Raw genomic sequence first — 253,450 nt, 5'->3', positions numbered from 1 at the left:
GTTAATACCAAATTTATTCAAAACCAGGCACAAAACTGAGGTCTATACTGTGTAAAAACTACACTGACAAACACCACACCAACATTAGTTATAAAATACAATGTGATAACTGCCACGACTTCTATATTGAAGAAACAAATAGAAAAATGGAAACCAGATTCAAAGAACATAAAAAGTCACCTTCACACGTTTTCGAACACTGCAAGTCAAATAAACACAACATAACCATAGAAAACACTCAAATACTAAATAAAGAAACAAACATAAACAAACACAAAATTAAAGAAGCCTTACTTATACAACAACTTAAACCCAAAATAAACCAATATGAAGGAACGCCTTTATACCTATATTAATATAATAAAATAAATAAATTATATATTCAAACATCTAACACCTCCCTCTACATTCCAACACTCAGTTACACAACCCCTTTCAAACATGTGGTCAGCTTCCGGTCAGTTACCTCTTTCTTTGTGAACCTGACGATGACCAAAGAAGGTCGAAACGTTGTTCGCTCTTCAATGTAAAATATTTTCTCAACCCAAACGAGCCGTTTTTGCATATATACGTCCCTAATTTAGTAGAGTAAAACTAGAGGAAAGATAGCTAGTCATCATCGGCCACCGCCAACTCTTGTAATTGACCGTTATAACGCCCCCACGTCTGAAAGGGCCAGCATGTTTGGTGTGATGGGGATTCGAACCTGCGACCCTGAAAGAACCTCCCACATTGTTGTAAAACACTGAGGACATCTTAATAAGGCGATGTATCAAAAGTCATGATGAAGAGTTCTGTCCACAATCATAGTTCCACATAAACACTGTGAAACATATAACTTCACCAACATTCATAGGTGTGGTGAAGAAGGTTTTTAGCCACTTTCTGAAACATTTCCGATAGCCTGGGATTCTAGAACAGGCTCCAATACTTTGTTCCGAGTTTAGATAGTCTAGTTCTTGATTCCACTGAGTACTTGAATGAAGAGCAACTGTGAGATAGTGAGACAGTTATTATAGTTTATTTTAAAATGCAAAGTTACACAAAGATCTACCTGTGTTGTGTCCACTATGGGTACCAAAACCAATCTTTTAATGCTAAAACTTATAAGATTTACTGCTGAGCCACTAGAGGCCAAATATTACTAAATTTCACTAGCTATTTGGCTTATAAGAAGACAAAGCAACTCATTGGAGAAAATTCATGGGTTAGAAAAGAAATATCATGGAAAGCTGACAACTTATGTAGATGAACTGTATTGCTTACAGTGTAAAGTGCAGTCATGTGAAAAAGTTAGGTCACCCTATGAAGGCCTGTGTACTTTTGTAACATTTTTGGATATATAGATATTTAATCTCAATTTTAACAATACTGAGAGACTATAGGAATACAACTAAACAATTAAAAATGAAGAAAATACTTTTCAAGATCTTATGTAAAATGTAATTCTACAAAAAATGCATATTCTAACTGAGGAAAAGTTAGGACACCTCCACATTTATACCCAATTAAAATGGCTCAACTCACACACAGATGTATCACACCAGACGCACGTGATTAGAAAATCGTTACTCAGCATTGTGAATGAGGCTTGCCCTATTTAAACCTCAGACATTTAGTTTGGTGTGCTCCTTACTGTTGAAGTGAGAGTGAGCACCATGGTGAGAGCAAAATAGCTGTCTGAGGCCTTCAGAAAGAAAATTGTAGCAGCTTATCAGTCTGGTGAGGGATTTAAAAAGGTCCCAAAAGATTTTGAAATCAGCCATTCCACTGTTTGGAAAATAATCAACAAGTGGAGGGCTTTCAAAACAGCTGCCAACATACCCAGATCTGGTCGTCCAAGCAAGCTCATCCCGAGAGCAGACTGCAAGATGCTTAAAGAGGTCTCCAAAAACCTTAAAATGTCATCAAAGGACCTACAGCAGACTCTGGCTACTGTTGATGTGAAAGTGCATGCCTCTACAATCAGAAAGAGACTGCACAAGTGTAACTTGCATGGGAAGTGAGCAAGGAGGAAACCTTTGCTCTCTAAGAGAAACATCAAGGCCAGACTGAAGTTTGACAGAGAGAATGTAGACAAAGACCAGGACTTCTGGAATAATGTTCTTTGAATTATTTGGACACCAGAACAGAGGACATGTTTGGCGTAAACCAAATACAGCATTCCAGGAAAAGAACCTCATATCAACTGTGAAGCATGGAGGTGGAAGTGTCATGGTTTGAGGCTGCTTTGCTGCAGCAGGACCTGGACAGCTCACAATCATAGAATCGACCATAAATTCTATTGTGTATCAGAGGGTGCTTGAGGATCATGTGAGACCATCTGTACGAAAATTAAAGCTGAAGCGGAACTGGACCTTGCAACACGACAATGACCCAAAATATACCAGTAAATAAACCAAGGACTGGCTGAAAACTAAGAAATGGAGAGTCCTGGAATGGCCGAGTCAAAGCCCAGATCTTAATCCCATTGAAATGCTGTGGGGTGACGTGACTTAAAACGGACTGTACATGCAAGAAACCTCTCAAACATCTCACAGCTGAAAGAATTCTGCATTGAGGAGTGGGGCAAACTTTTTCAGACCGATGTTAGAGACTGGTAGATGGCTACAAGAAGCGTTTCACTGCAGTTATTTCAGCCAAGGGAGGGTAACACTAGCTATTAGGGGGTAGGGTGTCCTAACTTTTTCCTCAGTTAGAATATGCATTTTTGTAAATTACATTTACATAAAATCTTGAAAAGTCTTTTCTTCAGTTTTAATTGTTTAGTTATATTCATATAATCTCTCAGTATTGTTGAAATTGAGATTAAATCTCTATATGTCCAAAAGTGTAAGAAAAATACACAGGCTTTCAGAGGCTGTCCTGACTTTTTCACATGACTGTATATCTTACATTAGTCTCAGCAGAGTGTAAGAATATCCTTGTTAATGAGTTTGTGAAAAGGCTACCCAGTGAGACAGTGCAGCATTACCTGAGTGTGAAAAATTTCACCCATTTTGATGAATTTCTGCCATAATATGTTATAAGGTGGCAATTTCAAAACAGTTGCGAGAGAGGAGAAGCCTGTAACAGTAGTTTCACCTTTGACAGATAATTATACTCAAGCACCTGCATTGTGCCAAGTTTAAATTCAGCTGTGGGTAAACCAATAGTCTACATATTCAGGTGTTGTTATATAACCACATTTGTATAAAGTGAATAGGAATAGTTATTCTAATCCTTCTATGGTTTATAAGATGCAGTCTATGTTACTGATGCTTTTAACAGAGTGTTAACTTTAAAGGAAGGACTGAAGCATCTGCTCTGATTGTGAAAATATGAGTCACTTTTGAGTGAATTACCTACATCTTGTTGAGAAGCAAGGTAGACAAAGTTATCACTTTCAGTCCATTTTGTAGGAAGTACAGAAAAGCCAACAACAAGCATTAAATAATACAGTCACAATTCCAGGAACCTAGAGTAGCCCTACATAGACCTGGTTACCAACATATGAAAATACAGGGGTGGGAAATAAGAGTTTCTGGTTAAAACAGGAGTGGTCATATATCTAATAGATCTCACAGTATATCAGCCGTTTTGAGCAAAAGCACTACAAGAGCCAAATAACGTAAACTTTATTTTGGCAAGTGGAGAGGTTATGATACAATTACTTTTAAGAGGTTTCACTTACTGAATGATAAAAGTTGTCGCTAACATCAGCATCGTAGGAATGGATGTATATCATGCAGAGCTTATCTTTCAATTTTATGCATACAATTAGTTAACTGAGGTTCTGTTGGCAGACCGACACCAGGAAGAGTAGATTACAAAATTGTATATGGAATGGGAGGTTACACTACCCCTATGAACACAAGTTGTGTTATGAAGGAAATGTACAGTACATTGGTACTGTGCAACATGATTATATAGCCCATGCATGAAATAGGCTGAATCCTGTCAAAAAATCATGCAGCATTAACTCTGGTGATTATTTGTCCATTGGGATAAAAGGTACTGATGCTGCCCTACAATTATAGATGGTCATTTATCCAGCTGCATACTTGGAAGATCATCAGCCTGGTAAACAAAATGGAAGTATCCAACGATAGTGGTAACGTTAGGGTTGATTCCGTATCACATCCCAAAGTAAATACATGAATATCAGTACATACAATATTGCTAGTTGAGGATTGTCCAGACAATCTAGATTCAGTGCAACATCTGAAACTTAATAACATCTTGGTGGAATATGCTATTGTATTAATGGGACCAAATGACCGATTGGGTTAAAAACACAACATAAATACAGTTAATGTATTTCTGATTGAAAAACTGCCATGCAGGTTTCTATGGGGCATAACATGTGTATCCAGCATTGAAGTACAGCAGGTGCTAAAGAAAAGAATCTTACGGCCCTCAGAAATTGCTTGGTCATTTCCAGTGTACATCATCAGAATGAAGAAAACCATGTGCTGGTGCTACAATATTTTTAGATATTTAAACATGTTAATTTACACTGATATCTTTTTATTACCGTAAACAAGTGAATGTCTGGTTGCTTCAAAAGAAGTTTATTGATTCGTTACATTAGACCTGGCAAGTAAAACTGCAGGATGTAAGCAAAGCTAGCTAAGACTGCTTTCACTTTGTGAGATTTATTGAACAAATTTTGTAATGCCATTCAGTCTGTGGAATGTATACACCACCTTCGAGAGGCTCATGGAGGTTATACTGAAGGAGTTGCAATGGAATAAGTATCTGATTTATGATCACAACATCTTAATGTGTAGTATACTTTTGAGTCTGGGGCTGAGAACCTGAAAATTATACTCTAGCATAAATCGAAATGTAGGCTTAAATTGAAATCGGAAAAACATGCATTCACGTGAACATAAGTAGAATTTTTTTGTTATATTGCAGAAACAAAAAAAATATCAAAGGTTGGTTGGTTTGTTGATTTAGTGTTTTATGGCAAAAGCAGCTAGGCTATTTGCGCCAAACATCTGTTAAAAAGGTAAAAGTAAAATTCATAACAGGAAATTAAGGTAAAACAAAACAAAGTTAAAAAATAAATAAATAACATAAAAACCAATGTTTACATCTAGTCTACAACGTCAAGAGAAAAATTACAGTAATTCAAGTTCCAAAGGACTTTCTGTAGCGTGACTGTAACAATCATAAATCGCCAGGAAGACTAACAGGTAAGTACAAAAACCACCGTCAGTCACCTGACATTGGCCTTTCCAGTCCTGGTTTCAAGTTACTTAACTTTACGGTCAGTTTCTAATTTCAAATTGAACAAGATGAACTGTGATTTTTAAAAGGAAGCCACATTAAAAAGGTGTAATGAATAAATTAAAAATATAAATGGCATTAAAAAGATTAATGGCCTTTAAAAAACTAAAAGCATTACCAAGGTGGACAGAGACACCATCACCATTAACACTATGACCAAACCTTGGTCAACTGCCAGCTGGCACGAAGCCGAGTCTTGAATACAGGACCATATTCCATGTATGGGACAGGCACAGCAGTGATAGTGCCAGAGCAGATAGACTTAGCTGCAGTGTCGGCGAGCTCGTTCCCGCGAATACCAACATGAAGCGATTCCAGGGCCAGTAGAGAACTAAGCGAGTCAATATAAATTGTGCAGTTTGAGTACTGCTTAGCTTTAATGTGATCCACGGCAAGAGAAATGGCATACAGTTCAACATTGAACACAGAAACTGTAGAGGGGATTGTGTGCGCAACCACCGAACCACAATAAACCATGGCATACCCCACACAGTCACCTGATTTCGAACCATCTGTATATATAGGAATGGAAGGATGGTTCGAAAGATGTTTAGCAAATAATAGACAGTATTTCCAATCAGGAGTGTCTACTTTTCTCAGATGACTTAAAGATAGGTCACAATTGGGGACTGTAAGAAGCTTTGGTGGGATGGGCTGATCAGTGGATACACCAATGTTACCCAAGGACAGACCCAATTCATCCAACTGCACCTGGATATGAAGGCTAAAAGGAGCAATGGCAGACCGTAGGGAACGAAATTTCGAAGCATATAGTAAAGACAGTTGCAAACGGCGGAGACGTAAAGAAGGTTCATGAGACTCTGTATATAAGCTCTGAACTGGGGATGTGCAGAAAGCACCAGTGCAGAGCCGAAGTCCTTGATGATGAGTAGGGTCTAGCATCCTTAAGGCCAATAGTCTGACAGAGCCATAGACCAGTGATCCATAGTCGAGCTTTGATCGAATAAGAGCACGTAAAATCTTTAGTATAAAACATCAATCCACTCCCCAAGTGGTGGTAGAGAGGACACGGAGGATGTTCAGTGCTCTTGTATATTTGATTCGTAGCTGCTTGATGTGTGGTATAAAGGTTAGCTTACAGTCAAAGATAAGCCCCAAGAACTTAGTCTCAGAGATCACAGGCAACACAACTTCACTGATACGGAGTTCAGGATCAGGGTGAATACCCCGTTTGCGGCAAAAGTGCATGCAAAGGGTTTTAGAAAGAAAGAAGGTAAAGCCATTTGCTGTAATCCACTTCAGTAAACAACTGTGGGCATTCTGTAGCTGCCGCTCAATATACCTCATGTTCGTGACTGACATGAGATGTGAAAGTCGTCGACATAGAGCCCGTTTCCAACAGTGAAAAGGGTTCAGTGATGGCATTAACTTTTATATTGAAAAGAGTGATACTCAGAACACAACCCTGAGGACTTCAAGTTCCTGTAGAAAAGAACATGAAAGTGTCGAACCCACACGAACTCGGAATCTCCTTCCATTAAAAAAAAAATTAATAAAAATGAGCAAATGGCCACGTAACCCATATATGTGGAGATATCACAAAATGTCATACCTCCATGTTGTATCATAAGTCTTCTCAATGTCAAAGAATATTGATACAAGATGTTGTCGTTTGAGAAAGGCTTCTCTGATTGACGTTTCAAGTCGAATTAGATGGTCCATGGTAGAGCACTGTTGTCGGAACCAATACTGGGTGAGCGAGAGGAGGTTGTTTGATTCGAGGAACCAAACAAGACGAGCATTAATTATCCTCTCTAAGGTCTTACAGAGACAGCTCGTCAAAGTAATTGGATGGTACTTTGAAGGAATTTTGAGATCCTTCACAGGCTTGGAGAAAGGCAGGACAATAGCCTGGCGCTAAGCATCAGGAAAAACTTTCTCCTGCCAGATCCAATTAAAACGAACCAGAAGGAAAGCAAGAGAAGCAGGAGATAGATGGCGCAGCATCTCATAGTGTATATCATCAGGTCCAACCGATGTACTGCCAGACTGATGAAAAGCCAGTTTGAGTTCCACCAGTGTAAAGGAACGATAAAAGTCATAAAGACAATCAGCTCAAAAGAAATGAGGTGATTGCTCTGCTCGAGTCTTGATGGCTAAGAAGGGGGAAGAAGAGGCAGAAGTGCTAGATACCCGACAAAAGCTTTCTCCTAGAGTATAGGCGATGCTCTGGGTGTCAGTTACTTCTTGTCCATCAGAGAGCAAGATCGAGAGAGGGACAGAGTGATATTGCCTACCAAACTTTCAAATCTTGTCCCAAATGACTTTGAAACTGATGGTAGAGGATATGCTGGTTGTGAACTTAATCCAAGATTCCTTTTGGCTTTGACATCTTACCCATTGAGCATGTGCACGGGCTCGCTGGAAAGCGATGCACTTTGCGAATGTGGGATATCTGCAGAAAGTATCCCAGGCACATTTTTGAGCCTTCAATGTGGCAGGCAGGATTTCACCATGGACGAGGATATAAGGGAAAATGTGTTGAGGTTTTAGGAATTCATTGAGCAGCTGCTTGAATAATACAGTCAGTTACTGCTGTCACACAGTCGTCTATTGATGGCTTACAGACAATGGCAGGATCAAGTTCTGAGAGAGCAGTGAAAGAGGGCCAGTTTGCCTGATCCAGCTTCCACCGGGGCATGTGGGTCGGGTGGCATCGACCATGGCCAGTCTCTCTCAAGATTATAGGAAAATGATCACTGCCTAGTGGATTATTGTCAACCCTCCATGAAAAATGGGAAAATAATGAAGGGGAGCAAATTGAGAGATCAAAAGCAGTTAAGGACTGACTAGGTGCATGGAAATAAATAGAGGAACCAGTATTGAAAAGAGAAAGGTTGTGATCAGAGAGCATACGCTCTACAGAGCGACCCCTCCTATCAATAACAGCACTTCCCTAGAGGGAGTGATGTCCATTAAAGTCCCCCAGGATAAAAAAAGGGAGACAAAAACTGTTCAATGAGAGCATCAAAGTCTGATTGATCACATGCCTCTCCAGGGAACAGGTAGAGAGAACAAACAGTGATGGTATGACCCAAGGAAACACGGATGGCTACGGCCTCCAAGGGTGTGTCGAGTGGCAAAGACACGGTGGTCACATGCTGATCAACTAAGAGTGCCATCCCTCCATACACTCGTCCATCACACAGCCTGTTATTTCTGTATAAAGAAAACCGCCGAAAGGTGACTGTATCGGCAGGTTTCAGAAATATTTCTTGGAATGAGAGACAAACAGGATGGTGAGAAGCAATCAGTGCTTTGATGTCATCCAGATTAGAACGTAAACCTGGACAGTTCCATTGTATCAGGGTGGCCGTTTTTATTTACGTGAGGGCGAATTGGGCAGAGACCCCTTCTGTTTACGACCCCGTCTTTTTACCTTATTTTTATTCGAGGGAGGTCTATCGACCTCCATGGATCCTGCCCTGGGTCGATTGGGTAGGTCTTTGCTGTTGGAAGGGGATTCCAGAGACTGAGAACGTGAACGAATGATTGTTTTGCATCTTGGGGTGAGAGAGGAAGATAAATCAGAGGAAATGCCTGTACCTGGAAAGAAAGGATGTGGATCTTGGGGTTTGGTGGAATGTATATAAGGGACAGAGAAAGGTGTCAAAGTTGATTCATCAACTTTTTTAACTATGGAGGTCAAAAGACGTTTCATTTGTTTGGAGAACGATTCTTTAGGAGGCACAGAGAGATCTGTCTGCACTCCCACAGCAGCTGTGAAATAAAGTGCAGCAGCATACATCTGAGATGAGGTGGTGGACAGCAATTTTCTAGCCTCAGAATAACTCATGTTATGAGTCGTTTTCAAATACTGCACCACTTTTTCTTCCAACCATTTAGGGCAAATATGAAAGTAGAATGGGTGAGAGCCATTGCAATTGATGCAATGAGGGTCTGTTTCACACTCGTAGGCATCATGGTCCTCGCCACTGCAATGAGCACACGTCAAGGAACCATGACGTGATGTCTTCAAGTCACCGAACTGTTGACACTGGAAGCATTGGAGATGGTTTGGAATGTAGGACCATACTCTGCAGTTAAGATAACCTGCCTTGATGGTGGTAGGCAGACGAAGTGACGTAAATGTCAAAATGAGGACATTAGTCAGCACCATAATTACATCTTTGTGAGTAGAAATACGCCTCAATGCAGAAACTCCTTGGGTGGAGAAACCAGCGAGAATCTCTGACTCTGGGATGTTCGTCAAATCTCTCTCAACAATAACTTCTCATGATGAATTCAAAGTTTCATGAGATAGGTATATCCCCAATTGCCTTTGAATGCAACAGGAGTTCACTGTGTTGAGATGTGGATGTTTCCACCAATATGTCACCAGATCGAAGTTTTTTACTGACTTTGGAGAGTCAGCAAGCCCTTCTGAATGAAAAAGGGAGACATTTGCCCTAAGGGTTTGTCTGAAAGTGAGTGCACTATAAGAAAATGAGGTACAACAGGTGGTATGGATGGTGAGGATTGCTGCTCAGAATCTTCAAGACGTGGTCGTTTACCTATAGACTGTTTTATCACTATTTTATTAAGATTTTTAATTGGAGTATCCATAATAAAGAAAGGGAAATTTTGGTGCCCACTGACTCTACCCACCATGGAGCCCTACGAGGGGGATGCACTACAATGTCAAACAAGGACACTGCAGCAACGCCAGGGTTTCGTGAGTACTATACCCAAATACCGGCAACAGATTTTATGTCACAACACCTGTTAAGGACATCCAACACTGGTACTTGGTTGACTCTAGCCCGAGTGAGCCAGCCGATTGACCCAAGGGGGGGCACCCCAAGGCCGCCCGTCTTCAGGAATTCAATGCCAAAGTGGTGTGTTAGGGTTGAACCCCTCAACCACCAGGATCCTCTCCTCCAATTCACGGGTTACCACGCTCGCAAACACATGGGTGGATGTTTAGATCCTAGTTGTGTTAAACTAAAAGAACAGAACCTTCCCTGGGAGGTCCCCTCACCACATAAAGTAATCCACACCAAGGGGAATCTCCAAGGATCCTACTAAAATAACATTGGTATAAGAACGGCCACAACCTGTGACCAAACAGTTCCCTTAGTTATCGATAGTTTGTAGCCAACTCCTCCAAGCTTGTCTCATCATTATTGGCTCTTGCTATTTTGTAATATACGGAAACAAAGCTGTCATTTCATTCTAACTGCTTTTGTTCCTTTGTTATCCTTGAGTAAATTCTAACTGTTGCACGTAATGTATGTTAACAGCAGTGTCTTTCAGTGGTTGTTCAGTCAATACGTTGAAGTTACAGCCTCACCTATATTATAATAATAATGACTTGCCACATGGGTTGTGCTAGTGGCTCTGGGTAAAGGCAATGTTTCTTGTTAAGTAATTGGATTAAGTAAACCTGGAACAGGATCATGAAGATAAAGCACATGAAAAAGAGAATCCAGTAAAAGTGAAAGTCCATTGCTCCATAGTGCAAATACACCATGTTTGCTAATTCTGTTGCAATAGTTTGTGAATTTCATATTTTACATTAAGTTCAGTCTCATTACTCCACTGAACATCATTACTCAATTATCCAAAGATTTAGCATGACTTTTGACTAGTATTTTGACCAAATCTATTATTAAGGGGACCTATCCCACTGCACAAAGTTTTACCTGAATATATCACATGTATACGTCTTGCACATGGATGATTTGATTAGTATTTTTATGTTGTGAAGCTTATGTGGAATGTATTTAACATTTTAATTGATGTTATAGTTAAATTCAAATATGCCTCAAAATAAGCTAAAGGTATGAGAGAATAGGCATGTGAAAACTTCATACGTCACTGTTGTATACTGTCACTGTACTTATTATCTGTAAAAAAATTATCTAAGTTTCACTTTGAATGTGTTAAATCTATTTAAGATAATGTTCTAAATGCAGCCTGAGATGCTATTTTCTACAGCAAGGAGTCTGCCTTTTGCTTTGTGAGAGAATTTACAAAAGATCACATTATAATGTACGAAAGTGAAGAAATTAACAAAAAATAAAAATCCAATGAATATAACAAACCATCAAGAAACTTGAAAATATTCCACATTATGACTGAGGTACCAACACTGAATGAATCTACAATACCATTTTAATGGTATAGTGTTCTGTGACTTGCAACAGGAACAGTGATACTTTTCTGTGACCACTATTCTGGGAATCCATGGGGCATATAAAAGTTGAAATATCTGATTATGTTAAAACTTTGTTTCTTTCTTTTGCACTTGTTCTGAAAGTAATAAAACCTTCAATCCTTATGTTTTACTGAAGTGGCTTACCTGTGTGGCATTATTTCTGTAAAACAGGACACAGGAATAACACACTTCATAGGTTTGCTTATGTTACATAGCATGTAACATGTGGCAACAAAGCAATTTAGAGATATTTTTGAGCTGGAAAAAAGTAAGACTCTTGGTATTGATGTTCTATTCTACAATTGTGTTTATGTGTTTCTTATAGCACAGCCACATCAGACTATCTGCTGAGTCTGCCAAGAGGAATCAAACCCCCCAATTTTAGCCTTGTAAATCTGTGGGTAGACTTGTCACTGTACCAGCAGAGGACAACAATTGTAAGATAGCAAATACTACTTTTAGTTTGTTATGGTTTTGTTTACCATTCAATTTCTTATTCTTCCTATTGCATTATACAACTACAAGTTTTTAGGTATATTAAATAAAAGTATTAACTCACTTTCTTGTTAGAGCATTTTAATTTTTAGTATATTTGTACATTGTATTATGAAAGTAACATAAGCTTCCATTAGCAATGATATACAGGTATTATAATTGTGAAAGGTTATGCAGATTTATGATAATATCTAGTCACAAGATGTAACTTAAATAAAAATCTAAACACTAAATAAAAACCCTTTTTTGATCTTACCTGAGTTAACTTATTACTAATTATTGTCCAGTTGCTATTGATCTTGAGTAGTGATTTCATTTGTGATTTCTTTTCCCCTAATTAGATTCTTCATGTTTGCATTTCTTAATTCCTTTATTTACTGATATCATTAACACTTAGATTCATGTTGAATTGTTTAGTAACGTTTGTTCCTAGTTCTGAACCAGTACAGGTTTGTATCTCAGAATGGCTGGTATGGGTATTAACACTTTTATTGATAAGGAGAGAACAAAGTTTTGACCTTCCTAGGTCATTGTCTTAACCTGAAGATGACCTAGGAAGGTCGAAACATTGTTCTATCCTTATCAATAAAAGTGTTAATACCCATACCAGCCATTCTGATATACATTTTTATTTCAAGTGGGTTTCTTGTCATTAAGAGATACAGGTTTGATAACTTTTTTTTTAAGTGTTAAAATCTATATTCTAGTTGTTTAAAAGTTTTATTTTGGATTTCAATTGTTCTTACATTTTAATACATTGTTTCTCTTTGTCATAGTGGTGTTTGGTTTTAGTCTGTTATAAGATTTTCTTTGTAAAAGACAATGAAGTACAGTAATTTATTGTTGGTGAAAAGAAAATAGACAAAATTTGGTGAAATAATTATTAAAAACACTGTTTACTAGATTTGAAACAGAGTTGATTATCATGCTGGTAAGAGCCACTGCATTTCGGTGTTAAAAATTACTAGTAAAATAAATAAATAAAGGAAGGCTATATTAAAATACATAAATGTGAAAATGATCTTTAACTAAATTAATATAAAAACAGACACATATACATTCAGCAGGTATCAAGTTAAACATACTTCTATATACCATATTATTTCTGTAGGTAATTAAATATAAAACTGGATCAGATGTGTTGAAGTATCTTTGCTCTATGTTAGAGCCACAGAACATTTCCAAATCACTACTGTGACTGGACCCTAGTACAAAAAAATAACATTAATTTTAATTTGGCATATGATTTCAACTGGATTAATCACAAAACCTGCAAAAATTAAACATTTGATAAATATGACACAAGAGTTAAATGTTTTGTATGTCTACACAGAGCCAACGAAAGTTCATTATACACATGATACAAAACATACCTACAATACGAACGGTTACTTTTGCAATGCAAAATCTTATGTATTACTGTTATTCTCTTTGTTATATTCACATATGTAGTTTTAATTCCAACAAATAATAAAACTTTTTTTTTTATATTGTAATGTATCTTCACTGAAATAAACGAGGTTTGGGCTCAGTATTACTAGTAAGATAAATAAATAATAAATGAAAACTAGGAACAAAAAATACAAATAGTAAGAACCATGTCTTTGTTTTCTCTCCTTTACTATTGTTACCGTTGGATAACAATTTTGTATGATCGTATCAATTCCTGAGACATACATGACCACCAATAACTATACCTTTGATTTATTAACTATACTGCTGTGGTATAATCATCATATGTAATAACTGCACCAATATCTGAGGTACACATGATCATCATATACAATAACTGCACCAATATCTGAGGTACACATGATTACTAAAAACTTTGTCTTCTTTTTGTTACCTACACTTCTGTTGTATAATGTTTATGCATCATTGTACCAGCACCTGGGACATGCACGATTACCAAAAAAATCATGTTTTTGAATATCAAAATAATTTTTTTCTGTCTGTAACTATAATTTTCTTCATGTATATATATCAACTTCATTTAAAATAAAAGAGATTAAGTAAAAGATAAGAACATTTGTTCTAATGTTACTTCATACAAACTTTGAAAATTCTGGGAGTAATTAAAGACAGGAACATCAAACCAAATTGCAGCATTGAATAACGTATGCAAATTTTGTCACCACAAGAAGGTTAAAATTAGTTTCAAATTTAGAAATTGTATATCATATATAATTTTAAAATTGTGGGTATATTGATCTAAAAAAACAAAAACAAAAAACACATAAGTTAAAACTAGGAGCCACACATATTAGCAATGGCTGCTGATTTCTTCACATGCACTAAAGATGCTATCTAAAGTCTAGAAGTCTTGCTTTATAAACTTGTATACAACTTTTAAATTATTCATTTTAGCAATTCTTAGAAATTGGATTGTTGTATTTATTAAATACTAATTTAAGGAAATACTATACTGACACTTATGCAACACTAGAACTATTTTTAAAAAAATCATGTTTAAAAAAGCACAAATTATATTAAGTAACATTGAAATTGTTAAGACATATCAATAACATAATGTTCACAAAGCACCCATACAAATATCACAGATGATTATAACTAATTCAAGAGTACTAACAAATTCATTATTTTACAAATAACATGCTGTATTACTTTGAAAAATAGTCTTTGCAACTTAAAAATATATATATGCATATATACTATTTCATCTATATTTTACCTTTTACTTTATGAAGATATTAATTAACTGAAATATTATCTTGGAAATAAATTCGCCTTTTCTGTGAAATGTTGAAGGTGATTATACTGCCACTCAACATTAACACTTGATATCATTTTTAATTTAGTAGTGCGTATTTTACTGAATGCATTAATAACGAATATTATAGTATTCACACATAATTTAACAAAAAAAGAAAGACTTGCATTAATAATTTCTATGACCTATCTTCTCAATAATTTGTATTGATGTTAAAATTAATGATGGACACAACCATGGGATAATACACAAGTTCTACTCATATTATCACACAGTACCAACAACATTCATTTACACTTTTTTGTAACCATACCAAACTTATTCAAATTTTACACACAAAAAGGTTCCTATTTAAACTTGATAAAAGATTAAAAACTATCTTCTCTTTAGCACAAACATATGTTTTTAGATTTGAAATTATAAAAGATATTTGAACTAATTTTCTTAAATATGAAATTTTTATCTTAATATTTACTAACATATATTATATCAAAAACTTGCTATTTTTAGAAGGGCTACACAAAAACTGTCACATGTATATTTACGTAAGACACATTCAAAAAGTTTATACAGGAATATAAATGTGAATTTCACAAAACATCTTGAATATAATATACTAAATTTATATTTTTATCTAAAACTAGAAAGTTAAATAATTGAAAAGTTGTTGCAGATAGGGTGCCTGTTCTAAGTCACGTTGGCACAGTGTTGCTCTAAAGAGAACAGGACAATCTAACGAAATACAAGTGTTTTTCTTTTCAGATGAACCCTTACAACTCTGACAAATCTGAAACAAAAGTGTAATAAAAACCTTTAAATTTCATGAACTGAAAATCATTGTACATGAATTTTTTAATGACATTGAAACAAATACACCAATCACCTATAATGAAAATAAAATATAAGGGGCGTCCAAAATGGTTATGACCTGACCTATAAAGAAAAAATAGACACTTGTTCAATTATAGTTTATTTTCAATATAACCTCCTTCTGAGTCTATACACTTGTACCTTTATACCCTTCTGAAAGAACACTTCTTCTTCATCCTCAATCTATGAACTGGAAGGTAATTATCAGATTTTCAGCACTCTGAAATCTTCTGCCTTTCATGAAAATTTTAGGGCTAAGAAAGAAAATAAATAGCTTGGAGTTAAATGCAGTGAGTAAAGCGGGCAACTGAGTAGTTTAAAGCCATCATTACAGACAGCACTCAAAGCAACACATAATTTGTGAGATGGGGTATTGTCCTCACGGAAAGAGTACAACATTTTTTCAGCAATATTCTTTTCTTTGATGTATTACTGCAATTTGTTTATTAAGAATACATAGTAACCTTCTGTAATGATATGACCTCTTTCCAAATAACCAACTAATAAAATGCCTGTGTTATCCCAAACAAATAAATGTTATGACCTTCTGCTGATGGATGTTATGACCTTCCCAGCAGATTGTGACTTGAAATTCTTTGGAGTGAGTGAACTTGGGTGTGCAATGTAAACTTTGCTATTATTTTATCTTTTGATCAAACTGGCAAACCCACATTATACCATAGACTCTTCTGAAACCTTTGGACACAGTACATCAGGTGACAAGGGTTTTGGAAACCATCTGCACAAACCCTACTCAAGCCCAAAATGACACTCTTAATGCTTGCCAAGAACTTTTATTGATTCTCACTTCCTCTGATAACTTCATAATGGTAATTATTCCAACATATATAACCAAACCACATACTTTATATACAATTTTTGTTGTGGTTTTTCAGAAAATTCTACATACATGAGCTACATGTTTACAACCAATAGAGAGAGCTCATTTTACAGAACAATACCCCAATAGTTATTTTAAAATTGGCTTTCTGATTTCTTTACAAAGTATGTCAAACTGTTCTTAGTATTGTTGCTGCTGTTGTTCTCACTAGTATTTATAGTTGTTTCTTACCTTGAAATGTATTTATTAGATAGACAGTTAAATTGTATTAAGGTTTCAGTTTCATATTTTAGTTTCTTTTGTATTATTTTTGTTTTAAAATGCATATTTCAAAGGTTTTATTTATTTTCTGAAACTTAGTTTACTATAGGAGTGCAACATTTTGTTAAAAGCTAAATTATTTCTGCCAACAATAACATAACGTAGCCAAGGACACCCCTTGACATGAGTTGTGATCAATAACAGCAGGAAAGAAAAATAAAACATTGAAATTAAACTATATGTGAAAATGTAGACTTAGGGTAAAAAATATAAGCAAAAAATTAAAAGGTATATAATTATTTTCTGTTTCTTAATTTTAAAAATCTTATTGCACCACAACTTGATGGTAATACTCAAAACATTCAGTCTGAGAGCATATAACTAAAATGAAAAAAATAACATATCTTTAGCTAAAATAGTTTCATTTTTTGTGCAGAAACTACTTGTAATCTTCAACAAAATTTAGCTGATTTTCATGAATATATGGAAAGAAATCTCAAAGTTACCATATGTATTGTTGAACCTATATCATTCTCCATACAGGCTAGGCCAAGTGGACCTAAATCATAACCATTACTGTTGCTCAGACAGAACTATTAAACCTGTAGAAGAGAAATTTTAGAAAAACATGCCTGTCAGATCTAAGCATTATTTCAGAAATATAGAAAAAAGTAAAGTAACAATATCTTCCAAAAAATAGTTTATGCTGTACAAGTTTCTTTTCAGCTAATCAGTAAATTTACAATACAAGGTATCTGCACGTATTGCACAACCGACACTCCTTTCCTGAGACATTTTAGCTGGTACTTCAAGTTTTTGATACTTCTTTTTTGACACAACTCAGTAGGTACTCCATGTCTCTGATACCTTGTTATTGACACACCTTGGTAGATACTCCATGTCTCTGATACCTTGTTATTGACAACTCAGTAGATACTCCATGTCTCTGATACCTTGTTATTGACACACCTTGGAAGATACTCCAAATCTCTGATACCTTGTTATTGACACACCTTGGTACATACTCCAAGTCTCTGATAATTTGTTATTGACACACCCTGGTACATACTCCAAGTCTCTGATAATTTGTTATTGACACACCTTGGTAGATACTCCAAGTCTCCAACATCACTTTGTTGACAGATCTCAGCAGATAAATTAAGTCTCAAATACCACATTGTTGACACACCTGAGCAAATACACCAAGTTTCATACATCTTTCTTATGGCACATCTCAGCAGATAGTCCAAGTCTTAAATACCCTTTGTTGACAGGTCTCAGAAGAGTATGCTCAACTCCTGAACAGTTAACTAAAATAGATACTGTATTTTCGATAAAATAGTATTTAAATTGTATATAATAAACTTGTTGAATTCAAATCTTAAGCAGCTTTCAGTGTTGAAACAAGTTTAAAACAGACTATTAAATATTTGAAATATATCAACATGATTCTTGGAAGGAAGGAAAGCTTAAACCTAATAAAATTGACCAAATTTATGCATGGGTTAAACTTTTCTTGAAAGACTTATCTGGTACTTTATCACTCCTTCACATTTATGGTATGTAGAAAGAAAAAAGAAAAATTATAAAATCATACATGGATGAAGTGTGTACTGGTCTATCAAGATAAAAGAAAAAAAACTTGGTGTTTCGTTAGCTTCACAGATATTTTTTTTCTGTTTTCAGTATCTTTCAGTTTTCAAATTCATCCACATGAGGAATGATAATAGATTATGTAAATGCAATAGTCAGTTTTCTGTGCATCATTTAAATGTTTAATTGTACTTTTCACAGAAAACTGAAGTTGTGTATTTAGAATAAACAATCTAATCCTCAACATAACTGTATGTACTGCTAAGCCCCAGAAAAGTATCCTTTAAGTATTGATATTTTTTAATTTGTATTGATTTTTTGTTCTGCTTACCTCAATAAACCAGTAATTAGTTTTTAGCTTACTTAATTCTCTGATTGAACTTTATTAATTTTTTTTCCTACTTTATTCATTGTAAAGAATGCAGTTTTATTAGTTACTTTCTTTTCTAATGAGGAATCATGTACTAAACAGAACAAAAATGTGTGTAAGATTATTCTGTTAACTTTAGTTAAAATTTTGATTAAATTTACTTACACACCTAAATAACAACCCTTTTAACTTCATCTGAGCAGTGTTTGAGATCTATAGTTGAGTGCAGAATCATTTAGTGTATTAGTACAATAGGACACTGAAAAATTAGATTGTATAATTAGTTATATATATACATATATTGGTTTTCAAATTTTTAGGCTTGAATATGTTGCAACAAGTTTTATTATATTCTGCATTTGTGAAATTTAATATTCAATAACATTATAGCTGTATTGTTTTTATTTATTGAGTTTATCAGTATAAATAATCAAAACTATTTACTGAGTTTTGCATATAATATTTTTTACTGTTGAATTTATTACAAAGTACAAAAACTAATCTCTATCTATTCCATAATAGATTGCTAAATAATCGGCTATGTGCAATATTCTATCTATTTACAGGAAATATTATCTGAAATTGAGCCTTATATGCCTTCATTAGTAACTTTGTACTGCATTTTTCATTGAATTAGTAAGGTGGATGTATATTTGTAATTTCTGGTTGACATAGATGTACATTCTTAATGCTTTGCTGACTGTTTTTTTTTTTTTTTTAGGTCAGCACAAACATCATGCATTCAGTATTAGTTGTGGTCTAACTGACAAACACCACAGTTAACAATAACCTTTACTGCTGATTATAAATTAATAACTTTACAATTCTACCAAATATAGTATTAAACACACTGACATATGATTCTATAAAAAATACTTACACACTGTTTCTTTCCAGGATACAAAACATTTCAAATGGCAGTAATGGAATATATAATTATCTAAATTCACAAACTTACCATTTCTAAGTGAGATACTGCTCTTTCCATTTTTCTTATCTTATCATTCAGTATAAAAACTGAAGACTGGGCATTATTTCTACATTTAACACATAATCCTTGTGTTGTTTCGTCTTCACAAACTGGACAAGCTAATGTTGTAAAATATTGTGAAAGAGTTCCCTTCCTGTGACGAGGATGGAACTCAGACGATAGAACTGTTTTACTTGTACGAGGCATTTCACTGTACCTGAAATATGTTCATGTTTATATACAAAAAAACAGCAACAATCAATTATAATTCATATTTACTTCAAGTTCTTTATTCTGAAACTTTAAATTTTGGAACATGTAGAAAAGATTGCCTTTTAAAAAAATATACATGCATAATCTAAAATAAATAAAAGCAACTGTGTATCACACCACACTTAATTTCTTGAAACAGGAGCCACAGTAGTCAAAATGCATTTATTCAGCAAGGAATAGTAGAAGTCCCCAATACAGAAGGTAACACAGGATGCAATACAACTAACTATCCCATTGGACCCTATTACAAAAGCGACATCTAGAGCTGAATTTATTTAGAGAAAATTAAAAAGAAATTGTAGACATAAAATGTTTTATGGGAAGTTGGCACATGGAGAATTTGCTTACCACAGTTTTTTACCTTATTCAATGTCAAAGTGAATATCATATTCTGAAATAGCAGGGATGTAATGCTAATTATGCCAAAATTTGTCAGATCTGTAATATCACTGTGAGGGTAAAATATTCATATTGAAAAACTAATTTTTATTTTTGTGAGTCCATTTTATGTAAGAAAATACAGGCAAAACTGATTATTTACAACTATTTACATTAGTACTACATTAAATATTATCAAAAGGAAAATTGCAACTTAACTTTTTAAATTATGTAGCAAAAGAAAAAGAATACAAGTGAATATCATTAGAAAATAATCATAATTTCACTAAGCTTAAACATTAGCATAATGTCCACCTGAGAACCAACTTAGTAGCTGAGGCAGTTATGTAAATAAACTGATTTCCTCTTGTTCACAAATTTACATGTAAAAGACACAAACAACTTTCTCTAGTTAAGAAATACTAACTTGGAAATAAACTATTTTATTTGATAGACAGAATATTTCTTATCAGTTCTGGTATATCGGTTTTTTTTAAATCCATTCAATCTGATTTAAATATCATTCTTTTACCTAACCTTTTATATCATATCATTAAAATAACTTTTGTAATTCTGTTATAACACTGAAGATTTATATAAGTATATTTGCTCTGGTTAGATGCCATTACACAGTTCAATAAAATTCAACATTATAGAGAATAAAAGGATAGCAGTATTGTGAAAATATCTGATACAATAAATAAACCGACAGAGAGCAGATTAGTACTGACTTTGTGAAGAGATGAAAGCATCCAGTGGAATTCTCTCTGATATATTATTACTTATATATTAAAATTATAGCAGAAAGTTATAATTTTAAAAGTATAATTTATTCAGATACATGTACAGAACTGCTACGTGATGTGAATGACCCATTTTGGAAGAGCAAACTTACCATTATACACTGAGATATCTAAAGTTTGACAGATAGGTATAATAAAGAATTGATAAATATTTTATTTTGAAGTTTTAATACTGTAACCAGTCAATCAAAGGTTTGACGTCAGTTTATACCAGATACTTGACTGTCTTAAGCTTATACCACAACTGAACCACTGAAGATAAATAAACTACTTTTTATTTTTTGACTACAGCAAAGATGGAAACACTTCTGTCAATGATGTTCAAAGTGGATGGTTTTGGTTAACAATGCTAATTCCAATTGTGAAAATGTGACTTGCTATCAGCTAGGGATATATATTTTAAAACACTATGTTATAATACTTCTAATAATATACTAAAGCAAGGAAATCCATAATTTTCTATACAAGTAAATCTAATATATTTTGATCAATAACAACACAAAGCTGAAATAATTACCATGTTGCAACATTGATTCCCACCAACGAAAATATCCTTTCCAGTGGGGGAATAATGATCCTAGTTATGTAGTACAGAGCATTGATTTTCATTCCTGGGTCATAGATAACTTCTTGTGGTTGCTTAACAAGCTGAATCAATGGAAGGCCCGGAAAACCATACACTATTACATATGAGACTCTTTCTCCCACTCGAGGCTCTGCTCTTGGGTCAACACGAAGTAAACGGCTGTTACATTATACAAAAACATTTTGAAACTTGAACAGTTACTTATGTTTGGTGAGAAATAGCTTAAAAGCAAATATGGATCAAGAACTTGTTAAGGTAAATATAAAATACTATTAATGGAAATTACCGAGAAATTATTCAAAATAAAGAACTACCTTAATCATTTACACCACAGGTTGGTTCCTTATCTTAATATATACATATATAGTTTACAAAATGTTAAAAGGTGTTTTTATGTGTAATAAATGTTATTAAAGCCATGAGTTCAAGACTCAGAAAGCTGATGTTTAAATGATCACTTGTAGTTTTAAGCTTCCAGGGAAGGCTAGTGTCCCTTATATGGGTCTTATAAGTGTCACATATTTCAATATGGACGATCCTGGAGAAATTCCTAATTGTTTAATCACTTTTGTAGGTTTGTGTCTGTAGCTTTAACAAAACAACTTATGTTTCAGTAATGTTCATAAGTATTTTCTGCAAGTTTTACTGTTTACAGAAAACACAGAATGCTAAGAAAAACTTAACCAAGAATATTCACATTAAACCTCAAATTACAAATTTCTTTTTAATCTGTTCATTAATAATGGGATACCACATGTTGCATAATGTTGGGTAATTTTATGTTTTTGCTTGTTATAAAACCCAGTGTAGAAAAATGATTAAAGATATTAGTGAAAGCATTCAATTCTATGCAAAATACATAGTCAACCTCAACAGTAATTACTATAACTAGTGCTGTTAGAGAACCAGTAGCCAACAATCACAGATTCAAAACCAACTTGGAACAAAATGTGTAGTTGTATACTGACACATAGCTAGCTTATAAGTAAAGTGACTTTCAACAAAAAAAAAGGTAAAACTACCTTTTCTGGGCAATATGTATGTAATGAAAATAAAAATGTCTAATAGACTTTGAAACTTTGGTAGTAAGTAGTGCTGAAAATAAAATACACAAAAACTTAAATTTTCTTTTTTTTCAAGTTGATAAGGCATTTCATTCAGTTGTAATCTATAGTTTGCTTATCTTTGGTCAGAAGTTCTTAATAATACTTAATATGGTAAATTTCTCCTTTTTTATGATCTAAATAACTCTTTCCACATGGGAGAGGTTAATTGCAAGTAATCTGTAACCACCAATGTAACCATCGGATCTGTCACATTATAGTTTTTGAAAAGGTAGGCCTATCTTCATAAAAGTTGGCAGGCTATCGGTAAACACTAAAAGGCTTTTGTATTTAAAAAACAACAACAAAAAAACTAAGTATTTTAGTTAAAGATTTACTCAGAAAATTTTGCACTTAAGGATTAAATACTTTTCTTCATCTGAAAATTCTCAAATTGCATTTTTGTAATCCCAAAAACTTCCGAAATAAATATCAAATGTTTTATGTCAGAAAACCTTTGTCTTTAACATGTTATTTTTTCCTACCCTAATTCTATATCTGGTCAGTTGATTTGACAGACCAATAAAACATTATAAAAAATCTAAATTACATTTTTTCTTTCAAGAATAAATGCAAATTGTAACAACAACGAAAAACACACAACTGTTTATCCTAAATAGCTTAAAGTTCATAACAGAATGTGTGTGTGTTTTTCTTATAGCAATTCAACATCAGTCTATCTGCTGAGCCTACAAAGGGGAATTGAACCATTGATTTTAGCATTGTAAATCCGTAGACTTACCACTGTACAAGGAGGGAGCCCCCAAAATAGAATACAACTATTTATGCTTTCTTTTATTGACCTTTGAACTGTGTCTAACTAATAATTTCACCATACAAGTTGTAAATCTTGTGGCCGACTTTACAGTATAGAATTATGTAATGCATAAGCTGCTCACAAGTAAACCTTTTGAAGAATTTATATTATTATTACTTTCTTTTAAGTTAATTTACTTAAATTTACATTATCTTATCTAATAATTTTCTAATTTTTATACTATAGTTATATTTATAACAATAAGTAAAGAACACACATGAAAAACAAGGAATACAGTATGTGTATCCTTGATTTTCTTATTGTCAACTGTCAATGAAAATTAAGCCTACTTTTTATACTAATATTATCATAACACTAAATAATTTTTACATTTAATTAAATAATGTACCTAAGAACACAAAATAATAATATGTGAAATGATAATATCATGAGAGAGCCACTAAATATTCAGTTAAACTTGTTAATTTATTTCCCAAGGAAATAAACTTTTGAACCAATGGTGAAATACAGAGATGCCAACTATTTCAAATGAGTGAGTGTAATGATTGTAGACAGAGCCCTTTATCATTTGCGACTACTGGGCCTGACCAATGTCTCTACGCTGTTTAATATTATATTATCATTACAACTATTATTATTTATTACTGCAATATATTGTTTATTTATGACTGTGTTTTGTGTATTTAATAAATAAATTTTAAAAAATTCTTTTGAAATTATGTCTTTTATTTAGTTCAGAGTAACAAACATACTGGTAAAACAACATTGAACATGCACAAACAGTAAGCAGAAAAAGCCTTTCTGTAAGGACTAGTTTATATCATGTTTATGACACTTATTGTAATAGTTTTGCAGCTGTTGCAGCCTTTGCTTTCATGAGAATGTCTCTGGATGGTTGGGAGTTATAACAACATTGTCCATTTGACTGGATACACATCTTGTGTGTTATAACACTGCTCAAAACTGAGGTGCTCAAGTTTGATCTGAACTTGCTTTTGTTTTTAGTCACTAAACTACATATCCTTTCACTGTCAGCATTAGAATGGAAGATTGTAAGAATTCCAAGTATAACCCTACACAGAATGTCATACTTCTGGTTGCCATTTCCATCCTTAACTGTAGACAGCTTAACCCAAAACTTATCAACATTCAACTGAAAAACAGTTTCTGAGAAAGTATCAATTTGATAGTTCAAATATTGTCCTTCCAACTTGTCAATAGTGTCGTGCTCATGTGTATTAACAAGGACAAGATACCTGTCTGTGAAGAAGCATAGAGAATATAAATTTTTGCTGACTTTCAGTTTTAGATCAGCAACCTCTGCATGAATCAGAAGTTCCTCATTTAGAGGGAAATGTTTCATCATGTAATTTGTGGCTGCAATATAGTATTTCTTGACACTGGTGTAGAAGCTGATCAGGTCCAGGTCCTTTTTCTATTTAACAATGTATTCCTTGGCAGCATTTCCAATAGAAACTGCCTCATCAGATTCATGTAAGGATTCATTGTTGTGGTCAAGTTCAGTGATGCTGCCTTAAAGATATTCTGGCTTGATGTATCTGACAAGTATATTTTTTAACTTGTGTAATCAGAGTTCTATGCATAATGTGTATGCAAGGTTCTTCTCTTTGTAATATCGAATTGGCTGATTCAAATAGAGGAATTGCAGACTGAAAAAAAAACAAAATAACAAGTTCATTTTGTTGTCCAAGAAAACTGTTAACTTATCTAACTTGCTCTGTGCATAACTTTTCTTGGTTACTTCCTTGCTAGCTTTTGTTTTCTCTTTTTTCATTGATTGTCTCTTCTTTAGTTCAAGGTCAGACTACTTAAACATATATTGAGTTATATGAAATGTTTCTTTATCTGCTTTTGGAGACTGTTGTCTTGTGTCCCTGTGTGGCTGAGAGGATGTCTTGACTGTGTCCCTGTGTGGCTGAGAGGATATCCTGACTGTTAAAGTCTTGCTGCCTGACTGAGCTGCACATTTAGATCCTTTTTAATCTAGTTTTTCCTTTTCAAAGTGAAAATACTTCTTCAATGGCTTCCACATGTTCAATATTCTGTTGAGGCACACCCCAAGTGATAGCCATCTTGTGTCAACAAGTTGTAGAATTTTTCTTGTTTCTTTGTCATACAATCCTTCAAACTCTTCGAAATGTTGTTTTCTGCTTGCACTTTTTGTGCAGAAAATAGTAGATATCTATCAATATATCAAAAACTGGGCAGGGCAGTTCTCTGGAAGCTTTCTGAGCAGCAATATTCATGAGGTGACAGGCACAGCCCATGAATTAAATGCTAGGCTGTTGTCTTGAGATGTGTCCCATCACACCTTTATCTACACCAGAAAACTGAGGCATTGTCTGAAGAAAATCTAAAACAGTTTTCCCATGGAATTTTCAGCTTTGTCAGTTCGTGGTCCAAAAGCTTGAAAATATTCTCTCCCATTGAAGCTTCTTTCCATTCCACCATTGTCAAAAAAGAACAAACAACTATTCCAAGCAAAGGGTCAAGATATCATACAACCACTGGATACAGTTTTGAGACATCCATGTCTATGGATCCATCTGTGGCTAAACTGTAAACACTGTTAGTAAGTATGCTTGAAATCATTTTGTCATCTTCACAACACAACATTTGTACAATGGCTGTAGTTTTGGTTCTAGCACAGCCACATTTTTTCACTATACCAGAGTCTGGGAACATTTTTCTGAATAGATGTCCTGCATGATCGGCTACAGCTAGAGGTAAATTACGAGCAGTGACGAATTGCGTGAATATCGCTTCTGCATTTTTGGTTTCATATTCTGAATTCTTACTCATAAATGTTATCTGCATCGTTTTTGTCTTCATCTCAGCCTTTTGTTGGTGAAATGCTGATTTTGTATGTCTGGAACAATTATTTATCCCGCCATGTGCCACAGAAAAATCGATGTGACAAACTGTACAAAACGCATGACTATCACTGACTTTTCATGCAATGACCAGATATTTTGCACTTTACTCTTTCCTAAATTTTTGATTCACAGTTTTAATCCTTTTAGATTTGCCAGAAACAAGACAATCTGTTGAATGAGGCCTCTTTTTTCCATCTTGTGAACAATCACATTGATGTTTCTATGCTGCTTAGAAAACGAGAAATACTCATCTAAGCGAGCACTGATTGGCTGACAAGCACTAATGACATAACTATGGATTCCCCCACATACCCAGTATGGAGAAGCACCGCACTCAAACTATTGGTAGATGTCAAAGATACAAATATTTTTTATTATTTCAACCACAAACATGATTATTGCAAGTAGCCATTTGGACTATGTCTTTTATTTATTATCAAAATTTATTTGTATCTCACTAGAAATTTTCTTTTCACCCCTTTTAAGCCCTGGGGTAACAATTTATCACTTTATTGTACACCCCTATATGATATATAATAATTTGGAAGTTGCAACAAGTCATAATATTTGTCTGTATGAGCGTATAGACGTAATGTATACACCAAAATCATAATGATTACGCTCAAATGGTAACGGATGGCATCTCTGGAAATATACAGCTTTCTTTACAGAAAACAACTTAATATAATACATCATTTGACTCATTAAAACTTTGAATTTCTATTGGTTATAAATAATATATACATACACAGTATTAAACACTAGAGAGAACTACCGCCAATTTGTGAAAGTGAGGATGTATTTGGTGGGTGTGGCAAGTGATTCTGATTTTATAGTTTATAGCACCATAAATAAATAAGATTGGAGGCTATAAAGATTATATTTTACCTGAGTAATAACTAAATTATAATGAATATTTATGTTAAATTCCCTACATCTCAGAAGAGTGGTAAATTAATTAGGGAAAAGGAAACATTTAGAAAGCACATGCCACAGTTCTCATACACACTAAGGAAGACTGAGGATCTTTTAAAATATTTCTTTATAAAATTAAGAACTTAATTATAACTTATATGACAGTAAATTTTGACTTATTAACTACTTTGCTGCAAAGTTTATTCATACATGTTGATAACAGAGTAATTAATGTTGAATGTAATTCTATTAAAAGGTCGTGACATACGCAAAGGTACAACTGGCAGAATACTTCTAAGTTGGAATATGAAAATATTTTTCAAGCATTTATGATTAGCTTACAACACATTCCAGAATATTTTAGAGCCTTGTGATGTTCTGCTGTTTTCATATTATTTGTTGATAAGAAAACACTAAACATCTACCTTTATAACAATAACATAAAATATGGATAAAAAAGTATGTGTACTTTAGAAGGTTTTCATTTCATTAACCTACAATTGGAGTATGTTTTCTTTTACACTGAAGAATAACCTGTAAACATTTGTTTAACATAAATATAAATATGCTCAAAAATAGCCTTCCATGACAACTCTTAGATCATTTAAAATTATTACCGTGGAAGTTATACTGCGTGAACTTATAATGAAATGATAATTGAGTTATAAAATGGAGATTTTAAAAACAAATTTACATGTATAGTCTAGTCTGTGTACACAGAAAAATATTCTATAACAACAGAATTGAACATGAGGAAACTTTAGTACATCACATACAACACTGTATTCCAATTACTGTATGGAATAGAACAAAAGACAATTTTACTTTTTATATTTGCTGCATATTGTAAGTTCTGACAGAAAACAACTACCGTGCTATTTCCAGTGCTGGTACACAAGCTCCTGGCTTGTATCCTCTTAATCCTCGATACTCTTTGGCAAAAATACAATCTTGAATGCTTACACGACCAGCAATTAGTTTCTGAAACTGCTTCTGAACGTACTTTTTGACAGCAGTGATGTCATACATTGTAAATAAAATCCTCAGGGACTTTTCTAATATCTAAAATAGTGTAAGAAACAAATCTATTTTACATGTTATATAATTATACATGTATTTCATGTACTTTACATAAATTCCATTATTTGTTTGTAGTTAAGCAGAAAACCATGCAACGGGTTACCTCTGCTGGCCCCATTTTGTATGTTTCTCTGCAACTTCTGTAGGGAAATAACCTGGAGTTCAACAGAAAATTTATATTTTGCAGTTAGAAAGTGCAATATCACACTTTATATCAAACTGTCAACTGTATCTGGAACTTCAGCTTACATTGTGTACTAAAATATCACTGGTAAAGAAGATGACAATTACTGATGCTGTCTCGTCTGTCATTTTTGTTCAAAATGTGAGATAATAAAATATAGCTGATACAAGTGCCCAAGTATATTCTATATCAAATAATTCTTTAAATTCCCAGCTACAGAAAAGAGGCAATTATTTTTAGTTTTTGATATATCTTGTTAATATAACGACTACGTATACATACTGAAACATATGCTTTTGTGCCAATCAACCTTTATTACAATAAAGTCTACATTCAGTCTTTAAATAATCTTTCATTTTTTAAGCTTTACCACCAATTATATTGAAAGAAATCCATTGCAAAAGTTTGTTAACTTCTTTGGTTAGCAGATGTTGACCTTTTGATAATGTTCTTCCAGTAGACTACCATAAGGTGACAATAAATAAGTCTCAGAACTTCATCAAGAACTAATATTTGACAAAAAGTTAGATGAGAATATATAAGCTTTACAAACGTTTTCTAAAGAAAATATGAATACTTAAAAATAGTGTTTAAAATTTATCAAAACCATCCTGAGTTATTAGGTCAAATACAATAAAACAATTGTAAGTGAATAAAAAATACAGACTTATAAACTATTTAAAACTTATATTTTCACTGAGAATAAAGTCTCACTATAAGTAATATACATTCAAAATATCCAACCTTTTGTGTAGCTGGACACGAGTCTCTTCGTACAGTCTCTATGCCCTTAGCATCATATATAGGATCTTTCTGATCGATATTTTCATACATAAAACCAACATATCGTTTTTTTGTTTGTAAGACACATGGAAGGTAAACCTGGGTTTGGAACACACAAAATGTAAAAAAAGTGAGTATGTAGTTGAAATCAGCTTACATTATTCACTCTAACTAACTTAATTTGTTTAATTTCTTCTCTTGATGTTGTCAGTAAATTATTGCTTTGTACATATCTCCACTATCAGTAACATGTATAAGAAAGAGTACCCTAATACTGAATACACTAAGTCTTACTATTTAAGTAACATCAAGGACAGTTGTTCTGGCAAAACATTATAATCAGAATGAACAGTGAATCTCAGACTTTAATCTTCTTGTTTTCAAGTAAAAACTTAGTGAAATAAGACAGGATATATTCTCTCAATTGCACATATAAAAGTTATAATAGCACCAAATTATCATAAGATAAGGCAGCTTCCTGTAGTTAGTAAGAAACATATGATAATGAAACTTCTCAAGGCAGTAAAAATCACATGATAAGGCACTTTTTTGAAGATAATACTCATCATATGTGATACAGCAACTTATTGAAAACAGAATAATCCATATGATAAGCCAGGTTTCTGGGAGTTGTACACATTATATGACAAAACAGCTTCCTGTAGTTAGTAAGAATCATATGATAAAGCAACTTCTTAAAGGTTGTAAAAATCATATTATAAGGCAGTTTCCTGGAGACTGTAAAACTCATGTATGATAAAGCAGATTACTGTAGGTAGTGTGACGTACATGATAAGGCAGCTTCCCAAACTTAGTACAAATCATAACTAATGATCAACAAAAAAACAAACTTTACACTGAATACCAAACTAAATTATTGCATCAAACATTAAAATTACCTTGTAAACTTATTAAATTGAGTAAAAACTTAATATCCTTACATAACACTGAAAAGCTTATGCAATTGCATAAAACAGCTATAAACCACTTCTACTTTATATTATTCTAAAATATTTGAGACATTCATACATTAATATTCAAATGTTCTAATATATATCTTACCATTCATTTCTGGACATCAATTTTTGTTGAAACAGTATTCGATGATGATATATAAAAAGAAAAACTGAATACTATGGATTTACCATTGTAAAGTTTTAGCACTGAAATCTCATCATTTTTCCTGTTTTTAGAAAAGTTATGAATTAAAGTGAATTTTCAATGAACAACTAAAATATAAAAGGTGAGATTAACAGTTTTTAAATTATAACAGTCCTAATTTTTTTTTAATATTTATAAACAAATAGTTGAAACATTTCCCAAAAAATGTCAAGTTATTCAATTTTTTACCTTTTCAAACTTTAGTTTTACTGGTTTAGGGTTTAACGATGTCACAGCCTCTGCTATTTCTTCTCCAATCTTAAAGGCTTCTATTTTAGATTTTCCTGGTAAGTGTACAAACATGCTGACAACAGAAGGAATACACATTAACTAGCAACTCTGTACCATTAGGAAAAGTAGAGAGTACATTGCATGTATTCATCCATTTTCCGAACAAGATTATTACATGTAGTCTGTTTACAAGCATAAATATGAAATGAAAAATTAAGACACAGGAACTTAACTCACACTTACAAAATTTATAGGTTTAATTGGAGATTTAAATTTCAAAATTGTATCTGAAATGCTGGAAAATAAAACTTCTTTTCACATGGTTCATACTTAACTGTTCAGAAGGTATTAAAGCACATTTTGGAAACTAAAATCTGGAATAAAATCAACTAGATTCCACTGAAGTTTTATAATATTCCTATTTATTTGTTCAACATATGAATGTAGACAAAAAAGAAAAGACAGACTTTATTTAGTGCAATCCACTCCATAACATGCATTAAGGTTAGATATATTCTGCTATTATAATATTTTAAAGCACTTTTGCACACACACACACACACACACACACAAAATCAAGAAAGCAAGTCCCCTAGTGGAACCGAAATATATCTGTTGCCTAATACCACTAGAAACTGGGTTTTGATATCCATAGTGGTAGATCACAGACAACTCGTTGTGTAGTGTTATACTTAACTACAAATAAACAAAAAATGGCCCCCTTACAAGGACTTTTAAGTCATTGAAATTCCATTTTCAATTTGAAAGGTTTTTAAGGATCTGTACACACACTGCTTTCAGTACAAATACAAGGAAGTACAGATAAACATTTGATTTAAAGAATAAAAATATCACTTCAGTTGATTAACATTACAAAAACAAAACAATTTTATTTCCATAATACACCAAGTCCAGCTACAGGATTTAGCATAATTCAATTTCACAGTTACTGATTTTTTTTTACATAAAATGTATTTGAAGACTTCTGTAATACCTCATAAAGCTTTCCAATGTATTAAAATCTGACTTTTGTTTATAAGCCTACAAACACCTAATTCCAAAGTCTTTGAAATGAAAATAAAATAAAAATAGTATATTTATAATTTTAATTACAAATATGTAGAATAGATTCAATGGTACCCAAACTGTTTCTCTATTGGTTGGTAACATGTTTAAGTCTTACAGACCTTGATGGGGAGTGTATCAAAATAGCTACTTATTTTATGATACCAATAAGATTATCATTAATACCATATATTCACAATTCTGTATATTACTGGAGCCTTTGTACATCTGCTAATTAGTTGTTGAATTAAATGTTGATTTTATGAAAGCCTTAGCAGAATAGAATTTGAAACCATAAATATAGTAGAAAAACTACATGTTGAAATGGACTTGTATCACATTACATGTCTATCAACTCAATAACTTTAGTAAATCACTTATACTTAGTACTATTAAAAGATTACTTTTATACATTGACTTTAATTTTTCTTAAAAAAAAAAAACAGTGTTAGCAGTAGAAAAACAATACAGGTTAGGTTATCTAAATGTAACATTCCATGAATGAATGATGAAATAAAATAGAAACAGTTACCAAACTTAAACTGATGTAATAAAGCTTCATGGTTCCATTACGTTTATTACAGTGACTACAGTTGTAGATGCCTCTCATGTCATCATTTTTATTAAGGTTATGACACAGTAGTAAAAGTGTCACCATGGAAAGCATACTGATGTGAATGCAAAAAATACTTAAATAATTTGGAAATTTAGTCAAGATTTTGTTAATTTACTCTGAAAATATCAATACATTCAACTTATTACTGTTAAAGCTTCAAACACTAGAATATTTTAAAATGTTTATGCTATTTCTAACTTTACCTGTCTGTGTCTCCATACACCACTCGAGCTTTCCATTTGGAAGTTCTTTCAACCAACTGAATAGCTTGTTCTAGAGTCTCTCTTGCCTTGCTTACAATACTGTCAGCAACCTTTGTGCACACACACACACATCATTCAGAATAAATTATATTTTCTTCAAGATATTAGGTTACATAGCAGAAAATTTTGTTTATTAATGACATAAGATATTTTATTATGGCTAAATTATTAATGGAAAACAGAATTGCATGCATGTGTTTACAAATTAAGCACAACAATTAAAAAATCAGCAAAACTTATGATCAAGAACTGACTGAAACAAAATTTGATATTACATGAAAGAGAGAATTAATTTTAGCTTTAAACATAATAAAATAATTTTTAATATTAAAATTTACTTTGTACACATGTCAGGAAAAATAATCTCATGACCTTTCCATTTGATTTTATACCCACAATTATGTATTAGTTTTGTGTGGTCAAATACATTCAAAATCCTGATCTAATATCAGTACTAAAGTATAAGAGAAACCACTGCATTTATATACTAAATCTAACTGTGATCATGTGCTAAATTCAGACTGAAGTGCTAGTTTCTGTAGCAGGGTCCTATGTTGAAAGGCTATCTACTGTTTAATGGAGTAATTGTACAGTATTTTGAATTACTTTATATGTAGATGACTATTTTACAACTGTCATAAGGGACAAATATACTTCTATCTTTATGACTGATTAGTTACAAAGAGAATGTGCATTGTAAATGCAGTTTGGGTAATTTTATAGAAATTCTTCTCTGTCTTGAAAGAGAGCAAATTTTTTTCTCTTTTTAAGAGGTCAACACCTGCTGTTGAATTTTTGTCTGTTTTAACATTTTATTAGTTATATGAGTTAACTTACTTACATTTAACCTTACATTTCAACTCATCCTATCACAACCCAGTCATTGGTTATTCTTCTGTTTTATTACAAAATTTGCTTTTTTGCATAACCTTCATACCAAGTTGAGTCTCTTTCATTCTACCATGATAAACAATATGCTTGTCTTCTTCTACAATTATAAACCTTATACCTGTCTCGTTCACCATTACAAGCCATCACACTTGTTTTGTTCCACCATACACTTGTTTTGTTCCATTGCTATAAACCAATACACCTGTCTCCACCATTACAAGCCATCACACTTGTTTTGTTCCACTGCTATAAACCAATACACCTGTCTCTTTCCACCATTACATATAGTAGTAGGTTTAACCTTGTAATTAACACATTTGTGTAGCATAAGTGTTTTACAATGATGGCTATGATTTCTAATTATTTTGTTAACTCATGTGACCTAATTTTTAATCTGAGTAATTTGTGGAAAACCATCTGCAGCTAACATACTGCATCCTAGAGTTCCATTTTCTGTCTAAATCAGACTACTTTAAAAACTAAGAATACATCAAATAAGAAAAAGCACTTATTAAAGATATTTATTTAAAAGTCTTTAAAAATGTATTATAAACAAGAAAAAAGTCAATAACTACTACAACAAAAATATTCAACAGAAAAATTATATATACATATAAACAATAAAAATTCTAAACATAAAATAACTACGTATAGACAATTACTCTACAAGTAAAATGCTCGTAGTTAGACTAATAGTTTAAATTATCTGTAACTAATTATTTCACCTCCACACAAGGCATTCGACCAGAGTAGTTTGCACCAGTGTAGCCATAAGTAGTGTTAGCTAACATCTTTAGCCCCATCTGCTGAGCATCTAGAAGTCGTAGAAGGCCCTAAAGCAGTGAAAAAAAATACAATCCATTGACTTTTTGTTTTATGTGCATGAAAGCTCATTGATACCATATTTAGCGGGCCTTTAAGCAAAACCTTGAAATATTGTACATTACCTTTTCCTTTCAAATCTAGTTTTCACTTGTACTTGTTTAGCAGTACTTTTGTTTAAGTTATAAGTTATATAGCAGTTGCAGAAAACTACATGTCTGTCAGTGTCAATTATCTATGTACTTAATGCAAAGTTTAGTAAATTTTCATCAAGTGTTAAATTTGGTGAACAGAAATGTCTGACAAAGTTGGAGTACATTTTTATAAAAATGTAAAGAAATTCTGTGAAATGCTGAATGTCATCCAGAACAAATGCTTTCAATATTCTTAAGGAAAGGGTAGAAATTTTGAGCTTTAAAGACTTCCGTCTATTGTGAAATGATAGATTTGGAAATTAATGTATGTGATTTCAATATAAAGCATTTATTTATTTTACTGGCTTATTTTTTGGAAGAAACATCATCTTACAACAATACATGTCATATGGCCCAGCATGACCAGGTGGTTAAGGCACTCGACTCATAATCCAAGGGTCGCAGGTTCAAATCATCATCACACCAAACATACTTGCCCTTTCAGCTGTGGAGGCATTAAAATGTTACGGTCAGTCACACTATTCCTTGGTAAAAGAGTTGCCCAAGAGTTGGCAGCAGGTAGTGATGACTAGTTGCCTTCCCTCTAGACTTACCCAACCTTAATATTAACTGGTATAATGTGTTTTTATCATTTAACAGACTTGGAAAGGAAAAAATAAAAAAAGAACATCTGAGATATATTTACATTATTAAATTTTTAATTTAGTTGCCTGTTTAATGTATGATTCTTTAAAATAATTAAAATAATGGCTGCATGTTTTATTCTGTTTATTATTTATTCTGGTCTAAAATATTTTAGACCACATGTTTGAACAAAATCCTTTGTCATGCAAGCATAACTACTGACACTTTTTGTTAAAAATTTCATCACTGTCAGCAGCAGGTGTGGAGTATGATTCTGTGGTAAAAGGACACAACCAGAAACTCGTGCAACAAGAGTTCAGCATGCTCAAAATTATGCTATAATCAGTCTGAAATATTTTAAACTTTTAATGTAAGTTCTGTATATTTTTATAAAAATGTTTAATAATTTGATTCACATGCAACTCAACTACACAAAAAGCATAGGTTGAAATTAAATTATTCTGAAATAAACAATTTTATAAAAACAAATACTAATAAGCAAATGGTTTTTGCAACCTTACCTGAATTTGTCAAACTTTTGTATCAAAATGCTTTATGTCTACTTTCATAAATATTTACATAAAAAATATCATAAATGCTGAAACAGATAGATAGACAGCAAGTAAAAGTCATGCAGGTATAAATACAGCCAAAAAAGAAATAAAATTTCTTACCTTGTTATTTTTGTAATCTTTCATAGCTTTTTTTACCATAATTCTTGTGTTTAAGATGTCCTCAAGCATCCTAGACAAGTTAATGAAAATTGAACAAAATAAATTGATTAAACTGGTGGTGCTACATTGACCATTTTCATTAGTTGCTAGACACCAAAAATACAATTCTATTTTGTGAAAAAATAATTAACATAAATACACTTCAGATATAATCCATAGCTTTACATCTGACCAGTTGGTTGGTTGGTTGATTTAGTGTTTCATGGCACAAAGCAGCTAGGCTATCTGCACCAAATGTCTGGTAAAAAGGTAAAAATAAAGTAAATGTAGTAAAATTCATAAAAGGGAATAAAGGTAAAACAAAACATCATTGAAAACAGAAAAAGCATAAAAGCAATGTTGACACCTAGTCTACAATGTTAAGAGAGAAAGCAGAGTAAGAGAGGTTGTAAAGGACTTTCTGTAGCAAAATGGTAATGATCATAACCCGCCAGGAAGACTAACAGGTAAGTACATGAACCACTGTCAGTCACCTGAAGTTGGCCTTTCCAGTCCTGGTTCCAGGTTATGTGTCATTATGGCCATTATCAAAAAGTAAAGTGATAAAAGTGTTAAAAGACACGCAGGAAAATTGTAATAATAATTCGCCAGGATGACCAATGGGTAGTTCAAACAGCAGCATTAGTCACCTGAAGTTGGCCTTTCCAGTCCTGGTGTTGAGTTGTTTAATGTCATGGCCATTTGCCAATTTCGAATTGAACTAGAGAGATTGAGACTCTTAAAATAGAACCACAATTAAAAAGGTGTAATGAATAAATATCAAACACTTAAATGACATTAAAAAGATTAATGGACATTAGAAAACTAAAAACTTTATCATGGTGGACAGTGTCACCGTCACCAATAATACTGTCTAATGTTATGGACAAACCTTGGGACAGAACATGTTTAAAATAGTGCCATCATTGAGAGTCGTAACGATGGCATGAAAGTAAAATGTCGCTGACAGTGATTTGAGTGTTACACAAACTACACACTGGTGCATCAGTTCCAGATAAAAGAAAACGATGAGTTAAAAACTGTGACCAATGCGTAATCTAGTTAGAACAACTTCCTCCTTCCGAACCTTATGGAAGCTAGATGACCAAAGTCCAATATAGGGTTTTATTTGGAAAAGCTTGTTGTCACGTTGCTTACTCCAAGTCGACTGCCAGCTGGCATGGAACCAAGCCTTGAATACAGGACCAAAGTCCATGTATGGAATAGGCACAGTGGTGACAGTGCCAGAGCAGATAGATTTAGCTGCCATGTCTGCAAGCTCATTCCTGCAAATACCAACGTGGCCTGGTTTCCAGAAAAACTGGATAGAAGTAGATGTTAATGAGAAATTAGCCAGTCGGTTTTGAATATCAGTGAGAACAGGGTGTGAGCCAACGTGAAGTGATTCCAAGGCCAACAGAGAACTAAGTGAGTCAGTATAAATAGTGCAGTAGGAGTACTGCTTAGCTTCAGTATGATCCAGAGCAAGAGAAATGGCGTATAGTTCAGCAGTGAACACAGAAGCTGTAGAGGGGATTATGCACGCAACCACCGAACTGCAACAAACCATGGCAGAGCCCACAGAGTTACCTGATTTGGAACCATCTGTATAAATTCAAATTGAAAGATTGTTCGAAATATGTTCAGTAAATAAAAGATGGTACTTCCAATCGGGAGCATCTGCCTTTCTCAGATGACTTAAAGAAAGGTCACATTTGGGAACTGTAATAAGCCATGGTGGGATAGGCTGACCAGTGGATTCCGCAATGTTATCCAAGGACAGACCCAATTCATCCAATTGCTCCTTGACATGAAGGCCAAAAGGAGTAATGGCAGATCATTTGTTCTGAAAAAGTATGGCCCACTGAGAAAGGAAAACATATCCCCAGGTGGGATGCTTTGGTAAGGAATGAAGTTTCGAAGAATATAGCAAAGACAGTTGTAAACAGCAGAGGTGCAAAGAAGGTTCATGAGACTATGTATAAAATCTGAACTGGGGAAGTGCAGAAAGCCCCAGTGCAGAGTCAAGTCCTTGATGATGAATGGGGTCTGGCATCTTTGAGGCCGAGTGAGGGTGTAGCATTAGCAGTCATAACAGTAATTAATCTGATTCCACACAAAATAACTTACAGTTATTATACCTATTTATGTTCAGAATTTCCTTGTACCAATTAATCAAGAAAATGAAAACTTCATGGTGATGTTTACAATGTTACAGTCATAAACCACATGAAAAAATTATGTTTCATACATTTTAATAGTCAGAAATTTCAAATTACTATACTATTACATTTCTTCTTGGTCATCATAACATTTGTACAATTCTTTTAATACATCTTAAGACATAATAAGTTGCTGCATACTTATAATTAAAAAAAAAGCAGAAAATAAACCAATTAGTTATTCTTTTTGGAATTTAAGCTCTTGAATTCCAAACACACCAGTAAAAAAAAGGGCCTCATACAACAAGATCAAATATCTGTCTGAATGATATAATGAAAACACAGTACATTCTAACATATTCATTCTAGAACTTACTGTGGCAAAACTCCTTGCCGAACAGAGGACTTTACAAAGACTACTCCATTTGGTGATACTGTGATATCTTTCCACAAAAACTATAAGAGACAAAAAAACTAAATAACACTTATAAAAATGAGTGATTAATTATCTTACAAACCTAAAACAAATTTCATTTCACACATCATTCTCAGTACTTTAAGTTTATTCAGTTGATACATATTAAAGACAAAACACCAGTACACATTACATCACCAGTAGACTTTTCTACAAATACTTTTTATCAAAACTATTATACAATATTGTAGCTAGGACAAAGCACAAGAAATGTCAGTAGCATCCCTGAGTTCAATTTTGTGCAAAAAAAGCATAATGTGATCTGGTATATAAAATTACAAGAAACATGCTGCTTTCAGTTAGCATTTTTGACAACACCAGTATGTGTAGAGACAAACACTTATTTCGAAATATACTAGGCCTTAAACCTAGACAGTTGAACATTTCCATTCTACAAAACCAGAAGGTCAGCTAAAAATTGGTCAAAACAAGAAGCTACTGAGGAGTGTCCGTAAGTCTTACAAAGTGTGATTAGCTGAATGTGGACTCACTTTCAGACTGCTAACATAGTTAGTTGTAAACATGGACAGTATAGATCATTGTTGACAGCCCATGAGGTGACCATTTGACAATACAGGCTTGGTGTAATTGGCAGGCATAGTTTTCCAACTGAATTAACAGTTAAGAGCAGATAATAGATAGACAAGTTATAATGCAAATGTTAAGAAATATGCTTCATAAAATGGGCCTTTATTCCATACGATAAATAGTGTGCATTTCTTTAGTCCATCACCACAAGACATTTCATCTCCAGTGATGTCAAGAATAGGTGAACTGATCACATACTTTGTGAGCAAATGTTCTTTTTTTTCACAGGTGAATCATGTTTTAAATTGCAACCAGATAACATGAGTTTGGCTATAACCATTAACTTCAAGTTCATGAAAAAAAGATGTTATAAGAAGGGATCAGTAAAAGTGTTACTATATGAAAAGGCAAATTCTGAGATCTTTCTTGTAATCTAAAATAATGCATGCTAAAATGCTGAAGTAGATATCATTTTCCTGTAAGGAGAAGATACTGAGGGAATGGACTGGTCAGTAAATAGATTTAAATCCAAAAGAACATAAATGAGATGCTCTAAAATATGCTTGGAAGAACATAGTTCACTTCCAAGGATATTTAAAAATCTGGTAGTAGTTTTGAAGGATATATGGAATATATTATTCTTGTAGCTCATTAATTCATTCATTTTAACATTGATATGTGAATTATGTTAGCATCTCATATAGCCATGCACCTTATCAACTCTCTTTCAACAAAATGTATTTTGATAATTAACTAAAAAGTCTGTAGCACCAAATGTTCCACAGCTAGAATATGTGAAATTATTACTAAGTTGTTTTGAATGGTGTATAGTTCTAACTGAATCATGATGCTGCTGATGAAGAAAATGCCCGAGATAAGTTATAAAAGTCTACACTTGTTTCATGCCTACCAATTCCAGAGCAACCAAAAAGGAATTAAATGCTTCAACATTTAGCCTCTAACTTCTTAAAAAGAATTTAAAAACCAGACCTATATCACCTCTAGCTTCAGGATTTCTAGATACCATGTTATTTCACATACATCTGTCATTATTAATGAAGTGTCACTCAGGTAACTCTTTTATCTACCCTTTACAACAGATGTATATCATTCTTATTAATAAGGAAACCAAAACTGAAAAGACTTCTCTGAATGAGGTTTAATTATTCTGAAACAAAATAACAATAATGTTAACCTTTCTACTCTTAAACAAAAATTTCTGTAGAGAAAAAGAACTATGAAACACAGTTAGCTCTTGCAGCCTGACACTCAAGTTAAGACATAAAACTTCTTTCAACAATTACAACCAGATCTTCAATGGTCTTTACAATAACATTATCATCAATTATTCTGTCCCAAAAACCCAATTTTATATTCCTTAATTTTGAAACACTTTTTCCATTCAATTATGTTTAGCATAAAAAAGCTAGAATAACCTGAAAATGTTTTTACTTCAAAACATGTGTTGTGTTTGAGATAATACAATTTATTGTAATTTCTCTACACCTAAGAAACACAAAAGGCTGATGCTTAACTTTGATTTACTGTGACACAAATGATTACACATTCTTTCTGGATGGATTAACTTCAAGCTATCTGATAGAACCCATTACATAACTGGGTGGACTGAAACAAATGACGTAAATTATCTTCCTCAAGGACACAACAAAATGCCATGGGTAAGCCTCTCACCAGTAAGCTTTCCACCACTAATCAAATCACTAACCATTTGGTTACACTATCTCCTTTTTATGTACTCTGCATAATAATAAACAAGCACTGCCCAAAAAAAAATAAGCAAATGAAGAACTCCATTAATAATATTTGTATAATTACCTCTGCTTTCAACCACAAACCAATTTTTAATCTACAAAGTTTATCCTTTTCCCTTACATTAAACTCAACTTAGGGATACCACCATATGTCTCTATCTATACTGATTCCATGATATCCTTTTTTGGTGGTAACTATTTTGCTCAAGTTATAAGTATCTTCTCAAGCAATGTGATGACTAATGAAACACAAAACAACATCATTCACAGGCTTAGTACATTTTGATATTCTCCTTTTCTATTGAGATATGTTTGTTTTGTTTCTCTGTCTAACATATTCCAGTCCAAATGAGCATGTGGTGTAATAAAAAACTATCACCAAAGCATATCCTTTTTTTAGCCTTGGCATAGCACCTCATAGAAAAGCTCTGAGTTTTTCAAGTACCAACTTTTAGCTCATATCTCCATAATCTTACAACCAATTTAATATCTAATTATAGTTTTGGACTCAGGAGGTCAAACCCTTTTGATTGATGAATTTGACTACACCCAAGGTCTCATACATTAATTTACTCTACTAAAATAATTTCAAGTTGGGTAATAAAATCAAATCAGGTATACAGGCACCCCACAATTGGTCTTGCTGGCACACAAAATATAGCCAAAAAACAAAAAGATAGATTAATTTAGGCAGCTAAAGGAATTTGAGGAGCTTCAGCCATTGACGATTCTCTCTTGTTTAATATCTACATGTTTTGGCAGATCCTTAGTCTATTTCTTTCAAGTATGATGAGAACTAATCAATACAAGGTTTATATACTATTACAAAAACAAAAGACACAGGGATTAAAAGTGAAACTTCCTCGGAAATAAGACACAAAAACACTAAGGTCATTGGCATAGAGGTGAAGTTTAGATACCTGCCTTAATATCTTATCGATAAGAAAGAGATTGTAAGACACTTTGTGATAACATTCCTCTCCTACATCAACTCAAAACTAAAAAATAAAGAGACTGTTTAGAAACTACAGAAATCTTCAAAATAAACAATCTCTCACTGAAACAAAGTAACGACCCTAGCAATATCAGCCACATTTGGCAAAGTCAATTCATTGTTCAGACTTTTAACCATTACCTATATCCTACCACCTGTTGACACCAGTTCCATCACATTTAATCCCTGTGTAGTTTGTCTTTGCAGTGATAAATAAGTCTTGTATTGAAATATATATGTAAAAATTTTCTCAACCCAAACCAGCCACTTTTACATATATATTTCTCTACAAGTGGGTTTTCTCATCATCACTGAAGTCTTGTATTGTTTAGTACTGATTACACCTGAAGAAGATAGACCACTGTTTTGTAGTATATTCTGTTACGTGTTATAATTTATCTCGAATGATTCTCAGATTTATCACGTTACATATGATGATTTTAAATAGCCTAAAATTTTAATTCCAATTTAGAAGTTAGTTGAATGTTGCCTTTATCAAGTTCATGATATCTGCCAACAAGACTGATACACATAGTTTTCTTGATGAAAATATATTTTAATACACAAACAATAATACAATCTATGATAACAGTTATTACAATTAATGATTTATATACACAAGTTTTACAAACTTACAAACAATATTGAGTGTTCTATCTGATCTGAAACTGAATATTTTATCGACAGATCATGATGACTAAATTAGTTTTGAGTTGATATCAATACAGTTCTCTTAATGAGTAGCTAGCTAACTCTCTATTCTTAGTTCAAAATCTATAAACATTCTTGGTCAAATATCTATTGTTTTCTGATTAATAAGCATTTATCACAGTTATAGTTTCTGTGGTTTATAGTATACCAACTCTAGCATACCAACAACACGTTTTCTCTTGTTGTACCATTTTATAAATATTAAAGCAAGGTTCTAGAAATTTCAGTTGGCAACAAAATGCTTGTGTTTTTCTAAAATACATGTTATCGATTCTTACACTTAAGAATCTTCTAAAAATTTAGGAAATAGTCATGAATTTTGCAGTAAACATTTAACCTGCATTTGTAAATAGAAATTTAACTAAAAGAAACATCAACATTATTATAAATACTGAATAGTAAATCTGTTACAATTCTATCATTGATAAAAAATTTTCCTCATGTTTATAAATCATTGTTTGTCTACTTACTTATTATTACATTAACATAATGTGCTTCCTTATTCAAGTATGATTCAACATGTTCTACAGCATTCAAGTAGTTTGAAAATATCTTTTAATGCTATATTAGTACAGTACTTCCCAACAACTTTTCATCTAATTCTGCATCAGAGTAGAGCAGAGAAAAACTAGTCTGCTTAAAGATTGTTTGAATACTTCTGTCAGTTTAGTTTTGTATTGTTATGATTAATTGTGCATTTAATTTTGAAAATAACTCGTAAAGTTTTAAACTTTCACTATAAACCGATAACATTTTTGTTTGTGTTTGTAAAGGTTTTAATGACATTTCTTATAGTTATTTCTGAACAACAGACAAGGAAATGTGCTGAAAACTGTTTTTTTTATTCAGCAAAAAGCTACACAATTGACTACCTGCTCAATGTGTACTTTAGGGAATCAAAACTCTGAATTTAGTAACATATGTCTAGCATCTTTTATTATTTTCTCTTTTCAGACTAGTAGGATAAATATCATCATATTTGAGAGTTTGTAATCTCTCAATAATTTTTGTGAACAATATAGTTTTTAGCAATAATAGTTTTTATCTGTCTAGCTGTATGAGAATACTGAATTTAAACTTACACACACTTGAAACTGTACATGTTCAAGTGTAGCAATTTGGTGCTGATGATTTTGTTTACACACATACTTTAAATGAAAATAAAGTTTCAAAATACATTGAAATCCAACTTTCAAATCAAATCTAACATTGAAATTCATTAAAAATGTTTTAAAGTATGATTGATACATGAAAAAAATATAGTGTTAAAGTTTTCACTTTGTTGAGTTAAACTGTCTTCAAATATGAATGGAATAGTGAACAAACCTTAAGTAGTTCATGTGGTACAGCCAAGGAAGTACATCCAAATTCAAAGGGTTCATTTCTGTGACAATGAAAATGTGAAAAGTAGAAGTTATAACATACTTTAGAACTAAAAAAAAAAATTTACTCAGTTGGTAACAGGTGACTTTTAGTTAATCTTAAGTGCATGAAATGAGTCTAACCAAACCTGTAAGGAAGAATTAATGCAAACTATAAATTCTACAGGGTGTTCGGAAAGTCACTGTGAACTTGTATATTTATTAACAGACATGTTTCAATATAGGATACAGGAGGTAAATATGAATGACAATTATAAACAATGTTGAAAGTGACCCTGGTTGGCATCAATACAGGCCTGGAGTCTGTTGCTATCAGTTGCTGGCTTGAAATAGACTGAATGAATGCCGTTATCGCTGCTTTCAAAACTGCACAGTGACTTTCCGAACACCCTGTATAATTCTAAATTATATCTTCATAAAATATGGTAATATTTATTAAACATTAAAAGTACAAAAAGAGTCAGAAGTTTTCATAAAGTAGTTCCATTAACGATTTTTCTTTGAAGTTACTTTACTTAGTCTATCTTAAAGTGTGACTAGTTTTACAGTTTTCAAATTTCATTTGTATAACTTCTAGTCTTGTAAATGAATATGTAAATGTTTTTGTTCAGTAAAACTTTATATTTTCATTTTTATTTTCTGTTTTCTTGTAAACATAAAAAATCTAAATTTTTTAGACTAATTTCTCAGTCACTTATAGAAATTAACAGAAAATTACACTTATATTGTCTTAAACAGCCTCAGTTTTGTAATAGTTTACAACTTTTTCCCATTTAACCATATTGTTTTATTATTATTTCAACTGTGTCTAACTAATTAAAATAGCAATAAATTAGAGAGTATACAGCGTTTATAGAACACAACTCTTCAGGTTATATCACACAATGTCTAACTACCTATATGTTCTTTATCAATTTCTTATGGCAAAATATTTTTGTATTTATCACTTATATTTTCCATTGTACTAAGTTTTAAATGTTTATATTTAATATACTTTCATTAAGAACTACAAATACATATATCAATAAATAAAAAATATGCATAAAGAAATACAAAATTTAGCACCTCAGGATTGAGTCCTTTTTCTATTGTAATCTGGTCTTTACTAACCCTAAATTTTTCTCATTAAGTTAGTTGTTAAAAAAAATTAATTAATTTAGCTTTCAAATAATTCCAACATTAAAATAAAATGCCTCAAGACTACTATTAATTTTCTGGTTTTTTAACTGACAACTTCTTCACTTGTTGGAAAACTATTTTCAGTCTTCATTCAATACAAACTGCTTGAGAAATGTTACCTTTTAACAAAATTAATTAATATAAAAACACTATAATAAAATATCATAGTTCACAAAAGGGCTTCTATATTGGTTACAAACATTTACCACTAACAAGCAAGCATGAGCAATTTCAAAAGCATGAAGAGTTGGGAAGAGTTTCTATGGTGAGCATAACAAACATTTTGATATCTCAGAAAATAAATAAGATGGGAAGTTCTTTTGATTCTGTTAATATTTATAGATGGGGTATCTAACTGGTGTACATTTTGAAACCCATATGCAAAAAGAAAGAAAATATGAAACAGAATTCACAACAGAGAATCCACTAATAATACAAAGGACTGAAGACTGAGAACTTGTTTAAATATTTCCTTTGTAAATTAAGAAATAAAAAATTATATAATATTAAAATTTGTATTACAAACTATATAATGATGCCAGGTTTACTGATAATATTAGTAATAACATTATCTTATTAAATTTTGAATGGAATTCTGTAAAAGACATGATACTGACCTCCACCTGTGTATACAATGTTAATGCAAATTTTAATACACTAAAATATAACTCATGAGTATGTTGTGTATTGCAATCTAATTAATTAGTTTTTATGAAAGAGAAAATAAAAATATAATGAAAAGTAGAAAAGAGCACTGCTTAAGTAACTTAAATCACTATTCTAATTATTTCAGAAACAGTTTGTCATTACATTTGACTAAAATTACCATAACACTGGTTATTTCAATATGAAGATCAATAACAAAAATGGATTATTGTATGGCTACAGATGTCTGAGTCCTTTCAATATTAGTTATTCTATAGATTCCAGAAAGTTAATACAGCCCTTTTAAAGGCAGGTTATAATACTCTTTTTTTTTTTTTTAACTTACAATAATTCAATAAGACAGCTAAAGCTCTTGCACAGTTACAACAGAAAGCATTCGTATCCCTGCGTCATGAGTAGTTTTTTCCTCATAACTTAAAAAGTATCATGATTAAGATAATGAAAGTATGGTATTTTATAAATATTATACTAACACACATCTACATAAATTTTTATATAAACTTAACGACAAATAAACTGTTTATAAACAAATAACCAAACATAGGAGGGGAAGAAAGTGTTCGTGCATCTATTTTAATGGTCAGTTGTGTAGCCTTTCAGGTGAATTACTTGGCGCAATCCCTCCTCACAGCCCTCCATGATCATTTGACAGTACTTGACTGGTATTTTCTTCCATTCTACTTTACAAAAAGCCTCCAACTCTTGCAAGTTTTTCAGATGACACATTGGTCTTTAACTCATGCCAAACGTTTTCAATTGGGTAACTGCGATAACCACTCTAGAACGCTTATATGGTTCTTCTGCAACCAGAATTGCACATATTTCGATGTGTGCTTAGAGTCACTGTCTTGCTAGAAGATCCAACGATGCCCAAGCCGTAAGTTCTGAGCATCATTCTTGATATAAGTGCCTAATTTATCAACGTACTAATCTTTTTTCATCATTCTGTTGACGCACTGAAGGCTGCCTACACCAGAAGAGCTGAAGGAATCCCATAGCATGATTAAACCACCTCCGTGTTTAACTGTAGGGACAATGTTCTTTGAAAGATTTCATTCCCCCTTCTTATGGAAAATGTAGCAAACATCATTACCAGTTTCTGTATGTCATTACGTGTTAAACGAGGGTTCCTACTAACTTCTCTGAGAACCTTCCTCTTGGTTCTCTCTGGAATTTTAGTCGGGCATCCAGAACGAGGGAGGTTAGCAGTTGATCCTGTAAGCTTAAACTTGGCAATTATGCTTTGAACAGTAGATTTTGACATATTAAGTTGTGTAGCAATACCGGAAAGAGACACACAAGACTTATATTTTACAATAATTCGTTTTTTTAAATCACTGGACAGTTGTGTCCTGTTCTCCATGATGACCAAGCAGATATTGATGGAGACGGTGCTAAATTGCTGGAAGTACATTTTTTGCTGGCAAAATTCCAATAATTATGAACCCAGTTTCTAGTTCTGGGAATGGTATAATGTAGTTTATTAGCCAAACTAAACAAAATCTTCACGGAAATATCAGTTTTTCCACACGTTCTGAACTGTATGAACACTTTCTGCTCCTCCTATTTTTGGTTATTTGTTTATAAACAATTTGTCGTTTAATTTACATAAACATTTATGTAGATGTGTGTAAGTATAATATTTATAATATATTATATGTCTATTAGCCTAATCATGATACCTTTTAAGTTATGAGCAAAAAACTACTCGGGATGCAGGGGTACAAACACTTTCTGTTGTAACTGTATAGGCAGACTATAACAAAATTACACACTTCACAGCTCTACATTTTTGTATAGCCAATCAATAGTTTGGCTACTTATTTACTCCAAGTTGTTCATAACAACTGTTTAGGTATGCTGCATCCTTTCTACACGAAAACTATACTCCTTCATTAAACTGAAAAGTCTGATTTTCACCTGGAAACATGTATTACTAAATTTGTTTTCAATTAGCAGAAAAGTATTTGCATTATGTATTTATTTTACTCAACTTTATGTTGTTCTTTGCACACTTAGTAAGCTTTATTTTACTTCTGAATTACTTGAAACTTATCACATTTTTCATATACATGAGTACATGAAAAATGCACATAAACTAAGAAGGAGTGTGTTTCAGTTACTTCACAAGTGAAATTTTTATAATCATCTACCAATTAAAAAACAGTTACACTGTACATGTTCATTTGAAACTTGTAATATAAGAAAATGTTTCTTTACATCAATTTTTGTTTGTTAATTTTAGAGCAAAGCCACACTAAACTATTTGTTTTGTCTATTGCAGGGAATCAACTCTGGATTTTAGCACTGTGGGTCCTAGACTTACTGCTGTCCAACCAATTTATTTATTTTAACTAATGAATTTTATAATTAAAAAAGAACCTAAAAACTCTTCAAACTGAAAGGAAAATCAGATTAAAATTAATTAATTCTTTTCCCATAATTTACTGCTATTCTTCTGGTTAACTACCAGAATACTGTACAAATCTTTTAGTTATTTTCAGAAATATCTTTTCTTCCTCTGATCAATATTGAAATGTTGTAATCTTTCATGTGACGATATAACATGTTAAGTTCATAAGTGAGTTTTACTGGGGCCAAGTGAGGCACACAGAAAAATTCACAAGTATATATCCTATGCTCATGATGTTACATATACATTATCAGCAAGCTGAAAAGTTGTTGGTCAGGATCAAGTATTCAAAATGACAATTAACTGTGTGGCATTTAGTTGTACAAACAACTACACTAAGAATCTGGAGTTACCATTTTATTGGTTTCCAAATATCCAGTACGTAGAATTAAACTGATTGTGGTAGTAAAACCCACAAACCTGAACAAAACCAACAATGCTTGGAAACCACTGTCATACCATACACTATGCAGTTCCCATTTTATACCTGGTTAGTAACACTAACAGTATTCCTTGTCATAATAATATTACACAGATCTTGATAAAATCTGTAATTTGTAAATATTTGGTGCTTTCTGTATTCAAAATACTACAATACAGGTCGATATAAGTATTGCTAGCTGGAAGAGCCCAGTGGGTGATGATAAAACTTTATCAAAAATGTGGCTTGTCAAAACAGGTGGTATTAAAATCAAGGGCTTATTTGTGTAAAATATGTGATAATGTGTACTGAAAAAAGTGGTCTTACACAACAGGGCAACTTAAAATGCAATACGAACCAGTATACCTAGATTATAAATTTGCCAGGGAAAGAAACATTTAAAAGCTGTACATGGAAAATGAATAACAATACAACTTTTATTCATATATAAAATTTATCTGTCATAATTAAAGGAAAATTTATATGAAAAGATTCTTGTTATATAACACAATGGATAAGCTGTCATTTATGGCTTACATCCTTGTGCAACTTAATTGAAACAAATGGTCATTTTACAATATTTTCAGCATGGCGGTTGGTGTAGGGTTGCTTGACCTGCTGATTTCCTTTTATAGTCATTTTTTCATACAGACGGCATCATTAGCTGTGTTTTGCAGTATGATCGATCTATTTTTGGGATGTATGATGAGATTTTGAGGAATATTACGTCATTTGAAATTGCGTTAGAAAGACAAGGAGACCAGTCAAAAAACAACTTCTTACCAACTCAATGAAGAAAAAACAGTATCAATAGGGTCTGAAATACAAGAACTGGATGCAAGAACAATGGAGGAAGGTGTTATTCAGTGACGAGACTCATTTCTTTGTACAGGGTCAAAGAAGTCTGCATGTTCGCTGATCTCCAGGTGAGAAACTTCGAGAATCTCACATCAATCAGTTTGTAAAACATCCCTTGAAGAAGATGTTTTGGGGCTTTTTCAGCTATTATGGCATTGGAGGCTTACATATCACAAAAGGTATGATGTGAGGACCACAGTACATCAAAGTTTTGCAGAGAAGAGTCATTCCAGAATTGAAAAAGAGATTTCCAGATGGATCTGGCACTTTTCAGCAAGATGTGACTCCATGCCTCACATCGAAACTTGTGAAGAATTTTATGACTACAACACGAATAAAGGTGCTGGACTGGCCTGGAAACTCTCTGGACTTAAACCATATTGAAAATCTTTGGGCAATTAATAAAGAAAGACTTCAGGGAAAAGACTGTACTATGAAAGATAAGCTAATTGAGGCCATAATTGAGGTGTGGTACCATGCTCCCAAAATTAGTAAAGATTGCAATCAACTAGTGGACTAGATGCCAAAGTGGATTAATGATCTTCTGAAAAATAAAGGCGATCATATCATGTATTAATTTGTGAGTAATTTTTGAATTATCAGAAATAAAATGCAAAAAATTGAAAAAATCATAATTTTCTGTCTTGTTTCAATTAATTTACACAAGGATGTAATTAGTCATACTCCACTAAGAATGATAAAACTCTTATCAAATATTTCCTTTTGACAATATTTCTGTGTGTGTGTGGGTGAAAAAGTGATAATTATGGGTTGTAAATGTCAGAACTTTTCAAGAAATAAAATAAGGTGTCAGACAAGGATATGTTTTCCCCAGATCTTTTCTCAAAATATTGTGAAATGATTTTCAAAGGTATATAAAATAGGACAGGAACAGTTGGAAAATGTAATGTCAGCAACATGAGGTGTTCATTTCGCACAAAACTAACTGCTGAATATGTAAAAGATATTCAAGAAATGTTAAATTAAATTATTGATTAAAGTAAGAAAAAAAGGATTAACTCAATTGCAAGAAAAAAATAATTTATGGTAGCTCAAAGAAAGGTAATATTTCAAAATCCAGCATGACAACTGATGGATCAAAAATCAAACAAATTCAGTTTCAACTATCTTGGCTCATTATTAACATCTACTGTCAATTAATGTTCTTATTACACACCTGAAAATAATGACTTCCACATTTCACATTATCTGATTGGTCAACCACAGAAAGAAAGTTTGTTGTGAATACAGTTTTGGTGTTTTCAAAATATTCTTTTCCACTTCTGAGGGGAGCAGATTAGTTTTTGGTTTTGAATGAGATAAAAATTGTTGTAAAGCCCCGTTATTCTTATATATATTTTTAATACTTGTTTATCATGTGAGATTCTTCACTTCACCTTTAAATATAACTTATTCTACTTTTATTTTTTCATTATTCCATCACAGTGCAGTACTTCTCCATTTAAACAATCAGCCTCTAATCTTCAATCTTTCTTCAGTTACTGAAGCATTTATTTTTCTTTGAATTTCATAAGCCATCTTTCTTCTTTTAATGCACTATTAAAAATCACACTCCACCTGTCTTTATGTACATTAAGTACTTTAATCACTAACTGTCACTCAAATCATGTAAATGTGTGCTATGCAACTCTGAAATTACTACAATGAACAACAAATTGATACCACAAAACATTTCTCATAATAAAAAAGAATCCAAAATATGTATTTAAAAGTACATATTCCAAGTGATACTCTTAACAATAAGCACTGAACTATCAAAAACATATATGAATATTCTTAAATTTCAATATGGCATGTGTGTTCTACATGAGAATATGAAACAAAATAATATTACATAGCATTATGCCAGGTGGATCATCCTTGGATCTTGCCATGCTCAAATGATCATTCCATGTTCTGCTTTGATTATCAACTCTTATGCGAGTTTGCTTACCAGTAAAACTACAAAAGGTTCAAATCATAACTGCTGGTTTTGTTGGGCCACAAATAATAACCCAGAAATTCTAGTTGTAATTATTGATTTAATAGTAAGTTAAAAAGAAAAGAATCAACCTCACTGCTTAAACTTGAGCAAACACAAAAGAAATAATTAATTGAAATTGATAACAATTTGATTCATCTAGAGCTATATGTTTATATTCTTTAATTATGATTACTCTCACTCTTTTATATTGTTATATTAATAAAGGTTATAATTCTCTTACACTGAAAATATATTTCTCACAGGTACTCACTTCTGCTTAGACACAGTTATTCTCATTCAGTGGTGACTTTTATTTATAAAAAAAATTTCACTTGCCACAAGGTTTTCACCCCCATGCAATATAGATTCATGTGCTTTAACTGATTCTCACATGTAAATTATCATATGACATACCTCCATCAATAGCAGTGTCACACACTCATGAGCTATTCAACCTATTGCTTCAAGTTTAGGCAGAAATATAAGCTCTGGCTGACAGCGAGAAGGGAGGATGGAAGTGTGAGTGGAAGTACCTATTGGGAATACATTTTCAGTGAAGGAAAATTATAACATTTGGCAAGGTACTTTAATTTTGCTCACAAACATAGATAGAATTCCACATTGAATAGGTGGATGGACCAGTGCAAGAGAAAAAGTAGAAACATCCTTCAAAAGTATCCAAAGGACACCCTAACATAAGAATCTTCTAATAAGACGATTATATGTGGTAAACTGCACCATTTCTGTGCCAGGTATACTCTTTACTCAGGTGTGGAAAAGGTGTGACAGATCTTGAAGAAAAATTGTAAGGAGCACATCCTAGTGGAAGAAGAAATGGTGGGAAAAGTGATACTAACCATATCATAATCTCAATCTTCCTTATGAACAAAATGTGGGTAAAACAAGGGATGAGCCCCAAGATGTAGAGTAGCTATGGTGTGATGGACTGCACATGACAAGTCAACTGCATCCAAAACTCAACTGCTGGAATACGACATCCACGTGGGGGTAGGACAAGGATCATACCACTGCCATTGGTAAGTCAACTGGAATCTAAAACTCAACCTTAGGGAATTGACATGCATGAGAGGGTATGAAAGATGATGATACCTTCTTTACCTCAAGTTCAGCTAACTGAAGGGATAAATTTCACCACCAACCCTTGAACAGGCCACATGTAAATAGAGTGAAATAACATTCTTTTATATCCCATTCAAATAAAACAGACCTAAACGACTTCAAACAAAGTAACACCCTCAGAATAAAGATGTCAAGGGATAGTACAAGAAGTGGAGCAACAAACAAGTGCACTCACCAAGACTTAGAATACTAGGGTAATGCACTCGAGACAATTCGAGTGAGGGATGAGGGACACCTTGAACACATGTGCAAGGACTTGTGTTGATTGGTACAGTTCTAAATCCAAAACTCAACTGTTGGAAACCAACTTCCATGCAAGGGTAGAATGAAAGATCTCAGTGATTATGATGGTCTACTCCACAGCTATAACATCCTTTTGGGCAAACTCATGCAAAGATGAAGTATCCAATTACATGACGTCTCATCATCAGCTCAACTAGCAGAGCACCATCATCCTACTCTTAGCTCAATGTTTATATTGTGTAACTTTCATTCAAGAGGATACTTGCATAGTGCACTACCCTATTGGCTTGGAACTGGAAAGAGGTAAGGACTCTTTTACTCCACTAGAAGAAATAAGGGGTGCAGAGAAAAGTCTATAAGAGTATTCACACTGGAGACAGCATAATAGGGTGATCACAAAACCATAATTTGAAAAACAGATCAAACCCAATTTATTCAAACTTCTGTCGAAGAGAGAAAGAGGAAAGTTAAGAAGAAAATTCAAAGGAACCTAGCAAAAAACTATGGGTTGTGCAGCATGTCCTGAAAAAACTGCAAATGTGCCAAACCCAAATAGAAATGTTGTTCTATAGAAGTCACCTTCCCACCACTAAAAACTTAATGGTGTGGGTAACAAAAAGCTCCATCAAATGCATTTGAGGAGGAAAATTGATGATCCTAACAGAGTTGGATGTATAAAAAGACATTCTCCAAATAGCAAAGAATATTAAATAGGTAACAGGAAAGACCTATCCAACCACCCAAGTTCCTTTTGTAAGAAGCAGATGAGTATAGTATTACCACACTCATTCGGGAGGAGCCAACAAGTGGTGTTAGTAAAATCTCCCAAAATGTGGAAGTTGGGTAAAACATAGACAATCTCACAAAAACATATGGAACCAAAACAAGATCAAAAGGCAAGACATGAAACTGATACCAAATCATATGATGAAAAAACCTAAAATAGTGTCCCATGAAATGAAAAATACGAACATGTAAAGTGGATATTTCTCAGTCCTGCAGAAACTGCTCACCCAATTGTGATCAAAGACTACATATTAAAAATGCAGAAGAAGCAAAATGAGAATGAATAATGCAGAACTCCAATTAGTATGAAACATATACAATGAATGGAAAAAACCTATAGGTATGACATGTAAAGGACAAAGAATTGTCAGACGTGGAGCATGAATAAAGTCAGCAATGACTCACAATGAAACAAAAGAGCAAAACAGTATTGTTGATACCCCTGTAATGATGAATGCACAGATGTAGACCCAAAAATGGCCTGGGGGAGAAAAAGAGCTGACCATAAGTCTCCCTGTTAGAATTAAATGGTGAAACAAATGGTAGAAAATATCCCATCGCATATGATCCCAAAAGCAAAGATGCCACATCTGGAGGGAGAGAACTGAAGATTGCAAATGCCCAAAATGGAAGGAAGGGGAAGATATATATCTTAAAAATTCTCTAAGTATAAGTGATACGCCTAGGAATGGGGTGTAAGGTTAACGTTTCCTATAGATTAGTTAATAAGACAAAACAAAGATGAATAACTAGATGGAGGATAAAATAGGTAGGATTAACAGAAAATGTTCCTCATATAGGAAACAGATTCTAAGAATATAAAATCAAGAAGAAAATCTACTTGATGGTAAGCTAAGACAAGCTGAACCAAAGTCAGTGGAGGGTGAGGCATGCAAGTACCTTTGCCAGAAAGAGACAAGAATTCTCATCATGAAAATTAATATCTGGAAAAGGAGGGAGAAATTATTCTGTGAAACCTATCTAAAAATGGTGGGATAGGCCTAGCAGATTTTGCAGTAGATACCTGGGAAGGCACAATCAGGTGAAGGAAAGCTGAAAAAATATATGTCGTCATTTAAACCTGGCATTCAGGTTTAAATTATTAAGAATTACAAAAATGCAACAGTCAAAAGAATGTAAATTTAAGTATGCATGTAGTGAAATAAACAAATATATAAAACTGTTATGTGTTGAAGAAAATAAGATATTTAACCTAATTAATGATTTACTCACAAGATGAACCATAGGAAAACTCAAAATAACAGAAACTTGTTCAGCCTAACCAAACTGCACAGAACAAAATTTATGTCACTGAGCTTTAATTAAAAAAACCTAACCTCACAACAGTAAGTACAATAATGGAAGAAGTTTGTGCAGACCCTGGCTCCAGAGGTCCACACAAACAAAGTTAATAGGAAGAAGTATAAAAGATAAATAATAATGAAAATGAAATAGACAATAAAATTAAGTAAGTGTGATTGACAACAACACATGTATGAGATGTGATGTAACGAAGATAAAACAATGTTGTTAACTTAATTTACAATACACCAGTAAGATGAATTATAGTAATCCTAAAATAACAAATACCAATGTTAAAGCTAATCTAATGTTATAGGACAATGGATGAAACTAAGCTTTAATTTCTAAATGAACTTGACTACGAGTATTGACTAATCTAACTAAACTTATGTTATTGAACTCGAAAAACTAAAGTTGATAATATTAACAATAAAAATATTTAAAAAACATAATAGTACAATGCAGAGATGCCAACTAAATTAAATGACTGAGCATAATGATTGTAGACAGAGCCCTTTCATAGTTTTAGTCCTTTTAGATTTGCCAGAAATAAGACAATCTGGTGAACGAGGACTCTTTTTTTCAATCTTGTGAACGATCACATTGGTGTTTCTATGCCGCTTAGAAAATGAGAAATACCCATCTACACGAGTGCTGTTTGGCTGACAAGCACTGTTGACGTAACTATGGATTTCTCCATGTATCCAGTATGGAGAAGCACCGCACTCAAACTACTGGTAGACGTTGGAGATACAAATATTTTTTATTATTTCGAGCACAAACATGATTATCGCAAGTAGCCATTTGGATTATGTCTTTTATTTATTATCAAAATTTATTTGTATCTCACTAGAAATTTTCTTTTCACCCCTTTCAAGCCCTGGAGGAACAATTTATCACTTTATTGTATAGGCCTATATAATATATAATAACTTGGGAGTTGCAACAAGTCGTAATATTTGTCTGTATGAGTGTATAGTCGTAATGTATACACCAAAATTGTAATAATTATGCTCAAATCGTAATGGTTGGCATCTCTGATAATGCATTATCTGTCCAAAGTCAGTGGACAGTATTTCGAAAATACTCTAATCAAGGCCTAATGAAGATAAGCTCACTAGATTATTAATTTCCCAATAAAGTAAAGCCAATAATTCATCAGTTGAGAACTGCCACTTGAAACCTATTAAATATACTGATATAATATATAACCTCTAAAAAAGGCAGCTTAGAATTTGGAATTCATATGGAAAATGAATAACCAAACACAATCTTGTTGGCAAGAAAAAGTAAATGGTTAAAAAAAATGTTGGAACGAATATTAAGTTTTTAACTGGGTAGAAATATAAAATAATTTCATTTTGATAAGTTACAAATATCACTATTGTATAATAAACAGTAAACTTGGTGAGAGAAATTGATACGATGACTGAAAAAACACTTGAAGAGAACACAAACTAAATATCTAAAGTTGAGAACTGTCAAACTAGAAGTGATAATTAGGTAGAATGACATGGAGGGAGTCACATGGAAAGTTGAGGTTTTTTCATGAGGAAACTGGTTAAACCACATAAAATGAGGGGTGCATTGAAGTCAAAGTCATGTAGCATGTAAAAACTTTTAGAAACAGAAAGCAGTACTGATAAAGAATTGCTACATATGTGAGCAGAAGTAAGATATCTTATCAGAACTAAAACTAAATATAAATTATTTAATACTCTACAAGTTAAAGAAATAATTAAAACTTGCATTTTCTCTTAAATAAAGTGTCAACTAGAGTTTTTTTTAAATTACTTAATAATACTTCTGTAGTGTTGTAGACTATGAAGAATCCCTATGATCATCTACACTCATTTAACATAATTATAGGCCCAGCAACAACCAAAATAGAAAAATATTACTAAAGGCTTTATAGTGGTTAAGGTACTTTACATGTACTAAAGGTTAACATAAAATAACCAAATTACTGTTTCAGGTTTAACAGAACTACTCTAAAAACATCCTGATTATATTAATAACATTACCCTAGTCACACAGTGTGCCAGATAATGCATTAATACAACAAATTAAATGAATATACTAGAATATTGTTCTTGTTTATTATAAAACCAAAGTTAATGGTAATAAATAACCTTAGTTTATTTGACCACAGTTACATAAGAATAACCCTTACAATCCTCCATTAATTTAAAATTACTAACGCAATCTTACTTTCCAAGGTGCTCCATTCGTCCTAAACATGTTGAGAAACAATAGTTGTAGGCAATTATGATGGATGGATAAAGAGACTGAAAGTCCAACACCAGAACTGGGCTTGTGTAAAATCGTGATTCAGGTTCCATAATTAAAGGGATGCTTTCAGGAGCTCTAGCCCTGGCCCGCTGTTGAATACTTGGACTAACAGGCACATACTTGTGAGGCTTAGCACAACGAAGCATCATAGATTCTACTCTAAACTTAATGTGAAAAAATGCATATTAATAAATTTAAAAAAACAAAATAAACACCTGTAATACAAATTCTATCACTTTTAATTTTCTAATTGTTACAAAGTTATTACTTATACTAGACGGTATGCATTATACAAAAGACTAACGATGATTAATAAAATATTTAAATATTTTCCTATATGAATAAAATAATAATTCCTAAGTAACAATACATTAAAATAAATATTTCATAATGTTCAGAACTCATAAGAATTTCTTGCTTATGATAATACAAAAAGACAGACACAAGATAAGTACAATCAATCATGTTTTCAGAAACTGTAGTATTACAAAATATTCAAAGATAAGTTTAAGATATATTTCACAAACTTTATGATTTAAACATACATGCACATAAATTTCTAAAATAATTACAAAACACAAATGTTTATTTTGGCAGTAAATATACATATTTTTTCTTTGTCTAATCATCTACAAAACATGTTTTTTTTTGTTGTTCTAGAAACAGTGCTGACACAATTTATTGAACACAAGCCCATGTTATTGTATTATGGGGATTTGAGGTCATCTGCCAAGTTGCAATCAATACTACTGTACTATGGGATCATTTGTCAAGTTAAAATTAATTCTAATATACTATTGGTATTTGAAGTCATGGGTCAAATTGAAATTCCAGTTAAAAGTAAAGCTTAACTGTTAAGTTAGCTTTTAAATATAGTTTTAGGATTAACATATGATATTCCAAGTTTAAACATGAATATATTTCGGTATTAATACATGTATATTACAGTCACCCCATACCCTGAAATTATCAACAAATGTAATATTAAACATATTGTAAATGCTTTGTTAAATAAAGAAAACATTTTGCAAAAAAAACGTTCTTTTTTAGTTCTAGAATGTTACTGTAATTAAGATCACAAGTTCCCTTATGGCTGCTTCTTTAAGTTTTTCTTAATCTAAGTATAATATTATTCAGTGCTTTGATATATACATCACCAAATATAGAACTTAATTAAAAAATAAGTTCCTAAAATATGTGTAGTTTGTTGTAAATGCTCCAAACATTACTTTGAAAAGTATTCTTTCTAAAATTTTGAGATAAGAAAATATTTTGTATTTGTCATATTGTTATAATCATACAATTCTTCAGATATGCACTCAAAGCTAAGATGCCACTGCATACATTCTGTACAGTGATTAAGAAGTTACTAACTGTGATAACTATTGTTACTCTGACTAAGTGTTTATGTCTAAGCATTACGTTTCATTATTTCTCATGAAATATGACAAAAGCTTTGTTCCAAGTGTTCTTAAAGTATCTTACCAGTGTGAAGTTTTTGACTATTTCATAAAATAAGATAATAATAATAATGGCTTTTACAACTCAAAGCAGATACTAAACAAGTACCAAAAACAACTTGTTCAATAACATTAAAAAGACATAATCAGAAAAAAAATTACATGCTGCTTAGTAGGATTCATGCAAGCGACTTCTGACATCTTACATTCAACACTGGGCCATGCAATATTACTTACAAACTGTTTTTTAACTTTTTAATCTTTCCTGAAATTAATATCTTATCAAATGGAAAAGTTGATTAACATTTGCACATGTGTGTGTGTGGATCAGTTTACGGCTGGTACTGAAGTGTTTTGCTGTTTTAATTTACTATCTTAGTTTTTAACATTTAATCATATTACTTTTTGCTAATAATCTGTAAGTGGTGCCTGATCTTATAATTGTAAATGCTCTTTTTTATTTCTTCACATAATTATATTTTAAATTATTAATAGGGTCAAAATATGATGTTCAATAGAAGTTAACACTCCTACGAAAAGACGTTTCTAGTCCTGATTTCTCCAAGCCCGTTCCCCTGGCTGTGGTTTCACTAGATAGTAGATAGGGACAGTGGGAATCTCATTAATCCATTCATTAATGGATTTAAATGGCAATTTCATTTAAATACAAAATTATTAGCCTAATATTAATAACCTTTCAAGTTGCTCTGGGGCCTATTAGGCCCCACTTTTCGTAGGAGTGTTAAAGAGACAGATGTAATGTACAAGGATAAAAACTGAACACATTGCAATGTCCAATGCCAAGGAAGCTGGTTTCACATATGTGTTTCATTATGGTCTTAATAGCTCCTTATCATAAATTAAATCTTTTGTGATGGGCACATGTTATGGCCTTTTGTGAGTTATTTTCAAAATTTAATTAAGCTACCTTTTTGCTATGTCATATTAATTAGTATAACATAATCATAGCTAATAATTCATATTTTAATAGTTCTCTTTTACATTTAATTCTATATTATGTATAACCAACATTTTGTCTATCAAATGATGTATTATATTACACTGTTTTCTGAAAAAAGAATTGCCAATTTCTCAGTTATTTCAAGCTTGCTTCATTCCTATAAGAAAGATGATAATCTTGGATGAATTTGTAATGGCTTTTGTCACACAGATAGAAAGCCAGAAATATTTTGATAGTTAGGGGAATGTGTCTGCTTTTTATTATTCTATATTCTTTGTTGCATTATTTTAATGCATCACTATCATTAGTATAAAAAAAAGTAGGGTCATTGATAATCAACAACAACAACAAAAAAAAGTCAGGTGAGTATATTATTTCCTGTTTTTCAAGTTTATTCTTTATTCATTACTATAAGAGTAACTAAAATTTAAAAGTAAGAGCCCCTTTAGGTTAGTTAAGGTTATATTAGGCAAAATGAGTAATAATAATAATAATATAACAAAAATGCTTCATGAGGAACTAAGAGTAGTAATGTAAATCAATAGTGTAATGTGTGCTCCACATTTCCCGAGTGATTTAAAGTTCACAATGACATGAATAGTAATATTTAGTTATTCAAAGGGCAATCATAGAACACTAAAACTACAAGTATTAAGTACAAAAAGATGTTCACTGTAGTGAGTTTAACCCTTTCCATACTGATCACTGATCAAAGACCACATCATCTCGTTTGTTGACTCACATTCAAAATTTTATTGAACTATTATATTATGAATTAATGTCATTAAATTTGGTATCAAACTGTAGACTATAAATCAGAATTTCATATTATACATTTATTCATTTAAAAGTAAATATTAAAAAAACACTCAAAGACAAATTTTTGTGAATTAAATGATATGTTGAATGTGGTGTTGGTTCAAACTAGATGTTTGTGGCTGGTTGGTTGTTTCGAATTTCATGCAAAGCTACACGAGGGCTATCTGCACTAGCCATCCCTAATTTAGCAGTGTAAGACTAAAAGGAATGCAACTAGTAATCATCACCCATGACCAACTCTTGGGCTATTCTTTTACCAATAAATAGTGGGATTGATTGTAGCATTATAATGCACCCATGGCCAAAAATGTGACATGTTTGGCTTGATGGGGGTTCGAACTCTTGGCCCTTGGATTATGAGTTGAGTGTCTTGACCATTTAGCCAGATGTTTGTAAAGTCAAAAATAAAATCTATAATTTTGTAAAAATTAGTAACTCAAATTACCAAAATTAACAAGCTAGAATGTAATATAACAACCTCCTATCTTTTCCATTTGCTGAGATATTTCTCACATACTGAATCAAACACAGTGGCCTCACTGACCTTTTTTCACTTAAAAAAATTACCCCTTATACACACCTATGTACATGGCATGTGAATAATTAATCAAAAGCTAAGAAAGTCTTCTTTGTGGCTTTCTCAGCCATTTTTACATGCTAGGATACCATTTCATTCTTCAAAAGACTTGAAAGATTTGTGTTTGAGTTATAATTTGTAGTCATTCTAGAAAGAAAAAAAATAGAATTTATAGTTTTCCCTTTTTTTTATGGTGATTACAAGATTAGTCAAAGCTACCAAACATGTATAGATTTTCCAATCTGATAGTGAAAATAACAGGTAAAATGTAAACTTTTTTCTTAAAAAACATTTGATAATTATCTGAATGTTAAAAATTTGACATGTGAAATTTCAAAATTTACTTAATTTCCTGTTAAAGATAAGAAATGATCCAAAACTTGACAAACAGTAACTTCAAACAATTGACGTGTTGAGCTGATTTACCCCAAAACCAATGATCTGCAAAACTCCAGGAACTCATAAATCCCACAACCCATCAGAGAAGCATTTGTAAAAAAATGCAACTCAAGATGTGGAGGCTGAAGAGGAATGCCACTGGGATAGATTAATATATGTTGAGAGAGGAAGAAGGAAAATGGAGTCCAGGAGATCATGAGCAAGATTCTAATGATCATGGAACACCAACTGAGGAATTTGCATTAGATCATAACCCTATGGAATACAGGTTTCCATGGAAGATCAAGTCCATAAAAAGATATGGAACCTAAGAAGCACTAAGAGAAAGAAAGGAGTTTGAGAATCAAACATTTGATCACTTAAACTTAGACAGGAGAAAGCTGGGCCCAAACTGGGATGGGAATAGAAGAACACTTCCAAAGGGATAAGATACTGGGTCAGAATGAGAAAGGATTTCTATAACTTAACAAATGAAACCATACAAGCAGCTTGAAGAAGTGAATAGACCTAAAAGCAGGCATCCACATAATGGTGAAATCGTAGATAGTACTAATGAAAAAAGACAGATAAAAAACCCTTACCACTTAAAATAGGCAAGGAGCAGCAGTCAAACCAAATGGAAGAGCATGAAATTTATATACTTCACCAAAATCAACAAAATGAAGGCAACATCTGGAAGCTGGAGAAAAGAGGATATGGAGGTAAACCTCTAATATATTTAAAGATGGCATCCAAAGAGCCAGAGTAAATGCACACCAAAGAATGAGGAAATACTCTATGGTGAAAGTAAAAAATACCAATTAAATGGATGATCAATGACAAAACACAGTCTCTGGACTGCCTGGTAATTACAAACAATTAGGAAAACAACCCTGGAGAAGTTTGAATGCCAAGTGAAATAGAATCCTTGTGAATAGATGATGTAAGGAAATTGAATTCTGAGGAAAAGTCAAGGGAATGAAACATGGAGATACAGGAGTGGGGTCCAGAACATTACAACAGGGTCTTTTGGATAATACCTGAAGCACCCAGGGATCCACAGTGAAAGCAATGCACAGGTGAAAAAAACTAGCCAAATGCACCTCAACCATGCCAGAAGAAGAAAACACAGTCACCCATGAGAACAGCAGGGAACAAGTATCTGCCAGTTACCTGCCATGGGAATGGCAGATAACCTCAAAGAGAAGATGGGTAGAGGAGTAGTAATAGAGAAGTGTGGTAAGGGTTAAACAAAAATGGAAAAACTGGACTTTGTTAAACTCAAAGTAATATCAGGTTTAGATCCTCTACCTAAATCAGAGATTCTAAGAACTACAAATTTAAAAAAAAGGAAAGTCCTAACATTAATATGCCAACGTGTAGGAATTAGAGGATTGAGGGAGACAGGGTATGCTGACCCTAGAACATAATTGTGCTTTAAACTTATCAAAAGAAAAATTACAACCAGCCATAAGCAATAAACTGTTAATAGTGTATTGAAAGTCATCCATATTTGGGTACAAGGTACCTTATAAAGAGTACTTTAAATAATATATCTAAAAACATCACCAAATGGCAAATTTGGTTAGATATATCCCAAAATTTCTTGTAAGGTGTTCAGGAAGAACCATGGGAAACAGCATAGATCAAATGTAATATTGAATTTCTTAATGTAGTTCAGGTAAAAAACAATTTTCATATGTTTTAAAGTTTAAATAACCTTTTCCAAGATAAAACAGAACATAAAAGTGTTCCTCCAAACAAGAATCAGGGTAGGATAGGGCAGTTAACACAAGAAGTAAGGCATAAAGGTTATCTTTTGTTGCAACTCAATTTGTAAGGAGGGTGGCTTGATTTTGGTAAAAGGTCTTCTTAGAACCTTAGTATGTGAAGCATTGAGAACAAAGACATTATAGCCATATGCTAAGAGAAACTATATCAATTGGAATTGTAGCTATAGAAAACTACAAGCTAAAATACTTATCCTAACTAAAAGAATCTAGAAAATAAAAGAAGCTAATGACTAATAACTGCTCTGAAGAAGTAAGCCACAGTACAAGCCAAGATAACATAGAGGACAGAAAACTAAAAATGGGTGAAAATAAAAAATTACATGCAAGATCTCATACACAAAAAAAAAAATTAGAACAGTGCAGGAACACAACAGCTCTAGGAGGCAATAAACATTTAAAGGATCTCTAAAAGCATAATAAAATGATCCAAAAATTAGACAGATGAAAATGTATAAATTCACAAACTCAATATTTCAACATGACATTAGCACTTTCAGATATAAAGAAATTGAAAATATAACATTTCTCTCTATATACAAGTATCATTTCATGGCAGAATTTCAGTGTTCCTGACCTTCCACAGATCCCATGTTTCTGTTTTCTACTTTGCCCATGTTAATCCATTTACTAAAACTACTGATGTAAATCAGTTTTGACCTATCTCTGCTTTGTCAGTTCATTCTGTTAATACTATATTCTTAATTTGTCTTTTCTCATTAAGTGACCAAGGAACAGAATTATCTTCTTCTAACTGTTGTTATTATATCTCAGTGTGTACCTGCTTTTCTTGCTGCTTTCTTATTTGCCAAAAGATTTGTCCACAATACCCTCAATATTCGTTTTTAAAACCAAGTCTCAATTGCTTATAGTCTCCTTTCCAAAATTCATAAAATTATCCAACACTCACTGCTGTAAATATGAATTGGATATAAGCTTGGTTTCCATTGATATTTTCCTATTTTTGAGTATATTGCTCATTTTCTGAAATTTATCCATTGCCATGCCAATTCATGTCTAAATTTTTACAAATGAATTATCACCTAACATTATTATTAACAGTTGTTGTAAACATTGATTTCTCAATTCATACAGAGTGCAGCAAATAGAATGACTGCCAACAAAAATATCTGGTTGACAGCAGGAAGATTGGGCTTTTATGGATCCTTCTATACAAGTCCAAAAATATCATTTGAAAAGTGGTATAGAACAGACCTATGGGTTAGTTGTTGCATGCTGTGCATTGTGTCAAAGACGTTCAAAGTTTTATCCATATGCTTGTTGATGCTATAAGAGAATTCAACAATGAAAATATTTTGATAGTTTGAGGCAAGTTTGCCCATTCTGAACTTTATTTCAATATATCAATCTCTTATCAAATAATTTTCCTTTATTCACCCTTTTTTAAAATTAAATACATAGTCCAAATTTAATATCATAAAATAGTCCTAACTAAAGATGTTAAATATTTATCATAGTTTTCCCTGTGTGTGTTTTTTGTATCAACTTCACATCAAACCTTATCTGTTTTTCTTCCACCTATAAGAAATCTCTAAATCTTTTCTTCTGCATATTAATTAACAAAATTAGCTACTGGGAGCATTATGGAACTGTTATCACAGCAGTAGGTAAATAAGTTAATGTATTTTATAGAGGGACTTTTTTACTTACCTTTGCTAAAGTTTACTTTAATGTTATCTTAATGTTATATTATGTAGATCCTGCAACATGGCTTACTGCAAAGAAGTGAAATTATGCTTAATTTATAACAATGTTATTCTCATATCTGTTTTTATTTAACAAGACAAAAAGAGTGTAAGAAAAAAAACTTAAGTAATTGAGATGTTATGAATGTATCTTGTTAGCAAATAATGTTTTTTTAATGTTAAAATATAAAAACATATGGACTGGAGAGTGGTGACAAACAAAATAATTTGAATATTTCTCTTAGGAAAGACACTTACATACAATTTCTAAGCTCTACAGATTGAGAGTAGTCTTAGATACAAAAAAGAAAAGTAAAAATTAAAGACTACATACACACCTGAGACCCTCGGCTCAAAACATCATAGAACTGAATACCAAACACACGAGCAAGTTCACTAGTTTTACCAATGATGTCAAGCTTTTCTAGGAGTTGAAGATTACCTTGTACTCTGATTATAAAATATTCAATCACACGCCATCTGAAATTAATTCCAAAATCCATTAAGAACCTCATTCCCTACCCAAAAGTAGGCCAGCCACAAGATATATTTATTGATTTGAAACATATTTGAATGGCTATATTTGAAGAATGCTAAGAAACACATCAAACTGTTATTGATTGGCACTTAAACTCTGCTAGAATCAACATAATGAAATACACAAGGTAAGGAGCCCAAGGTTTAACACAATACTCCAAATGATGCTTAACAAATTATCTGTACAATGAAATTATAACCTCTTCAGATTGTATTCAATAGTTCTTTAGATATAAACTAAAATCCTATATGCCCTATCAATAGCAACAGTACACTGCTTGGATGTTTTTAGAAACTGATAAACCATTACACCAAGACCCCTTTGTTTCATAGCACTGTTAAGATTATTCACATCAAAACTATACTTACAATTTACATTATGATAACAAACATGCATTGTCTTGTATTTATTACAAGCAAAACCTGCCTGCCATGTATTTGCCCAAGTAAATAAATGAACTAAATCCTTTGTAAAGCAGCAGCACCCTCTTCACAGACAGCATACCCTTTGTGAGCCAACCTGTTGTTTTTACTTGAAGCCACTCCTTTCTTTCAATAATGTTTATCTTGAATATTTACATGTTTATTCCTAAAAATTTTCCACATCTGATCAGTCTTCAAATAACTCAGCAGCCCAATTTAAAACAGAGAATTCTTGTTGTATCCCTTCAAAATGTGTAACCAAAAACCAAAAACGTTTGTCGACCCATCCATTACAGGGTATTCGAAAGATAATTAAGTCACTATAAAGCAATACTACTCATTAATCACTCAAATGTCAATATCACAAATTTGGCCAGTAGAGCAAATCAAACTAATAAAACATAACATTACAATTCCTCCAACTAGAAGATTTGTTGCCAACTTCCCCTTTTTTTTTACCACCTTGGTAACAAACAAAAATCAATAAATGTCACAAAAATTTCAAACTTTTCTTTGTACAATAATTATAACAATAATAATAATACTTTTTTTTTACAACTTACAAGATTGATACATACTTAGTAACAAACACAAAATAAATAAATCAAACAAATTTCAACATTTTCTTTTTACAATAATTTTAACAATAATAATAATATTTTTTTTATAATTTACAAGATTGTTACATACTTAGTAACAAACACAAAACAAATGAATCAAACAAATTTCAACAATTTCTTTTTACAATAGTTATAACAATAATAATACTATTTTTTTACAACTTACAAGATTGTTACCTACTTAGTAAAAATACATAACAAATAAATCAATCGAATTTCAACATTTTCCTTTTACAATAATTATAACAAAAATAATACTAGTTTTTTTTTACAACTTACAAGATTGTTACCTACTTAGTAAAAATACATAACAAATAAATCAATCAAATTTCAACATTTTCCTTTTACAATAATTATAACAACAATAATACTAGTTTTTTTTTACAACTTACAAGATTGTTACCTAATTAGTAAAAATACATAACAAATAAATCCTTCAAATTTCAACATTTTCCTTTTACAATAATTATAACAATAATACTAGTTTTTTTTACAACTTACAAAATTGTTACGTAGTTAGTAAAAATACATAACAAATCAATCAATCAAATTTCAACATAACTTTTCTAACATATCAGTAATAATACATTTAATACCATTTTCTGCTCCCTCATTTAATAATAAACTCTTAAATTCCCAATGTAAATAATTTTTAGGAAAATATTTCTTTCTTATATATTCATAATTTTTACAATATAAAATAATGTGATCTTGCATTTCTATCTCTCCACAGGGACATAAATTAAATTTTCCATAAAATCTTGAGTGATATTCTGGAAAAACCCCATGATTTGTTAAAATTTGATTTATATAAAAATCTCTTTTACATCTTTTAAAATTTACTTTATTAAAATATTTATAGGTGAATCTACCAACAGAAGCATCATCCCATCTTTGTTGCCAGTTACTTAATAATTCTTATTTAATTTTGTTTTAATTTGTTTTTTACTATAACCAAATTTAGCATTAATTTCCATTTTCTCTGTGGCTTCCTTAGCTTTAAGATTTACTATTTCATTATAATTGATCCCACTGTGGGCTCTGACCCAAGTAAAGATAATACTAAGATTGTTATAAATAATATGTTCTTTAATTCCATTAACTAAATAATTATTATTTTTATATTATTTAAGTGCCATTCATGATGACCTTGAATCAGAATATATTGCTGCTTCATAAATGTTATTATTAACCATAAAATCAGTAGTCTAAAATATTGCAAACAATTCAGCCATAAATACTGTTGTATTATCATTTAATCTAAACAGACTTTCCTTTTTAATTTCATCATTATAAACATATATATAAGTACATCCAACTTTATTATTAATTTTTGAGCCACCTGTATAAAATTTATTACTAAATTGTTTTAAATCTTCATCATAATACCAGTTAAAACTACGGTTGATCCAAGGAGTGAAATTTAGCTCCATCAGAACTTTAATATTTTCTACTTCAGTTACTTCCTCTTCTATTTTAATATTTTGATTAAGAAAAAACATTTTATATTGTTTAACACCAACTTTATCTAACGATGAAATACCCGTTAATGTATTAAACTAGCTACAGTTTTATAAGTTTTTGCAATTGGTAATATTGCTATTCTTTAAATTTGTAAGATTTTACTTTTAATTCTTTCTGTATTTTCAAACCAAATTTCATATCCATATCTTATCATTTTTTCTATACTTAATATGTAAATATCTTTCATAACTTTTGGTTTCAAACCCCAAGTGGCTCTTGAAATCCTCTTTAATTTATGAATGACATTAACTATTTTACTTTTAACAAAATTTAGATGCAATAACCAGTTTAATTTCATGTCAATTATAATACCTAGGTATTTCAACTCTTTAGTAAATTTAATTTTTTTATTACTAATAGTAATTGTAGGTATATGCATGATATTTTTACCTTTATAAACTAAAATAAAATTTGATTTATCTATATTAAGTTCTAATTTATTTTCTAAAATCCGATTGTTAACCTTATTTAATATATCCTCAGATAAAGATGTAAATTGGTATGAAGCTTTTGCTCTCATTAATATACTGATGTCATCAGCAAATGCTTGTATATTTGCATTGTTTGTACTCTTTAATTTTAACATCCCATCAATATATAGATTCCACAGTGTAGGACCCAAACTAGATCCTTGTGGAATCCCTTTATTATATTTCTTAGTTATACTTTCTATAAAAACTTCTCAATTTTGAATGAAATCAATAATCACTTTTTTCAACTTCAAGGGTATTTTTAGATTATTCAAATGTTTTATTAAAATCATGTTATCCACTGAGTTAAAAACATTTTTAAAATCCAAGGAAATTAATAATGTAATACACTTATTGTTTATACTTTCATAAACATAATCTTTAACTTTCTGTAATGCATGTATAGTAGATCTCCTACTCCTAAAACCATATTGCACATCAATTAATTTATATTTCTCTATAAAATAAGTCAATCTATATTTCAAAATTTTATCGAATATTTTACCCCAAATGGGCAAAAGACATATTGGTCTATAACTGCTCAGGATCATTTTATCTTTTTCTTTTTTATGGATGAGAATCACCTTAGCCTTTTTCCAAACTAACGGAAAAATACCATTATTATAATAAAAATTTAATATTTTGATCAACCAATTTTTATTAGCAAAATATATTTCTTTTATTATAGGCAATTTTAAATTATCATATCCAGGAGCTTTATTATCCTCCATGACTTTATTTATTTCATACTCTGTGATATTATCTTCATTTATATTCACATCAATATCATTATTATTCTGTAATTCATCACAAAAACCTATTCCAGAGACCACTTGATCATAATTCACCCATGGAGAGTGATAATTAAGAATTTCATTTATAGCTTCATTTCTATTTTTGGTGATATTCCCATCTTTATCTTTTATTTCATTAATTTGTAGATATTTCTTCTTTTTATCCATGATAGTTTTATATGGTATACCAAAAACATAATTAGCAGTAATACTTGTAATATAATTTCTTAAAGCTTCTTTTTTGTGAAAATAATTGATCTTTTATATTTTGCTTGCTGTTTCTTGTATTCCAATTTATAATACTGTCTTAAATTAATGTCTTTAGTCTTTTGAAATCTTCTCCTTAAAGCTCTCACTTTACTCCTGAAGATCTTTAGCTTGGTGTTCCACCAATATGCTTGTTTATATCCAAAATTATTTATATTATTCTTATTCCTTAAATCGTTTATACAAATTTCTTTAACTTTATTTGTAATTTTTATTAAATAATTTTCAATATTACCTTTGTGGAGTATCTCATCTTTAATCTCATTTATATATTCTCTTATTTCTACTTTCAAATCCAACCAATTAAGTCTCTTTATATTTATAATTTCATTATTAATTTCTATATTAAAATTTGAAAATTTCAATTCTATCATATTATGATCACTATTAATGATTTGATCTGTAACTTCAAAATGAATATCAAATTCGTTATTATACTTTATCATTGCCAAGTCAATCCAACTTTCCCCTATAACTGAGGAGAAAGTTGGTATCGAGTCCAAATTATTAAGTAATATAATTTCATTTAAATCCATGAAGTTAGTAACTGAAAACCCCCTATCATCAAGTGGGCTCTGACTCCAAGCTTCTGATTTAGCACTGAAATCACCTAAGATTAAAATAATTTCATTATTATACTTCCTGATAAAATTTTGTAACATATTAAGGTCATCATCAATGTCTCCAGACAGGGAGCAGTAAATACTAATCACAATCATAACAAAATTTTCAAAAGTAATTCTAATACCAACTAAATTCTTTGTACAATATGAAACATAATAATTAATGTTTTTATTATTAATGATAATCCCTGCCTTAGGGACATCACAACAAAAAGCAATTCTCATACTTTCAGATAAATGAGTTATATTTTCTTCAAAATAATATGATTCATTTATGGAAATAATATCCATATTTCTTTGTAGGATATCGTGGTTTAACTGCAGAGTGGCTGCTCGGGCCACTGCCAAATTAATATGAGTCGCAAAAAGAAAATAATTTATAACACTAGCCATAATCAGTATGTGAAATTAATCGATCCATTTCTTTGAGATAAATCCTACATTCATGATTCTTACAAGAATGATTCACATAAAATTGTGTATTAAATTTCTTATTATAATTATAACAATTTGTACAAAATAGACTTTTCACAATCTTTATATTGATGCCCCTCTTGTCCACATTTTAGACAGTTAGTATTATTTTTACAATAGTTAGCAAAATGCCCAAATTTTCCACAATTATAACAAATGTGTAATCAAAATATTATTATTTCTGATCTCTATATGCAGCAAAACATTAAATTTAATAAAAACAATGATCACGTATACCAAGACATTCCCCAATCTGCACCTTTCTCAACAATTTAAATATTAGAAGTTAACAACAAATCTAAAATGTCATTGTTTCTAGTAGTTTTCTTAGCCTATTTGGTAAAAAGAAAAAAACACCTTGTACAGTTTTCAAAAACCTTTCTCCTTTATGGTTTAACTCTAGTATTTCCTAATCTACATGTCTAAAATTAAAATCACCCAAATGACCAAGAACACTTGTTTATATACTTCACACATTAAAAACTATTTAAACATACTGTTTGGTAACCTTCAATTCTATAAGACTACCTCGAGTACATTTTTCTCCTGATTATTGTTTGTTTGTTTTCAGATATTTTCAAAAAAATACTCAAAGGCTGCCCCTAATTTTTAATTAATAAACAGGTGGGAAGGCAGATACTCAACAACACCCACTGACAATTTAGGGCTATTCTTGTTTGATCAAATAGTAACTTAACAATCACCTTATAATGCATTCAAGTCCCAAAAGTGCAGTGTGAGAGTTTATTTTTTCAGTAAGTGGACAGGAATGATGAACTCACTGATCCACAGTCCAGATATAACCACTGGCCAAGATTCAGCCACTCTTGGTCCTTCAATGTTGAATGATCCCTTCATACCATATTACAGTCCCCATGCCCTAGCCACTACACCTGGAATCTAGCTTTACATCCACATCCTAGTAATTCCAATGACAAGATGTAGAACCTCATCTATGTGGCTGGTTCAGCATCATGATAGTGAACAATGTTGACTGTGGCCATTTGGCCTCTAGTTCCCATGTTCAGCTTTTACTTTATTTGGGTGAAAATCATACTTGTTCAAGAAGTAGTGCAAACTCCACTATTGTACTATCCCCACATCTCGATTTACACACCTCTTTTTCTGTGCAGATGTGTTATTCATTGACCTTGCCCATACAGTCTCATCTGTGTAGTCAATATGGGATTTTAGCCAAAGTGTGATTGAAGGTAAGTGTTTCAGAAGCTAACATTTTCCTATACTTATCTTCATCCCCATCTCACACCCTTCCTTCCTACGAAATGACCAGTTTTTGGTCAGTTAATTTGGACTGTATGGAAAAGTTAATAGGAAGTAATGACAGAGAACTAATATTTTGAACTGGTATAGGATGAGCATTAACATAGGAGGAGAACACAACATGACATAAATTTTTAATTTATACTTCAAGTGTAAACAAAATTTTTCTTAATTCCAATTAATTTTAAAATATCATTTCTATCTTCAGTCACTTAAAAAAAATTACTTATAACTTGAAGTTATACTTGAAGTGCCATTCAAAGTTAAATTATTATATACAATGTATTAAATTGAAACCATACTGAATAACATAGAATAACAACAAAAGAAAAAAAAGAGCCAAATAACTAAAGAACTTAATAATCACACACTAATTAATAATAATAATGAAAATTACACAATAAGTAATAATAATAATAATGAAAGTTGTTTGTTTTTCTGCTCTTTACGTCTACATTTCTACACAACAAGGCACAAACTACTATATTTCTAACTTAAACTACTGAATATATTCCACAGCTATTCTGTTCTTAACTTCTTTAAATTATTAGACATAATTAAATTATTAAGTGTTATCTACATTATTTTCCACAGATATTTTAGTACTCAGATAACAAAGTTGTAGAACAAAACCTGTGTTGCAGTAAAACAACATAACAGTATCCAATCCATAAGATCAACCTTCATACTTACATAATCTGAAATTAGAAACACTATGTAATCTGAAATTAGAAACATGTATTTTCAAATACAAATTAAAACAATTAATATGCATGAAGATACTTGTAACTTGAAATTATGCAAATACAAGATATAGTATGAAAATATTAATAACTTTTAATCACAAAAATAAACAGCCACACAATAAAAGTAAGCCCCCCAGCAGCACACCACTATGTCTGCAAACTTACAATGCTAAAAACTGGGTTTCAATACCTGTGGTAGATAGAACACAAATGCCCCCTTTTATTTAGCTTTGTGCTTAATTCAAAACAACAACATACAAATAAATGTAATACATCTTCAGTAACTTTCTGAAAAAGTAGATGTTACCATAACATAAACCTTTATCACTCTGTGTAACCTTTCTCTAAAACCATACTTTAATTTTCAAATCCACATGCTGTCAAAACTAATACAAAGCAGCTGTAAAAATTCAGCACATAAAACATGATGCACATATATGATTTGAAGCTTATTTTTCATACTTTTTTCATTACAAAAGAATGTCCATATTTCTTAGTAAAACATATTAAAATTGTGTCCATATTTCTTAGTAAAACATATTAAAATTGTTGTTGAAAAATTTACAAAAGTGCTCTCACCAAATGACATTTAATTTTGTACACTAAAGTGTTTCATAAATATATTTTTAAGCTCAGTAAGTAAAAGTAATTAAAATAGCAGGTACCACTGTGGCTACAAATGTTAATCTTTCATTAACTATACGAGTATTTCTTATATTTTATTGTTCCAGAATTGTTGGTTTCTTAAACCAGTACTTACTTATTTAAATAGTTGACTTCAGAAAACCAGTCACTCAGTGTACGTCTTGAGTACAAAGGTACCCTCTGATGTAAAACATGGTAGTAAACATTCTCAAATGTGTATATGTTTACAGTGATCTAAAATAATACACAAAAACAACAAAGTATTTTTATTTTCATATATTATGCCACAATATTTCAACTGTTAAAATTTATAAATGTTCCAAAACTGACTGACATATAAATATCACAAAATGAAAAACTGAAAATACAGTAATGGTGTAAAACTTGCCAAATTAAAATAGTTTTATTGTAAACATGAAAACAATGTTTCAGGCAATAGCCTTGTAAGAATAACACTGTTAATAGAAAAGTTAAGAGTGAAAGAAAATAGAACAAGTAACATATGGCTGAAAGGCTTGAGAACAAGTTCTTAAGCTACAAATGAACTAAAGGAATTATTATACAAAAATAACACTCATTAATCAGTTATCTTTTGTAAAAATGTATATACATAGAAAGACAGTAAATGCCAGTAAATAAACTTAAGGAGCAAAATAGAACAATACAGGCAATAACATGAGGAAATTAATCCAATGAGAGAATGAACACATGCAAAGTAACATGTTCAAAGGAATACGACAATAAAAGGTATGGGAACTTAATAGGGGTGAAGAACCACTGTGAATAAAATGAATATAAAGGTAACAAAAATGAGTGATAAAGAGAGTAGTCTAGAGGAAAAGGAGTACATATACTGAACCAAAATACTACAAAATACATTTTCAGTGTGAAAAAGTGTTGACCAAATGTAAAATGGGGAACAGGAATGGAAAAGATACAATTAAAGTAAAAAGAGCTCTTCATTCTCACTGATGAAATTGATAGCGCCTAATTTAAAAACCAAACATTTTTCCAAGTGATCTCTCTGCAATACAGTGGATGGAGCAAATACAAGTTCAAATATGGAGAAGTTCGAAATGCAATGTGAATAACAGTTAAAGTTTCTTCCTGTGGGTTCTGTAGTGTGATTATTTCTTATATAAGTTGTATATACAACATGCCATATTTTTTGCAGATCACACAATATATCAAGCTGGTCAAAATGCAAGAGAATGACTGTTGTGAGAAGTTTTTTTCCTCATAACGTAAAAAGTATCACAATTAAAATAATGAAAGTTAGTATATTATAAATATTATACTAACACACATCTACATAAATTTTTATGTAACTTAAACGACAAATAAACTGTTTATAAACAAATAACCAAAAATAGGAGGAGCAGAAAGTGTTCACACATTTCAGAATGTGTGAAAACACTGATATTCCCATAAAAATTTTGTTTAGTTTGGTGAATAAACTACATTATACCATTCCAGAACAAGACACTTGGTTCATAATTACTGGAAGTTAGTCAGCAAAACATTTACTTCCTGCTGTTTAGCACTGTCTCTGTCATTATCTGCTTGGTCATCATGGCGAACAGGAAACAACTGTCCAGTGATTTAAAAAAACAAATTATTGTAAAATACAAGTCTCGTGACTCTTTCCAGTTTTGCTACACAACTTAAAGTGCTGAAATCTACTGTTGAAAGCATAATTGCCAACTTTAAGCTTACAGGATCAACTGCTAACCTCCCTCGTTCCGGATGCACAACCAAAATTCCAGAGAGAACCAAGAGGAAGGTTCTCAGAGAAGTTAGTAGGAACCCTCGTTTAACAAGTAATGACATACTGAAACTGGTAAGGGAAACTGGGGTTGACGAAAGCACCTCTACAGTTACGAACATGTTATGCTCTTCTGGGTTCAAAGCATGTCGTCCTCGTAGAACTCCATATTTAAAGCCTGTTCATTTAGAAGCACATTTGAGGTATGCAAGAAAACATGTAGAAAAACCCTTTACCTGTTGGAAGAGTATTCTTTGGTCAGACGAGACTAAAATAAAGCTTTTTGGCCACAATGATGTTCGCAATATTTTCCGTAAGTAGGGGGAATGAAATCTTCCAAAGAACACCGTCCTTACAGATAAACGTGGAGGTGGTTTAATCATGCTATGGGGTTCCTTCAGCTCTTCTGGTGAAGGCAGCCTTCACTGCATCAACAGAATCATGAAAAAAGAAGAGTACGTTAATATTTTAGGGACTTATATCAAGAATGATGCTCGGAACTTACGGCTTGGTCATCATTGGATCTTCCAGCACGACAATGACTCTAAGCACACATCAAAATATGTGCAATCTTGGTTGCAGAGGAACCATATAAGCATTCTAGAGCAGTCATCACAGTCACCCAATCTCAACTCAATTGAAAACGTTTGGCATGAGTTAAAGACCAGGGTTCATCAGCGTCATCCGAAAAACTTGCAAGAGTTGGAGGTCTTCTGTAAAGAAGAATGGAAGAAAATACCAGTCAAGTACTGTCAAACGATCATGGAGGGCTATGAGGAGAGATTGTGCCAAGTAATTCACCTGAAAGGCTATACAACTGATCATTAAAGTAGATGCACGAACACCTTCTGCCCCTCCTATGTTTGGTTATTTGTTTGTAAACAGTTTATTTGTCGTTAAATTTACATAAAAATTTATGTAGATTTATAATATTTATAAAACAACATACTTTCATTATCCTAATTATGATACTTTTTAAGTTATGAGGAAAAACCTACTCAAGACGAGGGTTTTGAACACTTTCTGTCGTAACTGTATCTGCTCCATCCACTATATCACAAAGAGAACACCATGAAAACTGTTTAATTTTTTGATTAGGCACTATCAATCCCCTTGGAAGGAATGAAGAGTTCTTTTTCCTTTAGCTACATCCTTTTCTTTTCTGCATTTTACATTTTATTCACACTTTCTCACACTAAAAATCTGTTAATACAACATATTTGTTCAATGTATGCACTCCTTTTTCTATTTAGTCACCTACATTTGTTACCTTTGTATTCATTGGCAGAAATTCCAACCTACAAGCAGCTGTTTCTATTAGTAATTACTAATTATAGTATCGTACTTAACTGGAAAAAAAAGAAAAAGTAAACGTTTTCTGAAAAATAATTTTTTTCTGAGAAGTACATCAGAGAAAAAGTGTTCAGATTGTGTTCTTTAGTCATATACAACTTACTGTATTAAAATCATTCAATATACAGAGCTCAAAATTGTCATAAATTTTACTCATATAAAACCATAATGTTTTTATATATTAAAAGTGGTACTTTTTATTGAAAAATTAATATTTTTAAGAACTCTATTTTCTCAGTACTACATTTAAGAATTACATCAATAAAGACATAATCAAACCATCACGTATAGTCCTATTGAAAGTCAAGTTTTAGTTGTGAGGAGTGTATTATTATTTAAAGTTGTTTTCTGTTATAAATAAATGGTTGTTGCACATTTTTTGTCTCAATCTTGAATGCTGAAAGTGTGAAATGTTTTACAGATTTTTTGTTTGTGATGTTATTCAATAAATGGCATACAGGTTTTGGTTAATACATAAAAACATACACACTGTCTAATACAGTAAGACTTATGCTCATTTCTTTCTTCACCCCTGTTAAGTTCCCATACCTTTTACTGTTGTATTCCTTCAAACAATATTACCTGAGGAGTGTATTCATTCTCTCATTGAAACGATTTCTTTATATTGTTGACACACACACACACACATTTTCACATTTTTTTTATAAACCCAATAATATACTATTATTGTTATTTTTGTATGCTAATTCCATTAGCTCATTTGTAGCTTAAAAACTTGTTCTCAAGCCTTCCAGCCATGTGTTACTTGTTCTTTTTTTCTTTCACCCTAACTTTTCAAATAACAGTTTTATTCTCATTGAAAACTCAATAAAGTGCTTTTGCCCCAAACATAGTTTACATGTTTACCAATAATTTTTTTTTAATTTGGTCAGTTTTTCACTATTACTATATTTTATATTCTGCATTTCATAGTTCTCTTGCTCATGCAATTCTTTTATTACTAATTATAAATATGACACTCAATTTACCAACTATAGATGCTTAAGATAGAGACAACAATGGAAATTCATTCAAGGCTGTTCTTACACATTCATCATTGAGAAAAACAAAATACAGTTAATTCTACAGTTTATTTTATGGAAATTTTGTGATGTTTCTTTTCAAATCCTTGTAAAACGTTACTTTGCACTACTGCTGATGGCAAGATATTACAGAAGTCTACTGCGCTGTTAGAAAACTAACACTGTCTAAATGAGGCTTATCCTCTCTTTACTTAAGTTTGTATCCTCTCATTTAACTATCTTTAGAATGTAGCACAAAGAAATTATAAACCTTTAGGATATGAATTCCCTAGAAAATCTTGCAAACTTTCATAAGATTAGCACTTTTTTTGCAAGAAAAACAAGATACCTTAATCTATTTCCATAAAATAACCCTTCAGAATTATCTTTGTAGTCCTTTTCTGAATTCATTCCAATAAAACATTATCTTTTCTTAGATAAGGAGACTAAAACTGTACACAGTATTTCAAGTGACTGTTGATTTGTACAACAGAGATAATTATCTCTTATGACTTGTGATTAATGTGTTCATAAGTTCATAAGTATGCTTCAACACTTATATTAGCTTATCTATGAGCAACAGAGTACTACTTAGATAATTTGAGTGACTTTATTGTAACAATATGTCATGAGCCATTTCCACAGTCACATCTATAATAAATGTATGACCCAAATTATGATAACCATAAAATAATTAAAATATTGTTGGTTTTTTTGAATTTCGCACAAAGCTACATGAGGGCTATCTATGCTAGCCATCCCTAATTTAGCAGTGTAAGACTAGAGGGAAGGTAGTTAGTCATCACCATCCACTGCCAACTTTTGGGCTACTCTTTTACCAATAAATAGTGAAAGTGACCATCACATAATAATGCTCCCCCATGGCTGAAAGGGCAAGCATGTTTGGTGCAATGGGGATTCAAACTCACGACCCTCAGATTATGAGTTGAATGCCTTAACCCACCTGGCCATACTGGGTCCAAAATAATTAAAAGCCATTGTCAAACATCAGTCCAACTGTAATATTCAGACACATTATATAATTTCCCTATATATGATATCCAACATCTAATATACACATACAACAAATGCATTCAAATAGAAATAATATGATGTTTCTCCTATTTGGACAAGTTTGTTAGTTGGTTGTGTTGGTTCACTTGGTTGAGTGTCAGATCGTAACATTACCCTTCATGGTCAGATTACTGGCCTTGTTATTATATGTCAAAATTATTTTTGCACTTATGTTGTAAGCTTAAATATTAGAATAACTTATTTTACAAATTGTTCTCCAATGATGCATCCACCATCTCCCCTGATCAACTGCATAGTGATGAAGATGATGAGGTATCATTTTGTTTGAGAATATGCATTTTGTCAGACCATAAAAGTTGTGCCTCTCACACACTGAATCCTGTTGTGACTAATGATTTAGATAAAGCTCTGAATAATGTTAGTGTAAAAAGAAGTGTCTTGATCAACTCAAACCTCATGGAATAAACACAGCAGAAGCATTGCAGCTACTGACACAAGTGAGAAAGAAACAGGAAGATGCTTGGTTGTTCCTTGTCTTACTTGTTGAAATTCAGTGTTTGATGCCCAAAGTTATGTTGATTAATTAATATCTGGAAATGAGTTAAGTGACCAAGCACTAGTTGGAGTTATTGATCAACTGAGCATTGTGTAGCTGAATTCATCTGAGAACATTTTTATTCTTAAATACATTCAAGTCATGAGACTTATTACTAGAGCACTTGACATCTTACAGTGTGAGAACAAATAATTTATGGGACTATTGATTCCTATGTTGCTTATCTAATTAGCCAACTCATGCAATATGAGTAACACACAGTTGCGAATTTGTATATCCCTAGCTTACCTATTAACTCAAAGCATAAACTTAGGTTTGAAAATATGTTAAACGTTAAAATCATTCAGTATGTTTTCAACATAGTTTTATGTTCTTTTGGTTTCCAGAAAATGAGAAGGAACAAGTTCAACAAAAAATTATTGCAAAAACAGAAGAACACACAGTACAATATGATACAGGATTGTCTAATCAAAACAGAAACAGGTGATGAAGACAATTATTTCAGATGTTTGCAAATGAAACAGGTAAAAACTATTAGACACAAAAGTTCACATGCAGTTGGTGCTCTAACACATAACTCTCTTCTAATGTTTGTTTATGATGACACATTTTTAGACATGGTCTTGAAGTCAGTTTTCATTTGATTAAATACAGCCATTACATCAAGTACTGTACTAAAGAGGGTTTCTTCTATTTGGGAAAGGTGTGATGAGGGCAGTAAAAAGAAGAGGTATGTCTGATGTCATCTTTAAAAGAGCTCTTTTCTAAAAATGTAACAGTGATATTGGCCTCCCAAAATAACTATTTTAACACTGCAGTCATTACATGAAGTAAACTCTGTTAAATTATTTCACATTAATTAATAGGCTACTTAATTATTTTACTAGCTTGTATTCTTTTTTTCTTGTATTGTGCAAGTAATACATTCCTCTTAACTTGAACATTATAAAAGAAAATAAAAGTAGCTCTTTTAATTGCTATTCTAAAACCTCTCAATGTATAATGTATTCTTTCTGTCTTGAGTTCAACATTTGTAGTTTGATTCTGTACACATACATACATATATATATATATCTTGTGTAATATACGATGTAGACAGTGCATGTTTTATATACAGAATTCAGGCATGTATTTGAAAATTAACAAGTAATGGGTCGATACTTGTCTGAGTTTAAATAAGTAACATCTATAGTAATGACACTACTATTTTGAGCAGTTAATGCCAAAGTAACGTCATTACTTTTGTCTAATGTTGAACCTATTTATTAAAATATAAAAAATTATTTAGCACCATGATTAAAAAATAGTTATTACAGAAAATGAACAAGGCATTATAACACTACAAAGAAATACACTTAAAACTTTCACAAGTAGATATCTCCCACACAAGCCAGTATTGACAGGCTTGGTTTCTACAATTGATTTCAAAATCCAAAAACTGTGCCAACACTAAACTAGCAGGTCTAGTATGTATTTTTGGATTCATTAGCTGAATATGGAGAAATTCTGACTACAGCACTAAATATACTACATGTATGTACAGGAGATGTGACAAAATTTATGTAAAATGTGCAAGTTTCTTGTATGCAGAAAACCGGATGTGTAAAAAAAATATTTCCACTCAAAACAAGTTTGTAAATTGGTAATCACAGTGTGATTTAGTCTCTGACACTTCAGAATGTAAGACGATATTTAAGTGAGGGATAAAATACCTTTGTCCGTTATACGGATTGCATACTGCACAGGTTCTAGAACCTCCAAAATGCATATTTACAGTTTTTCAGTATTCTTGTATCTAATATTTACTCTTTTTTTACCAAGAACTAAATCAGGAATTTCAGGTAGAATGAACATTTGACAACCCTGACATCAAAGACTGTGTTTAATGGTACTCTGTGAATAGTAGTGGCAAATGCACCTTGACCCTGACCCATTCTTGAAGGATTAAAAGGGACTTCTTAATTTCAAAACTTACTTCTTTTCTTATCAATCTCCACAAGTTTAGAATCACTCGTCCTTCTAAATGAATTTCAGACATGTGATCTGCTCCATATTCATCCCTATCAGAAGAAAAGTGGCTACCTTTGCTAGTTGGAACACGAGATACTAGTGAACACAGATCATATTTCAGGTATGTAGCTCGTTCTAGCAGGAAACCCCAGGATAACATCTGAACTTCATAACCAACTAGAATGTCTGGATCCCAACTAGAGAGAGAGGGAATATACAGACTATATTAATTTCACATAAAAGCAACAGAATGGTATTTCAAACAACTTTTCATATAATTACTATAGTTCTTTTTTAATTTAATATCTTTTAAATCTCTTAAAACATTTATAGAGCTTAAGCATACACTGATTATTATTTGTCTTCACTTGAAAGAATGTACTGAGAAACAACATTCATGTAACTTCTGCATAAACATATTCTCATGAATAATTTTGGCCCTAATACTCAGAATCTAAAATGTATTAGTGTAACTTGAATGATAACAAAGAAACAATAATTGATGTTTCTGATATGCATAGCTGAGACCTAGGTAGTTTTTATACCTCAAATACAAAATAACAAATCACTGTTGCTCTTATCCATGAACTCTGGGGTAATTTTGGACATTACACTGATCAGAAATGAACTTGCCAGTTCAGCACTTTTGATCATTAAATTGTTTGTTACTTTGATAATTCCTCATGATAACAATAATAGTATGCAGGTTTATTATGTATAGAGTAGATATTATCACAGAGATTAAAATTTGTAACTATTAAAATACATTACAAACATTATACCATCCACTCTCAACTCCATGGTATAAGTAACCTTATTAGGAATTTTATTAAAATGTCAACTACACTGCAGAACATGTGTACTATACATAACATCAACAAATAATTAGAAATACATACATTAGAAAATGTGGGAGGGTATGATTAGCTCAAAAAGGTAAAATTTACTAACATCTGTTTATGTAAATATCTACTATCTCAGGATGAGCATATCAAAAGGTTTAGTGGCCTACTGAAAATGGAATGAGGAAGCATTCACAAAAAAGTCTAATATTTCATGGATTACATCCAACTTCAAGTGGAGAGTATTATTAATAATTATGTAATTACATTTTCCTTCTAGAAATACTCATATACAAACCATTCAGTTTTAATACAAAATGACAATTTATGAATTCAACTTCTTAAAACACATTTCAGGTTAATAGCTACAAAATGTGTGCATTTACAGATTTTACACTTTAAAATGATTTTGAGAATAAAATGAAGAAAACACCAGAAGATACAAGTTATGAACATAAATCTCACCTTTGAACGAGGTGACTAAATTGTTGGAAAAGAGCAATTTCATCTTTGACGTATGTTACCATAATATCAGGAAGGCCACACTTTGTCAATAGATGTTTCTTCAAGGAGTTAATATTCTTGTCTTCATTCAGTTTGGAGCATAGATCTGATTCTTCAAGAAGAGTTACTGGTGATTCACTTGTGAACCCAGTGACACATGTTTTGTTCTGTTCAGTTAGGTTTTTATCTAACAAACATACTTTGAGATCAAGTCCAGAATTTCTTGAAAAATAATGTTTGTCAACTTCTTCTTCATCACACTCCTGCACAATAATAACTCCAACTTCTTCTTTTGGCACTGACCAATCACAAGGCACATCATTGTGCACACAGTAAAACACAGCAGTAACACTATCGTAAGATGGGTCAGGAACAAAGATTCCTCTGGTTTGTACATGCACTTCTACACTCATAACTGTCAGGTACTGAAACTGAGGAGAAAACATACAATCATTATGATAAGTTCGTTATATTTGTTTTTGAGTTTATACAAAAATATACCCATACTCCCATGGGAAATATATAATGTTAAAAAAGTATAATAAAGGTATTGATAAATTACTTAAAACTAGTAGTGGGACACAAGTTAGTATTTACAAAATTGCAAAGAAATTAAAGAAATATGAAAACTGCTAGACTACAAAAGATTAAAGCAATCATAAAAAACTATTCACTTGTGGTAAAAAATGCACATTGTTTCTGGCTTTTAAATAACTTGAATAACAATGACTACAATTTTAATAAACACAATAAAAAATGAACATAATTTTACTTTAGTGAAAAACAAATACATTAAAACATTAATCACCTCACTGATTTTACTTTGGAGTATAACAAATACATTAAAACTTTATTCCTCACCTCATGTGCTGATCTAACTGTTGGAGCACTCCCAAAGCTGATTTTGAAACCAAATGTGTTTTCTGGTGAGGGACCATCAATTTGAGAAGAAACTGAAAGTTTCTCTCTGGGAAAGTAGCAATTCTGGAATGAAGAAATATATTAATACAACACACACACACACACACACACATATATATATATATATATATATATATATATGTGCATTTTCAAATGAGAAGTAGGCAGTACATGCATATATATATATATATAAATCTCTCACTCATTTCAACTACTTTTTATCAGGTATAATAAAAAACAACTGTATACTGATTACATAGCTATAATCCACCAGATACAAAAAATAACAGATTCACAGTTAGAACAAGCCACATTAGTAGTGCTCTTACTATGTTTTATATGCTTTCATATATTTTGTTCTACAGTAAGTGTTTTTTATTTATCAATAAGTCTAATCTTTAATTATTTTAAACTGAAGAACAGCATTAGTTTGACCAAAGTTAAAAGTATAAAACAATTAGAAAATAAATTTTATTAATATTTGCTGTTTATTTTGTCTATTTTTGAGCAAAGTCATGCACTTAACTGTTCAGATTTACCCTCATTTTCTGCTGCTAAAATATACAACAAAAATATTCTATTAACTCTGGAATTCTCAGAGACTATTGATGAGGTGAAATATAGAAATCACAAGATTTGTATGATTTACAAATGATTTTTATCTGAGCATTTGATCTAAGGAATTCTTATACTTTTATGTCTTATATATCTATCTTTCTGAAATGGTTAATATATATATATATTTAACACAAATTATATTCGCAAAGGCATAGTTTATTACATTTTACATGTTTTTACCATATAAATTTTATAAGGACACACCCTGTACAAATATCCTTTTCTAAAATGTTAGGATATTTACAGAATATTTTGCATTTATTATAGTATGTAAGCTGGGTTTTAGCCATATTAATAGTTGATTAGTTCTATACTAATGTCCTAACAATCAATTTAACTTCATGTTTTTTTAACACTGTTCAGTTTTCATTAATTTTACAAGTATATGGCTATCTTTTACCTGTAGTTCTTTGCAAGATATTTTACTTAAATATAAAGTTAGTATGATCAACACTGCATGACAGAAATTATTAAGACAACACACTTCAAAACCTGTGATGGTATGTTTTGCTGTTTGATCCTCACTTGGCATGGACTCACTTCTGTCCTTAATTAAGATTGAACATAATAAACAAACAGAACTGCTGCTAATTGTTAGTATACAACTGGTACCAAGTATCATCACTTCTTCTGTCTAACAGTTCAAAATATAAAAATGTTTTAGTGTCTGTCTCTTCTGACCCTCAGGTAGTATTTCAAAATCACAAAACAGCTCAATTGCATTCAAGTTGGGGCTTTTGTTCGATTAAAGTATATTTTAGGTATCTGTGGCAAAGTACTACTGGACACAAGGTATAGCATGACAAAAATTCTCATAATAAATGAAGTAGAATCCTACCCTACAGATTCCAAGAGCTGTGCAGAATATCAAAACATAACAAATGTAGACTAATTCCAAAACAGTTAAAATAGCTATAAACAGGTTAAGCTGCTATCAAATATGGAAACTTTATTTCATTCAAGGAAGAATTAGAATTCATTTTCCAACTGTTATTCCCCCAGATTTCAGTAATTAAGGCACCATAAAAATTATAATAATGACGTTGAACATGCAGGAGTAAAAGATTTTGTGCACACATTGTGTATGACACACTAGCAATGCATTTAGGTTATGCTGATAAATTCTGCAGGTCAATGACAAACTCAGTCCACACCCTAAATTGAAAAGCAAAGAAGAAAAAAAAAGTTACTTTTAAATAAAATCTAGTGCATTTTAATTTAAATATTTATGCAGTAACAACAATACTGCTTTCATTTTATGTATCTTCTGTATATATAAAAAAAACCTTTGCAAAACAGGGCAATTAATGCTTTCAAGGATATTACTCTTTCACTCTGTTTTTCCAGATAAAAAATAATACATTTAAAATAAAACTTTGTTAACTCTATAAATCTGTTTTCATCATCAACTTTATACAGTACTAAAAATGAATGACAACAACATGTGTTACCAAACTATAGATTTAAGTCAAACTTGATTTAAAATGACTGTTTATCATTGGTCAAGAACTCCTCCAGAGAACAGTGCTTACTTTTAAGACTTTTAACAAAGGTTTTACACAATTGAAATTAAAGAACATCATTTTTAGCTTCATCTGAATCCCCTTCTCCAATATTTTAAAATGCTTTCATGGATTTGCACTGATCTTATGAATAGCCAATAACATCCTTATATGATAGGAAACTGCTGAGCAGTGAAACATTATCATAGATGGATCTGAGTTATTGCAGCTGTTAGTACTGATTTAAAACATACCTCAAAACTCAAATATAAATGATAAAATTTGGTGTAAATGGGCTGATATTACATTACAGTAGTATTCCATTTCTTAAATTCTAGATGTGCTCTAAATTTATTAGCATTTTTACCACCAATGATGCATCAAAAACACTCCTCTACAAAGGTCCTTGCAACAAGGTCCTTGTCTTGTCTCTATTTATGACTTCTATGCATTAGTACACAATAAAATTTGTTTGAAATTCAATGAAAAAAAATAGTTCCTAGCTAAAGGTGTGTTGTCCTAAAACTTTTAATAACACACCGTTCTTTTAAGTTAAGTCAAATAAAATATGGGTAAATGTGATCATGTAGTATTTTCACATAACATTGAAGTCAACAATTAACTTTAAGTCTGCAATACCAGAAGTTAAACAGATGTACTTACAAACATTAACTGAAACACAGCACCTAAAACAAATAAAAAGACTTGAACACAAGTGCAAAGAAAGAAGAAAATCTTTACTGAAAAATGTAATATGATAAGGTCTTAATATACCAGCTGATTGGTCTTTACAGTTCTTAAACTTTAACTCAGAGCAAAGGGAAAGCTTTATTTAAGATTGTGTTTCCACTGAACAAAAGACAAAAAAAGACCAAGTTTCCATCACACATTCAAATCCAACTAAAGTAATCTAGCATACCACAGTACTAGATCATGCAGAGCGAGTGAACATTTTTAATATCTATACATCAAGCACATTCAAACTTGTATAAGTACATGCATCACCCCAACAACTGGGTATAACCCTGCTCCCAAGATGATTAACATTACAAAAATTTGAAAGATCAAGATCAAACATTTTTGTAAAACTTTTGTAAAAGGTAACCTGAATCTGAAGCAAATATCAGAGTAAGTTTACATTTACTTATATTATGAACATTAAGTAATGGTAGAGCATCTGAAGAAAAAATCTGGAAAACATTCCTACATGAAATTATTTTTTTCTCTTGTTATAGAAGGAGTGAAAACTGGCATTTTTCAGTACCATATTTCTCTTCCCACCTTTATTTCAGTTATTCCAAGAACTGAAACATTAACAGCCTCTATAAAAAGCATGCAAGATGACATGACACACATGGACAGACAATAGAAATCTTTACTGACACATAAAGGTTGTAATAGCCAGAAAAATTAAATAAAATATGGGGCAAATTAAGCTGAAACAAATAAGGCTAACAAAACAGGTATGACCTCAAGACACAACAGAAGGTCAATTTACAATATTATTCAAAAGGTATCCACATATAAAAATCTCTTAATCATTACTTCAAAATTCAAAGTGAGTGATTATCAAATAAGTCTTTTCAATTTATTCATTTCAAAACCACAGTTAACAGTTGAGGCCAACTAACATGCACCATGTGGTTGGCTCTGAAGAGTTATAACTCACAAAATAGTTCAGAAAAGTAAAGAATAGTAAAGAAATCTACCTAATTTCTGTCAGTGACAAGACAACTCACAGATAATCTTAAATGGTGATAGCATATTGATTACAATGTTGGGATTTCAGTCAATCATCTTCCTTCACTCTAAGATACACACTTCCAGCATTTCTTCTTCATCAGCTGATTCAAGTCAGAGTAAATCTGTCCATCCCTAATACCTGGAGAAACCAGTTCTCAAGAACTTCATCAGTAATGGATATTTAGCTTGTCACCATGTTCAATGTAATTGCATACACCATACAACCACTGTTCAAAGTTTATCACATTTAGCTGATTACATGATATGGGTCAGTACCAACATATTACAGCTAATCTTAGTTACCTACAAACCTCAAACTTTATTTTTCTATCATTTACTTTAACATCCTTTGTGATGGACAGCCACTTTATTTAATTACTTATATGAAAATTATGTTCACAGCCACTAAAACTACTGCAAATTCACAAGATTTACATTAAAAAGCCCACATATCAGATATAAACTGGGACCTGTACTTCTTGTCCAAATACAACATTCATAGAACATCCATTTAACTGTTGTTCAGTTGAATCAAATGCCACCATGACAAAACAGTAGATAACATTATGTAACAAAATGTTTACGTTTTCTTGTTCCTGGGCAGAAAGTGTTACTTCTCAATTGCTTATGCCTAAAGTAAATGGAAAATATCTATTTTTCTCTTCAAACTTTGCTTTTATGACCTGGGAAATGAAATTTTCAAATTTACCCATTTTCCAGAACATTCTAGGTAGATTCAGTGCTGAGTAGTTGATAGAGAATTTTCTTGAACTTACAAGAATTTTCAAGAACTTCTTAGAATGTTGTAGAACTTATGAGAATTTTCTAGAACTTTCCATAGTAATATATATACAGGGACTCAACACTCACCACTTCAGTTTAGTTCTAGCTGCTTAAGGGAACACATAGACCTATCTGATTTTATCACAGATGGTATTAAAAAGCTGCAAGCATTCTCCAGATACATTCTGCTATGAAAGTGGCCAATTTATCAATACCAAAATGAAAAAGTACTCTGTGACAGCATCTGCTAAATTGTGTGAAGCCTACAAGGCATATTTCAGCATGTTTGTCAGGTATTAAGACAAACCCTGGGCACCTCATTTTACCTGCGAGCACTGCAAAAAATACTCTAGAAGGTAAGACAGACAATTTTTGCTTGCTTGGATAGTAAGATTTTATATTATACACATTTTAGACCTTTTAAAATTTAAGTTTGTTTTTTTTATTTCCAATAGTATAGAAAAAAATCACATATATAAAATATATTGCATGAACTTCTTACACATTAGTAGTGGGTGAAATAAATTTATTCTTCATAATAATTTTATTTTGCTCTTTTGCAGGATAGTAGAGAGGGGAAATAAGAGCCATGAAGTTTGCTATTCCAAGAATTTGGCGTGAACCCACTGACCATTCAAGCTATTGCTACTTCTGCATGGTGGACCCTTGCAAATGTTGGGCTGGCTAGAATGCATCTGCTATCATGTATCTGGACCTTCCATCATCCATTGCCTTATGTGTCACATTGCCCTGAGCTCCCTGCATCCACTCTGCCAGAGAGAAAGCAGCCATCTCAAAAAACTACTCACTTCTAAACATTTTTGTACAACTTTAGTATATAAACATGTAACTTTTGATTCATATGTTATTTTATTCAGACCTTATGCAAATGAAAATGTGCAAATTTGCCTGTTTTTACATAGAAAATAGGTTAACTTCTAAATTTCATTATCCAGGTCACAAAAGCAAAGTTTAAGGGAATAATGGCCATTTTCTGTACTTTTACAACATAAGCAATTAAGAAACAATACATAAATAATAAACTTGTGTTACATAGTGTAATCATTCAAATAAGTTATTTCAGGGCCCACAAGTTTATAAGGCTTCTGTCTGACTGCCCATATAATCAGGTTGAGGATGATATAGTAAAATGTACAACTCTGTGAGCAACTGGCAATTGAAGTTCTATCCTTGATCCATTTAAATATATCCAGTCATGTTATATACCTTTCAGATAAAATAGTATTGATACACTGAGCTAATGCATTGACCATCAAATAAGCTTTGGCCACACTGGTAATCAGTAGAAAACAAGCTGTATCCTATGTAATTGTCTAAAAAAGGAAAACCCATAATTCTCTGAGAAAGATTACACTGGCATGACCAATATTTCCTCCAGTCAGTGCATGAAGTACAGTACATACTTTTTATGACATTATGTGAACACAGCCAGGAAACAATACATCCACTCATTTGCAGCATTTCCTGGTGGCTTACAATCCTTGTGCTACGTAAAGTCCAAAACATCCCAATCTTAAAAACCTTTCAAAACATCTGAAGAGCATCCAAGGATTGTGTTCTCTGTAGTGGAGATCAAACATCAGAGACTGCACCACTTCTGTACCAGGTAAACACTGCACCCAGTATGGAAAGAGATGATGCATACATGGGTGAAAAGAAGAAACATAACTAAAAAGGAGAGAAAAACAGTTTGATTGGAATCTGAACCACAGTACATCATAATCTCAATCTTGCAGAAGAAACATCTACAGACAGTAATAGGGAGAAGGCTAAAATGGAATATGCTCTAAAGCGTATATGGGCTACGATATGATGAAGTGTGAGGAGGAAATTGAAGAGCACAAATGCGAGGACTTGTGTTAATTGGTTCTGCTCTAAATCCAAAATCATTCACCAACATCCATGTGATGATATAAAGGGAGATCTCAATCTAAGGGGTGAACTGCAATGTGATGGATCAACTCCAAAGCAATATCATCCTCTGAGTAGGACTGCATAAAGATTGAAGTACCATGACAACCTCTGAGTCCAACTGCAAAGAAGTGGATTGTGTCCATAAATTATAAAATTATAAGCAGCCTCACCCTCTGGATAGAGCTAAACAGAAACTACAAACAACATAAGCCTCTAAAACCCACTGCACAGAGGTGGAGCATATTTATTAGTAGATACGTGCATTATTATCCCCTTAATAGGATCATACAAAATTGGAGTGCGTCACATGGTTCTGGGTATTACCTACAGAAGGGGATTACTTCAACTATTTATATGCAACTGCATCCTCCAAACAGAACCATATGCTGTCTATATCAGAAGAATACCACTGTTCTACTCTGAATGGAATTTTTAGTTTTTGCTCATTTTTGTGTAATAAAATTCAGGAGGATGCTTCCATGGATCACCATGTCAGTGGTTGGAACTGGAAAGTGACAAGGACTCCCACTTTCCACTAAAAGAACAAGGGGGGGATTAACAAGTGGTGGAGAGTTCAGAGGAATGCAAATACCAGAGACAGTGCAATGAGTGACCATCAAAACCTTATTTTGAAAGGCAGACCATCCATGATTTATTCAATCAAAGTGATAGCAGGGATGGATAGCAGGAATCAAAGGGATAGCAGCTATACCCTTCTGCTTTACCTATGTATGTCCCTGGGTTAGTATGGTCTGATATGGGTATATTAATGATGCAAATATATCATAAGAGAAAAGCCTGTTAACAACCTTGTGGAACACCCGCATCTCAACTGTATGCAATATTGGCCACTGGTATGATGCATTTTATAATTTTGTCATGGCTGTGCAGTCTAAATTTGAGGTATATAAAGTATATACGAACAGGCAATGCTTCCCACAGGGAAGGATTCTTAAAGAAAAAAAAAGAGACATGGCACTGAAAGAAATTAAAATGTATATAAAAAAAAGATAATCAGAAAATATTATTTATCCAGTTACAGTCTCAGTGTACTCAGACAGGTGTGGTACCCCAAAAGAAAATAAACAGCTTCTTGATGAAGATAGTGAGAAATTAAGAACAAATGAGGTGTAGTAAACATGTCCAACTGATAATCTTCATCCAGTAGATGATTATGGCAAGATGAAAGTAAAAAAGTAAGATGCCTGACCTTTTGTGACAGCACTTGGAACAAAGTTTGAGAAGAAGAAGATAACAATGAATAAGCCATTCAAATCAAAAGCTAAATACAACTGGTAAGAGTGGAAAAAAGAAAGATTACAAACAGAGGAAAGATGCCAGGGAATGAAAAGGTGGGAATGGGAAATGTGGGAAGCCACACAAGTGATATAACAACGAAACTCATGTACAAGACACAGAAGTCTATCCAAATCAGACCAGGAATAAAGGTGGGAGGTGGAAGGAAGTGAAATCAATGAGAAAGAAGTAGTTTCCTCCAAAGCCACCAAAGTTTTTTGGAGGTGATCTATCCATACAAAGGAAAAAATAGGTGGAATGATATAGTGTGCATGAAATGTCAAGGGCAAAAAGATCATACCAAATTTACTCAGAGATGAACATGAGTAGAAAATAAATCATACAGGCCAAGTGAAACAAAAACCAAGTGTATAAAGGTTCAAATAGAGGTAAAGCAAAGTGACATCCCAATCTAGAAGAACTAACCAACAAGGAAGTCTATGAATTCAGAAAGAATACAACAAGAGGAAAGGGGTAGATGAGGTAGACACTAAACAATACAGGGAAATAGGAAGGTATGGGATAAGGATGCTCAGTAACCAGTAATGGACATGACCTAAGTCCTATGATCAAACAGCCAAGTAAGGAAGTCTATAATAAGAGGAATAGTCAGTTGATAATGGAAAAACCCAGACTTAAAACCAATGGTGGAAGACATTCTAATTACAGTGACAAACTACCATCAAGGAAAGATGGATGTAATGTATTTAAAAGTGCATGGCCTGGAATGGAAGGGTGAGATAAATAACCAGTGTATGAAGTTAGCATAGAAAGGATTGATTGAGAGGAAGAGAAAGTTTGGAGCTGAAGTAGACAAGAAAACCACGGTTGTCTTCCAGTAAGAAAAAAATCAAAAGAACTTGACACAGAGCAGCATCAATAATCAAAATCTTCCACTGAAGAACAAGTGTATAAACATAAAGGTAACATTTGGTCCAATCTAAACTGACTGTACTGACAGGTAGGATGACTAGATGCAGAACTAGAAAGCAAAAAATGAGGTAACTTGGTACTGAGGAAAGTGACAAATGCATCCAACTGAGGAGTATCCCACTGGGAGCATATGGTGATAGAAGTGGTACATCAGATGATGTGGGGGTCTTATCCAACCCCCTATTGTAACTGATAATTGAAGGAGACGTAACAGGAGAATTTAAGGGATTCTAAGCAAAATCTAATTGATCTGTAGACTCTGCTCAATTGGAACCAACCTTCTCCTCTTCAATTCTATTCAACAGAGCTTTTGGTTCTCCATGGATTTTATACTCACAACATTCTATTGTATTTGAGGCAGGTATTGAATAAAAACATTCAAATGGATAAGATAATGGGTATGTAACAGGAGAGACATGTCCAAATTAATAATCCAATCTACTCAAGCTGCTTCTGTCAGAAGCAGTTAAGTGTGTTGTGAAGAACTCTAGTTTGGAATGAGTGAACAGAAACCAATCATCCATGTAGTGGTGTAAATACAACCCTTCAGCATACATAATTTGGGAAAATACTTTGACTACATGACAAATAAAATATGGAACCAAAGCAAGCCTGAAAGGAAATTGAGAAAATGAGATAAAATCCCTAAGTGGACAAAGCAAAGATACAGTCCTGACTGATGAGAAATAGGAATATATTGATAAAACTCAAGACTTCCACAATGACCTTCCACATTCCTAAATTTTGTAAAAATTCACCTCAGTTTGAGAAAGGACTCCATAATAAAATGGAAAAGATTCAAAAGTCAGTCGAAGCAGGACAGATCAATCACAGGATGCCATACTCCAGTTGTCTTGAGTACCACAAATCTGAAGTAAAAACCTGGAAATGACGGCTGACTAGCTCAACAGTTCTCTGAGATAGAACAAGTCACACTGACTTGGACAGACATCAACTGATAGCAGAATCTCAAGGTAATGGAAAGGATATGGGTACTAGAGACAATGGAGAGGAAATGCAGAGGATGAAAAGTCCTTCTGAAAAAAAATCTGGATAACTGTTTATACTCTTGTCCCTAAGAAGTGTGCCTAGCAAAAACCACTTGCAAACTCTCTTTGTTAACCTGAAGATGATCTAAGGTTAAAATGTTGTTCTGTACTTTAACTAAATTTTTAATACCCATATCATACTTCTTCAGAATACAGCACTAGATTATATAGTCTGTGAGTATGCAAGAATTTAGCATAACAAATAAAGTCAAGTATACATCAGTGCAAATGATGAATGTTATACATAAATGGACATGTCACTGATAGAGGTATTGTAATCATACCAATGACTTTAAGTGATAACAACACTATCACTTACATGATGTTCAATATTTAAAAATGCTACAAAACACCATTGCCTGGATGAGGAAGAGGTAGAATATCAAACCTGACCCTCCAAAATCCTTTTTTGGATGCACCTTTTTTTTCATATTTAAGGTGATTTTTTAAATTAGATATCATGACTTTTTCTAAATACACACCAATAAACAACAAAAGAAAGTGACACTCAATAGTAACTGCATCAGTTTTATGATCTCAACCCTGTTATTCAGAACAGACCTATACTTTACAAAACCAACCAGATTCTTTAAAATATATGGTGATAATTTTCTTCCAGAAAATAGAGTTAATAACTTCCCTCATAGTGATGAAATGAAATCTATATTAACAGTGTCTTGTCATTACCAGCATGCAGTTGGTACAGTTGTACTAATTGCTCAAGTTGAATATCACAATACACTCAACGTACTTTAATGAGAATAATATCATAACATTTAGTTAATTAGTGCAGTAAAGTTGGCAATGAATAATCAATCATAACCATCCACCCCAATAATTCTTTTGAAAACTTGAGACAGAAACTACTAATCTAGTTTATTTTGCTTAACCAATATCTATGTATTTGCATATCCTTTCACTTATACACCATTGTGCAAATTAATTGAAACAAATGGTCATTTTACAATATTTTCAGCATTGCGGCCGGTGTAGGCTCGCTGGACCCGCTGATTTTCTTTAATAGTAATTTTTTCACACAGATGGCATCCTGACTTGTATACATTTACAAATAATGTACATTCAGTACAAAAAATTTAAAAGTTTGCAATTTTTACTTACCTGTTTTTGGAAATTGTTGACAAAAAAAGAATTTTTATATACATTTATCAAATGTGTAAACCTTAATGCAGGCTTAGTATCATATATAAAAAGTTAAAAGTAGTAGCATCCTGACTGAAAACAGTAGTCATCTTTAAATAATCGCTTTATATTTCAAATTTAACGTATCAGTTCCATTCTACTGACACAAAAAGTGGGAATATTGGACAAAGTTATAGCATTTGTATTAATGAAAGTGCATTTACTTTGAATACATGGGAACATACAGTGACCGTGTCTATGGGTTATATATAACTGACAAGTATATGTAAATTTAGGTTTTAATCTGGTTTGTTTCAAATTTCATTCAAAGCTACATGAGGGATATCTATTCTAGCCATCCCTAATTTAGAGGAGTAAGACTAGATGGAGGGTAGTTAGTTATCACAACCCACTGCCAACTCTTAGGTTACTCTTTCACCAATAAATAGTGAGATTGACTGTCACATTATAATGCCCAGTTGTGATGGGGATACAAACCCATTACCCTCAAATTACGAGCGGAGTGCCTTAATCATCTGGCCATGCTGAGTCTATAAATTTAGGAAGGTCCATTCATGGTAATTCATAAGATCTGCTTGGTTAGGAAATGCTTAGATCAAACTATGTGGAGTCAAATGTTTTAAGGATCTGCCAGCATGTTTGGGGGGCATTGGCTCACAAGCCCTGTAATGGTTACAAAATGTCATTTCATAAATATCTGCAAGTTAAATATTATTGAAATATTTAGAATTATTATTTTTATCAACATTTTGAAACTGATAAGTTGGTATGCATTTAACATGTGAATAGATCTCACCAATTATGATACAAGTAAAGTCACACTATGATATTTTTACCTGTGTAATTCAAATTCATTTTTAATGTTTCTTTTCAATTTACTTTTCACAATAAAGTTTTCTTGGAGAATAAAAGCAAAAAAATAATGTTGTTATTTTATCTGTAACAATAAACACTGGTATTGTAATGATTGAAACAATTATCAAGTTATTTTATCTCTAATAATAAACACTGGTATTGTAATGATTGAAACAGTTATCAAGTTATTTTATCTGCAATAATAAACACTGGTATTGTAATGATTGAAACAGTTATCAAGTTGTTATTTTATCTGCAATAAAAAACACTAGTATTGTAATGATTGAAACAGTTATCAAGTTGTTATTTTATCTGCAATAATAAACACTGGTATTGTAATGATTGAAACAGTTATCAAGTTGTTATTTTATCTGCAATAATAAACACTGGTATTGTAATGATTGAAACAGTTTTCAAGTTGTTATTTTATCTGCAATAATAAACACTGGTATTGTAATGATTGAAACAGTTATCAAGTTGTTATTTTATCTGCAATAATAAACATGGTATTGTAATGATTGAAACGGTTATCAAGTTGTTATTTTATCTGTAATAATAAACACTGGTATTGTAATGATTGAAACAATTATCAATTTTCTCTTCCATAAATAGTTTACAATATATCTTCAGTTAACCAGATATCAAAAGATCATAAACATACAGTAATCCTTTTACTTAAATGAAGGTTGCATACTCCAATGGCTAGAAATTCATATAATGTTTGGTTCTGTGCCTTGTATTATTTTCTTCAGGATGACATGCCCATTTCAAGGACTAAAACAGATGCTTGTAAATATTGTATGATTCACAGATTTTTTTCCTCCCCATGATTATTATATAGAATAACCAGTAAATAATGTAGTATTAGATTCTAGTATAACAATCTGAATTTGAATAGTAAATCAGAATTATCCTTGTTCTTGTCATGTGCAGACATTTTAAAGTGAGGCCTCCTACTCTAGGAGTCAGTATGTTCACACAGAAAAAATTAGTGGCTGGTCAGTCTGGTAAAAAAAGACAATATATACACTAACTATTAACAGAGATTAATTTTACTTGTTCATATGTGTTTGTTTCTTTCCTTTACTCTACAAATTATAAATTATTTTATCAATTGCATTTTCTGAATCTGCATTTTGTACATACAATGTAGCCAATGCAATAATGATGAACCCTTCCTAGCCATTTCCTTCTTACCTGCTTATTTACAGTCAAAAGTTAAATCATTAAATTTCAATATCTAAGCCTAGGAAATATTTTTAAAAGATTGACACACATAAAAGTGAATCATTCACATATAACACAAAAAATACCACATACAGGCAAAAGTTTGAGAAATGAGCAGACATTTCAAAAAAAGACTAAAAATTAAAAAGACAAAAAAGTTATCACTGAATACCTTATTTAAACAAGACGTACTTGGGCAACAACACGTTCATGATCAACAAACTCTTAAGACAGCAAAAATTAAGTTAACCTTCAAAATGAATACCAAAAACTCCACATCAACAGAGTTTTGAAGATGTCAAACTATCATAACATATCCAAAATGTACACCAAGTCAACTATTTTTCCATTGTTAGTGCTAATTAAATAGCCATCAGTAACAATTATCACACAATCACATAATCCCACAGTCTAACTGCATAAAGATCTGAGTTTGTTTATCCATCTGATAATTCATGGTCTACAAAATATTAACTTGAAAAAAACAGCAAAGAAAGTATCCCTCAATGCTCAATCAAACAACATCAACCATAATTGTTGTTATTTTGAAACATGATATTTTTAAAATTGCAGATCCTGTGTCGACTAAATGTAGAAAGTAAAGTAGTATACTATAGCACTGGTTGTTTTGTTCAAAAAGTGAGTATTCACACACTTTTGTTTAAATAAAAACAGTATTTCCATGCATCCAACATGGTTGACCTGTAAAATATCATTATTTGCATCTAGAGTATATCAAAATTAATTATTACAACAAAACTACTTTTAAAGGAAAAAATGTAATTATTTAACATTCATTACATCAGTATTTTCTTAATCAATGAATAAAGACAAAACAAAATTAATGTATAAAAGAATCTGTGTATATACACAAATATATTCAAAACAAAAGAAATAAAACCAACCACAAACTGATTATCCAGGATCTTTCTTCTTAAGGAACTTTGGGGAGAAGGAAGTGGCAAATGAGGTGACTTCTGTAATTTCTGGACTTCACTATCACAAGATAACATAGGTTGTTTCCCGAGCAGTTTTTCTTTATTACAAAGATCATTTTCTTTGGACTGACTTTCAGGTTTATGATGTTGAGCAATAGAGCAAAAATCAGGTGTTTTGAGAATGGGAGATAATGAGTGCTCCATAAAATTGTCAGTTGTGGAACCATCTCTATTTTCTTGAATAAATTTATCACACCTGTGTTTCTTAACCAGTTGAATAATCTCTCTCTCACATGTTCTTCCTTCATATACCTTTTCTATATTCCTAACTGATAAAGATATATATGCATTTGGATCAAATTTGGGTTTCTGATTTCTATTCAGTTCTTTAATTTCTCCATCAGAAAAACTTCTATACAAACACTTTTTAACTGACCAATCCTCATCATCACAATAAAAAAACTTGCACATCTTTTTATCAAATAATGAAGTAATATCATTACTGGAAAAACTTTTATGTATATGACTTTTAATTAATGAAGCATCTTCCTCAAAAATACTTAATATCTGGCTTTTATTAACTGATAACATACATTTCTCAGATATATTGCAGCATTTCTTTTTTTTAAATAAACACTGTTCACTTCTATTGGTTTTATGTCCAACATTTTCACCTGTCAAGGACCTACAGCTTGTTTTAGGCATACACGAAATTCCCAAGTTGGTGTCATCATTTCTTAAGTCTTTCACTTTCCACGAAGTATCTAGTGCACTACGGTTATTCATTAATCTTGGAGTAGAAGTTTGTTCAGCATTAAAAAACATTTTCAATGGATGTGACTTGAGCATTTTCTTTTTAGACCTTAATGTTTCATGCTTGTTAACTCCTAAAGTTTCACTATTAACTGAATCAATACAATCTGTATCTATGCCAGAATGATGTTCACCAGTACTATGTTGTGGCAAACAACTGTCATAGCAAGATGTAGCATTAATATACAGACCGTCTTTACATGCCAAGTTGCTATTAAACTTCACGGTATTCTGGTCTTTGTTTTGTTTTCTTAATGCTTTTCTCATTTGCAACCAATTATCAACAATTGTTCTGTTTGGTGGTACAATGGCTGGAGTCATGACAGTTGAACTGTCACTGGCCAACATTGTTTTCAATCCAGGTTTTTTAGCAGTCTCCTGAATTAAGCAGAAGCTGGAAGATAATCCTTTTGCTTTTTTATAATCAGTAGTAAACTTCTGTGCCCATTCTAATATTTTATTCTTCTTTGTAATAGGTTCTTGAAGTTGAGCCATTTGATCTCCTTTGCTTAACTGCTGTACAGGCAAATCAGCAGGATTACTTGAGAATACTTTTGTGGCAGGAACAACAGATAATCCATAATCACTAAGTGTTGACTGAATATGATCCCTGGAAGGGGCCATTTTTTTCAATGTCCAAACCCTACCTTCATAATTAAATAATCTTTTCTTACTAACTGACTTTATGGATGAGTCTATCACATTATTTGTTAATGGTGAGTGATCTTTAGTGACAACATCCAAATTCAGACTATCATGTATCACCACAGGATGTTTACTGGTATCAGAGTTATTCAAGTAGAAGCTTTCAATACCCATACTGTAATCTAAGTTTTGATCATAATCATTCTTTGTTATTTCTTCTGCTTCTGATACACTATCTATATGTTTACTATTGGATGTCATTTGAACTGGGTTGTTGTTTTTCAAGTATAACATGGGAAATTTGTCTACATTACTGGAAAGCTGAATGTTTTCCCCAGAATGAGCTTCAGATGGCAAATTAACAAATGGTGTTGAATGTTTAATGCAACTATATTCATCACTTTTACTCAGTGTTTTCTTCGTGTCATAAGTTAAGCTCTCCAGCTTCTTAATTCCGTTATTACCCAGGTTACGAGAGCAAACATGCTTGCAAAATTCTTTTTCTCTCTCAGAAAAAATTTCTTCAAAACCTAAAAGAGAAGAATAATCACAAAAATTACCTGCTTGTGGTGACCAACACACAGGAGGAGATTCAGAAGGACTTTCAACAGATAGTGGAGATAAAAATGACAGTTTCCACAAGGCATCTGTAAACTGAAAGCTTCCATGATCATCCTTCAGATCTGATGATGTAACACCAACAAAAAACTGAGAACTTTGGCTTTCATCATTCAATTTGTTATGTGCACCACTTTCATCAGTTAAATCTACATTACGTTCAGAATGTTTTAGTTTTAACTGTGGAACGTAATTATCATGAAACTCAGTATTCCTTTCAATTATTTTTCTTTTATTAGAATGAAGAAACTTGATAGATTCATCACTTTCTAGTAGAGGCTGTGTTTTATCAGAGGTCTTTTTATTCTTGTCACTGTCTTTCAGTTTTTCCACCTCTCCACTTATAGCTTTCTCAGGGTGAAATTGGTCACGTACATTTATATCTTCAAACTTCTCTGTAGAAAATGCTTTCTGTGTTTTCAAATTGTTTTTGTTATATATTTCTAGTTCATTTGGTTTATTTGCTTTAAAACTTTTAAAATCACAAGAAAAATGTTTTTTGGACACTGAGCTCTCATTCTTTTCTATAAACTGTCTGGATTTGGTATTTAGTCTCCTCTTACATGATAATTTACTTTGATTTTTTGTCCTTGTTAACTTCTTCATTAAATTTTGGTCTTTTCTATTGTATTTAGAATTTGGTTCTTTGCCTGATATTATATCATATAATTTAGTTATGAATGTTTCACTTTGTTTCTCTGTCTTACAATTAATTTCCAGAGTCCTACAATCTACATTTTGGCTTTCTTTAGAGCCTACTGAATGTGGCATATCAATGACTGTTTCACTGACAGAAGCAGAGCTTGCTCTTTCATTTTCACTATACACAGGCAGGATGTTACTACAATCAAGACCACCTACCAAATTTTCATTCTTGATAAAACACTGTTGAATCTTTTTTTCCTTCAAATCACAACTTTGTACACCAATGCCTTGAGTTTTCTCAGCAAAAGGCACTGAAATATTGTTGTCCTTACACATTTTAAAATGCAAACGTTTCAACACCACCTTTTCTCTGCCAAGTTTTTTAAAATCCTCACAATCCAAGTCTGATGATAGCTTTAATCCATAAAAAGGAGTCTGAACTTGATATAAACTGTTATCATACTGGTCTTCAACAACAGAAGTCTTAGTTAGTAGAGAGTCTGACACTTTTAAAATTTCGTTTCTATAAGTGGCATTTGGGAATATGTTTGATCTGAGTTTCATAGTTACATTTGGTACTAAAGGTTCATTATTTGCTGAAAACTTATTTTGTTCCAGTGCTTTTACATCACTACAACATTCATCTTGTAATTTTGATTTTTCAGAAAATGTTACACTTTGATCTTTCTTTGCCAGTACGGAAGTCTGGTTTTGTACAGATCCATCTGGTTCATTATAGAATCTGTTCATAACAGCAATATTCCCATATGGTTTCTTTTCTTTCCTATTCAGTGATAACAGAAATTTTCTACTGGTTTTCTCTTTTGATGTTAATAAACACATTGTGTGGTGTTTATAACTTTCATGATAAGATTCTTGAAACATCTGTTTATCTCTGTCTCTGTTTGTTTTTGCTTCAGAACATTTTTCCACTAATTCTGCAGATGTTGCTGACATGATAAGGTCAGTTCCTGTAATTTGAAAAATATTACAAAATCAGAATAGGACATATGTGTAGTAAAAAAAACAACAAAAAACATTCATTGAATTTATCTAACACTTTCCAAACTGGATGGATGTCTATGGTTACCTGAAGTTTTTCTTTCATATACTGGAGATATTTAACCAAACTGTTCAAAACAAAGAACAAACTTAGCTAGTTTTGGCTTAAAACATCTAAAAAAATTCAACATAGTTTTTCTATAATTTTACTCTATAAAAGTGTTATGAAATTCACTAAAAAATAACTGTTTTCATTTTTTAATGTCGATCAGAAAGTTTCACTTTATATAAAACAAGTTTCAATTTAACTGACATTCATATATTTATTTATTTTGATATTTTGTGGTTTGTTTCAAACTCCTCTGAACTTCCTATTACATTCCCATTGTTGTCCTATGCAAGAGCTATATCTAATCATTTTCCCACAAATTACTTCTCATACCAATTAACTCATTTTACATTGACATAGATACTTTACAATCTGTTCTATCTAATGGTATAAAACATTTTCTGTAAGATATTTTCAAAGTTGAGCTCCATTTGTAGTTGCTCAGATCACATGCTGTAAAAGTCATAAAATGGTGGGAAGAGAGTGTACTAATAAAATCAGTGAAACAGAAGGAAAATAACATGAGAAATAAAATATAATAATTATATTTTTACAAGATAATAATTTCCTAGCAAATACAAATCAATACTTTGGAATGGGTAGAAAAAAATCAAAAACCTATAAGTGCATTGTTTACAGGAAAGACTATCAAGTTGTGCAAGAATACGTTTGAGTTGGTTTTTTTTTCTGAGTAAATCACACTTAATAAATGGTGAAATATTAATTCTAAAATATTTTTGAGCTAAAATTTTTGAAATAAGAGTTAAAGTTATTAATCCTGCTTCCATTTTAAAGTTAAATATGCAAGTGTGCATTAAACACCACCTGTAAGGTACTTTGTACTCCTGAGAGTGTATTGAAATTTGGTTCTCATATATTTATATTTGCTTGATCTTTATAATACTGCACACACCACAAACTGTTGATCTCTTTTTTGTTTTTAATTTAATTGTATTTACAACTAAAATCTATGGTAAAAACTACACTAGATTAGAACATAATCCTATTCAATAAATTATGCAAAATTACTAAAGTGTGTCACTAATGACAACTGATTTGCAAACCATAAAATATGTTTCAAAATAATGACCAATGACCTGAGCTTTATAATGAGGTCAAATTTGTACAATGTGCACTTTGATATCCCAAGTTAATATAGTATTGTGTATATTTATACATTAGATGATAACCAATTCAACTAGTACTACAATAACAAAGTGAAATAAAATACATCTGACTTTTTATGACATGTTGAGACAAACCTCTCAAAAACATAAGATGAAGTTGTTTCATGCTGAAATCTTTATAAAACATGAAGCAACTAAGTCATGATTTAATTTATATGTATTTATTGCTTTTGATAAATCACAAATAAATATAATTAAATTAATTACATTTGAAACTAGGATTGTGATAGGTAGACAAATGTTTTCTACCTGCTTTAGCTATATAGGAATACTTAAAAGTTTTCATTTATTTAATTTTTATGCAGTTTTAGCATAAATATATGGTTTAAAAACTGTTAGAATAGCCTCATTTCTTTATTTTACACAATAAATATATAGTCTAGTCTGCCCAAGGGGATACTGTAGTAATATAGCATTAGTGATTGTAATACTTATTGCTCATTGATATAATAATGTTTGCATGCTACAACCAACCAATGCTGTGAGAGAACAAGGTTTATGAATAACATTGTTGACTGGACAAAGAACCAATTTTACCTTTTGAATTTAAGTATGCTTACTTGGTTCAGCTCTATTAGGATATTTTTCAAGTAAAAAACATAATTTAATATCATTGTGTTTTAATTCTGTGGAAATCATTCTTGAGAGACAGAAAACTGTAAACCTAACCATTATCCATTAGAGTTGACTCTCTCTTCATCTGTGAAAGTGGGTTTGCTGAATTTTCTCTATATATGTCAATAATTAATAATGTGTTCATTCTCTAGTTGGATATGCTATTATCAGTGGATCTAACTATCTAATATTTCATCTATAAATACCACAGAATATGAGCAACGTGTGACCCAAAATTGATTTTTTTTTTAAACCGACAAGGCAAGCGTTGAAGTGGCTTATTAGTTAATGTAGGGGGAGATCCAGTTTATTAATCATGGTGCAGAAGTATTGAAGTAAATTATGGAATATCTGCAAATACCACTATTGAAAATTAATGAAAATTAACTTTAAATGTCAATTTTCAAATTTGTTTCATTATTCAGAGTACTTTGTTAAAACACAAATACAATATTCAAAATTGAATTAACAAACAGACTGACAAATTTGCTAACTCAATAATCATTCAACCAGTATAACAAATTCACAGATCATCAGAATTACTTCATGGGTATTCACAATCTGATACTACTAAAACTGTAATTTACTCTTTCAAGAAAGATTAAATCAATAAGCTATGAAATCATCATGTGATCGAAAAACTCCTTCTAAACCAACTTTAGTATAAATATCTAAATGAATAAAAACAAACAGTCTAGAACAATATCCTTAAAAAATCTATTACTTCTATTCTTTATTATTATTTAAGTTGTTACAAATTTACAAACATCACAAGAATTCTGAAAAAAGAATAACATGAACCTTTAAAGAGGCTATCTAATGTGAGGTCTTGATAATGCTGGATGCTGACCTCCAGTATAACCATATAACTGTGTATAACTGACAGCTTTCCACCACTGTCCCTGAGCTTAGATGATTTGCTCAAGAATGATCAACTTTATAAACAGTTTCTAGTGAACCATAGATTAAAAGTAAATAGGATAAGACAAATAATCAAACAGTGAAATAAAGTGTTGAAAGCTACTTCTTTGTACAGTTCTCTCGCTGTCAGAAAAACCTTGCACTTGAAAATACTTGCTTTAAGTTTTGATTGAGAAATTTTTGGTACATGTAATTTTTGCTCTAAAAGACAAGTTTGGCCACAAGCTTATCACTGAAACTTGTGTACATTGTTATATTCTCTGTATGTGTGAAGGCCACTCTCTTCCCTCAATGAATGTCTGGTCACATAATGTTATATCTTAGTGGGTAGTCAAGTATAGCCACAAGATAAATCAATGCATTAATAGTTAAGTTTTGTATACTGAATTGGATTGGAATGTGTCAGTTGATGTTACAGAATAGAACCATAGAATTAGTAATTCAAATAAGTAGTAAAGTTCTTTACTGTTAAGCCTGAAATAAAATTAGGAGTATTCCCATTTATGTTAAACCAATTCAAACATTTTCAATCTGCATACAACTTTTCTGAGAAATGATGAGAATTTGTTTTTTCTTATGTAATCTCATAGTTAGATTATATTTTATATTTTATTTTTACTTTCTAACAAAAATATTTTAAGATTTTTAGCTAAAATGCCAGTAAGTGAAAATTTGAATACTTTGAATAAGGTATCATTTCCTGATGAGAATATTTTTATCAATCACAAATTGTACAATAATCCCATGCTGATGGATAGTAACCACTCCTATTTACACATAGTGATAAATCATTCATTTTACTATTACATGCTTATATTAATTTAAAAGGCAAAATATAATTTGGCAATGTAAGTCAATTAAAACTAAAAGAATAACTACAGATGAAAAGAAAAAAAACAGTGAAATATATTCTTAACTTTTTCAATAAATCTCTGTGAAGTCCAATAATTTTGTGCATAATAAATCGAGTATTTTGCTTTAAGAACAACTGATAAAGGCTTATCTTCAGTTTTATTTGTAATAAATAATTTAATATTTTTTCTTCAGTCAATAATGTCCCTCTTTTTTAACAATTCTTGATGACATTAAAAACACAATTATAAGAGTATACCAAAGGGAATATTAAAAATAAATATTTACCAATATTTTCTTGCACCTTGTCACAAGACACACCAATCTGTGGAACCTGTAAATAATTCTTTTCATCACATTTAACTGGACTTAACAAGCATATGTTCGTCTTTGTGTCAAAGTTTTCATGACAAGCTTGATTTTCTGTAAGAAACAGAAAACAAACAATAAAATTAAATGAAGTACTCTAAGTAGAAGCAGGGTTTATAATAATAACAAAAAAAGTGAAATTATATTGAAACTAATTTCATTTACAATTCACAGTTGCAGAAAAAATTAAAGACAACCTGTCAGATCATCCAATAAGTAATGTCTGAAAATTTAATAAAGAAGAAGCATCATCATTTCTGTCTTTGTAGAAGGCTTTAATGGTTAAACTACATAGTAGGACATGTATAAAAATGTTCAGACAAATAAAAGAGACTAACCTAACTCCACTTTTTCAGATCATTAATCAAATAAACCCTTATGAAGATGGATGTGTCTGAGGAGCACATTAGGCATATAATGCTTTATGAGTTTAAAAAAGGCAATAGTGTAGCAAAAACTACACAAAACGTTCAAGGTGTTTATGGTGCAGAGTCTCTCAGTGGAAGAAGATGTTGAAGGTGGTTTCAGAAGTTCAGATCAAGTGACTACAGCTTAAGTGATGCACCATGTTCAGGTGCTGCTGGCTGTACTCAATGAAGAGTGTGCTGTAACAGTTGAAGAACAAGCACAGACGTTCAATTCAACCCATTAAACACTTCAACATCATCTGGAACAGCTTGGAAAAGTATCAGAACTTGGAAAACCAGTTCCTCATGATTTGACAGAAGCCAATCTCAGAGCAAGAGTGGACATTTGCACTTTTCTGCACTCTTGTGAACATAACTTACCTTTTCTGGACAAGTTTGTGACTGGAGATGAAAAATGGATATTACTATAAAAATGTTAAGTGCCACAGATAATGGCTTGGTGCAGGTAAACTGACCAAAACAGCCAAAAATGGACCTCCACCCTAGGAAAGTCTTGTTAAGGATTTGTTGAGATGTTGGTGTGATCCACTACGAGTTGCTGCCATTCAATGTAACAATTACATCAGACTTCTGTTGTCAACAGTTAGAGCACTTTAATGTTGCACTGAATGAAAAGAGGCCTGCTTTGATCAATCGTAAAGGCGTTTTGTTACACCAGGATAATGCATGGCCCCATACAGTAAGGATCACATCTGCAAAGTCTGAAGAGCTAGACTGGGAAAAACTTCCACATCTTCCTTATTCTCCATACCTTGCCACTTTGACCTATCTGATTATCATCTATTCCAAAGTTTGCAGAACTATCTTAATGGATAAAAGCTTAGAACCCATGAAAATGTCAAAACTACCCTCTCTAAATTCTTTTCCTGCAAACCCACAAAATTTTATAGAAGTGGCATTCAGAAGCTTGTGAATCGTTGGCAGGAAGTAATTAATAATAATGGAACAGACATTACTGATTAAATAACATTAAAAGCATTTGAAATCCTTTCCCTTTTTTTTAACCTAAAATCGGACATTACTTAACAGATGGCCTGATATAATTAACTAACAGCACTGTCAAAATGAACAACCAGGCAAAAAGAAATATAATTATTTTTGTTTTGGAACATATAAATTTTTCTTGGAAAACATTTTTATAGCAATTAATAGTTTTTACCATTAATATATCAATCTTAAGGTATGATATATCCATTTCACACACACCTATAAAAAGACCTGAATAGCTGTATACATAACACAAACTTAACAAAACATGAAAATTATTATTTAATAACTTACTCAAAAATGCAATTTGATGGGACAAAACAGTATTTTAACACTATATGAATATGCTAATTAACACACTGTGTTGTTTTATAATAGTTTGTTGTGATAAAAAAAATCATTATTTCACCAGTGGTGGTGCCAGGATATTTTCGTTGGGGGGGGGGGGGCTGAGGTAACATGAAGTATTGATGGTAAATTATAATAATGTAAATACCAAGGTACATTTCAGAAAGTTGTGCTATTTTGAACTGTGTTTTCAATGCAGTTTTCATTGGAAACTCATACTCTGATTAATAATTCATTATTACAAATTAGAAATAATCTGTTTATGAAAATATGCGTATATGTAAAAGAGGAAGCTCACCTAAATTTCACCCAAGGTAATACATAATAATAAAGATTAGCTTAGACTGAACATTTAATATACCATTAAGAGTAAAGCTACAAATCAAAAGAAATATAACATAAATACATAGTTTACATAGCAGAAACGAATTATCCCATGTGAAGTTAATACACTCTGAGGAAAAGTAAGGTCACTATTAGGCTAACTATCTTTCATCATGTTGCGTTTATACTCAATATTACTTCAAAACAATGCACCTGTTCTGGTGATTGGCAGCAAATGTGTGTATAACAGTATCAATATTGAGTTGTTTTGTCCTCCTGGAGTTTACTGATATGACAGCAAGATTGCTAGTACGGTTGTTACCACTGCTGTTGCAGAAGTATGTCTTGAGAAGCTTCAGACATGAGAAACTTCTCTCACAGGCAGCTGAAGTGACAGGCAGGGTCACAGCAATGCATACAAGTTTGTGGAGGTCCATGAAGGCATCCTTGTATGGCTCCAGCATGGTTGCAAGCTCCAATGGTATGAATACTTCCTGCCCCTTGTCTTTCTTCCTGGCAATTAGCTGGTTCAACTGGTGGACCTCCACTGCCAGGTCATCCTCTGCCACAATATAGTTTGGTGCCATTCCTAAGAGTGCTTGCTTGTCCAGAATTTTTGGTGTGTTTGGGGTTCAATGCAGTTGCACTCATCAGAACACTGAGGCATCAGAGGAGAATCTTTTATTCAGCTCATTGAGCATCCTATCTATGATGGCATAGAAGGTGTGTCTCCTGGCATCCAGAACATATCCATGAAATAGTGTTAGAGAAAGTGTTTATCTTTAACCATATAGCACAAGTACTTAATTAGAGGGTAGTGATAATGTAAAATTACAGGGCTAATTAATGAACACAAACACAGCTTTGATAGGGCATGTTGCAAAACTGTGGGCAGCTAATGGGAGTGAGTGGGGGTGGCTGCGTGCGGCTGGCATCTGGATCACAATCGGGCTGAGCCGATCATTAGCTGTATGCAGAGTGTACATCATGGTCAGTGACTTGGTGATCATATGCTTAGGGCATTTGAGGCAGTAACCGCGAGCTTGAACAAAGTAAACCCGCAGCCTGAATATTGAATGGTCAGAGTAGCACCAAAACAACATGTTTTAATTGCAGTTGACCTTCACAGAAAGGCTGGTTTCTTCATAAGTTCACATTATTCATACAGACCAAACTGTGATTGTGATGTTCTTATTATCATAAGTGTGACAAGCACCTGTTACAATAATGTAACTACTACATTACATTAAATTAGGCACTTCTAAATAGCCCAATGACAATTTCAAAATTCATTCTGGAACTGTTTAGAAATATTATTTGGTCAGTTAATATGTAAGATTATTATCTAATCATAAGTATAATATTAATTGGATTGTAAGTCACAATTTTAAGTGTATGCCACAATCATCAGTACAATTTTGGATGGCTGATACACAGTGCAAAATAATCTCACAGAGGACACAACACTGGCTAAATGCTTCATAGTTTTGACCTATACACAATACACTTATACATGCATGCTATGTTTTACTTTTCAATAAAAGATAAATGAAATTAATGGGTAAATACCTGTGAAACCTATAGTTTATCAAGTAAATTCCCTGATGATCTGTTGTAACTTGAAATCAACGTGGTTGTCTGATCTTTGTCAAAGCTCAAGATAGAATGGCATTACACAGGGAGCAGCAATACAGCGCATGAGTTTCAGTGAATTCTGTACGTTGCTATGGGACGCATGACACATACTTCCGTCTTAATGAAGACGTTGAGTTCTACAGATCTATGTCACTGACATGTTAATTGTTAAGCAAAAACAACAATTGTGTTTTCCATATTTTATGAATATATGTAGCATGGCTCATTTGGGGAGGTTCAAGCCTCCCCCCCCCCTAGTGCTGCCACTGTATTTCACAGGAAATGTAAATTATGCTATGTTTGCAATAGAGAATCGCCTATACAATACCCTTAAGTAAGACATAACCATACCTTAATAATATCAATATCAAAATCACTTTTATTTTTACATGAAGTTTATAAAAGGGAAAATACTGGTTAACTATTAAAGTTCTAGAAATATTAATAACTATGGTAACTTAATGAATTTTAGTGTTATTTTTAATGTCTACATCATGGAACTCCCAGTAATACGAGTATATTCCTACAAGCACAGGTGAGTTTGATGGGTTTAACCACACACTCAAACATAAGTTATAATTCTCCTATATTGAAAATGTGTTTCTGATAGATACTTACCTCTACTCACAATATTAGATATTTTTGTCCAGTGATGCCCTCTATATGCAATTTTTTTATGCATGCCACAAGCTTTTTGCTCCTCATCCCTATGTGACTCCCTGTATATGCTTCTACTGAACTATCACTTCAAAATTTGGTAGAAGACATAAGTACCAGAGGAAAGTGGAAAGGTGGAACCAGTACAAGAGAATGACAGAAATAACCCCAAAAGAGTCTGAAGGATACTTCTGGAAATGAAAGAGAGTTAGATCTAAAGATCTCATAAGGGGAACCACACCACTCCCAAACCAGGTATACTTCCAGATGGTACTTAGTACATCAACTATATCCAAAACAAACAGCTTAAGCAAAAATTCAACAGCATCATGAAAAACAAAAGATATGGGATAAGGCAGCCCAATAACCCAAGAGAAAGGAGATGGAAGCCTCCCAGTCAAAAAGTCATGTAAGAAATCCAGCTATATGTGCCACAGTAGGTTAGTCAATAGGTAATTCCTGAGTTACAGACCAAATGTAGAACACTTTTCTTTTGGCTCAGTCCATACATTCTTCCTCAATGAAGATGTATCAGCACAAATTGAAGGTGTTCTACATTTGGTCTGTAACTCAGGAATTGATGACTGAGGTTGATGAAGAAGGGAGAACTGGATAGGAAAATTGCAGTTGTTGTAATTGTGGAAAACAAGGTTAAGCTGGCCAATAAGGAGCAATCAGAAGAACTTGACATGAAACGATATGGACGAAAGAGACCACTTGATGAAGTAAATGACAGGAAGATAAACATAAAGGAATTTGTAGGACCAATCCTGGTTGAAGGCATTAACAGCCAGAGCCCAAGGATGAGGTACTGGGTATAAAAAGAGAGGTAATTTGTGATTGAAGACTGTGGCAAATGCATCTATGTAGGAAAAACTACACAAAGAGAAACGCCACCAGAATACAAGGGGATCTAAAGACCATTCTGTTGGAAAAACATTGTTAGGGTGGGAAAGATAATATCTTAATAGACTGACAGTACCCAGAATGTAACATAAAATGAGATGAATGTAATGCAAGTGGGTTCAATATAGGAGATCCAATGTTCAAAAACAGAGTAATCTTGACAGAGTGCCCCTTTGGTGATTGACATGTGCTTCCACCTTAGAATTATCAGATTGAATCATTACTAAACAATATATTGTGAGAGAAAAAAAATGATTCAAAGCCCAACAGACAGCAAATGAAGCTTGAGAATGTTGATACGTAATGACTTCTCACTGACAGACCAATGCCAAAAAGCCTCTTGGTGATCAACCAATGCACCTCAGCCCTGAAGGGATGTGTTCATAAACAAACATAAATCCAATCACAGAAGAGGAAGTGAAATTCCTACTGACATAAGAGTCCAACCACCAAAGCAGATTGTTTATCACATTATGAGGAAGGGTAATGGGTGCTATCATGGTATACTGAGCAAAGTTCCAGTTACTGTGAAAAGCCTACTGAAGAGATCACATATGAACATAACTGAGAGGGATCAGTGACATCATGAAAGACTACATTCCCATGAGCAGAAAGTGAGGGATTTGAAAGGGCATAACAAACTGACAATTCCATGGAAAAAAGTAGAAGAGAAGAAGGTTGAGCCTGCCTGAGACTTGTCAAAAAAATACACCTAAATGGAGAAGATACTGGGTAGGACAGAGGGAGGAATTTTCCAATTTGATTAACCAGTCCAACAAAGCAGCCACTTGAAGGAAATTATGAGTTATGTCTGACAGACTCCAGTTTAAAAAAAGCCAGTCATCCATATATTGGTGTTATCACAGTCCCAGATGAACAAAAGCTCTGACAATCCAGCAGAAAACATAAGCAGTGAAAAGAAGAATTTAACAATTGTTGGTCTAGAAAAGGACACAATGATATGACAGAGCAAACTGATCCAAAGCCCACTTAACTATAAGGCACATTGTTCAGTATGTACCCAAACATCTGACAGGGATGTGATGTTAGGTCATATAAAAAGGAAGGATGAAGTTCATATGAAATTGGGGCAACACACAAAACATCACAAACATGAAAAACAAAATCCATAAAGGCCAAAGTAGAACCAACTAAATCCTTAGAAGGGGAGGAGGTGAAAATAAGTGATTCAAATCCTCACCACCTTGAACAGGATCAGAATGTTTGAGAGAAGGTGGGATGAAGCCTAGAGATAGTGCTTGACCTAACTACTGCTCAATCTACCTGCAAATAAACATTGGTAAACCTCTTACTGGGTTGTCTGTATCTGAGTGTTGTGACATACTGCCACTTACAGGTGTGACCTCAAAAGTGATAACACAAACTTGGGAATACATAATCAAGAAGAGCAGAACCGAAATTTAAAATTATATATAATAATGCAATTGTAATAAACTAGTACTAAATTAAAAAAATAGTAATTAGATTTAAAGTAATTAAAAAATAAACTTGGAAGTAATTTAAATGAAAACCACTTTACAAGTATACTAAAGATAAATGTAAAACTTGTATCAAAGGAACATATCAGAGCACAACCATTGCCAAACTTCAAAGTGATAGTTTGGTAGAGGCATCTAGAGGGAGTCACAAGCATCACATATCATGCTGCTATTGATGAAATGGTGCATGTGAGACAGGCCAAAATAATTTCATTCCAGTTTAAGCAGTTGGTTATATTAAACATTTTTATGCAACTATTTTGGTAATTAAGAAGAAACAAAGAGAAATGTACAGAATAAAAGTTTCTGGATGTGGCACATCTATATAAAGAAAATGGTGTAGAAAAGAATGCTTACATTATGAAATAGGAACAAACACTAGGTAAAGTACAGTTTGCTAGAATTGAGAATCAAGAATGATAAAAAAAATTATACCTAGCCCATTCACAAGAAGATTTGAAGAGAAAAACTCAGTAGGCGATAGCCCCGAGTTTAACAATGATAAACTGATAATGTCATCCTGTTAATACAGAATATGCTACAGAAAAGTTCAGGTTAAAAGTAATAATTTGCACTTTGATGCAAGATGGATTGCAAGAAAAGTGTGTAGTACTACAAGTAAGCTGGTGATGGATTCACTAGTTATGACAGTAACCAATCAGCAAGGATTTTTTTTCTAAGAAGGTAAGATGAGTTGCAGAAATAAACCAATGAGATGTCAGAACTACTTACAGATACCTATGCACATCACTTGGAAAACCTGTAAGAATACTGAGGAAATATCATTAAAAACTCATGCTTGGAGCTACAAATCAGTCTTCTCCTGGGCTGAAAATAGATGCCATATCAGTGTCTCTAGGATGAAAGAAAAGTTATCCAACTTGCAAAAAGATGAAAACATTTTAACTTTGTTATTCAAATTAAATTTCTATTTCTCATTCAATAAACGTAGTAAATGGATAAAGAATTAAGGTCAACTGCATAAAAAAAAACTAATAACTATAGTATGTCTGAGTATAATGTACCAAATATGTGGATCGGTAATTTACTTAAGCTACTTTGGCTAAACATTTGTGTTTTCATGTTATAATGTGAAGCCATTCTTGAACGAAAAAAAGCATAATTTATATTTATTTCCAGAATTTTTATGGTGGTTATGAGGTTGGTAAAATTGACCAACCCCTTATATTTAAGGTAGAGAAGAAAAAAAAGAATTTCTGTGTACACATGACATGGAACCATTATTGAAAGTCCACCAAATTATGTGAATATATGCATATATTATTAAAAATCATAATAATAATTATAATCAAGGATACCTTCATGTTTACAAGCTTGGTGGATTCAACCCAACCTGTAATGAAATGGTTAAACCTCCTCATTCTCCCCATATGTGAGGGGAAGGTATACCTGTCTGGAATGGAAAGTTCTGGCAGCATAATAAAATGTTTGTGATTTGCATTTTTTAAAAATTTCAAACATAGTGATGTATTACAGTCCATAGTAACTTAAGTGGAGTGATTGTTAGGCTATTAAAATATGTTATTTTTATACTCACTAGGTGAAATTTAACAACAGCTCCATTTAAACCAAGACAAATTTACATCATTAAACTCACAGTTCAAGCACAAACAAAAACTATTTACTTTGAGTTAGTTGTCTTTGGGTCTTTTGTCTTTCTAATGTCAGTAAATAAGCATAACTTTTCAGTTTTCTTATTAGAAGTAATACAAAATTTCAGTCCTAGAAAGTATCTTAGATTTACTAGGACTGAAATTTTAAAATTTGCAATTTTGAGCATAACAAAGCATAATTTATTGAGTAATTGAATTCTACTTTTTTCTTCCTAAGTTATGAATTATTACAATAAATTTAATACTTGCAACAATTATATGGCAATAATACCATGGAAACAATTATTATTATCACTCATAACTAGATACAACTATAAGTGATCTTTAATATTATTTGCAAAATTACTTGTAATATTAAATGAAGAAAAAGATTCAGTATCTGAAATTAATTTTCATTTCTGAAACTGTGTACACACAGAGTAGTGAAAATAATTTTGAAATGGTGTTGGTATGAAAAGTAAATATCACAGAAATACCACCATTTCATCTTGTGAAAATGAACTGCACAAGAATATGGTCATGTGTGTACAGTGATTAAATGTCATCTAACCAAATAGGCAGTTTCAACAGCTTTACCATCAATACCACTTTTTCAATTATGTTTGTTGAAAAAATGACTTTCATGAAGGACATCAACACTTTAAATATCAACTTATAACATGGGATAAAGTCCAAACTTTTTGCCAATTGTACTAGGTATCAAAGAATATATTTCCTACAAGATATGTAATTCCAGTAAAGGCTTACCTGGCCTGTGACATGGCTCCAGATACAGATGCCTAAATCATTCCAGTGATAGCAAGAAAACAATTTGCATCAGTAAGACCTCAACACATATGTAACTGCAAGGATGTTTTTGTTATGAAGATGCAAATAAACAAAATGGTCAAAATGGACAGTGGGATGAACAATTCTAAGAGACAGCATTGTTTGCAGATGTGACCCAGCTCCTGTTCTTCATTAATAATCAACAGGGAAGCATTAAAAGAAAAAAAAAAGAGAAATGGTACCTCACCCAATGTACAACAGCTGTAATAAAGTATTGAGGTAGCACAATAGAAGAGCACTAGGATTACATCTCCTTCAACAATGTCAAAGACACAGTGAAGAACTGATGACACAGTGACATAAAACATGGTACAAACAGACCCTGTGCTGCCACTGCCATTGCACAGGAGCATGCCTGCTTGGCTAGTGTTGTGTTTCAGTGTGAGAATGATTTTGAGCATATGGACAACTAGTGAAACCCCACCAGGTGAAGAAATAGGCAGTTGAGATACCAGAACTCTTAATCTGACCTGCCTAGAGTTCAGATATGAACAACACAGAGGAAATTTGGGTCTACAAAAATGTAGAAAAGGTCAAAATGCAATTGAGTAACTTTGTATGGTTGTTAGAAAAACAACAAGATATTTAGAAGGTCATTCCATGTACTTCATAAATATATTATTTGAAAGCAAGTTGACCAAGCAATATTCTATAAACAGAACACTAAATACTGAGGCTTACTGCCACATAAGTTTTTGCTCTCATTACAATTCAACCTATTGTACATCTACAGATCTTATTAGCCTTTCATGTCCACACCAAACAATGCTTTCTCCTGTGACAGTACATTTCATATTCCCAGTACTGTACAGAATTGCCATCAGTATAAACTATTTTGTTCATGGTCTATAAATAAATAATAGTCCCAAAGAAAGGAATTAAAAAAAAACCCAACTAAACTAACCATTTAATACAGGATGTTCATCTAACTTTTGTGAGCTTTGCATGAGCTGTTCTAAACTCTCATCCTCCCAGAATCTCTGAGACATTTCTTGAGTCATTAGATCATCTTCATCTGCTTCACTTTCATCATTCTGTTGAAGTGGTTGGGTACTCAAAATGCTATCCATGTCCTCAGAGCCATAATCATTCTCTGCAAGGCCAGCTATAGTTTCCACTAATTCCAAGTCACAACTATCCACTAAGTAGGTACATAATAGTTAAAAAAAAAAATCAGAAAGTGCTTTTACACATTTATGAGTTAATTAAAAAAACATTCTAGTTGAATTTCTTATCTTTAATGCTTCTTCTCAAAACACCATAAATATTTAAAATTAAAATTATAGTAAAATATTACACCATTTTCATGATACTAGAAGTATTATTGTATGAAATGCCCAAACTGATCAAATGTTATTTTATCCTGGGTAACACATGAAGCTATGTAACTTAGTAATATTTAACAGTTATAAAAACATTTTATTTTTTAATGTTTGAGAAAATCCCTCAAACATTCACATGCAAAATGTGGTGTCTAGTTGGGAGATTTTGAATTTATCACTTAAATAGACTGATATTATCTGAGTTTTTATTTATTTTTTATAAAAAATGTAGTTAAAGAATTTTCATCTTCCATTTTCCCTGTGTCATGTGACACATATGAGCTGTGATTTCACAACTTAGAAATTTATAACTTTAATAATAGGCTTCTACAGTTTCCAACCAAATAGAAACACAAACTATACATAATTATGGATAAAATCTCAAACCTGAGACTTCTTCCTTCTTGATCTGCTGATATATAAGTAAATTTGCCAAATATGTCAGAGAAGCAACTTCCACCCCTCTCTCTGACTTTTGAGTTTCTTTGCTAATCAATTTAACATAGCTGATAGACATTTTTATAATCAGTAAAAAGAACAGTTTCTTCTGTACATACAGAAGCTTATTACAACTTTTTGATTTTAACACACACACATAAGCAGTCTGTTACAGTTTCATCATGCTCTCATTCTCCAAATCTAAAAGAAATTTTAACCTAGTTATAGCTAACTCAGAAAATAATTTGAAACATTCTATTCTAACAACTGATACATGTTTTATGTTCTAAAATCTATATCTGAAAGCTACATGAATTGTTTTTGGACACTTAATAGGCTTACAGAAGAACATCTTTTATTTAGATACAAACAAGCTTCATTATGCAGTAAGTACTACGAATTCATGTATATATTTTACTTGCCATTCTATGTTTTTCAAAAATAGTATCTAAAATGTAAAAAATTAGAAACCCTTCACTTTAAAATAATCAAACTTCAGCAAAAAATAACCTTAAAACTTCATGAGACCAGTGAATCCATAAGCTGAGTTCAGCACATGCATAACCCACTGTTGATGCTTACACTTGCTCTTTGGAAGCAGCCAATGAACTTCTGTTGTGACTTAATGCATTTTACATAGAATAGTGGGTCCAAAGTAGAAAAATAAAACTATACAATTAAATAAAAAACTAGATATTTTAAGGATAGATGGCTGAGACCATTTTGCTAAATAACTGTAAGTGCATGCTACAAATTCCAGTAATTTTAGAGAAACAAAGTTTCATTGATCTTATTTTAATTTTTCATTTGATTATTTTGTTACAGTTAGTGCAAAAGAATATAAGAATCAAATGTAACACTTTTACAGAAGAAACTTTTAATATTCATTTAGGAAGTTTTAAAATTAATACTACTGAAATATCAAAACTGCAAGATGAAAAGTGGTATCTTTACTCTTAGCATCTAAACCACCTTTCAGGCAGACTGAACGAGTAGTGACTTCTGTATATTCACAGTCAAATCTTCAGCAAAAATACTTTCTTAACAAATTCTATTTTGTGCGTACAACAAACTTTCAATGTCTAATAGCAAACTTGCCACATTTTATGAAAAATACAAGTAAATTCAGAATTATAGTGAATATTACCATGTATAACTTCACAGTTACAGGATTAGCTAGACTAAGTCTGTGATTAAAGGGTTAGTATATGAACAATTAAAAAAAAAACCTACAAAGATTTGAACACTGACTACAGGAAATTTCATCTGTTTTTTCTTCTCTTACATCAGCAACTGTTTGATGTTCATTTTCCCTTAGTACAGGTGACATTGTTGAATCTTTTAAGTAAATATGAACATAATATCATTAGATTATTGCAAGTTAATGCATTGAAGACCTTAAAATGAAAAAAATATACCTTCAGTTTTGCATAAAACATTTTTTCCTCAAGTTCTTATATAACTTTCAATTATAAGATTTAAATCTTGTGTCTGAAAAATTTCTACAGTAAAAAAAATTCTTTTCTAGTCATTGAAATTAATATGTACCTTGTGAGATATTTAAAGTAAATTTAAATGATTAAAAACATTACATTACCAAATGCCAATTAACAGAATAGTTGGCATTAAAAAAACCAACAAAAAAAAACCAGGTGAAAACATGGGAACCAGCTGTTTAAAAGGAGTGTATATAGAGTACATCATAAGAAACACATACCTTCATAAAATAAGTAAATCAACAACAATTTATACACACTTTATAATCCTCACTATAACAAGTCCAAACACAGAAATAGTCTCTATAATAAATTCACCAAAATCACAGAAAGACCAACCTCATGGAACAAATTTATTTCTCATTTCAACTACATCACTTCACAAAACAAACAAAACAAACTTCAACAACTAGTTTGAGTATTTTACCTTGTCCTTCTTCCTCTTCCCATCTTTGTTTTTTTTTTAAATCACTGATCAGAAAGAACAATGGACTGTAAGTGTTTTTGTATAAAAATGTGAAATTGTTATATATTACACATTTAAATTGTTAGAGTTTGTCAACCACATGTTTGTTATTGAGTAATGTCTGTTGTTATCTGATATGTGTTTTTTAATTGTATTTATTAAATGCTATCTGTTCTGTGACAAGCAATAAACTATGGTTATCGTCTTGTGTTGTTTCTTGGGCAAAGCTCATCAATCCTCTGGGGCTGGTATTAGCTGTCTGATGTCACTCCTTGTGACCTATTGACCACATATGTCAGACCTAAAGCTTCACTTCCACCTTACTATAACAACAAGAAAGCAAATGCTCTTCCTGTCTTCTTCTCAGCCTTTCCTCTTACTCAACCATGGTAAATCATCAAACTATAATTAAAATACCATGGAAGCCACAGCTTTAACTACCACAATAAGATTTATCAGCAAACCATGGAAGATGTGAAGAGAAATAATTTTTAATTTTTGACCACTGCTGGGTTATTAAACCTAAATACCTAACATGACTGAACTGACTGAATTTTCATCATAAGAAAATTCTAATAATGCTTTAGGTTTTAAATTGTATTTGTAGAAGGAAACTAAAAATTCTCATAAAGAAAGACAGAATGCACCGAGCTGAGTTTAACACACACAAATTAAGAAAGGATTAATGCATCCAATATTACATACCAGTATGATCATTCAAATCAAATTCTCATATTTTTAGTGATTATTCATCAAGAAAATACATACATACCCACTACAGAAGATGCAGGGAGATTAGGTGCTAGTGAACAATTTATGTTCAGTGAAGAATTACTTCCTGAAGAGGTGATGGTGAGGTCACTTTTATTTACATCATTACTGTTTTTAAAAAATAAAATGTAAAGAAATTATTACCTTTCATGATTACTGATTCAAATAAAATTATTACCTTTAAAAATATATGAAAATTATAAAAAATTCTTCTAAAAATATAAGAATAAATAGTATGAAATTAAACAATGTAACTTAAATACCAATAAATGCATGTTGTAAATACATAAGCTCTGGAAATTTACACTATATATTTACATTTATTCCATACTGAACTCATCATAAGCGAACAATTTGTAATGTTTCCTCAACACTGTTGTACGTTTCTTTCAATGAACAGTAAAAAAGAGCATTTTCATGATAATATTACAAGAATGCCATTTTGAATAAGAGAAAAAATCTAGTTTTTATTTGTATGCTCCTCTTACTGTATGTTTTCAAATCTTACTTTCAGCAAGATACTCTCACATTCTTAAAATAATGCAGTTTTTAAAACAGTATATTTCTATTTTCATTCTATTAATAAAAACTGTTCCTTACTTCAAATCACTTAATTCTAATAAATTTTTTCTCCTGTTTATCTCAGTTTTAACAATTTTGAAAATTACAAAGTTTTTAAATAATATTTACAGACAAAACTTCTAAATCAAATTTTAAGAAAGAAGTACTGTATTATAGTTTATTGGAAGAAGTACTATACCCGAGTTTAGTGTAAGTTTATGGAAAGAAATACTGTAATACAGTTTACACAGAAGAAGTGCTGTAGCACAGTTTACAAAAAAACATCTATTCCATAGTTTACATGATGCATATAGGTAAAGAATGAAAATAAAATCCTATCTGGAAACTTTCATATGTTCTTTACATTGATAGCTGGATACAATGTTTTAATACAAGTTCAGTAAAAGCTTATCTCTTCACCTAAGAAATGAAAAAGTTATAAAGAGTTCAAGTGGACAAGAAAACTTATAATATATATTTATATACTGGAATAAAATATATAAATTTAAATGTTACTAACTATTTGAAAATAACATCATGCTGATGAACTTCAGACCATTTTTTTTAATTTGGTATACAAGAATCACTCATTTTTTAAAAGATGAAAATGTGCACCAGAAGTGTGAAAGATGAATGGGAATGTGTGAAGAAAAAAGCATCTATCAGAATACATTTTGAGGTTAGGAGAATGTTAACTTTCAAGACAATAACACAACTCCACACACAGAAAAGCTGGAATCCAATGCTGAAGTGGTGGAAAGGCCAGTGTAAAATGAACTCCCTTTAGAAAGTGGCTAAAGGGAAGCTTATGGAGTGTGACACCTTATGTTAAGGGCTCCAAAGAGGCACACTCATAGGACACATCACATTTTGACAAGGGAATACTCTTCTCTTACATGGGAGAGGAGGAAAATAAGCCCTATGTGCTGCAGTGATATACAGAATTAGAACATTACCATTCAAGTACTTGCACACAAATGGTCAGTAAGCCAGTAAATGTATAGTGTTGTTGAGACTCATTTACACTGTATTCTGTGTGCTCATCTGAACTACTGAACTGAAAAACTGGCTGCAAATCAGGTCACTCTTGTCATGTATAATGGTTTCATATGAAGTGTGCTCATCTAAACTGAAGAGACTCCAGGAAGAGGGCATACTAGTTTGTATCATGTATTTTGTGTGCTTAATTACAACTCAACTGAGCATGTACTGACTGCAGGAAGAGGGTACAAAAGATGTGTTATGGTCCACCACCCCAACTCAACTGAACATGTTATGATTGCAAGAAAAGGGTACAAGAGATATGTATTATGGTTTGCCACCTTACCAACTGAGAACTGGCAAGTGGCAAGGGTTTCCCATACTCCATTCAGTAAGGAAGAGGGGCCTAGATAAGTATATGGATCCTCATCATATCCAGTGAGAAAGATCTTTTTTTTGGACAAAATGCAATGGGCGACCATGAAACTCTATGTTTAAAGCCTACAAGTGCTGTCAAAGAAGTGGGTAGAACATTTTCCTGGTGCTGGCTTTTTCCATGGTAGTTGATGGAATAGATATGGTCTAGACTGGAAAATGAAGTAAATATAATATACATATCATAATAATAACACAAACAATCCTGCAGAACACCTCACTTTAAGAGTGTGCACCAGTAGAGACAGGGCAGAAGGTATGAAATTTTTTTGTTGTCCTGTCTCACTGCAGATTTTGGATAAGTGAGCCCTGGGAAGCAACAACAACACTCACCTACCTGGGTCTTACAAAATTAAAAATGGGCTCTGAATAAGAAATAGTAAATATTCTTCTCAAAGCCACTGAAGTAACCCATGAAGAGCAACCAGTTGAAGATCAAAACAAGCAGTACAAAAAAAAGTCAGATGGTGTAGATAAGGTAAGATGAATATGTGAAGGGGCATTTGCATGCATGCCCAGAGGATATCATCCTAGGACTGATGAAGATGAAACACAAGAGAATGAGAAAGGTGACAAATTGAAAACAAAGAAAGGAAATAGCCTGTGAGCATCCACATCCAGAAATGAACACACAAATTGAAGGAGTCAATAAACATATTCAGTAAGGGTAGAAGGAGAGAGGTCACTGGTCAAAGATGGGCCTACAACAGGAACACAATAGCAGGGATCCCAAAAGTATGCTGTTCTTAATCCTGAACCTCTCAAACAGAACACAGAAGCCAATGTGGATCTGAATGATTAAACAGGTGAGAAATAGAAAAATGGGGTATTGGACATAAAGAACAGTTACCTTCCTGAGTAATCAGTCTTATGAAATAAAGATTCATTTGGGGAGAGAAGTACATATAAATGTGATGAAAGAGGGTGTAAGAAGCACTCATAACACAGATATTTAACTGGTAGTAAATGAAATGAGGAAGAAATAAGTCTGAAAAGAAAGACGATACAAGAAGTAAGAAACTAACAGCCCAAATGGAGCATGCGTGAAATTGTGCAAAACCATACTAAGGTCTTAAACAAGCATGGGAGTTGAGCAAGGAGAAGGTAAAGTAAGATACACCCTGGGATAATAGGAAAACCAAAATGTCATGAAAAAGATTACCCAATAATCAGCAAAGGCAGAAACTGACAAATCATCAATGAACATCCAGGTAAAAAAGGCTGAAAGATAATTCACAGCAAGGCAGCTAGGAGAAATGGAATGACAAAAGGGCCAACAACAAAAGATCCTCCACTTCAGGTGAAAGACAAACAGGGTGAAAGGAATGTAACAGTAAAAATGCCATATGATTAAATAGTATGGTTTAATGGGCAACAAGTCAGGCAAATCCCATACATGAATATGGAGGGAGTATATCTTTTGCTGAAGAAAAATGATGTAAGAGAATGAAGCAAGAGAGAAAGGATATTGGGTTAGAAAAAGGAATGCCAAGCAAACCAAGGCTGAGCGATTCAAAGAAGCACTGGGAATAGGACCTGACAAGGAGTGTTATATATCAATCCAAGGAACTGAGAAAGGAGACAATATACACAAAGACAAGGGACCAGGCCTGGCTAAATGCATCATCAAGGAGAGCCACAAGAAGGCCAAAAGACCAGAAGAGAGGAAGTCCAAAGTTGAGAAACAGAAAAGGCACACTTGAAGAGAAAATACAACAAAAAGAACTGAAATGTAGAAACTGCTCTATTGGTAAAATGCCTGCCACCTAGTTTGTAGTTCCCATCAAATGGCAAACCCAATGTGAACAGGCTCAGAAGTATATGTCCAATGCCCAAAAGCAAAGGGTCCTGGAACGGGTAAATTCTGGATAACTAGTGTAAGAAACAATCAAAGAATTGTCTAAGTGGATCATAACCAAGTAACTTATCAGAAGGGGAAGGAATGGAAGCATGCCCAATGAACAGCAAGAAGTTTGAGCATGTTGATGTGAAATGAATGTTCAACCTGTGCCCAAAATATAGAAATCATGTCATTATTTAAAGATATATCTCAATCAGAGAGGATATCACTGCTGAAGAGATAGATCTGGAACAAAAGTCAGTTAGGGAATACATCTGGAAGTAGTATAGGCATTGTCTGTTCACCACAACAATTCCTTGAGGAAATTATCACAAACAAGAACAAAATAACCTACGAAAGAAACCTTTGTTCATTGGAAAAATAACAAGATCTCAAGGTGAATAATGTCAGTTCAGATATCCATAAAGAAAGGAAATAACAGTGGAGATGTTTGGGTGAAGAAGAAAAGCCTGACAGAGACCATGTATACAAAATAATGAAGTACATTACCCCAGTAATGATGATATGCCACAAAGCATGTTACATAACTCTTGTCAGTTGATAAAATCATTTAAAACTTGACAAGAACTTTCCTAAAAGCATGCAGGTTGAGAAAAATAAAATATTTAATTTTGACTTCCATTCCTACCAAAAATGTGTTATTTAATGCAGTTATTTACAGTAGGTCTCTGAAGAGTTCAACTGCAAGGTGATTTTTATGTTAAGTATAAAAATACAAGTTTTCACCTTATGATTCTCACATTTCACTTTCAATAAAGTCTCCTATAAAAACTATAAAAATATTAAAAGCTGTTTCAACATACAGTGCAATGAAATGTTAAAAATTGAGAAACAGAAATATATAAACACCTTCTATCTCTTCATTGAATAATCTTAACCTCTATTGCTCCTGTTGTCATTTTTAAATTGCTTTCTGCATTTGTACTGCATTACATTCAAATTTAATTAAACCACTTTACTATCAACGTATTTTAATGAAATTAATGTTCTCAGATACATCATAGTTTAAAAGTTTTTGTTCCTTTGTTTCAAAAGAAACATTTAAAACAAGTAAACTTCAGCTTTTGCTGTCAAGTTCTTGAGTTTAAGAGCTGGTAGAAATACTAAAATTCTGCACTGTGTAGGCTTCCTTCAAGAGACCAAATGACACATGCAAGCGTTTTACACTACTATCTCAATTTCTTTCAAAGAATTTCTTTCTCTCTAAGAAACCACTGTAAATATTTTCTTAGACTAAAGTCAGCCACAGCCACTTGCAAAGATGAAGCTGTGTTGCTATGCAAAAATTTAAAGTTGAATGGCATGATTATAACCAATAGATAAAACAGAATTTTGCTCTTTAAGATTAGTTACCACAATGGTAACATACATGTATACTTTTGTTTCCAAAAAGGATGAAATGAAGCCAAGTCCGTTGTCCTTTTGAGGTGTCCATAATAACACTTGGTAATTTCTTCTCGCCTTATATGTATTGGTTTGATAGACAGTTAGACTGCATTTAGGTTTTATTTTATATTTTAATGAATTTTGTGTTACTTGTGTTCCATAATGCAAGTTTTGAAAGGTTTAATGATTTTATAAGTTTAATTTGTTGTTGCCTGAATTGTGAAAGCTTATAAATATCACAAGCATAAATGCCATCTTGTCTTTGCAATGAGTGTCTGCATGTAATCTTCTGAATTAACGTGATGAAGCCCCATATGCATCAGTTAATGTATTGTCATAAATATTAAAAAACAGTTTTTTTTTATAATTGATATAAAAATCACTTTGCAAGAAAAATATTCAAAGTAAGAGTGCAAATAACTACACTAAATGACAAATTTTTCATTATAAATAGAAAAAGCCATAATTAAATACTTTATTTCTGAAACTACATGCTTTCAGGAATGTTTTGGTAAAACGTAAAATAATTTCATCCACTAGGTTCATTTTTATGGTGAAATAAGATAAAAGCAACATCACCCTCACTCTGAGAGCATAGCCAGAGACCATTTGGTTAAAATATCTTCTTTAGGTCATATCTGTAATTTCATGTCTTTATATTTTCAGTTTAGTTTACTTTTAATATCTTATTTTTCTTTATCTTTGATTATTTATGTTGACACACATCAACTGATGCACATGAGCAGTGACAATTTAGCCCCTGAAAAAGTGATGGAAGCACTCACTCACTAACTTTATGAATGCCTCTCAATGGAGGCAAAACATAGAATTAATTTTTAAAAAATCACTAAAACCTTTAAACAAAAGTTGTAAAACACAAATAATATATAATCAACTAATATGTAGAAGCTGAGAAATATAGCAAAGCACTAGGGACCCTACTTTCAACAATGGACTAAGCTTTATTTCACCTCATTTACAAATTCAATTTCAAACTGTCACTTGGTACTGCAGCTTCTACTTCCAAAATGGGTATTGCTTAACTTGTACTAAAATAAGTTTTATTACATTTTCCTCAGACACAAGTTCTAGGAATTTGGCTTGAGTTACTTGTAAGCAAGCTATGTAGTGTACTTTGAACATCCACCAGAATATATCTTCACTACACATGCTTGTTCCTTGTATATCAGCTCTAAAGTTCAGGTATTTTAAATTAAGAGTTCATCAAGTGATAACAAATCAAAGCATTTAATTACTGTTTTAGAGTTGCTTTTAAAATAAAGGAATAAAAACTGTGATAGTACTGGTTTGATAACGTCAGAATAATACATAGCACTTTGGTAATAATAATGTGACTTCACAACATTATGCCACTATATTGTAACTATGTAATAACATCACATTTTATCTACATAGTCAGAGTGTAACTTTACAAGATAGTGCCATTAAGCAAAAATAACATGAGATTATTACACTGCATATGAAAAGCTTGTTTCTTTATTGTTAAAGCACAAAGCTATACAGTGGGCTATCAGTACTATTCCCACCGTAGATATCACAACTTGGTTTCTAGCACTGCAAGTCTGCAGATTTCCCACTGTACATTTGGGGAAGGGGAATCCATATGAAAAGTAAAAGAGTGTACCTCGCCTAGCAGTGTAACTCATAGGTGTGTTCCACACACTGAATTTCTTTTTGGTGTTTAAATATTAGTGACATTAAAAAAAAAAATTATAAACTGTGTAAAAGATTATTTTCCATTTTACAATATCAAAGGAAAATTAATTCCACTTTATTTGCCTATATTTGACGTAATTTGATATATTTGTTGTAATTTGGGTAAATGCAAAACTTCAAAAATGGCATGTATAGCTTAATTACAAGTATGAATAAGGTCTCAACTGCCTGGCATTCTTGATTCAACAACTCTAAATCTCCAAAATAATAAACACTTCATCATCCAAAGGTATGTAATGACAAGGTATGCTTCCTAACATCCATATAGTTTGTATAAAGTTTAAAATCACTAACTAAAATAAGGAATGTGAAAGTGTTCTTGACAGTGTCAGAAGGAATAAGTCTTTTATTTATAGTTAGTAATGGTGTTTATGTTGAATGCACAATATTCATGTTGATTTATTAGAAAGAGTTTTTATTCTTTATTTTTTACACCTTTGGTGATATAACAGCAAAATAGATTAATTCAGAAGTTTTGTGATACTCACTTGTAGTCAAAAACAAAATAAAATAAAATATATTAAGTAGTGTTTTAGCTAAGGCTTACATAAAGATATTAGGCTTAATGCTTAAATTAACTACAAATAGGCCTACTATTACTATAATTACTATCACTTGAATAACTGGGTTTCCACAAGAATCTGTGGAATTGATACATTTATATCAATACTAATGATATGGCATTAATCTGTTATGTGACTTTTTTCCTTCTTCTTTCTTCCAGATATTTGAGAGGTGGAGTCCATGACAAAGCTAAGTTGTAGTGACATCAATGGGGGGGAGAGGATAATGTCAGTTTAAATGACAATGGGTAACAAATGAAAGTTAATGTAGATAGATCTTTCAACCAAACAAATCCTTCTTAAACCAGTTAAAGAAAAATTCCCTAATCTCTTCAAAAATAAATGAACACACATGAATATAAAATAATTATTACCTTCCATCAGAATTTTTAAGATTTCAATACTTAATCCTCCACATTTAGGTTGCCATCCTCAATAAAATAAACTTCTACATAATGTAGTTAAAAATTGTGGCACAAGTTGTCAGATCACCAGTTAAAGGCTAAACTGGTTTTACCTGCTCACAATATTATGGTAATTGGGCAACTACTATTTGTTGCTCTCCATTCTTCCTTTAGAATACCAATAACAAGTCCAAATGAGCTGAATGAAATCAATGCTAAGCAAAAAAAGCACACAGAACTTCTCCAATAACTTGCCAGTAAAGAGAGTGTAGTTTCACAAGCCCAGACACAAGAGGCAAAGTAGTGTAGGAACCAATGGATACATGGGAAGAACTGGAACAAATCTGTGCCAAATTATCAGAAAATCCAAGTTAAATAAAAACTGAGAAGTCCAATAATGAATAATTATTTTTGTTTCACTGATACTTATTTATCATGCATATAAACTGTTTAGACAAACGAAATGTATACCAATTTGTAGATGTAATCAAGTGTCCATCTGATCAAATGGTGTAACAATTTTTCAGGTTCCCCAGGGTCTTAGGAGGAAATAATGTTAGCAATTCTGTATGAAGGGTGTTTAATAAGTCAGGGACTTTCCATCCATGGTCCAGCTTTACCATGAAGGGCAAGAAGAACAAGTAAAAATTCCAAGACCTTCCACTGTACAGAATAATTATCAGTTTGTATACCTTGATTTTTCAGATTTAATCAATTTTTATTTCAGTACAACAAACATGTTAAAAATTACCCATGTAATTATTAAACAAAAAAACAATCCATTTTGCACAGCTTGGTAAAAACAAGCCCACTCAGTAGACTGGCTGTGTAATGTAAACAACATTATTTATGAAAAGGGTGAGTTCAGTAACAACGAACAAGACTGTGTTATAGACACCAATAAAGTATATATTTTCTATTAGATGAAGTACATTAATATCTTATACTTAACTTTATTACCGCATTTATAATATCAAGTTCTATTATTTTCTCAAATTTATGGATTTTCCAGTGTTATAGAGATAAAATCCTAGCTTTGTTAAATTTGACAATGTTATTGTAAATTGGAATAATAATTCAATAGAAATATAAAGACAAATTCACCCCAAATGTCAGGATGCTGAGGTTGAGTTACAAATGGCATAAACTTAAGTATACATTGTGGTGGATACTTGTTCCCAGTAAACATGCACTAGTATTGATCAAAACTGTTAACTAGTATATACAATATATACACCAATTAAAATATACAGAATATAATATAGCTAAATTTGAAATGCATTCAAAACAAGAGTAAAATAAAGAATACAATGACATTAATGCTAAATTATATACCATAAACAAATATAGAAAACGAAAATACCCAAGAATAAAGTCTACAATGAAACTGGAAAGTTAATATCATTCCATGAATGTTAAAGCGCTACCCAAAGCAAATATGGTTAAATTCATAGTCCAAAAGATTATTCCTAGCTGTGGGGAAAGAAATTCAATGGGATGGGAGTAGGAGGTCCAGTAAGCATGTGGTAATCTACAATACACCAAACAATAGCTGCAACATCCCCAACAATTAATGAGCCACCAGAAGTCACAGTAGAAATAAGGCCTGTGTGTGTGTGTGAATAATATTATCTGCACAGGGCTAAGTGTAAGTCATTGTCATTTGAAAATTCATGATTAAAAAGTTTAAGTTTTAGTAACAAAAGCCAAAAAACAAAATAAAATTTTCATTAACAATGCAAATCTCAACAAACTGAGATCAAACAAGAAATTTTAAACACATTTAATCAATACAATGCAAGGACTATAATGAAGTTGTGCAAGTTGCAAGGCATGGAGGTCGTGTCATCATCTATCTGCTGGAGGGCTTTTTAATCAATGATGATCATCATGCACCAGTGCAATTCACATTAAAACTCAATATATTAAGTGGGAGTTGTTTCAAGACTAGTAGCATGCAAATCTTTTTAACAAACAAGTGAGGAAGACACTTTTCTTGAATGAAGAACTGAGTTACTGTCTCAGAAACAGCTAATCTTGTGATCAATAAAATTTCATCATCCAATGATTCCCTGAATTCCAACAAGCTGTCTTAGCTAACATTTCAGTTGTAAATAATAATTTTTAAGCATCAGTAAATGTATAGTTATACCATATATCTTGTATGATTTTACTTAAAATATTTTATTAGGTTGTCAAGAAATAAATGTTGTAATTCTAACAATGACATCAAGAAACTGAATATTGAGTAACATATCATTGGTTGGTTAGTTTAATCCAATGTTTATCACTTACAAAGTGTCTTAATTGTCTGCTTTTTTAACTCTACTCAGAGTAAGTTTTGCAACCCCCAAGACAGCAAGGACAAGAAGGACTTGCACCTGGTTTTCCTCTACGACTTCAAACTTTGGCAAAACGCTACTGGAACAACATGGAACATCAACAAGGCATTCAGCTATAGATCTGTAACTGAATGTACAAATGAGCCTTGGTTCCAAAGGTTTCAACATGGAAATGAAAGTCATGAAGGTCATGGAAGGAAGCCATCTTTAGATGAAAACACATTAAGGGAAGCAGTTGAGACAGACCCTTACACAACAGTATGTGAGCTTGCAGAAAAGATAAGCACAGGCAAGTGAAACCTTGCCAACCACCTGAGTGTGATTGGAAAGACAAAAAAGTCGGATAAGAAGATTCTGCACGAATTGACTGAAGATTAACAAGATTGGCTTTATGAAACCTGTCAAGGATGATGATCCAAAAATTGAACGAATTGGGAATCGAGGTTCTGCCTCATCTACCTTATTCCCCAGACCTTTACCCTACAGATTTGCATTTGTTCAAGCACACTGACAACTTTTTGAACAATAAACACTTTCAAAACCAGGCAGATGCAGAAGGAGCTTTCAGGGAGTTCACTGACCATAAAAACTTATTTCTACAGCAGGGGCATAAACAGCATTATTACATGTTAGCAAAAGTGTGTTGAAGCAAATGGTGCTTACTTTGATTAAAGCATGTTTTAGAACACTGGTTTATACTTTTCCAAACTTTGCAGTTCAGAAACAACATTTATTTCGGTACAAACTGGTATTAAGTGATTTAGTAACTTTTTCTAATCCCAAATTTTACATCTGTTTTGCAAACAACTAAACATTGTGGCAACAAAATTTACCTTTATATTAAGGAGAAGTCATCTTTACTGTTATTAAGTATTCTTTTAAATATCTCATTAGAAGTAGGTAAACATCTAGTAACAACATCTGTTGATACTAGAAAAAACTGGATATGATTCATCATTTATCATATTTAAAAGTTAAAGAAAGATTTGTAACTTTACATAAAACTCAAACCAAGAGATTAAAAAAACATTCTACTTTTCTAAATGTACATTATAATAATAATAATAATGAAAGTCCTAATGAGAATTATCCCATCTCTTGACTATAAATTGAACTCTATTGTAATACTATGTATGTAATGAAAGGTACATACTTGCTTTATTATCATGTCAAACACAAATGATCACAAACTATTACCAAATCAGGGGCATAGACACCCAACAGGGCGGATGATTTTTGCAACCACTTATGTGGACTGTTCAATTTGCAAATTGGTAATCTATGATTACATGAACCTGAAAGCTGTAAACATGCAGTCACAGAGTAATCTTATTGCAACGATACTTGCATGTATACTTAGGCCTAGTGACTGATACTTACGAACTATCGCTTAGATTGAAAAGCTTAGAAGCACACCTATATTAAAGATGTACATTTCAGCTACTGAAAAAACCTACATCTAGGCCTAATTATGTAATATGATTGGTAAGAACATTAGAATCACAAGAACAAACACACAATTTGTCGGCTTGTGATGCAATAAAACAATTCAACAGACCAAACTGTAGGGTGGGGGGGGGGTGATTGTATGCACCATACCCTCCCACCTAAAATGAAGGGGGGGTGTATACCCTCCATCCCCCCCAGGATCTATGCCCCTGTACCAAATGATGTATCCACTAAAAAATGAAGACTATTGAAAAAAACAACACTACATAGTTTGTATCATTTGTCTGTTTATATTCTATACTTGTTTAATGTACATAAATATATTATTTGATATTATTTTAATCAAGAGAAAATATAATTACAGCACAAATCCCATACAAACAACCATACTCAGTCAACAAGTATACTGTTACTTCTGTATGAACAGCAACTTAAGGAAAAAATATTTCATTTTTAATAGCTATAAGGTTATTGTAGTTTTTTTATTACAAAAAATAACAACATAAACTACAAATTATTAATGTGTACCTCCACTGGTCATCTTTAAATGAAATGATAGAACAAAAACCACAATAGAACTATTGTAAACATTTAGGCTACTGCTTATCAACAACCAGTAGGTTTGATTGTCATACTCTGACACCCTATGGCTGAAAGGACAAGCATGTTTGGGTGTGAGATGTGGATCCCACAACTTGAAGACTGTGAGTTAAGCATACTCACTACCATGTCAGACCCACAGCTAAGTAGCTTTAAATTGTTTTTTGATGGTTAAAACTATTTTGAGAGACTATAGGAATACTCATAATATTACAAAACATAATAGTATTTTACCTTCCCAGAAAATATAAGACAGTAACATGATTTTAAGTTCGTACTTTTATTTTTAAAATAATTTTGAAAAAATGCGTATAATGTACATGATGGATTTTTTAAAATATAAAAGTGGTAAATAAGTTGTTTTCATTTTTCTTAAACATGGTGGTATAATATTTTCTAAATTTAATTCTTTATTTTAAATAAGTACAAGTACTTATTGTGAACACTTTTTCAAATATATCTGGAATGAAAGTTTCCAGTTATTCTTACTGAAACTTAAAAATCATGAAAATCTTATCTTCTAAGATCAGGATGTACCAGATGTTTTGAGAACACTTACATGAGAACGTTCTGTAAACATTTCCATAACTTATGCTTTAGAAGAATGGCACTCTCTGACTCCTTAACATTTTCACGCTCTAAATATAAGTTGAGAGAAAATAATATTTTAAAATTTACAGACTCAATTATTAACATTTAAGCTCAATTTTGGCATTTCTTTTGCTTATATTCTAAAATTAAACAAACAGATAAATTGGATAAAATAAGTTCACACTGCAACTATTTTGTTCAAAAACAAACATTTAGTTTATTATATCAAACCATTAAAGAATCAGGCTGATAGCAGGCACTAAAAGTATATTGTTACAAATAAAATTAAGATTTTGTATCAGTTGGAACTTCTTTGGACCAACCAAAATACAATTAATAAAATCAGCAATCTACAGTTTTGACAAAAATTTTGAAAAGCAATCATATAAGTGAAGGATACCGTTATTTTGGAAAACTTGTGACTAATAATAGACAGTCACTTAATGAAATATAAAATACATACCAATAACTGAGAGAACAATTTGTAAAATAACCATAAGAGAACTGAAATTTTGTAAAGTATCAGCTTTCCTCATTTCAGAAAGGATGAGGATAGAGAATATTATTCAAAGGAGCATTATATACTGTAAGGTACACAAAACAGTTTCTTGTAGATTCTGTTTGTAAAATGCACCTCAAACCTTTCATAAAATCAACACAGTGTTTGAGTATTGCAAAATCTTTTTCCAGAACCTATAAATTTATTCTGAATATTTTTCAGTGTTACCAATACAAATTTTATTTATTTTTTTTAAACTGAATTATGCATGACTGATTAAAATAACTATACCAACTGAATAACAAACGGTCACACATCAGCTATTTTGTGGCAGAAAAAAAAACGGAACCTTCCAACTTCTCCACATTTTCATGTTTGATTCACAAATATAAAGCACTTTACTTTTCACATTTAGAAATCTTCAAACAATTTTTACCCTCAGTTATTAACACTACCACTCACATTTACATCCTAATTTGTCAAGGCCAATTCAGACTTCACATAAGCTGAAAGGGACTACATGTAAGATGGATATACCAATGAACCACAAATAACAAATCTTGTGTTTACATACACCTTTTGCTGAGATCATGCATGGAAAACAATATTTTGAATATAAATGAACAATGAGTTCCAAACAAATAGATAAAATTTTTTTGTTTTTATATAATTTTAGTGTTAGAAGAAGTTGTCTTGTATTTTGAGTAATTGCTTGTAGAAACAATTAGCTTGTTCTTAAAATGTTGACCAACAACTGGACATAGTAATCATACTTGTTTGCCCAGGAAACACTGGTTTCTTGAAAGAAAAGTCTGATAATGATCATGATAACATGCAGTTAACAAATACTTCCAAGTTATGAGAAGTAATGAAAAAAATCCCAAGCTTGATTTCATTGTTACATTGATGAATCTTAAAATTATTCTATGTAAGTTGTTCCTCTTAAACAGATTCTGCACAACTAACACAAATTATGACTAACAACATAGTAAGTGTGTGTAACAAATACAAAATATAACTGGATTGTGTTTAACTTCACAGGAAAACATTAAAAAATTATTAATATTTTATGATTATGTTATAGGTTTATAAATGTGTACAGAGTATTTAAGGTAACAAAAACAAACCAAAGGATTCATTTCATGTTACACTAACTACATTTGTAGTCAAACATATGTTCTGACATGCCTCATTTAACTACGTTCTTCCTTCTTACATCAAGTCAGTAACATATTTAGTGTGGTAACATTTTAAATTACTAGTTGATGTTTCTGTACTCATACATGGAAGTATGCAGAGAATTTAACTATCAAAGGTCAGATAGAAAAATGAGCCCATGTAAGTAAGAAATACTCTTAGAGAAAAATGCACTATAACAAGGAAGAAAAACAGAAATAAAAAGTAACATATATTTACATGTTTGGTTATCAAGATTTTTCTTTGTGTCTTTCCTGTCTTTCGTTTCTTATATCCTACATGCTTTCTTAATACCAACTAATATGTGGGTGTGAGTTTTTGTGAGCTTTATTTCTTAAAATGTTCTTCAATTCAAAGATTATTTCTTTAACTTAATAAACTCTTCACCTTGTGATTGCTGGGGTGTTAGCTTTGAAGATTCACCTTCATGAAGCTTTCTTTGTCTTGCATCGTCCCAAATAGCTTTTAAGCCAGGATTTGTCCTTTTAAATCCTGAAATGAGAAGATATTATATTATTGGGTAAGAAATATGCAAAAATAAAAAAAGATATGAGAAGAAACATTAAGACTGAATAAAAAAATATCTGATATCTTGGATATAAAAGCCTTCTAATGTTTACTGATAATATGCAAAACTTCATGAAAACATGTAAATTGATTTAAAAGTTATAGCATGAAAATATAGCAAGCAGAAAATGGTTACCCGGTCTGTCCCTGGGACTGAGCCTGTGCTGAAATGGTTAAAATCGAGCAGTGCTGATTTTATTTAAGTGTTAAATTTTGATGAATAATATGTTTAAAGGAAACTTGTGTTTTTATCATAAAATAACTAATACATTATACCATTCACAAGACATATAGTAGTACTCGAGAACAGAAATACTATGACAATACTAAATTACAGGAGTACTTTGTCACAATAAAGTTATTTTTGTTATTTCTTCACAGCATTTACAGGAGTTTACACATATGTCTGCCATTTTGAAGTGCTGAACATGCAAACCTTTCTGTCAAAGTATAGTAACAGCTTTTGCAAGCTTGAAGTTAAATACAGGCCTGAAAACACCAAAGACACACAGTGCTATGCACTAAATTGTTACATTTATCATAACAGTTTCTAAATCACAAGGGATTACATTTCATAAGTAAATCAATCCTCACACTGTATCTCACATGTAAATAACCCTCCACCAACTGGAGTACAAAACAGCTTCATAATCCATGTGACTTCAACTATCAATTCTACCTAATTATAACTTTGAGATTAGACAGAAAGGTTGTACCAATTTTTAGCGAGGAGGTAGGGTGGTAAGTGTGAGAGAGAGGTAAGTACCTCTCAAAAATATACTTTCAGTACATGAAAGTAATAACTTCTGTTATGGGATTTACAAGATTAGATAGAATCCCACAATAAAGAGGAGGAGGGACCAGTGCAAAGAAATAACAGGATAATCCTGACAATGAAAGAAATAGATCCAAATATCAGAAGAGTGGAACCACAGCACTTCTGAGCCAGGTATACTCTTTGCCTGTGTGTATAATTTGTAAAACACAAGGGTGAAATTTGGGAATTGGAGGTGTACACTAGTTAGGGCATAACAGACTGTGCTCTGCAAGTCAACTACTTTCAAAACCTTCTAGTGGGGTACTGATATTCATTCAAGGGTAGGAAAAGATCATACTATTTTCACCTCAAACCCAAGAAACATCACCGTTTTATCATTCCAGAAGTTGTCATCTTCCACCGAGAAGATGGAATCAACTCATGTGAGGCCTTATGTTGATTGGTTCACTTAAATCCAAAACCTCAATCATGGGAGGTGACATCCACATGAAGGTAGAGTGAGGTCACCCAATCAATGGGGTGAACAGCATTTGAGATGAATCAGCTCCAGTGTGTAGTGAATGCATAGCAGGAATCCTTTTTATTTAGTTAGGTGATAGATCAACTCTACTGTTTGTGTAAAATGATAGTAGGAGACAAAGTCAACCAGTCCAGTGATGGATCAACTGCATCATACTAAAAAAGGTATAAGGAGGCCAAGTAATCTTATACAGTGACAGTCAAATTCCAGTGGTTATGGAAATTGCAACAGGAAGGCAAAGGATCTACTCCATTGGTCATGGATAATAGTGGGAGGCACATCAACTTGTCAAGTGACAAATTAACTGCACATTGTGTAAATGATACAAGGATGCTACATCATCATGTAAAGTGATGGATCAACTCCAGTGGTTGTGTAAATAGCATCAGGAAACAACATCAATCTGCAATGAGACAGATCAAATCCACGTATTGTGATCAGGAGGTCTTGTCCACCAGCAACAGGATGGAACAACACTAACAGAACACCACTGCCCTACTATCAACTGAATGATTATAGCCAACTTTTTGTGTAACCAATTCAGGAGGGTGTTTCCTTGCTCAACCACCCCAGTGGCTTGGGCATGAAAAGTAGTGAGAATTCCCATATTTCACTCAAGGAAGGAGTCTGAGAATGCAGTGGAGCATTTGGAGAAACATCATCACCATAGAGAGTGGAATGGGTGATTAGAAAATCCTATTTTGAAAAGAAATCACAATGAGTTTTCACTCAAGACATGAAAGGAATGGGCAACTATCCCCTTCACCCACATGTATAGCTACAGTCCTGTACTGAATAGGTGAAGGGGTATAAAGAAAAATTCTTCAAAAGCATTTAAATAACTCCTATGAAATGTGATCACCTTTGGAAGAAGAAACCACATATGAGACCACACAACTTCTTTACCAGGTATACTCTGTACTTAGCATACAAATAGGTGTTGCATATATGAACATAAAATGGGAGGAGAACAACCAAAAGGAGAGAAAAAGCTGGTGAGTTTGAATCCAAACCAAAATATACCAGAATCTAAATCTCAGTGAAGAATAGCTATAGAAAAATCATTCAAAGACAAAAATGTATGAAATGCTAAATTAGATATGCTCCAAGGTATACAGTTGCCAGGTCATGTCAGACCATATTAAGCCAGTACACTGCACACCAAAACCAAGCAACACTGGGAATACAACAATTTAGCTGTAGTTCACTTCAAATTTAGTATAACAGAAGTATATACTTGTCAAACCAATCTAAGACATAGGACACATGTGCACAAATCCACAACCATCCATATATCCAAGCACTTGATTTTCAAATGATAGTATAAAGGGATGTGCCAATTTGGCAAGTCACATAAAGCCAAACCCAATCAAACTGACACCCCATAGCACAACAACAGCCTCAGATTCTGAGGTGGTGCATGAGCAGAAGTTCCTTCATCCAAAGCAACATTATCCTCTGGATAGGATTGCACATAAACCAGAGTGCATGTGTTTGCAACATCAATCTCTAGGACCCACCACATGGAGGTGGAGATTATGAGGAAAAATTCTAAATTGACGATTTATGTTGATTACTCCAGATCTAATCCAAAACTACACATTGGAAACTGATATCTAGGTGATGGTAAGATGAGGGATTCTAATTAGAGGGGTTAATGTAAAGTGCATTGTGATGGATCTACTCCAAAGCAACATCATCATCTGGATGGGACTACAAAAAAAATGGAGTATAACCTCAACCTCAGGGCCCCACTGCATAGAAGTTTAACATTTTGGTGAAAGAGATGCGTGGAAGCTGGACATATTAACAACCTATGGGACCCCCACATGAAGATGGAGCATACTTTCATGAAACATGCACAACATCATCTACCAGACAGGACTGCACAGAAGTTGGAATGCAACACCAACCTTTTGGTCCCATCATATGGAACTGGACCACTTCTAAAAATATATGCAACCTTACCCTTTAGATAGAACTACATGGAAACTGTCCGTTACTTCAACTTCTTGGACCCACCACATGGAGGTCAAGTGCATGACTGAAGGACTGATTGTCATCTACATCAGCAGAACACCATTGCTATATCCTCTACTGAACGGAAGTAATCATATACAGGAGAACTCCTCCATGGCCCACCACTCAAGAGGCTTGAATCTGGAAAGTGGGAAGGGCTCTCATACTCTACTAAATGAATAATGGAGGGCAAAATAAGGTGGAGAGTCCAGGGGAATGTCAAAACCAGAGAGAGAGTGCAACAGATGATCATGAAAATCCTATACTAAAAAGTAGAGTGTCACTGATTTATTCAAAGGGACAGCAGAGATGAGCATTTATCTCCTTTTGCTTTCCCCATGTAAGTCCATGTGGTAGTATGATCTCGGAATGGCACTGTTATAAAGCAAACATATCACAAGGAAAATCTAGTAGTGTTCTTGTGAAACACCCCATTTCAATAGTGTGCATTACTGGATATGGGCATATACCTAGACTGAACAGTGTAGATTTTAGAAATAGGAAGCATTCCTTGACAGGCAACACTTACCACTAATACCTAAATGAGACATGCCACTGAAGGAAAAAAAAATATGGAGAAAATATAACTTAACAGTCAACAGCTGCATCAAATGATGGCAACAGGTGAAAAAAGATATCCTGATGAACAAGAAACAGCCATCTAATGAAGATAGTGGAACATGAATGTATTAATCATAGTCCACATGCTTAACTGAAAAATAACTTTCAATAGAAAATGGAGAAGAGATGCCAGGGAAAGGGTTTGGCACCTGATCTGTTGCAACAACACCTGAAACAGATTCCAGAAAAAAAAGAGACAGGAAGGAACATGCAAAGCAAATCAGTTAATAAACCTCATTTGTAAAGGTAGAAAAAGAAGGGTGGAAAATGGATGAAAGTGAAACTGGTGAGAAGAGGAAAGACCCTTGCAAGCCATCAAAATTGTGGAGAGAAAGTTCAATCTGGATAAAGGAGAACATATGTAGAATGAAACAAAGTATGTGAAACATCAATGACAAATATATCAGACTAACAATGCCTACAGGCTAAAATGAGTAAGAAATAAGTCTTAAGGTACAACAAGGAACATTTGGAGAAAGGTTCAAATGGAGGGAATGTAAGGCAGTGAAGAAAATATTGAAATTCCAATCCAAAACAGCTGCTCAACGAGAAAATCTGAGAATCCAGAGGGAAAGCAATAAAAGATAGATGGTGTAGAAGGAAAACATCAAATGTTACAAGGAAAAATAGTACATTGGATAAGGTTGCTCAGTAACCAGTTATAGAAGACATTGAAGCTCATGATTTAACAGCCAAATCTGTAAAATAAGAAACAGTGGGCTAAAGAAAAAATTTCTGAACCGATAACCAATGGGATATGTTCCATTTATGTTGATAAATGTCAAGGGAGGAAGGATGAACAGTTACTGCTATTAGGGAAGTGGTATGACTAAACAATCTGGATCTCCTTTCCAGGAAGCTGATAAATATCAGACATAAATTGGCAGAGAAGAAGCAGAATGAGAGAAAGAGGTAATATGGGGGCCCTTTTAGAACTAAAGGGAAAGAAGAAATCAATAGTGCCAGCCAGTAAGGAGTAATCAGAATGACCAGAAAGGACAACTGAAATCACATTGGGAACTGGAAAGGAGGTGGTAAAGGGGTATGAATAAAGATAGATTGGTTCAATCTTTAGAACATCCACCTCCATGGACTGTGGATGAGAAACCAAAAACCAAAAAAAACAAAACAAACTAGATGCTGAGGAAAGTAGCAAAAGTAACTAGATAAGACATACCCCAAGGGCTGCAAAGCCACAAGGAAACCTTAATGTTAAAGGACAATTCTGTGTGGTAGATCTGATGTGGTCAAAGTTGAAAGCACCTGGAACATGACACACAATGAGATTTATCTGCAGCATGTGGACCCAATAAAGAAGTTCCATCATTAAACCATAAAGAGAATGAGAATGGGCACAACTTTGACAAGTGACATAGGAGACAATGGTGCAATTGTCTGAAAGGATCATGATGAGATTATTCCATTCCATGGAAGAAAATGATCCAAAGCACAGCTTACTCCTAAAGACTCCAAGATTGTAGGATTGCTTAAGCAGAGACCAACCTATTCAGCCAACTCCAGATGGAAGCATCAGTGCACTGATGCAAATATAAACAAGAGGGAGGAATCAGCACCCCTATTTTAGTGTTGTCCTTTTTAACCACCAACAGAGAACCTCTAGAATGGAAAGAAGGAAAGTAATTGGGAAGTCCAATTGGTCCCCAACAGGATTCCATTGATCATGCAATGTGTATGACCTAAGAAGATAAGGGATGCCATGGAAGCCAAAGACTCCAAAAGCAATAGAACTTTGCATACAAAATGAGAGAGAGCAAGGAAAAAGGTGACAAGAGAACTAAGAGTTCCATTGAACATAGGTGAAGTAGAGAAGGTCAAGCCCAACTGAAGGAAATACTGAAAATATACCTGAGCATAAAAGATATTGAATATAAATCAGGAAGGACAACTCAATCTTGATAATCTAACCGACAAAAGCTAAGAGCTATTACCATCAAAAGCAGATGTTTGTGTTGAGAAGACTCCAGTTGTGATGGAGCTAACAGAAGCCAGTAATCCATGTAGTAGTGGAAGCATAATCCCTGAGCATGTGAAAGTTGGAATATGGCTTTGATTAGTGATGTCGAGAAAACTCACTTGTAGAGAAATATATATGCAAAAACGGCTCGTTTGGGTCGAGAAAGTATTTTACGTAAAGAGCGAACAACGTTTCGACCTTCTATGTAAAATATTTTCTCGACCCAAACAAGCCGTTTTTGCATATATAATGGCTTTGATTGTTCAATAAAATGCATATGGTACTGAGACAAGTCCGAGGGCTAAGGTTTAAAATGGAAACACAACCCCACTGTAGACAAATTAAAGGCACGATTGGACTAATGGAAAATGGGAATATAGAGATAAGCATCCAAGACATCCACCTCGGTAATCAACAAACCTGGAGAAAAAGTGTCTACCAAAGAGTGAGAAAAGATACAATGGTAAATGGAGAAAGATCCAGAAATTGGTTGAATTGGGACACACTGATCAAAGGATTCCATGTCCCCAGTCTTCTTGAGGAAGACAAAAAGCTTGGAGAAAAAATCAGGAGAAGGAAGACTAACAGGCAGTACAGCATACAGAGAGAAAAGTCAAATCACATTCAAAAAGACACTGACTCGTAATGGGTACTGAGGTAATGGGGAAGAAACTGGAACTGGAGACAAAGAAGGTGGCAGGAGGAACTGTGGAGAAAGTCTGTCTAAAAAATCTTTGGATCACCCATGAGTTGGAAGTAAATCTCTGCCAGAAGTTAACCATATTGCTCCAGGTATCCTTTACTGTGCATGACAAAAAGTTTTAGTCTTACATTCAAAAGTTTATTAAACTACTTTTTGTTTATGTTATACCAATTAGTATAAAATAAAACCTTATCTAATATTCCATATTTTAATAGTATATGAATTTTAAGTTCTTAATTCTAGAAGACAATATTTAAAAAATCATGAACTTCCCTAGTGTAACATTTTCTCCAAGCATCTTTCCTACTTTATCAATCACCCATTTAAAAAGTGCAAAATTAAAAGTAAAGTACTCACTATGAACTTTTCATTGCTCAGACACACCAAAATTTTTATAGTCTTCAATTCTCTTTGGTTACAGATCTACCAAATAGAAAATCAGACTTGTCCTGCCACACCAACCTGTCACATGCTATCTTTCAGGATTTATAAATAGTTCTCTCTTATGTTTAATTATATATTACCTATAATTAATAGAAAGTCAAAGTTTTCATCTATCAAATGATGTATTAAATTGTTTTCTGAATAAAGAAGTGCCAATTTCACTTACAATACAACTTCAGTTCCCACAGGAATTATAACAGTTAGCTTGGATGAATAAGTAATGGCTATTGGGAGATAGTTAAAGATTTAAAAAAAAAGTGATTGTTAGAAAAAATTGTATGCTTTTTGCATGTTGTCATTCTATGTTTTTTGGTGCATTATTTACTTAAATTAAAATTATTCAGTACATTACTACTTTTAGTACAGAAAAATAGGCTTACGTTTCTTCAACAGTCAACAGCAACTTAGTTAGAAAAAAAAACGATTGGGTAAGTACTTTATTTCTTGTTTTTCATGTTTCTTTATTATTATAAAAGTAACTAAAATATAACAAATAGGGATCTTTTTTTAGGTTAGTAAAGATTAGAATTGGTAAAATAAGTAATAGTAATAAAAAATAAAAATGATGCATGAGGCATGTGTGTGAGCTGCTTGTTGTACCTTGTAGATAACATAATTTGATAGAGTAATGTGAGATGTGGGTGCCCTGAGTGATTTACAACTTATAATGGTGCTGACAGAAGTTAGACACAATTTAAAAGGCAATCAAATTGACAATACAACAGTAAAATGTAATTACTAATAGATGTATACTATTATGAGCTTAAAGCGACTTCTGATAAATGTATGTTACAACTTGAGGTCATTCTAGGAATAAAATCAAGGTTACTATAAACTTATTTTTATTTTGGTAGTTACAAGGTCAGTTAAATTGACTGATCCTGTTTTGAAACAGGGTAGAGAAAATAACAGATAAAACAAAGTTTTACTGAAGAAAAAACAAAACGTTTGAAATATATTTAGGAAGTTTTAGGGATTACACAAAAGAAATTTGAGATTTCTAAGATAAAGAAAAGTATTTTTAATCTTAACATGAAAACTGCTTTGCACACAGACTATTCAAAACAAATAATGAATATATTCATGAACAAATCTTTATTTTAGTTTATTAAAAATATATCACTAAAAAATATGATTCTTTGTATGCGAAATACTTATAATGTTAACTGAAATACTGACACGTTTTGTGAAGATATAAACACCATATTAAAAGTTAGAAGCATTAAATATGAGAAAACATATCCATGAAGGCTAAAGTAGACCTAGCAGATTCCACAGGCATTGGAAAAAGTTGTAAAAATCCTCCTCATCATGAACAGGTACTACACAAACAGAAGAATTCTGGAAAATGTTGGAAAAATAGTGACAAGATACATAAAATTCAAACTCCCTGAGAACAATGGCTGAAAAATACTTAGCTGAGATTCCCACACCTGAAGTCTTTCATAACAATCAAAGTAATGCTAAGTGTAACTGAAGTCATGACATGAAATTCTAATTTATAATCAATGCTGAGAAAAAGCAGAAAAAAATAAAGGCAAGTTTTCTCAACCATAAACTATAGAAAAACAATTAGTAAAAGCTTGAAAGCACTACCTCAAAAAAGGGATACAAATTTATTATAATTGAAGTGTCTACATAAGAACACTATCTAATGAGAAGTGATGGTTAGGTAGAATAAAAAAGATAAGAGTCATGCACATCAAGAGGGTGTGTCACATACTCCTATTGGTAGAGTATTATTGCATGATGACTCACATGTGAAGATGCAGTGAACCATATTTACTGTGGAGAAGCAGAAGTTTCGAGGTCGTGGCATATAAAAATATTCCATAAAGGCAGCAGCACTGAATGAGAACAGCTACGTTTTGAATGGAGGTAAGGTACTATATTAGAATTTCATCTACAGCAGTAAGTATAGATGTCTATAATGCTAGAATTTGGGGTTTGACTCATGCATTGGGCACAGTACAGACAGTTCATTGTGCAACTTTGTATTTAACAACAAACAAAATGATTCATTTATTAATGTACCAGCTAAATTTTTACATTTCAAACTTCTAACTCTAAAAGCATAAAAAATATGACTGGTTTTAATATTTATATGTAGAACATCTTTTATTATACCAATGTGAAAGTTTTCAAATAAAAATGGTAGAAGTTTGCTCTAATGATTTTATCACAGCATTCACATCCTTTAAATAAAATGCTAAATATTTTTTATGTCCCCTTCACTATTCATCATATTTTATTAGAGCCAAAATGTGTTTCTTGTGAGAATAAATTTATAAACTTTAGATTTATTAGGAAATGAATTTCATAAAAACTATATTTTATCACCAATTTTAACAGTCAATTGCTATCTTGTTTTCATAATAATCTTTCTTTTTTTTTTTTTTTTGCAATATCATGTGTATGTTCTGCAAGTAATATATAACTTTGTCATAACATTTTCATTAAAATGTTTATTATTACTACACTTTTATTATACGGATTATTTTGCAGTGTTAGCTTAGTATATCAATTTAAGACTAACCTAAATCCTAAGCCCACCAAACCGTATTAAATACAATTACGATTACAGTTGAAAATATAAATAAAAACAAGGTTACCAAAATTATGAAACAATGCATTCTAAGCAAGAAAAATACAATAAATTAACCCTTAAACAGCAGCCATCATCAACTGACGCTGCTACCTACTTTTCTGCTGTTTAAGGGTTAAGTACATTCATCAGTGGGTTGATTTTTAGTTATGATCTACACAAGAATTTTGCTTTAATAACATGGTAATATACTAAAATTAAACTATTTTCAAACCTATTTTTGTTTTGTTCTTTCAGTATTGTCCTGTACATTTCATAAGCACATTTACTCTAAAAAAAGAATAACATAACTGAATAAAAATAACTGCTCACAAAAAAAACTAACAAAATGTAAGTAAAAATAAAACACTTAAGGATGAAAATGTTTAATGGTATTACTACAGAATAAAAGTTTTTTAAATGATAAACCAGCCTTACACTAAATAGTTTTCAAATCCAAATTTATTATATAAAAACAAAATCTAATACCAGACTCACCATGTATTTCAAGGTGATTGGTAATATTTTCACTTTGGCAATCACATTCTATTTCACAAGTTGTTATCTTCTCCACTGATTCATCAAGTAAAAAGTCCCTGTTATGAAAAAAATATCAAACCTCACTAGTGTACAGTTATTTAACTGTTTATTTTATGTATACAATATCTAAACTTATTTTATCAGTAAGTAGACTTCCTTACCTTGTGTTGCCCAGTTATTACCAATTACTAGACTTTAACATAGTAATATTTATATTAATCAGAGAGTTTATAAGTGTTTTGTGATGATGTACAAAGTTAGATTTTTCCTAAGTCAAATTTATATTGTTGAGAAAGAAGTTTGGTGTCCAGACATGTCACTCATAAATGTCTAGACAAGGCACGTTCTCATTGTGAGTTTAATTCTATTCCACTTGGAAAAGTTTCAGTAATATGTACTAACACTCTTATTGATAGGCAGAAAAAATATTTCGACCTTCCTAGGTCATCTTCAGGTTAACAAAGAGTTAATTCAACATCAATCAAATCAATAGTAAGCACAACAAACAAACAAAGATTTGCCACAACAAGAAACTAGATAAATTAAGGTGCCAACAATGAAAAAAACACTAACACGACGAAGCACCAACAAACCTCGAAATTAACAGATCCAACCAAAAATTAAGCAATGAAAAAATACACCTATTCAACAAAGAACTCAACTTTGCTGTAACACCTAGAGATATTCCATCCATTGAAATGAAAGCCTGCCTGGAAGACCAAGTTAGAAGACTAGTGATCCACTGTACACAACCTAAAAACACCAGCAAAAAAATGAAAAACAATCACCAGAAAGAAAACAACTTCGACAACAATTCCATCGATAACAAACTACCTATTTTTCCAGGCACAACTGAAAACATGTATTTCCTCAAAACACCTCAAACCAATATCTTTAACAATTTTTTCGAAGAATTTTCACACAAAATCATCAATGTAGTTTCAGAGAAAAAACTAAAAACAACCTCACACACAAAAAAAATATTTATTGCAAAAACAACGTCAAAATTCTAAAAGTAGATTATGGCAATTCTATAGTTATAATGAATACAAATAAATACATTCACAAAATGAACATCTTATCAGATACAAACAAGTTTAAACTAATAAACACAAATCCAACAAAAACACATAAAAACCAATTAAACAAAATACTTCTACAAATGAAAAAAACTAACACAATCTCAGAAAACCTTTATTTTTACCTATGAAAGACTGACTTGTGCACATCACAACTACACAATACCCCAAACCTCCCAAACCTGGCTGTTCACTACAACCCATAATATTGATCTATGAATCATTTAACTACAACCTCGGAAAATATATAGCGTGGGCATTTTCTAAATATGTAACACCAGCTGGCTCCTTTTTCAAAGACTCTCTTAACTTCAAATCTATTCTTAACCAACTAAACCATAAAGCCTTAATGGCCAGTTTTGATGTAATCTCCCTCTTCACAGAAGTCCCAACCATTAAAGCCTTCAAGATAGCTTTAGAACCTTATATCCAAGACCCCAAACCATTGATTCACATCCCCAGCAACCAATTAGCAACCCTTATAGAATTCACTACCACTAAAACTAACTTTATGTTTAATAACCAAAACTACCTACAAATAAATGGCCAAAGTGTGGGGAATCCTGTGTCACCAGTTCTAGCCAACATTTTTAAGTCACAAATTGAATCTCAAGTAATCAATTCAGCCTTACACCCACCACTATATTGGTACAGATATGTAGATGACACAATTGCAGGATTCAAATCTACAGAACACACATTTAGTTTTTTAAGTCACATTAACTCGATACACCCCAACATTAAGTTCACCTGTGAACAGGGAAAAACTAACCAAATAGCATTTCTTAACCTCAAGATCACTAGAACTGATACAAAATTAAAAACAGAAATCCATAGAAAAATCACCCATACTGGATTATACATTCCCTAGAACTCAACAAATGAACAAAAAAAAACAAGAAACCAAATAAACACAGCCACAAAACTATGCTCACCTGATAAAATTAATGATGAAATCAACAAAATAAAACATTTCATCAACATCAACAGATTTCCTCCAAAGACCTTTGAAAAAATTATATGCCTACACCTAGATCAACAACAAACAAACAATAATAAATCCCAAGATGCAACAAACTACAAAACCTTACACTGCTCATACCACATGTTCCCGACATCAGTGAAAAAATAACCAACATTTGTAAAAAACTTACAAGAGGACACAACATTCTAGTAAACACCAATTTATTCAAAAACCAGGTAAAAACTAAAGTCCATACTATGTAAAAATTACACTGACAAACACAACACCAATATAATTTATAAAATACAATGCAACAACTGCCATGGCTTCTAAAATGGAGAAACAAGCAGAAAAATGGAAACTAGATTCAAAGAACAAAAAAAAAAAACACCTTCACATGTTTTTGAACACTGCAACTCAAATAAACACAACATAACCATAGAAAACACCCAGATACTAAGTGTAGAAACAAATACAAAATCAAAGAAGCCGTACTTATACAACAACTAAAACCAATATAAAGGAACACCTTTATACCTATGCTAATTAATAACCTATAATAACCTATTAATAACCAACTGTAATGCCCCCTACAATCCCATACCTGTTTATACTCTCGTCTCTAAGATACGTACCCGGCAACTGTCAGTTGCAAACACTCTCTTTGTTAAAATTAAGATGACCTAGGAAGGTCAAAAGATTCTTCTCTGCTTATCAATAAAAGTGTTAATACCCATACCAGCCATTTTGAGATACATTTTTATTTCAAGTGGGTTTCTTGTCATAAATAGGTAATAGGTACTCTTATTGTTCAAGAATCCTGGTATTGATGTTTCAATTACTCTCATGACAGAATAAAAAATCCATGAAAAAAACTTCAAACAATAACTTTAAAAATCTTTTTGTCATAAAAACACCTTTAAGACTTTACCCTATCTAGCCCGGCATGGCCAAGTGTGTTAAGGCATTCGACTCGTAATCCAAAGGTTCGAGTTCAAATCTCCATCACACCAAACATGCTTGCTCCCTCAGCCATGGGGGCATTATAATGTGACGGTCAATCCCACTATTCGTTGGTAAAAATTAGCCCAAGAGTTGGCAGTGGGTAGTGATGACTAGCTTCTTCCCTCTAGTCTTACACTGCTAAATTAGGGATGGCTAGTGCAGATAGCCCTCAAGTAGTTTGCACAAAATTCAAAACAAAGAAATTTTACCTTATTGATAAAATTATACAACAGAAGTGAGAAAATGTTTTTGGTTTAGTAATAAGAAAAAAAAAAAACTCACTCAGGTAAATTCTGTACATCCCAGACTTGAAAGTTCAAATCAGATGTTAAGTTCCATGAAGATATTTTACCTTGTATTCCAGATGGTCTACGAAACTTCAAGGCACTCACGTTGATAAAATTCATTCCGTACAAGTTATAGTCTATAAAAAACTAGAAACATTTATTAATTAAAACATCATATGGAAATCGTTTAAGCTGTACAGTAACAGATATACAGTAACAATTAGTTTTGTTTTCATATACCAACTGATAAGCATCTGAAAACCTGACCTGTCAATATACAGGGAGAACTGCTCTTGACTAGTGTGTATTGAAGCACATATGAAGTAGAGATGTACTTTCATTACCCTACAGATTTCTGACAAGATTACTGCAGTAAATTGTACTTTATGTAGGTGTTCAAAATAACTTAAATATCTGACTGGAACGTGGGCACCACCAATCACTATTCGTTACAAACTATTGACCTCTTGACAAGCCACTCCAACATAAACAAATTGACCAGTCTGATGTCACTGCTTTCTCTATTTTCAATATGTTGCAGAGTGTCAGTTGAATTAGTCGTTCTTGCTCTGATTACTGGCCTATTCTTTTTTATTTTACCCCAGGTAGTAGAATGCTCATAATCTACAGACACAGACTCCAAACCTTCCAGAAATCTGGGGTGTAACTGAACCAAATATTTATTTGAGATTCCATTTGACATACAGTCACATATTTCTGTCTCACAGTTTCTATACAAATATGAGGAAATATCTGTCTTAGGAAATGCAATACAGGCATCATAAATACTGGTTGTTGTTTCTCTTTCGTAAAATAAACTTATACAACACCCATAGAGAAATAAAATAAACTTTAGGAATTTTATGATCAACACACTGTGTTTTTAATAAAATTTACAGTATAGAATGGCTAACATGAGAGTGTCCTTCTCAGTGCTAAAGTATAATTAAGTACTGACCAAATCCACTGTTACACACTATTCTGAAACCCTTCCTCTTTCTAATTTTACTTTTTCAAACTTTGCTTTAATTATGGAAAACAGTTAAGAACTGAACATCAAACCCACAGTTGAAATGGAAAATCTAACCTGAGTGCTACTTACCATCAAGTACATGAAAGCTAGCTATCTTCCAGGGTCTGCACTACCCTTTGCCAGTCTCAGATGTCTGTCTCATAGCTTTATTAGATATTAAAACTAAAGAACTGTTGTAGGAATTAAGTAATAGTTCTGTTTTCATACCCACACTGGCTCTCACAAAGATGTACAAATGGGGAGCAAACTACCTCATTAACCTTCAGCAACTGAGATACCTTCTCTTTCAAGTCAAATAAAGCAATGAGTTCCTCAGGAGCAGAAATTAACCAGCAGAAGCTATAAAGAAAAAAGAGAGTGATAAGGAATCTTCCACATCAACCAAAACTAAGAATTACATGACTTGTCCATCAGATGGCTACCAAAAGCAAAATTAGCATGACAATATATATGCAAAAACGGCTCGTTTGGGTTGAGAAAATATTTTACGTAGAATATTTTACGTAAAATATTTTCTCAACCCAAACAAGCCATTTTTGCATATATATTTCTCTACAAGTGGGTTTTGTCGACATCACTGATTAGCATGACAATGAAATTTAAATTCATATCCAATGAAAACACAGAGTAAGGAACCAAAAAGTTGTGTAATGCCTTGCTAAGGAGTTGAAAAGCTAAAACCACAGTTAAGTCTATGTATGAGGTAAATAAGTCAAGAAGAAAAATCAAATTTGAAGAAACAAAAGTTCCTCAACATCTCACGACATTTGAATCTCTGCCTGCCGATAAACAATCAACTGCCATGACTTCATCAGAAAAGTATCCAAAGAACCATACGAGACGATTTTGACACCCATAGAGTGATGCATTAGTAGCATCCATATCAGTCCAAGACATTTGCATGAATGACCATCTGAGAATTTACCTTGCAAGAGAAAGAATACTAGCAGGTAGTTAACCTTTTGTTAAACTGAAAATGTATTTCTGGTAGATATCTTCTCTCACAAAACGTTTTCCTTGACATATACTGCTCTCTGTCAGTGCACATTTTTGCTTGCCACTAACCTTGATACTCCTACTTATCTCTGCACATTAGTATGAACATGGTTATGCAGCAACCTTACAGCAACTGCATGACCCTATCCATATCATCCCTAATACCCTCTCTAACCTTGCAGCTGTTAACTACTTTGTGATTGGTCAGAATACATGAAGCTACACCAGAAGTTGGGAGAGGTGAGAAATGTAAGAAAATAAAATACTTATTTTCAGTTTTGAATAATGTTAGCTTCCAGAGATGCCAACTATTTCAAATGACTGAGCGTAATGATTGTAGACAGAGCCCTTTCACAGTTTTAGTCCTTTTAGATTCGCCAGAAACAAGACAATCTGATGAACGAGGCCTCTTTTTTTCATTTTGTGAACAATCGCATTGGTGTTTCAAAGCCACTTAGAAAATGAGAAATACCCATCTACCCGAGTGCTGATTGGCTGACAAGCACTGATGACGTAACTATGGATTCCCACACTTACCCAGTATGGAGAAGCACCGCATTCAAACTATTGGTAGACGTCAGAGATACAAATATTTTTTATTATTTCAAGCACAAACATGATTATCGCAAGTAGCCATTTGGACTATGTCTTTTATTTATTATCAAAATTTATTTGTATCTCACTACAAAATTACAGAAATAGTGAAACCCTCTGATGTAGAGTGGCTAGGGCATAACATACTGTAAATGGAAATTCGACCAAAACCAACACCTTGTAGCATCTGAAACTTTTCGTTAAGTTCATAGTGGGAATAGCCTTAATGTCATGTATCATTAGAGACAGATAGTAATCCATATGATTTACTCATGTTTGTACATAAGTATATGATCCAGAACAAACATATTTATGAAGTAACAGACTGCAAAGAATACCCATTAGGAATCCTGCAAAACATCCCATCTCAACAGTGTGTGATGTGTTATGATATAATTTTTTGATGCCAAGAGGACACAATGGTGGAGTTGATCGATCAACACCTGGTAGCATCTCTGGCTGTATGCCCACAGTAGGAAAAGCCTCAACACCACATTTGTTGATCATGATACGCGATTACAGATTGTATAGTGCAGATTTAAGAATAAGTATACCTGATCAGGCAATGCTTGCCAGAGACCAGGACTTGTGATAAAGGAACCTGCAAAGAAAAACAAAAATAAATGGAATATGCACCACCCATAGATAAACAGTTACAGCACTGATGATGTCCTCCAAAGTAAGATGGAAAAGTGCACAGCCAGGGACATGGTAAGTTGACAGCTTTGATGGGAGGAAAACATGAAAAAGAAAACAATCATCAAGAGAAATACATTGTATATTAATATCCCTTTTTCTACTTTTTTCATGTCCACACACGCACCTCCATAATTTACTAATGCTTTAGGTTTACTTTTGGTTTTTTAAACATATGTTCAGTGCAGTTTTTGGTTATTAGCTACTCTCATTCATGAATTTTTACATCAGGTTCAAATTTTATATCCTTCAATCTTTGCTATTTGTAGCTCTCACTGATTTAGCAACTATAAACATATTGCTCCAATGTTCTTTTGATTCTCTTGAAGCAATAGTGTTGTAAAATATTTGTCTCCCCAGTAGTGCAGAACACCTCAAAAGAGGTTTATTTTACAACAATTTTGTTTTTGAGAGAGCTTACCCAAATAAGTTTCACATTCAAAAACGTTGTGCCAGCTTCTAGCCTCTCACAATTTTCTGGTTGTCATCGCCATCTTTCCTTTTCTTCCTACTTCTCAGTCTTCTAAGATACATCATATACTTGCTCCTTTTGTTCCATTCAAGTAGTCAAGCTACCCAAGCATAGAAATTAGCAGATGGAGAATTGATTCTTCTTGAAACTCACATTGACTCTCTTCCATTTCATCTGGACTGTTGAGGATTGTCTAGTGTCTTTTGTTCAGACTCTTTTGATTCAACAAATTATTCAGTTCAGTCTTTCATACTTTCATCTTCTTAAACTTTCTCCTCAGCCTGTATCTTTTCTTCTTCTTTTCAAACTGGAAAGTACAGAAGATATGGGATATGTTGATTCACTTCAGTTCTGGATGCACCTTCTGTCAGACTGTTGTGGGGCCTCTAGAATATTTTGTTTGTCTTGGCTTCATACTCCTTGGGTTTGATAGATTTTTCATGTCAGTCTTCTATAATAATTTTCTTCTAGTTTTCTACTTCCTTCCAGTCATGTTTGCTTACAAATCTTAGACCAGAAATTTTTGATCAATTATAAAAAAAGAGCTGTCAAAATAATTTACCACACTTCTTCAGATTTCTTCTCCTGCATTTTTGTGATTATGAATAGATTAAGAGATTAGAGACCTGTGATACATCTAAGTCACCCAATGATTTCTTGAGATCCTTCATTTCAAACTGCAAACTATGAGAATTTTATGTATGTTTCTTTGGCACAGATAATGGATGACAAAGGTGAATATCCAAAATGCTCATCTTTATATTTCAATTCATCTGTCATCTTGCCATTCTCTACACTTGTATCATTGAACTGTGGTTTACCAGTTCCTTTTGTTTGGCCTAACGTTGGCTCCATACATTTTCTGCCAAGTAGTTTACTCCCTCCACATAAGTTTTATATGTATGATTAGTTTCTTGTTCTCTAGTTCACATAAACTCTCGCACATTCAGCTGGCTATGTTTTGGGTGGATTAATTTACACAAACAAATCTCAGTAAGTATTCTAAAGTATTTCATCCTTCTTGGGTTCTGAATTAAAAAAGTTCAGGGAAACCTTCTGCTGTTTCCTGTGGCACTTCAAGCCTTTGATTTTCATGTGTCGAAACTAATTTCTACTATACCTACTACTGGAGGTATCTCATCTGCTTTGAGAATGGTAATTTCACTTCACAAATTTAGTCCCTTGGGTCATGAACATATGTGCTACTTGAAATGGGGCCTGGCTTCTCAATGGAGTTTGATCATGGATCCATTAGCTTGTAAAAATACTTCTTTCCACTCTCAAGTTACTTCTGTTAGAGATAGAGTGAAATGTTAGGGCTAAAGACTCCCCTTTTCTTCCTCCTTCTATTCATCTTCCTCTTTTTTTACAAATGATCTCCAGTCCCTTCCAAATTGTTGTGGGATACCTAGAGTTCTTTTTTCATCTGCAGAACACTTGATTTAAAACTCTTTGGTCTAATCTTTCTCTTTTTTTTCTTCTCACCCTGTAAATTTTGCACTTCTTTTCAAACTGCTGAGAGAAGCTAGATTTTATTAGAAGAATAAGATTTTTATAGCACACAGATAAAACAGTAAATACAATTTAGAATTCCTACCCCACTTCACCAGGATACTGTGGATATGTGAAGTCATTGTCAAGATGATCCATAAAACATTTTAAGTAGGTCTGATGTGCCCTTGGTAAATTGGTCTTGTCATGGATGTAACAATGAAATTGAAGATTAGTTAAAAACAATAGGAAAAAATACTGTGACAGAAACCATTTTTCAAGCAAAGAAATCAAATTAATATTATTCAAGTCAAAAATACTGATTAGAATATATTAAAAATTTTGTATCTTTTTTGCTTAAAATAAAAAATATACAGGTTAGAAATGTCAAACTATAAACTGAAATTAAAATGACATGAAAAGTTTAAAAGGATAAGTTCAAAAATTACATAATTCTTTCTGAAATAAAAACCTCTCTGAAGTAAAGCAGTGCCAAGGAAAGAAATGAGCCTTGATAAATGCCTGAAAGATCACAGAGTCTATTGTGTACAGAGAATGAGTTGCACTTCCAAGTGGTGGTGGAGTATAGGCTAATGCTGATTTCATAATAGACAGACATAGTACATGTTAATAAATGCAGCAAAGAGAGTTTTGTTCAAAACTTGAGACACATGTAAAACAGCACTTAGCAAATGTGCACAATAATGGCTATTAATTTTACAGAGTAGCAAGTAGTGTTTCTGAAATTGCCATTCTCTCACACAGAGAAGTAAAGTTCATTTTATACTAAAATTTAGAAAACCTTTGAAATACGAATTTTACAACATGAACACAATATAATCAACTAAAGCCTAAAGGCAATTAAACTGTCTAACTAATATGTATCTAGACTGGAGACAACACTAAGTGTTAGTGAGAATGAAATCAACAAACAATACTTTGGCTGTTTGAAATATTTAAAAACAAATGTCACTCACCAGATTTAAAATAATCATTAGAAGAGTGTAGTTTAAAGTGAGCTCTTACTATTGGTTATAAAAATATCCATCAAGTATGTACATGCTGCTTGAAATAATGTATCTAAATTAAAAGCGAAGTGTAGCTACTTTCAAGATGTCAGAAAATTATTTTTTGTGATCTCTGAATTGACACAAAGAAACTTTAGCCAAGAATGGATAAATAGAACTGTATGAATAGATCCTGTTACATATTATAATTTATCCCGGATGAGTCCCCAGTTTATTACGTGTTATAAACTATCTTGGATAAGCCTCCAATTTATTATGCTATATATTATAATTACAAAATACCCTGAAACTGAATTAAATGGTAATTTGGAATTAGAAGTTAATTAAATGTCCATAATGATCAAATGTTTGATATTTGCAAAAAAGACTGATACACATAGTTGTCTTTCTTAACATAAATATATTTTGATACACAAACAATAATACAATTCATAATAATTTATAATAATGATTATTGCAAACAGTTATTATGCATAAAGATTTATATTCAAAATAATATTGAATCTTCTATCTGGTCTGGAAATGAACATTTTATCAATGGTTCATGATGAGTGCATCAGTTTTAAGTTGATATTGGTACAGTCCTCTTAATGTGTAGCTAGCTATCTCTCATTGATGACACATGATTTTTTTACAGCCAGAGTAATACAATATCTTCATAAAAATACTAACATTCAATGTTAATCTGCGGACGTTAAACAGTTTGTAATGTTCAAAACCCATAAACATTCCTGATCAAGTATCTATAGTTTCATGATTAACAAGTGTTAATCACAGTTACAGCTTCCAAGTTTTATATAATACTAACTGTAGCAAACCAACAATACACACATCTTGTGGCTCATTGATTTATGAACATTTGGCCAGGTTTTCTTAATTTTAGTTGGCAACAATACTGGTATTTACATAAGTATATACATTGTTGACTCTTACACTTGAGAATCTTCTACAAATTTAGTGAAGCAGGTGGGAATTTTGCAGTGCGTGTTTAATAGTATAAGTTACGTGCATCTATAAATATAAATTTAACTAACACAGATGTTGATATTAAAATAAATATACAATAGCAAATCTGGTAATATATATATATATATATATTCAAGAAGTAGAAAAGAATAAAATATTCAAGAAGTTTTATTCTTGAATAAAAACTAATTCAAGTAATGCAGACAAAGTTTAGATGTGTGACTGTTCATACATCAAATGACACCAAAACTGATGTTTAGGTATTTTTATCTAAAGGTTTATTTTGAAATAAAATAAAACTGAGATAATATAAAACTTTGAATTATAATGCACATGATAACACTAGCATCATTAAAATACATTGATAACAATGTGGTTGAACTTTCTTGTTATGAGGTCAGCTGATTCAACCAACCTACTAACCATTTTGTAACTCATTGTAGTTTTTATACAATAACTGTTAATATGGTATGTGCATCTTCACAAAATTTGGTAACCTTTAGTGGACAAAAAAATAATAATTGTTTAATAAAGTAATTTTAATAAAGATTTCTCCATGAAAACATGTGTTTTTAGTTGTTTTTTTTAACTATTCTGAGTTCATACTGATATCCACGTTAAAATAAAAAAAAACACACTCTTCTTATCAAAAAATGTAAAATTTCATATTCTATACAACCTCTTAAATAACCTTTCAACCTTTTCAAACATTCTTTACAAAAACTTTATATATTATCTGTTATTTTCTCCAATTCTTTAATTGATCTCATAACCTTAAAAAAAATTAAACTACCCATTTTTTCTCTTTCTAGAATGATTTCAAATTGTAACATGAAACTACTTTTGTTTACCCTGAACACCTTTAAGCTCATAACAGTATACATGAATGTATACACAAATTGTATTCTTTATTGTGCTTTGAGCTGTGTTTAGCTACTATTTGCATCATTGTAAATTGTAAATCACGTGGCAAACATGCAGCTCACATTATGCTATCAAATTACATTATGCAAGAACTACTCAACATACCTCTTGAAAAATATTTATTATATGACTATTATTATTCATTTTACCTGCTCAAACCTTATCTAACATTGTTTTTTTTCTTACATTTTAGTTAATTTATAATTATAAACAAATACACATGAAAAACAAAAAATAAAGTACTCACATAGGCATTCCTTTTCTATGTTGTTAACTGTTGATAACACTTAACTTTATTTTTACATATTAATAGTAGTACTACATTAAAAACATGTTTTATTTAATTAAATAATATAACACAGAACACAGAATAATGACATGCAAATAGCAGACAATGTTCTAGCTTTCTAAAAATGTAACAAAAGCAATTATAGATTCATCTTAACTAGTTAATGTGTTTCTTTTGGGAGTAAATCTTGAGCTGAAATCAAATTGACACCTCTCTATATAATAAAAAACATACTTGATAAAATACATCATTTAATATGTGAAAATATTGGCTTTCTATTGGTTATAAATAATATAGTATTAAATATCGGAAAGACCTTTTGACACTTTCTGAATGAAAGGATGTGACAGGTGGTGTGGCTAGAGCAGTTTGATTTTATAGTTTATGGCTCTATAACCAAATAAGATTGAAAACTATGAAAATTTGGCTTTGCCTGAAAAATAACAATAGTATAATAAATATTCCAGGTTAAGTTCCTTACTTCTTGGGGGGGGGTAAATCAAATAAAAACGAGTGGATACTTAGAATAAATGCCACAATTCTCATTATAGAGGGAAATTCATGATTTTTTTAAATTATTGCCTAATTAAATTAGGAACTTAAATCATATATACTATTAAAATATGGATTATTATATGATAGTTTTTTGTAGACCAAGAAAAGAAGTAGTCTAAGGTTTGAATGTAACTTGCTAAAAGCTCATAGTGTGCAAGAAAAAAAAGCCCACAGAGAGAGTGTTATTTCAACTTTGGATGTATCTTCCTCAAATCTTATAATATTCATAGAAAATAGTTTAACAAATGTGCAGTAGTCAAAGTTTTAGTGACATGATGAGGTTCTCAAAACATTTTTTTATAATATACTTAGCCTCTGTAGTATGTTTGCAATAAAAACATGCATGTTTTTTATAATATACTTAGCCTCTGCAGTATGTTTGCAATAAAAACATGCATGTTTTTTATAATATACTTAGCCTCTGCAGTATGTTTGCAATAAAAACATGCATGTAAAAAAAACAACATTAAATCAGTGGTCACATGTACAATGCATAACACTATAGTATAGCCTATGTTAAGTAGTAGTTTATATTTTATTACAAATCATTAACTTACAAAAAAAAACATAAGTATTATGTCTTTCATTACATCACCACAAATCATTACACCTGTTTTTCCACATATTAGGGTCCTCAACTGTCTAAATATCAGGTAACTGTGAGTTTAGTGTAATAATGAGTTACCAACATTTAGAGCTCCTTTTATTTTCGATACATGAATGAATAATCTAAAATACAAAAAATATGTGTGATACTTCAATAACAGATTTTTATTATAATACTTGTTGCTATAGCAGGAAAATATCACAGAAATAGCCATAATAAATAAATGTTCTTGTATTACACTTCATGTAACTATGTAATAGAAAAAAACATTATGAAAATGATAAATTAAAACTAAAACATAATGAATAATTTCACATACTCAAGAAAAAACAAGTAATGGCAGCCTGAAGAATCACCTTTGTAATTTACAAACAATGAACATCTTGTAAAATAATAAAAATTTGTAAATCACTTTACAAACTTATAACTTACATTATCCTATTGAATTACATAACACACAAACTACTTGCAAGCATACCTCATGAAAATTGTTTATTATTGTTAGTATTATCATTTATTTTACATAGTCTAACAGTATTCAACCTAAAAAGTTTCTGATTGTTATATTTTAGTTAATTTCATAATAATAAATAAATAAATACACATGAAAAGCAAGAACCTGTAGTACTTACCTGTTTCTTGTTTGCTATCGATAATTAAATACACATAAGTCTACTTTTTTATGAAAATGGTATTACCACACTAAATAATTTATCATTTAATTAAATAAAAAACTTAAGAATACAGAAAAGTAACAAACAAAGAGGAGACATTGTCTATCACAATTTTTCTGGTTTTCTACCTATGGGACAAGAGCCATTAAAAATGTAGTTAAACTTGTCAGTGTGCTTCCCATGAAAATAAAGTTTGAATTGGAAGCAAAATAAACAACTCTCTGTACAGCAAACAGTATAATATAACATATTATTTTATAGATTAAGTCTTGAGCATTCCATTGGTTACAAATAATACACTACTAAAGAACACAGAGAACTACTGGAAATTTCTGAAAGAGAAGATTTAACAGGCAGGCATGAAAAGTAGAGTCTGGTTGTTTATTTCATGGCTCTGTAAATAAAATTAAAGGCTATAATAATTATACTTTGCCTGAGGGATGATAACATTATAATGAGTAATTTCAATTAAATTTCGTACTTCTTAAAGGGTAGGGTAAATAAAATAGAGAAGGAACAGCTAGAAAGGAAATGTCACAATTCTTATACAAGGGAAATTCAGGATTTGTCAAAATGTTATCTTATAAAGTTAAAAACTTAAACTTATATAGTATTAAAACTTCAATTATTAATTATGTTTTTATATCCAGTTTCTTTACACACCATGATAAAAAAGTAGTTTAATTAAATTTTGAATGTAATTCAGTAAAGCCTCATGACTTTGCAGAAAATCTGCCAGTAGGATAAGGGTTAAACAAAAATTATTTAGTACAGTAGTACCATTAAGTATAAAAAAGTATGGTTAAGTGTCATCGGCAGTTGACAGCCAAAAATAAACAAAACTTGGGTGAGTACCATATTTCTTGTTTAACATGTATATTCTTTATTTATTCTTATAAAACTAACTAAAATGTGAAAATTAAAAACTTCTTTCTTTCAGATAAGGTTAGATTAGATGAAATACATAATAATATCAAGAATAAAAATTTCATAAGGTGTGCTGCTGAATAACTTACAAGTGGCCTGTGTGTTTTTTGCAACTTGCATGGTAAGAATATTAGTTAGACACAGTTCAAAGAGAAATAACACAATAAAAGCTATGTAGAAACAGATGTATACTGTTATCAATTTAAAGATATTTATGATAAAGAAATGCACCGTCATGTTATAATTTGAAGTCATTTCTAGAAAGAAAGAAAAAAAGAGTATTTGAGATTTATTTTGATTTTTTTTTCTTGTTACAAGGTTGGTCAAATTGATTAATCTTGTATAGTTAGAGAAAATAGATAAAATAAAGGTTCACTGAAATAAAAAGTGTTTGAAATTTATTTAGAAGAAATTGAGATTACTCATAAAAATTTGACAATTTTCAGATGAAAATGTTTTTAAACTTAACTGCATTTGAAGCTGTCAACGTTTTGACTGCAATGTTTTCACAGTGAAATGTTTACTGAGAATGCTTCAATAAAAATTATGATTTTGTTTCTATAAAAGACTCTTAAATGCTTATGAAAGCTTGCAAAATTTCAAGATACACAAAACATATTAGAAGATATAGTATGAAAACTCTAAGATTCAATTTAAGGTCGTGGGCTCAGCCAATTTGACTGAACCCACAGTTAAAAAGTTAAACATGTCTTAATCAATGGTTTAATGAAAATAAAACCAACCTGTAAAATGTATGGTACATGTGCTTCATGTGGTTGAATCACTTTGTTCATCACTGCACCAGTCTGTAGCAGCTCAGCTACTCTAGAATACATACAAAAGTCACTTGAAATAAAAAGTCATTTCTGTGTGACAGACCACATTAATCACGTACATAAAGAAGTAAAACAGCACATATTCCATGTCTGTCAACTTAATTTATTTTGCTTTAACCATGAACAAAAATAATGTTTGCTTTAAATAATGTACCTAAAATGTTGTCAATAAATATTTTACTTGGAGTCACAATTTCCTTCCTAAATAATAAAACTTGCAGAAAATCAAAGTACTTTCTGATGATTAGATAGAAATTGTACATACCAGATCTTCAGTATGAGGTCTGCTACAGCTACAGTGATATAAATATACATAAATATATGTTACTCACCTTTTTGTCATTATAGGATTATACAGATAAATTTTCAAGAAATACTGCTCCTTGTCATGATAGCCATACAATGGACTGAAAATTGAGAGAAATCATTAAATTCTGGTTAATATTGTATTAACTAAATAAAATTATAATTAGAATAAATTAAAAAAGAAATATATATGTACACATCTTCTATTAATTCTTTCGACATGAAACTGATCATTTTTAAGACCAAGCAATCATGAAAGTATCCATACAAACTTTTAATGTGGTATATGTGTCTTCATAAAACATACAAAGCTATTTATAAATATTAAAAGGTTTTTTTTGTCCACAAAAATGACTTTTTAATTATTTTTAATACAGATTTATCTGTGAATGTGTGTATGGGATCAGAGTGTTGACTGGTCTGAATTTAAGGTACTTTTCTTCATAAGATTAAAAATACTTTGATTCCTCTTAAAAGTTTTGAAATTTTATTTGTATATCCTCTAAAACCTCCAAAATGAGTATCAGGTGTTTTCTTAATAAAGTTTTACATCTATCTGTTACTTTATCTACCCTAACTCTATATGGACTCACAGTCTATGAATTTGACAGAATCTTCTTACCATCACAAAATGTGAACAAGAGAAGGGAGATAAAATGCAGTGGAGAATCTAGAAAAAAGCCAGCACTAGATACAGTGCAAAAGGTGACCATGAAAGCACTATATTGAAAATCAGAACACCCTGATTTATTTAATCACAGAAATGTCAGGATTAAAAGCCATTCCTTTCTGCTTTACTGACTTAAGTACATAGGTTATATGGTCTGGAACAGGCATATTAATGAAGCAAATATATAATGAGGAAAAGCCTACTGGCGATCTTGTGGAATATCCCACCTCAACAGTGTGTGTTGTTGTCCACAGGTATATTGTGTGGTCATACAGTGTAGGTTTGACATACACAAAGCATACCTGGACAGGCAATGCTCACTACAGAGCAAGATATAAAACTTAAATGAGACTTGCCATAGAAGTAAGAATATATACAGAAAAGATAATGTACCACATCACAACCGCACAGTAGTTTGAAAAATGACAACAGGGTGAAAATTGTACCCTGATGAGGAAGAAACAGATACCCAGTAAATATAGTGAGGATGAGCATATGAAAAGTTGACCACATACCTGACTGAAGAATTCCCTTCAATGGACAATGGAGGTGAGACTCTAGGAAAAATAAAAGGCACCTGATTTTAAGCAAAGACACATGGAACAGAGATTGGGAAGAAGAAGACCAATCAAATCAGTGAGCAATCCCAACTCATAAGTGTAGAAGAAGAAAAAACATGTACAGATAAATAGTGTCAGAGAATGCAAAGGTGGAAATGGGAACCACTAAAGTAAGCTATATGGGTAATGAAACAAAGATCAAATACTGGACATAAAAGCCTATTTGAGAAAGAGATAGAAGAAAAAAAAAAGGAAGAAAGAATGACCCTCATGAGCTTCCAATGTTTTGAGGAGGAAAAATAAATTCTGAAGAACCACCCAACAAGGTCAGCAAACCTGGAAGGAACATAAATAGAGTCAGTTGTTCCAGTCCTGACTGAGAAACTCAATTCCCATGGGCTGAGAATGATGAACAAGAGACAAGAAAAACAGAAGTAACTTGATGTTGCAGTAATGTGGGAATGAATCCAAAGAGGACTACCCCATTGATTGCATAGTCATCTGAGGGTAGAAAAACTATTCCATGGGATAAACCTGGTTGAATCTTGAAACTTGGAAAAGATCTGTCCCAAGGTGAAAAGTACCCAGAACATGATTACAAGTACATTTATCACTTGCAGCATCTGGTCCCAATAAAGGAGGTCCAATATTCAACCAGAAAGTGAACAGTAGTGGGTGCCCCTGCAGTAACTGAAATAAGCCACAGTGGAATTATTGGAACGGAGCATAATGTTTTGATACTGTGCCAATCAAAGAAAATGAACCATCATTTTCAGCTCCAAGATGTTTAAATGGTAAGACAGTACGATATGACACCATTTTCCAGAAGCCTCTTGCTAATGAACCAACACTCTCCACCCTTGGTGAGATGCATCTGTGATTTTCTGTAAATACAGACAATGTGGAGGAAGTGGTAATCCCTTCATTGTGCTCATCTTTTTCAATCAATAATGCAGACAGCATGTAAAGGAAAGAAGAAGGGTAACTGGGGAGTTCAAGAGATCCTGAGCGAGATTCCATGGGCTGTGCTGAAACCTCTGAAGAGAATATGTGCTTGACCCAAAATAATAAGGGCTTCCATAGAAGCCCAAGTCCAAAAAAGTGACAGAACCTTTTTTTTTTCAGAAACCAAAGAAGCAGTAAAGGCATAGAGAAGTGAAAGCACTGTCAAATTGAGAAGTGGAGAAAGATGGGCCAGAATGAGAGGGTTGTTGAAAAATACACCCAAGTGGATAAAAAGGTGAGTATGAAAAAAGAATACACCAACAGCAGCAGCATGTGTGTGTGTGTGTGTGTGTGTGTGTGTGTGTGTGTATGCTGAGAAGACACAAGTTCAGAATTAAAGGCTTGTCTCTGAATTTAAGAAGTCTTTACTGAGTTAGTCTGAGGAAAGTTTTATTTTCCTACCTTGAAAGTGTATTTCTGATAGGTACTTACTTCATCTCACATAAATTCAGTTCCTATCCTTTATACTTAAAACATTTTTACAACATGCCACAGCCTTCTATCTCTCCTTAATTGGAATCAACTGATTCCAATACATCTTCATGCAAATCGTCATTTGTAAACTTTCTACCAATAAGAGTGTGACATACTCTCATGACACGACTCCCTCTATTCAATTCTACCAAACTATCACTTGGAGTTTCAGCAGAAGTACCAGTTTTCAGTGTTAAGAAAGGGTGGGAAGTGTGAAAGAAGGTAAGTACATATCAGAAATTCATTTTCAAAACAATGAGTTGGGCAGGGGAAAACATTAAACCTAGCAACCAACAATAAGAAAATTCCATTTGCCTTGGGAAACATCCATGTAGGAAGAGCAAACAAAACAAGCCAATAAAAGAGGCTAACCAATCCTGGATGAAAACATCAATAGCCAGAGCTAGAAGAAGTGGAACCAGAAATCAAAACCAAGGCAATTTGTGGTGAAGGGACATAATAAAAACATCAACATGAGAAGTACCCCACTGAAGTCAAAGCCATTGGAAAACAAAAAAATCAAGAGACCACTCTATGAGATTATTGTTGTCTGTACAGAAATCCAATCTACATTAAGTGCAAAAGCACCCAAAACATGACATGCAACAACAGCATCTTGGCCCAAAAAGAAGATTCAACATGTGAAGATTGAGAGATGGAGAATATGTAGTGCCATCCTGGTAATTAAGATAAACAACCACTAAAAAAAATTCAGAATGGATCATTTCCAGCTTATTTCTGGCCAGATGGAGAAAATGTACCATAACACACATATGCCACAGTGAGAAACTCCAGGACACTGATAGGATAAGACCTCTCAGCTGCATACCAAAATCCTCAAATCTTCCAATTGATCAACCTATTCTTGAAGGGGTGTGCCTACAAAATGTGGAAAATTGGATGAGAAAAAGGAACACCAGCAACATATAAGTGATATCTAATCACCAATGCTAATAGATGACAAAGGTAAGAGGAAGGGTAATAAAAGATGACAAAGGACACCTGCCAAATTCTGTTGATTATGAAAAACCCATGAAAGAATCCATATAAAAGCCTCATCTAAGGAGTTAAGAGCTACCATTAAATATCACATCCAGTGAATAGCTGTAGTTGTAAAGGGTCATTCACTGTTTTAAACATACATCTAAGGAGTTAAGAGCTACTGTTGAAGATCACATCAAGTTAGCAGCTGTAGTTGTAAAAGGTCATTCATTGTTTTAAACATCTACACACATGGATAGGAAGCAAAATGTGATATACTAGATAACAGCACCTTGCAGTGCTTTTTCAAATGAGAAAAGTTTACTCATATCTGCACCTGAAGATGCTGTCACTGAATGTTTTGTTAAAAGACAAAACAAGAGGCATACACTGATGCTTCTCAAATAATTCTTAAGTAAACATTTTATATTACATTCAATATACCCAAGTATAATAATCAATGGTATGATTTCCAATTATCTGTTTTACAGGATCACCCTGAATTTGCAAATTTCCATTAAAATGCAACTTTTTAAAATAACTTAACCTACTGCATAGCTTTGTTTGATCTTACTACTGTAGTGAACACATCATTTGTTGACCACTGTATTTTATGTCTTGCAAAATTTTGAAATACCTCTGATGATAAAGGCCCATAGGCACAAGCTGCAAATCTTTAAGTACCTAGCAAAATGTCTTACTATATCACATTAAAAATGTTGATGAATATTAAACTATTATTAGATTTACCTACAAATATGTAGGTAGTTACATGTAGAAATTGAGTCACACTACATATACAATATTTGAGAACTAAAATGAACTATTTTTTACTCCTTGAATTGCAGTATGTGTGAAAATAAACTAATTTTCAAGTCGTTTTTCTTCATTTTGGCAACTGGTAGAATTACTACCACATACACTAATTGTTGTACATGTTACAGGCTCTGTTGTTGACTGAAACTAAGCAGTCAAAGTTAAGATCTAAATGTAGAGTTACAGTTACGACAGAAAGTGTTCGTACCCCTGCGTCTCAAGTAGTTTTTTACTCATAACTTAAAAAGTATCACAATTAGGCTAACAGACATGTAAAACAATTTCTTTTGCTAATACATGTATGACTAGAGAATTCTCATATCATAATCTCCATTAATATTTCTCTTATTAATGTATCTGTAATTTTAAAAAAAATTCATATGGTAATTTGCTAAAATATAAATTTGTAACCTTTTTATGTTAGATCTGTAAGTTTAGTTTTTACCTTTTGTGTTGTTAATGTTGTACAGTTATGACGGAAAGTGTTCGTACCCCTGCGTCGTGAGTAGTGTTTTCCTCACAACTTAAAAAGTATCATGATTAGGATAATGAAAGTATAGTATATTATAAATATTATACTAACACACATCTACATAAAGTTTTATGTAAATTAAACGACAAATGAACTGTTTATAAACAAATAATCAAACATAGGAGGGGCAGAAAGTGTTTGTGCGTCTACTTTTATGGTCAGTTTTGTAGCCTTTCAGGTGAATTACTTGGCAATTTCTCCTCATAGCCCTCCATGATCGTTTGACAGTATTGGACTGCTATTTTCTTTCATTCTTCTTTACACAAGGCCTCCAACTCTTGTAAGTGTTTCGAATGACGCTGATGAACCCTGGTCTTCAACTCATGTCAAATGTTTTCAATTGGGTTAAGATCGGGCGACTACGATGGCCACTCCAGAACGCTTATATGGTTCCTCTGCAACCAGGATTGCACATATTTTGATGTGTGCTTAGGGTCATTGTTGTGCTGGAAGATCGAACGACACTCAAGCCGCAAATTTCGAGCATCATTCTTGATATAAGTGCTAATATATTAACGTACTCTTCTTTTTTCATGATTCCGTTGATGCGGTGAAGCCCAGAAGGGCTGAAGAAACCCCACAGCATGATCGAGCCACCTCCGTGTTTAACTGTAGGGAAGGTGTTATTTGGAAAATTTCGTTTCCCCTTCTTACGGAAAATATAGCGAACATCATTGTGGCCGAAAAGCTCAATTTTAGTCTCGTCTGACCAAAGAATACTCTTCCAATAGGTAAAGGTTTTATCTACATGCTTTCTTGCATACCTCAATCGTACTTCTAAATGAACAGGCTTTAAATATGGAATTCTACGAGGACGGCATGCTTTGAACCCAGAAGAGCGTAACATGTTCGTAACTGTAGAGGTGCTTACTTCAACCCCAGTTTCCCTTACCAGTTTCTGTATGTCATTACGTGTTAAACGATGGTTCCTACTAACTTCTCTGAGAACCTTCCTTTTGGTTCTCTCTGGAATTTTGGTGGGCCGTACGGAACAAGGGAAGTTACCAGTTGATCCTGTAAGCTTAAACATGGCAATTATGCTTTGAACAGTAGATTTCAGCGCATTACATTGTGTAGCATTACAGGAAAGAGACACACGAGACTTGTATTTTACAATAATTCGGTTTTTAAATCACTGGACAGTTGTTTCCTGTTCGCCATGATGACCAAGCAGATAATGACGGAGACTGCGCTAAATTGCAGGAAGTAAATTTTTTGCTGGCTAAGTTCCAATAATTATGAACCCAATGTCTAGTTCTGGAATGGTATAATGTACTTTATTCACTAAACTAAACAAAATGTTTACGGGAATATCAGTATTTTCACACGTTCTGAAATGTACAAACACTTTCTGCTCCTCCTATTTTTGGTTATTTGTTTATAAACAATTTATTTACATGTCACTAGCATTTACATAATCAAGCAATTTACTTTATAAAATATACTGAAAATATATACAAACTGCATATATTTTCTCACAACACTCCATGAAATAAAGGCCCTGCATGGCCAGATGATTAAGGCACTTGACTCGTAATCTGAAGGTCATGGGTTTGAATCCCTGTCACACTGAACATGCTCACCCTTTCAGCTGTGGGGGCATTATAATGTGATGGTCAATCTCACTATTAATTAGTAAAAGAGTAGCCCAAAAGTTGGCACTGGGTGGTGATGACTGGCTGCCTTCCCTCTAGTCTTACGCTGCTAATGTAGATAACCCTCGTGTAGCTTTGCATGAAATTCAAAACAAACCAAACCATGAAATAAGTAAGAACAAAAACACTATGATGCATAAATCCAACTAACCCTAATTAACAGTGTCATCAAATTACTTGTATTGTAAAAAAATAAATTTTATTAACAACTGCAATTTTTTGTCAAATTTTGCATCAATGTACTTACAAGTTACTTAATACAACATAGTTTATTGTTTATTCAAGCATCTAAGTGATCATCTAATCTTGAGTCACAGGTTACCAACACCACTGAATTTTACTTTTATTAACAACTTTTGATATTTCCATAAATATAGTCAATAATCTAAATTGTTAGTCATGATTTTTCCTAACTGTTTTGAGGTTTTACTTTTTTCTTTACTCAGATTATAGCTGTAATATTGTCTATTTTTTGGCATTATAAAATTTAAATCTGAGCTTCCAGAATACATAGAGGGTATTTTGATTATAAACATTTGCCATCCACCTCCGTTGAGAGAAAGTTCACTTTCCAAAAACACTCAATTTTTTTTTCTGGTGTTAATTTTTTCTCTTGATCCTGTATGCTTTGAAATGTCATAAGTTAATTTCAAGCAAAGGTAATGTTTTAAAATAAAAACAGCTTACATTCCACTTATCACTGTCACTTTATGCACATGCCTCATACTGGATGCACTGTTTCCTAAAGAGACGTTCAATGCACTATCAATACTATGGGTCATTTGATGAATGTATGTGTCACCTGCAACACTACCAGGTCCAGCAAGTGGCCCTTCCCAAGGTATAGTCAGGTATGGAAAGACTCCATGAACATGCAAGCATGCCTTTTGACCTAATCAAACAAATACAAACAAATTTATTTGGTACACAGAATAAATAATTATAACTGTAAGGTCATTATCAAATTAAAACATTTTCTGTAAATATTACTCGCACTACACATCATAACCTATTAATAAATAGATTTCATAGAAAATTTAATTTGAATTTTCCTTTAGTCCCAATGTTTCTCTTATATGAAAAGTAGTATTTCAGGTGTTCATTGTAAGAAAGAAACAGTATAATATTAAAACCAATCTAACACTCTAATGATAAAACATGCTGAAATATTATCTATTTATAACTGTCGTTAGTATTATGTTTATAATTTCAGTATGAATGATCTCGTATTTTTTGTTTTGTTTTTATATTTATCAATAATTTTGATTCAAAAGAGTAATCTCCATTGTCACAGCTTCTTTACTGATTAGAATTTTAGAAGCTTATGAACTGTACACTATTTCATAAACACTATTTGATGGCAAAACCTGTCCTATACAATGGTAGCTTACTTCTAAACAATGAATAATCCTATTAAGTAATATTAGAAGCAGTGAAGTACAAAATTTGTCTTTCATGCTAATGTTTTATTTTGCACACCCTTAAAGTGTTCTGATTTAGTAAAAAATCAAAACACCAAACACTCAATTCAACCATTACAATTTCCACCTGTTTGGTTGATTTGGCCAGATTCAGATCTGTCAGTTTCACTAAAACACATTTATATTATTCTTTTATTTTTCCTTCATAATAATCTGAAAGTGAAAAAACAAGTTTGATATTGAATAAAATCCCCGATTGGTAAAACATGAGATCATGAAGTTTTAAACACAATGCGTAATTCAAACTTCTTTATGGAATAAATAGTTTTAAATCAAATCAGCCTGATATTAAACAGACTACCCTTGTTAAACTATTGTAACAAAAGTTTATGCTTGGTTATAATATGTATTTGGTCATTTAATATTTAGTCAATTTTTATAATACATTCTGTACTCCAGTCAAAACTGCAAACATTGAAATATTTAATAACCTTTTGTTAGTTTAAATTTACAATACAGCTTGAATTCTGTTTCATTAACATAATGCTGGAAAGCTTACATTAGAAGTATCACTTGCATTATAAAAGATAAAATAACAATACATTTATTTACAACTTTTATTGCACTCTATATGTACTATTGTACCCATATTTCAACTGTAAGTTACACTTAATTAACTTGTCCCCAAACAGATCAGTGTTGATAATTAATTTGATCTTACTCTAACAAAACCAGTTAAACAAAATCCTGTTTTATGTGATTAATACAATATTTTAGAATTGTAAAAAAAACAACAACATACTTTTCATTAACAATTGCTTCATCACAAGTTTCAAGATATGGGAAATGAAGTAGTGATTTTTGCAGTTCTAACAGCTGATACAGTCTCTTACTTTCTTCCTCTATCCACATTCTGTAGTTTTCAACAACTGGATCTAATTTTGTTTGTACTTAATTTCTATTTCATATTTACTAAAGCAGCTGCTATCCATAGTCAATAAAAAAAAAGTTGTACTGGTGTAACCAAACTGATTTTTCTTTAATTTAAACTACTATAGATTATTTTATTGAAAATATCTAATGATGTACATATTATAAAACACTACATTTTATACAAACCTGAGTGTGTTACTCCAAAAATGCGCACAACAGGAACTCTTTTGACATCACAACCACGAAATTCAGAAAACATGGCATCAAGTCCTTTTCTTGGGAAGGTTTGGTAATGATCCACAGTGACAATACGAAGAGAGAACATTTTTTGTAATATTCCAAATAAAGGTTATTTAGCTGTAACAAAACAATAAATAAAAGTTAAGAAAGGGAAAGAATATTTATTTTCAACCCACCCTCCACAAAAAAAATGCATCTTGTACATATAATTTTTTTGAATTTTCATTCTATTTACTTTTCAGGAAAAAAACACAAGAAAAACACCATAGATCATCATTAATAATGTAAATCTAGCAACAAGCTGAATTTTAATTATTTATAACATTTTAGCCCCTTCTTTTAAATTCTAAGGATCCAATGGCATGGTTCTGACTTGGCAAAATAAATGCAATGAAAATCTTTTCATTATATGTAAATTTTAATATATTTAATATGTGTATTATACTTTCATTTTTACCACATCCAAAAAAAAAGTTATTACTTTAAACATACATTGCATGCTGACAATTATGTTATCTTTACACAGTGGACTTCCATAAAATAATTTATTGTAATTCATTGAAGTATAATGCAACTCTTTAATATAAATTCATAGATGTTTTTATTATAAGATATATCTTGTATACAGGCCCATGCAAAATAACAAAAAATGAGCTGTTGTTTTTTTACAATTTGAGACGTGGAAAAGCCAAAAATTTATAGTTGGTTTCTGAGCTACACTACAAAATTGGAATCAACTTCTGCTTGTCTTCATCTCCACTGTGCTATAGTTAAGAGTTACATTGTATTATACTTGGGACATATCAAGCAATGTTGAAATATTCCCACATCTTATTAAAATCAAAGAGTATGGAACTTTTTTTGTTTATTTCTAAGGTGCAACTGAGTTAATTCATTACATATTAATCATTACAAAACTTACATATGCACATGAATATTACGTTTATAAAAAGAACACTAAACCCTTGTGCTTTTGACACATTGATCTGTCTTCATTTATGTCCCTAACAAAAATATGTCCACATATGAAAAGAACTAGAACTTACCACTTTTCTGTTTAGTAACATTCTTGTTATTGTTTTTTACTATCTTGAATGTATTTATGTTGCTGATTGTTTTGATTTGTCAGAAATAAGTATTTACTTAGTATACATCTTAACCTGTCCTTGGGTGACAACCTTTCCATCGCAAGTGTGATCATAGAAGCCTTTCACTGAATTTTTTCCAAAAATTTAATGTCCAACTGAAGCACCCAAAAGAAAATGCAGTATTCCAAGTGTGGCCTGTAGATACAACCTAATATCCTATTTACCTTACCACTAGCAACAGCAAACTGGATGACTTAAGGAACTAATAAACTGAAACACTGATATCCTTTTCTCTCAGAGCACTGCTAACATTATTCCCATCAAAACTGTACCAATAATACATGTTATGATATTCTATATGCATTCATTACCTTGCATTTATTATAATTAAAAACCATTTGCCATTTATTTCCCAACTCACTAAATGATCTAAATAATTTTGTAAAACAACACTCTTCATCTTAACAGCTAGCAACATCAAAAATCTTAATATCATCAGCAAATTTAAATAATTTACTGATTATTCTTCCACCCATACCATTGATAAATAAAAAAGAACAAAATTCCTAACACTGACATGCACCACTCATGATACTGCTTTACATAAATATTATTCTTTTGATTTTCAAAGTTTTTCTTAACAAACTCAGAATTAACGTGATCGCATTATTTCCACCTAATATTACAGGGCTTGGTCAAATTAATATCTGGTTAAAACACTTACATCTGTGACATCGTATGCCTGCTACAGTGGCTTCACTTTAAGTTGGTAAAAGCAAGGATCCCAAACACAACAAATAATAAATTATTTATTGGATATAAAACTAACTTTAAAAAATTATATATACCTGCTATTTTTAACCTGCTTAATCAGAACATGAAATGTCACTATGACAATGCAGAAACAGTATTTGAAGACTGGAAAAACCAGTTCAATTAAATAATAAACATTAATCGAGATAGACCTAACCACGAGTGAAGTAATTGCTGTTTGCATTACAGGAGCTATACGCTGGACTACAAAAGAATTAAACAGATTACACGTAATGACGTATGATGTATAGTCCGTTATTTTTTATGGGTATCAATGTATGTTATCAATAAATTCAACATATAGGCCTAAAACTCAAGAGTATGATACCTGGCGTTAATTTCATGTTTGTCCTTCTTGGCAATTTTATACCTTACTTATCACAATAGTGTCGCAACTTTCAGCCATAGAGGTTATTAAAAGTAAGATGCTGACTTGCTTACAGATTGATGATTTCAAGTTCATGCTGCGCGCCACATTCTGGGCAATAAGGTGTTTTTCAAGAGATCTAACGAAGATATCGAATAACCAGACTTACGCGTATTCCTTAATACATATTATTTCATACAAAAATAGTGCCTATTCATGAACTTACAAGTTACAATACTAAAATTTGGTGTTCGATCTTCCGCAGTGGAAAGACGCAAATACCACACTCCATAGCTTTATGCTAAAGAACAAACTAACCCACGTACGTACCTTCTACGGACAATATTCAAACATAAATTGGTCTTGTTCAGAAATAAGCCGTCATTTAAATTAAAAGAAATCATCTTCACATCTATCATGATACGAAATACGACAGAAATATGTCGTACTGTCATATCCTCCCAACCATTTCAACAAGTTGCTTCGTTAATCCCCTTCCGTAGGTATCCCCCATATTTACTTTTTTAAAATGCTTTCTGAACCCCTTACTAATACAAACTTTGATGAAAATAAGACGCACCACTACATCTGCTGGAACAATTTAATCCGTGATTCTGTTCTGATGCGTGTTCATCTAATACACTGTGAATAAGCATCAGATTACTCAATTTACGGAATTTGTTTGATTGTTTTTAGTTTAAAAAAGGCTCATCTTTATTTTTTTAAATTTCGCGCAAAGCTATTCAAGGGCTATCTGCACTAGCCGTCCCTTATTTAGCAGTGTAAGACTAGAGGGAAGGCAGCTAGTCATCACCACTCACCGCCAACTCTTAGGCTACTCTTTCACCAACGAATAGTGGGATTAACCATAACATCATAAGGCCCCCACAGCTGAAAGGGCGAGCATGTTTGGTGTGACGGGAATTCAAACCCACGACTCTCAGATTACGAGTCGAATGCCTTAACCACCTGGCCATGTCGGACCACAAAAGAAGTTTGTTTTTTTTTGGAATTTCGCACAAAGCTACTCGAGGACTATCTGTGCTAGCCGTCCCTAATTTAGCAGTGTAAGACTAGAGGGAAGGCAGATAGTCATCACCACCCACCGCCAACTCTTGGGCTACTCTTTTACCAACGAAAAGTGGGATTGACCGTCATATTATAACGCCCCCACGGTTGGGAGGGCGAGCATGTTTTGGCGCGACTCGGGCGCGAACCCGCGACCCTCAGATTACGAAGTGCACGCCTTAACGCGCTAGGTCATGCCAGGCCCCACAAAAGAAGTAAATGTTACGTTTTGTCTGCGTACGCAGCTTTTCAAACGGTTTGTTTTTGTGTTTGTTGGTTTTTTTTTTATTTCGCACAAAGCTACGCGAGAGCTATCTGCACTAGTCGCCCCTAATTTAGAAGTGTAAGACTAGAATGAAGGCAGCTAGTCATCACCATCAACTCTTGGGCTACTTTTGTTACCAACGAATAGTGGGATTGACCGTAATATTATAACGCCTCAAGGGCTGAAAGGACAAGCATGTTTGATGTGACGGGGATTCGAACCCGTGACCTTAAGATTATGAGTCGAGTGCTTTAACCACCTGCCATGCTAGGCCGACTGTGATAGAATTAGCGAGTTCCTGGAATATTACTGATATGTAATGTCATGTAATTTTTAAAATTAACAATTTAAAATTTGTCAATGAATAAAAATTTAAATTCAAATAAGGTTAAACTAGAGATGGGACTACACGGTCCAAAAATTCAAGACAAAAATTTGGCTGTGAGGGGATCAGGAGTACCCGATGAAACGGATTTTAGCGGTCACGGCGTCAAATAAAATTACTTTGACCGGGCAGAACAAAAACACCAAGTTAATAGTTGTTACGTATATGCAAGGTTAATACACATTGATATAAGTGAACATCTTTAATTAACTAGGCTGGTGAGAAGTAGGTGGTAAAGCTGGGAAAGTCTGGTTGTAGTCTTCTTACAAGATATGGTCGTCTTCTGAAGTTAATTTATATTAGTATGGAAGAAGGAATGTTGGTGTAATTCGATACCAGTCATATGTTCATCACGTGAATGAAACTGTCTGAAAAAGGATGAAGTAACCTATGAAAGACGCACGCAGGCTGTTTTTCTGTCTGGGTTTTCTGTGAGACACGAGTCTTTTTTTCGCAGTTCAACGTTTGGAAAGAGTCAGTGGCTGTTGGATCGTGATCTAGTGAAACTTGAGTCTGTATGGATTGAGTCTTCAGTGTGTTCTTTTTGCTATGTGGGGTCTGAGTGAATTTGTCTGTGGGTTCAGCTTTCTCGGCTTGTGTATTCTGTATAGATATGCCTTTGAAGGTTCCTTTCTGTTGTGGAAATTTCTTGACATGTGTGATGTGAAAGGTGGCGACGGATTGAATTGAATAATTGGTTCTAAGGAAGTATATAGAAAGAGTTTTAAATTCTCAGTCCCTAACACCACTAATTTTCAGGTGAATCACAGAATGAATTCATAGTAACCTATGTTTAACATGTACATCACATTATTTTAGAAGCTAAACGTGCAGCAAAATATTTTGTTATCATGGATGAAATCTAGTTAAAGATACTTGCGATCATTGATCAACGCAATCAAGTATTACAGGCAAATAAAGTTACCATTGATAATGAAGTGAGTAACACTGATTGATTAGAATATATTGTGTGAACATTGGAGCTCGATTCTTAATAAAGCTAAATTGATTACAAATTATGTGAATCTTCTTTCATAACCGACTGCAAAATAAAAACAGTTCAAGAGTATTTTCACGATCAAAATAAAGTTAACCCCTTGCCTAATTGTGAAGGAATAGGCCTGTAGAGGGTACAAAATTCAAATAAAACATATTTTATAATCTCACAGCTTCTGCTGTTATTGGGCTCACTTTAAGATAGAGTAGCCATTGATATTAGTAAAAATTTTTGACAAGTCTAGATATATCAGAAAAAAGATCTACATTGAAAAACAATGGAGTTTGTTGCCAGGTGTATACCTGATGTGTCAGAAGACTTGATGGAAGAAATGAAATATTTTAAGGCCATCCATAAAGCTAATTTTGGTGTTTTTGTTTTCGAAGGATTGAAATCATCCATCTCTACATTCACTTCATTTTTTGAAAAGTTTTTCTTTTTTATGTAAGTTGAATTCTGTTGTACATTTTTTGTTTGGTGACGTAATTATCTTTCTGTGGTTGTGTTTTGCTTCTATGTACCGTAACTTTAGAGAAAGGTTTTGAATTTCTTTATAAACAGTTCATTCTATGTAATTGTATAAATATAGTGGTATTTTGTGTAAATTAGTATTTTAAAGGTTATTTTTGTGTTTTCTCTATCTGAATGCTATTATATGTCAAGTGTAATATTTGTTTTAAAAATTTTGGTTCATGTATGCTGTATTTCAGTGATAAAGAATCTGATGATTTGTAATACGTTTTATCTTTGTTTTATCTTGTATTTAAGTGTTATCATTGATAAATATCGATTTATTTATTTATTGAGTTTCATTGTTAAAGGGGTTTCATTTTATTTTTCTTACAGTTATGCACAATTTAATAGACGTACCTTTGTAGAAGGGTTTGGTTTGTTTTGAATTTCGCGCTAGCCGTTCCTAATTTAGCAATATAAGACTAGAGGAAAGGCAGCTAATTATCACCACCCCCCGCCAACTTTTGGGCTGCTCTTTTACCAGCGAATAGTGGGATTGACCGTCACATTATAACGCCCCCACGGCTGAAAGGGCGAGCATGTTTGGTGTGACGGGGATTCGAACCCGCGAACCTCAGATTACGAGTCGAACGTCTTAGCCCACTTGGCCGTGCCGGGCCTTTCTAGAAGGGTGTAGGTACTTTATAAATGATATTATTACATTTAAACTGTATTAAAGTATATTTTTTGTTTTCAGATTTTCTTACTCAGTTAGACTACCCCCCTTTTAAAGGGATTAGAATAATTTTGTAAATACTGTTCGTGTCTTTTAAAGTTATTTTTTCCTTCATAGTTATTATTCTGATGGAGAACTTACTTTATCAGGAGGAGGTGAGTTCTATTATTTCTTGAAACGTAGTTTTGATCCTCCATTGCACACATTGTGAAAATATGGTGGAAAATGTTTTCTTTGAAAATTTTGGGTTGTTTTTCGGTTTCGCACAAAACTATTTGATGGATATCTGTACTAATTACTTCTGATATAGCAGTGATAGACTACAGAGAGAGAGGGCAGCTAGTCAACATCAACTACAACCAACTCTTGAGCTACTCTTTTACTAATGAATAGTAGGGTTATCTGTCATTTATAACGCCCCCACGGCTGAAAGGGGTAAGCATGTTTATTGATGGATATTCCAGACTGCCACCCACATATTGCAAGTTGAGCATTCTAATTACCAAATCATCCCAGGTCAAAATCGAAGTTGTTTTTGTATTTTAGAACAAAAACAAATTGAACTATCTTCTGTATCCACAGAGAGGAATAGAAACACATGTTTTCGTGCTGAAGTCGGTAGAGTTACGACTGTCCCACATGGCCAGGTGGGTTAAGGCGTTCTACTCGTACTTTGAGGGTCGCGGGTTCGATTCCCCGTTGTACCAAGCATGCTCGCCTTTTCAGGCGTGGAGGCTTTACAATGTGACGGTATCTCCCACTATTCGTTGGTAAAAGAGTAGCTCAAGAGTTGGCAGTGTGTGATGATGACTAGCTGCCTTCCCTCTAGTCTTACACTGCTAAATTAGGGGCGGCTAGTGCAGATAGACCTCGTGTAGCTTTACGATAAATTCAAAAACAAACAAAATACTTAAATGGATCTATAAAGGATAAACATTTTATTACGTTATAAATGGGTAATGTTGATTATAGTTGACTGTTCAATTTAATTTTAAACTTTAATGTGTACGTTATGATTTAGATTGTTTAGAGAGCTCGAGTGTTAAACAAAGTTATTTTTAGAAGTGATCTATATGACAGATTTACTTCGTGAATATGTCTTGTTATCTGAACTTACTGATTTTGTCTCGTTGCGTTAAGTAAGTATTGTTACATCATAACTCTCGTAGTTTATAGAAACGTTCTTGGCCTCAGTCGGGCAATATATATATATATATATTTATTACTTTGTTATAATTTAAAAACAAGCCGAAAGGAAAATGAATAAAAAATAATAAACAATAAGCGCTGCACTAATTAAAAATATCCCATTGTACCAGCTATAATGTGGGATATAAAATGTACCTTAGGTTTTGGAGGTGACTGCAAAAATAGGATACACTTTGCGGTGAGGATACACTGTCTATCAGTCATAACCTCCATTCGCCAGTCTCACATAAAGAAATAAAATAAAGGAGTAGTAACAGATATAGAATAGAAATTAGGAGAGCGAGATGTGGGTGCTCAGCTCACAACATCCCAGATCTTCACTGTCTGCAGTGATTCTATTTGACAGTGCCTCGAATCCCCAGTTGATGTCTTAAAATTCAGAATAGAAAACCATACTATTTATTTTCACTGGGATTCCGTCTATGTGTTGGACGAAGGATGGTCAGATTCAGAGTAGGCCTCTTTCTCCCTCTTTGGAATTGTTATTTTGTTTGCACTGTTACTGAATCCTAGGTAATAAACCTTGTTACGTTGTTATTGCGTTACTCACAGTATGTTAAACTTTGTCCATTGTTCAAAATTTTAATTAACATAGTCTAAAGAAAACCATCACTTTTTCTTTGTCCGTGTTTTAGTAAAAAGAACAGGGAGGGCCAGTTTCTTTCGACCTCTTCCTCTCTCCTTTGTGTTAATATACAGCTTCTGAATTTATAAATACTACATGAGGGCCAGAATAAACTGCACTTATTCCGGCTCTTCTCAGTGCCCATATATTATCTGCATATGCATTTGTGAAACGATACTACTTATTTCAAAAGTTCCATAATCTTTTACACTTTCAGTAGTTATAGGTTTAAATCAAGAACAATTACATAAATACCCTACAATGTTTCTTAATTAAGTCTAAAACTAATGTGCGCTTTAGTTTAATAATTTAGTGGTCTGTTTTTATTTCTTATATATGTATACATTCACAGGGTAAAGGTGCTTAAGACTATCTTCATCAACGCCTGGCATAGCCTGGTGGTTAAGGCATTCGACTCGTAATCCGAGGGTCGCAAGTTCGAATCTCCGTCACATCAAACATGCTGGCTCTTTCAGCCGTGAGGGCATTATAATGTGACAGTCAATCCCACTATTTGTTGGTAAAAGATAGCTCAAGAATTGGCGGGGGGGGTGATGACTAGCTGCCTTCTCTCTAATCTTACACTGTTAAGTTAGGGACGGTTAGAGCAGATAGCCCTTGGGTAGCTTTGAGCTAAACTTAAAAAACAAAACATATATGAACTAACGAGGTACTAATTCAACAAAATCATTATTCGCTGGTGTATAATCATGTTGTGTTCTGTGCTTTAGTGTGTTGTTTTATGGCTATAGATGCTGTAACTTAGCAGATGTTGCTATTTCTTCCTTTTAACAAAGGTAACTCCTTTGTTATTGAATATCATGCTGTTGATCAATTTGTCTATCCTGTCTTCATCTAGCCAGTGTTTGTTTTCTCATATTGTGTGGTGAAGACTCTATTCTTTAACTGAGATGGAAATTGAACATCAGTATGCTTTTGACACTTTCTCTTTGCCAAACACTTTACATTCGAGGCTGATCCTAAGATTCATGAGCTGGCTTCACCTTTGACAAGGTTAAACCCATGAACAAAGATTCATTTCTTATCAATGCACCTCATGTAAAGGACCTTGCTGCTTTACTTTTGGTGTAACCCAGAGATCACCAGGGACCAGACAGACCTTATAAATCATAGATCAACTAGTAGATGCCAAGCCCACCTTTGATGTAGTTGTACCAGGAATGAAGAAGCTCGTTGGACTGGTAGAACCAGCATTACAGGCTGTTTAGAAGCCAAAGATATTCATTACAACTTTCTCAACTTCAGTGAAGAGGGAATTTTAGTAATTCATCAAGCACCAAAAGCCATCTGTCAAATGTCCAGTCAGCAATACAAACCATCTCACGACAGCAACATTAGATGTGCACTAATTTTTGATATGACCAGTAGACTCCAAACAAAGAGAAATACTGCTGGATCTGAATTCAGTTGCTAGACTGTTGGCTGGGCTCTGGATGAATTGTTTCAGTGCAAAAGGACAAGGACCGAAAAGCTTCAGTTATTGAGAACTTGCTTGTATCCAACACCATAAGAATATCAGCTTCAGAGCACTTTAGTAGGATAGATACCATAATTATTTCTAGCACCAACAAAGTCTGCAGTTAAGAGAAGTGAGGTAAATGAAGGGGCTGTATCTCAATGACGTTTAACCAACTGCGACCTTAGAGGACATACAAATAATCAGTTTGACATCACGAACAAACATCACTGTCCAGTTCAGTTCATCAAATTTTCAAGGGAAAAATAAGTTTATTAGTTCATCAAGGATGTCCCTTCCAACTTTTAACTATAACCACTTTTTACTATTAATGTTTTCATACAACATTTTCCTAAAGCCAGTTAAATTTTCTGCTTCCATCACCCTTGAAGGCAGATAATTCCAAAAACCAACCACCCTGTTTGAAAAGTAATACTGTCTGAGCTGCAGACGACTCCTATGCTGCCAAAGATTGAATTTATTACCTCTTGTCCTATTGTTTCGCTGTTAAACACAAAAACCTTTGACAGATCTTTATTATCAATATCTCTAATAATTTTAAACATTGCAATCAAATCTCCTCTAACTCTTCTCGTCTTATAAAATAAGTTTAGATATTTTATTCTTTCCTCATTGGACAATCCCACCATCCAAAGTATTATCCTTATGGTTCTTCTCTGAATCTTTTCCAACAATTCAATATCTTCCTTGAAAAAGAGAGCCCAAAACCGTACACGGTGCTCTAAATGAGGTCTTATAAGTGATCTATGCAGTGAAACAATAATATCTATTGTCTTCTATTCAATAATTCTACAAATGCTACCCAAAATTTCACTAGTTCTATTACTAGCTACAACACGCTGTTTAGATCTCTTTCTTTAATCACAGTATTTAATGTATTCCTATTTGAATCATAACAATAATTTGAACTGTGAAAATCTACATGCATCACCTTACATTTTAAATAGTTAAACATCATCTGCCATGTGTTCACCCAATGCATCAAATGATTTAAATTTCCCTGTAAGAATGTAGCATCTTTGATATAGCTGGTCACGCCAAAAATCTTAATGCCATTTGGAAACTTCAATATTTTATTAGTCATTTCAGAGTCAATCATTAATATAAATCCCAAACAGCAAAGGACCCAACACAGAGCCTTGAGGTACATTGCTTGTAACTGTGATTCAGTCAGATCAAGCTCCATTTATTTTACTTTCTGATTTCTACTTTTCAACCAATTTTCAATCCAATTTGATAACATTTCTCTCCACATCCACAGATTTCATTTTTGCAAGGAGCCTTTTGCAAGGTACCTTATCAAACATTTTCTGGAAATCAAATTAAACCAACTCCACAGTATTTCCTTCATCAACTCTTGCAGTAATTTCGTTTTTGTTTCCAATCTTGTTATTTCATTTATTATCACAATTTACTCAGACTCTGTTATCTAGAAGTTTAGTATTACTTTGTTTTGGGTAATGGCCAGGTGCTTGGGGTTCTTGACTTACAGTTTGAGAGGAGTTGATTCGAATTCTCATCCCATAAAACATGCTCATCCTTTCAGCCGTAAGGGTGTTATAATGTGCCGATTGGTCAATTCTACTACTCTTTGGTAAAAGAGTAGCCCAAACATGGATGGTGGATGGTGATGACTAGCTGTCTTCCATATAGTATTTCATTGTTAAATTGGGAAAATTTGTTTGTTTGTTTTTGAATTTCGCACAAAGCTACTCGAGGGCTATCTATGCTAGCCGTCCCTAATTTAGCAGTGTAAGACTACGGGGAAGGCAGATAGTCATCACCACCCACCGCCAACTCTTGGGCTACTCTTTTACCAACGAATAATGGGATTGATCGTCACATTATAACGCCCCCATGGCTAAAAGAGCGAGCATGTTTTGTGCGGCGGGGATTCGAACCCGCGACCCTCAGATTACGAGTCGCACGCCTTAACACGCTTGGCCATGCCGGGCCATTACAATAGATGAAGAAGCAAACCCGTCTTAAATTAAGAGTAACGACAGATTGGTGTGTCGCAGAGCACTACAATAAAACATAAACATATTGTTATTTTAAAAGTTTTTTATGAAATAATAACCCTAAAATAATTTTGCACTGAAAGGAAAAAAATAGCATATATAAAATAACTGCTCGATAAAAGTGTGCTGCTGCTAGTGGTAGGACAAATAGGATTTTTGGTTGTATCCATATAAATATTGAATACAAATATAAGAAGGTTATACTTCCATTGTATAGGTCATTAGTTAGACCACATTCAGAGTGTTGCGTTCAGTTTTCGGCTCCTTATCTTAGGAAAGACAATGAAATGATGGAAAGAGTTCAAAAAGGGTTATTAAAATGGTAAATGTAATGGAAGAGTTGTCATATGAGGAGAGATTAAAATCCTTAAAATTGTTTTTCTTAAAAAAACGAGTTATAAGAGATCTTATTGAATTGTTTAAGATTGTAAAAGGAATTGATAATGTTGATGCATCTACATTTTTCATACTTAACAGTGAGAATTATAGAAACAAGGGACACAAATACAGATTTAGGTAAGGTAGAAGCTGTTTTCTTGTATTTGTCAAAGAGGGCAGTAGGCTTATGAAGCGGGTTGCCTTCGGATGTTGTGGAGCCGGTACATTTGAGTGTATTTAAATAAAAAATCTTGATAGATATATGAATTATAAGGGTTGGCTTTAAGTTTTTTATTTAACAGTTTTAATTTGGATTAGAGGATGGAACAGCCGAGATGGTCCAACAAGCCCTTTGTTGTCCCTGAACATTATGTTATGTTACTGAAACTTATATTAAAATAATATAAACTCCCTTCTTTCCCCAGAATTACCTTGTTACTTGTATGGTTTGCAAAAATCTGAGAATCCATAAAGTAAAATAAAGCACAACTCATCTTTAGTATAACAGATAACATTCTGAACTGTATGGTACAGACAATATAAGGAAAGGAACATTTCAGGCTGAATTTAGCACATGACCTCAACTGGAAAAAGTATGTTCCAACTTAGAACTTCAAAAAACGATTTAACATGAAGTAGATATTAAAGATATACTGTACAATCGTGAAATCGAACTTTGTCTCCTACTACCGCAAAAACGAAGTTCCGCAATTTGGGTCATGGGTAAAATATAACAGTTACCGTTGGTGAAATAAAGGTATCCTAAGAACTGATGATTCAAAATTAAGGATGGCATTGCGCAGATGTCCCCTTTTGTAGTACATCACTGGGTCAGCGAGAAGTTTATGAACTGCAACACTAAAATGCAGGTTTCGATTCACCATGGGGGACAGATTTAATATAACTTTGCACTAGGAGGAAAAGAAATAAAGAATGAAACACTTTAAATAATATCGCATGTGTGTGTGTTATTATAGCAAAATCACATCGTGCTATCTGCTGAGCTCAACGAGGGGAATCGAACCCCTGATTGATTTGTTGTGTTTTTTTTAAATTTCGCACAAAGCTACTCGAGGGCTATCTGTGCTAGCCGTCCCTAATTTAGCAGTGTAAGACTAGAGGGAAGGCAGATAGTCATCATCACACACTGCCAACTCTTGAGCTACTCTTTTACCAACGAATAGTGGGAGATACCGTCACATTGTAAAGCCTCCACGCCTGAAAAGGCGAGCATGCTTGGTACAACGGGGATGCGAACCCGCGACCCTCAGATTACGAGTCGCACGCCTTAACACGCTTGGTCATGCCGGGCCACCCCCTCTCACAGCAGGGTCTAATATTACGTGAAAGTTTAGAAACAAACAACTAATTAAATAATTAGCTGAAGAAGAATATTTCCTTCAAACACTGTAACGATTTGTTTTTAATTTAATCAGTATTCCCATTAATATTTTTCAAATTTTCAGGTATATTTGTTATTTAAGCTTTCTTATATTTAGTTATATTTAAAGCGATGCATGTTTGTATATATGTATGAAAGAGCTTAATTTTGTCAAATATAGGAATTCGTATCGTCCAATAAAACAGAATTATAATAAATTATAGCGTAAAATTACTTTTGGGATATATAATGTTTAAATAAGTTAAATTAGTTACATTCGAATTTAAAACTCAAGTTTTGATTTCCCAAACTGGCTTTTGTGTCCTCAGAACGTTTAGCCAATATTCAAATATTTGAATTTCTAAAACGTCACAAATCAAACAACCAATCAGCAAACAAGTTGTTAAACTCTAAATTCCGTCAAAAGTTGGTTTAAGCGGTTGTTTTCATTTCTCGTAGTTAGTATTGTTGATTGAAAATAAAAGTTATCAAATTAGGCTTAGAGGTAGAGGCAAACGGGGCATTACCTAGGTAATAGAATTTTCTATAATTTTCGTTTATTAAGGTAAGTTTATTGTATTTTGTATGTTTGGAAAATTTTGCATGTAATTCTTTTTCTGGTTCATTTTACTTGCACCATAAGTTGACATTTTATAGTATGTAAATTAGTCTCTCAGCTACTTCAATGATACTACTTGTTTATAACTGTCATAATCCAATTTTAAATTTGAGAAAATATATGTTGCTAGGTTTTTCAATTGTATTTGCGACTCTGTTGTGAATTCGCGTTATATACTGAATAATGGTGAGAAGATATTTTATGAAGGTATTTGTATCATTAGGCAAGTACAGGACGTATGGCATCTAACTTTTTATTGGCTTACCGAAGAAGAAAGTTTGTTGTTTTTGTACATAAATTTTTAAGAGAAAATACCTTGTTAACAAAAGATGGTTTGTTTTTTCAGTGTTGAAAGAAATTGTAGATTTTTTTTCAGTTTGACATCGTACCATGTTTAAATATGAGAACGGTAGGCTAACAACATTTAAACTCTGTTAAACGTTACACAAGTCATGGGGGATGAAATAAAAACAATAGTTTTCTTTCATTTTTTATTTTTATAAAAAAATGACGTAATACTGAAAATTGATTACTTGTGGAATAACATTATCTTTCAATAATGGTTGCAAATACAGAGTTTGGAAGCCTTCTCTTGAAGTTTTTGGTTGTACTGGAGATTTTAATTCGTATGTTTTGGATACTAATTTTATGTCTTTCTAACAAACATTTGGTTTGAGTACAAGATATTAGTTTATAGTCCTGTCCATCAAACTGCATGTCTACCCCTACTAGCTTGTTTTGTTACATGAACTTACCTATTTAGTTTTGATAAAACCTTTATTTCTTTTAAATTCATGATGCTCAGCTTTTATTTTGGATGCAATTTACAACAGCATAGCCATGCTGCAGTTATAAACAATGAGTAAATTCATTGCATGCATCATTAGTATGTGTTGTCTATTATGGTGAGCAACAAGTTTTGTCCCTTGGTTTCTGTAGACAAGAAGGTATTGGAGGGAAGAAAAACTAAATGCACAAAAATGTGAATAAGTAGGTTATAGTTACAGGTAATTAATTCCTTGATCAGGCATGTAGGTGATAGACTGTAGGTAAATAGGGAGAAAGTAATCAGATGATACTGTCCAAGTGCACAGGTGGAGGATATAATTGACAGGGAACTAGCAGAGATACAGTTTTTATATGCATATAGGTGTTAATAATAGGTTAGAGATGCTAATTAATAAGTACAAGGGATTAATGAAGGCTGTTAAAAAAAAAAAAAAAAAACATAATTTGATCAGGAATAATGTCCAGAATTAACTTTGAGAGGGAAAGGTTTTTCAAGATGACTTTCTTTACCAGATAGTGAAGGAACCTACTAGAAATTGCCATTTTTTATTTATTCTTAAATTCAAATATAGAAATAATTGAGAGGGTGGAAATTGGAGAATATCCTTGTGCAAGTGGTCAAGGTTCAATGTTTTGCTATGAAGGGATGCAACAAGAATTATCTGTTGTGAATTGGGCAGGTGAATTATTGGAGACACTAATCAGATGTGGAAAAGTTTTGAAGATAAATTTTTAAATATTAAAATATTCTTTGTATAAAGAAAAGGGTAGCTGCAAAAAAAAACAACAAACAACAAAATATGTTGGTTCACAAAGAATGCGATAAAGCTAAAGAAATGACCATAAATTTAAATTGACTTGTATGACAGGAGACTTGAAGATCAAGAAAATTGGTGAAAGGGGAAATTAGGACATCAAAAAGGATGTGTGAGGGTAGGTTGGCTGAAAATGTAAAAATAACTGTAAAGATTTCTTTATATTATGGATAAACAAGATGTTAAGATGAGTGTAGTATACTTGGAGAGAATTTTAAAGAAAGGCAGGTCTCTAAGGATTGAGAGATGGCTGGGTTACTAAATGTTGCATTTTCTTTAGTTTTTACTAAAGAATATTTTAAGCAGCATTTTGCTTCTAGAACAGTTGATAGGTAGAAACTGGATTGTACAAGATGACTGTGTTAATTCTGAGCTGAATGAGAAATGAATTGGTAAATTTAAAAGAATAAGGCTCCTGTGCCATATATCTCTCCTAGGATTTTGAAGGAAATTAGATTGGACATGTGAACTACTTACTAATCTTTTATCAGTTCAGTTTTTTTATCAGAATAGTGGACAGGTAAGAGGATTGGAAGCTAGGTAATGTAACTTATCTTTTCAAGGGAGGTAATAAAAATTGTCCCAGTGATTTGTAGACTCAATAGTTTATCAGTTGTGGGGAATAGTTTTGGAAAGTGATAAGAGATGCTTTGCAATGTTATTCAACCAAGGTTAGAATTTTATTGGATAGTCAACGTGGTTTGAGGGAAAACTTTACTTTGCAAATCTTCCAACATTGTTTGAAAAGATTAATGATTATGTAGATGGGGGTAAGAAAGTAGAGTTGGTGTATCTGGATTTTCTGAAAGCATTTGACAAGGTGCTTCATAAAAGACTTGTTAAAAATTATCTTTATAGTTGGGGGAGAAAAGTTGGTAAATTGAGTAGAAGAGTGGCTGGATGGAAAAAAGCAGAGGGTTGTTACAAATGGAGCTCAATCAAACTTGGATAAGTGGAGCAACTCAGCACTCAGTTGTAGGACCATTACCATTTTTAATGTACGTGAATGATATAGGTAAATGAATGGTCAATACAATATTTAAAACTGCAGATATGTAGGTCTTGTCTTGGGTGTTGCTAGCTGTGAAGAGGATGCTGCAGATTTACAAAAGGATTTAGATCATTCAGTAAATTGGACAAATGAATGACAGATGTTTTAATTAGAATAAATGGAAGATAATATTTGTGGGTTATTATAATTTGAATTACACGTGTAAGTTAGGTGGGAATAACCTTAACAGTGTTGTGGAAGAAAGGGATCTTGGTGTAATAGTTCATCAGTCTCTAAAGCTATGCAAGCAGTATGCTGTTGCTTGTGGTAGGGCAAATAGGATTTTAGTTTTTAGCTATGGAAATATTGAATTCAAGTCTGAAGAAGTTATAATTGCATTGTATAGGTCACTCATAAATACCTCGGACTTCTCTTTCAGGTTGTTGTAATGTTGATGTAAAATAATTAGGGTTTTCCTGTCAATATGTGATTTGTTTTAATTGCTATATTGCAACCTTTGTTACAAGTACATGTGTACTTACAATATACTATTTCAGGTGAAAGTGTGATTTATATTGGACCCAAATGCCTTGCCAAGACAATCGGTTGAAGCACTTTAAGAATAGGGGAAAAGATGTTGAGGTATTTATTAAACCTACTGTTTTCGTTTTGTTCATTAATTAAAGGTATGTTGAAAAATAACATGAGCTACTTATTACTAGTAGATCAGTGTGCATGCCATTTTAGTTGCACTAAAAATTGAAAAAAAACTGCTATATTACCAACACATTCAAATTGGCATCAAAACATGGTTAATAAATTATATAAACTTTTAATTTACAAATTCTCAATCTCCTGAGGTATTAGTGACATTTGTTTGCACTTGCCCATTTTTTCATTTCACTCTATTCTGAGCTTAGTGTAAATTAATAATAGCATAGGTGTTATTAAGGGATATTCTAATTTTATAGTTTTAATGTTTTTTCAGACAATTAGAATGTTTGGTCCACTTGCCAGATTCGTTTATTACATCTTTTTTCACATTTGCTATTTCATGATTTATAACAAAGGAGGAGTTCTAACTTTAGTGAATAATGTGTAATGTTACCTTGTTTTCAGTAGAGATTTTTCAATTACTTCAGCTATAACTTAAGCTGCTATCACTGAGTTGTGATCAAGTATCTAATGGAATATATTAAGGTACTTGTGTATTAGTTACAAAGCCAGTTGAGTTATTAGTTATGGGACATTATCTTTGAGTATTAATTTTATGTTCTTGAATGCATATTTTAAATATATTGTACTAGTTTTTGTTTCTTAAACTAGGCTTTAGACTTTATTAATGGGCTGGTAGCAAAAAAGCAAAATAAATGATAAATTGCTTGTTTTTACATACATTTTGTATTTGTTGATATAAAAGTAACTTTAAAAAAAATCCTGTTAGGTTAGATAATAAAGGGGGGGGTCATCCATGAGATTCTTTCAAGTAATTTACTATGTTGACTGAAACTCTGCATTTGTCCTTGTAATTTAAATCATTTTAATGTAAAATGTTTTAATTACATTGCTCTAAAGTAATAAAACAGTAGAATTGGATAAGAAGTGTAAACTGTTATGAGCTTTAAACTGTTCTAAAAATTAAAGGAATCTAGATTTATTGTTTTTGCGATGGTTACAAGGTTGAAATCAAAAGTTCATGTAGAGAAAAATAAGATTAAAAAAACTTTACTGAAAAGCCAATTGGTTTCCTTTTTTAATTTTTTGAGGTTATGCAAATAAATTTAAACTGAAAAATGATAGAAATGTATTACCAGTAACATGAAAATCAGCCTTAACATAAACTTCTCAACATTCAGACTTTTGTTCATGGACAAGTCATTTTAATAAAAATATTTAAGAATTTTGTCATAATTGTGTACTAAAGACTTGTAATCAATAGTAAAGGTTTTCCAAATTTCATGGAGTTAGACAAAGTAAACTGTCAATTTTATAGTAATTCTCTTGCCTGTGTGAATAGGGTTGAAGACACTTTATGGCTATGAACATTGTATCATAAGTTGTAAAATTAATATTATTTACATACTTTTCAGTAAAGCTTGCTTCACTTTCATTAAACTCTTGCATCAGGTAGATAGTGTACATGCCACAACATTCTATGGAGTTACTTTCAAAATTGAAACTACTTGGTCAGTATGTATAAACAAAGTTGTAGTTAATAAAACAAATTTGAATATTCTTTATATTTTAAGTTTCTACTGTTATAAGAAAATGTGTTTACAAAATTACTAATTTTCCCTAGTATCAAAATTGACATTTAACTCTAGGTCTTTGCTTGTCTGTAAATTATTTACCACACCACCAGAGGTATAAACTAGAAAATCACATCTACCTGTTCTGTTTCATAAATTGCCAGTAGTTTTCTGTTTAATATTGTATTATTTATAAATACTATAAAGCTAAAGTGTTGATCTATCAAATGTTTTTTTTATATTGTGTTTTTTCCATACAGATAGTCTGTTTTTCTTCCAGGTTAAAAATTATCACATGAGATGCAAAGGAGTTTACCTGAATTTTTAGTGACTTGTTGCATAGTTAGAAGACCAGAAAAATTTTATTTGCAGGAAATTGACTGCTTTTCACTTGTTACTGTTCTTTACTATTAAGTACACTTTTTAATTGAATATCACATTATTTAGTATGGTTGTACCATGAAAGTAACAATACATTTTAGTTTCATTGACACTCAAGTAAAAAAGCCTACTTAAGTACTACATTTGTTTTTCATGTGTATTCCTTATTATGGTGTGAACTAAAACATAAATATTAAAGTTATTTTATTTTAGGTGAAATAAAAAATTTAATTTTGCAAGATATGCGTGTGAGCACTCTGTGTTACTTCCTACAATAATGCCAGTTCTGTATTCAGTGATTTATAACTTGTATAGGAAGATTAATAATTAGTCATATTCAAAGGGCAGTAAAACAATTTACTTTGTTTATAGAATACATCTGTTTCTACTTATTAGTTACTTTGGATAAGCAGTTGTGGTTTCCTGTTAAAACTTGCAGTCTTTCCAGAAAGCAAAGATGATAGTTCAGAATGATTTCTTTTATTATTGTGGTTAATAGTTTTGTTCAGATGGATAGGACCTGAATAAAGTTGTAAACAATAACAAATAGTTCACTGAAAAATAACATTTGGTATTAAGGTTTTAAGGATTATGTAAATAAATTTGAAAATTGGATCATTTAAATAATATTAATCATAACATGAATTACTTTGCACTCAGAACAGTCAACATTGATACCATGTAAATGTAGACAAAGCTTTGGTAAAAATACTTATTTTAAAAAAATCAGATTTTTGTCTTCAAGAGGTTTTGTAATGTTCACTGAAAATTTGCCAAATTTTGTGAAGGTACATTAACTCTCTTAACATGGGCTTTTGTGTAGTCCCTAAAATCTCCTAAATACATTCCAGATGGTGGTTTTGTTTTTTTTCAGTGAAAATATATTTTTATAATCTATTTTCTCTACAATATTGGACATTTTGAATTACATCATAACTACCAAAAATAAAACAGAAATGTATTTAACCACCCTTTTTCTTTCTAGAATGTTTTCAGATTGTAACCTGAAACTATATTCATGTTATCCCCCTAAGGTACCCTTAAACTAGTAAAAGTACACATCTGGTTAATTAAATTTTGTTTCAATGGTGTCTAATTACTATAAATTGTAAGTTACTTAGTAATATTCAGCTTGCCCCTTGCTATCATATTACATTACCTTACAAGTTTCTCTCTGGGCTATCCTTGTGTGCACGTTTTGAAACACTACTCATTTTACCTAGCCTTTCCTTCTCTAATCTTGTGACCCCTACTTTATACTTTTATTTTTATAAGAATAAACATGGAAAATAAGAAATAGGGTACTTAAACTTTTTTCGTGCTGTTGCTTGTTGATAACATAATTCTACTTTTTATATGAATGGTACTAAGGTACTAAATTTTTTATTTAATGAAATAATGCACCAAAGCAGAATAAGTTTGCAAAAAAAACTATCCCACTTTTTTCTACTTTCTAACTCAAATATTTATGAATTCTTCCAAGATACTTGTTTACTTTCCCATGAGAACAAAGGTAGTACTCTGAGTGAAATAAACAATTGTGTTCAGAACACATTATACAGTGTCAGTTGATAGGTGAAAACCTTGGCTTTCTGTTGGTTATAAGTAATTAAACATAAGAAAGCCATTAATAAATTCTGAAAAGAAGGATGGGAGTAGCAGGATAGCTCTAACCAGACAAAGGCTACAATAAATAAATAAATAATAAAAGTTATGGTTTGTCTGAGCAATGAAGATTTTAAAGTGAATCAATTCAGTTTCATAAACTTGGGAAGGAGAGTACTGAATAAAATAAAGATAAGATGCCTAGAGAAAATGACGTGTCACGCTAGGGGGGGAAATTCATGTCTTTTTTTTTTTTTTTTAACCATATTGCCATCTCTTTGACTTAGTTCAATAAAATTTCAAATACATTTTATGAATTTAGGTTTGATATCATGCTGTAGATTTAAATTCAAATTATAGTACTATACATTATTTAGTTTCTTAATCTAAAGGCAGATATTCAAAAACCTTTTTAATTTGTGTGTTTGTCACATGGTATAATGAATGCAACAGTGACTTGGCTGTTAGTATATTAGGGCTGATGATAAAATCCAGGGCATGATCCCTGCACTGAACACCTACAAGTAGGCCATTATGGAGTTTTATGCTAAACAGAATGCTTCTATAAAAAGTTTTAGTTTAGATGAATTCCAACAAATAATAAACACTACTGATGAGTGTTGTATGATTAGTTTATAACAACCATAAATGTAACTCAAACAAATCAGTTCAAATTTGACTGTTTTGTGCTGTAAACAGTATGTGTATTATACTTTAGGTTTCCATTGTTTTAGTAACAATAAAAAGAATCTTGTTTTAATGTGTACAAATAATTCTTAAAGTATGACTAATTGCTGAAAATTTTGTATTCGTGTAATATATTCTTCAATTTTATAACTTCATAGTTATGAAGTAGTACAGTATAGTGGATAACACCTTTTTTCCCATAGTTTATTAAATTGTTTGCTGAATACATTGTGAGATTTTGATGCATTAATTTATGGGAAGTTTTGCCTTAAATTTATTACTTGACTATCTAAATATGTCTGATAAAACAAGACATTTATTCTGTTTAAGCTGATTTGTGTATAGGTTACTGGCTGTTATTTTTAGAATGTCTTTATTTTAAAGTACACATACTTTGGAAATGCCTATTTTAATCTGTTTTTATCATCTGTCATTTTATTCTTACTTTAGAATTCTTGTATAAATAGTGAGATGTTGAATATGTTAAATTATGTGACTTGCATTATCTGAAGTAGTAAAGTCATGTTGCAGGAGATGAGACGGTGAAGGACGGAAGCTAATGTTGAGCTGCGTAAACAAAAAAAGGATGAACACCTTTTGAAGAAAAGAAATGTTTCTTTTACTGAAGATCCAACTAGCCCCCTTGCTGAACAAAACAAGGTACTTTTTTGTTATTAAATGAAAGGGCTTTCCTGTTTTTCAAACTTTCTAAACCTTTAGAAGATAAATATCCACAGATTTTATGAACAATAACTAGTTTTGGTTTCTGTTATACTTATGTTAGAATACTTGACAGTGAGATTATCTCATTTTTGTGAATATTATTAAAGAATGTTAACTATTCTCAGCTTGATTCTGTTGCTGTTATGTCCATGGAAGAAATTGTCCAAGGAATATCTAGTCAGGATGAGGCTTTAAATTTTCAAGCTGCTCAGTCAGCAAGGAAAATTCTCTCTCGGGAAAGAAATCCTCCTATTGATTCTCTTATCCAAGCAGGAGTTGTTCCAATTTTTGTCCGGTTTCTTTCTTGCGATTCAAAGTAAGTTCATGTAAAAAGAAAAATAATAAAAATTAAGTTCTTTGGAAAGGAGATATTAATCATTGTTGTAATTATAACTGTAAAACAATGTTTATGGAAGCTTCACTGGAAAGGTATTTTGTTTTGTAGATTGGTAAATTATATAATTGTTTTATCATATGATGCAGATACATGATGTGAAATACAAATTGGTAATTAAGATTTGTAGCCAGGTGGTGAGGATGCTTAATCTTCAATCTGAGGGCTGCTGGTTCAGATCTTTTGCCTTGCTAAACTACTTGCCCTTTTAGCCATAAAAGCATTCTATCAATGGTAATTTGTGGATGGTTAGTTAGCCCTAATGTAGCTTTGTACAAAGTCCAAAACAGATACAGTTGGTGCCCAGGCATAAAATTGAACTTTTTGGTTAAAAAGTGTATATCATTATAACTTTGTTTTTCTGTTTTTGAATTAATTAGTTAATTTACTCACTGAAAAAACCTTTTTTTTAATTTGTAGATAATTTTGTTTTAAAATAACTTGATTATGCTCTAAACAAAAAGTTTCAAAATTTCCACATTTTTGTGTGTAATCTAACACTTGTGGGTCCCATAGTTAATTGGTATTAACTTCCATTCAGGACATGCTAATGGAAATAAAGTTTACTCTTTTAGAGTGGCTCAGTCAAAATGTGAATGTCATGATTTTTTTTTTTTTAGTGTTATATTCAAAAATTAGTTGCATAACTATCAATATATATGTTAATTTTTAGTCATAGCATAATTACTCTCATGGATTCCTCCCAGCCTGTAGTGAAAGTGTTAAACAAGTAGAACAAGGCTCATGCTTAATTACTACTTTTTCTGTTGTTATTATTATTATTATTATTATTACAGAGCTCAATGTGTAGTTGAGGTTATTAGAAAAATCACTAAATTAAATAGCAAATGTTATTTTGCTGTGAACTTGTATTTCATGAAAGATGCAAGTTAAACCAATTTATTTTTCAAACCACTTTAAATGATTATTTCATATGATCTTTTGTTCTTTGAATCAGTAGTTTCCTTTTAAAGTTAGTTCCATTATTTTGAGGTTGTACTTCTTTAATGAAACGTCTTAATGCATAAACATATTGTTAGAAGTGCCTCACACAACGCATAATCTGAGGGTTGTGAGTTCGAATCCCTGCCACACCAAATATGTTTGTCTTTTCAGCCGTGAGGGCATTATGTGATAGTCAGTTCCACTGTTCAGTGGTGAAAGAGGTAATCCAAGAGCTAACAGTGTGTAGTGGTGACTAGCTACCTTCCCTCTGGTCTTACATTGCTAAATTAGAGATGGCTAACATAGATAGCCAGAATGTAGCTTTGCACGAAATTCAAAACAAACCAAAAATGCTTAAAGCATTACAAGTGTTTGTCACTAAAATACCAATGGTTGTTGGACATAATCAGTCTAATCTTTTGAATTTTATGGTCATTTCTCTCCTCAGTCATGCAGTTTTTGTTTATAGTAACTGCTTATGTAATGCAAATGTTTTATATCTTTATAAATGAAATGACTGGCAAATGTACTCATCTTAAAGGCCATCCTGGATGATATTACACTGCAGTTTTGGGCATGGAACTTCTACTCTGCATAAAGCACTTCTGATGCTTTTATCATTTAAGATTACTATATAATGATTCCCACATGTTTGTTGTAGAGCATGTTAACATTTAGGTGCCAATTTCACATACCACAGGATCTAGAACTTCCTTTAAGGGACACTGCACCCATGAACACCAAACCTAAATAATCAGTTATGCATCTGATTTAATAATGCTATAATTCAAGATATTGCAGAAATAATCCCTAGCAAAATAATAAATCCTGATCTGATTATGGAAATTTTCTCCAGAAACTCGCAAACCAATAATTACTCGACATGACTTTACAAACTTGTGATGTTACATTTAAACCACTTGTTAATACTATGAATATTATCTTATTAAACTTTTATATAACATAACTGGGGAAACTTCTATTAGTAGCTAAATCTAAACCTGACACTTTCAAACATATTAAACAATACCATAAATAAAATTCAATATAATAATAATAATACCATTTCCAATAACAAACTGAACCTTTTATCCACTGTTTTGAATGTAGAAAAATAACTGATCCTGGCAACTATAGACCCATTACCTTGCTAAATGCCCATAGTAAGTTGATGGAGAAAGTAATTTTGAAGTGACTTGCATGCTTACCTTAACCAACAAAATTAATAACATACAAAATTCAGACAGGAAATGTGGACAAACTTCTGGTCACCTTGTTAGACATACCAAAACAATCTTGGTTTCAACAGAAAGCATTGAATTTGTTAGACTAAACGATAAACACGTACTCACCCTTGCTGTATGCTGGATATCTAGCTTTTTCATCGATGGAACAGTTAGCATTAAGATAAATGTGACCTCCAGACCCTTGATGGTTGAAGTTGGTATACTTTAAGGACCATTGTTAAGTGCAACATTGTTAAACCTTCGTAAATGACATTGCATTTCCTTCGTTAAACTGTGCATTTGGATCTAAATGTGACATTTAGTGTTTAAATATTTCTCTGTCGTATAGGATACCTTAGACTAGGAACTGCATAGAATACGACTACATTGTTTAATGTGCATGCAAGCTATACATGATGTATACAAGTCAAATGTGTAGTACTTTTGTTTTAAGGGGTCCATTTAAGCTATTTAGCAACACCTTTCACAGGTCACATCATATTCCACATTATTTCCTGTGTGTTGATCATTCTTTTAATTTATGCACTGTTCTTGTTTTGGTTGTTGAGGTTTGCTTTGATAATTAAGATTTGTATGCAGATTTTGTGAACTAACAGTTTTGTATTTGTTTCAATGTTGCTTGAGGAAAAAAAGGAGGGATAGGTATTAAACACATTCTAAGAATATAGGTTGTTGTAACTGTTAACCTGGGATGATCTCGGTGATAGTATTGTTGAATAAGAGCATAATTTGATATTTAACTAATTAGATTTAATATTACTTTACTTGCATGTGGAAATGAGTTGTAATTAATGTTGTTTTTTCAGCCCCCCTCTCCAGTTTGAAGCAGCTTGGGCTCTTACAAATATAGCATCAGGAAATTCGGACCAAACTCGGTGTGTTGTGGATGCTGGAGCTGTACCACTTTTTATCAAACTCTTGTGTTCACCACATGCTCATGTTTGTGAGCAGGCTGTGTGGGCTTTAGGAAATATTGCAGGTAGTAGCTTTACTGTACCTTTTTATTGTGGTTTATACTGCAGTGTAAAAAATCGTACTCAAATTATTTCCATTTTTGGTTCATCATTCCTTTATGGCTAGGTATAATCTTGTGAATCTAAGAGTTGATGTTAACCTTCCACTGCCATAAAAATGCACTTTGTATTTCAGGGCCATGTGTGCAGTAAGAGTTAGCCAAATCCTAATGTTTGGTTAGACAAGAAGTTACAGTGGCTGTTAATTAGAGGCTTTTCTTCTGGTCTGTCATGTCAAAACTATGTACAGCTATGGTTATGTAAATTTTATGGAGCTTTGTACAAAATTTGTAGAAGAAAACAAACTACTTCTGTAATGATTTATTAGTTTTTAAAAATGTAAATCTGATTCAGTGTAATGCTAACTTAATAAAATTGGATAAATTTAATTATATTTAAGTAAAGACTTCTTTATTCATGTGTGTGCATACATGTGTACATATGAGGAAATCTAATTCTCAGTACTATTAATAAAATGATCAGTTTCCAACCCCATTGCAACTGATCATGGGTGAAAGGCCATGCCACTTTATTTAGCTGTTTTGTCAAGTCTGGTTTCAAACTGTAGCTAAACAAATTTTTGCGTGCCATATGGTATGTTGAATGCATCACGAGTTAAAATTGGATACTTATTAAAATACAAAGTGTAGCTTTCCACAAATTAGACTGAAATTATTGATATTTAAAAGGTAGAATGTAAAATAAAAAAAACTTCTTTTTTGTGTTATAAAATCTTGCAACTGTATTCAATCAAACATTGGCCTCCACTCACTTCTTATATACAGTTAATTCTATATATGACATAACTAATTAAAAACACAATGTCCCACATGTGGTTACAAGATCACTCAAATCAATCAAATGTATACAAGTTCCAGTTTGATGGTGAAAATAAATTAACAGATAAAATAAGTTTTTTTTTTTAACATTTGATAATTATGAGGAGGATAAAGATTTCACATGTGAAATTTGAAAATTTTCTTGTACATAAAAGTACAGGGTGTTCGGAAAGTCACTGTGCACTTGTATATTTATTGACAGACATGTTTCAATATAAAATACAGGAGGTAAATACAAATGACAATTATAAACAATGTTGAAAGTGACCCCTGTTGGCATCAATACAGGTCTGGATCCTTCTTATTTTGTTTCTAAACACTGCTATCAGTTGTTGGCTTGAAATCGACTGAATAAAATGATTACAAAACTGTATGGTGACTTTCTGAACACCCTGTATTTTTAATCTTAAAATAAAAATTAATGAGTATTGCTTGTCAACATTCTGAAAAGGAGAAGAAAACTTTTTTTTTAAGTATCTTAATATTTAATTTAAAAACCTAATATTTTGTGTATGAAAGCCTTGTAATGTTTACACATAACCTGCAAGATTTCATAAATATGTGCAAATATTACAAAAAATCATAGTATATTTACTCTTATGGATATCTTTGTTTACCCAGCATGTAATGAAAGTGTTAATTCTAAAACAATGTTTTGTCAGGGCATTTGAATGTCCACTTGTATTACTATTACTGCATGAAATGGTGAACATGCAATAAAAATATCTTGTAATTTATTACATACCGATATTATTGTAAAACTTGTGTTTTTAACTTCCATTATGATTTATTGTGAAGGGAATTTCTATATTTTTGAAACACTTTCAAATGTTATTGTACAAGCTGTTCTGTACAGAGAATTGCAATTTTTTTTTTTTTTGTAGTATAAGCTTTGTTTCCATATGGAAGTATAGACTAGTTTGAATTAATATATAACAACTCTTGTTGCATAACTAGAAAATCAAATTATGATAATTATGGGGCATTGTCTGCTTTTTTGCATGTTATTCTTTGTCCTATAGTGCATTATATAATTTAAAATTTAGTGCACTACCACTATTAGTGTGTTTGCAGGAGGGGAGTGAGTATGTTTCTTATGTCTATTCTTTTATATAAATGACTGAACTTAAGAATAGGTTAGATTAGGTAAATTGTTTTTAACAGGTTAGCATGCAAATAGTTCATGGTTAACGTAATTTGATAATCGGTGTAATGAGAGCCACATATTCCATAATGATTTACAACTTATAATTGATAAACTTCATAAAAAATTTAGGGTAGAGAAAATAAATACAAAATTTTACTGGAAAAAAAATTGAATATTATTTAGAAGAATTTGGGTATTATACAAGTAAAATGACATTTTTAGACATGGATATTGTCTGATGCTGGTGTTTGGGTATAGTGCTCACAAAACCCTGGTGTTGCTGAAATGTCCTTGCATGACATTGTAGTGCATCCCCTCTTAGGGCTCCATGATGGGTGGGGTCAGTGGTTACCGAAATTTTTTTCTCTTTTCTATGGATCCTCCAACAAAATATTTAAATAGTGAAAAAAAACTGTCAATAGGTAAATGACCATGTCTTGAAGTCTCTAAGCAGCAATCTTCAACATCTGTAACACACGTACCCCATTTTCTTACATTACATTCTCTTTTTCATAAAAACCTTCTACGGCAAATGTCCCCCTTTTTTTTTTTTTATTCAGAAGGGACTATAGGTACTTGCTAGCTCTCCAAAGTCAGTAAAGAAGCTTTGATCTGGAGACATTGGTTGAAACATCCACATCCCAACACAGTGAACTCCTGTTGCATTCAAAAGCAATTGTGGATGTACCTATTGAGGTTTACCCCTCATGCTACCTTGAATTCATCATGAGGAGTTATTGTTGTGAGGGATTTGAAGAATGTCCCCGAGTCGGAGATTCTCGCTGGTTTCTCCACTTGAGGAGCTTCTGCAGTGAGGCGCATCTCCACTTGCAAAGACGGAGTTACACTGCCGACAGATATCCTCATTTTGACATTTACATCACCATGTTCACCTGCCACCATCAAGGCAGGTTATCTAATTTGCAGGGTATGGCCGTACATTTCAAACTCTCCTCGATGTTTCCAATGTCAGAGGTTTGGCCACTCAAAGACGTCCTGTCGTGGTTCCCTGATATGTGCTCGTTGTGGTGGCAAGGACCATGATGCCTAAGAGTGTCACAGACCCACATTGTGTCAACTGCAATGGTTCCCACCCTTCCTACTTTTGTTCTTGCCCAAAATTGTTGGAGGAAAAATGGGTGCAGCATTTGAAAACAACCCATAACATTAGTTATCCTGTGGCTTGGAAATTGCTGTCTGCCACCTCATCTCGGTTGTACGCTGCTGCACTTTATTCCACAGCTACTGTGGGAGTGCAGACAGATTGTACCTCTAAGAGAATTGTTTTCAAAACAAATGAAAAGCCTTTTTGACCTCCATGGTTAAAAAGGTTGAATCAACTTCTACACTCATCTCTGTTCCTCCCATACATTCCAATAAACCCCAAGATTCACATCCTTTGGTTTCAAATACAGGCATTTCTTCTGATACATCTTTTTCTCCAACCCCACAATGCAAAACAATCGTTCGTTTGCGTCCTCCATTGTTGGAATCTCCTTCCAACAACAAAGACCTGCCCAATCGACCCAAGGAAGGATCCATGGAGATCGATAGACCTCCTCCAAATAAGGACAGTAAGGAAAACCAACGTGGTTGTAAACAGAAGGGTTCTCCACTTCACCTACCCATCATTAAAAATGGCCACCTTGATACAATGGAACTGTTAAGGTTTATGTTATAATTGGGATGATTGCTTCCTACCATTCTGTAAGTCTTTCCTTACAAGAAACATTTCTAAAACCTGCTGATACAGTAACCATTTGGCAGTTTTCTCTGTACAGAAATGGCGGGCTGTGTGATGGACGAGTACATGGAGGGGTGGCACTATTGGTTGATCAGTATGTGCCCACCCTGTCTTTGTCATTCAACACACCCTTGGAGGCCGTAGCCATCCGTGTTTCCTTGGGTCATACCGTCACTATTTTTTCTCTCTACCTGTTCCCTGGAGAGACATGTGATCAATCGGACCTTGATGCTCTCGTTGAACAGTTTTCGTCTCCCTTTTTTATCCTGGGGGACTTTATTGGACATCACTTCATCTGGGGAAATGCTGTTATTGATACGAGGGGTCGCTCTGTAGAGCATATGCTCTCTGATCACAATTTTTCTCTTTTTCAGTACTGGTTCTTCCACTTGTTTTCATGCACCTAGTCAGTCCTTTACCACTATTGATATCTCAATTTGCTCTCCTTCATTATTATCCCATTTTTCATGGAGGGTTGACAATAATCCATTAGGCAGTGATCATTTTCCTATAATCTTGAGAGACTGGCCGTGGTCAATACCACCTGACCCATGTGTCCCGGTGGAAGTTGGATCATGCAAACTGGCCCTTTTTCACTGCTCTTGCAGAATTTGATCCTGCCATTGTCTGTAAGCCATCAATAGACAACTGTGTGGCAGCAGTAACTGACTGTATTATTCAAGCAGCTGCTCAGTGTATTCCTAAAACCTCGACACGATATCCTTGTCCATGGTGGAATCTTGCTTGGCACGGAAGGCTCAAATGACGGGCCTGGGATATTTTTCGTAGATATCCCACACTTTCGAACCACATCGCTTTCCAACGGGCCTGTGCACATGCTAGGTGGGTAAGATGTGAAAGCCAGAAGGAATCTTAGATTAGGTTCACAACTAGCATATCTACTACCACCAGTTCCAAGGTCATATGGGATAGGATTCAAAAGATCAGTGGGCACTACAGTTCTGTCCCCCTGTCAATCTAACTCTTTGGCCAAGAGGTAGCTGATGTCCGGAGCATCGCCGATACTCTAGGTGAAAGCTTTTGCCAGGTATTTAGCACTTCTTCTTGTTCCTCCACCTACTTGGCCATCAAGACTTTGGCAAAACGTTCACCTCTTTCCTTTCGAACTGACCGTCTTTTTTACTATAATTGTCCCTTCACACTGGTGGAACTGAAATTGGCCCTTCATTGGTCTGGCAGTACATCTGTTGGACCTGATGATGTACACTATGACATGCTGTGCTATCTCTCTCCTGCTTCTCTTGATATTCTTCTAATTGTTTTTAACCAGATCTGGCAGGAGAATGTTTTTCCTAATGCCTGGCACCAGGCAATTATCTTACCTTTCTCTAAGCCTCGGAAAGATCCCAAGATTCCTTTAAACTACCGTCCAATTGCTTTGACGAGCTGTCTCTGTAAGACCTTAGTGAGGATGGTTAATTCTCGTTTTGTTTGGTTCCTCGAATCAAACAACCTCCTCTCGTCTACCAACTATGGGTTCCAACGACAGCATTCAACCACAGACCACCTAATTTGACTTGAAATATCAATCAGAGAAGCTTTTTTCAAATGCCAATATCTTGTTTCAATATTCTTTAACATTGAGAAGGCTTATGACACAACATGGAGGTATAGCATTTTGCAAGACCTCCATATATATGGGTTATGTGGCCATTTACCCACGTTTATTTAAATTTGTAATGGACAGGAGACTCCAAGTTCATGTCGGTTCAACGCTTTCCCGTTCTTTTGTATAGGAACTTGGGGTTCCTTAGGGCTGTGTTTTGAGTGTCACACTTTTCAGTATAAAGATAAATGCCATCATTGAACAACTCCGTCACTGTTGCAAACGGGCTCTATGCTGACGAGTTTTACATCTCGTGTCAGTCGTCAAAGATGAGATATATTGACCAGCAACTACAAACTGTTAACAATCATGTACTGAAGTGGACTACGGCAAACGGTTTTAATTTTTCTCTCTCTAAAACCGTTTGCATGCACTTTTGCCCCGAATGGGGTATCCACCCTGATCCTGAACTCCATATCGGTAAAATGTTGCTCCCAGTGGTCCCTGAGACAAAGTTCATGGGGCTTATCTTTGACCGTAAGCTGACCTTTAAACCACACTTAAAGCAGCTACGGGTCAAATGCATAAGAGCACTGAACATCCTCAGTGTCCTCTCTACTGCCAGCTGGCGAGCGGATCAATGTTCTATGTTAAAGATATATTGTGCTCTTATTCGTTTAAAACTCTACAATGATCTATGGCTCTGCCAGACCCTTGGCCTTAAAGATGCTGGACCCCATTCATCATCAAGGACTTCAACTCTGCACTGGGGCTTTCCACACCTCCCCAGTTCAGAACTTGTAAGTGGAATCTCACGAACCTTCTCTGCACCTTCGCCATTTGCAACTGTCTTTACTGTATTCTTCGAAACTTTGCTCCTTACCAAAGCATCCCACTTGGGGATGTGTTTTCTTTTCTCGGTGTGCCTTACTCTTTCAAAACTGATCTGCTATTGAGACGCAATTGGATGAATTGGGTCTGTCCTTGGAAAACATTGCAGAATCCACTGGTTAGCCCATCCCCCCCCCCTCTCCCATGGCATATTACAGCCCCCAAGTGTGACCTTTCTTTAAGTCATCTGAAAAAGGCAGATACTCCTGATTGGAAGTACAGTCTTTTATTTACTGAACATCTTTTGAACTACTTTTCTATTTTAATTTATACGGATGGTTCAAAATTAGGTGACTCTGAGCTGTGCCATGGTTTGTTGAGGTTCGGTGGTTGAGCGCAGAATCCCCTCTACAGCTTCTGTGTTCACTGCTGAACTGTACGCCATATCTCTTGCCCTGGATCATATTGAAGCTGAGCAGTACTTCGACTGCACTATTTATACTGACTCACTTAGTTCTCTGTTGGCCCTGGAATCGCTTCACGTTAGTTCTCACCCTGTTCTCACTGATATTCAAAACTGACTGGCTAATTTCTCATTAACATCTACTTCTATCCAGTTTTTCTGGATACCAGGCCACATTGGTACTCATGGTAATGTGCTTGCAGACATGGCACCTAAATCTAACTTCTCCTGCACTATCACCACTGTGCCTATTCCGTACATGGACTGTGGTCCTGTATTCAAGGCTCAGCTCTGTGCCAGCTGGTAGTCCACTTGGAGTGAGCAACGTGAAAACAAGCTTTTTCAAATAAAAGCCTATATTGGGCTTTGGCCATCTAGCTTTCGTAAGGTTCGGAAGGAAGAAGTTGTTCTAACTAAACTACGCATTGGTCACAGTTTTTCAACTCATTGTTTTCTTTTATTTGGAACTGATGCACAAGTGTGTAGTTTGTGTAACACTCAAATCACTGTAAGCCACATTTTACTTTCCTGCCATCGTTACGACTCTCAACGATGGCACAATTTTAAACATGTTCTGTCCCAGGGTTTGTCTGTAACATTGATGATAGTGACACTGTCCATCTTGATAAAGTTTTTAGTTTTTTAATGGCCATTAATCTTTCTAACCTTATTTAAATGTTTGATATTTATGTATTACACCTTTTTAATTGTGGTTCCCTTTTCAGAGTCTCAATCTCTGTATTTCAATTTGACAGTGTAAAATGGCCAGAACATTAAGTAACTTGACACCAGGACTGGAAAGGCCAACTTCAGGTGACTAATGCTGCTGTTTGAACTACCTGTTAGTTGTCCTGGCAAGTTGGTATTACACTTTTGCAGCATGTCATTTAACACTTATCTTTTAGTACTGGCTATAATGACACATAACCCAGAACCAGGACTGGAAAGACCAACTTCAGGTAATTGACGGTGGTTTTTGTACTTTCCTGTCAGTCTTCCTGGTGGGTTATGATCATTACCATTCTGCTACAGGAAGTCCTTTAAAACTTTGTAGACTGGATATCAATGTTGGTGTAATGCAATTTTATGTTTTGTTTTTACCTTTGTTTTCTTTTGTGAATTTTACTACATTTACTTTACTTTTACCTTTTCACAGGACATTTGGCTAATTTTTATTACGACTTTGCCATGTCTTTTATGTCTACATGACAAATATTTTGCTTAAAGAGATTTGATTTTATAGGCTTGATCTACCTAATATCTTTCACAGTATTACTTACCTTAAGCTTTCTTTTTGTATTACTTTTTCTTGTAAAAACAAAAGTGAAACTGCATAGAATAAATGATGTAACCATGTGTCCATGAAGACTAAATGAACAAGGAATTTGTTTGATTTGCTTTTATATAACTCTTCTCATGAATAAGGACAGTTACATCTAGCACTAAAATTAGTTAATTCATCACTATAATACTATAAATTATAAGATAGGAATATAAATTGAGTTTTTTTTTCTTTTAAATAAAGTGAAGTATATAAAGCTTTTAATACCACTGATTTGGCAGGATTAATTCATACATAACATATTCATTTTTGAAAACCTAGATACATTCATTGTAAGTGTATTATTCTTGGCTCTAAAGATGTTTTGTAAGTTACTAATTTATCTTGTATACATAAAACAGGTGATGGACCTGATTGCAGAGACCTAATCATTCGTCATGGAATAATGAAGCCTTTGCTTGACCTTATTAAATCAGACAGTCCAGTAAGTATCTTCTATATTGTGGTGGGCTAGCTAGTGTCTTAATCTGTGTTTTCAGAACTTCTACAGCTATATTTTGTGAAGAAAATGAATAATTAATCAACTTAATTTTCAATCCCTTTCAAATAATAAAAATATCTTATTCTTAAGAATTGTAAAGTTTTTTTTTGTTTTCAGTAAATGACTTGAGAACTTTTAAGTAATAAGCATTCATGTTTGTAGGGAGCTATTACAAAGATGCTTGAAACAGTTTAAAGTAAGTTTTGTGAGGGTTATTTAGGTCCTATTCTCGCCAAGAAATTAATTTTAATTCAGACCATGTTGCTATTTATCATAGCACAGATCATACAATTAACTGTTAGTATACACAGACAAACTCATGGGTAACTTTGTATGATGCTGTTGACTGTTATGACTTCAATATGTTTATTTAATGGCTTGGGTTAGTGACGCTACATGTATAGTTTATTACAACTTGTTCAAATTATATTTTTATACGTAGACATCTATTTGTAACTGAGGAACTACGTCAATGTATTTAAGTTTTTAAATTATGGAATTTGGTACTAATTATTAGCAAATTCAGACTAGCTAGAAGAGTTTTTTACAAAATTTAATTGTGATCTAAGTTGCATTTGAACTACCTTCTGTTGCCATATTAATCTGATTATTATAGTTCAGTGATACTGTGAACATTTCTGTTCAGCCAGTAGCATTCTGTTTTGTTGACAAGCTACAACTCATTCGATACTTTACTTTAGTCCATTTTTGCAAACAAAGAATCTGGATAACAAGTCAGCTTGTTAATAGACTTTGCACTGTCTGTGTGCTGTTTACAGCCTTCTTGCATTTTTCAAACGTGAATGACTGATTTTAAATAGTTTGGTTGAATAAATTAGTTTAAACTTTTGTATACACAGTGTATTAAATATTTTTTCAGACTTGTCTTTAAATAACTGTCTTGGGATATTAAACGCATCACACCTAATAATAGCAAAGGCCTTTTTTAACCTATAAGGTTATTGTGTTCTGTAAAGCACTTACTTTATGACATGAAATTGTGGTATGTTTTTGTATGTTGTTTAGAATGTTATGCCCAAGATGCTATGAGAAATTGACTTGCTTTCCTAAGTTGCTCATATTCACCAAGTTTTGGCCAAGGATAAAGATTGCATTAAACACAAGTTGAGAAACATTTATGAAAAAATTTCAAAATCAACTGTGACAAAACGGAAATCTTACCCAAACAAATACTTAAATAACATTCAGAATCATGGTTATAACTGGCTTGCATCTTGATCAACTGCAACTTTTCATTTCAACAATTTTAGGAGACTGTTTAAGTGGGGTAGTTCTTGGGGTTTGTTTTTAAAGTATCTCTGACATAATCATTAACAGATACTTTGTATACTTGTTAGTTTTATAATTTTTAATAACATAAACTAACGTTAGCTTATTCTAATACTAACATCTAAATATTAGATGTTTGTCTGAATACTTCATCTTTTGTGTTGATTGATCTGTCAATTGATGGCGTTTGATTGGAGAAATTCCATAAATTTGTAGGATTTTGTTTCTGGCAATTTGAACTTTTTAAATATCAAATGTTATATACTTAGAAATAAAATTTATTTACCTGATGTATTATATCTAAAGATACACAAATGACATTTTGCTTAGTTGGGAAAAAAGTCCTGATTTGAGGATCAAATCTTGTTCTGGAGATCAATGGCTGGCTAGAATAAAGTTTTTTAGGTTCACTATAGTTTTTAATTGACTAACTAATAATTGTTTAAATATACTAACTTCTGTACATCTTTGCTGTGGAATTATATGATGAAAGATAGACAGATCTGGAAATGTTGCAAATGTGTACTCTCACTGTCACAAACTGTAGGAACTTTGTTTTAAACTTGATGAGATACTTTTTTGTCTTTGTGTGACTGACATAGTATTTATTAAATTGGTTCCTGTCATGTTGAATTTTTGGAGCAGTCTTTTCAGCTGTGCCTGGTATACACATTTGTGTATAAAGGTTCTCAACAGGTGTTGTGGACATTGTATCTGATGCTGGTGTTTGGGTATAATGCTCACGAAACCCTGGCATTGCTGCAGTGGCCTTGTTTGACATTGTAGTGCATAACCTTTAAGGTGTGGTCAGTGGGCACTGAAATTTCCCTCTTTTTATTATGGATACTCCAATTAAAAATCTTAATAAAATAGTGAAAAAATAGTCTAGGTACATGACCACGTCTTGAAGATTCTGAGCAGCAATCCTCACTATCCATACCACCTGTTGTACCTTATTTTCTTATATTGCACTCACTTTCAGACAAACCTTTAGGGCAAATGTCTCCCTTTTTCATTCAGAAGGGAATAGAAGGACTTGCTGGCTCTCCAAAGTCAGTAAAAAAGCTTCGATCTGGTGACATGTTGGTGGAAACATCCACATCTCAACACAATGAACTCCATTTGTATTAAAAGGCAATTTGGGATACACCTATAGAGGTTGCACCTCATGCTACTTTGAATTCATCACGAGGAGTTATTGTTGAGAGGGATTTGAAGTACATCCCAGAGTTGAAGATTCTCTTTGGTTTCTCCACCGAAGGAGTTTGTGCAGTGAGGGGTCATCTCCACTCGTAAAGATGTAATTATGGTGCTGACTAATGTCCTCATTTTGACATTTACGTCACTTCGTCTGCCTACCACCATCAAGGCAGGTTATCTTAACTGCAGAGTATGGTCCTACATTCCAAACCATCTCCAATGCTTCCAGTGTCAACAGTTCGGCCACTTGAAGACATCACGTCATGGTTCTTTGACGTGTGCTCATTATAGTGGCAAGAATTATGATGCCTATGAGTGTGAAACGGACCGTCATTGCATCAATTGCAATGGCTCTCACCTGTCTTACTTTTGTTCTTGCCCTAAATGGTTGGAAGAAAGAGGTGCAGCATTTGAAAATGATTCATAACATTATATATCCTGAGGTTTGAAAATTGCTATCCACCACCTCCTCTCGGATGTATGCTGCTGCACTTCGTTCCACAACTACAGTGGGAGTGCAGATGGATCTCTCTGCCTCCTAAAGAATTGTTCTCCAACTTCAAAACTTATCTCTGTCCCTTTTTATATACATTTCTTTAAACCCCAAGATCCACATCCTTTGGTTCCAGGTACAGGCATTTCCTCGGATTCATCTTCTCTCACCCCAAGATGCAAAAGTCATTCTTTCATGTCCTCCGTCTCTGGAATCCCCTTTCAACAGCAAAGACCTGCCCAATTGACCCAGGGCAGGATCCATGGAGATCAGTAAACCTCCCTTGAATAAGGACAGTAAGGAAAAAACATGGGCATAAACAGAAGGGTTCTCCACCCAATTTGCCAACATGTAAATAAAAATGGCCACCCTGATACAATGCAATTGTAGGGTTTTACAGTCTAATCTGGATAACATCAAAACACTGATTGCTTCCTACCATTCCATTTTCTTTCCTTTTTACAGGAAACATTTTTGAAACCTGCCAATACAGCCACCTTTCAGCAGTTTTCTTTATACAGAAATGGCAGGCTGTGTGATGGACGAGTACATGGAGGGGTGGCACTGTTGGTTGATCAGCATGTGCCCACCCTGTCTTTGTCACTCAACACACCCTTGGAGGCCATAGTCATCTGTGTTTCCTTGGGTCATACCATCACTGTTCTCTACCTGTTACCTGGAGAGAAATGGCATCAATGAGACCTTGATGCTCTCATTGAACAGTTGCCATCTCCCTTTTTCATCTTTGGGGACTTTTATGGACATCATCCCCTTTGGGGAAGTACCAGTATTGATAGGATGGGTTGCTTTGTAGAGTGTATGTTCTCTGATCACAACCTTTCTCTTACCAACACTGCTTCTTCTATTTGTTTCAATGCACCTAATCAGTCCTTTACTGCTATTGATTTCTCAATTTGCTACACTTCATTATTTTCCCATTTTCATGGAGGGTTGACAATAATCCATGAGGCAGTGATCATTCTCGTATAATCTTGAGAGACTGGCTGTGGTTGATGCCACCCAGCCCATGTGTCCCAGTGGAAGCTGGATCAGGCAAACTGGCCCTCTTTCACTGCTCTTGCAGAATTTAATCCTGCCATTGTCTGTAAGGCATCAATAGTCAACTGTGTGGCATCAGTAACTGACTGTATTATACAAGTAGCTGCTCAATGTATTCCTAAAACCTCAACATGTTTTCCACTATATCCTTGTCCAGGGTGGAATCCTGCCTGCCACATGGCACGGAAGGCTCAAAAACAAGCCTGGGATACTTTCCGTAGATATCCCACACTCTTGAACTGCATTGCTTTCCGGCCACACCGTGTACATACTCAATGGGTAAGATGTCAAAGCCAGAAGGAATCTTGGATTAAGTTCACAACCACCATATCTTCTACCATCAGTTCCAAAGTCATATGGGACAAAATTCGAAAGGTGAGTGGGCAATACAACTTTGTCACCCTCTCAATTTTGCTCTGTGATGGTCAGGAAGTGGCTGATACCCAGAGCATTGGCAATATTATAGGTGAAAGCTTTTGCTGGCTATCTAGCACTTCTGCTTCTTCCACCTTCTTAGCTATTAAGACTTTGGCAGAGCAGTCACTTCTTTCCTTTTGAGCTGATTGTATCTATGACTATAATTGTCCCTTTACATTGGTGGAACTAAAACTGACCCTTCATCGGTCTGGCAGTACATCGGTTGGACCTGATGATGTACACTATGAAATGCTGTGCCATCTATTTCCTGCTTGTCCATCTGTTCTTCAGATTGTTTTTAACTGGATATGGCAGGAGAATATTTGTTTTTCCTGATGCCTGGCACCAGGTTATTTTCCTCCCTTTTTCTAAGCCTAGGAAGGATCCCAAGATTCCTTCAAACTACTGTCCAGTTGCTTTTACGAACTCTCTATATAAGACCTTGGAGAGAATGGTTAATGCTTGTCTTGTTTGGTTCATTGAATCAAACAACCTTCTCTTGTCCACCTAATGTGGTTTCTACAACAGTCCTACACTGTGGACCACCTGATTCAATTTGAAACATCAATCAGAAAAGCCTTTTTCAAATGACAACTTATAACAATATTCTTTGATATTGAGAAGACTTATGATACAACATGGAGATATGGCATTTTTCTAGACCTCTATATATGGGTTATATGGCCATTTGCCCATTTTTATTAGTTTTTTAATGGACAGGAGATCCAGATTTCATGTGGGTTCGACACTTTTCCCATTCTTTTCAACAGGAACTTGGAGTGCCTCAGGGCTGTGTTCTGAGTGTCACACTTTTCAATATACAAATTAATGCCATCACTGAACAACTCCCTCTCACTGTTGCAAACTTTCACATCTCATATCAGTCGTCGACAAGAGGTAAATTGAGCGGCAGCTACAAAATGCCCTCAATTGTTTACTGAAGTGGACCGCAGCAAATGGCTTTCTCTGAAACTGTCAAGGTATTCACCATGATCCTGAACTCCATATCAGTGAAGTTGTGCTGCCTGTGGTCCCCGAGACAAAATTATTGGGGCTCATCTTTGCCCGTAAGCTGACCTTTATACCACACACCAAGCAGCTATGGGTCAAATGTACAAGAGCACTGAACATTTTAAATGTCCTCTCTTCCACCACTTGGGGAGCGGATTGATGTTCTATGCTCAAGATATATCGTGCTCTTATTTAATCGCAACTTGACAATGGATCACTGGTTTTTGGCTTTGCAAGACCATCGGCCTTAAAGATACTAGACCATATTCATCATCAAGGACTTTTCCTCTGCACTGGGGCTTTCTGCACTTCCCCAGTTTGGAGCTTATACATTGAATCTCATGAACCTTTTTTGCATCTCTGCTGTTTGTAACTGTCTTTACTATATGCTTTGAAACTTCATTCCTTCTCAAAGCATCCCACCTGGGGTTGTTTTTCTTCCTCGATGGACCATGCTTTTTCAGACCAGATGATCTGCCATTGCTCCTTTTGGCCTTCGTATCCAGGTGCAGTTGGATGAATTGGGTCTGTCCTTGGATAACAATGCTATATCCACTGGTTAGTACATCCCACCATGGTTTCTTACAGTTCCCAATTGTGACCTGTCTTTAAGTCATCTGAGAAAAGTACACTCCTGATTGGAAATACTGTCTGCTATTTGCTGAACATCTTTGGAACCATCCTTCCATTTCTATTTATACAGATGGTTCAAAATCAGGTGACTGTATGGGCTCTGCCATGGTTTGGTGGTTGCATGCAGAATCCCCTTTAAAGCTTCTGTGTTCACTGTTGAACTGTGCCATTTTTCTTGCCCTAGATTGTATAAAAGCTAAGCAGTACTCGAACTGCGCTATTTATACTGACTCGCTTTGTTTTCTACTGGCCCTGGAGTTTCTTCACGTTGGTTCACACCCTGTTCTTGCTGATATTCAAAACAGACTGGCTCATTTCTCTTTAACATCTACTTCTATCCAGTTTTTCTGGATACTGGGCTATGTTGGTATTTGCAGGAATGAGCTTGCCAACACTGCAGCTCAGTCTATCTGCTCTCGCACTATCACTGCTGTGCCTGTCCCATACATGGGCTGTGGTCCTGTATTCAAGGCTCGGCTTCATGCTAGCTGGCAGTAAACTTTGAAAAAGCTTGTTTTCGCATTGCTCACTCCAATAAAATTCTATATTGGACTTTGGCCGTCTAGCTTCTGTAAGGTTCAGAAGGAGGAAGTTGTTCTAACTAGATTACACATTGGTCTCTGTTTTTTATCTCATTGGTTTTTTTTTTTTTATCTGGAACTGATGCACCAGTGTGTAATTTGTGTAACACTCAGATCACAATAAGCCACATTTTACTTTCTTGTCAGCATTTTGATTCACAACGGCACCATTTTAAACATGTTCTTTCCCAATGTTTGTCCATAACATTAGTGTTATTGGTGATGACACTGTCAACCTTGATAATGTTTTTAGTTTTTTAAAGGCTATTAATCTTTTTAATGCCACTTACATTTTTTAATATATACTTTACACCTTTTTAATGTGGCTCCCTTTTAAAAATTTCAGTTCATCTAGTTCGATTTGAAATTAGAAACTGACCATAACATTAAGTAAGTCAAAACCAGGACTTGAAAGGCCAACTTCAGGTGACTGATGCTGGTTTTTTTTACCTTACCTGTTAGTCTTCCTGGCAAGTTTTGATTATTACAGTTATGTTACAGAAAGTCCTTTTAATTTCTTTTTATGAATTTTACTAAATTTACTTTATATTTTACCAGACGTTTGGCGCAGATAGCCTAGCTGCTTTCCTCCATAAAACACTAAATCAACCAACCACAATGTTTCACATTAATAAGAATTTTCTGTAGCTTGGCAGTGTGTAACAACAAAACTTCACATCCTTGTTTATCATTGATAAACATTGTACAGATATTAAACTAATGCCTAATAATTATGTGAAACAACAAATCTTTTAAAAGTTTAATCTGAAAGTATTCATGAATAAAATAACTGCAGAGGCACAGAAATAATTAAATATGTTATCGATGATTAGCAAAACTTTTCCTGTATTTCTTGAATATGATGTCTTGAGTTGGAACTCTTAAGATGTAAACTTGGAACCATGATCTAAGTTTTAAAATATTAAAGGCAGTTAGCTCAAAATGACCTATTTAGTCTAAACATCATTCACTTTTTAGTAATAGTTTATTAAAAGAAATAACTGTATTTCAGGCTTCTTTTTTACGTAATGTTACATGGACGTTATCCAACTTGTGCAGAAATAAAAACCCACCACCACCATTTGAGGTTATTAAGCAAAGTCTTCCTACGCTACATCAGTTAATTTACCACAATGGTAAGATTTATTTGGCTGATAGTATCTGTTATGTTAATTCATGTTTAAATGAAATTGTATATGTTGCATAAAGGCATATGAAGTACATTTTTAAACTATAATTAGTTTTAAACAAAACAAGATGAGCATTGCTCTTAAAGTTTTGGCTACAACAAAGGTGCTAGTATTGTATCAGAGGCCTTAAATTAACTTAATAGCTACTATTAATAATATTGAATGTTTTATTTTATTCTGTATTTGCTTTTTCTAATGGAGTATTTCAAACCATTTTAGACTTGTTAAGAGAAAATAAATTTATTAATCAGCTGAATTAGTTTGATTTTTGAACCATTAACAGCTTTATGAATGTATCAGAGTTCAGTGCTGTCAAAGTGTGAAACAGAGTATGAAGGTTTATGTTAACACTTCAAAATTGTAAGAGTAAGTTTTTGTGTGTAAGTAATTTACTTAAAAATTACTTCACATTTTAAAAATGTGAGCATTACACATTACATTGGTTGTAGGGCAATGACGTAACTAGATGTAGAAACTGTGGTTGAAAACCTTCATTTCCAAGGATGAGAGTTGACTTTGCATATACTTTATTAAAACAACCCTATGACACAAGTGAAATTACAATCACACTTGATGAAAATGTGCTCGTATTTTAAAGTAGTAGGATAAGCAAAGAAGATATTTAAGAAAACAAAGCAAAAAAACAAAATTGGCAGCTTATTTGAATTGCCAAAACAATCAGCCTTGGGTTTTGTTTTTTTAACAGCATGGAAACTAATGTCAGGTTTGTGTTTTCCCCTTTAATATTAGTTGTAATCTGTTACTTTTCTTTTTGCAAAAGTCCTTTTTGTATTCAATATGAATTTCCATTTCAATATTTAAACACATTATTCCACCATCTAACTTGTTAGAACCTGGAGTAATGCAAAACAAGTTAATAATGATTATTTTTAAAAGGGAAAAAAATTCTCATTTTATCATTATTTTTATGTATCTTTACCTTTCTGTCTTTCTCGTTTGTGTTCATACATATGCTGCCTGACTTGACCTAAAACTCTACAAACTAAAACATTTACGACGTAATACTATACCCTTGAATAAGGAATTTGAAAGATTTGAATTACACAACATCAGTTCACAACAAGTGAACTACACTATACAACAGTTGATTCATAAACAGTTGCATGATAAAACCTGCAGTAGATTATCACTTCTAAATTTAACATTTGCACCTTATTACTATTTAAATCATAATGCTTGTATTAAATTTAAATGAAATGGTCATGTATACTCAACAGTAAAATTTCTTGCTGAAGGTTAATCAATTGAATTTACCATGGTTGAAAACAGAATGAAAGAGAGTAATTCTAGTTTCAAGATTTAATATAAGAGTGTAAATTAAAATATTTACTTTACAGCTGTTATTAGCTTTGCAGTTTTGTATATTTTTGCTGCTGACTAAACTGTTTTTTTCATACTCTTTCAGATAAAGAAGTTGTTGCAGATGCATGCTGGGCCTTATCATACTTAACAGATGGTACTAATGAAAAAATCCAAGAGGTTATTGATGCTGGTGTTGTTCCTCGTCTCTGTGAACTACTTGATGTTGATGAGTTGTCTATAATAACTCCATCTCTTCGTGCTGTTGGAAACATTGTAACTGGTAATGATGCACAAACTCAGCATGTGATTGACTGTCAGGCCTTACCACCCTTTAGAAAACTTCTCTGCAATAAAAAAATAAATATTCAAAAGGTAGAGTTGTTTTTGTTGTTCATTTTCCAGATAATGTTTTTTATTTCCATACTTTATTTTTTTAAAATGCTGTTCATTAAGTTAAAAATCATGTTCTTACACTTTGAAACAAAAACAAGTCTGACAGTTTAAACTTTACAGGTTTCTTGACTTTAGTAAGGAAACATCATCTAAGAATTTGCTTTACTTATAGTTAGTGTAACTTGAATATTGCATAATTGCACTGGTCTAGATTATGTGAAGATGTATAATCAAGCTCATATAACATACTATTATTCATAATAAGCTGAACATCTTTTAACTAAATGTTGTTATAGTTATCATGCATGTGGATCTTATAATGGAAATGAGTTGTACAGGTTTTCAGTCCTCTCCCTTTTTTTAATTGTGTAATAATAAATATTTGAACTTTATTGTTTTTGTAACATGTTTTAATTTATCGTTATTACATCTACCAGGCCTTTAATACTTTTTCCTCCCTACAAATTATTGTCCATTAAGTGGAATATAATTGTGATCAGAGCTTGAACTTTGTGAAAGTTTCTTTTTCTATTTTTTCTTTCTCTCTCTCAATTTGACTTCCATTTTCTATAAAGAGCAATGATGTCATAAAAAAAACTGCCACAGTCCTCTGTGTAGTGGCAGCATGTGATTTTTACACCAGCTTGTGAAATGCAAATAGTTTCAGAAGTTTAACAATTTAATTGTATATAACAAAAAAACAACAAAAAACTGTGTGGTACATTTGTTAGCATCAGGTAAGACTGCAGATGACTGAAATAAGAGTATTGTGTACTGTTTAATCAAATTTTGAAGAAATGGTGTTTGTGGGGAATCCTTTTATAGTATTCAAGCTAGTGTTTGTAGTATCAAGGTCTGGTGTATGTATGTGTGACTAATCAAACACTTGTGTTCCCCTAGCAGTTTTCTGAGCCACTCGAAGTATTTGCATGGTAAACTTTCTTTTTATGCTAGAGTCCAAGCAGTAAGTAAGACATTAGTGAGATTAAATTCATATGAAGCTTAGTAAGAAACAGTATTTGGGTGTACCAAAACATAAGTTAGTGCTATTAATATAACTTTTTTTGTTACTTCAAAATGCATATATAAAATCTAAAAAAAAAATTCGATTTACATCCTTTGTTCAAAATTTGAGGCTTAGCAGCTTGTGGTAAGCAGCAAATAAAGTACAAAATTCCTAACTAGAAAGAGTTTTCTATACTTCTTTTTTTACCATTTGTTTTAAAAAAACATGATTGAAAATTAATAACTTGTTTCAAAATAGTATTAATGTATAAAGTTATAATACATAACCACAATGTGACATGTATTTTTCAATATACTAGTCTAATTGATAATAGCCAAGACAGGTCACTCTGTAAAAGCCAGTTTTATATTCCTGGATATGGTAACATGAGTGCATATCCACTATCATTGCACCTTATGTAATGTTTCTCAGGTACAGCTGAGTAGTCAATAAGTTAAATATTGAACATCTGTGTATATTTATTATGGCTATTTAGACTAAATATTTTTTTGGTGTTATAATTTGTTGTCATTTTAGAACATAAAGAGCATAATTTAGATTTTTTTTTTTTTATGGTGGTTACAAAATTGGTTAAATTGACCAAACCTGTACAGATATGAAGTCCTTTTCTGAAATAAGTTTGATAAACATCTTGTTTATACAGATGTTATGTGAAATTTGAAGTTCCTGATATATAGAGATATATTTAGTCTTAAAATCAAACTTACTTTACATATTGGATAGCTTTCAAAAGAAAAAAAAAAAAAAAAAAAAAAAATCATGAGTAAAATAATTAAGTCTTAAAACTTGATGCAGAAATCTAATTTTGTTTTGAAAGCTTTAATGTTTATTGATAATTTGCAAAATTATGTGAAGATGTGCTTACTGCATAAAAACTATATGGTTGAGTTTTTGTTCCCTGGTACTGAACCCATTCTGGAGAATTATTAGTATATTTTCCCCATTATTGATGATCTGGTTCCTGTTACTCAATTATTTGCTTTCTGTATGCAATAATCATTGTTTACTGTCCACAGTTTAATTGTCTTATTGTTCTCATTACTGAGCTCAACACTTTATTTTTGTTTGTGCCTGTTTGTTTATTTGATATAAAACTACACAATGGACTCTCTGCTTTGCCTGAGGCCAGTATCTAAAGTAGACTTTTAGCTTTGCAAGTCCTCAGGACTTTCTTACTTCATTCTCATTCTAGGAATGTTACTGGTACTGAAATAACATGGTTGCACAACTTTGTTTTTTGAAGGAAATTATTGGACTAGAAGCCTCTATTACTTGTATTAGATAATATTTATGGATATTACAATTTTATTTCTGAAAATATGCTTTAGGTTCATAAATTGTACTTACTTTATAAATTAACACTTGAATATGTACAAAATGCATTTTATTTTAGAATACAGTACAATGTATTTCATTACACATCTAAAGTTGAGAATTCTAAATAAGGTTCCTGCTCATAAGTGACTTGAACATTACACTAGTCTAAGGTAAATCAATTGATTGTGTCTACTAATAAAAAGTACAACTAGTTGTGTTTTAAATAGTAGTATTTCAGACAGGGGGATTATTTAAACCTTATTTTTCAGAGAAATGCATCTTCAAAAATTACTAATGCAGTGGTTTTTAATATTGTTGGAGGTACTGAACCCTGGAAGTTTCATACTTGCATTCACTGAACCCTTTGTAATTGGAAAAATAAAATGTTTTTTTAAATTCAAAATAAGTAGATATTTTATTAGTACACAAAATGAACCATGCATCATTTACAGTGTCGCTGTGTTCAAAAAAACAAAACCAACAAAACATTAATTTTACACAAAAACAAAAACAACTCAATGAATATTTACTGCAAATCAGTGTGACTTTTGCTGTTGCCTTTCAGAGAAAAGTTCAGAAATGCACGGCTTTACCTTGGCAAATGCCACTCTCATATCTTTTTTGCAACAAAGTCTTCCTTTTCTTATGTCTACCATCCTCAAAGAATTGCTTGCAAAGATACGTTGTAACAAACGGTGAGTATCTCAAGGGCTTTCTTAGCAAAAATTGGGTATGTTATGATTTGGTGACACCAAAATGTTGAGAGCATTATTGTTCTGAAAAGTTGCTGTTGAACCTGGGTCTGTTGAAGTTCAATGATTTCATTGAGGTATTCATCATTGACATCTGCTGTCACAACATTAAACGTGGACAGCTGTCTCACCCATGCTGGATATGACTCTTTGGTGGGGAAATATATTCAATGCAGCTGGTTTTACGAGTGCTTCACCGATGGTGTGTGTGGTTTGCCCTGCTTTTTACGATCAAGTATGCAACTTTGTACGATGCTGTGAGGATTGGTTTGTCGATGGGTACAAAGCAGAGAATAGGCAAAATAGCCTTTTCATCAAACCTGGCTTTCTTTTCCTTGAATTCAGCAAGTGTTATGTTCTTGTATTTCCTATCTCCATGCAGCTTTAGGGAGTGTTCTTAGTTTTGCCGGTGCTAGACTAGAATTGCTTAACTTGGCACTGCAAATCATGCATTGAGGACGCTGACTTTCATCATGTTTCATTATACACATGAATCCATATTGTACATATTTGTCCAACCACTTTCTCTTTCTGCTTGACATAGTTAGTATGAAGAGATCGAAAGATTACGAAAAAAATTGCAAATGATGCATGATTACTACAGTCACAAGTCGACCGCTAAGCACACGAAGTTCCCTTTAACAGATATTAAGTTATAGTGATGTGATGTGATCAGCTGCAGCCAATGATGGCCAAATGGAGCATGATGTCAGGGATCATATGAGTTGGGTGAATGGGGACACACACACACACACACACACACACACACACACACACACACACACACACACACACACACACACACTGTGTGTGTCTTGACCTCTGCTGAACCCATGGGGTTTCATTGAACCCAGGTTACGAACCACTGTACTAATGTAATAGAAGAAAATGATTATGAAGGTTTACAATGAATGTCGTTAACAAATAAATGTATTTTTTATCATTTTCAACTTGAAGTGTTTTTATACATTTGTAGTGTTAACAATCAGTTCACTATTTAGAAAAACTGGAATTAGTTGATGTTTTTGTTGTATCAATTAATTGCATTTTACATTTGTACACGTATCAAATAGTTATACGCAGAATCTGCTTCAAAAATCTGGATTTATTATTTATTATATAAGCTTAAGGTACAGAAGGTAGTTATTTGCTGAACCTTAACCTTAGCTTTCCTGTACTTCAGAGAATTACTTTAATGTTGGTATGTTTCCTTTGGTATTTTAACTACATGGCACTTTAATTTTGTAAAGAACTTGTAGATCTTAGTATTAATTTTCAAGTGGATGTACATGAACATTTTGAAGCCTGATATAATTACCTTTTTATTCTATATTTAACTGTTCATAATCCTAAACAATTAATGTTGTGCTAATGCATTCTGGTTTTTATTGGTATCTAAGCTTTATGTAAATGTTTTATAGTATAGAAATTTGTGTTTTTATTCTCGTACTAGCCTAAATGAGTTGAGTTCTTGTGTTAATATTTATAACTTGTTGAATTATGTGTACTTATAAAACATTGACTTTATCGAACTACACCTTTTAAAAAGAGATTGCCATTTCAGACACCAGAAATGGCCATTCATATCTTTGCCATTTTGGACAGAAATAGATGCAGAAAAACTAAGGTACCTAAAACGATAGAATCTTGGTAACTTCAAAATGTATGATAGGTTTTTTAGTAAGATTTAACCAGTTGATAAACAACTTATAGTATTAAGTAAACAAGTGGATGTCTGAGAATTTCAAGAATGAAGGCTTGAAAGTTAATTTAATTTAAGGAGGAGGTGCAATGGTGTGGGTTAATGTTATTGCTAATAATTTTAATTTGATGGACAGTCCCTTTCTTAAAATAGTAAATGTTCATGTCAAAGTTGTTCAATCTTTGGCTCAGTGTCTGCTAAATAGAAATGAAGTATGAAAGATACGGATTGTTGGAACAAATTTCATGTGAACTTCAGTGAATCAATCACCAGTGATGCTATATCTGTGAGCCAGTTAGACTATACCACTTGACAACTAATCAAACAATAACTAATATGTCATTTTTGCTATCTGAAGTTTAGGCTGTTGTAACAAAAATTATAATAGTTTCAATAGGTGGTGAGTGTTTTTTAAAATCATGCTAGTGTTAAATGATTTCATTCTAATTAACTCTTAAATAAGGGTCTAGATAGTCCTTAGCTACTCCTTAGAGGTATCTTAATCAAATGTATTAATTCTTCAAAAAAGAATTAATTTCAGAGTTTCATGTTTATAAAATCCTGTAGTAATTATTATTGAGTGTTAGCTGTTTCTAGCTTTAAAAGATTACTGATTTAGTAGGGTTATTGCAGATGCTAATGTTGTAATTTTTCTCTCCTCTTGCAGGAAGCAGCTTGGATGATCTCAAATGTTACAGCAGGAAATGACCGTCAGATCCAATCTGTAATAGACTCTGGATTGGTAGAACCACTTATAGTAGTACTTGCACAGGTAGATATATTAATGTGCTTTTAATACTTGTGAACAGGTAAATTGTTTTGTTTTGCTTGTTGTATTGCATGCTATGAAAAATTAAGCTTTTCTAACCTTTCAGTGATGGCATGTTTTTGTAACTGATGCTTCCTTGCAAGAATTATTCCTTCATGTGTTATAACTTAGAGGGGGGGTGGGGGTATTACCAAATGCACAGTTTCTTAGTTTTTTGTTAGCTTGACCAACTATCACCCTTTTTTGTTAATGGTAGTGCTATTGCATTTTATAACTGTCCTGCAGTATGCAATGAATACACAAATGTCTAGAAATAAGATTTTTTGAGTTGATGCTCGTTTAATGATAATCCCCTTATGCAGAGGAATATGGAACATTCTTTCTTAAAATAGACATCTTAATTTGAACCTGTTTTGGTGAATTCTGCCATTTGTCAGTATGGAGTCCAGATGTGGTGCTCTTGCTAATTCCAAACTACTCTACCACAGGGTAGGCTGCTAGCAAAACAATAGGTCACCTACTTTATTCAATATTGAAACTTTTAGTCTTATCAGATATTCACTAGATGTGTTTTCAAAGCATAAAGTATTTTGGTGTGAGGATGATGTATTTATGTAATGTTAAGTTATTCACCTGCTTTGCCTGCTATAAACACAATTTAGGAAACTTAATTGGGGTGGATAAATGTCATTTTTCACTTTAAAGTGGGAAAACAATATTTTTTGTTAGAAAACTTGTTTTTGGTTATGAGTGATCTTCTTTTGAACAAGTTTACTTCTGTTGTTCAAATTTAAGTTACTCTTTTATCATAATCAGCTTTGTCAGTCACTTATCAGGCATGCATTTCTGTTGAACTTGTTTCAGATTCCTATCCTCTGGAAATGATAAATTCCTAGTTTAGTAAAGAACAGTTTCTCTGCTTAAATGTGAAAAGGCTATTTGTTTTTGTGAGTGAGAGGACATCCTGTTTTTGATTGCTTTCCTACTTGCAAATTGCATTTTAATCAGATGATGTGGGAGGTTCATGAAGAAATTAATAAAAAATGCACATTTGCATGAGGTGTACGCATGATGTACAACTCGAACCTTAAATCTGTATCCAAAACTAAACTTTTGTTTAAGTTGAAACATTTGATAATTTTGTTAGTTGTTGTGTTAAACTCAACTATCCTTTCCTGAAGCCACTTCACTATCTAAGTTGAGAATTTACACCCCCACCATTTGTTAGAATGTGAAACTAACTTAAGTTCTTTGGGAAGTTTCTTGCCAATTTAAATTGCATATTTTAATAATTCATGTCAGTATAACTTTGTATTTTAGCTGGATAGTAGTTTAGGTGAGGATTGCTGAAAACTATAGTTAAGATTGTCTTATGTAGACTGTATTGCGACTTTTTTCTTTTGTTTCTTTTCATTTGTATATATTCTTGCCTACAATTATCAGTGTTGTTAAAACTATATTTCCTTGCAGTATTATTTTTGTAGCATGGCTGTTCTGTTTTCAATAATTTGGTAATAGTTTGTAAATCTGTAACTGTTTAAAATGATTAACTTAGGGTTGAAATTGCTGCCATACATGTATCATATTCAGTCATTGCTTCTGATATAATTGGACCCAGTTGCATACTTGGCTAATTTATTTAGAAAGTTGTTTAAAAGTCTTAAGGTGGTAAATTGTTAAGGTTAACACCAATTGAACTTTATATTAGATGGGGTTAAAGCATATACTTTAGAAGTTTTTAGTTTTAAAATTACACTTTGTATATTAATTGAAATGTAAATGGATAGTTGTTTTCATGTTCTAAGTCATAGAAAGTAAGAGAATGGATAATTTATACTTTTTTTTTAATATTTAGCTTTTTTACTTTAATCTCTGAACATGGTATGGTTTGAGAAATTTATCTAAATTTAGGGTGGTCTATTCTACTTCAAGGATATATTTAAATACTTAGGGTGACTACTTTTCCCACAACTGGCTGTAGACAACAAAAGGCAATAAAATTTGTGACATTGTAAGTTCAAGCACTGTCCCTGACCTTTAAGTGATTCTCCATAATTGCTAATTAGATTTACATTTGTATTTAAATCTTTTCAGATAGTTGGAACATCCCTGATGCATGTCGTACCTATAACCTCAAACAATATTTAGCTGAGAGTTAATGGCAACAACAAGGGCTGGCAATGGAAAAACAATTTTTGATTATTCAGTTTCATTCTGAATCTTTTTTATTAGTGTGTGTGTGTGTGTGTATGTGTGTATTTGATGTTAATCTTTTTTTTTTTTTTTTATTGCACAAATTATGTAGATAATGATGTGAAATTAGAGTTACTTCTGTTTTTCTTTTATCAGGGAGATTATAAAAGTCAGAAAGAGGCAATCTGGGCTGTTGCTAATTATACATCTGGAGGCACATTGGAACAGATAGTTTACCTTGTTCAAGCTGGGGTTGTCCCTCCTCTATGTGATATGCTGAAAACATCTGACCCTAAGATTGTGATGGTTCTACTAGATGCTCTAAATAATATTATTCAGGTCAGTTTTACTGAATATCTCATTGTTTGTATTAAACATGATTATTTTTTCAAGTGGACAGTTGTCTTATTTGTATTTTTAATGAGTACCACAGTTTTTGTTTTGCCCATAAGTATTAATGTAGTTGGGTTCTTCTAAATTGAAGTTATTAGATAAGGAAAGAAATCAAATTGTTTGGATTTTTATTATCGGGTGGATATACAGAAGCAACAAAAACCATTCTGAAAATATAACCTGTCCTTAGTCCAAAAAAAGTATTCTTGAACTTGTGTTCATATGTAACTTTTATAACATAATTATATGCCTGTGGATGTTTCCTTTTTGTATTTGTTTGTAAATGTGAAAAACATAAAATCTAAGAATAAGATTAGGCTATTAATAAAATTATATCTTTTATATATAAACCAAAAAAACATGCATACTATCAACTGTTACCCACAATTGGCTGGCTTCATTAGTGTAATTTGTTTTGTTTTTAAATGATAAATGGAAATTGTCCAATGGTTAAGTGAGCTGTTTTAGTTTAAGGATTTTTGCATGAGAAGAGAAATTCAAGTGCATTTGAAGTTTTTAAAGATTTTTGGCTTTGAACTTAATTAGTAAAGCTAATCATTTATTACCTTCCATAAAGCAGGTTGTACAACTAGCATCTGTGGAGTTCATTAGGAATATAGTAATATTCAATAATAGAAAAAAGGGGAACATTTATCAGTCTTTTATACTGTTGTTTTTTTAATGGGTACTCATAACTAGTTGTTATAATACAATAGCATTTGTAAAAGTAAATTTGTAATATACTCCAAATCTATTAGTGTTTTTATTATTTTGAATTGTTTTTGTTCAGTATATACAATAAAGTGGATGTTAAACTATTTATCGTTTTTGATTTGATTTTTAAAAATTATTTCGGAACATCTCCTATATAACTTGTTTATGTTATCTGTTTTTATAACTAAAAGATTGTTTCTAAAACTAGTTATTAGAGAATAATAAAAAGCCACTGAAAAATGTATTAAAGCATTGAAACATTGTTAAAGGAAATTAGCCAAAGAAGCTTGTACCAATAAAGTATACAAGGCTACCTGGGAAAGTAGTGGAATTTTTTTAAATTTGTTGCATTTTTTTGTAATAAATTTTTTTTTTTAATTAAAGTTTGTATCTGTAAAATTAATTTTCTGTGAATATCCTGGATGTTATTTTGAATTAAATTGTGTTTATGGTCACTTTGAAGAAATGACAAATATGCAAAGTCATGTTTAAACTTTTCAGTATTCCATGATTTTCTGTGAACTGTAGTCTATTTGTATGTTAAGTATTTCGTTTCCTTTTGTTAGGCTGCTAACAAGTTGGGTGAAATGGAAAAGGTTCTCTTGTTGATAGAAGAAGTTGGAGGTGTAGACAAAATAGAAGCTCTGCAGCAACATGAAAATAATGATGTTTATACAGCTGCCTTGGATTTCATTGAAAAATATTTTTCTGGAGAGGTATGGTAACTTGTGTTTTTGTATGGTACATGAAGTGTGATATTCTCCAATGTTTTTGTGGCGAGTGAGGTCCCATGTAATTGTGCATTCTTTTTGTTACAAGAAAGGTCCTACATCATTGATAATGGTTTCAATTATGCTGTCATTTTCGATTTATAGCCAAACTTTATGGCAATTGGCAAAGGTTTTTTTTTTTAAGTGTTGGAACTAACTTTCTTTTTCTGCTTGTGTGTATGCAAAATGAACATTCCAAACAACTGTACACAATTAAGTAAACCTATAGATGAAAGGTAGTATTTTTAATGTATTACTACTTTTGCATTGTATAAGAAATTGTAGTAAAAAGTGATAAATAGAAAATACACCCAAGAACTAGGTACTAAGATTCATGTTTGAAATATTTCCACTATATACAGGATCTAACATCCTGTGACAACATAATGATTAGCACTGCATCTTTCATTCTGTAGTTAAGTTTATTTAATTGGAAAATTACTGTAAATTTGAGGATCTTGTTTGGTAACCTTCAAATTACTGACTTATTTTTATCTTGTTCACTGCTGATGGGGTTTACATATTGTGTCAGTGAATAATTTTATATTCTTATCTGTTTTAAATATGAATTTCCATATCAGTAGTTTTATGTATGCATTTTTACATTGTATTATCTAATTCTTTTTATAATCTGTAATGTATTAAAAAGTAAAATTAAAAAAAAAAAAATCTTTAGGCATTGGTTTCCTTGAAAATGTGGAATATTCTTGTTCATAGGACACAGATGATGCACATCTTGTACCTGAGATGAGTGCTGGTGGAGATTACCAGTTTTCAACAACTTCTGCTGCACCAGAAGGAGGATTCTCCTTCTAGAGATGTATCATAACGTATCAAATTTATTGAACAGTTTAAAGGAGCAGTATGTATAGATGCAGTCTTAAAAATTATTATTCAGTATTTCCTACACTAATAAACTTAAAGAAACAGTATTTTAAAAATTACTAAAATTGTAAACACTTTTCAAATTAAATATTTTTGATATTTCTTGATTATTTGTTTTTAATATTAAGCTGTACACTTAAGAGTACAAGTTTGTAAAAATAAAAGTGTTTACCAGTATCTTTGATATACTTTGTTCAGTCTTTTGGTATTTAATTCTCTTGTTTTGTATTGCAAAAATTAAATAGATCCATATAAATTATTAGGAATAACATTTTTGATATTCCTATTATTAAATAAATTTCTTCTCACCAAAGATAAACTAAGTATGTAATTTGTAGAGGTTTATTGAATTATTTGCCATACTCTTGCTGTGGAATATACAGGCTGTTTTTAAGAAACCCATATCTATTTCGTTAGTTCATTGATGGTGATCCAAGCTTTGCTAATGAGACCTGAATAGGTAAAACTGCAGTTCAAAGGATGCATTAGGCCACTCTTGACATGGATCATATTTTCAATTTTACATTTGGTGAAAAGAAACTATTTTTATAAAGTAATCGTTTAATCAGATGATTTGCTATATTATTGTAGGTTGCTATACAGCAAGTTAAAAAGGGCTCAAACTCCCTAAATATAAGATGTAATTAGTTTTCTAGTATTGAAAGAACTTTGGCTTTATACCATCAAACTTTAAGATCTAATGATTTTGTGGTAAACAGTACAAACTGTTTTTTAGGCTAAAAAGTTAGTTTTGGCAAATTTGTATTGGTAAGACATTGTTTTAGAACTTTGGTACACACGCATCTTATCGTAAACTCTTAAGAGATTCAATAAAACTCAAATGTTTTGACATTCACATTAAGTTGTTTGTATAAAGTTAAAAGCTGAAAAATGTACACTAAAAGAATTGCATATTTTGGTTGAGAAGCTTTACAATAGTCACCAGACAAAGAAAACATGAAGTTTCTATGTATGGAGTGGGTTTCCTTCTGATGTTATGGAGGCAGTAAATTTAAGTGAGCTTTTTTTGAGAAAAAGCTTGCTAATAATAATGTGTGGTCTTTTATTAATATTAAAGTACACAGGATAAGACAAATGAAATGGTCCTTTGTTCTAATTATTAACTGTTATTTACACAATACCTTGTTTAACTTGTATACTTCAGAATGTGGGAAAAACTACTGGTTAGTAATTATTTTCAGAACAATATAATACTTCCTCCATGGTACATTTCTGAACAGCAATATTACATCAAAAGAAACTAAATTTATTACAAGTTTTACTCTCTGTGTGTAAGGTCTTTCCTTATTCTAAAATAGGAATTGTAATTTAAAATTTTTATATTATCATTATAATTATTTTTATGATATAACACTGTCCTTTTTTATCCACTTGAAAAATTAACCTTTTTTTTTTTATTACCTGAAATTGGGTAACTTTTCATTTTTTAAAGTGAGACATCTTACCACTGCCATTTTAACAGTATCCTTTACAATACTAACATCAACTTCAAGTTGATCCAAGCTGATTTAATTTAAATTTTCCTTCATTGTCATTCTGGTATCTATAATATGATTCACTTTTGTTAACGTATAGCAACCACTGGATAATTAGAGGTGTAACAAAAGGAAGCAACTGGGAATGAAACAACAAAGTAGTGCATCTGTCTAACAAAAAGATAGCATCCTCAGCAAATTCTCTTACAGAAAAAAAATAAATGTTCGTGGCAGTGTGGATAAACGGAAATCTTAGGAACCAGAAGTGAAAAACTTTGCAAAATAACGTTAGCCAGTACTTAAAGTTAGTTGTTGAAGAACAGGAATGGTCGATCAAATTTTAAACACTTGGAAGTCAACACTTCCCTTCTACAGGGTGTTCGGAAAGTCACTGTGCACTTGTATATTTATTAACAGACATGTCACTCATATTTACCTCCTGTATTTTATATTGAAACAATTATAAACAATGTTGAAAGTGACCCTGGTTGGCATCAATACAGGCCTGAATCCTTCTTATTTTGTTCTTAAACACTGCTATCAGTTGCTGGCTTGAAATACTGAATGAATGCTTTTAAAATATAATTACAAAGCTGCACAGTGACTTTCCGAACACCCTGTATAAAAGGGGGTACCCAAACCTTCACGTGTAGGTAAATACATCATAAGACCTTCAACTTAGTCTTGCCTCCTCCAAAGGCATTTTAAGTATAGCCTTGATAGGAGACCCATACCATAATAATGAAGAAATAAGTGTAAACAATATTTGCACAAAAATAAATGGTAGTACTAGAACAGTCATACTTCTGAACTACACTGCCAGTATGATATAAAAGAAATCTCCAATTCAGGTCCTCAGGACAAAGAAACTATACTCCAAAACACTTGATATTTGTCATAATCGTTAATTCCTAGGATGACTAGTTTCCTTTTTCTGCTGGTAGAATCTTGATGGTGTCTCGTTTTAGATGGTTCAATGCACTGCATTTGTGTTCAGTGATATTAGGTTTTGGCTTTCTGGCATTCCTGAGTATTGTGCAAGTTTGTCAGAATTGTGCAGCAGATTCTCTAAGGTTGCCCAAGGAAAACCACTCGCTGGACAGGTGATACTCTACCTGTATAGTGTCCATACCTAAAAATTAAAACAATTATTACAACATTTCTATTACTATTGAATATTACTGTTAATCCAATTGATTGGGAAGGTGTATTTAGGCCAGGATGACAGTCTTTGCTGTGTATGAAATCTGAGTTTTGTTTCTGTTCTTGGCTCGTTTGTAATATCAGGAGGCAAGTTTGAAGGGGGTCATGTACTGAAAGTAGTTCAGTTAGTGCAAGTTGTGTGTGGGGTGTAATTAGGCAATCTGAATATGAATTTTAAGACTTGGTTCTGCAGTTGAGTATTGGTATTTAGACATGTTACAAGTGACTTCATTGCCATACTTGAAGAGGGGTCTAATATAGGCTTTGTAAATGGCAAGGTTAGTTTTGGTTGAGCAACCTTTGTTGGATCCACTAATAAATTTTAGAAAGATCCCTACTGCTGGCTTTGCTGATTAATATTCTTGAGGTTTTGTGAAAAGGTTAGTCCTAAAATTTTTTTGTTGGACTTTGAAATGAATATTGGTGTTATTGAGGTTTAGTTTTAGTTTGTTCTTGAATTTTTCCAGTAGTTAACTTCTTGGTGGAAGGCAATGGCTTGGGTTTTGGTGGGATTAAGGCCTACACTCCATGTGTCGCACCATTGTGCCACAGTATTCAGTGTTGCTTCACCCCTGGCTGCTGTAGTGTGAGGGTTGTTGTAGATGCACCAAGTAGCTATGTTGTTGGCATATTGAGATGAGGGTATAGTTAAGGGTGGAAAATGGTATATCATTAACATGGATATTACAAAGCACAGAGCTAAGTACTGAACCTTGAGGAATTCTGCCACTTAGGTTGAAAGGGTCAGAGTATGCCATATTTATCTTAACCTTGGCTGTGCATTTGGAGAAGAAACTATATTCATTGAACTAAACCAGATGGCAGGTGTACAGCTTGGGTTTTATATCTAATGCCATTGTGCCATACAGAGTCAAAGGCTTTCTGGACATCAAGAAAGGTAATTATGGTGTTTTTTGCAGTTTTTAAGATTTATTAAGTCTCAACTAGATGGTCGATAGTTGTCTTTTACTTCTACCTGCACTTTTATTACTTCTCTTGTTTCTAAATAATAGTTAATATAGTTAGTTTAACTCTTTCCATGAGTTTGCTGAGCATGTTCAATAAGCTTATTGGTCTGTAATTACTGTGTATGGCTTCAGTAACTTGCTTTATGTAGTTGTCTAATTCAATTTTATTGTTGGCATTTTCAACTAAGTGTAGTAGATTGGAGTCGAGTGTGGTGTTTAACGTGAGCGAGTCAGATTTAGTATACATGTACAGTAAGGGATTTGTGTGGATGAATTGCCAAAAAATGGGGAAGTGGTTGCTAGTTATTTCATCATGAACACAAATTATATTTTGCTTAATGTTTCCTTGGGAGCTATGATGAAATCAAGTACATCATAGGAACCATTGGCTGCAAAAAACTGTAGGTGTATGGTCACTTATTAAATATATCTTTACTTATGGAAAGAAAATCTGACCATTTAAATGTTTTAGTATCCTTTTACACCCTTGTGCAAATTAATTGAAACAAGACTGAAAATTATGATTTTTTTGTTCAATTTTTTTGCGTTTTATTTCTGAGAATCTAAAAATTACTCTCAAATTAATATATGATATGACAGTCTTTATTTTTCAGAAGATCATTGATCCCCTTTGGCATCGAGTCCATGAGTGGACTGCAATCTTTAGTAATTTTTAGATTGCGATACCACACCTCAATTATGGCCTCAATTAGCTTATCTTTCGTAGTACAGTCTATTCCTCAGTCTTTCTTTACAAATTACCCAAAGATTTTCAATAGGATTTAAGTCTGGAGAGTTTTCAGGCCAGTCCAGCATCTTTATTTGTGTTGTAGTCATAAAATTCTTCAAAAGTTTCAATGTGTGGTAGGGAGCTAGATTTGCTGAAAAAGCTCCAAAACATCTTCAAGGGATGTTTTACGAACTGATTGATGCAAGATTCTCGAAGTATCTTACCTGGATCTGCAAACATGCAGATTTCTTTGACCCTGTACGAAGAAATGAGTCTCGTCACTGAATAACACCTTCCTCTATTGTTCTTGCATCTAGTTCTTGAATTTCAGATCCCATTGATACCATTTTTAATTTATTGAGTTGGTAAGTTGTTTTTTGACTGGTCTCCTTGCCCTTCTAATGCAATTTTGAATGACGTAATATTCCTCAAAATTTCATCATATATCCCAAAAATAGATCGACCGTACTGCAAAACACAGCTAATAACACTGTCTGTGTGAAAAAATGACTATTAAAGGAAATCAGCTGGTCCAGTGAACCTACACTGGCTGCCATGCTGAAAATATTGTAAAATGACCATTTGTTTCAATTAATTTGTACAAGGGTGTAGTTCTGTGTCTGTGGGGAATTAAATTCCCCTCCAATAACTGGTTTCAGATTAAGATCCACACATTTTTGTAAAAGGTTAATGTCGGTATCATTTAGAGAACAATAAATGGCTATAATATGGATTGCTAATCAGTTAAGATGTATGTTTCAAAAGATAGTTTTGTTTAATTTGTATCTTCTTTCGAGATGAGATGGGATATTTCTATGCTAAAGTAAATGATAATACTTCTGCTGTTTTCTGAGTGGAATATAGCATATGTGATGAATCCATGGATTTTGGTGTTATTTTGTGTGTAAAATGTTTCAGAAACTGACAGTGTTGGCGTTTGTTTATGCTCTACATTTCTATTCTTTTTGTCTGAGGTTTCCTTGCCATTTAAAGTGATAGATGGTGTGGGTTGCCTTTTGTCTAACTTTTGCATATGTGCACATTGTTTGAGTTTTGGTGGCTGTGTTTGTAGTCTTTGAGACTGGAGTTTCTAGTAGTGGTTATTTTGTGTTGCAAGTGTTTAGGGTCTGTGTTTGGTGTTCATGGTTTTAAATAGTATCCTTTCTCTGATCTGTGTGTATATAGGACACTCTTTGTAACTGGCTGCATGAGGGCCCTGACAATTTTTGCACGTGACTTGGTTGTGCTCAATGAGGTAATGAGTGACTTCATGAGGTCCACTACATCTCGCACATCCGTCTTTGGCCATACAATTGATTTGTAGTGCATCCAAATTGCTGGCATTTATAATATTGGTTTTAGATGTGGTTTCTATAGTTCAGTTGTGTGCTTTTAAAAAAACGCAACATTCCTTTAGTAGTTTTGTTCTTCCATGTTTATGGTTACCTTGACAAGTGGCATTTTTTAATTGATATTATTCATTCTCTTGTTACTTTGTAGCCTTCAATTTTTAGTTCTTCCGTGATTTTATCGTCAATGACAAAATCCACACTTCTGACTAAGCTGGTTATGTGCTGTGCATTTTATGAGAACTCCTTCCATTGGGAAGCCATTTGATATCCCTAAAGTAGATAGCTGGAAAATATGATCTCTGTTAGCAATCTGAGGAATGCATGCTGTATTCTGAATGCCTTCAATAAATAAATTTGGGATTCTGTATCGAAGGTCCATGTGTTCTTGTGTGTTAGAAACAGTGGGGGTGTTATTTGTTTTAGCATTGTCTATGTTTATGGTTATCTTTTTGGGTTTTATGATCCTTGGAGCTATTAGAATTACTTAACATCACTTACATTGGTCTTTTTCCTCCTTTGGCTCCATTTTAGTTGCAAGATTGATGTAGATATCATTAGTGTTGCCCATAACATTGCATTTCAAGGGTTTACCACTTTGTGAGAAGGCATGCTTCAAATATTTGACAAACTAATTCTTAATTGACCTTTCTTGTAACCTATATTTCGTTTTTGAAAATTGACGTTCTTTTGCATAACATTGTGTTTAACAAGTAATGTTAGGGTCTAAGGGCTACCAGACCATCACTCCACTCCACATGCATACATAATATCACTGCACCTGTATAAGATTTCTAAGCCTATGTATCTGCAAAACTCCGCAGCAGCAATCATTAAATGGTAATGCAAGCTTGTATATTTAAAAACAAAAAATGAAGTAAACCACTTAACATTATTGAAGAGTGCATTAGTAACTGTACTGTTCTGTGACCTTTTAATGAGATTGATATGCTTGATGCATTCATACAAGTTTTTCCACATCAGGTCACAAGATACTAAGAGATGCTCATGTTCATTAATTTGCAGTCTTTGTTTGGAAAGAAGCAGGACTGCTGCACTCTACTAAATGTCAGGAAGGCAAAGTACATCTTGACTTCATTCCACAGTATGTTCGTAGCATTCAGAAATATCTTTCTGTAACCAAAACTATGATATCTTGAATTTTGGCCTCAGCTCAATGTCACTTTTATATCAAGATCAATTCTTCCTCCATCCTTCCTGATTCCTTGATTATCTAGCAATGGATTAACCACCCAGTTATATTTGGAGAAAAAGATCTTGAAATTTTTCAGACATGTTTTTGTGCAGTTCCTCCACTTGTTTACAATCCACTTGACGATTAAATAGGAGCGGAAAAGGAGGATACCGTATAATTGAGACACTCGAGAACTGAAAGAGCTCATGACAGTCGATCATTACAGTTGAATAACAGTAATTTGAACTGAAACATGAAGATGACTGATTTTATTTTTATAAGGTTTGGATCATTGCCTTGGAGTTGCAAATTGACTTTGTTAAACTGCAAATATATATCCGACAAGTAAGCAATGTTGTGTTTGTTCCAGAGTTCCTCACTAACAGAAGCATTGAAATCTTGAAAGAATTCTGCCACTGTTTCACAAAGTGAGCAGAAATATCTCGAAATTTCCCTTTGACAGCAACCTGTCTCCTGTGTGCAGCAACAACTATTAAATCTTCATCATTCTTAGTGCAGAGCTGTTGAAATACTCTGGCATTGAAGTAATGTGCTTTGATTTTATTTTATAGCTGTAATAAGAGTTCTTAATGACTTGAAGCTGATCACTTAGGTTATTTGCAACTAGATGTTGCCTGTGAATTTACAAAATGGATGGTAAAAATGTTAGCCACAGCATTTTTCAGGAAAGTGCTGAAGCCATGATAACAACTTGTCATTATTTGGTTCCCCATCAGCAGTTCCACAACAAGAAAGCAAGAATGTTGGTTAACAAGATTTTTTTTTTATTAAGAGTGACACACACACACACACACACACACACACACACACACACACACACACACACACACACACACACACACAATAGCGTTAAATTTTATGTATCCAACTAATACACGTTTTGTCTATTCTATGGTTTTGCAAAGATTGGATAAAGTATCTTCTTTCTAAAATATTTTACATTGTTAAATATTACTTCTTCATGGAATTTTAGTACATAAACAGTTAGATTTGTCTTTAATATGGCAAGCATACACTGAGTTGTGTTTTTTGGAATGAGTACATATTTTAGCTCATTTACATAAATGGTTTGGCATAAACCTCGAACAGATGGGGAAATTTTATGGCTTAATTTCGTCTTTTCACAGGAATTTGTTTTGTAATAAAATACATCGATAAGAAGACAAATATACTCCTTCTTAACATTAAAAGAAATTCTCACCATGTCTTCCAATACAGCCAGAAAATTGTAACAAGAAAAGGAACTAAACTTTTAAACAATCACTTACAACATGGGCTCCACCCCCAGTGCTACTGGAGATGTAGGCTTCTCCTTTGTCCCATCCACCACTCCACTCCATGCAACCCTACTAGTGTAAGAAGTAATGCAGCAAGAACAAAGATAAGGGGCAATTCCCTTAATACATAGCGGTACAGTCATCGCCTGTATAGACAAAGGTTAAACATTTTCGTACAGTACGGTGTATCACACCGGTTTCACATGTAACCTTCAAGACCAAAATGGTGGAACAAATGGCACATGACCCGATAGTTAATCATGATGTTAAATTCCTTCATTTTAACAAAATTAAGAACCTTTCACATCATGTTCATGCATACGAGACGATGCCTGGTACCAACACCAAACCTTGTTTGATAACATTCGTGTTTAACTTTGAGGACGCACCCAAATTTCTGAAGCTCCGCTGCTATCATGTCGTGAAACCAATCATATGGTGCAGAATTAAGTGCTGTCCAATTCATATTCTGTTCAGCTGATTCTACAATGACTGAAACACCATTAAACAAAATAAATACTACCCTACAAATGTTGAGCAGTGCCTGATTTATGACAAGGTTGCCACATACACTGCTGGCCAAAATCTTAAGGCCAATGAACATAAAGAAAAATGCATTTTGCATTGTTAGACTCAACCACTTATTTGAATAGAGCTTCGAAAAATGAAAATAAGAAAAGAGAAAATTAAAAAAAAACTTTTAGCATTTAAGTGGAAAATGTGAATATTATGAAATTAGCCTAAATACTAGCTGGTGAAAAGTTTAAGACCATACCAAAAAGAAGTCCTAAACAGGGTAAGAAATGCCCAACGAGAGGTCTCAGAAGTGATTTATATGGCCGTCATTCTGAATAACTTCAAACATTCGCTTTGGCATGGTCGATATAAGCGTTTGCAGAAGGCTGGCTGGAATGTTATTCCAAGTGGTGAAGATAGCTTCACGAAGATCATGCACTGTTTGGAATTGACGTCCATTTCTAAAGACTTCCCTTGTCATCCACCCCCAAACATTTTCAATGGGGTTCAGTTTGAGTTTCAGTTATTCGCCATGAAAAAGTCTTTTGTCCTGTGGGCATTGTGGATTGCAGCATTGTCCTGCTGAAAGATCCAGTCACTTCCACACAAGGGCCTTCAATCAATAAGGATGCTCTCTCCAACATGATGATGTAGCCAGCTGCTGTTTGATGCCCCTGTATAACCTGAAGCTCCATTGTTCCATGGAAGGAGAAAGCACCCCCACATCATTATGGACTAACTCCACTGTGTCGTGTAGAAAATGCCTCTGGTGGGATATCCTTATTGTGTCAGTAATGTCGAAAGTCATCTGGACCATCCAGGTTCAATTTTTTTCTCATCAGAGAACAAAACCTTCTTCCACTTTTCTACATCCCGTGTTTTGGTGCTTCTCAGCAAAGTTTAACTGAGCTGTTTCGGTGGAAGGAGGCGTGGCCTTTGAAGACGTTTACGGTCTTTAAAGACTTTCTTTCGTAGATGCCGTCTTATTGTTCTTGAGCTGCATTATGCGTCCATAAGGGACTTAATATGGTACGACGATCAGCTTGTGTCTTGCCAGACAGCCTGTCGAATCCTTCTGCTCAACACTGGTGAAATTGTATTGGGCCGACCACTTGAAATTCTTGTTCTGTATCCCTCAGGGTCTTTTAAAAAATTTTCAACAGCAGTTTTACTATGCCCAATCTCGCCAGCAATGGCATGTTGAGAGAGACCTTGCTTTTGCAGCTCAACAATTTTGCCACGTTCAAACTTTCTCAACGTTTTAGCCTTTGCCAAATAGTTACAATTTACGAAATATTAGTTTAGCAGCCAGTATGTGTCACGACACAAGTCTTTCTTCTTTACAAAAATGGTAATTTTATAAAACTCAATCTTTCTTCAAAACAGAGAAAAGCAGATAAGAAAAACTTCAAGGAATCTCAAACTTTTTCATACGACCTTTCTGTACCTAGAAGGCCTGACACCAAGCAGTCCTGAAACATAAGAAGAATGGAATAATTTACAAATCTACTTGACATTTTAGATGCCCATTTTGAGTTTATCAAATCTGGATGTATTTTTAGTATGTAACAATAAGGAGAGCACACATTAACAAATCAGAACATCTTGTCTTTGAGTGACTGAACTGCTGACTTTGGAAACATCTGAGAGGGTTTGGAATATGTGGCCATAGCTTGGAATAAAGATAACCTGTCTCAATAGTGGCAGGTGGATGTGGTGATGCAAATTTCAAAATTAGGACATTGGTAAACATCATAATTCCATCTTTGTAAGTGGATATACACCTCACTGCAGCGACCCCTTTGGTGGAGAAACCAGCGAGGATCTCTGAATCGTGAATGTTCTTCAAATCCTTTTGTACAATAATTACTCATGACGAATTCAAAATAGTGAGGGGGAGTAACCTGAATGAATATATCCCCAGTGGCCTTTGAATGCAAGAGGAGTTCGCTGTGTTTAGGAGTGTGTTTCAACCAATGTCACCAGAACAAAGCTTTTTGACTAACTCAGGAGAGGCAGAAAGTCTCTCTAGTCCGTTCTGAATTTTTTTAAAAATCGTTTCCTCCTAAAGATTTGTGTGCTTAAAGAATGTAATACAAGAAAATGATGTGCAAGTGTTGAAGTTGATTGCTGTTCAGAATCTTCAAGATGTTGTCGTTTATCAATGGTCTGTTTTTCACTATTTTATATAGATTTTTATTAAGGAGATCCATAATGAACAAAATGTTTTGGTGTACTCTGACTCCACCTACAAAGAAACCCTACGAGTGGATGCACTACAGTGCCAAACAAGGACACTTAGCAACACCAGCATTTTGTGACCACTATATCTGAACATAAGCCTCAGACACAATGCCCACAACTCTCGTTGAGAACATCCGACACTCCTACTGGTTGACCCTAGCCAAAGTGGATCAGCCAATTGATCCAACAGGGGCCACTCTAAGGCTGTTCATCTTTAAGAATTCAAGACCAAAGTGGTGTGTTAGGGTTGTACTTCTCAACTACCACGATCGTCTCCTATTCTTCACGGGTCAAGACGCATGGCAAACACGTGAGTATCATCCGATTAAATCCCAAAGGAGGTAAACTGAAAGAACAGAATTTTCTATGTCAGATCCCTTTGCCAAGTACAAGAATTCTCACTGAATATCCATATGATTGGGGAGTGAAAATATTGCATCACCATACCACAACATAGGAGAAATAACTGCTTTAACAATTGTTGCACAAAAATAAATGTTTGTAATGGAAGAGTCATATTCATGAACAATATTACTCACTTGAAGGGAAAAAGATTATTCCAATTCTCTTCCTTGAAACAAATAAACCAAATTGCAAAATAGCTAATTGGTTCTCTCGTCCAATACGACCCAACAGGCATATTTGTAGAATGTCGCCGTTTTCCCAAACAAGTTACCTTTATTTTACAAAGTCTGCCAAAGGACCAATAAGCTGATATATAACGTAAATGGTCACTGGTACTGTAAAAAAAAATTAGTTTCCTCTACAAAAATAACATCAACAATAAAGAGTGTAAAAAGTAAAATGACAATGTTCCACAATTCAAGTATATTTAGAGACGCATCTAAGTCCCATTATGTTGAATAGGAAAAAATATATTAGAATGTATTGACATTAGTTTTGTGGACTTTGTTACTCTCTTGAAGTGGAGATGGATTTTCCATTTTTTACATCTATATCTGCACTGGATGTTGATCTTGGTTGCTGGGGTATCAGAAAATGAGGTGTGAGTATTCTGCAAATCATTTGTGATACAATCATCAATGTGACTGTAATGTTCTTCCTCGCATACTTGTACCTCCCATGGGGTGGAGGAATCGGTTGCAGTTGGTGGGTTGATTGTATCTCGACCATTAATTTTAATTTTGATGTTCAACCTTCATTCTGATAGTCAAGAAAGAAATTGTAGTATAAAGTTCTTCAGTTTGGGAAGCAACTTGTTCCGACGAATTTTCGACATTACTGGTTGAGATTTCTGGGTGTACAACCTTGGTTTGCCAGTGTACATGGACTGGCATTGAGGATAATTATTCACACTGTGGTTTTCACTAGAAATAAAATAATTTACTTAACAATCATTGGAGTCATGACTGAATGTAGAACACTGTGTACGTTAAGGCGTAACACAGATCATGGATAGATGTCCAGCCTGACTGCAACACTTATATAAATGAATTATACTGCTGCAATTAGTCATTAAATTGTAATGATTTACATGTAGGAAATATGGAATTGGTGATGACGTGTCTGTAATACACGTCGAGAACCTGTTAGGATATCTGGATGGCCACATTAATGTTCATGTTCAATATGTAGTACTTGGACATATGAGGGTAGACACTATGATGTCGTTACATAGTTCACATGGTGTGTAATAGATTGTCATCCAGTTCAGGTTCGATCCTGCAGGATAAACACCAATAATTTAATTTTGATGAGGAAAATTATCTTTTTACAGGAGTTTCTGCATAATATAAACTTTAGAAAAGTAGCAACATATCTTGCACTACGTAGATGTTGAAAACACACCAACGATCCATCTCCAAGCACTTCATGAAGTGAGTTGGTAATGTCAGTTGATAAGGAAGATTGTGTCACTTGAAACTGCACTGATTGTGGTCGAGCACAAGGTCTGTTGTGTGATGACATTTCTATCCCCTCTATAAAAAAAAATTCTAAGAAAGAAATAAGGTAAGGGTCCTAATGGACTATTAAACACAAGAACTCGCTAACAAAAGAAAGTAATTACTAACTGTAACAAATCAACAGTTGGTATATATATATATATCACTGAAGATTATACTCAGTATTGATAAGATGATAGTTGAAGACGTATGGCTTCACATCTGCCAGCTAATTTTGAATTTATTAACAATAAAAAAAAGACCATACAAATTTGTCACAGCTGTTCCCACTACTAAGGTGCATGAGGCATTCAGTAGATATTCTCCAAAAAACAGAGTTGTAGTACCTATTTATGATGAGAACATAGGCCTTATGCTCAAGGTGATATGATGTCAAAAGTCAAACAACAGTATTTCCAACTGCATCTAATTTTGCCTCAGCCATTTCTGCTCTGCCAATATATATTTCAGCATTGAGAATATATCCTGTATCCCACTCGCATAGCATGCATGATATCATTCCCCATTTAGTGGGTTTGTCTTTTATCTATTGCTTGATTGCTAGCCGATTTTTGGTGGGAATCATTCTCTTGTCAAGAATTAGATGCTTGTTTGGTTTGTAATACAATCTACATTTACGAAGCAAGTCATTCAGCATTGGACGTACTTTGTATAGCTTGTCCGTTTTATCAATGCTTTCATTTTCTTCATAAAGAACATGTAGGAATATCCAGATTGCAAGAAAACGATCACGAGTGATAACCTGATGGAAGCCAGGTGTGAATGTTACATAATCCTTTCTTTCACTCGTCCACTAGTCTTTATAGTTTGGTTTGATAACTTAAATATTCCATGTACAGTGTTTGTCAAGAGAGGAAATGAAAGCATTCATTGGACTCTGGTGTAAAGTTTTTGGCATAATAATAATTTGGCTTGTGTTCACGAACTTGAGAGGCACTTAAATTTGTCACGTTCCATAAATTCACCCAAAATGCATCATCAAAGAAAAGGCTCGAAAAATCCAATAAGTGTTCTTTCTGTTGTTACGAAATTGGGAATATTTTGTGGGCCGGCATTGTTACCATGAAACTGCAAATCAATCTGTGGTGCAGAAAATAAAATATTACTACAACCTGTATCTAGAACATCTGTATCACCACCACCATCAGCTGATCGAGGACCACGCTCCCTGGCTTGAAGGCATCATATCAGTTTCAGATTCTTCTTGTAAACTTTCTTCAACTAATTCCAAGTCATTTTCAGCATACGTTTGATCGAATTCCTGTTCATCTTCATCTGATTCATCTTAATTTTTCCGATACCTCAGCAGTTATAAACATCCTAGGCCTTTGTCTTTTTTCACTCAAAGTGCTTGGTTAGAGAGAGCTATGCTTAATGGTAAAAAATAGCAAATATCTTTACAAAAAACAACAAAATTGGCACTAACATGAGGCTGTTATTCACAAAATAAATAATAATGCCACACTAACATACCTTTATTCCCATTGGCTAATTTATTTTTAGTTTGATTTTGTTTAAATGTGGGCGTTTCCCATTGTTGCTATAAGGTTGCGAGAAATACAAAAAAATAAAAATAAAACAACGCATTTATGAAATACAAACATCAAAGCCGACTAAAAACGAATCAAGAAATACAGATATGCAACAAACAAGCACAGCTACTACACCAGGTAGCAGCAACTTATGCACAAAAGCTGAAGGAAAACAACACACAACAAATATCACAAATAAAAACCAACCGATACAGTAAACAGCAATACACAGGAACCGAACAAAAAAAAAACACGCACACACAAACCCTCAAGAAAACAACACTCGTACAATATTAGCACAAACGACGAAACAAGTTTAGTGGTAAATATAATCAAAAACATCTTTACAGATTTCATTGCAGAATATTTAAAATCAACCCACACCAAAAATTGCATTGATCTTATTAAAAGTATTGAAAAAAAAACACATAATACCATACATAATGCAATTAATAACAATCACTGGATACCTACTAAAAACAAATTCACAGTTGTAAGTATCAACACCCAAGGTGCACTCGCTTCCAAGAAACACGAGATTGATAATATAATACAAAATACTATATATGCAAAAACGGCTCGTTACAAATCGTTACAACAAATGTTGGTACCTCCTGAGAAAGCTTTTCTATACACTATAAACCATGGAAGTAATGAAGAAGTGTCGTACTATAACAATGTGTTTTGACAAAAAGGAACATTTTTAAATTTTAAAGAAACAATAAAAGAAAACCGTAAACCGTTTTACTCCATTACTTCTACAAAGATCTTTAGTATCAGTTTCTTCTTCATCAGTAATTTCATCTCCAGGACAAGGTATACAGGCGTCAGAAGCAAAATGTGCCATATAAGTTCCTCCTGGGCACGGGAGGCATTTAGTTTGAAATCCATTGTCAAAGTGACCAGGAGGACATGGACCTAAAACCGATAAAAGTACACAGCTTTGCATTTATTTACTCAGTGTTAATTTTTATAGTCCTATCAACGAGTTTATTATCAAAAACAAATTTATAGTGTCAAAACTATATGATATTAAAAGTGTTATATCTTTTTGTGTTTAATGGAAAGTATTAATGTTATTGTGTGTAATATATACTTACAACACCTGTCAGCATCTCTTCGGTATCCTCGAGTGCAAGTAAGGTTTTCTACTGAAACATACACTGGAGAAAATAACAGAAAGTTAAATCTTTTTTTAGCTCATTTACTGTCACTGATAGGAATAGAAAGTTTTACATAGTGCGAGATTCATGAGAAAAATAAAACGCGTTTTTCAAAACGGTTTCCTAACAGCAGACTTTTATTTCTTTATATATTTAGTAACTGAGTCAACTCATTAAACTAATCACAGAAACTTGGAATTTTATGAAAGCACACACAGTTTTTCTCTTTATCAATAATGTTATACCTTGAGGTACGCTTCATTCACTTTGATATTTCACTTGCAAAATTTGTATTTGGCAAAGTGTGATGTAAAGCTGGTGTCACTATTTATTCTAATGTCAGTTATGAAAACACAGACTCTTTTGGGAATACTACGCTAGTAAAATGTGTCAGTATGTGATTTTGAGGTGTCTAACAAACAAGAAAAATTACATCAGGATATCTACGAAATGCTAAACTATGTCATACAGAAGTTCTGATAAATTCTGTTGTACTGCGACTTCATATCGCATTGATTGTCACATTAGTTACCATATTCAAAACTGTTTTGGTTTATTCATCCGTATAAACTGAAGAGTATGATTACTATGAATTTCAAGAACAGCCTGGCATTGATACAATACCGATTACATCACGAGTTCTTCATCATCACTTCCCTGAAATATCCCTTGCAGGTCATCTTTAGCATCAGTTCATGGAATAAAATGAATATTCCAAGAGTATCCTATCGGTGTCAATATAAACATATTTAAAGATTGTATCGACCCACTTAGCATGTTGGATTTGGTGATATCACTCATGAGACTGGAGTCGTGATTAATTAGAACAAATGTTCCTATGGTTTGTTTTTAGAATGTGTAACATTTATGGTAATATTTATATGAATTAGGGGTAGATATGTTTACTAATGCTCATACCACATTTCCGCATGGACAAGTCCTCTCGTGAAAATTGAGATAATCTGTTTTTATGTTCTTTTGAAAGTAATAAATCGTTCATTTTAGATTAATTGGAAGTGAAGCCTCACTTTTATATAAAAATGACACTTCTCACATGGATTTATATTGTAAGTATTTTTAACACTATTGCAAGCAGTCTATTTCGTGCATTTATGTTGTTGAGGAACGCACTTGAAGCTAATAAATTTAGGAGACATTCTGAAATGGGTAATTTAAAACTTTTTATTACGAAATTCATATACAATTCAACATTTTTAGATTATAGAGTGACTAGAAAGGAGATTTGAGGTGACGATTAAATAGAGAACCTCAGTCACCTGTGAATAACCCTAGAAAAAATCAACAACAAAATACCATAAAATCCAACATCATTAGACAATAAACTTAATAATTCCTTCTGATACATGAGTCAAACCACTTTTAACCGATACAAAGTAAAATACTTTTATACCTAAGCTTATAACTTTTATTAAATATTGTTGTGTGTATTATAATTTGAAGATGACACTTCTAAATTGTAACATGTAAATGATTAACCGTGTTTCAATAGTCTGGGTGGGGATAACCCAGATATCCTATTCTGTGGCTTTCTGCTTAATTCTAAACAAATAAACTTATCACTTCTACACAATACTGTATGCGTGTGTGTTTTTTTTCTTATAGGAAAGTCGCTTCGGGTTATATGCTGATTACACCGAGGGGAATGGAGCCTCTGATTTTAGATTTGTAAATCCATAGACTTACCACTGTATTCATGGAGAGAATGCATTACTCTATGTGATATATATCACAAAACATGAACATTAGAAGCTAGTAGGCCCGGCATGGTTAGGTGGGTCAAGGCGCTCGACTCGTAATTCGCGAGTTCGAATCCCCGTCGCACAAAACATGTTCGCCCTTTCAGTCGTGGGGCGTTATAATGTTACAGTCAATCCCAGTAATCCAAGAGTTGGCTGTGAATGGTGATGACTAGCTGCCTTCCCTCTATTCTTACACTGCTAAATTAGGGACGGATAGCGGAGATAGCCCTCGTGTAGCTTTGCACGAAATTTTAAAACAAAGAGAAGCTAGTACCAAACATATTCTAAGGTGTGCCAGAATCCTTTAAAACTGATGATAATAGTTTTGGTTGGACATGAAGACAATAAGGTGGATCTGGTATTTATTAAAGACGGAAATTTCTTTTATCATGTGATAAATACAATTGGCGAGGATATTCCGCTTCTTGAATATTTCATATTGTAAATTCATAAAAAATTATCTTGTTTCTGTCAAGTCCAACTGATGGATTCTGGGATTAAATAATATGTTAGATCTAAAATACGATTTTCACATATCACTAATTTAAAATCCGTAATTAGCAAATTAAGAAAAAATTGGGTTAAATATCTGCAAACAAATCTGATTTTAAGGTTAAATATTTAACTTCATTAACCTCTGACTCTCCATCAATTCTTTATAGCATTAAAAATCACCGTTTATAGAAAAACTCTAAGTTTGAAATGAAAATATCTAATTTTTATACGTAAATATAAATATAGAGCTAAACAAACAAGAGTCGTACGGCAATTGTATTAACAATCTGGAACCACATTATATAAGCTAAAGACAGATCGAACGTGGTCTGTATAAGTGAGATACCTTACATTTTTAGGTTTAGTAAATTTTAAAGAAAACATTGTATTCGTGAGGTTGATTTGACGTAGAGCATCATCTTTACTTTTAACATTGTTAACTGTTAAAACAGAAGAATCACATTTTACAATAACTCTAACCAACACATTCAAATGAGGTTAAACAAAAATATCGCAAACATATGGTTAGATTAATAATCGATACTGCCAGTTAAACTATATTTCAGATGCTTTCCGAACTGTTTTGTGTATGAACATCCGGCTTGGTTGTTTACAAAATAAATATAAAATTTTAAAAGTGATTCTATTGTTATCATATTCATCATCTTACGTATACATAGGCAAAATAAATTATTTTTTAATCAATACACATAGTGGGTAAAATATCAAAGGTTACGGCTGAAGTTCATTTAAAAGCGAGATGGGTGATTTCGATTTAAGTGTTATTGCTATTAAATTAATAACGTTTAATAAGCGTAAGTAGACCTAAAACCAAAACTTTTAATTTACCTATGACATTATGCTTGTAATCATCTTCACCATTTCCACATTCCCACGTCTTCGAATTGCACGTCAGTCAACACTAATTCACCGCCATCTTTCCTTCGTATTCTCTCCGTACCAGTCATTACTTCATTAAGAGGTGTGTACCAATTTATTAGTTGTCCTTCTTCTTTATTATGGACATCTTTTGAACAGACTAGTGTTATAGTAGAATCATGTATAATTTCGTGGTCTACTGTAGAACATGAAGCAAGCAGTAAAGTAACGTAAATGTGCATTAATTCACATAAAATAGCTATAGATAATTATTATTGTTTTCACTGTACGCCTTATATTTAACTTTCGTTTCTGTTTCTAAGTAAAATATTGCCGTTACTATGAGCATAAAATATTCTTGTTTGAGTGACTTAATGAACTGATGCAACATTGTTAAGTGAAAAGCTTGATTAACATACAAAGGTATTGTTTGTTGATTTTATTAATTTTAAGGCAAAGCAACATGAGAGGTATCTGCGCTAGCCGACCCTAATTTAGCTGTGTAAGAGTAGAGGGAAGGCAGCTAGTCATCACCACCCACCGCCAACTCTTGGGCTATACTTTTACTAAAGAATAGTGGGATTGACCGTCACATTATAACGCTCCCACGGGTGAAAAGGTGAGCATGTTGGGAAGGACGAGGATTCGAACCCGCGACCCTCAGATTACCAGTCGAACGTCTTAACAATCACGCCACGCCAGGCCTGATAAAAGTATTGTTGCCTCAATCACACTGAAGCAGCTTACTTTGTTGTTTTGATAAAAATCACATAAACTACATACAGTATCAGGCTGGAAATACAAATGACGTTTTGAGAAATATTTGACCTCTCATTATTTTTGGTATATAGCAGTTGTTGAGCTTCGTTAAAAAAAGTTCTTATTCTGTTAATCACACAAGTGTTTCAATTTTACTGATACTGTTTAGTGTTAATACGTTTTATGCGTACTCTTTAAAGTATGTAATGATAGCTGGATTTCATTACAAAAGGAGCGATTCTGAACTGTATTCCCGCCGTGGGCAAAACGCAGACAGCCCACTGTATAGGATTGTACTTACACCCGTGTGCAAATTAATTGAAACAAATGGTCATTTTACAATATTTTCAGCATGGCAGCCGGTGTAGGTTCGCTGGACCCGCTGATTTCTTTTAATGGTCATTTTTTTCACACAGACGGCGTCATTAGCTGTGTTTTGCGGTACGGTCGATCTAATTTTGGGATATATGACGAAATTTTGAGGAATATTACGTCATTTAAAATTGCGTTAGAAGGGCAAGGAGACAAGTTAAAAAACAACTTCTTACCAACTCAATGAAGAGAAAAACGGTATCAATGGGGTCTGAAATACAAGAACTGGACGCAAGAACAATGGAGGAAAGTGTTATTCAGTGACGAGACTCATTTCTTCGTACAGGGTCAAAGAAGTCTGCATGTTCGCAGATTTCCAGGTGAGAAACTTCGATAATCTCACATCAATCAGTTTGTAAGAAGATGTTTTGGAGCTTTTTCAGCTATTATTAAGTCGGATGCTTACATATCGTAGAAGGTATGATGTGCAGACAATAGTACATCGAAGTTTTGCAGAGAAGAGTCATTCCAGAATTGAAAAAAAGAGATTTCCAGATGGATCTGGCATTTTTCAGCAGAATCTGGCTCCGTGCCATACATTGAAACTTGTGAAGAATTTTATGAGTACAACGCGAATAAAGGTGCTGGACTGGACCAGGAAACTCTCCGGACTTAAATCCTATTCAAAATATTTGGGCGATTTGTAAAGAAATACTTCTGGGAAAAGAATGTACTACGAAAGATAAATTAGTTAAGGCCATAATTGAGGTGTGGCACCGCGATCCAAAAATTAGTAAAAATTGCAGTTCACTCGTGAACTCGATGCCAAGGTGGATTAACGATCTTCTGAAAAATAAAGGCGGTCATATCATGTATTAATTTGTGAGTAATTTTTGGATTCTCAGAAATAAAACGCAAAACAATTGAAAAAATCGTAATTTTTCGTCTTGTTTCAATTAATTTGCACAAGGGTGTAATCTCACAAATTTAGAACGATAAAATAAAATATATTGATGAAAATTAATTAATTAACATAGTGTTTCGAGTTTTTAAATACTTATTTTTGTTAACAAAAATACAAGCAAACTGAAGACAAATATGCATTCTCGTAAACCGAAGGTCACAGGTTTACAACAAACATGCTGACTATTTCAGCCATGGGGGGCGTTGTTATGTAACGATCAATCTCACTATTCGTTGGTAAAAGAGTAGCCCAAGAGTTGACGGTGGGTGGTGATGACTAGCTACCTATCTTCTAGTCTTTCACTGCTAAATTAGGGACGGCTAGCGCATTTAGCCCTCGGGTAGATCTGCGCGAAATTCAAAACCAAGAAACATTCATCCTGATTTTTTGTGAAATCTACATCTTTTAGTCTTAGAACCACGTGTTATGGTCTTTCTTTTCGTAACATTTAGTGCGTTGTCTTAACTCTTCGACAAAAATTTGTTATAGGTGGAAAAAATTTCGTTTTCGCAAAGTGGAGAAATATTATAAAATTATATTATGTTAATTGGGTTTAGTGGAAATTGTTGAGATAGATGAACAAATACTTCGTTAAAACGTTCTTTAGAAAAACACCAAGCTAGTTTCTTACAAGTTTGACACACAAGAAACAAGGTACAGCAATAGAAAGAAACATATTTGACATTAGCCTATTATAGATGATTATTATTGACTCCCGTCCTCTTCCACTACCCATCCACACACACACACACACACACACACTCAGCGGCATGTCCGAGTGCTTATAATGCTGAGGATCGTGCATCAATAAGAATTAAGCACGGTGGGCTGACAACAGAAAACCCCTTCTGTAGGTTTGTACTCAACAAGAAACAAAGAAAGCAACACAGCTAAATACATATATCCTTTGTCTTGGCCTAGTATGGCCAGGTGGTTAGTGCGCTCAACTCCTAATCTCAAGGTCGCGAGTTCGAATCCCCGTCACACCAAGCATGCTTGCTTTTTTAGCCATGGGGCATTATAGTGTTACGGTCAATCCCACTATTTGTTGGTAAAAGAGTAGCCAAATAGCTGCCTTCCCTCTAGTCTCACACTGCTAGATTAAGGAGACAGATAGCCCTCGTGTAGCTTTGCGCAAAACTCAAAACAAACATACCAATATGTCTTATTACTGTCACTATTCAAATTCACTCACATTTATTCGCTGTAACCACAATTGGGAAGATAGTACATCATGTATATTGTTTTCCTTATGTTTTATAGTAACTTGTGGGTATTGTTTTCCTTGTGCTTTATGTTAACTTTTGCGCATTGTTTTATGTTAATTTAAAGCTTCAGTCTTTCGAAACGTTATTTACTTTTCTTTTTATAAATTTGGCCTGTAAGGTTTTAGTATCCTGTTTCGTCACTGGCCATTCTATAATAGATATATAACCTTGTCCGTTGTTGGTTATACTTTACTGCTATTGGTTAATCCAAGAGGAATAACAATGTGTTTAAATATTATTGTAATCACAATCACCAAAGATATTCCAATATGACTTTGCAATAACATAACACACACTGTATTTAGTTTATTTTTATACACTTTTTTCTTCCAGGTCATTAACTAAGATATTTTACTTCATTGGCCTTTAATATACTGAATATATATTTTTTTAGTTCATTAATCTCTAATATATATTATATAGTCACCTTAAGAAGATTAAATGTATTTGATAATGAAAAAAAAATTGAAACTAAATCTCTTTAAATCATAAAGAAAATGTTTTCTATCCAATTCAGGACACTGCCAGGTTCACGGATTTACAACACCTAAATCCGAGATTCGATTTTCTGCGATGGACATAGCACATATCCTAATTTTGCTTTTCTCTGAAAGAAACAAATAAAAACCTTCTTATTGGATGTCGGTGTCGTACACTCTTCTCGAAGGTTTGTTTGTTTGTTTTGAATTTCGCGCAAAACTATTCGAGGGCTATCTGCGCTAGCCGTCCCTAATTTAGCAGTGTAAGGCCAGAGGTAAGGATTCACTGAAATATTATAACGCCCCCACGCCTGAAAGTGCAAGCATGTTTGGTGCGATAGGGATTCGAACTCGCGACCCTCAGATTACGAGTCGAACGCCTTAACCCACCTGGCCATGCCGGGCCTCGAAGGTAATGGATGAAGTTTAACAAACTCGTGAACTACGTGAAGTGTGATATTTGTGGACATTGCGTAAACTACTCTTATAATTTTCCATCCAAAATTAGTGTGTGTTTTCAGTGGTTTTCTTAAATAAGTATGACTTATGTTATAGAATTATTTTTCAAGATCTAACTTTACAATAACTAAACATTCGTTGTTTTGATTTGGGAGATTTATTACATCATAAATAACATGTTTCTGTTTGTTATGACTTTACTAAATACTTTATAATCCGTACACATAAATTATGCTGGCCGCCATTTTCGTAACAAAACTAGTTCTTCATTTTTCTGTATTGATTTTAATACTGTTTTTTGTACTTCTTAACATTCAACGATGTCCAAAGATTTATTAAAAACTTCGAACAGGGAACTACCAACCTTAAACCAAATTTTTGGTGACCACTTAAACTCCATCCCATCTATTCCATATGACTTATTTGTTGCTGTTGGTTGACAGCCAGCAGTTATTTATGTAAACCTTAAAGGAACATTAAGAGATATATATTGGGTGAAATTTATAAAACTTCAAAGACACAGTCGTTAGTCTGTAGGTCGTGGGTTCGATTCCACGTTCCACCAAACATGCTAATCCTTTAAGCCATAGAAGCGCTATGTGATGGTCAGTCCTGGTGTTCGTTGGTGAAAGAGTTGGCGGTGAGTGGTACATCACTAACTTCCTTCCCTTTAGTCTTACACTGCTACATTATGGGCAGCTAGCGCAGATATTCCTCGTGTGGCTTTGCGCGAAATTCAAAGAAACAAATCATTTAAGCCATAAGGGCGTTGTGTGACAGTCAATCCCACTGTTCGTTGGTAAAAGAGTAGTCCAAGAGTTGGCGGTGGGTGGTGAAAACTAGCTACGTTTCCTCTAGTCTTTTACTGCTAAATTAGGGCACGGCTAGCGAAGAAAGCACTCGTTTAGCTTTAGGCGAAATTTAAAACAAACAAAACAAAAAATACAAGAAGTGTATATTTAGATAGTGCATGGACATTGCCCTGATAGGGGCCTAAGTGCGGGTCACTCTGGCTCTCGTGTAACATTTATAAATACGCTTGACAGTTGCTAATACCAATGCAAAGAAAGGAGGAAGAGGTCAGCGAAGCCTGACCCTCCTTGGTATGTAAACACAAGTACCCAAATAACGATAAGAACGAGAACTGAACAACCTTGTATCATGTCTTCATTATTTAAATTAGTTACGTAATAACACCATCTGTAAAAAATAATTCAATTGGCTTAAGATTTTATTCGGTATTACAGCCATGTTTAAGTTCAATGTACACTTGTTACTTGAAACTTTTAACATGTTTAAACTCCAGATATTATGTTGACGCAGGAACGTACGAACATGACCGACCATCTTTCCAAACTCTTAACACAACACTGTCTTATAACTCCACAGCTCGTAACGGGTGGTTTGTTAAAAATAAGAAGTTTATTTTGGAGTTAAAGCAGACAGATGATTCTTAATGGCCATAGCTGTTTTAATCAGTTCCATGAATGATCGTGAAGCTGACATAATCTGGCGAAATACCTAGATTTTGAATATCTTCAAATAAATATTCTATTACGACTTCTTTAGATAGGTAAATAGAAAGACAGACGGAAAGTTGGAAAGACTGATAGACGGACTGAGAGATAGATTGATAGATTGGCAAAAGATAGCTAGATGGAGAGAAAGATATACAAAGAGACAGTGGGCAGAAGGACATAAAGACAGATAGAAAATGGATATATTGATGGAGAAACAGAAAGGTAGATAGATAGACAGAAAGATAGATTGATAAACTCAAACAGCTAAACGTTGGAGAGACAGGTAGATTAAGAGACAGATGAATAGTAGCCTGACTGATGAACAAATTACTGTCCAGTGGAATAATACGTTTGTGATGACGAGAAACCCACTTGAAGTAAACATCTATTGTCAAGACAGCTGGTATGGATATTAAAACTTCAATTAAAAATAAAGTACAGAACAACGTTTTGACCTTCTTAGGTCATCTTCAGGTTAACAAAGAAAGTTTGTTACTCTGCACTTTATTTTAATCAAAGTTTTAATTCCCATACCAGCCAATACTATCTTTGCACATACATTTACCAGTTGTTATGTATATACTGAAATGTATATCGACCGCTGTCATCCGAATAGAATGAGAAGAAATAGGAATACCTTGAACTAATTCAGTGTTACTAAATATATAGGAGATATGTTCAACCTAACTTTACAAATAACAAGTTTGGATTTGTGGAAAAACAAACAAATATTCGTTGAATGTGGTTCTGATCAAAATAAAAACCAACAAAGGACTGCACTGGTCTCTACTAGTGATAGCGTTCATTTAAATTTTGTGGATTTTCATTGGTAGGACAAGTAAACACGGTCATCAACCACTTAAGTGGAGACTGTTTTCTCCATGGACATGTTGGCTGAATACTTTAACAAAGCAAAATAATGTATATATACTTCTGTATAATACAAACTCATTTTTAAAATAATAACTTACCGTTGAAGAAGTCCCTCGAAGGGTCAAGTTAATTTACAAAATTGAAACGCTGAAATCCGGGGTTACATTCCAGTAGCAGTGGACAAAGTATAGATTGCCTGTTGTGTAGCTTTGCGTTAAAAAAACATTTAAGAAAAACGACATCTGATAAAATAATAAAAGTATAATGGAAATTAAAGTATTAATCTATGTACCAATACAAACTCTACATCGACATATATACTATAATCACATCATATCTAGGTATTCCCTAAGGAACACATCTGAAACAAGTACGTTGAGATGCTTGTTTCATATGGAGGATTACTACACAAAAAATATATTATTCCTGGTAGGATTTTTCTTTTCTAATTAAAATACTTTTTATTGGTGTTTTAAATAGAAAGTTCTAACGTTCATGATTTTTGGCTTAAAAAGATTACACGTTTGCCAGTGGCGTAGCTATGGTGGTCAGGGTGGGCAAGGGTGTACATCTGTCCCCGGGTGCAGCGTCGGGGTTGGGGGGGGCGCTAAATTGATGTTACATAATTAGGAATGAATTTCAGAATGAAATGTTTTCCTCTCTTAACCAAGTAATGTCCAGTGTCCCATATATGGGAGTTGCAACGTCATGTGTTGCCACAATTTGGTTGTGATTTGGTCACGTTATACCATAACGCTGTTATGAAATCGTCAAAATGCAGTCACTTCATAGCGAATAATCAACGTTGTTATGTAACATTGTGTAAACGTTGTGAAATGTAACATTATATGCTGTAAATCAGATATCATAACGCACATTACACGAATACTTCACCGAACAAAGTCGGTAAATTGTCTATTACTTGATCCAGTTTTCGCAATGCTACCATGGCCTCAGCGCCTTGTCCTTCGGGAGTAAACGAACGGCTATAACTGATAATTGACTCCCACAAGTCTGATAAAGCTGGAAACGAAGCCGAGGAAATCTGACTGAAGTATCTAAGCGAAGCCAAGAAAATCTAACACTGGACTAGATTGCGAATAGCAGATACAAGTCCGGACGTTTCGCGCCTTTTCGGCATTGATCCTAAAATTGAAACGGGTGAGCGCGCAACCGAACCAACGGCTGATTTGGAACCTGACTTACCAAGAGACCAGGTCGCGTCCGAGGTGGTGGATGAGTGGCGCTCGTTTGGAATAATTTTTATCAGAAATTCGTGGATAGGTGCATCTCAGGTGCGTAGCTACTTTTGTGACAAGAATGATTTAGATGAGAGCAAAATTGCTCAAGTAAGGCCTTTTTTATATTTTATGATAAGATTTTTGGATGCACCGTTATGTGCCCAAGGTGAAAACTATTGCTATTAAATCTATAATACACAGTGATATTGTGTGCAATTGATGCATGGTTCATTTTGTGCACAAATAAATATCTACTTATGTTTTGAATTTGAAAAAATCATATTTTATTTTTCCAATTACAATTCAGAGAATGCAAGTACGAAACTTCCGGGGTTCAGTACCTCCAAAAAGGTTAAGAACCACTGCGCTAGACTATGTAAGAAAGTATCTCAAGGGCGAACAGGAGAAGAGATTTTTGAACCGACACTTCACGTCGGGAAAAACGGTCGTGAGAATGTTTGTGTAAATTTCTTTAAATACTGGATATGAGAGTCACACCGACAGACTGTTGCTGGTATAGTTTAAAGAAAATTACTATTTAGAGAAATATTTTGGTTTTTGGTTCTGATAATTATGATGAGCTGCGAAAAAAAAAAGTCCAGTTAAGGGACAGGTCTACTTGTGGGTGCTCATGCAAACTATTTGAGAAGTCGCAATGACACCAAAGAGAATTAGCATAAGAACCCCTGTTTTTCGCCAGAAAACGAGCTCCGTGACAGAAGCCTAAGACTTGGTATTCTGCTACAACGTCTGCTACTCTTTTACCAACGAACAGTGGGATTGACCGTCACATTATAACGCCCTCATGACTGAAACAGCGAGCATGTTTCGTTCGACGGGGATACGAACCTGCGACCCTCAGATTATGAGTCGCACGCATTAACTCACCTGGCCATGCTTGGCCCTTAGATATGCTCAAATATATTTGTATTTTACTTGGTTAACCATTGCCTTAACCTTTAAACTTTAAAACAGCAAAGTTCAACATGCTCAAATTTGAGATCCATACATCGTTCACACACTGTTTTATTTTATATCGAACATAAGGAACTAAATTTAAAGAAAGTATTCAGATTCTTTTATATTATTATAGAAAAACTTTATGTATACTACAAAATTTACATGGTGAAAGCTGAAAGAATATTGTTTCATCTCTGAAAAGTATTCATGAAAAAATTATTTTTAATAAATAAAAATATACACGTGTAAAGTAAGTATTAAGAGCCCCTTTTAGTTTTGTGAAGTGACATCCCAAATGTATGTCCATGGAAACTGAAAAAAGCATAAAGAAAAACTCTTCCATGGAGAAAATTTGCGGCTGTGCCCGAGAGAAATTCGATCACAAGAAAAAGGGGAAGAGACCTAAATAACTGAGGACTGGAAGGTACTGTATTGGACCTACAAAACAGTTCTACTGTGAAAGCTAAACACATCGAAGATAGTCAAAAGCTCTTGTGTGACAAGAAGTCCAAGGATCAATGTTTCAAGATCAGACAGAATATCTTAGTTCTGTTACTCATTGACAACAACAAAGTCACATTGCATTGGAAAAGACCATTTGAAGTGCAGAAACTTGTAAATATAGTGTACTATAAAGAAAATGTAGATGGGAAGACCAAGATCTGTGGTATCAATCTGTTGTAGAGATACTCTGAAAGAGAAGACCGAATTGATGCAGCTACTGAGGCATAGATGGCCATGGAAAGTGTGGCTGTCATAGATTCAGAGCCAGGAGACAGTGACTTCAATTTAGAATATAAAAATCTACTAGCCCTAAGATCATATCAGAAAACGTTTAGTATGAACTGAAAACAATCTTTGTGTATAATAAAAATATATTATAAATACTTTTCTTGGATACACAAGACTGTGTAGCCTCAAAGTTATTATTTAGTTCATTTAATTATTATTTAGTTTTATAACAAGTGTTAAAAGTTATTTTAAAAGCGATAAATATGACAAGTTTAGCTATCTATTTTTATGTACAATTAATTTGTTGTGTATGTAGTTTAATTGTTGTAGAATGCTTTTGTAATACAGTTAATGTAATCTTACTCTTATAGGCGAGCGCCTTGTAATCTGAGGGTCGCGTGTTCGCATCCCGTCGCGCCAAACATGCTCGCCCTTTTAGCCGTGGGGGGCGTTATAATGTTACGTTCAATCCTACTATTTGTTGGTAAAAGAGTAGCCTAAGAGTTGGGTGTGGGTGGTGATGACTAGCTGCCTTCCCTCTAGTCTTACACAACTAAATTAGGGACGGCTAGCACAGATAGCCCTCTAGTAGCTTTGTGCGAAATTCAAAAACAAAACTCTTCTAGGCTTTTCTCGTTATGCGTATTGTTGTCACTAGAGGACTAGCATTTTTGTTGCATGTTGTAAAAACATGCAGGTAGAGAAAGTAAGTACATGAAAGTTATGAAAAAAAAGAGAGATAGAAATAGACTGGGTAATAATGACTTTAGCCATAAAGAGTGTATAGGAGTTACCCTTAAAAGTGTAATAACTGCAGACTGTATCGTAATAAAAATCTGGAGAATAATAATTCAACTCGTCAGTTAGGTTGTAAAGTAATTGACCAAAAATGTGTGAACTTTCGATTTACGAGTGAATTATATAAAGCTTTAGATACAACTGTGATAACCCATAGGGTAACATATTCAATTTATCACTGATTTTATTATGATAACAGAATGGGGAAGAATAATTTGTCTTGCTTCTCCCCACATCTCAGGGAAATTGTCTACACTACTGATGTCCACTTAATTTAGTTACCCAGTTCATAACAAGAAATTCTTCTATCATCTACTTCAATTTTGACAAACATTTTGACAAATATACAGACAACACCAGCTGTCAATTGTCTGCAATAGTGATTCAATTAATCTTCTGTGGCTGGGAAGGTTTTAATTAAATAGTTCAGTTTTATTCAAGGAATAATAATTCAGAAACACTCAATGCCACTTCATCTAAACCGATACAATTAGTGATACAGTTCATACAGAAAATTGAATTTTGTTTTATTAGTTTTGTGGCTAGAAACCTAATTTGTTCGTGATGACAGACAGATCTGAACCAAGAGCATTATACGTCAAACAACTCTTTAAAACTAGGGTGAAAAACTAGAAAGCAGTCAAAGGATGTTTAGAAGTGTTTGTAATCATAAGAATAGCTATGCTTGTAAGTTAGCCATGGAAAAACGTATTGACTATACGATGTAATGGAAACAGAACTTGCAGTTTGAGCTGGCAGCGAGACTAGACCAAAGTTGTTTCGGTTGTCATCATCCTGACCTAGTGATGTAAAAT

General features: G+C 32.9%; 2 protein-coding genes across 12 annotated transcripts; one reads left to right on the top strand and one right to left on the bottom strand.

Annotated features, from left to right (window-relative positions):
* Window positions 1–12,757: 12,757 nt before the first annotated feature.
* On the bottom strand, window positions 12,758–172,074 carry PolZ1 (DNA polymerase zeta catalytic subunit). 10 transcript variants are annotated; one of them, XM_076516228.1, is made up of 31 exons: window positions 171,848–172,074; window positions 169,196–169,366; window positions 167,343–167,547; window positions 159,989–160,063; window positions 159,564–159,645; window positions 147,564–147,715; window positions 144,192–144,289; window positions 133,870–133,974; window positions 131,755–131,833; window positions 118,878–118,984; window positions 117,377–117,481; window positions 115,288–115,524; window positions 105,057–105,191; window positions 97,329–101,053; window positions 83,262–83,384; window positions 82,362–82,831; window positions 81,020–81,251; window positions 73,429–73,547; window positions 65,248–65,389; window positions 57,138–57,382; window positions 43,879–43,936; window positions 38,449–38,528; window positions 35,872–35,941; window positions 34,322–34,429; window positions 32,646–32,755; window positions 30,720–30,834; window positions 29,331–29,468; window positions 28,194–28,384; window positions 21,561–21,788; window positions 19,578–19,806; window positions 12,758–15,471 (listed from the first exon to the last, which is right to left on the bottom strand). In XM_076516228.1, exons 2-31 carry the CDS (start codon window positions 169,332–169,334, stop codon window positions 15,325–15,327), a joined length of 8,049 nt encoding a protein of 2,682 aa, XP_076372343.1. In that variant the 5' UTR covers window positions 169,335–169,366; window positions 171,848–172,074; the 3' UTR covers window positions 12,758–15,324. The 10 variants fall into 10 exon arrangements, 9 of the variants coding, with proteins under 9 accessions (XP_076372343.1, XP_076372345.1, XP_076372344.1 ...); XM_076516230.1 differs by lacking the exon at window positions 171,848–172,074 and adding an exon at window positions 171,744–171,804; XM_076516229.1 differs by lacking the exon at window positions 171,848–172,074 and adding an exon at window positions 171,592–171,731.
* Window positions 172,075–182,926: 10,852 nt separating this feature from the next.
* On the top strand, window positions 182,927–223,701 carry Pen (karyopherin subunit alpha). Of its 2 annotated transcripts, none has more exons than XM_076516223.1 (12): window positions 182,927–183,098; window positions 186,305–186,389; window positions 191,201–191,329; window positions 191,518–191,708; window positions 194,785–194,957; window positions 203,266–203,348; window positions 211,102–211,225; window positions 212,706–212,974; window positions 218,461–218,565; window positions 220,912–221,094; window positions 222,429–222,578; window positions 223,350–223,701. In XM_076516223.1, the coding sequence occupies exons 4-12, from the start codon at window positions 191,536–191,538 to the stop codon at window positions 223,446–223,448; spliced, it is 1,359 nt and encodes a 452-aa protein (XP_076372338.1). In that variant the 5' UTR covers window positions 182,927–183,098; window positions 186,305–186,389; window positions 191,201–191,329; window positions 191,518–191,535; the 3' UTR covers window positions 223,449–223,701. The 2 variants fall into 2 exon arrangements, with proteins under 2 accessions (XP_076372338.1, XP_076372339.1); XM_076516224.1 differs by having other exon boundaries at window positions 182,951–183,064.
* The last annotated feature ends 29,749 nt before the right edge of the window (window positions 223,702–253,450 follow it).

Source organism: Tachypleus tridentatus, chromosome 7, assembly GCF_004210375.1.
Source record: "Tachypleus tridentatus isolate NWPU-2018 chromosome 7, ASM421037v1, whole genome shotgun sequence".
NCBI classification, from domain to species: Eukaryota; Metazoa; Arthropoda; class Merostomata; order Xiphosura; family Limulidae; genus Tachypleus; species Tachypleus tridentatus.
The sequence above is the reverse complement of the archived record's forward strand: the minus strand, read 5'-3'. Positions and strand labels throughout refer to the sequence as shown.

What these genes read in the sequence shown, in the direction of transcription:
- Pen (XM_076516223.1), top strand. Translation starts at nt 191,536, where the DNA reads ATGTCCATGGAAGAAATTGTCCAAGGAATATCTAGTCAGGATGAGGCT. An exon ending in TTTCTTTCTTGCGATTCAAA is followed by an intron (nt 191,709 to 194,784) that starts GTAAGTTCATGT and finishes TTGTTTTTTCAG; the next exon opens with CCCCCCTCTCCAGTTTGAAG. An exon ending in TTATTAAATCAGACAGTCCA is followed by an intron (nt 203,349 to 211,101) that starts GTAAGTATCTTC and finishes ACTGTATTTCAG; the next exon opens with GCTTCTTTTTTACGTAATGT.
- PolZ1 (XM_076516228.1), bottom strand. Translation starts at nt 169,334, where the DNA reads ATGTTCTCTCTTCGTATTGTCACTGTGGATCATTACCAAACCTTCCCA. An exon ending in CGAATGGAGCACCTTGGAAA is followed by an intron (nt 43,937 to 57,137) that starts GTAAGATTGCGT and finishes TCATTGTCACAG; the next exon opens with AAATGAACCCTTTGAATTTG. An exon ending in CGTGTCCAGCTACACAAAAG is followed by an intron (nt 28,385 to 29,330) that starts GTTGGATATTTT and finishes ACACTATTTTAG; the next exon opens with ATATTAGAAAAGTCCCTGAG.